The 218465-nt window shown below is 36.0% G+C and overlaps 33 protein-coding genes, 1 long non-coding RNA gene and 1 other non-coding gene across 68 annotated transcripts in view; 21 read left to right on the top strand and 14 right to left on the bottom strand.

Annotated features, from left to right (window-relative positions):
• Positions 1-2777: 2777 nt before the first annotated feature.
• On the top strand, positions 2778-5650 carry LOC111799804. Of its 2 annotated transcripts, none has more exons than XM_023683283.1 (2): positions 2778-3541; positions 5299-5650. In XM_023683283.1, exons 1-2 carry the CDS (start codon positions 2919-2921, stop codon positions 5621-5623), a joined length of 948 nt encoding a protein of 315 aa, XP_023539051.1. In that variant the 5' UTR covers positions 2778-2918; the 3' UTR covers positions 5624-5650. The 2 variants fall into 2 exon arrangements, with proteins under 2 accessions (XP_023539051.1, XP_023539052.1); XM_023683284.1 differs by lacking the exon at positions 2778-3541 and adding an exon at positions 4419-5187 and having other exon boundaries at positions 5304-5650.
• Positions 5651-8947: 3297 nt separating this feature from the next.
• On the top strand, positions 8948-10913 carry LOC111801163 (acyl carrier protein 1, mitochondrial). Its single transcript, XM_023685158.1, has 2 exons — positions 8948-9184; positions 10477-10913. The coding sequence occupies exons 1-2, from the start codon at positions 8981-8983 to the stop codon at positions 10651-10653; spliced, it is 381 nt and encodes a 126-aa protein (XP_023540926.1). The 5' UTR covers positions 8948-8980; the 3' UTR covers positions 10654-10913.
• A 1720-nt stretch (positions 10914-12633) lies between these two features.
• On the top strand, positions 12634-16693 carry LOC111799588 (protein TRIGALACTOSYLDIACYLGLYCEROL 4, chloroplastic). The gene is made up of 5 exons (XM_023682981.1): positions 12634-13041; positions 14683-14938; positions 15362-15737; positions 15818-16119; positions 16230-16693. Exons 1-5 carry the CDS (start codon positions 12770-12772, stop codon positions 16425-16427), a joined length of 1404 nt encoding a protein of 467 aa, XP_023538749.1. The 5' UTR covers positions 12634-12769; the 3' UTR covers positions 16428-16693.
• Positions 16694-17395: 702 nt separating this feature from the next.
• On the top strand, positions 17396-20687 carry LOC111799762 (10 kDa chaperonin 1, chloroplastic-like). Its single transcript, XM_023683233.1, has 7 exons — positions 17396-17604; positions 17698-17759; positions 17888-17938; positions 18045-18110; positions 18203-18256; positions 19467-19496; positions 20235-20687. The coding sequence occupies exons 1-7, from the start codon at positions 17514-17516 to the stop codon at positions 20301-20303; spliced, it is 423 nt and encodes a 140-aa protein (XP_023539001.1). The 5' UTR covers positions 17396-17513; the 3' UTR covers positions 20304-20687.
• Positions 20688-22557: 1870 nt separating this feature from the next.
• LOC111799754 (E3 ubiquitin-protein ligase ATL4-like) lies at positions 22558-24637 on the bottom strand. Of its 3 annotated transcripts, XR_002815883.1 has the most exons (3): positions 24320-24637; positions 23108-24246; positions 22558-22896 (listed from the first exon to the last, which is right to left on the bottom strand). XR_002815883.1 is itself a non-coding variant. In XM_023683216.1 (2 exons), exons 1-2 carry the CDS (start codon positions 24391-24393, stop codon positions 23175-23177), a joined length of 1146 nt encoding a protein of 381 aa, XP_023538984.1. In that variant the 5' UTR covers positions 24394-24637; the 3' UTR covers positions 22558-23174. The 3 variants fall into 3 exon arrangements, 2 of the variants coding, with proteins under 2 accessions (XP_023538984.1, XP_023538985.1); XM_023683216.1 differs by having other exon boundaries at positions 22558-24246; XM_023683217.1 differs by lacking the exon at positions 24320-24637 and having other exon boundaries at positions 22558-24257.
• Positions 24638-31069: 6432 nt separating this feature from the next.
• LOC111800702 (ATP synthase subunit delta', mitochondrial-like) lies at positions 31070-34097 on the top strand. Its single transcript, XM_023684513.1, has 2 exons — positions 31070-31443; positions 33459-34097. The coding sequence occupies exons 1-2, from the start codon at positions 31186-31188 to the stop codon at positions 33801-33803; spliced, it is 603 nt and encodes a 200-aa protein (XP_023540281.1). The 5' UTR covers positions 31070-31185; the 3' UTR covers positions 33804-34097.
• A 3353-nt stretch (positions 34098-37450) lies between these two features.
• Positions 37451-38407, top strand: LOC111799645. Its single transcript, XM_023683068.1, has 2 exons — positions 37451-37704; positions 37976-38407. Exons 1-2 carry the CDS (start codon positions 37580-37582, stop codon positions 38154-38156), a joined length of 306 nt encoding a protein of 101 aa, XP_023538836.1. The 5' UTR covers positions 37451-37579; the 3' UTR covers positions 38157-38407.
• A 1208-nt stretch (positions 38408-39615) lies between these two features.
• Positions 39616-46204, top strand: LOC111800919. 4 transcript variants are annotated; one of them, XR_002816053.1, is made up of 5 exons: positions 39616-39909; positions 40379-43488; positions 44663-44919; positions 45313-45402; positions 46119-46204. It is a non-coding gene; the product is annotated as an uncharacterized LOC111800919 (long non-coding RNA). The 4 variants fall into 4 exon arrangements; XR_002816055.1 differs by having other exon boundaries at positions 39617-39909; positions 40705-43488; XR_002816054.1 differs by having other exon boundaries at positions 39648-42156; positions 43271-43488.
• On the bottom strand, positions 43574-46122 carry LOC111800918 (probable serine/threonine-protein kinase PBL19). 2 transcript variants are annotated; one of them, XM_023684838.1, is made up of 4 exons: positions 45110-46122; positions 44639-44899; positions 44388-44510; positions 43574-44306 (listed from the first exon to the last, which is right to left on the bottom strand). In XM_023684838.1, the coding sequence occupies exons 1-4, from the start codon at positions 45461-45463 to the stop codon at positions 43761-43763; spliced, it is 1284 nt and encodes a 427-aa protein (XP_023540606.1). In that variant the 5' UTR covers positions 45464-46122; the 3' UTR covers positions 43574-43760. The 2 variants fall into 2 exon arrangements, with proteins under 2 accessions (XP_023540606.1, XP_023540605.1); XM_023684837.1 differs by having other exon boundaries at positions 43574-44510.
• A 4323-nt stretch (positions 46205-50527) lies between the features above and the next one.
• LOC111799683 (eukaryotic translation initiation factor 4G-like) lies at positions 50528-56559 on the top strand. 2 transcript variants are annotated; one of them, XM_023683121.1, is made up of 9 exons: positions 50528-50722; positions 50855-51093; positions 51292-51419; positions 51838-52029; positions 52147-52208; positions 52343-52396; positions 52748-55350; positions 55504-55698; positions 56021-56559. In XM_023683121.1, the coding sequence occupies exons 2-9, from the start codon at positions 50936-50938 to the stop codon at positions 56349-56351; spliced, it is 3723 nt and encodes a 1240-aa protein (XP_023538889.1). In that variant the 5' UTR covers positions 50528-50722; positions 50855-50935; the 3' UTR covers positions 56352-56559. The 2 variants fall into 2 exon arrangements, with proteins under 2 accessions (XP_023538889.1, XP_023538888.1); XM_023683120.1 differs by having other exon boundaries at positions 50528-50726.
• A 1083-nt stretch (positions 56560-57642) lies between these two features.
• Positions 57643-62186, bottom strand: LOC111799815 (metacaspase-1-like). The gene is made up of 5 exons (XM_023683293.1): positions 61371-62186; positions 59250-59580; positions 58308-58428; positions 58007-58219; positions 57643-57840 (listed from the first exon to the last, which is right to left on the bottom strand). The coding sequence occupies exons 1-5, from the start codon at positions 61735-61737 to the stop codon at positions 57781-57783; spliced, it is 1092 nt and encodes a 363-aa protein (XP_023539061.1). The 5' UTR covers positions 61738-62186; the 3' UTR covers positions 57643-57780.
• A 1989-nt stretch (positions 62187-64175) lies between these two features.
• LOC111801087 lies at positions 64176-72900 on the top strand. Of its 7 annotated transcripts, none has more exons than XM_023685060.1 (20): positions 64176-64318; positions 65258-65477; positions 66354-66435; positions 66518-66595; positions 66670-66729; positions 66846-66950; positions 67330-67440; positions 67838-67879; positions 68529-68699; positions 68795-68934; positions 69451-69548; positions 69637-69743; positions 69839-69881; positions 70408-70499; positions 70620-70668; positions 71086-71156; positions 71378-71494; positions 71606-71691; positions 71921-71966; positions 72711-72900. In XM_023685060.1, exons 2-20 carry the CDS (start codon positions 65401-65403, stop codon positions 72741-72743), a joined length of 1608 nt encoding a protein of 535 aa, XP_023540828.1. In that variant the 5' UTR covers positions 64176-64318; positions 65258-65400; the 3' UTR covers positions 72744-72900. The 7 variants fall into 7 exon arrangements, with proteins under 7 accessions (XP_023540828.1, XP_023540827.1, XP_023540829.1 ...); XM_023685059.1 differs by having other exon boundaries at positions 65253-65477; XM_023685061.1 differs by lacking the exon at positions 64176-64318 and having other exon boundaries at positions 65379-65477; positions 66538-66595.
• A 3612-nt stretch (positions 72901-76512) lies between these two features.
• LOC111800586 (RING-H2 finger protein ATL51-like) lies at positions 76513-78149 on the top strand. Its single transcript, XM_023684353.1, has one exon. It carries the CDS (start codon positions 76810-76812, stop codon positions 77923-77925), a length of 1116 nt encoding a protein of 371 aa, XP_023540121.1. The 5' UTR covers positions 76513-76809; the 3' UTR covers positions 77926-78149.
• Positions 78150-79171: 1022 nt separating this feature from the next.
• Positions 79172-81934, bottom strand: LOC111800584 (BTB/POZ domain-containing protein At5g17580-like). Of its 13 annotated transcripts, none has more exons than XM_023684339.1 (5): positions 81785-81934; positions 81646-81717; positions 81277-81335; positions 81099-81168; positions 79172-81010 (listed from the first exon to the last, which is right to left on the bottom strand). In XM_023684339.1, the coding sequence occupies exons 2-5, from the start codon at positions 81709-81711 to the stop codon at positions 79406-79408; spliced, it is 1800 nt and encodes a 599-aa protein (XP_023540107.1). In that variant the 5' UTR covers positions 81712-81717; positions 81785-81934; the 3' UTR covers positions 79172-79405. The 13 variants fall into 13 exon arrangements, with proteins under 13 accessions (XP_023540107.1, XP_023540112.1, XP_023540109.1 ...); XM_023684344.1 differs by having other exon boundaries at positions 81277-81532; positions 81655-81717; XM_023684341.1 differs by having other exon boundaries at positions 81655-81717.
• An 883-nt stretch (positions 81935-82817) lies between these two features.
• Positions 82818-85080, top strand: LOC111799743 (60S ribosomal protein L37a). The gene is made up of 5 exons (XM_023683202.1): positions 82818-82939; positions 83424-83463; positions 83758-83846; positions 84648-84730; positions 84823-85080. Exons 1-5 carry the CDS (start codon positions 82937-82939, stop codon positions 84884-84886), a joined length of 279 nt encoding a protein of 92 aa, XP_023538970.1. The 5' UTR covers positions 82818-82936; the 3' UTR covers positions 84887-85080.
• A 1855-nt stretch (positions 85081-86935) lies between these two features.
• On the top strand, positions 86936-87097 carry LOC111801226. Its single transcript, XR_002816101.1, has one exon. It is a non-coding gene; the product is annotated as a U1 spliceosomal RNA (small nuclear RNA).
• Positions 87098-92979: 5882 nt separating this feature from the next.
• Positions 92980-95245, top strand: LOC111800754 (uncharacterized protein At1g28695-like). The gene is made up of 3 exons (XM_023684587.1): positions 92980-93196; positions 93329-93718; positions 94595-95245. Exons 1-3 carry the CDS (start codon positions 93041-93043, stop codon positions 95090-95092), a joined length of 1044 nt encoding a protein of 347 aa, XP_023540355.1. The 5' UTR covers positions 92980-93040; the 3' UTR covers positions 95093-95245.
• Positions 95246-95572: 327 nt separating this feature from the next.
• Positions 95573-101453, bottom strand: LOC111799959 (nucleolin-like). Of its 2 annotated transcripts, none has more exons than XM_023683498.1 (12): positions 100866-101453; positions 99788-100314; positions 99592-99681; positions 99251-99490; positions 98614-98835; positions 98220-98508; positions 97832-98145; positions 97634-97743; positions 97415-97464; positions 97210-97283; positions 97026-97122; positions 95573-96896 (listed from the first exon to the last, which is right to left on the bottom strand). In XM_023683498.1, the coding sequence occupies exons 1-11, from the start codon at positions 101242-101244 to the stop codon at positions 97027-97029; spliced, it is 2391 nt and encodes a 796-aa protein (XP_023539266.1). In that variant the 5' UTR covers positions 101245-101453; the 3' UTR covers positions 95573-96896; position 97026. The 2 variants fall into 2 exon arrangements, with proteins under 2 accessions (XP_023539266.1, XP_023539265.1); XM_023683497.1 differs by having other exon boundaries at positions 95573-96808.
• A 1934-nt stretch (positions 101454-103387) lies between these two features.
• On the bottom strand, positions 103388-105410 carry LOC111800999 (trihelix transcription factor ASIL2-like). The gene has a single exon (XM_023684948.1). The coding sequence runs from the start codon at positions 105059-105061 to the stop codon at positions 103961-103963; it is 1101 nt and encodes a 366-aa protein (XP_023540716.1). The 5' UTR covers positions 105062-105410; the 3' UTR covers positions 103388-103960.
• Positions 105411-106679: 1269 nt separating this feature from the next.
• Positions 106680-110204, top strand: LOC111800493 (heat stress transcription factor A-5-like). The gene is made up of 3 exons (XM_023684210.1): positions 106680-107094; positions 107787-108979; positions 109803-110204. The coding sequence occupies exons 1-2, from the start codon at positions 106867-106869 to the stop codon at positions 108969-108971; spliced, it is 1413 nt and encodes a 470-aa protein (XP_023539978.1). The 5' UTR covers positions 106680-106866; the 3' UTR covers positions 108972-108979; positions 109803-110204.
• Positions 110205-111411: 1207 nt separating this feature from the next.
• Positions 111412-113569, top strand: LOC111800492 (protein RALF-like 31). The gene is made up of 2 exons (XM_023684208.1): positions 111412-111948; positions 113369-113569. The coding sequence occupies exon 1, from the start codon at positions 111548-111550 to the stop codon at positions 111932-111934; it is 387 nt and encodes a 128-aa protein (XP_023539976.1). The 5' UTR covers positions 111412-111547; the 3' UTR covers positions 111935-111948; positions 113369-113569.
• A 572-nt stretch (positions 113570-114141) lies between these two features.
• Positions 114142-116245, bottom strand: LOC111800710 (adenosylhomocysteinase-like). The gene is made up of 2 exons (XM_023684522.1): positions 115457-116245; positions 114142-114996 (listed from the first exon to the last, which is right to left on the bottom strand). Exons 1-2 carry the CDS (start codon positions 116165-116167, stop codon positions 114250-114252), a joined length of 1458 nt encoding a protein of 485 aa, XP_023540290.1. The 5' UTR covers positions 116168-116245; the 3' UTR covers positions 114142-114249.
• Positions 116246-118529: 2284 nt separating this feature from the next.
• On the top strand, positions 118530-122039 carry LOC111800556 (Werner Syndrome-like exonuclease). The gene is made up of 6 exons (XM_023684305.1): positions 118530-118882; positions 118974-119153; positions 120133-120263; positions 120358-120519; positions 121034-121144; positions 121735-122039. Exons 1-6 carry the CDS (start codon positions 118597-118599, stop codon positions 121813-121815), a joined length of 951 nt encoding a protein of 316 aa, XP_023540073.1. The 5' UTR covers positions 118530-118596; the 3' UTR covers positions 121816-122039.
• A 2410-nt stretch (positions 122040-124449) lies between these two features.
• On the bottom strand, positions 124450-126950 carry LOC111800067 (chaperone protein dnaJ 20, chloroplastic-like). The gene is made up of 3 exons (XM_023683649.1): positions 126941-126950; positions 125431-125939; positions 124450-124818 (listed from the first exon to the last, which is right to left on the bottom strand). Exons 1-3 carry the CDS (start codon positions 126948-126950, stop codon positions 124678-124680), a joined length of 660 nt encoding a protein of 219 aa, XP_023539417.1. The 3' UTR covers positions 124450-124677.
• A 2224-nt stretch (positions 126951-129174) lies between these two features.
• On the top strand, positions 129175-133604 carry LOC111801055 (glutamyl-tRNA reductase-binding protein, chloroplastic). Its single transcript, XM_023685021.1, has 5 exons — positions 129175-129718; positions 129972-130052; positions 132611-132715; positions 132827-132976; positions 133213-133604. Exons 1-5 carry the CDS (start codon positions 129338-129340, stop codon positions 133456-133458), a joined length of 963 nt encoding a protein of 320 aa, XP_023540789.1. The 5' UTR covers positions 129175-129337; the 3' UTR covers positions 133459-133604.
• An 826-nt stretch (positions 133605-134430) lies between these two features.
• On the top strand, positions 134431-140180 carry LOC111799560. Of its 3 annotated transcripts, none has more exons than XR_002815859.1 (8): positions 134431-135584; positions 135935-136378; positions 136591-137113; positions 137443-138608; positions 138704-138846; positions 138939-139339; positions 139677-139737; positions 139972-140180. XR_002815859.1 is itself a non-coding variant. In XM_023682922.1 (6 exons), the coding sequence occupies exons 1-5, from the start codon at positions 135059-135061 to the stop codon at positions 138841-138843; spliced, it is 2799 nt and encodes a 932-aa protein (XP_023538690.1). In that variant the 5' UTR covers positions 134431-135058; the 3' UTR covers positions 138844-138846; positions 138939-139454. The 3 variants fall into 3 exon arrangements, 1 of the variants encoding a protein (XP_023538690.1); XR_002815858.1 differs by having other exon boundaries at positions 138939-139424; positions 139972-140177; XM_023682922.1 differs by lacking the exons at positions 139677-139737; positions 139972-140180 and having other exon boundaries at positions 138939-139454.
• Positions 140181-142721: 2541 nt separating this feature from the next.
• LOC111799562 (probable magnesium transporter NIPA2) lies at positions 142722-149305 on the top strand. The gene is made up of 9 exons (XM_023682924.1): positions 142722-142859; positions 142971-143168; positions 143406-143462; positions 144130-144220; positions 144601-144761; positions 145771-145895; positions 145984-146121; positions 147495-147585; positions 148374-149305. Coding segments are annotated over exons 2-9 (792 nt in total). The 5' UTR covers positions 142722-142859; positions 142971-143041; the 3' UTR covers positions 148376-149305.
• Positions 149306-149401: 96 nt separating this feature from the next.
• Positions 149402-155180, bottom strand: LOC111799561. Its single transcript, XM_023682923.1, has 12 exons — positions 154973-155180; positions 154779-154890; positions 154613-154679; positions 154305-154406; positions 154158-154222; positions 153473-153562; positions 152859-152938; positions 152549-152765; positions 152338-152393; positions 150754-150849; positions 150390-150573; positions 149402-149771 (listed from the first exon to the last, which is right to left on the bottom strand). The coding sequence occupies exons 1-12, from the start codon at positions 155035-155037 to the stop codon at positions 149652-149654; spliced, it is 1254 nt and encodes a 417-aa protein (XP_023538691.1). The 5' UTR covers positions 155038-155180; the 3' UTR covers positions 149402-149651.
• Positions 155181-157856: 2676 nt separating this feature from the next.
• Positions 157857-162231, bottom strand: LOC111800927. The gene is made up of 5 exons (XM_023684848.1): positions 161970-162231; positions 160544-161011; positions 160386-160461; positions 159410-159540; positions 157857-158345 (listed from the first exon to the last, which is right to left on the bottom strand). The coding sequence occupies exons 1-5, from the start codon at positions 162159-162161 to the stop codon at positions 158100-158102; spliced, it is 1113 nt and encodes a 370-aa protein (XP_023540616.1). The 5' UTR covers positions 162162-162231; the 3' UTR covers positions 157857-158099.
• A 1220-nt stretch (positions 162232-163451) lies between these two features.
• LOC111800925 (beta-galactosidase 9) lies at positions 163452-179613 on the top strand. The gene is made up of 19 exons (XM_023684845.1): positions 163452-163699; positions 164481-164576; positions 164667-164779; positions 165888-165954; positions 166073-166165; positions 167529-167672; positions 168014-168102; positions 169108-169213; positions 169437-169524; positions 170108-170229; positions 170348-170551; positions 173349-173587; positions 174828-174943; positions 175128-175225; positions 176705-176815; positions 177028-177138; positions 177937-178145; positions 178238-178586; positions 179250-179613. Exons 1-19 carry the CDS (start codon positions 163514-163516, stop codon positions 179385-179387), a joined length of 2679 nt encoding a protein of 892 aa, XP_023540613.1. The 5' UTR covers positions 163452-163513; the 3' UTR covers positions 179388-179613.
• Positions 179614-180638: 1025 nt separating this feature from the next.
• On the bottom strand, positions 180639-184426 carry LOC111800928 (RPM1-interacting protein 4-like). Of its 2 annotated transcripts, none has more exons than XM_023684849.1 (5): positions 184000-184426; positions 183764-183853; positions 181716-182342; positions 181283-181471; positions 180639-180931 (listed from the first exon to the last, which is right to left on the bottom strand). In XM_023684849.1, exons 2-5 carry the CDS (start codon positions 183767-183769, stop codon positions 180902-180904), a joined length of 852 nt encoding a protein of 283 aa, XP_023540617.1. In that variant the 5' UTR covers positions 183770-183853; positions 184000-184426; the 3' UTR covers positions 180639-180901. The 2 variants fall into 2 exon arrangements, with proteins under 2 accessions (XP_023540617.1, XP_023540619.1); XM_023684851.1 differs by having other exon boundaries at positions 181716-182339.
• A 466-nt stretch (positions 184427-184892) lies between these two features.
• Positions 184893-195886, bottom strand: LOC111800926 (methyltransferase-like protein 13). Of its 2 annotated transcripts, XM_023684847.1 has the most exons (17): positions 195430-195783; positions 194785-194886; positions 194562-194628; positions 194191-194372; positions 193667-193927; positions 192612-192695; positions 192483-192530; positions 192327-192391; positions 191320-191368; positions 190982-191240; positions 188656-188777; positions 188224-188304; positions 188075-188149; positions 187221-187384; positions 186299-186449; positions 186002-186223; positions 184893-184996 (listed from the first exon to the last, which is right to left on the bottom strand). In XM_023684847.1, the coding sequence occupies exons 1-16, from the start codon at positions 195781-195783 to the stop codon at positions 186026-186028; spliced, it is 2262 nt and encodes a 753-aa protein (XP_023540615.1). In that variant the 3' UTR covers positions 184893-184996; positions 186002-186025. The 2 variants fall into 2 exon arrangements, with proteins under 2 accessions (XP_023540615.1, XP_023540614.1); XM_023684846.1 differs by lacking the exon at positions 184893-184996 and having other exon boundaries at positions 185751-186223; positions 195430-195886.
• A 1061-nt stretch (positions 195887-196947) lies between these two features.
• On the top strand, positions 196948-199658 carry LOC111801147 (alkaline ceramidase-like). Of its 2 annotated transcripts, none has more exons than XM_023685138.1 (3): positions 196948-197097; positions 197830-198147; positions 198864-199658. In XM_023685138.1, the coding sequence occupies exons 2-3, from the start codon at positions 197897-197899 to the stop codon at positions 199375-199377; spliced, it is 765 nt and encodes a 254-aa protein (XP_023540906.1). In that variant the 5' UTR covers positions 196948-197097; positions 197830-197896; the 3' UTR covers positions 199378-199658. The 2 variants fall into 2 exon arrangements, with proteins under 2 accessions (XP_023540906.1, XP_023540907.1); XM_023685139.1 differs by lacking the exon at positions 196948-197097 and adding an exon at positions 197239-197525.
• Positions 199659-201089: 1431 nt separating this feature from the next.
• LOC111799790 (vicilin-like seed storage protein At2g18540) lies at positions 201090-204465 on the bottom strand. 2 transcript variants are annotated; one of them, XM_023683269.1, is made up of 3 exons: positions 204006-204465; positions 203872-203896; positions 201090-201460 (listed from the first exon to the last, which is right to left on the bottom strand). In XM_023683269.1, the coding sequence occupies exons 1-3, from the start codon at positions 204414-204416 to the stop codon at positions 201348-201350; spliced, it is 549 nt and encodes a 182-aa protein (XP_023539037.1). In that variant the 5' UTR covers positions 204417-204465; the 3' UTR covers positions 201090-201347. The 2 variants fall into 2 exon arrangements, with proteins under 2 accessions (XP_023539037.1, XP_023539036.1); XM_023683268.1 differs by lacking the exon at positions 203872-203896.
• Positions 204466-205245: 780 nt separating this feature from the next.
• LOC111800299 overlaps positions 205246-218465 on the bottom strand; it is a 16776-nt gene continuing 3556 nt past the window's right edge. The window contains exons 4-13 of the mRNA XM_023683926.1: positions 218294-218398; positions 216139-216310; positions 213827-215583; positions 212774-212986; positions 209702-211969; positions 209087-209196; positions 207916-208318; positions 207525-207830; positions 207006-207251; positions 205246-206650 (exon numbers count right to left, since the gene is read on the bottom strand). Coding sequence (XP_023539694.1) covers positions 205559-206650; positions 207006-207251; positions 207525-207830; positions 207916-208318; positions 209087-209196; positions 209702-211969; positions 212774-212986; positions 213827-215583; positions 216139-216310; positions 218294-218398 — 6672 coding nt within the window. The 3' untranslated portion in view covers positions 205246-205558. The remainder of the gene's footprint in view (positions 206651-207005; positions 207252-207524; positions 207831-207915; positions 208319-209086; positions 209197-209701; positions 211970-212773; positions 212987-213826; positions 215584-216138; positions 216311-218293; positions 218399-218465) is intronic.

Below are 218465 nucleotides of genomic sequence, written 5' to 3'. Positions count from 1 at the left end.
ATATATATATATATATATATATATATATATATATATATATATATATATATATATATATATATATATATATATATAAATAAGTTAATAAATATATTTTTAAAATACAAAATTTTAATAATATTCTCGAACTAAATAATAAAATTTTAAAAATACCCTTGAACTTTAGAACAATTTAAAAAATATTTCGAAAGTGTTTAAATATACATGAAGTTTTAGATTCATTACTCTTAAATTTTTTAATTTAAAAAAAAATGCTATATTTTTTTTTAATTCATAAAAATATTTTTAAATATTTAAAAATAAATAAATATATAAAATTACGGTTAGTACCATGAACTTTCAAAATTAACATTAAAAAGTTGGTTGTTAAGAGTAGGTTTTGTCAGACCAATTTACTGAAATTATATTAAATAAACTTTTAAAATTTAACTGTATTTTTAACGGTTTATTTCCAATATTAGACATATAATTAAATTTTGTGTTTATTAAGAAATTAAATGATTATTTTTTACCATTATAAAAATATCAAATAATTATTAAACGAGACGTTCTCAAAATTATATATAATTTCATAAAATAAAATATTATTTATTATTTATAATTTTTCCAACTTGTTAATTAAATTATATGTTTATATTACCTATTTGCTCACAAGTGTTTGTCGTATATTTATTTATTAAATGACAAAAATAAAGCTTTGAATAATTCATTTCCAAAATTCCAAATTTTGGTGGAAATGGAAACTTTCTTTTGTTGAAAAATATAATTCGTGGATCCATTAATGCATTTTTTAAACACTTGTTTGAGATTCGAATCACTCCACAAGCAAGATTGATCATGTCGAAGTACATAGAATNGATTTGTCATAAAATTATTGTCCGTACATAACTTATTATATAACTAATTATAGAAAGCAACGACGCCGTTTACCCTTTCAACTCTTAAGCGGCCGCTTTTTTCTTTATTTATTTATTTTATTTTTTTAATAAATTACCATNTATATATATATATATATATATATATATATATATATAAATAAGTTAATAAATATATTTTTAAAATACAAAATTTTAATAATATTCTCGAACTAAATAATAAAATTTTAAAAATACCCTTGAACTTTAGAACAATTTAAAAAATATTTCGAAAGTGTTTAAATATACATGAAGTNGGTCGGTTCTCGAGTCGTCATTTTTTTACTGGGTCAACTCAAACCGTTCAAAAATGAAGTTATAACTTAATCTAATCCTATCCGGTTGTCGAGATTATTACGAANATTTTTTTAAGTTATCTTCAAATAATTATTTTTAAAATAAAATTTTATAATTTAATATAATAATTAATATTTAGGTTCAGTAGAATGTTCGAGATAATAGAGACTGTTAGAATTTTACCAAACCAAATGAATTATTGAAAGAGTCGTTTTTTCCATTCTTATTTTTTCGAGAAGAAAGCTTCTCACTTAAGGCCTCCTAAAGGCAAATGAGGTAAGAGCGGAATCTCGGAAAAAAGACTATCGAATTGGGTTTTGACTGAATAGAGCGTAGAACCAACGAGTTCGGTCGAACAATGTAACGAGCATACGAGCGGAATCAAGCTAGAAAAGAACGAGCGTAGACTCAATAACGAACACAAACCAGTTCTCGATATTAAATTACCGATGTTCGTTGAGAGTTTAAAGATGAATCATTTTAGATACGGAAGAAATTTATTTGTAAGTAGGATCTGACTAGTTGACGAGGTTCGAGATTATAAAATTTTATTAAATCATAAAAATCATCAAAATAAAATATTAAAACTGAATTTATTATCTATTAACTGTTTTTTAAACCTACCATGATTTGTCATAAAATTATTGTCCGTACATAACTTATTATATAACTAATTATAGAAAGCAACGACGCCGTTTACCCTTTCAACTCTTAAGCGGCCGCTTTTTTCTTTATTTATTTATTTTATTTTTTTAATAAATTACCATCGATGACTCGATCAACTTAGACTACTAAATCTAAACCATAAAAGTAAGGTCGAGTTGAACTTTTTTAACCTAAAAAATTCGGGTCGGTTCTCGAGTCGTCATTTTTTTACTGGGTCAACTCAAACCGTTCAAAAATGAAGTTATAACTTAATCTAATCCTATCCGGTTGTCGAGATTATTACGAAAATTAACAATATTTGACATTTGTAACCGATGTTAATGATGCATTGTAACGTGCGAATACTTGATAATTGGTTTTTGTGAAATTTTAATTATTAATGTAACATGTATTGTGAGTTCGGTTAAAAAAATAACTCGATAACTGAACTCAATTCATCTGGTTCGGTTGTAAGTCCTATTTGAATCGTTTAGGTAACAAATGCAACAAACTCGAAATTTTAAGTTGGTCGGGTAAGCATTTATTCAACCCAATCTAACTCAATCGGGGAATATAATTTAATTTTATAAATGTTATTAATAAAAATGGAAATTATAACAAAAATAAATAAATAATTAATATACCGTTTTTTTTTTAAAAATAGATATTTGAATTATTTAGAAAGAAAATCGTTGCCAAATAAAGAAAATTACAGCGGAAGGTGTGAAATTCAAACGACACAGATACGGGGAAACAATTATTCATATTTATCCTAATTTTAATTAAATGATTATTTTAATTAATGTTTAAAAAATTATATTAAAAAAAAAAAAAAAAAGGCTGTCAGGTTCCGTTTTTCGAAAAAGCACAATCCATTTATAAATATAAATAATTACTGTAAACCAACCAGCGTCTCTCGCCTCGCAAAATTTCGTTTCCATTTTCAGTGAAGTTTCTTCATCCGAGTTCTTTTCGTTTTCATCGTTCAAAATTCGCCGGAAATCTTCACGATCCGCCATTGAAACGCCGCTCCGAGTTCGATTTTTCTATTTTCGTTAGTAAATGAGGTGCAAGAAGCACCAGTTTGACTGCAGCAGTAGCATCGGCGTCTGTGCTTCCTGTTTACGGGAGCGTCTTTTTTTGATTATCGCTGCTCAGGCACAAGCGGAGAAGCAATCGGAGATCCGTGCCGCCGTTTCCGGCGATAATCGTGCGGCGGAAGATAGACCTCTTCCGCCACCGCCGCTTGTTTTTCTTCGTTCTGTTTCTCCTTATGATCATCGTTTGAAATCGGATGAAGGTTTGTTGAGCGATCTCGATCGCGAAGGAAATCGCCGCAATCGCCATCAGCGATTTTACAGTACTCCGCAAATCGGACCTGATTACAGAACGAATAACACTGCGAACTCTACATTCGTTACTACAGGTTCGTTCGATCGGAAAAAGAGGAGTAAATTTTCGCTCTGGTCGAAGCTTTTTAAATCTAGATCCGAGAAATTCGAGAAGAAGCACAAAAGTCCTTCTCACGAATCGCACGCTTCTGATTCGGCTTCTTTATCGCCGTCGTGGTTCTCGACGATCTTGAACGGCCGTCGGATTAAGCAGCAATCGAGCCTTGCGACAGTTGAGGAATCGATCGCTGGTGCCGAACGGAGGCATCATTGTCAAACGATTCAACGCGGAATGTCACCGGCGATAATATCGGAATCGGATGAAGAAGAGTGCGAAAGTCACGGTCGTTCTCCAATTTCTCAGAAGTTTCAACAATCTCCAATGACGATTCCTGGATCGGCTAAACGAGAGAAATTAGGGCACAAACAGAACGTTTCAGGATTCGCATTTTGTTTGAGCCCTCTGGTACGAGCAAGTCCCAACCGGAATTGGAATCAGAAGGTAATGCCGCCGGAAGTTTCTTTCTCCGGCAATCTTAGGGTTCCGGGGAAGCCTCATCTCTGTGCGAATCGGTCGAGGAAGATAGCGGACTTTGGAAGAGTCAATCACAACCGTTGATATCGACTACCGTTGACATTTGACCATAGAATTGATTGGTGATGGTGATACTATTGGCAAATGTACGATTCTACCCCTCCAGTTTTCTTTTTAAGAATTTTAAATCCTTTTTCCTCTGCGATAAAAGGCCACGCGATGTCGGGGATTAGTTTCTTTGCTATTCTTCCTATGACCATTTGCATTAATTTATTATCAATACACCCCAAAAAACAAACAAACACGAATAATTAGACTTTGGGATTTGGGATTTGTGGAATTTCCTTGTTCTTTTTTGGGTTAAATTATGCCAAATAAGTTTAAGAAAAAAAATTAAAATTAATATGAAAATTAAAAATATTTGGACGTTTGTATCAAATATTAATGAAAAATTGTAATTATCTTTAAACTTTATGATATTTTAGTTATTATTGATAAAATAATTAAAAAAATTCTACCAGTTGGGTTGAATTTTTAACTCTATTCTAGTTTCTCGGGTTATCGATCCTATCAATTTTGAGTTAGTCAACAAATTCTCCTAANATAATTACTGTAAACCAACCAGCGTCTCTCGCCTCGCAAAATTTCGTTTCCATTTTCAGTGAAGTTTCTTCATCCGAGTTCTTTTCGTTTTCATCGTTCAAAATTCGCCGGAAATCTTCACGATCCGCCATTGAAACGCCGCTCCGAGTTCGATTTTTCTATTTTCGTTAGTAAATGAGGTGCAAGAAGCACCAGTTTGACTGCAGCAGTAGCATCGGCGTCTGTGCTTCCTGTTTACGGGAGCGTCTTTTTTTGATTATCGCTGCTCAGGCACAAGCGGAGAAGCAATCGGAGATCCGTGCCGCCGTTTCCGGCGATAATCGTGCGGCGGAAGATAGACCTCTTCCGCCACCGCCGCTTGTTTTTCTTCGTTCTGTTTCTCCTTATGATCATCGTTTGAAATCGGATGAAGGTTTGTTGAGCGATCTCGATCGCGAAGGAAATCGCCGCAATCGCCATCAGCGATTTTACAGTACTCCGCAAATCGGACCTGATTACAGAACGAATAACACTGCGAACTCTACATTCGTTACTACAGGTTCGTTCGATCGGAAAAAGAGGAGTAAATTTTCGCTCTGGTCGAAGCTTTTTAAATCTAGATCCGAGAAATTCGAGAAGAAGCACAAAAGTCCTTCTCACGAATCGCACGCTTCTGATTCGGCTTCTTTATCGCCGTCGTGGTTCTCGACGATCTTGAACGGCCGTCGGATTAAGCAGCAATCGAGCCTTGCGACAGTTGAGGAATCGATCGCTGGTGCCGAACGGAGGCATCATTGTCAAACGAATAAACGCGGAATGTCGCNGTGAGTCTCGAAGGTGTAGTCAAAAGTGACTAAAGTGTTGAATAAATGGTGCATTTTGTTCGAGGGCTCCAAAGAAATGAGTCGAGCCTCGATTAAGGAGNACGCGGAATGTCACCGGCGATAATATCGGAATCGGATGAAGAAGAGTGCGAAAGTCACGGTCGTTCTCCAATTTCTCAGAAGTTTCAACAATCTCCAATGACGATTCCTGGATCGGCTAAACGAGAGAAATTAGGGCACAAACAGAACGTTTCAGGATTCGCATTTTGTTTGAGCCCTCTGGTACGAGCAAGTCCCAACCGGAATTGGAATCAGAAGGTAATGCCGCCGGAAGTTTCTTTCTCCGGCAATCTTAGGGTTCCGGGGAAGCCTCATCTCTGTGCGAATCGGTCGAGGAAGATAGCGGACTTCGGAAGAGTCAATCACAACCGTTGATATCGACTACCGTTGACATTTGACCATAGAATTGATTGATNGGACAATATCATACCATTGTAGAGAGTCATGATTCCTAACACCAAGCCTATGACATAGGTTCTCAATTTTTTTTTATTATTTACTTTTATTCGAAATAGTTTCGGGCGTAAAAATTTAAAAACATATATGATATTATTAATATTTTTTTAATGATAAATGAAAATTAATTTTGTGAATGATGTACGAGTGATGTCGACAATAAGTCAATTGATTATAATTACATGATTAACCATTGTTCTTGGAATCTTCCCACTCCCAACTAATTGTTTTTGAAATAAATATATAAATTNATTAATTTATTATCAATACACCCCAAAAAACAAACAAACACGAATAATTAGACTTTGGGATTTGGGATTTGTGGAATTTCCTTGTTCTTTTTTGGGTTAAATTATGCCAAATAAGTTTAAGAAAAAAAATTAAAATTAATATGAAAATTAAAAATATTTGGACGTTTGTATCAAATATTAATGAAAAATTGTAATTATCTTTAAACTTTATGATATTTTAGTTATTATTGATAAAATAATTAAAAAAATTCTACCAGTTGGGTTGAATTTTTAACTCTATTCTAGTTTCTCGGGTTATCGATCCTATCAATTTTGAGTTAGTCAACAAATTCTCCTAACCTAGTGTCGAGGATTATTGGTGCATTTATAAGTGAGGAATACTATCTCCATTGGTATGCCATGAGAGCTTGTGCTCAAAGTAGACAATATCTACTATTGTGGAGAGTCGTGATTTCTAACATGGTATCAGAATCATGCCTTAAACTTAACCATGTCAATAGAATCCTCAAATATCGAACAAAGAATTGTGAGTCTCGAAGGTGTAGTCAAAAGTGACTAAAGTGTTGAATAAATGGTGCATTTTGTTCGAGGGCTCCAAAGAAATGAGTCGAGCCTCGATTAAGGAGAGACTATTCGAGAGCTCCATAAGCCTCAGGGGAGGCTTATAGTGTACTTTGTTCGAGGAGAGGATTGTTGAGAATTATTGGTGGTTTGTTCGAGGGCTCCAAAGAAAGGAGTCGAGCCTCGATTAAGGGAAGACTATTCGAGAGCTCCAAGTGGTGTACTTTATTCGATGAGAGGATTGTTGAGAATTATTGGTGGGTTTATAAGTGAGAAATATTATCTCCATTAGTATGAGACCTTTTGGGAAGCCAAAAGCAAATCTATGAGAGTTTATGCTCAAAGTGGACAATATCATACCATTGTAGAGAGTCATGATTCCTAACACCAAGCCTATGACATAGGTTCTCAATTTTTTTTTATTATTTACTTTTATTCGAAATAGTTTCGGGCGTAAAAATTTAAAAACATATATGATATTATTAATATTTTTTTAATGATAAATGAAAATTAATTTTGTGAATGATGTACGAGTGATGTCGACAATAAGTCAATTGATTATAATTACATGATTAACCATTGTTCTTGGAATCTTCCCACTCCCAACTAATTGTTTTTGAAATAAATATATAAATTTGTCACATTTATTAACGTAATTAATATTGATGACTATGTCAATATACAAATATTTGGACTTCTATATTGCGTGCAAATAGATAAAGTACATATAATGACTTGGACTAAATAATAATTAAATATAAATATTTTAATTCATAAAAAAATATAAAATAAAAAACTATATACTATATTGGAAATGAGCGTATTAAATATATATATTACAATGTTTTAATTTTCCATACATTTAATTTTAATATATATATATATAGCATTTAATATTATAAGGTATTATATTTTGATTTATTTAAAAATTTTAAATGGCGGGTCCGAGGTAAAAAGGAAAAATGGTGTAATGAGTGATGGAGCCACGTGGCAGAGTGACGTGGACTATGAGGCAAGTGGTGGAGATGGCAGGTGGAGAGGATTTTAATGCGGTGTGACACGCTCAAACAGAACCTAACAACTTGACTACGTGTTTTATTTAATTAAAGTAATCCACGTCATTACATGGGTGGGTGGGGCCCCTAGATCCTAGGGACCTGACTCCATCTCGTTTATTAACGGTCAGAAACCGCTGAGTCTTTGATCGCTTCTTTACATTAATTGCACTTTTGACCCAAATTACACTTTATTTAAATTCCAAGGTCCCTCTCCCTAATAAATTTTGGGTTTAATTTTAAAAATAAAAATAAAAATAAAAATTTTAAAACTATATATATATATATATATATAAATTAGACCATTTATTTATTAATATAATAAATATAAAAGATGAATATTTAAATAATGTAGTCTAATAAATTTTGGGTTTAATTTAAAAAAATAAAAGTAAAATTTTTAAAACTATATATATATATATATATATATATATATATATATAAGTTATACAATTTATTTATTAATATAATAAATATAAAAGATGAATATTTAAATAATGTAGTAAATGTGAATTATAATTGCGATAAATGGCATAAATCTTATGGTTTTTGATTCATTTATTGGTATTTATTATTATTGAAAAATTATTAGCGTCAGAAAAGTAGGTTTACCTTTGCAATAGGGAAGAAAGACTTTGACTTGGCTTTGATAGTGCCAATACCAGCCTTTATTTATTTTAAAATTTTAATAAATGCATTTAAAATTTGAAAAATATATATTTTCAATTTTAATTTATTTGTTACATTTTGAATTTTGTAATGAATGTGTTTTGAGTTACGTGTCGAGAATATTAAAGTGGGTTTGATCGTGTTCAGCTCCTGTGCAAGAAACTTGTTCTTTTGTCTCCGAAACTTTGATATTAAATAAATTTGTCTGAACCCTGATCTTCGATTGAGATTGAATGGACGTGAGATGTTCGTGTTTGTGACTCCGGGGTTCGTATATCTAAAATGTTTTTAATTCTATATCTTTTTGCAACCGTTCAAGCTCGTTATTAGTAGATATTGTCCGTTTTTACCTATTACGTATTGTTGTTAGGTTTACGATTTTAAAACGCGTCGGTTATGGAGAGGAGAACAAAACACCCCTTATATGGTGTGGAAACCTCTCCCTAGTAGATGCGTTTTGTGGGGATGACGTCGATATGTAACGGGTCAGAGTGGACAATATCAGTGAAAAATAATTTTTTTATTTATTTAAATAAAATTCAAAATAAGTTAATAATTTAAATGAAATTGTACGGACTAATTAGATTGGGCCGATCGGTCATTGGATTATTTGAAGACTGTTGGGCCAAAGCCCATAAAGCTTCCTGACGCACGTGCTTTGCGCATGCCAATTTCACCTTCACTTCAGGATCTACAAGTTCGAGCAATCGAAGAGTCACTGCAGGAAGAAGAGAAAAAAAATGGCACTGAGGGCAGCCGTTCTTCGCCATGTTCGAGTTCCAGTCCGATTCTTTGCCCTAGCTCGCCGAGAATGCCAACCGGCGTCGTGCTCCGTTGCGTCGCTCCGGCTATTTTCATCGCACGATGATCACTTGACCAAGGAGGAGGTTATTGAGAGAGTCCTCTCTGTTGTCAAGTGCCATCCGAAAGTCGATCCGTCCAAGGTGATTCGATCTTATACCTCTCTTTCACTTGTTTTTTCAGCTTCTTGAGTTGTTTTTTCAAGACTGTTGGAATGCGGGAAGAATAGGTTGAAAGTGTAGAAATTCTGTAACATGCCGATTCAATAGTTTAATGTTCTGATGTGCGATCCTGGTGGATTCCGAATCGTATTCATGGTTAAATCTCCTATGCTTTATCTGTGCGAATGGAAAATTGGGGCAAACCATAACTCACGACGACTTATTCCCTGATCAAGCGTTAATCTAGAAAGTGGCACTTGATAATTTTTGCTGAAATGCCATTTGATTTAATATTTGATTCGGCATCTTTTGGAAATTTAACTTCTTGGCTGAAAGTTTGGGTCGATTGCCGTATTGCACACAATATATCTCCCTTCGTTTATGTGGATTGCTTGGCTAGGTTCACTAGGACTAACTATTGACACCTACATTTCTTGAATTCGCGGAGGTGAACGGTTTCTAATCTTACACATTTTGGGTATAGTCGATGATAGATGACAAATCATTAATTGCCAAAGGGTGGTTATCTCAATTTTAAGGATGCATCTTGGCTGGTATATGCCAAGCAAGCTCACTCAGACAGTGTCCGTGTGCATCTTGCTGCTCTTTTTGTGATGTCTATATCTGTTTAGTTTGGACACTATAATGCTTTTCTCCTTCACTTTAGTGCACATAGACATAAAACTGTCTTTCTCTTATCCTGTTCGTCCTCTTTTGCTCCCTTTTTTTTTGCCAACATATCATATCTACTTCTTATTCGTCTTCTTTTGCCTTTTTGCCTTTTTGTTTTTTCTTTTGTGTCAATTTGTGTATGATCAATCTTGTAGATTGTAATGTCGTTTACTCAAAAGATGTATTTTCTCATCTCACTTGTCCCAGGCGTTATTTTCATATTGCCCTTAGTCTCCAAAGAACTTTTGCTAACATATTCCTTTTGGTCTTTTGATCACTGAATTGTGGTTTACCTCCTTATTACTTGACCTTATCGTGTTGTATTCCTAACGTACTCCCGAAAGCCAGGCTATGCTATAGTAGATATTACACACTTTTTTGAGATATTCCCAAGAACTCGGCTATGCCATATAGTGAATATTACACTCCTTTTCGAGCCATCTTAAGGTTAGGAACGATCAAAAGCAGCTAAACTATGTCACCCAGTTTCTACTATTAATTTTTTTGTCACTTCCAAGCAGCATCTCTTCCCTACTAAACTTCAATTATAGCTTGGTTGAAATGTTGCTGCAATTATTGGGTTTTCCGTTATTTATCTGCAGGTGAGCCCTGATGGTCATTTCCAGAAAGATTTGGGTTTAGACAGCTTGGACACTGTGGAGATTGTAATGGCCTTGGAAGAGGAGTTCAAGCTAGAGATCCCAGACAAGGAGGCTGATAAAATAGATTCCTGTAATCTTGCAATCGAGTACGTATACAACCATCCAATGGCTAGTTGACAAAGTACTAGCATCTTTCTCTTTATTTCTTTTTTGGTTTTTTGGAGTATGTTATCGAGCCAATGAATATTCATCTCTACATCGTTGTTTCGAGCCTTCTTGGATGCTTGTCAAGAGTCGTGTTCTTCACACTGTGATGAAAAATAATTGCAACTGCTTGGAACATAAATCATTCTGTCCAGACAAATTTTCAGGGCGTACAATGGTTCTAACTTCAAGCACTTGCTTGCTATTTATCTGGTAGAAAAAGGTTTGAGTTAGCTGTTTCTTGACTATGCATCTTAACATCTGTGGCATCTTTTCATGGATAATGAGATTGTTTGATTTCAAAGTTTGATCTTCTCTTCTAAATTGCTTTTATACTTAGTAGCTTTTTTACTTAGGGATCTCAAGGAGAGATTCTTTGTCTTCAAAGTTCTGATATAAATGTGACCATTTTTGCCTTGTGCTTTTTTGATACTCTATAGATTTTGCATAGTTCGAGTCGAAGAAGAGATCATTTGCCTTCGAGCTTTGATCTTCGATCTTCCCTGCTAGTGTAGTCTATGAGTTTTCATGTTTGTGTATAATATAGGTCTTGGAAGTGTCTAATAGATCTTTGAAATTTTAATACTGTATCTAATAAATAAGATCTCGAACTTTAAAAAGTATTTAATAAGTCTTTAAACTTTATAATAGTTCTATCTTCTCTTATTGCTTTTACCTTAAGCTGATACTTGTAGCTTGTTTGCTTAGGGATCTCAAGGAGATATTGTTTGTCTTCAAAGTTCTGATATAAATGTGACCATTTTGCCTTACGCTTTTTTTGATACTCAATAGATTTGCATAATTCGAGTCGAAGAAGATATCGTTTGCCTTCGAGCTTCGATCTTCTCTTCTAGTGTAATCTATGAGTTTTCATGTTTGTGTATAATAGGTCTATGTTTATGGTTTGCCTGGAGCTTACGTTAGAAGAGCAATAGGCTCTAGGCTCGGGAAAATCCTTTGATAACACTGATTCTCCTATTTCTCTTTGAATGAAATAGGTTGATAGTCGAAGAAAAGATGCTAATGCTTAATAGATTTTGCTTGGAAGAAGCCTTATCACATGAACTAATTCTCTTGTAATGATGGATTGATAACTGGATGATGCTTACTTGAATGTTTGGCCTGATCATTTTGTATCAAATTTGTGATATAATTTGCATACCATAATTAAAATGGTTATTTTTTTAAATTTTTTTTAAAAACTTATGCCAATTCTTTAAATATTTAACCTATAAATTTATGACCAACCAATTTGGACATTCTTTTATCAGGATTTAATTGAAAAATTACCAAATATTGTGGACTTTTTAATAATTAAATAAGCTACAGATTAAAACATATATTTAATCAAACCATATATATAAAAATAATAAACAAAACATCCTTAAATTTTAACCCTAGATTCTTAGATTATCTAATTTTACTCTATAGTTTTAAAATCATTTTAAATATATGTTTTTTATTATTTAAAACTACATAGAAGTTTGTAATTGTTATTACTATTTACCATATTGTTAAAATAATTTACCTAATCAATTTTTACACCAAAAAAAAGATCATTTTAGCTACAAAATTTTGTTAAAATAATTTATATAGTCAATTTTTATACCTTAACTACTAAATTTATGCGAATAATATTGTAAATAAAATCGCATATTTCTTATAATTCTTACCAAGTTTGTTTCTTTAAGGAAAAAAATGAATTTTAAAGGCTAAAATGAAAAATTTATTTTATCTCAAAAGGTTTTATTATAATAATGTACGTAATTATTTTTTTCATTTTAATTATATGTTAATTTATATAAATAATGTTGAAATAATGTCACATATTTTAGAGAAATATTATATAATTTAATAATTTTTTTAATTTTATAAATATATTTTAATTTAATTTAATTTTTAAAAAACCCTCTTGGGTCGAGGCGTACCCTCCAAAAAAGAAATGAAAACCCACTAGTCACTGGCAAGGCAACTTCCAAAAATGCAAGAGGCAGGCAGCAACAGATAAGGGAAGAAGGTAAATGCAAAGCCAGCCTACACCCTAAACCCATTTCATTCTGAGCTTCCAAGAAGAACAAGAAACGCATCAATGGCGCACCTCAGAACCGCCATGGATTCCGCCTTCTGGGATTTCGACGTTTCCTCCTCTCAAACCCTCGTCGGAACCGCCAAGGCTGTTCCCGGCGAACCATTCCCTCTCGACGGAGCTCGAGCCAGCCGCACCTTGCGGATTCAGCAAGTCTCCTTCCTCGGCAATGGATTTCCCCTCGGAATTCTTCCTTCCTTCTCCCCCACTGCACACAAGGAGTTAGGTTCCTTTTCTCTTCAGTCGCTCTTGCTCAAGTTTCCCGCCGCCGACTGGTAAGTAGCAATGGCACATTCTTCTTCTCTTCGGTTTATGGAGCTTTGTGATCTTAAATTCCTAGGTTATGGTTGCTTCGTTCTTTATGCTTCCTGCATTTCATTTTTGGACTGTTCAGTGAATTTCTTGACGGTAGAGATGAATCAAATGTTTGATTGACTGGCTTAATTATTTCTACAGTCATTACTCTACTGAGAATCTCAGAATACCAATTCATGCTGAACATACTGACAGAGTTCACTGTTATTTCTTAAGAAAGGGGTCAAGGATGATTAGAAAGTGCTCCCCTGCATCATCCCAAACTACCAGATTTAGCTTACCAAAACCATAATCCCCTATGATACTACCTAGTTTATATACTCACCTTAGTTTTATTCTCCTAACTCGAATGTTGGTAGCTCAGTTGGTTAAGGTATCTACAAATTTAACCCCCACTCAAAGCATTACGGTTGCTAACGTGGGTATAGCTCAACTGGTTAAGGTATCTACAAACTTAACCCCCCACTCAAAGCGTTACAGTTGCTAACGTGGGTATAGCCCAACTGATTAAGGTATCTACAAATTTAACTCCTCACTCAAAGCGTTATGGTTGCGAACGTAGGCATATCTCAACTGGTTGAGGTATCTACAAACTTAACTCTCCACTCAAAGCGTTACGGTGGCTAACGTGAGTATAGCTCAATTGGTTAAGGTATCTACAAATTTAACCCCCCACTCAAAGCGTTACGGTTTCTAACGTGGGTATAGCTCAACTGGTTAAGGTATCTACAAACTTAACCCCCCACTCAAAGCGTTACAGTTGCTAATGTGGGTATAGCCCAACTAATTAAGGTATCTACAAATTTAACCCCTCACTCAAAGCGTTATGGTTGCCAACATAGGCATAGCTCAACTGGTTGAGGTATCTACAAATTTAACTCTCCACTCAAAGCGTTACGGTTGCTAACGTGAGTATAGCTCAATTGGTTAAGGTATCTACAAATTTAACCCCCCACGCAAAGTGTTACGCTTGCTAACGTGAGTATAGCTCAACTGGTTAAGGTATCTACAAATTTAACCCCCCACTCAAAAGCGTTACGGTTGCCAATGTGAGTATAGCTCAATTGGTTAAGGTATCTACAAATTTAACCCCCCACTCAAAGCGTTATAGTTGCCAACGTGAGTATAGCTCAATTGGTTAAGGTATCTACAAATGTAACCCCCCACTCAAAGCTTACGGTTGCCAACGTAGGTATAGCTCAACTAGTTAAGGTATCTATAAATTTAACCCCCACTCAAAGCGTTACGGTTACGAACATGGGTATAGCTCAACTTAACTTTACCCCCCACTCAAAGTGTTTCTTCTAACTTAAATTTACGGTTGCCAACATGGGTATATCTCAAATGTTTGAATCCCTCACTCTACCATTGACGAAGAAGTCAAATGTTTGAATCTCTCGCCCCCGACATTATACATTTACATGTGGCCTATCACATACTCTTTTGGTTTCTAGTATTGAAGTTTTGCTTTCTCATTTGTTTAAGCAAGTTTTGTAAAGGAAAAAGGTCCAAGATTACCATGTTTACCTCTGACATTGTTTAGATTGCTACTGATTTCACAAATCTCAGATGTACCATCTAATGGAATCTTTACATTTTAGGTGGGTTGGATTGGTTGGCCAATTCCGTCCGAAGAAAGTGATATCTTCTATAAAAGAGGACCTTGTTTCTGATCTAGACAACCTTGAGCTCCTCCCTGCCTTGAAAGATGTTGCTACCATGTTTCTGGACAAGACACTCTATTCATATGGATTATGCTCTCAGTTTTCTCCTACTCCCTTTTCATCTGTATTTGCCAGCACGGAAGAGCACGGTGACAGGAAAGGACGTCGCCACAAAGCGATGTTTTATCACAGGGTGAGCGTTGTTGTCTCTTATGTTTCATTAAATGATAACTAAAGGAAAAGAGATGAATCATAAACGCGTTTCCTCGAGTTCTTTAAATAATGAGATCAGCCCTTTGATGCATATTTCTGTATAATGCTGATTGGATTCTATCTTTCTTCATGGAGTCTGCTTACTTATCTGTGGTGCTGTATTTATCTTATGCCTAAATAGGATCTTGCATGATTTGAACACCACTTATAACCTATTGGCAATATATTTTGCATCTGTAGGCCAAGTTATAACATGTATGAAGTTTTTAAGCTTCAATCGTGTTTAATGCCCCGTTAATATTAAGCATCGGAGAACATCGAAAACGTTTTAGTTTTCTTTATTTTACTTCTTCAATGGTGATCACTACCTTTTTATAAGCCATCTTTAATCATGCTTCTGCAGCTTCCTCATCATGATATAAATTTGGAAGCAGCTTGGCCAGAGCTCTTCATTGATCATAAAGGTCAATATTGGGAAGTGCCCGAGTCTCTGTCTTTGGATCTGTCGTCTCTTAAGTCTGAATCTGGTTTGCGTTACCGGGTCGGGTTGCATAAGAATGGTGGCGTTCCCCGGGCTCTTTATAATACCGATGGTGGCGACCCACCTCTTACTCTTATGCCTGGATTATGTGCAAAGGCTGCATTCTCTTTAGAAAAGAATAGGTACCTTTGGGGGGGAAAAGAACAGAAACAAGGCGTAACTGAGACGATAGACGATGCCGAACCATCATACGATGTGCGCCTTAAAGATCCTCATGCAGCCATATCCGGAATTGTTGGTCAGTCTCCTGCCTTTCAAAAACGTTATTTTAAGCATCCAGTTTTGCTGCGTTTTTCATATTAAGTATTTGCATATCAGGTGGCACCTTTAGCGCTTGGTTCGGAGGCAGTGACACGGTTGGGACGAACGGAGATGGAAACTTAGCTATCCATAACAAAAGAAGTCCACTGAATGCTGACCTTTTTGGCTCACTTTGCTGTACTTACCAACATGGGTCATTTAGAAAGGATTTTCGTGACCTCACGAGGTTAGATGCTCGACTAGATATTTCGTCGGGTTCAGCCTTTTCCAAAAGAGTTTTCAATGGGTTCAAGAAATCTATTGATGATCTGGAGAGATCAAAATCTACCCCTAGGCTCAATTTGATCTTCCAACAGCAGGTAATAACTTCTAAGTTTGTGATTCTAGTGCAGCTGCCCCCATTCATATATCTCATCTGTTAGGCATGATATAAGAAACTCATGATGTTAAGAAGAAATCCCATTTGCAGATTGCAGGCCCGATCGTCTTCCGAGTAGATTCCCGGCTTATGCTCGACTCTACCTCCGTCAAGCGCGGACCCCATGTCGAGGACACAATACTAAGCCTGAACTATTCATTCAAGCTTCTTGAATCAGGAAAAGCTGTTTTCTGGTTTTCTCCCAAGAGAAAAGAAGGGATGGTCGAGTTGCGCCTGTTCGAGTTTTGACTTCGATATCGTTTAATTCTGTTTTAGTTCAGTTGATGCGTTCAGTTTCTTAGATTTTTGACAACGAAATCGGCTCTACAGACTTAGTATAGCACTTGAGGCTGTTGCAGATGTAATATATAGGAGTGGCGTCCTTGTTTATGGCATAGAGCTGAGGCTTTGAACAGTTGTTGCTCAGAAAATAAGGGCATTTGTGATGAATTTGTAGTTATTGTCTAGAAATCATTGAAACTTGCAGCTAAACATGGGCTGTTCATTGCTCCAAATCTCATCTGTTTGAATCTCATTGCACCAGGATCAGTTTCTTAAAAAGTAAAGGCTTCTTCGAATGGGTGGTTTCGGGCTTTTCCTTCAAGATTTTTTAAAACGTATCTACGAGGAGAGGTTTTCACACCCTTCTTCGATCAACGGGATCCCCAAATTCACCTCCTTTGGGGCCTGCATCCTTTTCTATGGCACACTGTCTCGTGGCCCACCCCCATTCGGGGCTCAGCCTTGTCTCGTGTCCTACCCCCATTTGCAGCTCAGGCTTGTCTCGTATCCTACCCCATTCGGGGCTCAGCCTTGTCTCGTGCCCTACCCCCATTCGGGGCTCAGCCTTGTTTCGTGTCCTACGGGGGGCTTAGCCTTGTCTCGTGTCCTAACCCCATTCGAGGCTTGGTTTTGTCTCATGTCCTACCCCCATTCGAGGCTCAACCTCCTTGTTAGCACACTGCCTCCACCTCGTGTCAGGTTTTGATACCATTTTGGCTTTCTTTTCTTTTCATTTCCTTAGCTCCCCTTTAAAACTCGACAAACTTTTTCTGAATTTCTTAAAAGTCCTACCGAGAATTGAACGAATGTCGTTGGATTCAAAGTCTAAAGTTCTACGAAACATTTTTTAAAATTGTATGAAAACCTCCCGTTAGAGACGGGTTTTAAGATCTCAAAGAACTTTGCTAATATTTCAAGGCCTTTATCCTTTGAAATTTCCGTACAAATTCACTTCAGTTTTGTTTTTCCTTGGAATTATTAAGAACGCTCTAGAATTTCTCCCGCTCACCCTCTTTCGCCTCCACAGAACTTTGCTTCTTCGACTCACTATCCATGGCGATGGCGTCTACGTTCCTCACGGTGCCAAAGCCCTTTAACGACTTGGCTAATTCATCTTCTGTATCTTCCCGGCAACAAATCACTGGTACGCTGAGAACTCGTTCTTTTTCTCGATCAATTCTTGTCCCATTCCGTCTTCTGAATTTCTGGATGATTTTGCTTCTTGAGTTTTGAATAGGTGGATTCCGAAGAAGTTCGTTGAAAGTCAGCGCGGTTTCTAAGAAATGGGAGCCTACGAAGGTTTTTCTCTTTCTTTCTTCCGAAATCTCCTCAGCGATTTTAGATTTTCTCGTTCTAATGTTTTATTGAGCTTGTGATTTGGATTTCAATGCTTATTCTTGATATTTTATGATGCGCGTGGATTTCAGGTTGTTCCTCAAGCTGATAGGGTTCTCCTCCGTCTTGAGGAGCTTCCCGAGGTTAGCTTAAGCTGAAGAAAATGACGAATGAATGTGCAGTAGAAATTGTTGGATGTATTGAAAACTGTAAAACGTTCCATAAATTTGAGATGTTTTGTTGTTGCAGAAATCAGCTGGTGGAGTTCTGCTGCCCAAATCAGCTGTCAAATTTGAGCGACACCTTGTAGGAGAGGTGAGACAATTCCTTCCATTACTGTTGCTATTTTCTCTGTTTTAATTCCTGTGAAGAAACCTGTTTGATAATCAACATAATGTTTCTATCAGATTCTATCCATTGGATCAGAAGTTGGAGGAACAGATCTTGCACCTGGAAAGAAGGTAATTAAGGATTTTTCGTTTTATAAATTTGGTTTTCTTTTTCAGCAATGGTGAGTTCGTAGTGTTCTTATTTAAGGGTAGCAGTGTTCATAAGAACCTTTAGAAAGTACTTTTAAATGGTCTTTGCAGTGTTCTTTAGAATCTTCAATGAACTCTATTAGCTATGGATCGAAACACAAAATTTTAAGGCGATAAGAATCTTTTCGATCGTAGGTTCAAATCTCCATATCTTCACATTTTTNCATTCCGTCTTCTGAATTTCTGGATGATTTTGCTTCTTGAGTTTTGAATAGGTGGATTCCGAAGAAGTTCGTTGAAAGTCAGCGCGGTTTCTAAGAAATGGGAGCCTACGAAGGTTTTTCTCTTTCTTTCTTCCGAAATCTCCTCAGCGATTTTAGATTTTCTCGTTCTAATGTTTTATTGAGCTTGTGATTTGGATTTCAATGCTTATTCTTGATATTTTATGATGCGCGTGGATTTCAGGTTGTTCCTCAAGCTGATAGAGTTCTCCTCCGTCTTGAGGAGCTTCCCGAGGTTAGCTTAAGCTGAAGAAAATGACGAATGAATGTGCAGTAGAAATTGTTGGATGTATTGAAAACTGTAAAACGTTCCATAAATTTGAGATGTTTTGTTGTTGCAGAAATCAGCTGGTGGAGTTCTGCTGCCCAAATCAGCTGTCAAATTTGAGCGACACCTTGTAGGAGAGGTGAGACAATTCCTTCCATTACTGTTGCTATTTTCTCTGTTTTAATTCCTGTGAAGAAACCTGTTTGATAATCAACATAATGTTTCTATCAGATTCTATCCATTGGATCAGAAGTTGGAGGAACAGATCTTGCACCTGGAAAGAAGGTAATTAAGGATTTTTCGTTTTATAAATTTGGTTTTCTTTTTCAGCAATGGTGAGTTCGTAGTGTTCTTATTTAAGGGTAGCAGTGTTCATAAGAACCTTTAGAAAGTACTTTTAAATGGTCTTTGCAGTGTTCTTTAGAATCTTCAATGAACTCTATTAGCTATGGATCGAAACACAAAATTTTAAGGCGATAAGAATCTTTTCGATCGTAGGTTCAAATCTCCATATCTTCACATTTTTTGTACTGAAAAAAGCATTATTTGTTGTCCTAAAATGGTGTCAAATGCACCATTGTTATTATGCAAACTTGTGGGACTTGTTTTTATCTAAGAGGAGCAAATGTCTATTACCTTGCAGGTTCTTTTATCCGACATAAATGCTTATGAGGTAAGTCGTGTGGTTTGGTGGAGTTATCATATTTGCTTTAATAAGTATTGGTTACCATAAGTGTGTTGCAATATAAAAACGCTTGGTATTGGGGAAACTCGACCGTGGAGATAAGACAACTTTAGCCTTTTAGCTATATCTTTGATTGTTAAGGGTGGTAAAAAAAAAAAAAGAAACTTTGTGGGTTGCTTTAGATTCTAAGTTTGTTTATATTGGGTAAGTCTATACACGAGTTCTCTTAGAGATAAGCTACACGTACGTATATTATCTTACTAGTAGTTCTCTTTAGATCATTCACCGAACAATTTATGTTGGCTAAATTATAATTCTTTTAAATTTTACAATATTGATGCGTTTTTAGAAAATTGGTATTAAAATACTTTAGAATGTCATATAGAAAATTGATGTGACGGTGACGTAGAACGCATGACTAGGACACTTGTTTGGAATAGATTTAGTCTAAGAGTACAACATTCAAATACGTTGATTTTTCGTACAATGTTGTAACTTTTCTTTTACTTTAAGAGTAATTTTGAAATGTTCGTCATAGGTTAGGGGTAGTTTTACAACTTTGAAATGAACTTTTGAACTTTTTGAACTTTTTAAAAATTTGGCTTCACATTTTACCGATTTTGAAAATCCTAAAATTATGGTCTACCATTTTTTGTCGAGAATATATGGACCGACTAATTGAGCTATGTTTGAATCGATTTACGGTGGATTTATGGTGGTTGTCAGGTGGATTTAGGCACAGATGCTAAGCACTGCTTCTGCAAAGCTAGTGATTTATTAGCAGTGGTTGAGTAGAGAAGCTTCACAAACCCAACCTTCTCCAACACTACAATGCAGATGGATGAACATCTTCGGTTATCCACTCAGATCAGTTCTCTTTCCTCATTAATTTTTCTTATTTCTGCAATATATATATATATATATATATGATTTTCATGTTCATTTTCATTTTGATTCATCTTGTGACCCCTAAACATGATATATAGTTAAAATTATTATCAGGAAAATCAAACCCTAAAAGCATTCCGAAGAAAAACAAAAACTAAATAGGTTCGTTTAGGTTTGGATTATGAATTTAGGTCGATCTCGTAGCTATATAATTTAGGCCTCATTTGATAACCATCCGACTTTTGAACACAACTTCGTCTAAATTCTTAGTTAAAAGACTGTTTTGATCGATTTGGTTGGATTACTTTTGCTTATTGTTTTGTGATCTAGTTTATACCTATGTTTTGAAAAACTAAAAATGGTTTTCAAAAGCCTTTTATTGTTAAGAAAATAAATACCATTTTTAAAAACTAAAAATTAAATAAATACCAATTGTCAAAATTTGATTGGATAATGGTGATTGCTAGAGCAACCACAACTACCGGAAAGATGACGTCACTGAAACCGGCACCATCTTTGGCCCTTTTCTCTAGTCGTCTTCAACCGAACCACATTCATCTAATGGATTGGTTTTAAAATATATTTATTGATTTTTTTAAAAATAAAAACTATTTGTTTTATGGAATTAATGATTTTTTTTTGGGGGGGTTAAGGTTAATAATATTGAGAATAGAGGCTCTATATTTTTTAATTTTAATATTTTTAAAAAAATGTTTATAATTTCCATTTAGCTTCTAGAAACCAGGCACCAAACACTCATAATATTTCCATTATTTTGGCTCCTTTAATGTAAGATTTACTATTTTGCCTTGGGAGATTTGGAAATCCAATCTTACCGTCCACTTTGAGCATAAGCTCTCATGACTTTGCTTTGGGCTTCCTAAAAGACCTCATGCCAATGGAGAGAGTATTCTTTGTTTATAAACCCGATGTGGGACTTCCATCATCCATATTTTTAACATGTTTTGTCCTGACATATTTTCTAAGAAAATTCATTGAATGTCAATTAACATAAAATTGTTTTAAGTGTAATTACGATTATTAAGTCACTGATATGGTCTTTCTTTACTTTGGCATCACAAGAACTTTCATTAGCAAGCATTCTTTTAGAGATCCGAAGAACATAAGATTCTTAAGAATATTCTCATTTGTTAAGAAACGAGAACAAATCCGGTTGTATTCACACATAAGACCCATAGTTCATCATATCAAAACCGGACCATATTCTAAAAAAAAATGGAGAAAGAAAGAAAGAGAGAGATTTTGTTTACCTCATAGAAGTAGCAAGAATCTAAGAAAGCTCAAGGGAACCCATAATCTTGGCCTCTTTATTTTCAGCAACTCACTTTTCCTATTTTCCCTTCTTTTCTTTTCTTTTTTGGCTAACAATTTCACAAACAAGCAAAGCAATGATTCCTAAACAATTCCACACAAATATCATATTCATNAAAATAAAAACTATTTGTTTTATGGAATTAATGATTTTTTTTTGGGGGGGTTAAGGTTAATAATATTGAGAATAGAGGCTCTATATTTTTTAATTTTAATATTTTTAAAAAAATGTTTATAATTTCCATTTAGCTTCTAGAAACCAGGCACCAAACACTCATAATATTTCCATTATTTTGGCTCCTTTAATGTAAGATTTACTATTTTGCCTTGGGAGATTTGGAAATCCAATCTTACCGTCCACTTTGAGCATAAGCTCTCATGACTTTGCTTTGGGCTTCCTAAAAGACCTCATGCCAATGGAGAGAGTATTCTTTGTTTATAAACCCGATGTGGGACTTCCATCATCCATATTTTTAACATGTTTTGTCCTGACATATTTTCTAAGAAAATTCATTGAATGTCAATTAACATAAAATTGTTTTAAGTGTAATTACGATTATTAAGTCACTGATATGGTCTTTCTTTACTTTGGCATCACAAGAACTTTCATTAGCAAGCATTCTTTTAGAGATCCGAAGAACATAAGATTCTTAAGAATATTCTCATTTGTTAAGAAACGAGAACAAATCCGGTTGTATTCACACATAAGACCCATAGTTCATCATATCAAAACTGGACCATATTCTCAAAAAAAAAATGGAGAAAGAAAGAAAGAAAGAGATTTTGTTTACCTCATAGAAGTAGCAAGAATCTAAGAAAGCTCAAGGGAACCCATAATCTTGGCCTCTTTATTTTCAGCAACTCACTTTTCCTATTTTCCCTTCTTTTCTTTTCTTTTTTGGCTAACAATTTCACAAACAAGCAAAGCAATGATTCCTAAACAATTCCACACAAATATCATATTCATATTGCACATCTCACAATTCACTCATTACATATCAACACAAAGATTTACTCTCAAATTCACATAATATTCCAAAAAAAAAAAGAAAAAAAAAAAAGAAAGGGTATGGAAAGCTCATTGATCTGTAAACTAATTTCATAAATCACTTCACTGTTCCTTTTAGCTTCACTGCCACGATGGGGAACTTTTTTTTTACTTTAGTCTCTGCCAAACGAGGTATTAAGAAAATAATAATTAAACAAAATCTCAGCAATCTTTTTTTAGCTTTTGATTTAATGCCAACCAAAAATATATATATATATATATATATTCACAGGAATTACCAGCGTGAATCTCGGCCGTTGACATAATCAAAAGGATCAAAAAGAAGAGGAATCTTCACCGTCCGTGTTTAAGAAGGAAAAAAATTACGTACCGGCCGGCGGTTACCATTTCCAAAATGGCCTATCCTTTGCGTGAAGGGTTGTTGGATGTAATTACGTTTATACCCCTGAGAACCACCGGAACATTTCGCTTATTTCCTCGCCGACGCGACTGTTCTCCTGTTCCCAATCTCCGCCGACCACGATCTCACTTCGACGGCTGCTTCCGGTGAAGAATCTGCCGGAGCCTCGGAAGGAGAGCGCTCGAGATGAAACGGAATTGGAGAGCCTGTCTACGTAGTCCTTTAACCAACTCCTTCCGGAACCGACTTCAGCCGCGAGGCTTCGCTCTGGATGAGGCGGAGCTTCTATGTCCTCCTTATCCGAGACGCTCCTCCTGTGAGCATTGGTGAAATTCACTTCTGAATCTTCTTCGACGAAGTACTCGAACGATCCTATTGAGTAGGATCTCCTTCCGTCGGCGGAATCGGATGCGCCTTGCCGGCGGCTGATACTACCAATCTCGAGTCTGAAACTGTCTCCGGCGCGACCTTCGGCAGTGTAGGAAGCCATAGAAGCCTTAATCACGTCGGATTCGGAGGCGAAAATGGCGGAGCGGCATAGAGGACAACTCTGGTTCGATTGAAGCCATGTATCGACGCATTGAGCGTGAAAAGCATGGCAGCAGAGCGGAAGTAAACGAAGCTGATCCTCCGCCTCGAATTTTGACAAACAAACGGCGCAATCGGCTGCGGCAGTGGAAGAACGACGCGTGATGGAGGAGAAAGAAAAAAGAGGAAGCGTATCAATCGGCGAAAACGAATTGGTACACCGAGTCGTACTCTGCTCTGCTGGAGTAATCCGACGGCTCGAAACCGACAAAGACGAGGACGATCCAGGCACGGCGGATAGACGGAGAAGACACCGCCGGTTAAGGTATCGCAATACGAGGCAGAGAATCACAGAAGCAAAGGCAGTAAAAGCAAGGATCGAAAGAATGATTAAAATGCTAGGACTGAGATTCTTCAGCGAAGAAGAATGCGTCGCTGCCGTCGCTGCTATCGCCGAAGGAAGAGGAGGAGAGGAAGAAAAGTACTCAATGACGGAGCCTCCGAAAGCGTCCGGCAACGGCGGCGGCGGCGGAGAAGCCATAACAGTAACTCTTCTGGTTTTAGAGAGAGAGAGAGAGAGAAAAAAAAAATGGAGGCGNAGAAGCCATAACAGTAACTCTTCTGGTTTTAGAGAGAGAGAGAGAGAGAGAGAGAGAGAAATGGAGGAGAGGGAAAAACAAGGTAAATGCAGCGGTCAGTTTTCTTTTGGGCAGGTCTCTCGGTTTCATTAAGCTGAGGCCCGAGGGAACGAAGAGAGAGAATTCAGTTGGCTAGCAGCACGTGAGCTGCACGTGATAATTAAGTTGAGAAAAACAAGCGCCACGTCATTTTCTCTTTTCTTTTTTCTTTTTTTTTTCAAATAAAAAATAAAAAACATTACAACACTGAGTCCGAAGCTGAGAAGAGTGTGTGTCGGAGGGAAAATTACCACTTGTTGTCTCCTCTTAATAATTTCCTTTTCTTAAAAAAAAAAAAATTAGAATAATAGATAAACATACTCTGGTATAATATTGTCTCCTTCAAGCATAGGAACAAAGTACGTCTCTCCTTAATTGAGACTCGACTCTTTGTCTTAATCATTTTTTACTATGCCTTCGAGAAGGCTCGACTCCTTTTCTTTTGGAGTCCGACATTTGAAGATTTACCAATTTATTGGCGCAACTAAGTTTAGGGCATGACTCTAATATCAAATTATTCATAAAATAATTTAGTTAAATTTTAGAAAATATAATAAATATTTTATTCTTTAGGTCATAATTAGTAGAGTTATAATAATATAGTTTAGTTACACCAAACTCCATAAAGTTTGGAATATATTGATCATAATAACATTTTATTAATCTACGATCGATTTTCTATTTCTATTTTTATAAATTCAAATCTAATACTCGATAATATATTTTTTTGAGTCCAACAATATTTGAGTCGGGAGATTTAAACTTCTGATAGTTTAGCCATGCTCGTATTGATAAAAAATATAAAAAATTGGCCTATTACNTTTTTTTTTTTGTTGTTGAATTTAATATTTAAAAAATGTATAAATGCTCATAAAAATAAAAAGTAATTTTACCAATAAAAAAATAAAAAATATATTTTTTAAAATTAATTCTTCGTAAGTTATATTATTAAATTTACTCAATTTTAATTAATTACACGTAGGTTTCTAAAACTATAATATATGATCCAATAAAACGCCCCGTTTTAATTATTTTCTTTGGCGTATTTGGAGGAAAAGCATTTATTATAGTTAATTTAATTTCACATCTGCCATTGTACATTATATTTAATTAAATAAATGTGGGTGAGAAAAGAGTAAATGCAGCCCTACGCTTCCAACCGTGAGCTGCACTAATAAGATATAATAGAAAATTTGCTGCTCTTTGTGGGACCCACGTCCTTCATTTTCCGATGTAATCATCACACGGTCGATCTTTTGACACCTCAGTTGTTATTAAATTGTTATCGTACGCACGCACGCACCCAATAACCTTTTTTTTTTTTTCTTTTTACAAATTAAAATATTAGTTTTAAAGTTTTATTAAATTTGGTAAAATAATAATATTAATTTTTATACAATAAAATAGACAACTAATTCGTTAATGGAAATTTGAGCTGGATAGGACTATTTGATATAGCGGTGAATTTGTTCGAGACGTGAGAAACCTTTATAAGGGTGTGGAAATATCTCTAACAGACGTATTTTAAAACTGTGAGGTTGATAATGATACGTAACGGGCCAAAACGAAGTATCTATCCCTAGCAGACGTATTTTAAAATTGTGAGGCTGACATCGATACGTAACGGGCCAAAACGGACAATATTTATTAGCAGTGGGATTAGGCTATTACATCTCGAGTTTTATACGCTTAAACTGGAGGCTGACACCGATACGTAACGAGCAAAAACGGACAATATTTATTAGCAGTGGGATTAGGCTATTACATCTCGGGTTTGTATGCTTAAACTGTGAGGCTGACACCGATACGTAACGGGTCAAAACGGACAATATTTATTAGCAGTGGGATTAGACTATTACATCTCGTGTCTTGTACGCTTCGTCTGTCACACGACATTAAATCAGTAACTTTTATNGTTTGTATGCTTAAACTGTGAGGCTGACACCGATACGTAACGAGAAAAAACAGNCGATTTGAATACTATTATCCAATATTAGTTAAAAATAATTAAACAAATATTAAAAAAAATATATGATTTATAATATGATTAATTAGAAAATAATAATAATAATAATAATAATAATTAATAATAAAGGGTATATTCAAGATTCTTAATTTAGTAAGTAAATAAATAAATAAATAAATCCATAAAATGTTTGTTTTTTGTTCCCCATTTCCACGCACTTGGGACTTTGTGCATTTCATTGCTTCATTGACACTCCTCGCATGTCTCTCTTTTATTACCTTAAACTATTCTCTCTCACACTTTTTTATACTATTTATTTATATTTAAAATCACGGTTTAAATTTGACATTAAATTTAATATTCTCGTATATTTACGACGCTGCTGGTAATGACAACGACTAAGGCTTCTACTGTGAGATCCCACATCGGTTGGAGAGGGGAACAAAACATTCCTTATACGTAAAATGACGGCTTAAAATTGACATCAAATTCAACATCCTCGTATGTTTACATTGTTGCTAGTAATGACAACTACTATGACCTGTACTGTGAGATCCCGCATCGGTTGGAGAGGGGAACAAACATTTCTTGTAAGAGTGTGGAAACCTCTCCGTAACAGACATGTTTTAAAACCGTAAGGCTAACGACGATATGTAACGGGACAAAGCTGTTAATATCTATCTATGTTGCTTCCTCCGACTGATCTTCTATCCATATGGTCTGGTAACTCAAAGGAATTGATAGGGCTTGCATGGAACACATGTGGTTTAACTCGATACATTGCGCAAAACATTGTGGACAACAAAACTCGTCTTTAATGGGAGGATACTGACTTTCGTACATGTGGTTGTTGTCATCTTGTGTCGTGAGATGCTCGGTCAGGTCCCTATAACGAGCAAAAAAATCCACGTTTTTAGTCGTTGATACATGATCAGTTTTTGGAGCTGGAGTACGTCGAGGAGCTGAGTGACATGGCAACATGACTAATTGAGTGTCGTTACATGTAGCAATGTTGTACATTAAAAAGGGAAACATATCATTTCAAACGAACCACTTTTGAATATGCACTTTAATGTTATTAGTGCATTTACGAGACATAAAATTAAAAGTTAAAAAAAATTGTAATTTGACGTTTATTCCAATATTTTACGGATTAATTTTAAATTTTAAATTTTAAATTCTTATTATTAACAAAAAAATAAAATATTTTTATGTAACATAATTCATTTTGCTAATTAATTTTTAAAAAATTACAATATATTATGTAATTAAAATTTTAAAAAATCGCAATCAAGAAATTAAGGTTTCAATGTCGTTGACTAAATAAAGGGTAAAATGGTAAAAATTAAAAAACAAAAAAAATTGGACAAAATTATATATTTTATTATGGGTAAAAATGTATATGTTTATAACAAATTTACCTACCTTATAAGTCAACTTTTAAAATTAATTGATAAATAAAGAAAATTCAAAAGTCAAACATTTTCCTTAAATTTGACTTATTTGGAATGACGACAAAACAAGAGAGATTAATTTTTTTACTTTAAAATATTTTCTTACCAAATCACTTGAATATTTAGGTTTAAAAGTCAAACCCGCATTATCCATTAGCTCACCAAAATCAAGGTTTATTATGTTGGAGATCAACTTTCAATTTTTTACCGTAAATTTTTAATTTTACTCGATCGTAATTACTTTACTCGGTGTAATTTTTTAAAATAGTAATTTGCACCGAATTAAATTTGATCCATGATTTAATTAACGTTTTTAGGCACACTAATATGTTTCACACGTGGAATTGAATTTGGTCTCGAACAAAATCTGGCTTGACGTCCGCTCTCCGTCAAGTGACGTGGCAGGTGGAACGCCACATGTCCAAATTTAATAAGAACATAGGACATTATACCAACCAATTGATTGTTGCAAAAAATAATAGCATTGAGATAGGTGGTTTCCCTAGCCTTGGTTAGGGTTAGGGTTAGGGTTAAAGTCCACGTGATAATGGTCCATATAGGGCCACGTGGACCTCGTATTGAAGATCTCCTGTGAAGAGACTTACCCAGTTCTGGAAATACCGATTCGAGAATTTAAAGAGGAATAAGTTTACCGAATCAAGCTGATGACAGAAGTCAGGTATGTATCTCTCACAAAATATCGAGATTCAGCGTGCTATCATATCATACCATACCAGCATAGCTCAACTCGATGTCACGTTGATTTAAACAATAACTTATAGGTCGGTATCGGGATCGGGATCGGGATAAAATTATACGTTTTAAAATATTTGGAAAGTAGTTGAAAATTACTAAACTATAATCACATCAAGAAAAAGGTTCACAAAGAAACCTCCTAATGGGCCCAATTGTTTAGAATTTTTTAAGCCCAAAAGCCCATTAAATCAAATTAGTTATGGGCCAATCATCTTAAAAGCCCATCAATTGTTATTCATATATACATTTTTTTCCTTTTTTTTTAATTAAAAAAATAATAATAATAAATGAAGTCTATTAAAATTATAATTATTAACATAACATGAACGAAAACATAATAGAGGAGTAGTTAATCGCCTAAATTACACTAATTGTCTCGGGAGGTCCATCGATACTAGAATGTCGTGAATTCACTGAAACTTTATTTAACTATGCAAACCGAGTGAGCTCATTTGTTTGGGTCTTCTTTAGAAGGTCTATCATTCGACTTTCTTTGCATTTTGGGAGACGGACACGTAAAATAGAGCAATGAATTTTCGACGAAATTTTATATTACTCTGTTACTAAACCCTTTGGGTGATAGATTAGATAAGTACGTAGATGAGCTATGTACGTGCTGTTATATATAAAGGGAGGAGGACTAGGAATGCCTTAGCCTTGACAATCGAATTCTAAACTAGCATGGTGCTGATGGATGCTTCTGATTAGAATAGGAAGAGGAGTCAGCCATGTGAAAGTGTTACAGTGTCCACATAGCTGGCTTTTGCCTTTATTGAGCTTCCGGATTGTTGTCGATCTTCTAAGTTGGCCATAAAAAATAGTACATTCAGCACGGATACTCCTAAATATCTTGTTGATATCTTCTAGAGCAGCGGGACGGGTCAAGACACTTCTTGGTCCTCGTTCGCTTGGCCTACCAGCCAAACCTAGTTCTCGCTGATAGGCGCTGGTAGCTTGCTTTCAGGACAAGGTGCCAAACACTACTAACCAAGCCAAGTCTAGTTCTCGCTGATAGGCGCTGGTAGCTTGCTTCCAGGACAAGGGGACAAACACTACTAACCAGGCCAAACCTAGTTTTCGCTGATAGGCGTTGGTAGCTTGCTTCCAGGACAAGGGGGCAGACACTACTAACCAAGCCAAACCTAGTTCTCGCTGATAGGCGCTGGTAGCTTGCTTCCAGGACAAGGTGGCAAACAATACTAACCAAGCTAAGCCTAGTTCTCGCTGGTACCTTGCTTCCAGGATAAGGGGGTAGACACTACTAACCAAGCCAAGCCTAGTTCTTGCTGATAGGCGCTGGTAGCTTGCTTCCAGGACACGGTGGCAAACAATACTGACCATGCCAAGCCTAGTTCTCGCTGGTAGCTTGCTTCCAGGACAAGGGGCAGACACTACTAATCAAGCCAAGCCTAATTCTTGCTAATAGGCATTGGCACCTTGCTTCCCGGCCTTGCCAACTATAATATATATATATATAGCCGTAAACTTTAAATTTACAAACATAGACCAAATTGCTCTATAACTTGGGTCCACATAGCGAATAAATTGTCGGGGTCAATGTTGCACATTTTGTTGTTGGTCCCTCATGCAAATAAAGTTGACTCAATGCATTACCTAAACTTCCAAGAAACTTCCTTTAAACCACCACAATTCTTATATATATATACATGGTGCATTCGACGTTTAAGTCATTAAATTCACTAAGCTGATTAATCCCGTCGAGATGGAGAAGAAGATCATCCCGTGCTGCAATTTCAACACCAAAAGAGTCCCTCCCGTACGAGGCTCGGTGAAACGAAGAATTTTCTCTATTTTATATCGATACATAGTTTCCGTTATCGGAGCATCTGTAAAATAGTAAGCTGATCTAATCTAATCGTACCGTGCTATGGTCGAGGTCCAAGTTTATACTCTTTCGGTCGTTTCGTTTGCTTCATTGCCTTTGAGTTCCTTCTTCAGTCCCATAACTATGTGAAATTGGGATACCCTTTCTTTTGTGTTTTTTCTTAAATGTTATTTTAATAATATTTTAGTGTGGTAAAAAAATTATCGGCAATATATGGATAAAAACTGTGTACAGATAAATACGACTCTCCACAATGGTGTCCACAAGCTCTCATGGTTTTGCTTTGGGCTTCCTCAAAAGGCCTCATATCAATGGAGATAGTATTCATTGATTATAAACTCATAATCATCCCCTAAATTAGCCGATGTGGGACTCTTTTTCATCGAACAATACTAACGATCTTTTTTTTTTTTAAGTTAAACACGAGAGCGAATAATTATTTATTTTATTAAATTTATCTTAATTCAAGATATTTATTCAAAATTTGAAATTTTTTATTTATAATTATTCACAAATATATTAATTTTACCTTAATTGAAGAAATTAACCATACTTTTTTTTTATTTTAATTTCATTAATTATTTATTTTGTTACCCAAAATGCCCATGAAGGGAAATAAGTTATGGGCCCAAAAGGACACTCAAAAGCCCAATACAACAGTGAGAGGAAAAGGCTATCTATGAGGCTCAGATCCAAAATCCTTGAGCCGATTCCTCCATTTTCTCAGCTTCCAAACATCCCCAGCGGAACCCTTTCACTTCTCCTTCTTCATCTCTCTCCGACCCTGCGAGAGCCGAGCGACCCCCCCTCCAGTCTCCGCCATGTTCCGACGAGCTTCCTCCCTTTTGACCCGGCCTCTTCTCTCTGCAAGGGCTAGATCCTTCTCCGCCGATCTGCCGGCGGCTTCTTCAACTGACGATGCGTTTGTTGCTGCCTGGAAGAAGGCGATCCCCACTATTGATCCTCCTAAAACTCCTCTCTCTTTCATGGCTCCTCGTCCTGCTACGCCGTCTTCCATCCCTACTAAGCTCACTGTCAACTTTGTTCTTCCTTATGCCTCCGAGCTCTCGGCCAAAGAGGTTAGTCTTTCGAATTTTGTTTTGCCTGGTGATTTTTTTATTTTGAGTACCAGACGTTGAATCTTGTGTGTGATTTTCAATTTTTTGATGCATTTGATTTGATTTCATTTTTTTTGTGGATTTTTTTTATATGTTTGTATTGACTCTTGGATTAACCTTCTGTCTGCTAATTTTGATGGAAAATCGTGACTCGTTCATTGTTTCGAACCTTCGTAATTAATGCAATTGGATGTTTAGAGAAAAATAATTGACTTAAATTAGCATTTCGTGTCCATTGTTACGAATGCTGGACTGGAAATGGATTTAAGCTGTTATTGTATTTTTTTTCCTCTGGATATGAAAGATGAATTCCTTCACTTCATCAGTACGTTTCATAGATTTGATTTTCTTGTTTTTGTTTTTGATCTTTGGCATTCATTTCCTTATACTACCTTTTCACGCTGGAGGAAGTTCGACATTTTCTTTTCATATTCATGGACATGTTGATAATCAGATCAAATTATATAAATTCTGTAAATGTCATGTTCTTTGCTCATGGTCAAGGAGTCTCTAAGTGCTCTTGATATGCAGTATCAAGAACTGCTAAATCTGCGTATCTGTAGCGTAGGCTTGTCGTATCCAATGCTGTTATATCAGCAAAATCCTGATAAATTAAGGCGGCATTTTCATTCATCTGTTCATATTATCATCAGTTCTTTAAAAGGTTTATATTTGTTTCTTAGCTCATCCAGAATCCTATGCCGCAACTGTCCACTTATACCGGTGGCTGTTGTTTTCTATATCCCAGCCCCAGGTCCTTGTGCTTAGTTTAAAGAGGGAAGATCCTCTAATGGGTACTTACATATTCGATTCTCTTCAGTATTGAAGATTCAAAAGGGGCTACTGGTGAAGAGAACCCTGTTCATTAACGCCTTCTATTCTTCCTTTTTTGGGTTAGAACACATATTAGCAAAAGAACATGTACAAAGAGATGAGGATAAAAGGGAGATCAGATATTACATGCCTCTACTAGTTTGAATAACTAACTATAAAAGAATAAAGAGGGAAAGTTTCCTAGGGAGAATTGGCCCACCATTTTTCCCCTTTTTTTCTTCTTTTTGGATCGTAACTTAGCGCAAGCAAATCTTCTAGAGAGCGTGCCCAAATAATATTCCAAAGCTTTCTTCAGACTTGCTTCATAGGACACCTTTCCGTGTTTAGAGAGACCACTCTGTCCTCTCGAATTCCATTTCCATTGGCGAGAGAAACTTTGGGCCGAGCCACGAAAAAAATCTATGAAAGACAAAAAACAGATTTGTGGATTTTAGTAGGATTTATTCTCATGATGTAGAAATAAGAAAATCAAGGGCAGGGTCAACGATCACTCACGTCATGGGCTGGCAAGAACTCAAGACAATCCTCACGAAACTCTTTCCTCTACGCTTCTTGAGGATTTCTTCCCTTCGATAAAAAAAAAAAACTCTTTGGAGAGAATTCCCCCTTACTCGACTTCCAAGACTAGAAACAAAATCATACCGATTTATCCATCTTCCAACTTTTCCTTAAAGATTCTTTGGGTTTTCCAATATACACATCGCTCAACCTCAGGAAGTAGTGAATGCAGTTAAATAGATAAGAGGCAAAAAAGAAAAGTATGTTGTCCGTAAACTCGAGCTGCTAGAAGTTACTCAGAGTTTATGCTTCCAAGTTTATTATGAACCTAGTGCATCGATTCGATTTATTCTTCATTTTTCTTCTCTTACTGATGAGAGGCTATTTCAAATTCACTTCAATTGTTCTGTTTGGTATATCTGCCAAAGACCTAGAAGTTAACTCTAAATGATCAAAGGTTATACTCACTTAAATTGTTCTGTTTTGGGCTCATGAACACTCTTTATCACAGACGTTGCTATGATTAAGGATACTCACTTCAATTGTTCTGTTTTGGGCTCATGAACACTGTTTTGGGCTCATGAACACTCTTTACTCATTGCCCTTCTTTAAAAGTCTTTGTTCTTCCCCCCCATTCCGAACAGGTTGACATGGTAATAATTCCAGCCACAACTGGGCAAATGGGTGTTCTTCCCGGCCATGTAGCTACAATCGCAGAGTTGAAACCAGGAGTTCTATCAGTGCACGAAGGGAGCGACACCAAAAAATACTTCGTGAGCAGTGGTTTTGCATTCATCCATGGCAACTCGTATGCTGACATAATCGCCGTGGAAGCTGTGCCTGTAGACCAAATCGACCCCGACCAAGTACAGAAGGGTCTTGCCGAATTCACCCAGAAGTTGAACTCTGCCTCAACAGACTTGGAGAAAGCCGAAGCCCAAATTGGAGTTGACGTACACAGTGCCCTGAATGCTGCCCTTACAGGATAGTTTCCTCGACTCGCAAATCGGCCACCTTTCTGTTTATCTATTTCCAATTGTATGTTCCTTCATAACACTGCCTCATTGTGACAGTTCGAGTTAGCCTTCCTCGGTCGAAATACCTACTGGGAACACATCGTCTTGGGCTTACCCTTTCTGTGTTGAATTTCAAGTCCTTCACAAATAAATATATTAGGGATGGATTTTTGCTTCGCCTTATTGGTCATAATCTGGTGGCTTAGACCTCATAAACATTGAAGAATTCTCATTTGAATCTGTATGGATATGATTTAATTCATCTTGCATTTGTTCACAATTTCACAAATATGGCTAAATATGGGCCAATTGGGCTTCTTCCTCTTGGGCTTTCCTCGGGCCCACTCACTATGAACTCGGAACTGGGCTTCACGTCCATTGGGCCACTCGGGCCCATGACTTCACAGACAAAATTGTTTTCAGTCACGTGATTGTAAACGAAACCCGACCAGATGTTCACGTGATGCTGTCTTGTTGAGTTATTACATATTTACTCCCACCAATTGGGACCTGAATTTTCTAGTTGCTTTAAAAGTACACTAGAAGTTACCAGAAATTAACTGCCCAACCAAACCATTTATTTATTTATTTTTATTTACGGTTGCGTTGTAAAAGACCAACAAAATCAACACAATTTCCAAGATGCATTAAATTTTGCAAACATTTAGAACTGTACCTGTTTCATATTGGAACTTCAAAAATTATTTAACTATTAATTTTGGATAAACATTTATTTCATATTGTCCCTTTATTATTGAGTGTCTGTTTGAGTTTAGGTATAAGTTCTGGGCGTTAGGACATCGGACATAACGAGTAATACAATAAACTATAAATTTTATACCCACGTGCATCATACTGAAGTAATTGCTCGTGTATGTGTGTATATATATATAACAGCTCAAGCTCACCGCTAATAGATATTGTTCATTTTGTCCTATTACGTAGCATTATTAGTCCCACAATGTTAAAATGTGTCTACGGGAGAGGTTTCCCCGTTGTAAGGAATGTTTCGTTCTCATTAAATTCAATTAAAAGTTTAAAATTTGAAACAAAATTAGTTGTAAAGACATTTAAATATAAATGTTCTTTACCTATCAAGCCCCACCTGTCCTTTGCATTTAATTTATTAAAAAACTTTATTGAGAATTGAAACGTAATTGCCCTTATCACCAAACTTACACGTGGATATATTTTTTTCATTATAATTTTTTTAAAAAAATTACATCATTGACTTAATATATTATTTTATTAATTTTAATTTTTAATTTCCAAATTCACGTGAAATAGAATCCTTTTGATCTCATCCCCAAGCTCTTCCACTCATTTTTTAACAAACAAAAAAAAAAAGGAATATTAATAAATAATTATTTGTTTTTATTATATTAATTATTTATTGGTCTAGAGCAGAGTCTAACCGTGGCGCGATCTTAACCGTTCATCCTTATCTTCAACAAAGCCAGAAATTTGCATGTCCAGCCGTTTCGTATCATTGCCACGTAGCACGTGCAGTTTCTTCCGCTCGAGTCTCTGATGGGGTCCCACGTGTAACGGGCAGCTTAAGATGGAAGGTGGGTGCTGACAGTTGCTGCCCAAAGGGATGCGGGTAGAGTGTGTGGGCCCCGCAGGACAAGGACCTTGGGAGCAGAGCCAGCTAGACCATGAGTCAGGCGGGGTCCACTGCATCGTTGTCTTTTTTTGTCGTCTTTCTCGCTCGCTTTTTGGGTCCCACCACCCAGTCAGCTCCAAAGCCTCTTTTCGGTTCCAGTCACCTTTTTTCTTTTATTTATTTGCTCTTTTTACCATTTTGCCCTTCCAATAACCAATTATGTCGTTTTCGACCCTAGCTGTGGGACCCACCATTCATTATTCATTTGAGAAGGAAACGAAACGGCTGGAAGAAGGCCCACTTTTCCAATCGTACCCCTACATTTTTGAGTTAATTACGTCATGCCATTTTCTCATAGTTTCAAACTATTTCATAAGCGATGGTTCTTTCGTAATATATGGGTTACATAAGGGTAAAGTTGGAGTAAACCAAGGAAAGTTTAATTATTTGCTACTAGAACCTCCAACTTTATGTTTATTACCTGTTTTCCCCAACATTTTATTATTATTATCGTGATCTCAAAAACATTGACAAGATTTTATCTCAATATTATATTCACGTTCTTCATATTAAAATATCAAATTGATTTTAAAGTCGTAACAATTGCAATATAATATATATATATATATATATATATAATGAGATAAAATCGAGCTTCGAACTCGGTACCTAATGACCCGACAAACCACCTTGTAATGTTTTGAAAAACTACTCTGAATAGTGAGAACCATCATCTTAGCATGTTTTGTTATCACTCACGTGCTTTCTAGTAAAAATTTCAAGAGGTCGCCAAATATAAAATTACTTGAAATTACGCACGTTTAACTTTAAAGTTACCCATATATTTAGGGTCATACGAGATCATTCTCATTCGAATATAGTCTCGGTTCATTCGTGTGCCACTTATTTACTCGGGTATCACAAAAAATATCAAAATCATTAACCAAGACAATTAGTTGAGACGTTTTATTATAATAAAGGTATCGTTGAATATCAACATCTTATTTTAGAGCTGAACTTATTAATTGATCGATTTCTCGTACACGTTTCAATAGAAAAATTAATATAGTTAAATATTTTATTTATTTACACAAGTAGTCCTTTTCAAATAATGTAAATACCCCATAATTAAGGAATATTATATTAAAATTTATTACATAAAGCCTCCCTTCTAGAAGATTTTATGCTCACTCCCCCACTTGACGATAAATACAATAAATTTGAGAGCGAAATATAGTAATATGAAAAAGATGGAGGACCAAATTCTAAAACTAAACAAATAATATTAATTTCTTTATTATTATTATTATTATTATAAATATTATTATTATTGGCCCATTGGGTTGGGGAAAAGGATGCATGCATTTCCAGCCAATAGATTTTCACCACGGAACAGAGAAAACCACCCATCTCAAAACCAGGATTTTCTTATGGGCAATTATCCTCTGCTTTGCGCTCTATTGAAAGCAACGTAATTTCAACCAATCAAATAATTTCATATTTTTTATATTTTTTATAAAATAAAATTGAAATGTCAAATCATAAATTTAATATTATTATTTTTAAATAATGTTGGATAATGATTAGTACTAAAAAATTTATAAAAATAAAATGTTAGTTTGTAAAATATTTATTTATTTATTTCTAAATATTTAATTAAGATTTAAAATAGTTACGTTAAAAAAAATAATTTTAAATTAAATATATTTATTATAATTATATAATAATGTAAATCTAGGCATTATAATTATTGCAAAGGTAAAAAAAATTAATGCAAGACAACAACTCCATAAAATAACCAATAATGAAAAAACATATTAAATTATTTTTATAAATAATTGAAAATGATGGAAATTAAATAAATAAATAAAACATGACGAAATTAATTTTCCACCTACAAACTAAATTATAATTAAAAATGAAAAAAGTATGCTTATTGTAGTCCGCGAAGCACCTGATTCCCTCTCTTTCCAGCCAATCAATTATAAATTAACCCAAATGCCCCAGCGTGTTCCTTCCCCTTCGGCTTCCCATTTCCTCTGTCTTCTTTCTCAGAGCTTCAGCCCTAAAACTCTAAGCTCCCGGATTTCTGCCATTTCCGGCGAATTTTCATCAGCTTTCCGTTTATTTTCCTTCTTTCACTATGAGAACTGCGCCGCTGTTCTACGCCGGCTGCGCTGATTACCTTATCCCCGAGCCTCATTTCCTTGATTCATGTTCTCTTTGCCGGAAACCGCTCGGACGCAACTCCGATATCTTCATGTACAGGTCTGTTCAATTTCCATAACCTCAAAGAGTTTGTGGTTATCTTGAGTTTTAATTGAGAGTTTTCTGTTTGGTTGTTGATAATTTGAGGCTTGATAAGCGTCGAATTATGCTTGGATCGAATTTGTGTGGTGTTTTTTAGGTTTAGGTTTGTTTGAGTGATGGAAAGTGATTTTGGAGTTGAGTTATGTTTAGATCGGACTGATTTGTGGTCGTTTTGTTCTGATTTTGATGTTTTGATCTGAGAATTGAAAGTTTTGTTACTGTATTGCAGAGGAAACACTCCGTTTTGTAGCAAAGAGTGCCGGCAAGAACAGATTGATGTCGACGAGGCAAAGGAGAAAAACTGGAGACGTTCTTCTTCTTCTACTACTTCTTCTTCTAGCACTCAAAGCCACAGAAAACAAGAATCTAGCAAGAAAACTGTTCGATCCGGCACCGTTGCGGTGGCCTGAGATCTTCTATCCGAATCAGAACAAATTTTCTTCTACAGAGAAACAACTTTCCCAATTTGGAAAACGAAAATTGTGAGGTTGAGTGGAGGCTGAGAATGAATTCTCATTACCAGCTTCAGGACCCNAAAAAAAAAAAAAAAAAAAAAAAAAAAAAAAAATCCATAAATAACTTTTTGATCTCTGAATGTGTATTAAACAAAACCATGGGAAAGCAGTCCTGAGATTGGGTGGTTCTTTGCAGTTTCTCTTAAAAAAAAAAAAAAAAAAACACTCAATTTTGGTAGATTTTTTTTCTTCCCTTCAATTTTGATTATCGAGAACAATTTTTTTTCTCTAGAGAATTGATGTTNAAAAAAAAAAAAAAAAAAAAAAAAAAAAAAAAAAAAAAAAAAAAAAAAAAAAAAAAAAAAACTAAAACAAAAATGGGAATTCGAGATTAATTTTGTGAAATCAGTATTAAAAAACGAAACTAATGAACAATAATTTAGGAATTCTAGGTTTCATTACATTTTTTTATTATTTTATTTAATTTTGAAAAAAATAAAAATTCGAAGTTTCGAATAAAACTGACATTTATTATTTAAAATCGAATCGCTAAACTAAAGAAAAAAAAAAAAGCTTTCGTTTTATATTCTTTTGCAATTTTATTTCTTTAGACAAAAAGATAAGCTTTTGCATATTTCCATTATCTTTTTCAGCCATTGAAAGCAACAAAGTTAATAATGCATCTTTCTAAACAGCTTGGCAAAGGGGAAAAACAAACACTTTATTTATTTCTGTCGTTGAAATTTTTTCGTTATATATTGTCGTACTCAAATGCGAATATACAAGACGAGTGAGAATAGATGATATAGGTCGCGTATTGAAGCTAATTGATTCGACAAGTGAGCTGTTACACTCTTTAGCGGATTTTGACTTACACGACCACTGTTTTCCTGTCTTAATCGACCACCACCCTTTCGTGGGATATAGGTCAGTGCACACAGATAAGCACCGTACCCTGGCTACCAATTCATCTCGCGTCGCCGGGAAATTATGTTATTCTTAGGTTCGAGTTCTTTACTTTATGTCATATCAGCTTTAACGACTTAACGTTCTTATGTAATGTTTAATAAAATTTTATTTTTTAAAAACTAAGAATGAAATAACAAAATTATCATATAAATAATATATTATAAGGAGTCACTAGGATGATAAAAATTAATTAGTTAATTTATTTAAACAATTATATCATAAATATTAAAATTAATAATGCTAAGAGAAATTAATTTGTACCACAAAAATAACGATCTACCATGCGTTAATAAATAATTAAAATTACTAGATAAATATCAGTTATTTTTTAATGTTTTAAATTTTAATATTTTATTTTTAAAATATTATTTTATATTTGATACGTGTACGGCCTAATTTAGCTAATTAGTGTTGTTAATTAATTTATAAATTGGGATTCGGCCCAAGCCTACTATCATTGGGCCGTTTTCCTTTCCAGGCCCATTAAGTACATGGGCTTCTCAAGAGAGCCCAATATCCGGCCCAAATTTCAACTGCTCGGGCCCATTTTGAAATATCGTCTTCCAGTTCCTGCTGACCGTACATGGTTCTCTCTCCCAGTTCTTTCCCGCCTCTGTAACTTGCCGTCCGCCGCGTAATCTCCGATCAACCTACGGGTTGAATGTAAGTGAAAAGCTCTGCGAAGCTGCGCTGCCTTACAATGTTTGTCAATGTGCGTCGCCTACAGAACTCTTTTATGGTACATTACTACATTGGTCTTCTTCTTTGAGTTCACCCCAAACCACATTTTCCTCAAGTTTTTAAACGAGTATTGTTCGTCGTGTTCTTCGGATTTGGATAGTCTTGCATTTGATTACGTAGCTCAATTTTTTCCTTCCAACGACGGTACTTTGTGATTCATTTCTGAGTTCAGTGACTATTGATGACTGGCGTAGGGTCACTATTAGGTTATCCAAAGCGATTAAGCTGTATAGGATTTGAAGATACTTTTGAGAAATTTATACCCTGTTTTTTTGGTCAAGATTATGAAATTGTTTGAATGTTGAGGAACCGCGTTTGCGTTCTTAAGCTGGCATTTAAGGATGAGTGTGAAGGAACTGTTAGGTCTTGTTGTGTGGTGTTGTAGGGAAGTTGTTTAGGTATGTGGTTCGAAAGGGACCTCTCCCTCATAATTATATGTTTAACATAATGATTCTTGGGTTTTGTAGAAAGGTTGGAGCATGTGACGAGCAAATTTAGCTGTGAACCAGATGTTTATTCGCATAATATTGTGATAAATGCAAACTGCTTAAAAGGGCAGTCATCACAGGGGCTTCACTGGGTGAATTTGATGATCCCAAATGGCTGCAAATCTAGTATTGCTACAATCAGTTCCGTCATTGATGCCTTCTGCAGGGGAGGAGGGTGGATGGGGGTAGTTTAGTTATCTGGGAAACTTTTTGTTGAAATTGTAGATATGGGGATCAATTATTAAGGGATATATCTGTATCTGGTTTGCTTAACGATTCTTCACTATGTGATGTAACTGTCTCAGGACTGTGCATGGGCTTGTAGATACGATGAAACCATGATGTTTTTAGAGGATTTACTCGAGAAAGGATTTCCTCCAACTGGTTGCTTTTAATTCCATTCTTGCAGAATGCGGCAGTGCAAGTTTAGAAGAGAGAGCATTTTATGCCTATGGTACAGTGGCGAATTTGGTTTAACTCCTTCATCTTCCACGTGTAGTTCTTTGCTTATCAGCTAAGCTAGGAAGGGAACCTTGATGAAGCTAGGATAATTTTGTACGACATGATAGAGAAAGGATTCTCTGTCAATAACGTGGCTTTTACAGCTCTTTTGAATGGGTGCTTCAGGGCAGTAGATGTCATTACGGCTGAAAGTTTGTGGAATGAGATGAAGGGTAAGGGGTGTTTCCAGATGCAGTTGCATTTGCAGCTTTTATTTATGGGTTCTGTATGTCTGGTTTGATGAAGGATGCTTATGATATTGTGAGATCCCACATCGGTTGGAGAGGGGTATGAAACATTCTTTATAAAGTGTGAAAACCTCTTCCGAGTAGACACATTTTAAAAACCTTGAGGGGAAGTAAAAAAGGAAAGCCTAGAGTGGACAAGATCTGCTAGCGTTGGACTTGGGTTGTTATAACTGGTATCATAACTAGATACTGGGCAGTGTACCATTGAGGACGTTGGGGCCCGAAGGGCGGTGAACTGTGAGATCCCACATCGATTGGAGAGGGGAACGAAACATTCTTTATAAAGGTGTGGAAACCTCTTCCTAGTAGACGTGTTTTAAAACTTTGAAGGGAAGCCTGAAAAGGAAAGCCCAAAGAGAGCAATATTTTGTGTACAATTGGTGAAATCTGAAAAGTGGGAAAACCTAATATTTTTACGACAAACATGATAATTGGTGGGGAATGCAAACAAAGATAGACGAAGTTAGCCATTGGGACGTTCATGGACATGTATAAGATGGGTTTATCTCATGATATTGTCACTTACAGCACATTGATTAATGGTTACTGTAAAGTGACATGGGTAATGAAAATGTCAGATGGTAGGTGGGAACCTGATATAAGGACTTACAGTATACGAATTCATGGTTTCTGCACTGCCCGAAAAATCAAGTGGGCTGGGACGATACTTGAGGAGCTTATTTCAGCAGGGGTTGTTCCGACTACTGTAACATACAATACTATGATTACTGCTGTCCAGTGTCATCCTGGAACATGCTATGATGGATCATTAATTAGAGCATTCTTGTGCTCCATGAATCCTTATCCAAGATTTTTGTAATTTGATAGTGGCACGTGAATTAAACTCTTGAAGTTGAATGGCTGTTCCAATAAATTAGACTTAATGGAGCATGAAGCCAGCGAGAAATCTCATACTCCAAGTACTTAGAGAAGCTGCACAACAATTGATCCCAAGTTCCTGAGACGTCGACAAATAGAAGAATGTTCTTGGAGGATTCATCCTTTGAGGTAATAATTCGTAAAACTTGTCTCCAGTAGGAAAAACTCCAATTAATCTGCTGTTTTGATTTCTATATGGCTTTGGAGGAACCGTGATGTGTGAGTATTCTGATCTCTGTTTGGCTGATGTTGCGTAGGAATATATTATTTAGTAGCTTGGTGCATAATATAACCCTGTAACTTAACCCAGAACACCTTAGTTATATATATTTTTTACTCAGTTGACACATTCTATGGCAATGAAAGTTCATAGTTTGAATGTTCTTTTACTTGGTCTTAACACTTATTACTTGTTTGCCCGTTTTGCTGTATTTGTTTTGTCTATTGATTTCAACTTAGGCTGCCCATGTGAATGACTTTTTAGTCCCAAATCGCCATTGACCTATAAATTAGATATCATATAGGGTGAAAGCCAGTGATGAAACTGCAACTTGAATGTTGTTTTCATAGTAATTGAATTGTGAGATATATATATATTTTTATATATATGCTAGTGTTTGAGCCAGCATGTGCACACCTTAATTATTTTCACGGGACAACTGCATGACACATTTGTTTACCAAAGTAACTCATAAGATATTAAATCCTAGGTAGGTGGCTACTATGGCTAGAATCCATGAATGGAAAGTAGAGGTTAAATATTTATTTGTTTACTGTTTCCTTCCTTTCCTTTCATTGCGAAGGAATAAATAAATTGGCCTACTAGTCAAAATAATCAAATCCTAAGCCTAAGCTTAGATGTTTTTTAAGTTCAAACTATAGTGGTTATCCTATTTAAGATAAGATTTAAGTATATGATCTTCTTGAACATGTTTTGTTTTCCAAGTTATAGCTTGTATCCTTGAGTTCTAAGATATTAAATATCATTAAGAAAATATGTACGGGATCAAAAAAAAATTTATGAAAAAAAATTGTAGGATCCCTCTTGTTTATAAAAAAAAAAAAAGGTTATAGGATGCCATATTTAATTTAGTCCACTTGCAATTAACTTGACGCCTCACATTTATTAAAGAAAAGGGAGTTTGAAGAGGGAAAAGTGGGTACATCTCTCACTATCATCTTGACTAAGTAGATACAATATTAATGTTTAGTGATTATTAACGATTAAAATAATTTTGTTTAGAAATTGTGAGAATTTATTGCAGGTAGCATCTGTGAGATCCCACTTCGGTTGGAAAAGGGAACAAAACATTTCTTAAAAGGGTGTGGAAACCTCTCCCCCTAGCCGACGCGTTTTAAAACCGTGAGGCTGATGGCAATATAGAGTGGGCCAAAGCTTCGGCCTTCACAATACCTAAGTTTTTCAGGTGGATGAAGATGAAAGCCGCCCCACCATATCCTGTCAGTATCTATATCTATCTATATGATAATTTGTTTGTTTTCTGGGCCCCATAGGGCAAAAACTGAAGGATTTCAGACAATAGAGTATCATAACTCAAATAGACTATTTACATTAGCTTCTGTTCATCTCCTGCAGTAGAATTTCTATTTGGTGTCCTATGTTTGCTTTTCATTTCTTGATTGATATTCTGTTCTGCTCGTTTTCTTTGCTTTCAAAATTACAGCTTAGTCTATATACCAAAATCTGATTGTGAAAGTGTGAAAACAGCGTTTTAAGGCACTTTTGCTCTTTGCATTATCATAAATCTTCTTCTACTTGCACCCTCCACATGCTCTCCCAGTTTCTGCAGGTGGCTCATCCGCCTTCTCCACGAATCCATCACCTTCGTTTTCTCTGGTTCTCTTTCCATGTCGGGTTTGTTGTCGATGTTATCAGGACTTTTCTCGTAAGGCTCATTGTCGTCCTCAGCTTTAATGATCTGCTTCAATCTGTTTACTACTTCAGCCATTGAGGGCCTATCCTTCGCATTTTTCTCCAAGCAAGTGTTTGCTAACTTTGCTACTTTTCTAGCTGTATTGATGGGGTACTGGTTTTCGAGCCGAGGATCTATTATCGAACTAAACTTTTCGCTGTCTGGATTGATATATTTAACCCATTCCACAAGATTCTGTTCTGGTCTTGGATGATGTCTCTCCAATGATCGTCTCCCAGTTAAAATCTCATAAAGCACAACACCATAGCTCCATACATCACTTTTCGCTGTAAGATGGCCTGTCTTGATGTAGTCCGGAGCTGCATATCCATTAGTCCCCATCACCTGAGTGTTCATGATGTAGTTCATTGTGAGCATCTGTAAGTGATTAAAGGGAGAAGAACAAAAAAACAAACAAACACTTACTGCTGTTGAAACATGAGTGCGCCCAAATTCTGGCCCTTCCCTGGCAAGCCCAAAATCTGAAAGTTTTGGATGAAAATTTTCATCCAGTAGCACATTTGAACTCTTGAAATCTCTGTATATTATCTGTGCCACATTATAGAAGAACATGAGGGTAAATCTAGTCACAGCAAAAAGTGGTATGTTTGTGTATAACTATCTTGTTTAAATGCACACGCCCTCAAATTGAATTCTATTTGAGAAGATATGGGTACCTGAACTTCTAATCCTTCATGCAGATAAGCCAACCCCTGAGCTGCTCCAAGTACTATCTGCAATCTTGTTTTCCAAGCCAGTGTCGGTAGCGCCTTGTTGAAGAGATGATCTTCCAAGCTTCTGTTCGTCATATACTCGTATACGAGCAGTCTTTGTATTCCTCTTGTTCCATCCACAGCACAGTATCCTACGAGTTGGACAAGATTTGGATGCTCCACTATACCAAGAAATTGAACTTCTGCCAGCCACTGCTTGTGGCCCTATTTGCAAAATAGAAATGGTAAGTACAAAGAACAATCACTTCCTCATGAAAACTTGCCTTATTTTCCATAGGATTAAAGCTTAACGAATAGTAGTAATGATTTTCTGTTCTTGATGCATCTTATATGGAATGAATATAACCAGATCACCCAATCAGAATCTCCAACAAAGAGAAGAAATTCGCCCAATAAATTCAAAGAAAAACATACCTGTAAGCCATCCTTACTCAGTTGCTTGATAGCAACAACAAGGGGATCTCCCTTCCCATCAATGGGCTTAATTGAGCCTTTAAAGACACTCCCAAATCCCCCTTGTCCAATCTTAAGAAGCCTGTTGAAGTCATGTGTTGCCTCTCTCATCTCTGCAAATGAGAAAACTCTCAAATTATGTGCTTTCTCTTCATACAATTTAGGTACACTCCGAGTCGATGTTAGAGAGCACGAAGAAGCAGCCGTCCGACTGCATCCCGAAAAGTCAGATTCTAGCTCCCCTTTCAATTCAGGTGCGGATCTTTGATGCCTCCTACTCCTGGACTTGTTTTTGAAGTAGAAAAAGCACTTCATTTTCTATTAGATCTGGAAATTTGGCAATTCCCACGTTGTTTTGAGCCTCTGCAATTTATCCCCAGAAGAAATTTAATGCAGAAGCTTTCAGTTGTTTCTGATCTCAAAAGAACAGCTGAAAACACATCTTATAGAGATTGATACAAAAGCAAAAACAGAGGAAAAACCACAAGAACTATGATAGGAACGTTCTCGATGCCAGATTGAAAAACTCCGAGTACAGAACAGAAAGAAACAACAGCTGAAGGAGAAGAAGAAGGGAGAATGGGGAAACAAGGAGACAAAAGAAGACAATGGTGGAGAAAAGACTTGTTTGGTAATACTTGTACACAAAAAACAGACAAAAAGGGCGGCTCTTAGACTCTCTTACGGTGAGATCCCACATCGGTTAGAGAGGAGAACGAAACCCCCTTTATAAAGGCATGGAAACCTCTCCCTAGCACACGCGTTTTAGAAACCTTCTGCTAACGATGGGTTTGAGCTGTTACAAATGGTATTATAGCCAGGTTTCGATCTTGCGACCCGTGGGTTACTCTTTCCTTGTTCCTTGAAACAGTCCAAACAAAGATTTGTTAAACAGAAGCTTGAAGCTGGAAAGAAATTTGAGGAGCATTCTTTTTCTGACTTGTGCTTCTTGTTTCTTCTTGTTCTGCAGGAGATCGATGAGACCCAGATGGGATCAAGGGAAAGGGCCAATTTGTTGAGTCTGGCTTGAAGTTTCAAGTTCCATTTGAGCCTATGGGTACGTACAGTTGTTCTTGGTCGTAGCCTCTTTATGATCTCGTGATGTTTGGTGGGTGAACTGAATGAATGAATCAATGAATTTTACTGCTCTGTTTTGCTTTTTGGATGTCAAATAGTTGAAGATAGAAGCATGGTCAAAGGGGAACCCAAAGGATAGACAAAATTATGATTTTTTTCCATTAAATTGCAGATTTGACCATATAGTTCGGCTCGAGATCTCTCAAGCCCCTTGTTGTACCAATGTCTATATTCCGTTCTTAGGAACTAATTAATTTCAATAAAAACTAAAGGATAGACAAAATTATGATTTTTTTCCGTGAAATTGCAGATTTGACCCATATAGTTCAGCTCGAGGTCTCTCGAGCCCCTGTTGTACCAATGTCTATAATCCGTTCTAGGAACTAATTAATTTCAATAAAAAAAAAAATGGCNACCCATATAGTTCAGCTCGAGGTCTCTCGAGCCCCTGTTGTATCAATGTCTATATTCCGTTCTAGGAACTAATTAATTTCAATAAAAAAAAAATTGTCAATTTCACAAATGAATTACTAAATAAATTTACAAAACTTATTTAATATTATTTTTCATTAAAGTGGTATTTGTAAGCATATAATTTGGTAAAATCTAATTTTCTTGAAGAAATAAATATTTTGAAATTTATTGGATTTTTTTTTTCTCAAAATAATTACAATAATAATAAGTACAATAATTATTTATTTATATACGTCAAACATCATAGATAGACTTTTTCTTTTTATTTTTAAACAAAATTTATGACAAATGGTTCCATCAAAATTTGCTGCAAAGTCAAGAGATGAGAAGGTTAGTTAATTAAATATTAAATTAAAAAATCATTTAAAATATTAATTTCAATAATCATTTAAAAAATATTAATTTCAAACTATACAAAGTGAAATTCCAATATTGCCCTTCATAATATTTCCAATTTGTATCCATTAAAAAAATGTTAATTATGGTAACTTTTAGAAACTTGAGCTACATTTCAAAATCAACAGCTAAGATGCCAGGTTTTCTGACCGTGATATTTAAGAAAATAATAAAAGTTGACTTTGACTTTTTTTAGTTGACTTCCTTTCATTTTCTAAATGAGTGACAATTGCCCCGTTTAAAAGTTATAATCTATGTTTTAATTCGTTGAATTATACTCAAATTAATTTAAAAAATGTTAATATAATATATTTTTTAATATTTATTATTGAAAATCTTATAAATATTAAGACCACCTTAATAATTATTTAAATAAATATCAAATTTTAATTTTAATTTTCTCACTCATTTTTTCTACTATTCTACAATTTTTTTTTTGTAATTTCTCTACTAAATTCTCGAGTCAAGTCTTATTTAGTAGGTGAAATCATTTCTACAATGTTAAAATTTTCGATTTTTTCTCCTAACACATGACTAATGTGGTTGACTTTAGACATCTCGTCCAACGAAATAAAACAAAACTAGGTTTCACATTAAACTTATGCAGTTTCAGTTCATTCATGTATCCATCTTTTACCCGAGCGTCGTAGTAATAGAGATATTGTTTTAAAAGAACGAGCAAAATTAAAGTTTTTTTTTTTTTTTTTAATTATCTAATTTAACCTATGTATGCTTATAATATATTAATTTCAAACTATGCATAGATGAAATCCCAATATTACCCTTTATAATTTAAATAATTTATTTAAAAATTTGAGGCAGATTTCAAAATCAATACCAAAGCTACGAATTTTCTGACGTTGACCGTTGTGAGAGTAACAAAGGACAAACAAAAACAAAAACAAAAACATTGAGTTGACTTTGACCAAGTCTTTGTTGACTTTCTTGCTTCAAAAATATGTTTTCAATATTAAAAAAAAAAAAAAAGGAAAATATTACAATAAATGTATAAATCTGATCTTTAAATTTTCCAGCTGATTTGAAAAATATAATGTTTGGGTAATTATTTTTCATATTTTTTTTTTAGAATAATTAATGTAAAAAGAATATAAATTTTTATGTATTATTTGATCATTTTTTAAAATTAAATCTAATTTTCTCACTAAAAAATTACAATTAAAATAGTCTTTGAAGAAAAATGCTGCAATCCCCACATTTTAAGGAAAATATTTTTTATAATTACTAAATTACAATTAAAATAATTTAATAATAATAATAATAATAATTAGTATATTTAAAAATTTATTTTTCTAAATTTGGGTTGAGTCAAGTCTTTTTTGGCAGGTGAAAACGTGTAATATTTTTCAAAATTATCAAAATATTTTAAATAAAAATAGTCCTGCTCTATGCTCGGGATTCAGTCCATTATTTGAAATCTGAATTGTAACGTTCCAGATAACTAAAAATCATACCCACAAACTAACACGGTTTTTTGTTCTCACTCATATGTTTTATATAAAAATTTTCGAGAGGTCAGTTAAACTGAGATTGATTCAGATTAAATATACTTCATTGTTATATTAATTACTCGTATGTTAATATTGTTACAAATAAAGATGCCATGAGACGGGGACGGAGAAGGGGAGCATTTCTCGTCTACGTTCTCACCTTCTATTTCAATCCATATCTTTGCGAAATTGTCTATTTATTTTTGTTGGAATTAGGTCGAAATTCTCTCGAAAAAAAATATAAATAAAAAGTGAGGTGAGCAAAAATAAATAATATAATCTTTATCCCCCGACCCATTTAATTAACGGAGTTAAATAGATAGCTCTAATTACAAGTCATAATTATCGAACATTATCATCACGATGTTATTAAAATTTGTAACAAATTAATATATTTTATTGTGTGGGTTAAATTAGTAAAAATATTTATAAATTTTGTATTTTATCTTAAAAATACTCTTAAACTAAAAAAAAATGTAAAAAATATATATTTATAATTAACTTTCAATATTTTAAAAAAATACCCTTAAAATTTAAAATTTTCACTAATACCCTTCTAATTTAAAAAAAAATATATATTCTTACTATTTATATTTTAAAAAATAATAATTTTTTTATAAATGTTAATGTTAATTTTTTAATTTTTTAAAAGAGTTTAGTATATATTTTTTAAATTATTTGAAAGTGGAAGAGTATTATCATAATTTTAAAAAAATTTAAACTCATTTTCTTTAAAGATAAAATATAAAATTAAATGATATTTTTATTAATTTAATTCCAATATTTGTTACTCAAAATATCTCTCATAAATTATTATTATTATTATTATTATTTGGTTTCCTTTCTTTTTTAGGAAATATCTGAGCTTATAAAATTACCGCTTATTTCAAGAAACCAAAAGTATTTTCCATTCTCTTGTGACGTCAACAGGTTACTTTCTTCTCCTCCTTTCTTTTTTTAATTTCATAATTAATTATTTACTCATTTTTACCCTCAAAATTTTACCAGTCCCATTGAAAATCTACCAACTGTGGTAAAACTTATAGATTTTCTTCTTTATACTAATATTATACTAATATTTACGGCTGTAAGACTCCTTGAAATAATCTTTGTTTAAACTAAGAATTGAGAGACTGTAAAAGAGATTTTTTACTGTTAGATAAATTCGGCTAGAGACTGAAGATTGTATTCTCTATCTAGTTACTGCTTTTTTTACATAAAAATATATATTATAAATTAGAATAAATTAGAATTTATATATTTTATTTGTTGACTTTTTACAAATGGACGGTCATTTTATTTTAATCTATTATACTTTATTTTAGGTAATAAATCTGAAACCGGGGAAATTAGGGTTAAAACCATGAATTTTGGATTTTCTGATAAATATGATGGTAATATTTACGTAGAAGATTATGATGTAATATTAAAATTTTAATTTTTTTAATGCGTTAACAAAATCATATTAATTTTTTTTATAATCTTTTATTAAAAATTATATTGTAAAATAGAAATTATACCCTTGAAAATTTTGGAACCATTTTTTTTAAAAAATTAATTAATAATAATAATTATTATTATTATTATTTTTAAACCTGATCTCCATTCCCGCCCTGATCCTTGTAAAAATAAATGCGAAATTTTGCGAGAGTGGGAAATGAAAAAGGAGCGGGGATGGAGATGGAGAAGGTTTCTCCGTCTCCGTCCCGCCATGTAGACATCTATATTTCACGACCTTCACATATTTTTTAATTATTTTTATGGTATTTTTATTATTGTGTTAATTAATTTAGAGATAAATTTGAAATTATATAGATTAAAATATCTTAAAAAAAAGATAATTATTAGGTTAAATATTAATAATATATTATCTAATTGAAAATCCGCTTTGAATTACGTGGAAAAATCTGACCCCTGTTTTGCCTTTAACGCCCTCCTTTTCCCTCCTTAATTTTGTAGCCGTCTTTCTCACTCTACCTGTCCTTCTCTCTCTAGAATCCTCCATTGTTGCCCAACAGACTGGCGCTTCTCTGTCACCTAAATTCTCTCGGAAAAATTCTCTGCTCTTCACATTCACTGTCACTTCGGATTCTGGAAGATTCTTCGCCGTCTCTTTTCCGTGCGTAAGTTCTTCGTTCGCGTTTTATGCATTTCTCATTCCTTGGTTGTTGCATTTTCTTTGATGCATGGCGGCTGTTTGCAACTTTGTATGAAGTTCCTGATGGTTTTGGTTGTGTGTGATTGATTGCAGGGGAAAGAAAAGCCGGAGGTGATTTCTGTAGAGAATTCTTGAAATTATATATATACATTGGGAAGTAAGGGATTGGTATAGATGTCTTTCAATCAATCAAGGCGTGATATGAATGAGGAGTCTCCATTTAAGAAATCTGTGCGATCATCGAGCTTGAATCAGCAGAGAAACTCTAGCGGACTTCATTCTAAGTCGGGTGATTCCGGCAGGTGTGCGCCGGCGATCGTCTCTAACCATAGGTAATTACGTTGCGATGTTGTTACGATTATGAATGGCTTTGTGTTTTTGCTTTCTTTTTTAAATTTTATTAAGAAATATTATATGAATTCTGTGGTTTGATCGCTACCGGTAGGTTTCGAGGAATTGTTTGATTTTCTACATTGTTCTTAGTACTAATTCATTTGTTTCTTCTTTTTCCCCGTTCCGATTTGTTTTAGTTTTAAGCAGTCTAGCGACGCACAACATGCACGGAAATCTAGGGCTGGAGTATCGTCTATAAATTTTACCGTTTCTACTGCCCCTCGCGGAGGACAAAACGGTTCTCATGTTCATCCGCAACAGAATGGTACGAGATCTTTAGTAAAAAAATCCGTTTATCGTTCGTAAGGAAGCTGTTCAATCGCTTTTTATGTAGTAATTGTTGGATGATGAAAGTCCCACCTCGGTTAATTTAGGGAATGATCATGGGTTTATAATCAAGGAATACTCTCTCCGTTGGGATGAAGCCTTTTGGGGAAGCCCAAAGCAAAGCCATAAGAGCTTATGCTCAAAGTGGACAATATCATACCATTGTGGAGAGTTGTGTTTGTCTAAAAGTAATATCATGTCATCAGCATTTGATTTATATTACAATGTGAATGCTGTATTTCCAATATTGTTTCTGTTTCCTTTTGATTTTATTTTTGGTAAGGCTTTTTTTAACATTTCTTGTTCATTTTTGTGTAATGATTTTGCAATATATGAGTTTAATGCATTGCTTGCAGGTTCAGCGTCCAATCCAGCAAAATTGACTGAATCCCAGAGCGCGATTGTTAGAAAAAATGCAACTTCTCAAACGACCTCAAAAACTTCTAATGCATTTTCAGAATCCAAGAGCGGGATTGTTCAAAATAATGCAACTTCTAAACCCACCTCAAAAACTTCCTACACCAATGCTTCCTCAACCCCTGTTAAAGGTAAGATAATTATGTTTAAATTTACGACGGATGAGTGTTTTGGCATGTCGTGGTGCTTGATGACATTTAGTTTGGTTGGTTCTGTGATGCTAACCGTAGTTTTCTTTCATGTTCTAGACTGGGGAGAAGAGCATAAAACATTTTCACTTCAATTTGGATCCTTAAGTCCTGGTTTTCAGGTATGCATGCCATCCTTTCCATGATTATTTAGTAATGCTGATGATATCGTTACTATATCTGTAAATGTAATTCCTAGTAGTCGATAAGTTATATGATTATATCTGATATGAGGATTGGGGCTCTGGTACTTCAGATTCCTAGGACCAGCTCAGCTCCTTCAAATCCGGAAGAACTGATACCGAACCAGGTTAGAATGCGTTGAATGCTACTATCTTGGTTTATATATGTGTGTGTTAATGGTAACCCAAGTAGCTCTGGCACTCGTTGACTATATTCTTTTGTGATTTTGGTTCTGGCTTCCATAAATTTTTCACGAGTATAGAAACTCTTTTCAACTGTTGCCATGCACCATTGTCATCTCTACATCATTTGGATGGTTTTTCAGTATGCTTGGCCTAAGCTCTAGATTTTAGCATTTTTTTCTCATGCTCAGTTGTTCATATGATCTATGGATTATATTCATCTATACTCACGGTTCTTGTTTGTCTTTCTTGCCGACTGGATTTGTTTGATTCTTATCAGTTGTTTTTATCTGCAGGCACAACACCATTTGTTTAAATCTGTACCTCCAGGGTCTGTGCAACCAATAGCAAAAAGTCCTAATATTGGAAAGCCCGTACGAACTTCAGAGTCAAATGCTGCCGAGAGAGGAGGTTCGTCTACTTCAAATGAAGTTTCCCGTGCAGAGTTTAGTGTTGAACGTGCAAGTTCTTATGCAGAAGTTAGTAATTGCGATTCAGACTCAAAAACACTGGAGAAATGGGATGAACCTGTTAGTTCTCATGCAGAAGTTGACAGTTCAAAGGACAATAACGTTCTTTCTAACTCCATAACTCATGGAAATAAGACTTCACTTATTAGTGCATCATCTTGTCAAAGCGATGGCGACAAAAATACTGAAATGCGCCGAGCTGATCTGCAGTCTGCTCCTGTTCAAACGTCTGAACTCTCAGAGATGAAGCATGAAGGAGATAGATTAGAGCACACAGGTTTTCAGTGTGATCCTAACTTTATACCGGTTGTTGAGGATAAACCTGTTATGGATACAAATAAGACGAAGAATAGGTCTAAAAGAGGGAAGAAGAAGAGAAAGGAAATTCTTCGTAAGGCAGATGCTGAAGAGAAGAAAGAGATTGTCATGTCTGCAGAAAGTTCCAATGGGAGCTTAAATATGAAACAGGAGTCTGCTGGTTCCATTAAGGATGAGGCTGTCTTGACCAAGAAGAACGTTGAGGGTAAACTCGAGCTAGATGATTGGGAAGGTGCAGTTGATGTTTCTACTGTTAAATTGAAAGATGAGAGTTTTAAAGACAAGGCCAAAGGAAAAGTAGCACTGCACCACGAGGGTGGGGGTGGAGATATGGCCAAAAAGTACTCCAGAGATTTCCTCTTAAAATTTGCAGAGCAGTTCGTTGACCTTCCCGATGGATTCGAAACCACTCCCAACACGAAGGCTTTAATGAGTATTAACCATGGTTCTCACTCTGTTAACAGTAAGACATTTGCTAATCTTGAAATAATGGATAAGCCAAGTGGAGGGGCTCGACTAGACCACCATGCTATTACTGTTGATGACAGACTATTTGCTTCAGGGCGGGATTCACACCTGGATAGCGGTCGACCTACGCAATGGACTATCAATGGCGCTTTAAAGAATCCGAGGGCACATATTGGCTCTCAGGGAAAGATTCAGAGAAATGACTCAAATGCTGATAGGTGGCAAAGAGATACTAATTTTCATCTGAAAGGTTTAGTTTCTCCTCCAACACCATTACAGATGATGCACAGAGCCGAGAAGAAGTATGAAGTGGGTAAAGTGGCTGACGAGGAAGAGACCAAACAAAGACAGCTGAAGGCTATACTAAACAAGCTAACTCCACAAAATTTTGAAAAACTATTTGAACAAGTGAAAGCTGTTAATATTGATAGTTCTAAGACACTAATTGGCGTCATCAATCAGATCTTTGACAAAGCTTTGATGGAGCCTACTTTCTGTGAAATGTATGCCGATTTTTGTCTTCATCTCGCTGATGAGTTACCCGATTTCAGCGATGATAATCAGAAGATTACCTTTAAGAGGTTGCTTTTAAACAAGTGCCAGGAGGAATTTGAGAGAGAGCAGGAAGAAAATGATGAAGTTAACAAAGTCAGTGAGATGAAACAGCCTGCAGAGGAACAAGAGGAGAAGAGAATAAAGGCCCGCAGAAGAATGCTAGGCAACATCAGATTAATTGGAGAGCTTTACAAAAAGAAGATGATAACAGAGAAAATCATGCATGTATGCATCAGGCAATTGTTGGGTCAATATCAAAATCCTGATGAGGAAGATATTGAAGCACTGTGCAAATTGATGAGCACCATAGGAGATATGATCGATCACCCCAAAGCTAAGGAGCACATGGATGCATATTTTGAGATGATCACTAAATTATCTAAGAACATGAAGCTGTCATCCAGGGTTAGATTCTTGTTGAAGGATACAATTGATTTGAGAAAGAATAAATGGCAACTTAGGAGAAAAGTTGAAGGGCCTAAAAAGATTAATGAGGTGCACAGGGACGCCGTTCAAGAACGTCAAGCTCAAACGAGTAGATTAGGCCGTGGTCCTAGAATCAATGCATCATTGAGAGGAACATCCATGGATTTTGGCTCTAGAGCGTCTGCACTATTGCCTTCTCCTAATGCTCAGGCTGGTGGTTTTCATGGTTCGACACCCCCGGTTTGTGGTTCAAGCATTCAAGACACTCGTTTTGAGGCCAAGGCATTCCCAAGTCCATTGCCCCGAAGACTTATTAGTGATGATGCTATGACTTTGGGTCCCCAGGGTCATTTAGCTAGAGGAATGTCCATTAAAGGGCCACGATCCGTTTCATCCATTCCGTTACCGACTGGTAATAACACACACAGAATGCCGGCTGCTTTAAGTTCCATCTCCAAAGGAGACACCCCTTCAAGAAATTTGTCACAGGAACCTGGTATTGCCAATGGATATAAGCAATTGGCAAACATTGATAGCAGCCTCGGAAGCTCTCAGTCAATCAAATGTGAACAGCCAGCTTCGACACCGAATGGTCATTCTGAAGTTATGTCCAAAGAACGTCTACGAAACAAGTCCATAGCAGCGATTAGGGAATATTACAGGTACTATCCCAATATTGTTTCAAGTTCTTGATTCAATTTGCATGGAAAGTTTCTTGAATCACGAATATCCATCCAAACATATTTTATACCATTTAATGTTGCTTCACTTCTTCTGGTTGTTCTTAGTTAAAAGTAAATCAATTTTGCTTTCAGTGCTAGAGATGAGAAAGAAGTTACTCTGTGCATCAAGGACTTGAATTCTCCTGGATTTCATTCATCCATGATTTCTCTTTGGGTCACAGACTCATTTGAGAGAGAAAACAAAGAAAGGGACCTTTTAGCTAAGCTTCTTGTTAGCCTCACCAAATCACAGGATGGTACATTGACTCAACTCCAACTTGTCGAAGGGTAAATATTCTGAATCTTTCTACTCTTATGGATGGTACATTCATTCCTTAAAAGAAATAATTATATTTTTACCATAGAAAATCATAAAAATCATCAAATTTTGTTGCATATTCTTTATAGTTTGTAAGCATATGTAAGTCTCTAATCAATTCATCGATCTGGATGTATAAGAAATCTCATTAAACCTTAACAATATTTTGTTCGATAGAGACCAAATTGCTACGTATTAAAGTTTAGGGACCAAAAGCATATTTTTAACATGCTTTTCTTCCTCGCAACTTTCTCGAACACGATTATTTACTCTCATGCATCATTTTACCAGAATCCAACTTGTTCTTGCCACTCTGGAGGACGCGGTCAACGACGCCCCAAAAGCTCCAGAATTTATGGGACGATTACTGGCAAACATGATCTGGGAAAACTTGATTCCATTGAAAGAAATTGGGAAGTTTATACAGGAAGGTGGAGAGGAGGCTGGAAGTCTTTTGGAAGTTGGGCTTGCAGCTGATGTTCTTGGAAACGTGCTGGAGGCAGTTCAATTGGAGAAAGGTCAGATTTTTGTGAATGAAATTCTTCAAAGTTCTAATCTACAATTGGAAAGTTTTCGGCCTTCATACCCAATCAAATCAACAAAATTAGAGAAATTTATTTAGTTTGCACAGAGAACTTTGTGAAATCAAGATAGAAGGAATTCATTAATTTGTGATTTTAGGTTCTTTCTTTCTTTTTTTCTTTCAAAATGTTGTGATTTTAGGTTAGTTAGTTAGTTACTTGGCTATAGTAAGCTCATGGGAATTTTGTCATCCATTCTCACACATCAATTTTTGTTTACAATAGTAGCCAACAGTTTTGTGTTGTTCATGTATTAGTCTCTTACACAAATTTAGTTTCTAAATTTTCGTGTTTATATTTATTAAGCTCTTAAACTTAAAAAAGTTATTGTAAATCGATAAATTCTTGCATTTTTAAATGTTAAGTAGGATCGAAAATTTTTAATTTTATGTCATTAATATTTTTTTAACCGACATAAAAGTAAATTTTTTATATGCTTATTAAAAAAGTTTAAATTTATTAAGATTGTTTAATCGACAACTTACTATCAAATCACACACTCTTGAACAATCCAGAGTAGATCAGGAGACGCTATGCAAGGTTTAGGAATTAATGATTGCTAGATTTTTGCAAAGCTAAAGGTCCTTCTAGAATATTTGCAAAACGTTCACAGAGAAAGCTAATTTAACGGATTGATTCCAACCAAGAGCTGGTTAGAAGCTGACTTAACGGATTGATTCCAACCAAGAGCTGGTTATAAGATAAATGACTCTTAGATCGAACTTGGAATCTATGATGGTCACTCTTAGATACCAAGACAATTCACTCTAAAATTAGCTTGATCAAAACTAATTCAATGAATGCAAGGTTTGAAAAAGAATAACACCAAAAAGGTATCAAGAAAACACGAAAGTTTTGTTTGTATTCAATCATTCATCTCCAAACATAAATATTACATGCCTCTCAATAGGCTCAAAAGATAACCCTAGGCCTAAAAGATAACCCTAGCATAATAAAGTTCACCCACCAACTACAAATGCTATTAAATACAAATTGAAGAAAATGAGGCATTCATGAATTGAAGAAAATAAGGCATTCATGAATTGAAGAAAATAAGGCATTCATGAATTGTCTTAATCGGTAGTTCAATTACCCATGGCAAGTAGTTACTTTCTAATGTCAGCCACTCCATCATTTTCTTGATTTGATACTTAATCTTCTTTGCATTGTTTCTTGTAATTGCTCGTTCAGGTACAAGGAAGTGATCAGTTGTTGGATTCATATCATTTAGGAATTACGATTCTTCCTCGTATTAGTCCTACTTTCAAATATGTTTTTTTGATTGAAAGTATATATATCAAACTATAGGCTGTTCATCGACGGCTTCTCGAGTGATCGATTGAATTGCCTTATTTTCCATGCCATAAATTTCTAACGACCATATATCAAATAGAGAAAATAGGCCGACATAGTCCTCCTCCAAATGTAATCTTCAACCATCATCTTGTAAGTCAATCAAGGAAAAGGAAATTACAGAAAGAAAGGTTTCGTATAAACATCGAACGGTTGACACGCGGTTAATTGTGGCTCCTGCAAATACCCAACGATTAGAAGCAATTCAACTCAAATGAGATTTGAACTAAACTTCTTAATAACAATATACTATCATGTTGTTTGGTTAGATTGTATGCATTCATGCAACCTCAAACATGGAACTCTTACAGAACCAGATGATCTACCATGAAAACTGAAGTACCTGTCCGAGACCACCTATGGCGCTCCCACCAGTCAAAAGCATGGTGACCAGCGACGTCACGATACCGCCACCAATGTCGCCACCAACTCCTGCATTTTTTATAGCATTTCGCATCGAGTTCAGTATGCTCCCATACGTAGCTCCATGTCCGAGCTCGATCGCTTGGATGAAGCAGAAAGTCATGGCACCTGTTGATGTTATCTTTGACAGAGCCTGTGCCAGTTCAAGTAATTAGCTTGACATTAAAGCAATGCGATTGGGATAAAAAGAATTGTGGATTATGAAATGAAGTGTGACTTACAGATGTATCAGCAGAGGTCTGGTTATCATCACAGCCACTGAAAGAAATAACTTCTCCACCACTCGTTCCTTTCCATACTCCAGATCGCGGGCGATGGTCCTCCCATTTGTATTGTCCACTCCTATGAACAAAGGGGAAAAACAATAAATGAAAAGCTGAATCCAGGATTAACAACATTTGCTACTATTTGACTATCGATATGCTCGAACCTTTGGTGAGAGCAACATCGACGTCTCATATTACTTTCAACTAAAAAACGTTAACATGTTTATGCAATACCAACCTGCTCATTCTGCATAGGAATGATAACAACATTTGCTACTATTTTCTATCAGATCTAGATCTTTTGGACGGTTATGACTATCGATATGTTCAAACCTTCGGTGAGAGCAACATCGACGTCTCATATTACTTTCAACTAAAAAACGTTAACATATTTATGCAATACCAACCTGCTCATTCTGCATAGAAATGATAACAACATTTACTACTATTTTCTATCATATCTAGATCTTTTGGACAGTTATGACTATCGATATGCTCAAACCTTCAGTGAGAGCAACATCGACGTCTTATATTACTTTCAGCTAAAAAAGCGTAAACATATTTATGCAGTACCAACTTGCTCATTCTGCATAGAAATGACAACCGTTTGCTACTATTTTCTATTATATCTAGATTTNTATCGATATGCTCAAACCTTCAGTGAGAGCAACATCGACGTCTTATATTACTTTCAGCTAAAAAAGCGTAAACATATTTATGCAGTACCAACTTGCTCATTCTGCATAGAAATGACAACCGTTTGCTACTATTTTCTATCGTATCTAGATCTTTTGAATAGTTATGACTATCGATATGCTCGAAACTTCAGTGAGAGCAACATCGACATCTTATATTACTTTCAGCTAAAAAGCATAAACATAATTATGCAATACCAACCTGCTCATTCGGCATAGAAATGACAAATCTAGTACGGTTCCACTATGGCAAGCATCTATGAATGCATGAAGCTTTACACCTTGAGGAAGAGGTCTAACAATTGCCGTATTAATTTCATCATCAATGATCATTCCCTGAGTTTCAAAGTCCAAAGGGCAAAGTGTTTCATCATATCCATCAACTTCATCGCCATTATAGTTCCTTTGGCGAGATCCGTGACCAGAATAATGGAAAACCAAGGAGTCACCTGGTTGACAACCTTGTACTAGCCAATACAATGCCATTCTAATGTTGTTTTTGTAGGGAATTCTGTAGGGGTCAGTTTCTTCTTCTGCATATCATTTTCCAGAATGAATGTAAGTAAACTAGAGATATGTTATCATACAAAGATCATAAACATTGGAATGGCATGAAAGAGAATCTTCCAATATGAATAGAAAATTGGATAAATCTGATTTGTTCTTCTCTTCCAATATGAATAGAAAATTGGATAAATCTGATTTGTCCCTAACAAGAACGGATACAGATGAGGGACAAGAATACAACATGACACCGACATGGTGACACGTCATTTTGTACATATCTAGGACATGGACTGCAACAGCCAAAACTCACCGCTAATAGATATTGTCCGCTTTAACCCGTTAGTATCGCCGTTAACTTCATAATTTTAAAACGCGACTACTAAGGAGAGATTTCCACACCCTTGTAAGGAATGTTTCGTTCCCCTTTCCACCAGATGTGGGATCTCACACAGACACAACAATGACACATTTATTAAAATATATTTCATATTCATACTAGAAAGAAATTCAAAGTTAATAGGTTTAAGAAAACTAGTTGGGTGCATTTCACTCTCAAAATTTATAACTTTTGTCCTAAATTATTATATGCCTATTTAGTTATACTTGATAAGTGTTTGACTCGTGTCTTAACAAATGTTAGACCTATATTAACTTCGTACTATCAGTTTGTTCTACCAAATACTACCGATGTCACTCTCTCATGTGAGATCAGTTACAGAGGCCCCAAAATTCTTCAAACTACTTCGCAGTTAGTCTCCTACCCCATTTACAACTATAAACCTTCATAACAGTATCTGGGGCATACCATAAATGGACAACAGCACTCTCCAAGGTGCACACAGGCCGCAGATAGTTCTTGTCACATACCAATAGTTAGAAAGCTCCCCTGATTTAAACTTAGGCAACCAATCAGACTAACAAATGACAAACTCTCAAGAAACATGGGATTTAACACGTACGATGCTGCTAAGTTTTGAGGTTCGACCCATGATATTTCCTTCTAAAAGCACAATATTACCACTTTTTGTTAGGAATCACGACCTCCACAATGGTATGATATTGTCCACTTTGAGCATAAATTCTCGTGGTTTTGCTTTTGGTTTTCCTAAAAGGCCTCATACCAATGAAGATGTATCTCTTACTTGTAAAATCACGATCATTCCCTAAATTAGCCAATGTGGGACTCCCTCCCAACAATTCTCTCGAAAGTACACCCTTTGTTCGACACTTGAGGGACTCCCTCCCAATGATCATTCCCTAAATTAACCAACGTGGAACTCTCTCCCAACCATCTTCAACACTTTCAACTTATAAATCTTCTCACTATAATATGTTTTTTTTGTTTGTCTACTCAATAAACGGTGCAAGGCTAGGAAGATAGAAATTATACCTCAGCATTCAACATGACCGTAGAGGTCCAAACACACAAGTGAAAATGAAATCTCTGATTCTTTTCTTTCTTTCAATTAAGACCACACCCGCCCCATAGTCCATCTTTGGGGACATCAAAGTTGTTCTTTATTAAGCTCAACCTAAGATTAAAAACGTGACCTCTAGGTTTGAGTAACTCAAAGACTGCGAGCCTAAAACAGGGAACCCCAGCCAATGCGCCGCCCTTTGGGGCTCCTAATTCTTCCCAATACATGCAAACAAAAGTTCCCATTTGAACATTCCTATTAGAACGAACCCATCAGAAGTACCAAGAACAAGACAGTTCTAGTATTCCATAAAAATTAAAACGTTCAAGATCAACATGCAATACACTGTATATCTCGTGATGAACTACAGAGATAAAGAGAGAGTTGGGCAAAAATACCTGTAAGCATGAGGATAGAATCTTCTGGAAAACGGAATTTATTGATCAAAAGATAACGCATACACTTAGCGTCGTTGAGGCAACCCTTGAGCTCATGTCTCGAGTGCCTATAAGAGATCCCACAGATCACAGCCCTTTTACGGCCATGCGGATGGGCGGGAGGTCCCGGCGGCGCGTGGTTATAAGGCGACGGTGCCGGCGGAGGCGCTTGATAAGACGACGGTGGAGGGACGGAGCGTGGGTCCATGACCTGCGTCACCGCCCTGCATATAGCGCAGCGAATCGACGAAGCTCCCGGCGGGAGCTGGAGAGGAGTCCGGCAACTGGAGCAGTTCACCAGCATCGGCGGCGGGTGCGGATAGTACATCGTCGGATTTCAAATCCAATCAAACGAATTCCAAATTTAGGGAAAAGGAAAATAAAAATAAAATTTACAAATAACTTCAACAGAACAGGATCTTCAAATAAGATCGATTAAAGGATAAACTACAGATTATGGAATATGTATAACGATAATTTGTCGACTATCTTGAATTCAAATATAATCGCACTTCATCCAACTTCCTTTAATGCAGCTACGAATAGATTCCAATTTCAAGAACTACACTCCTTACTGCTTTGATTTCGCCGTCCCGAAGCTGTAGAGATCAGTATCAGAAGATTTCTTCAGCGATTCGTGCGGCAGAAACAAACCTGAGAGGAAAAAAATGGAGAGAGGCCAAATTCAAGAGGGAGCTAACAAATTGATAGAAATTAGTAAGAGATGATTTCTTCAGCATTTTGCATTTTGATTCTCCCAACATGGGAAATGGCGAATGGGGCCGCCGGCGTCCTGCTCCATTACCATTATTATTATTATTATTTTAATTTTTTGTTTTTATTTTTTAATTTAAAGAATTTGGAATCGAATTTGCCGGGANAAATCTTATAGCATTGACCCCTTCACCATTATAAGATTTTTTTTTTTTTTTTTTAATGATAAAAAGACTGTATTTCACATTTTAAATTTTTCGATAATAACTTTTTAAAAAAATAAAAAATACTTTTATAGTTATTTTTTAAAATATAAATTATTATTAATTTGTTTAAATTAAATATTAAAAAATACACCGACGGTTGGATTTAAAAATACCCATACATTTTTTTTTTTAATTTATTAAATTATATATCTATCAATGTGAGACGAACATGACTCTCCACAATGGTATGATATTGTCCACTTTGAGCATAAGCTCTCGTGGCTTTGCTTTAGGGCTTCCCAAAAGACGTCATATCAATGGAGTCAGTATTTCTCACTTATAATAAACTCATGATCATTCCTTCCATCAAACAAAGTGCGCCTCCTCTTAATCGAGGCTCGACTCCTTTGGAGTCTTAGTCATTTTTTACTGCCTTCGAGGAGGCTTGGCTCATTTTTCTTTTGGAGTTCTTTGTTCGATATTTGAGGATTTACCAATCTATTGGCATGACTAAGTTTAGGGCATGACTCTGATACCATGTTAGACGAACACGACTCTCCACAATGGTATGATATTGTCCACTTTGAGTATAAGCTCTTATGACTTTACTTTAGGACTTCCCCAAAATGCCTCGTACCAATGGAGTTACTATTTCTCACTTATAAACCCATGATCATTCCCTAAATTAGCCGATGTGGGACTTCCATCATCAAACATCCAAAACCTCTCGTATATTAATTGATAATATATATTTGAGGTCTATAAATTTTAAAATTATTTTCAATTTGTTTTCGTTGTATTAAAAGAACAATAATGTGTAAATGTACTGTGATGTCCCAAATTAGTTGGGGAGGAAAACAAACACCTTTTTATAACCGTGTGGAAGTTTTGAAAGAAAGCCCGAAAGTGAAAAACCCCAAAAAGACAATATCTGCTAGCGCCGAAAGTGAAAAGCCCAAAAAAGACAATATTTGCAAGCGGTAAATCTGGGCGGTTACATGTACCTAACTATGTACCTAACTTTGCAACTAACAACATTATAATAATATGTATGGTTAGAATTTATTGATTATTATCATAATCATTTTAAAAAAAATATATAAATTTAATCATAATAAAAAAAGGAATACCAAAATAAATAATATAAAGGACAATAAAATAATTTTATCAACTTTAATAGAAAAAAAAAATATATAAGTTAAGGAGACTTTGACTTTGACCTTGACTTTGAATCAATCAACAAAATATAATTTTTAAAATTTTATTTTAGAAATGTAATTTGGTTTTCATTATATTTTAGAATATGTTTTTTTTTCTGATTTTTGTCTGAAAAAAAAACATAAAAATAATCGAAATTAAATTTTATTGAAATTAATTAAACAAGACGAGTTAATAATAAAAATATTTATAAACTTTAAAAGTATAGAAATACGCTCTTATTTTTTAAATATTATTTTAACTAAAAAATGAATTAATATAGTTTAACTTAATAAAAAAATAAAAAAATGTCAATTTCTATTAATTTTTAAAAATAGAATTAAGATCGGTCGGTCTACTGCTCATAGATTATCTCTAAAAATTTTTAATAGGCGGGTGCACTAACAATTTATATTTATTAAATTATATATATATATATTTATTTATTTATTTTAAGGTATTATTTAAATTTTAAAAAAGTTATAAGGATATTTTTATTAATTTAAAAAAATATAAATTATTACTATTTATAATTTAAAATTATAGAAAGTAAATTATAATTTTTAATACTAAATTTTCTATTTTTTTAACATCCGGAAGGGATGAATAAAAAAAAACGAAAAAATTGCGGATCATACGTGGTGCAATTCATCAGCTTCGTCTTCATTTCCCTTTTAACTAATCCATCACTCATTTGACTTCCACACCTCTCTTCTTTCGCCATTCATACTGTTTTGGCTCTTTAAGCATCTCGATTTGTCACCCAAAGAATTTGAGCGCGACATCTTTTCGGTATTGTTTAACATCATTTGCGTACTTCATTTGTTTTTCGTTTTTCTGTTAATTAATGTCTCATCAATCAATCCACGTTACGAATATGGACATTTTTTTGTTAGATTTGTTCAAGTTTTTGTTTGAGTTGATGTTTCTTGATGTGACGGGGAAGATTTTCTGTCGTCATTCGCTTTTAGTTTTGGATTTTGATTTGAAGCCAATTTTCAGGATTCGAATCAGCACCTTGATGAAAATACAGATGATTTGTATGTTTTTAGTTATGTGAAGATGCATCCGATATGAGCTTTGTTTATCCATTTGCAGCTTTTGCCGCCATAGTTTTTTCGGGTTGGATTGGTTATAACTTGTGAGATAGCGGGGTTAGGAGATTAGGAGAGAAGGACGTATAACTTTGATTGGCTTTCTGATCTTTTGCTATCCGGTTGCTAATTTGAATCTGTCATTTGAGTTTTTATTCGGAGTTGTTAAAATTTAGCAGGTGTTTGCCATTTCAATCCCTGCTTGTATTTGTAATTGTATTGTTCATTCCTCTTGTTAATTATGTTCAACCTTATGAGTATCTCATTCATTTGTCAATCTCATTTATCATATGGTTGTCGATTCATCAAAATGCACAGAATTTTTCTGTAGATTTATTATTAGAACTTACTCCACAAGTATTTCATTAGATTCATATGGACGATATTTCTTCATGAGAAGAGATTAGAAATGGTGAGGAGTAATTAGTGAAGTGTTGTTCGAACTTTCTTCGACTGGGGTATACGTACCTGCCGTTTCCCGTGTTCTGGATTTTGGTTTTTCCTCACATTTTAGAATTTTCTAAATTCATTTATTTCTGTAGATACCTTTCGCCCTTTCACATATGCTCTATAATTTTGGTGTGGCATCAGTTACTATAATTTGATGCATGGTGATCATACATCTTATGAAGGAAAGTTGTGTGAATAAAGCGTGCAAAGTTGCTGTCTACGGTGTATGGACATCAAATGATGTAGAGTGCAAGATTCTGAAGTGATGGATAGTGTTTGTGCTGATGCAATCAGAAGTTGTCAAAGTAAAGAACTTGAACTTCCGATCTGATGTCGACTACCCATAGCTCTTTGCAAGGGCATAATGATAACAAGGTTCATGCTGCAAGATCCCATCTAAAGAAAAGGTGATAACTCGAATTATTTTCATAGTAGGTTTGCAGATTTTTTGCTCACTACCAAAATCAATGAAGGTAGTACCAATTGCTTAATGTGGGCATTGAGAATAATATTGTGGTTTAGTTCTGGATAGGTTTTAGCTTGTTATTTTTAGTTGTCTTAACCCACTCTCTACAGATTATTTAAGGAGGGGTCATCAGAGAAATTAGTTTGGCTAATGGGTTAATAGCAGCTCCCAGTCTATACCATCATCATCATTCTCTAGTAAGGATTAAACTTGTAATAGTCCAAGCCCTCTGCTAGCAGATATTGTCATGTTTGGGCTTTCCGTTTCAGGATTCCCCTCTAAGTTTTTAAAACGCATCTGCTAGGGAGAGGTTTCCACATCCTTATAAAGAGTATTTCGTTTTCTTCCCCAACCGATGTGGGATCTCACAAGCCACCCCCCTTCGAGGCTCAACGTCCTCGCTGGCACTTGTTCCCTTCTTCAATCGATGTGGGACCCCCCAATCCATCCCCTTCAGGGCCTAGCGTCCTTGCTACACACCACCTGTGTCCACCCCCCTTCGGGGCTAAGCCTCTTCGCTGACACATCCCCCGTCTAGCTCTGATGCCATTTGTAACAACCTAAGCCCACCGTTAGCAGATATTGTCCTCTTTGAGCTTTTTGTTTCAGGATTCCCCTCAAGATTTTAAAAACGCATCTGCTAGGGAAAGATTTTCACACCCTTATAAAAGGTGTTCCGTTCTCCTCCCCAATCGATGTGAGATCTCACAATTTTCCGGAATTCTCACGTTTTCCGGCGACTGTGCTGAGTTTATTTATTTATTTATTTATTTTATAACTTGTGGTTATTACGAAACTAATACAATTATTTTTGCAGGCAAACCTTTGAAAGATCTCTTGGTTCAAATGATCTGAAAGGAGTTGTAAATGACAGTACTCATCCAGACCAAGAAGCTGAGGTATGGCCTTCTGTGTACAAGTTTCTCGGGTTCTGAATTTAAGCTGTCTACAACATTTTATAGTTCTTAAAGTTGTACATAGGAACTGTTGTCACGGGTTAGAGCACAAGAAGGGGAGATTCAGCTTCTTCGTCAACAAATGGCAGTTGCTTGTTTGAAGGTATAAATTGCTTAGATGACTCCGGGTTCATGTGATATCGCTATACCTTACACAAAAAATCTCTGTGGTGAAAGGAATTGCAACTGTTGAATGAGAAATGTGCACTGGAGAGGAAATTTTCAGACATAAGATTGGTTCGTCTTTGTTCTTGGATATAGTTGTACGGCCTACTGTTTTCAGTTTTCTCCTCATGCTATCGTTTCTTTACATTTTGATTCAGATAACATATCTTTTTCTCATTTTGTAACAGGCAGTTGATGAGAAGCAAACTGAAGCCCTTACTTCTGCCTACAATGAGTTGGGATACAGAAAGGGGGATCTTGAAGTGAACTTAAAATTGACTAATGAATTGAAGGTACGTTTTAGTTTTTTTCCCAAGTAACTTCCATTTGATACCCTTTATGGGACTTTGTACTTGTTGTAATCAGTCACTCAACTCTGGTAACCTGTATATTTATGGGCGTATGATGATAAAATGAAACCCTAGACAAGAAACAATTCATTGACCGAAACGAGGTAAGATATGAAAGTATCAACCCAAGCCAAAAACTCAGAGATTACTCGAAAAGAAAAGGAAAAGAAAAAAAAGAGAGCTTCTATTTGGTATTCATCAGTTAGGGGAGAAATGAAAAAATTGTTTAGACAGTGATCTGAAGCTAAAAAAAAAGTTGATGTAGAAAGTTAAATCTGCTTACGTTAACTATGCTGAATGGTTTCAATCTCTTCTTTAACAGGCTGTGGATGATGAGAGATATCACTACATGTCATCATTGGTTGGGCTTTTGGCAAAATATGGTATTTGGCCTCGTGTCATAAATGCCTCTGTTCTATCCAACAGTGTGAAGGTAACTTCTCTACGTATGAAGCTTGAGACTGATTCACACATCTGCGATATCGAATAAATCCAACTTTCTTGCTGATATGCTTTCTATCCTCATTCCAAATGAATCCTGGAAATAAATTTGGTCAAAACCTTGAAGCGGAATACATGAAATCCGTATCGTCTCAGTGGCAAATCTGTCTTTGGACCTATAATTAAAGAATGCACCCTAGTAAAAAATAGTTTTTCTTTTGGTGTCTGAGTTTGTTCATTGACCAATTTGATTGGTTAGTTTGTGCAATATGTTACAACTTTTTTTATATTTACTTCTCAAGAAAATATTTTCCTTTTTATTTCTTGCAAAGTTTCTTCCTCTATTTTCATTTTGCTTAGCTTTTTTATTTTTCCTCAAATCTTAACAGCTACTTCATGATCAGTTGCAGCAGAAGATCAGAACTTCACATGTAAGCTGGCTATTATTAAAATTTGTTGTTTTTTCTGCGAAGTTATAAGTTCCTCAACCAAGATAGTAAAATATTTTGCTATATGTGATTGCAACTCCATCTACTTGCCATTCCTTTTCATTACTGCTTCAGTTATTTCTTCTCCATAGAATGTTAATCTTTTCTCTATAATGTTCTGATGGAAGTTTTATGTCTTATGGGCAGAGGAACAATATAATGTTTAATGATAAGAAAATGGCTTGGGAGGGAAATGTTTGACATGACAAAATTTCANTCTTGGCCCCCCTTTTTTTTTTTTTTTTTGTGGAAACTTACCTTTTTTTAGGGTCCTTGATGAAATAAAATGACATATTGTGAACTATCATCCAATTACATTAACGTTTTATTGGACCTTTGTTGTAAAGCTAGACATTCAACTTTGTCAAATGTCCTATTTTCGCTACGATAACTCAGGAAAAATGGCAACCAACTATATAAATGCTTAACTAGACCGATTTTTTTAAAATCAAGACATGCAATTCCATCAACTGTTTTAATTTCCATCCTCTTGTTTCCATTTTTTTTAGCATTGCCATTATCTTTCTTATAATAACTGTGAGTTGAAATTGATAAATTATTGTAATAAAGATTGTGCTTCTTTTCATCACAGGAAAAAATTGGAGAACGAACATCTCTTGTTGAAAATCATTTTGAGAGTGGATTTCAATATAAAGAGAGAGAGAATGCTGATTTTAAGTTATTTGAAAGTGGATATCAATATCAAAAGAGAGAGAATACAGATATGGGGACTTCAAAATACCAACTTCCTCCCCAAGCAGAGGTAGTGTTGCATGTAACTTCCTTAACTACTATGTTTGTTTCCTTTGCTTCTACAAAGCTTGCTACTCATTTAATTCTTATCCCTTTTGCATGCAGCATTTGAGAGCAACTGAAGATGTGTTTATATCTAGTAGGGTACAAACTAATATTCCAAAATCAGCAGACTTCAGTCAGAGACCTCAAGTGCATCAACCTGTCAATGACATTTCTCCAGACCCTTTATTCTATACTGGAAGGTATAGCATTCTAAATCTGGTATGGATGCCTTAAGTTAGAACAAGACTAGTGGTGTTCAAAAAATCCAACTTGGATCGGTCAAAATAAACAATGATTCCATGGGCTGGGGTTGATTTGTGGATTCACCTTAAATTACTATGGACTGAATTGAACCAACCTAAACTATTTATAATTTAAAAAATGTTCTTTCTATAAGAATAAAATTATATATGCACATATAACCTCATTCAATAATTATTTTTAGATTATTCTCCTAAGAACGTTTAAAAAACTTTTTCAAGTTTTTGGAGTTTATTTTTCATAATATAAATTGAAATTCAGGTACTAATCTTAATTTAATGTTGTTTGGTTTCAACTGAAAGCCTGTTGGTCCAAACCTTCATTACATTTCAACTTGAATTTAGTTGTAGCATAAAAGTATGATGCAAAGTGCAACACTGTATAAAAAAGATGGTTCCGACATTTCCTTATGGAATTTCTCTATTTCTCTCAACTACAAAAACATACTATCTTAGGGAAGTGCCTGGTGATTTTACCCCTCCGGTTGATGATGAAGCTGTGGAACTCCAACGTTATACACCTGATGAGAGATATAACCACCCTGTAACGATTGGTGAGTTTTTTAGAAGACAATCAAAGCACAATTGCACATAACCAGTACTTTACTAAGACATGAGCACTCACATGAAGTTTTAATTCAGAGGGACCTAGCATCGAGAATTTTCAAATAATCGGTGAGGCTAAACCAGGGAGCACACTTCTTGCATGTGGATATCCTACGCGAGGGACTTCTCTCTGTATATTTCAGGTGACATGCTCAGATATCATTTAAATGATGACCAATATAGATTTGGGGATACATGTGGAATGTTCATATATAGATGATACAAATTTCTGTGTCAGTGGGTTTGGCATCTTGAGGATGGCACAAGGCAATATATTGAAGGTAATGGAAATGAGTTCAGCTTTGTAGGATTCTTTAGATGACATTCTTACACTTCATTCTTTTTTTTTCTTTTCTTTGGGGTCAAAGAAAACTTTATTATTGAAACTGAAAAATATACAATAAATTATGAGGAGGAGAAGGCGCCACAAAAGAAAAGAAAAACAACGATAAAAAATTGCTTCATCTACCTTGTAAATTTTTTTCATGATGCAATTTTATAACCTATACAGAACAGATCATGTTGAAGTAAGGTTGTAAGTACTGTGTAATTTGAGCAAATAAAATTTACATATTCTACTATTTCAGCAAATGGCTTTACTTTATGGAAAACGGAAACGCATCTTCTTGTTCCTATCGTACAAAAAACCTTAAACACAGTTGAATCACATAATTCCAGATAAGCACTCTAGTTTTCTGTCCTTTTCAGTGACACTCGCATTACTTTCACTTTTTTCAGCATGCATTGTTACTAGTTACTATAGATTGTTATAATAACTTCTAATGTTTGAATGGTTTTTTGATTTAGGAGCCACAAATCCAGAATATGTTGTTGCAGCTGATGATGTTGATAAACTAATTGCTGTTGAGTGCATACCAATGGATGACAAAGGCCATCAGGTTTTCAACCAAAAACGCTTTGAATTGTGATTCAAAATTTATTTTGCGTACCATCGGTTTAGAAAATGAAATTTAGAAGGCCTTCCGGTTTTTTATTCTAAATTCTTTTCCAATTATCAGGGGGAGCTGGTAAAGCTTTTTGCTAATGATCAGAAAAAAATAAAATGTGGTAAGTTGATTAAAATTTTAAGAACATCACTCTTAAGTTGCAACTCTTTATGTATCTTTCAAGGTAGCTAATTAATTGCTTCTCTTGACTTGCGTGCTATAGAAAAATCCTAGTTTTTAAATTGCTTAATGACATCTTTTCTATGTGATTGCCTCTTTTACAATAGTGTGTTTATCTGTACCTCCAAAACCAGAGTGTGATGAAAAGGTTGGAAAAACATCTTGGTAGGCAGAAAAATCATGTACTTCATGATACATAATTGTTTTCTTCTTTCAAAGCCTCGACTTTCAGTAACAAAAGTTGTTCAACTATCACGTTATCGTGTGTAATTTATTTTGATTTATTAGTTGACTAACATTGTTATATTTCAGCTATTTTTTATATACTCCTCGAGCTTTCTAATTAGTTCCATTATAGATCCAGACACGCAACTGGAGATTGACACATATCTCTCAAAGGGTCAAGCCACATTTTCTGTTCTATTGCTGGTACGTATAAGTAAATCTTCTAGAAAAATTCACTCGTTGGGGTTGTACTTGTTTCTTAGTCCTATACAAGTTAAAGTGAGTCAAGTTTAACTTCAAATTTATCATTTTGTCAGATTGAGCCCTGAACTAAAATACGTTGTGAAATTATTGTCCTCCGTTAGCTGGTTTCCATTTTTTAGAAAAATTGTAGCTAGTTATTGACATTTTGGTGGTTTTATGAGGTTTTATCTGAGAATTGGGAACCAGCGTCAATTTCTTTGAGGAGGTCCGGTTACCAAATTAAGATGGGAAACACAGATGCGGTTGTAATTGCTGAGAAATATTCAAGGGAGTTATCGGTATGTCCTTATTAACATTAGTTACCGATGAGGGCGCCAACAAGTTTCAATTATATTTTCATATATACGAAAGTTTTATTTTGTTTCTTTACTATATATTTGTGGATGCAGTTGAAAATCCCCCCTGGGATGTCAACACAATTTGTTTTGACGTGTTCTGATGGATCATCTCTTCCCTTTAATGCGTATGATGTTAGGTAATGTCTCCATTCACTTAAGAGATTCATTTGTATTCTGTGAAGCATCCCTGGTTGGTACAATGTCCTAAGACTAACCATAAAACTTAGGCTTATTTATATCATATGACCTGTTTGTCTCTTTAAAATCATCTATAATCAACAAGTGAGCTATATACTTGTCTTGAGTTTCAGAATTGCATGTTTCTTAAATAGTTACAGTCTACTATAGTGCTGATTTTTCTTGTAGGATGCGGGATACACTTGTGTTGACCTTGAGAATGTTCCAAAGCAAGGTATTCTCTCGACCAAAATCTACTAGATAAGGATCAATATGTGGACACCATTAACGATGCTTAAGATCCCACATCAGTTGGAGAGGAGAACGAAGCATTCTTTGTAAGAGTGTGGAAACCTCTCCCAAGCAGACGCGTTTTAAAAAACCTTGAGGGGAAGCCCGAAAGGAAAAACTCAAAGAGGACAATATCTACTAGCGGTGGGCTTGAGCCATTACATATTGACTCTCTATGTAAATCAAGGCCGAGTTTGATTAGCATGCTGCATGCATCTCTCCTCTTTTTTTATTCTTTTAATGATATTTTTTTCTTCTAATCTGTGCCGTTACCCAATTTGATTAACTTGCAAGAGACTAAACACATTCTAACTTTAGTTCTAGGAGACCACAAAAGTTTTCTTTGATTAAGGAATCTACCCAAAGGCTCAAATCATGGAGCTTGGGTGATAAGCCTCCCTAAAGCCTCCTCTTGTGGATGTTGGGAGACTTTGTGTTCTTTCACAGTTCTTGTCTAAAGAGTTTTCTGCTTTCGTTTTCAAATACTTTTTCAAGAACTGTAATCGACCAACTTGTAAAAAGGCGTTAAACCCGAGATTTTGAGTGATTAAATAACTTCTCGGGCTTTAAAAAAACAATGTCTATGGGAACAACAAGCTGTAGGAAACATAGAGAACAAATTTTTGTGTCGATACTCATCATATATTCTTTAAGCTTTTAGACTGAATCTCATATATTCTTCAAGCAGGCAATGGACGATAGAAGGAAAGGAAAATCATAGACCGAACTCATTCGTCGTTCAAGTATTGTGTCGATACTCATCATTCATTCATTACGCAAACGAGATGTAATTGAATTCGGGAATCGATCCATCATAGTTTTTACCAATAAATCAAATAAATCATAAAGGTTTGCTCTTGCTGCTCTTTTTCCTCTTACTCTTTTATAGACACAAATGCATATATAGTCTCTTCCCTGTTAGTTTCTTGCTCACATTCATGACGAAGCCCTCAACATTATTTTGGTGTAATTGTAAATGGAAGGACTGAAAAGAACTGTCTTTTTACTGTACAAACATTATTGATAAATTATAGGCCCATGGAATGATCCCTTTTTTGACTTTGTATTTCTTGATTGAGACTCTTTGTTAGTACCCTTGGTTTCGGGGTGGACCCTTTCACTCTATTTTCCATGAAGAACGGCAATTTTTATAGAGTTGGTACAGTGATCAAGATCTGTTAGCTGCAATTGACAGAATGACGTATAAAATTCTTTTGAGTTTGACTATGGGAGGAAAAGAATGTTATGGGTTTGTGTCAAACCTTTCTTCACAAGTCAAGCCCTCTAGATAGAGCCATCTTCTTTGTGTTTTAGGATATATGGGGCTCGATAGAGCCATCATCTTTGTGTTTCGGGGTATATGGGGCTCGATAGAGCTATTGCCTGCGACAATGCCTCTCTTTGTTTGTGTCATCATTATATATATAGGATTTTGACTTATTGAGAAAAAAAAAAAATGTATGGCTGTTACAATTTTGCCTTTGAGTATTGCTTACTTCTGTTTTCGGTTTTTGAGTTTTCAAACTCGATATTATTTAGTTCCTACATTTTTTAAGTCAATTCAAATGACAAATTATTTGTTTATAAATAATATTTAAAAAAACTATTTATTTAACCGTAATGAAAATGGTTGTAATTGTAGTGAAAATTAAACGTAATTGAATCAATTGTAATATTTGTTTAGGGTATTTACTTTGAGTTCATTGGAACATAATTAATATGTGTTGTTTGCTACTATTTGGAAATGGAATGAAATATGAACGACTATTAGAATGTATTTTTATATTTTTAATTAATTAAAATGTAGTAACTAAAGAATATACTATAATAATTAAAATGGATTTTTTTTTTCAAATTTGTTTATACTTTAAAACACATTTTTAGTGTTGTAATTATGATTTTCCAATCGAAATCGGTAACCGTCCAAATTTCGCTGCTAGCAAATATTGTCCGCTTAAGTCTGTTTGGTATTGCCATCGTCTCATAGTTTTAAAATGTGTTTCACAACTCACCCCCTTTAGGGGCTAGCATCCTTGTAGGCACACCGTCTAGCTCTGATACCGCTTCTAACAGCCTAACAATCCAAGCTCACCACTAGCAAATATTGCTTAGTTTAACCCATTACGTATCGTCATCAGCCTCACAATTTTAAAGTGTATCTGTTATGGAGAAGTTTTCAAACCCTTATAAAGAATATTTCGTTCTCGAGATCTCACCCAAATATTATTATTATTCGATTTTTTCAACCTAGATAAATTTAAAAAAGAAGTATGGGTTTTGTTCTCTCCATCCATGAGATCTCACCCAAATATTATTATTATTCGTCGTATCAAATAATTATGTATTTTTTCAACCTAGATAAATTCAAAAAAGAAGTATGGGTCCCACAATTCTCAACGAGAGTCAAATTGATTACCGTTTTAATGTGATCGAATTACATAAACAAACTAAAAAATTATAATCATATTTAGAGATATCATTTTCATTACAAGTAAACTATCATTGTCATATATATATAATCAATTTTGGTTCAAAATATTTATATTAAATAATCTTAAAATATGAATAAAATAGAAGGAACCAATCTAATTATTTGTTATAATATATAGTTTGATAATTTTTAAACTATAAATATTAATAATTTAAGTAATATAATTATTTTAAGTTCAATTTTTGTAAATTAATTTTAATATAAAAAAATATAATTTATATTTTCTTGGAATTAAATTATCTTCCACATAGGCAAATTTCTGGAAGTCTCCTCTCGTTCAACTACCACACCAATAAAAACTAGCCACGTCACACACTCACGTGATTGCACGTGATGGCTTCCATCTGATATGAGCTTCGGTAGGAAGCCTGTTTTTTTCTTCTTTTTTTTTTCCGAGCTGATATATTTATTTATTATAATGTGACAAAAATGTCTATTAATAATAAAATTTAATATAATAATAATAATAATATGTGGTGAGATTATCCTTTTATTTAATTGAACTTTTATTTTAATATTAAATTATTTTGTGATTGAGATTTAGAGAGAGAATCAGAGTCACAAAAATCCATAATATGATTTGATAATAATTGAAGTTTAAAAAATAATATAAAATTAGGTTTCAATAAATGGGGTTATTGGGGATGGATTATTATATTATAATCACCTGAGACAAAATTGTGAAAATATAAAATATATTAATATTTAAATATTTTAAATTATGCTTATAATCTCATGTAAATTAAATATTAATCAATAGAGATGGGGTATAAATAGAGCATGAATTGACAGGAAGAGAATTTTTATGGTTCCAATGGGTTTGTCTTACCTAAATTCACCAACTTTTCTTTCTTACGCTTACGGCTATTTCGATTGTTGTGTTTGCTCAAATTGTATACCTATACAGGAGTTCAAGTTTCGATTGATGTTTACGGAGTTGATTGTGATTGTCATTCTCGAAAACGCAAATTTCAGTGGTCTATAATTTATTGAATACTCGGTGTAACTCACGCATTCGTGTATAACTCAGTGCATACAGAGTAACATGAATATCTTCGATACCCAAAAATTTGATCGAATCAACATCCAATCTATACGGTTTGAGTTGGGTTAACAACTTATTTGAACTGGGTTGAGTTGTTGGGGTTGAAAAATTTACAACCCAACCCACTGTGATATTTACGGAGTTGATTGTCCTCCTCGAAAACCCAAACTTCAATGGTCTATAATTTACTGAGTACTCGGTATAACTCATGCATTAGTATACAAACTGGTGCAGACGAAGTAACACGAATATCTCCAGTAGTCAATCTATTTCCATAAAAAAATTTACTACTCAACACCCAACCTATACGGTTTGAGTTGGGTTATCAACTTATTTGAATTGGGTTGAGTTGTTCGGGTTGAAAATTTTACAACCCAACCCATTGACTTAGAGTTCACCGATATTTGTGGAGTTGATTATCTTCTCGAAAACACAGATTTCAGTAATCTATAATTTACAGATTTCACCCATTGACTCAGAGTTCACGGATATTTGGGTTGAGTTGCACATGCATTCGTGTACAAACCAACGAATATCTCCGATAGTCAGTCTATTTCCATAAGAAATTTGATAAGACTCAACACCCAACTGGTACGGTTTGAGTTGAATTGGGTTGAGTTGTTCGGGTTGAAACATTTACAACTTGGCCCATCGATTCGGAGGTTCACCAAACTTTATGAAACCCACACCTACACTCATATAAGTTGATAATCCAACTCAAACCGTAGAAGTTGGGTGTTGAGTTATTCGAGTTGAAACATTTACAACCCAACCCACCGACTCGGAGGTTCACCGAGCTTTATGAAACCCACACCTACACTCATCTTCTTCCCTTCGTCAAAGGAAAATTTGATATCATTTAGCTTTGCGTGAAACCTAAACTCTCACACACAAGGAATTTAGACAAACCAATATTGACAATATTTCTTTGTTGAAGAAGGCATGTTTTTGAAGAACAAGACTTGAAAAAGAGAAAAGTAAAAGGAAAGGACAAGAATTGAAGAGAGAGAAAGAGAGGAGAGAGATAGCTGATAACAATTTCCAACCTCCTCCTCCAACTTTACTTTCCTTTGCATCCAAGTCCCCCCAATTTTGGTCTCTTTTTCTTCTGCCCTCCACCCCTCAAAACACTCTCTTTCTCTCTCACTCCTCTTCCTTTTCTCTCTCTCTCTCTCTCTCTCTCCTACCACATAAACATATGAAAAAAGAGAGAATAGGGGTACCTGCAAGATCTACGAGTGGTAGAGGAGAATGGGTTCTGTGGGAAACTCAAATCAATGGCAGCCATATGCATACAGGGACTGTTCTTTAGAGATTTGCAGCATATATTGCCCTCAGTGGTGTTACATCATCTTCCCACCACCTCCACCTTTTGGCTATGGAACCAATAGCGATTCTGGCACTGATTTCTCCCCTCTTATCATAGCCATCATTGGAATCTTGGCCAGCGCTTTCATTTTGGTAAGCTACTACACCATCATCTCCAAGTATTGCAGGAACAGAGCTACCACCTCCAACTCCAACATGGAAATGGATGATGAAGAAAATCTTTCTCAAATCCGCCATGAAAACCAGCTCCAAGCTCCTCCTCCTCCGGCAGGCCTGGATGAGGCTCTCATCAAATCTATCACAGTCTGCAAGTACAAAAGAGGAGATGGGTTAGTTGAAGGCACAGATTGCTCAGTTTGTTTGAGTGAGTTTGAAGAAAATGAGAGCTTAAGGCTTCTGCCAAAGTGCAGCCATGCCTTTCATCTTCCTTGTATTGACACATGGCTCAAATCTCACTCAACTTGCCCTCTCTGCCGCTCCAACATCTCACCCATCAATCTTTTCCCACCCCCAACTCAGGAAATTCAAAGAACAGAACATTTAAATTCATATAATTTTCAGTATCAGCACAGAAGCAATGACACAGTAGTTGTTGTGGTGGTTCAAGATTTGCCGGATTTAACAGTCAGCAGCCAAGAAACTGCTGTTTTGGGGCTTGAAAATGATGGTGTTTCTTCCAAGAATCAAAGGCAAAGTTTTGTATCAGACAATCAAGATTCAGAGCCAAGAGACATCATGATTCATCAAATAAGACAAGATGATGCTGTTCAGCCATTTAGAAGGTCAGTTTCCTTGAATTCTTTATCATGGCAAGGGCAGGTTTCTGTTGCTGACATACTGAGAGCCAGTCAAGATAGCGAGGAAGAGGTAGAAGAAGATGAATTACAAATGGGGATTGGATCTTCAAAAGCATTTGTTCAAGAGGATTGCCATTCCAGAGTTTCCAACTTGGAAATGCATAGATCTATCTCAACTGGGAAGCTGGGTTTTACAAATTATGGGAATTGGAAAGGGAAGAGTTGCATCATTCCCAGTTGAAAGTAGATTTACAAACTGTACAAAATTTGAAAAAAGAAATCACTCTTATTTTTGTAATATATTGGTGAAATCACAGAAGAATCCCAGATTTATACCAGATTAGCAAACAAAATGAACTAAATTTGAACAAACATTTCACAATTTACAAGCCTCTTCAAAGAAGTTACTCATGGATCATATTCTGTAAAAGCTTTAGTAAAGAATTCCTCTTTTCTTTTCTTCTCTTTTTGGGATATTGCTGAGGGTAACTGATCAGAATTGTCTGAACCAGTTGAGTTCTACACGTTTTTAACTCAAGGACGTGTGTTTCTGAAGCCTAAGAATTGTCACAATGATTAGCCATTTTCTACTGTCAATTATGCTCTTTTCACTTTGTTGCGGTATGCAGAGTTGTCAGAATCTATGCAGGACTATCAAATTTCACTTCGTTAAACTTTATTTCAATATTTAAAATTTAAAATTTATGCTCTATACTATTCTTCCATGTGAAGTTTGAGCTTATAAATCAAAACATGTCTCAGCAGAAGTACTGATATCAGATACTAACATAAAGAAAAGCCATCTAAATCAGACAAAGCTTAAGTACCATATCTATATAATAAGGAAAAAGAAAAGTTGCACAAATTAATAAAGTAAAGAACTAGAAATACAGGCAAACTACATTGCCTAAATCTCAACCTCCATTTCTGAGGCTGAGATTGATGCTTTATCAGATGGGTTAACTCTTGATTAAACCATTTCAACTATAATTTGAAGGAAAAATGGTCTCAAGTTAGGTGCATACCTGTTGACAAATAGCTTACTTTCTCAATATCTCAATGTTTGGAGAATGAAGATGTTGGCCTAAACTTTTCAGATTTTGATTTGAAACCCAGAAGGAGAGAGAGAGAGAGAGGTCATACCTTGATTGGCTAAACTGGCGTGCTGAAAGATACATCTCAACTTTGAAAAAGATTGAGGGAATTTTGCTGAAAATGGACCACTGGGTATCCTTCCATCATTGTCACCAGAATTCTGGCCCCTTGCTTGAATATTTATTGATTTTGGAGATACTAAAGGAGGCAAAATGTATAATAACAACTCCAATTCTAAGTACCTTTTCCTATATCATTCTACTTCTCCTTTTTCACTGAACTATGTGGTGATTGTTTAAGAAATAACCAATAAGATACATGCACTTAGTTATTATCACTGGTATCTCAGTGAAGTGCTCTATGAAGCATCATTCTTATTCTATCAAAAAAACTTCAATAAACTCTGTTCTTTTTGTCGACAATTCCAAATCTGCATGTTGTAAGGTAAATGACATGATGCTGGAAAAGCAAGGTGGCAAAAGAACAGTTACCTTGGGGAAAATTTTGGCTTAATGCCCATAAACTAGGAGATTTATTCACTAAAATAGGGCCATTAGAATGATAATGCAGAAGCATGTAATCGAATAATTACAGAAGAGTTTATGGATGGATCAGTTGTCTGTTAGTCAAGGCCATAGTTTTGGATGAACCTTTTTCTTTTTAACTTGGCAATTGCAGTTGTTCATCTTGTTTATGCAACCAAACTTTCTCTTCATTTCTCTCCACATGCTTGTCTTCTCCTTTTTCACCATGTGGATGCAGCCTTCCTCAATCTCTTTCCTCATCATATGACATTCTTTCTCTAGTTCCATCACCTTGTTGCTCATTTTCTCCATTTCACTTTTTTGTACTCCATCATTTAAGGCCAACTCTCTTTCGTCCTTTTCGACCGCGTCCTGTGTCAATCTGTTGTCAGGACCCTGCATCTCCCTCGTGATCGCATCGCGGAGTTGCAATTGCACCAAAAATAGCACTTGGACCACTATCCTTAATGGCAATCGCTGATTCTTGGCTGCGTGTTCACAAGTTTCAGCCGACATCCTATGGTAGTCCAGCCCTCTGCACACTTCTTCTTTTTCAGATTCAGTCAAGTAGCTATGCTTGTCCAGGTATATATCTATAGCCCTGTATATTCCATCGGAGCTCCTATCAGTTCCCATTGATGCTGCACTTGACATTTCAACTAATGAAACAAATGCACTTATCTCCAAATCTCTGTCACTGGCAACCTCAATCAAAAACTCCTCAATGAGTCTCGCCACCGCAGTTAGTCCTTCCATATTTGAGTTATAATCTCTATAGAAGTGCTTTATAATCCGCTTCACGCACTCGATATCGTAATGCATTTCCTTAGCGTAGTCTCGAGAAGGTATTAAAAGATCACTTGCTGTAGCTTGATCAAGCTGCTTTCCTATCCTCAGCTCGAGTCCATTCCTACAGCCAACATTAGCTTCCAAATGAATGGCAAAACGAAGCATTTCAAACAGTATTGTGCAAGGAAATAGTCCCTTCTGATGAGGCAGTAGCCTCTCCACTGCTTCCATGACTTCCCTCTGATGGTTTGTTTTGCATACCGACATTTTTTTATCTCCTTTAGCACTGCAAAAAACCCACTTCTTTGCATACTTCAAAAGGGATGCGGCTACAAATCTCGGCGGTACAGCATGCTGGTTCATAGAATGAATGGTTAATTCATATAACGAAAGAGGCAGAATTGTCAAATCCTCCGACTGCCATTCAGAAACAAAGAGCTTTCTTCTTGCACTGGGCTTGTGATGAAACTCATCATCCTCACTGAGTTCATCATTTACGAAATTCACAAGCGGTTCACCGAGGAGGTATGGATCATTCACGGCCTTACAAACCAAAGACTCAATACATTCACCAACAAGGCCTGTATCCACTGCCTGTTGTATGATATCTTCTGTTGTAAGAAAAGCCTTAATAGTTTCATTCCAGCTGGGGAGGATTCTCTGTTCAAAGAAGGTAACTGCTTTGCTCAACAGATTATTTGGGCTGTGACTTTCAGTCATCCCCAGATAGAAAGCAAGACATGCTAAAGGAAGCACATTCTCACATGACATTTGCAGTTCAAACCCATGGCAGAACCTTGCAACAAGTTCAAATGTCTTAGGATGAGCTGGTATGTTTCTGAGGAACTGATAGATACTGTCATCGGATTGCTCGTTCAGTATCTCCACGATCTTGGCCGACTTTTCTACTATGATATCCTGTAGAAAAACTATAAAGATAACTAAAAGATCACAGAGATTTGAGCAAAACAAATATGTATCTAAATCCAGACTCCCACATTCTCACCCTTTCCAAAGTAAAGGGCACCCCACGGACATGGAACTGCATATCAATTCTAGATTTAGGCTTAGGCAACCTGCAAATCAGAATCACGACGAGCGACCATTTCCAAACAACTAAATCAATGCAAAAGAAAGAAAACAAAAGGGTTATACAAACGCGTAGAGATTAACGAATTCATTACCAATAGGAGACATCCTTGTCTGATTTGTCTACCATGTTTTGGAGATTCCTAAGTATAATCTATAAAAAGAAGAAAAAGAATAGTAAGTTCTTAAGTTTTTTTCTCTTTCTAGTTTCTATAAATCATAACTTTGTAGTTCAAAATACAGGAATTTCCCTTTCAGGTCACTACAGACGCAATGATTTCCCGAAATTGCAATCGTCATTCTTCCTAATGTCTCGATTGTAAGAACAATACTCGAAATACACTCTACCGGCTTCGACGCAGCGACATTTTGAGAGTTTATGGAATTCAAATCACGATAACGAACAAATTAGCTAGCTATATAAAGGCCTAAATAGAAACATTCAACAGAATGCTGAGGATTACAGCAATTACCGAACCGATTCTTCTTCCTGTGCAACAAATCGCAGCAAGAACTGATGAAAACCACATTGAGAACTGAATCTAAAAAAATCAAAATTCATCCATGAAACGACAATCTGCATTAGATTGAAACAAAACTTACAAATCAAATGTGGACATCTGAAATCTTTGTGTGTATTTGGACTTGGTCATAGAGAGAGAGAGAGAGAGCGTACAGAACTTGGAATTTTTCAACCGAAGAAGGAAGAGAGAGCAGAGGGGAAGATGAAGCAAAACTAGTGGAATTCCGTTAGTTGGAGTGGAGTGGAGTAATTCACTTTGTTTTGTTTTCTTTCAAATTTAAATATTATTTCTTTTGAATATTTGACATTTAATTATTATTATTATTATTATTATTATTATACTTATAGCGTCCACCTCTAGTAACTATTGTTTACTGATACTTTGGCTAGTGGTCTACGGACAAGTTTATTTTGACCCTGGATGCAGTATATTGGAACCCTAGAACATTGCCACAAACGCCACTGTGCATTAACCTGCGGTACGATAAATTATACCAGTTATGCGAATATGGAATTTTTAAGCTCAAATTATGCCTCGATTGGGAGGAATCGAGTCCAAGTAAAGCGTCAACAAAAGGCAAAACACACCACTATCAGATATTGTCCTCTCTTAGGCTGTTATAAATGGTATCAGAGCTAGACACCGAGGCAGTGTGCTAGCGAGGATGCTGAGCTCTGAATGGAGGTGGACACCAGATGATGTGTCGTCAAAGACACTGAGGCCTAAAGGAAGATGGACTGTGAGATCCCATATCGTTAAGATATTAAAAAGAGAGTAGTTTTTTGAACGGCCTCAAAACATGAACAAAAGGCAGCAAACAGTACCGATAACAAACCCATTATTACCGTAAGTTTCTTAATATATTATATGCATTTTTATTTGGCTAGGCTCAACCCAAAGGTTTTGTGTCATGAACCCGAACCCGAAACGGAGCCGAGCTAGTCAAGGTCAGTTCGAAGATTTTGTCTCATGAACTCGAAACCGAACTCAGCCAACTCGGGTTTAGAAAAATGAACTCAACCCAACCCAGAATACCAACCCAACCCAACCCAACCGAAGCTCATTGAATGGGCTTTAAAACCCGAAACCAAAGTTGGGCCAGAAACGAATTTAGTATTTCGTCGGGGGCTATATAAACAGCCAGAGAAAAACTAGGGTTTTCCCGCTTGGCCGTTCAGTCTCTGCACCAGCGTCTCTCCAGAGGTGTCCTTGTTGCTCGAAGGTTTCAACAATGGTACTCTATCTCTCTTACGGATTTCATGATTTTCTTTACTACTTTCTTGTTTCTGGAAATTTGAAGTTCTTTTAGAAGGTTCGAAGGTGAGAGATGATGTCTGTAGCCTGTAGGATTAATTTGCGAGGAGAGATGAATGAACTAGAATCAAAACCATGAGGTTCGTTCTTCTGATAAATGAAACGTTGGGAAGGAAAATAGGTCGCTCTGTGGTAGAGGATGATCAATTCGATTTCATGGATCTCACGTAGTTAAAACTTGATTTAATCTAGCAATTAGGTTAGATAACTTACGATTATCTGTTTTTCTTTGATTTTGTATATTTTCACTACGGGTCTACTTCCAGCTCTATTCGAAGAGAGAATTGAACATGTCTTGAGAGGACTTCTTTGGGACGATTGTTCACCGAATATATATATATTTATGGTTGTTTTCTGTAGCGATTTCTAACTTGTGCTTATTTTGATTCCCTGTATAATCGCAGACGAAGAGAACCAAGAAGGCTGGCATTGTCGGCAAATACGGTATGTGCTAACATCTTATGCTTTTACTAGCAGTGAAATTTAATCTGTACGCCTTATATTAGAGCAACTGGTGTAAGTTGTGGATTGATAAGAGATTATTGAATAATGATTTCTAAAGAAGAGCTGCCTTCAACAAAGTTGACATATGGCTTGACTAGTTGCGCAATAGTTTTAAATTGATTGGGAGCTTTTCAAGAGCCTCTTGTTCCTCTATCCTTTGCTGTTCACGTTTGTGTACATTATGATATGCTTAGTTATGTTTGTAATTGGTTTATTATCGGTCTTCTGTACCAGGTACCAGATATGGTGCTAGTTTGAGGAAGCAGATTAAGAAGATGGAAGTCAGTCAGCACAGCAAATACTTCTGCGAGTTCTGTGGAAAGGTAAGTTTATTTAGTCAGCTTTTACTTTACTGCTATTTGGGTTACAAGTAGTTCCATGCAATGTTTTAAAAGGCCACCTTCAGGTGGTATGAGGCGCAAGCCTCAATTTTTTAATGAAAAACATTAGGCAATTCCTAAATTTGTTTGAACAAGAATTACTAAACATATTACTTGTATCAAAACATAAAATATACCCGTCGATTACCACTTAATTAATAATTCTAAAATGTTATCTTTAACATCTTTAAAGCTTAATTAGTAAATGAAGCAATAGTTCAAATTGTTACCACGTGAACTTTTATATTTTAGAGAATGAGGCAAAATTAGTATTATTTTCTAATCATCTAGTGTAGAGACTTTAAGCATTGGTGCGTTTTGATAGAGGTGCAAGTCCTGAGGCCAAAAGTTAGTCTTCCTTTGAGATAAGCCTTAATAGCCTTTTAAAACTTTGGTTCCACAACAATGCTAGAGTTTAGACATACTGATAAATGACTTTAATGTTGGTCTCGATTGCAAATTTTCCGGTCCAAATAATATGGTGACATGGTTTACGATAAATGACTTTAATGTTGGTCTCGATTGCAAATTTTCCGGTCCAAATAATATGGTGACATGGTTTACGATGTATCTTCCATAAAAATGTAATATCATTTGATCAATCAACTCCTTTTCCTATTTATAGAAAAATTACTTGCCATCAGTACAACAATTCTCTGAACTTCTGATAAAAGATGACATTTCGGTGGTACTTGTTAAATTTCAAGATTCAAATCAATGACTTCTGTCTCAAACTCTTAACAGTATGCCGTGAAGAGGAAGGCTGTTGGGATATGGGGTTGCAAGGACTGTGGAAAGGTGAAAGCCGGAGGTGCCTACACGTTGAAGTGAGTAGATTTAATTGGTTCTTGTTATGCAATGCTATTTGTGCTTTCAAACCCAGTTCAAGGTTTTGATTTTGTTTCTTTGTTTTGGGCAGCACTGCAAGTGCCGTGACCGTTCGGAGCACGATCCGAAGGTTGAGGGAACAGACAGAGAGTTAAGTTTAATTTAGATTTTGTTTTTCTTCCCTCTTCAGTTTAATTTAGTGGTCTGTGATAGTGTAGAGTTTTTTGGAAGCAATTTGAGTACCCATTTGACTTCATTTGAAGCTGAGATTCCAGAGCTTTTAAACTATAGCTGCTCTCTGCTCTCTTGGCCACATTATTTTTAATCATTCTGGATTTTGAGACTGCAACATCTTGCTTGCCTAAGTATATGGTTTAGTTTTTGGTCAACTGCATCACATCATTATATTATCAGGCGTTAGATATTTAATCATTCTGGATTTTTTATATTTATTTTCACGAGATTCCTTTGGGAATTGGGTAATTCTTTTTCATCTATTTTTTTAAATAATCTTTTTAATTTTTCAATACAATTTAATTTAAAATATAAAACATCTCATAATATTTTGGAAGTATGGAAAATAACACAATGTTTTAACATGGTTTTTAAAAACTCAAATTTTAATATTGTTGCATTTTATTTATTATATTTAAAAAAATATAAATTGGTGCTTGGGCATTGTTATATTCATCAGACAAGTTAGGTGTTTTTCAATAAGAGAAGTATGCAATTTTGTTGATCTAATTGATGATATTATATGTTTATCTTTATATTTAGATTTGAGCTAAATTGAATTGTGAGTTTATTCTAACCTACGGGCTTTGAATTTCAAATTTTTTATATTAATATGCCACTAAATCTTATAATTATGTTTACTTTCTTATTTACTTTAATAATTACCTTTAAACCTTTTATTTTGGGTTAAATGCATAAAACTATATAAAATCGTTATATTATGCATTCATTATATGATACTTTAAAAATAAAATGTTATTAACTTGGACTATTTGCACGAGATGTTTAGTTTTGGTGTCTCAATTTGGGAGTCTAAAGACCTAGTGGCATGAGAAGAGTTATGAGAAGAGTTATAGTTTTGGTGTCTCAATTTGGGAGTCTAAAGACCTAGTGGCATGAGAAGAGTTATGAGAAGAGTTATAGTTTTGGTGTCTCAATTTGGGAGTCTAAAGACCTAGTGGCATGAGAAGAGTTATGAGAAGAGTTATAGTTTTGGTGTCTCAATTTGGGAGTCTAAAGACCTAGTGGCATGAGAAGAGTTATGAGAAGAGTTATAGTTTTGGTGTCTCAATTTGGGAGTCTAAAGACCTAGTGGCATGAGAAGAGTTATGAGAAGAGTTATAGTTTTGGTGTCTCAATTTGGGAGTCTAAAGACCTAGTGGCATGAGAAGAGTTATGAGAAGAGTTATCATAGCGAAAAGCAGGATATGACTTGATCCAATAGAGCATAACAAGTTAATTAATTATCGATCAATATTATGTTAACTTGAATATAATTTAATGGGTTCAAGTATACATATTCTGATAATTCAAAAGGTTAACAAAATTGTAGGCGATAATAGATATAAAGTCTAATACTTATCAGAACCCATACCAATCCAACCAGAATTATAGACGTCCAGTTGGATTGAGTTATTTTTCCTGAATTCAAATTGACTTGGTTTGGTTTGGGGTTTGTAAGACAAAAATTTAGAGTTGATTCGAATTGAACAAAACTTATAAAATATATCAAAATTTTTAATGTATTCATGAATTTGTCAAGTGGTAATTCAGGTTTATCAGAACAGTTATACAAAAAAAAAAAAAAAATTTCATTAGAATTGAATAACTTTTTAATATAGATTATATACATTTAATCGCATCAAAATTAAAAATTGGTTTTATAATGTAAAGATTTAGTTTTTGTAGTTTATAAATAATCGCATCAAAATTAAAAATTTGTTTTATAATGTAAAGATTTAGTTTTTGTAGTTTATAAATGAATTTATCCCTAATTTATTAATCAATCTAAATTATAATAAAATTGGCCGAAAATGCTCTTAGATTCACTCCGAGAGCCTGTTGGGCCCTTCAGAAGGAAAGAGCCCAACGCGCACTCGCATGCACTAAATTCGTCCCACATCGAAAAAGTGTGCGAAGAGGAGAGGTGGGAAGCAGTATATAAAGGAAGGAACTACAGCCGATGCAACATACTTACCTGGACGGGGTCAATGGGTGATCAAGAAGACTCATGGCCTAGGTTGGTGGCCTCCATTGCACTTGGGAGGGGTGCCCGCCTAAGGTCTGCCCAAAGTGGCAGAGCCTACGTCATAATTTGTGGCAGTGGGGGCCTGCGTTCGCGCGGCCCCTTCCCAATCTTTAGTCCAATTGCTTCACCTATTCTATTACCTCATACGTTTATACTCTTAGGCTGGATTGCCTGAACTTGCTTCGGCGCCGCCGCCACTTCTCCGGCAAGTGCAACGACGGCGGCTACGAAGTCTATTAAATCCGCGACTGTTGGAGATGCCATGCCTTCTCATAACAACACATTTTCGACGGTATGATTCATCCTCTGGATTTTTCATTTTCGCTCGTTTTCTAGCTTATCCACGATTGCAATGTAGTTTCTCTCATTCTCTATTTGATTTTTTTCTCTAGATTTTTGCCATTTTCGCCTGTTTTCTCGGCGTTTTTTAGTTCATCGGAAATTTCGCTTTTGTTTCTCTCAAAGAAAAGAGAATTCTCGGTTTGATTATGATGTGTTTTGTATTGGCAGGATTATGATCCGGCTGTTCTTGGCAATTTCAGCGCCAATGTTTTGGTTAATCGGCAGTTCTTAATTAGGGCTTCAAGGACACTGCTGGTGATTTTCATTTCCTCTGCTTCTGATTATCATGCTTCATTTATTCTGTTTTGTTATTAAATTGTAGCGATTTTCTTTTCTGAGATTTCTATATGTTCATCTGTTTAAGCTTAAACCCTAATTAACTCAAATCGCCACTTCCAATGAAGTATGAAAACCTTTAAATCTTGCAAGTGGAGTGACGATTTAGGAGACTTTAGCAAATTACAAGACAAATGAAGTCTTTAAGATCACAGGATCGAATTGAAACGAAACACAAACTATAATCACCATCGATCTAAAACTGTAGTTCACCCGAGTTTTCTTGTCATAGATTTTATTTTTGTGTTATCAACAGGTATTGGATTTGGATATCTGAAAAGGTTATACATCAAGGTCTTAGTGGAAATTGAGATGAACTAACTATATTTCAAAGGTTTCTTCTCAGAATATGTGTTCCAAATCTTTCCAGTTTGTAAGCTACTCCATAGATTGTTTCGTTATTGTTCTTCACTTGTTTCTTTTGTCATTGACAATAATCAGTTTAGGTCTTTTTTCCTCCTAAATTTATTGCTATAGTTGGAAGGGAAATCCAGTGGAAAAATAAAGAGCAAGAGTTCTTATTCCGAAGGCACTCGATGACATTGTTGTGACAGCTCAAATCCACCGCTAGTAGATATTGCCCTCTTTGGATTTTTCCTTTCGTGTTTTACCCTCAAGGTTTTTGTAATGCGTCTGCTAGGGTGAGGTTTCCACACCCTTACAAAGAATGCTTCGCTCTCCTCTCCAACCGATGTAGGATCTCACAATCCATCCCCCTTCAAAGCCTACCTAGCATCTTCGCTGGCACTCGTTCCTCTCTCCAATCGATGTGGGATCTCACAATTGTCCTCCGGAAATATGTGAATGATGGAAAGCTTGATAGACAATCTTAACTTGCAATCCGAGTGTAGCTCAATTGGTTAAATGCGTATATCCTCGACTAGGAGGTCAAAAGTGCGAATTTCCCCATTCCCATAAGTTGTTCAACTAAAAAAAAGAGAAGTCAACCATAACTACAAAGCCACTAGAACAATGGTTCAACTTAAGATCCACAATCATCGAGATTGGAGAAAGATTTTAAACCGAAGCCTCCAAACAAGCCATCCCTAAGTTGTTCAACTAAAAAAAAGAGAAGTCAACCATAACTACAAAGCCACTAGAACAATGGTTCAACTTAAGATCCACAATCATCGAGATTGGAGAAAGATTTTAAACCGAAGCCTCCAAACAAGCCATCCCTAAGTTGTTCAACTAAAAAAAAGAGAAGTCAACCATAACTACAAAGCCACTAGAACAATGGTTCAACTTAAGATCCACAATCATCGAGATTGGAGAAAGATTTTAAACCGAAGCCTCCAAACAAGCCATCCCTAAGTTGTTCAACTAAAAAAAAGAGAAGTCAACCATAACTACAAAGCCACTAGAACAATGGTTCAACTTAAGATCCACAATCATCGAGATTGGAGAAAGATTTTAAACCGAAGCCTCCAAACAAGCCATCACCTGAATAAGAATGCGACTAATAGGGCCCAATACAAACTTGGGGACACTATGCAAGGAGTGTTAACAATGGCCCCTTGCATAGGCGTCTCTACTATCTTGCTTGGATCAAACGTTAGTCTTTGGTCCATTTTAAATTGGGTACTCCAATCTTTAATAGAATGATATTGTCACTGTATCAAGTTAAGATAATTTCAACTGTTCAACTAATATGATACCGAAGTGCTGTGTCAATGGTAAAAGGATCCTTATACTGGTTAAGAAGATTATAACAGCAAAGACCTTTGAGGGCCACCTCCTTGCCTACTCGTTTCTCTAAAACGTGTATGTCTATTCTGTAATTTCTAGGGGAAGGTTATTCTTGAAGCTCCTACTCGTCCCCCACCCGCCCCTACTCTTGTTCCTCAATGTTCTTTGCATTGTGTGATAGTGTTCTGATTGGCAGTCCTATCCTGTTGCTTGGGATGGCCGATCTGATAGACGGCGAACAATTCCTCTTGGACTATCCTGGGGTCGGATCAACACTTGGAGCTATTTCATTTTCATTTTAATCCCAATTTTTGGTTCTGTTACCCATCAATTAAAACTGCTAGAATATATTGCATTCTCTGTGTTATTCACAATATTCCGTTCTCCGAAGTTTTCCCAAAGTTTGTATGGAAAGCAAGTTTTATTGTCGAGAATTATTGAGAGGAATAGTTCTAGATTGGCTAATTAAGAGGAAGATCATGAGTTTATAAGTAAGGAACACTATCTCCATTGGTATTAGGTCATTTGGAGAAACCAAAAGTAAAACCACGAGAACTTATGCTCAAAGTAGACAATATTATACCCTTGTGGAGAGTCGTAGTTTCTAACATAGTATTAGAGTCATGCCCTTAACTTAGCCATGTTCGAGTGCTCCAGAGAAGGAGTCGAGTCTCGATTAAGGAGAGGTTGTTCGAGCTCCAAGTGTACTTTGTTCGAGGAAAGGATTGTTGAGGATTATTGAGAGGAATAGTCTCACATTGGCTAATTAAGAGGAAAGATCATGGCTTATTAGATCCATTAGAGCAGTGGCTTATATTGTAACAACCTAAGTCTACAACCTAAGTCCACAACCTAAGTCCACTTCTAGTAGATATTGTCCTCTTTAGGCTTTTACTTTCATGTTTCCCCTCAAGGTCTTAAAACGCGTCTGTTAGGAAGAGGTTTCCGCACCCTTATAAAAATGTTTTGTTCTCCTCTCCAACCAATGTAGAATCTCACAATCCCTTCACTTTCTTGCTGGCACACCGTTCGTCTGGCTCTGATACTATTTGTAACAACCCAAGCCCACCGCTAATAGATATTGTCCTCTTTGAACTTTCCCTTTCGGGCTTCCGCTTACGATATTAAAATACGTATGTTAGGGAGAGGTTTTCACACCCTTGTAAAGATGCTTTGTTCTCTTCTCCAACCAATGTGGAATCTCACAATCCCTTCAAGGGCTTTCACTTTCTCGCTAGCACACCGTTCGTTTGGCTCTGATACTATTTGTAACAGCTCAAGCCCACCGCTAATAGATATTGTCCTCTTTGAACTTTCCTTTTCGGGCTTCCCCTTACGGTATTAAAATACGTATGTTAGGGAGAGGTTTCCACACACCCTTATAAAAAATACTTTGTTCTCCTCCCCAACCGATGTGGGATCTCACAAGTATAAAGTCAAACAAATAGATCGGTTTCTCGATCAATGTAGGAGATGAAGTAAGATTTAAGCTAAAGATTTTTTAATACCATATTCCAAGAACACCATAATATGCTTGTTTTTGTGGACCTATTACTTTTATTGTACATGACTGACTGCATCGATTAGCTCAATGGGACAAGCATTAAGTGTTTGATGCTGCAATTAAGATGGTTCCTCAACCTCCATAATCCAAGAAGCCAAAGAGAAAACATTCCATCTGCAATGCTCTTCGATCAAGTTACTCTCCGGTTTAGTTAGTTTACTTATATCACTCGGTGTATTTTAACGATTGTCTTACTGTATCTATTGCTGATCATTGATTTCTCTTGTCGTCGAGTCTCGAACATAAGGAGAATCCTTCCTACATTTTGAGAAGTTCTTTGAGGAGACTGTCATCACGTGACTAGTGTTTGTGCTAAGTACTCGAATTAGTATCTAATGGTTGTTATGGGCATGTGAATCGTTTAATCTACATCCAACGGTTATTAAAGAGTTGTCACAACGTGGCTTGCCTGATCAAATAACTTTTCATACATTTCCAATCTTTTGATAACAGTTAACACCATTCAACGAGTTTCTCCTTTTGATGTAAACTTTGATTGTCGATCAATCTTGTGAGATCTCACATCGGTTGGAGAGGGGAGCTAAACATTCCTTATAAGGTGTGTAAACCTCTCCATAAGGCTGATAGTGATACATAACAAGCCAAAATGGATCGGCTTGAGTTGTTACAAATGATATCAAAGTCAGACACCAGACGTATGCAGCAAGGACGCTGGGCTCCTAAGGGGGGTGGATTGTGAAATCTCACATCGTTGAGGAGGGGAACAAAGCATTCCTTACAAAGGTACGAAAACCTCTCTCTAATAGACACATTTTCAAACCGTGAACTTAACGACCCAATGGGTCAAAACGGACAATATCTACTAACGGTCGGCTTAAACTGTTATAGATCCTCTCCTATTTCAATTTGTGTTATCAAAATAGTCAACTTAATCCCGAGTGCTTCAAGCAGAAGGAACGAAGGAAATAACAAATCAAACGCCATAATCGAAATAAACTTAATATAAAATTATATAGAATGATCCATTATAATTGTTTATGAATCCCTACAAAGTTGACTATTAGAATTATTAATGTTTCAAATGCAAAGCCTAGGAAACAAAATTGTGCATTGGAATTAGGGAGGCTTTGAACGAACGACATGTCGGAATCCTCCCTCCCTCTTGTCCAGATCCGTAAACATTGCCATTACAAAGCGTGAAGTGAAAACGTCAACTCCTCCCACTTCAAGCAACCTTAACTATTTATTAAATTTTAAGGGTATATTAATAAAATTATTATGCTCCTTAAACTTTTTTTCTTAATTTAAAAATATATTTACGATGAAAATAAATAATATTTTTATTTTGCTAAAATTATCGTAAATAATCTCTACCATAAGGCTATATATAAGAGCTTTAGCAGATTATAGGAATTAATTCTAAAATTTAAATTTATAAATATTAAATCCTAATTAAAAAAAAAGGATCAAATTTACCATTTAACTATTTTCTTATTTATTAAAGCTACTTTTTAATAAAATATAAAATAAAATTCACGAAATTATGCTATAGTTATTCATCTATTTAACCAAACTTGTAACTATATATTGTTATGTCTTGCACCATTTGATAATTAAAAAATATATATATATATATATATGTATATATATGTATATATATGTATATCTATATATGTATATATATGTATATATATATTAATTTATTATTTTATTTTTACTTTACTATAAAAAAAATAAAAATAAATTGTTCTAAGAAATTAAAATAAAATAAACAAAATTAGTGATTTAATCGTCACAATTAATTAAACGCTAAATTAATAAATACAAAAAACCATAAATTTTGTAATTTATATTAAAAACTTCTATAAATTGTTAAAACTAGAATTTATATTTTTTAACTTTTATAAATAAAAAATAATAAATTATTGCCGTCAATATCTGAAAAAAAAAATGTGTATTTTTTCATTGAAAATTTTAATTTATTTTAAATTTAATTGTATTATTAAAATATTTAAAAATATTTTTTTTTTAGAGAAAATATAAAATATATTTAAAGGTTGAAAACAAAGCAGCTATTAAGAGTCCATCATCACTCTCCCACTCTGTTCATAAGAGACGAAAAATTTAAGCGAGAGAAGAGACAAAAAAGCGAGAATGGATTTCCCGCCGATGAAACCTCCTCTCATAACTTATGGATTTCTCATACTGTTCTTGATCGCTTCCTTTCTGTTGATCGTCATTGGTCCTTCTTCTAGTTTGAATCCTCTGGTTTTTTTCCCCACGAGCTTCCAATGCCATCGCTCCACTTCAGTACGCTCTCTCACACTCTCTGGAATTATCTAGGGCTCATCCTTATTCGACTGCATTGAAATGATTTTTGATTACGATCGATAACAATAATCGCCGATGATTTTTGATTTTTTTGATTTTTTTGATTCTCAGGTTGAATCGCTCGATTCACGAGACGAACTTGATTTGGTGCTGGTGAAGGCGGCGATGGCGAACAGGACAGTCGTAATCGCGGTGATTAATAAAGCGTATGCGGATCAAGACGTGAAAGACGATACTACGATGCTCGATGTGTTTCTTAGTAGCTTTTGGATGGGAGAAGATACTCGACGATTGCTCGATCATCTTCTTCTCGTCGCTGTCGATCAAACAGCGTATGATCGTTGCCGATTTCAGCGGCTGAATTGCTTCAAATTGGAGACGGAAGGCGTCGATTTCGGTGGAGAGAAGCTTTACATGTCTGACGAATTCATCAAAATGATGTGGAGAAGAACTCTGTTCCTTCTTGAAGTTCTCAAACGCGGTTACAGTTTCATTTTCACGGTAATCATTTCATCCTTAATCTAATTTCATCATGACGTTATCGATCGACGTTATTCTCGATCGTATAACTTCAATCCATTAACAATGGAGAGAAATCCTGGAGCAATATTCGCTGGATTACTCAATTCGAGCGTGTGTTTAAACCGCCGAATCGAATAGCTCGGGATTGTGACTTTCTTTCGAATCAGAATTTTTTTCAAAATCCACTGATTTTTAGAACACATTTGATTTGATTATTTACTTAAAATATCATTTCAAATAATTATCATCGGTGTTCCAACCATCATTTTCCTCTTTTGCATCCGTTTTATAATTTTCAATTTTTTTTTTAATCCAATTTCAATTCTAGACGACTTTTTTTTTTAATCCATGTTAGGTGTTTATATGTTTCATTCTCCAAAATACCTTGCATTAGTAACGAATAAACCATTTATAATGGATTTAACTAATATGGAATGTTTCTGATTTTAAATATAATTTTAAAATACTTCCAAATTTGTTTAATACTTCCAAATTTGTTTATTTTTTTTTTATCCAATTTCAATTATAGACTACTTTTTTTCATCCATTAGGGATTTTTTTAATCTAATTTTGGTATGTTAGGTGTTTATATGTTTTTTTTGGGTATGATTGATAGAAACTAAAATCCTATAAAATCTTAAATATTAAACATTTAGAGTCATAACTTTCGATTTTTTTTTTTTTAAAAAAAATTTAATATATTTTTTAAAAGAATTACATTCGAACAAACTAATAATTTACATTTTTTAAATTATTAAATTATTGAATTATTATTATGTTTGAATAGTATTTATCTCATAAATGGAAATATTTTTGAATTAAGCTTCTCATATTATTATAATTATTTATGAACAGGACACGGATGTAATGTGGCTGAGGGACCCATTTGGAAAGCTGAGCAAGGATGAAACGGAAGATCTTCAAATAAGCACAGATCACTTCAACGGAAATCCATGGTCCTCCGCCAATCCCATCAACACCGGCTTCTACTTTGTCCGATCCAACAACAGAACCATAGCGCTCTTCGATCAATGGTACTCCATGAAGAACACCACCGCCGGCCAAAAGGAACAGGACGTTCTCTTCAATCTCATCCGTGCCGGCATAATCCGGCGGCTCAATCTCAAGGTCAGGTTTCTCAACACTCTCTTTTTCAGTGGGTTTTGTCAGAAGAGTAGAGATTTCAACCAAGTTACCACTGTCCATGCCAATTGCTGTCGAACTATCGTCGCTAAGATTGGTGATCTTCGGACCACTCTCGGCGATTGGAAACGATTTAGGAAGTCGACCAATGCGTCGGAGATTTTCTGGTGGTCGGATCACGTTGGATGCAAGAAATCTTGGAGACATTGACGGTATCGACACCGAATGTTATTTATTTTTCTTGTTTTAAGAACGTTTTAGGACGCTGAGGGTAGGATAAAGGGATTTTGAGTTTGTATGATTACTATTTAACTATATTTGTAGATGAAGACCGTACAAAATTTAATCAAGCTTTGAATTATTAAAATGCAATAAATTTTAATTTCTATAACAATACTTTTTTTCAATAATTTAATGATTAATATTTTATTACCTTTATAACTTGGACGACCATAAAAAAGTGCTGAGAGATTAAAAGAAACTAATATGTATAATAACTGAACCTTAAAAAATTGGATATTGTAACCAAACTTCTGAAATGTAAGAACATAAATCAGATATCTAAATTAAATAATCGTTCGTAATTCAGGGTGTTCGAAACATAACATACATACACCAATGTCGAACAATCCTATGTTTTGTGCATATAACGAAACCACTCGAAACGAACCAAATTTCACCCAGAAGAGGTTCATGCAACGAACTCTATTTCAATTGTTCAAAATAAACATAATATTTACATACATACATCAGCCTACAGATACAAAAAAAGCGATGCCAACACAAAAGAAAAAACTTATAGCTTCGAACGATCTCGGTGCTGCCAAAACCAAAGCGATGCAACCTCATGCTTAACTACACTAATCAATCAATATCCTGAAAAACTTTGGAATCAATATAGAAGAGGAAGAAGCCCTAGAGCACAGCATTTCAAAACATTTGGTATTTCTCATAGGTGAATTAAAACGATCAAATCATACAATGCCCACACAAAACTCAGCCATCTACCAGTAGTTTCTTGAACAAAATCATTTCACTCCTAATTCTAAAACATATCCTTCTATTTGGGTGCCTGCCCTGACCAATAATATCGAATGCCTTAATCCGTACATCCCGATTAAACCAAAAAAAGAACGAAAAATCAGACTTGGGTTGCTTCCATCTTCCAAACAAAATGAAAAGGAAACGTGTCGGCCTCACCCTAACCGACCCCGTCCACATCTCAGAGCTAACAACTTGAAAGAACGTAAGAAATGAACTGTCAATTCCAAAAATTGTACCCCACCTAGTCTAAGAAAGAACTAGAATACCAATAAGTTACAATAGATATATTGAATAATAAAAGTCTCCAAGTAATCTCTACTTAGGCCAATAAATAAACAGTAACAAATATATGGAGCACTACTCCACTTCAGGGCCTTTCATCAGGACTAGAAAGTATCCAAAAAGCTCAACATTTCTTTCATATTAATCATATGTGCCTGTTGCTAACTGTTACCGTAGAGGGTTCCAAGACAACACTGCTCCAATACGTATAATACGAAATCCACTTAACCCCCATATTTGATGTCCGTACTCCAAAACAAAAAGGGGATACAAAACCACCCCACCTTCCACTATTCGGGACGTGTTCTCAAGAGAAAACATACATAAATGCAACTTATGAATATGCACAATCAGGCACGTCTTTCTTCATTTCTGAATACGTCACGAGTTCCCTTACATGGTCCAATTACAAATATCAAAAACCAGCAAGGTCTTAACAACTTAACCAGTATGTTACGTCATTCGATCATATACTCTAGAAATAAAGTTTAGAGGCCGTTAATCTTGATAAATTTTCCTTCCCAGAATGGTAGAGGCAGATAATGCAAAAGCTTCCAAACATTGTCCACATCCTACAGGAGCCTCTTTATCATATCAAGTCTGTTCCATAAACAGATAACTTGTGACCATATTGTTCCACTTCCACTAAACACTCTTCTTAGGGGGGAAAAGAAAAGAGAATGGAATCCTTCATAGGAAGAAAGAAAAGGTCTCCAACTTAGAAAAAGAGGGAGGGGAAATAAAAGGAGAAAAGGAAGAAAAAGGAGAAAACAGAATTATGGATGAAATGGAACAAAAAAGGTGAAATTTGACTCACATCAATAGTATGATCCAGACCCGCCACCACTACCCATATAACTGCTGCCCCCTGCACTGCGCCCATGGTACATTGATGAGTAAGAGCTGCCACCCACCTAGCAAAAACAAAAGACATCTCCTCAAAATGAGAGAAATCAATAACACAAAATGTATGCACAAAATAATAATAATAATAATCATACATTGCTACCACGTGTCATGTAATCACCACCATAGCTCGACGAGTACATTCCACCAACATCACTACTGAAAGAACCTGAAAAATCAATGGAAAATCATAAGCTTACAACAATGTTATACACTTGTCAACCCCTAGCATCACATGCAACTTCCTCCGTATCCAACAGCCTGCTGGCTGCCACATACACCCCTATTATAAGCCCTGACCTGAGATGGAGCTTCGACCATCATATCCACCAATATTTGATCTTCCAATCCTATCAACCAGATGACATCTGAGTTACTAAAAATATAAAACTAGAAGTCAAAGTACTAGTAAACTGCAATTACATTTTCTCTAGCAGACTATTTATTTGTCCCTTGATATTTGATTTATCATCTATTTCTCTATCTCTGAGTTCCAAGGATGGGGGGAATTTAACAAACCTGCTGTCGTAGGCATCTCCATATTGAGAAGCACCAGCACCATAATCATAGTCCAAACGACTTCTTGATTGACGAACACCAGCATCAGCATAAGCTGGAGGCACATCACTCTAAAATTTGGCCAAAAAAGTTAGTTGGGGCATTGTAATGGGAAATCAAATGCAACAAGTACTAAGAAATGCTAATAATAAATCTTACCAATGAAGAATATGGACGTTTTGATCCAACTAGGGAATCATATTCGCGTGCACGAACATCACGGTAGCTTGGAGGAGGGGGTCTCTCAAACCTTCGACCATAATCATCGTCCACATAAGGTCTCCTAGGCACATCTCTCCTAGGTGGATCTGAGAAGGCAGTTGTACGAGAAGAAGCATATTCCTCTCTGTAAGATGCATTTCGATCAGGTACAACCCTGGAGGAATAATCAATAAGTACCCTGCTTCTGGATGGATGCAGCTCCTCATGTCGACCATACTCCCTTTTAAAACTACTCTTTGAGTAAGAAGCAACTGTACAAATAAACCAAAAATTAACAACTTCAAGTTGAATATAGAATTCATCAGTCATTAAAAATGATGCATACCAGGAGGTCCCCTGTCATAAGACCTTGCTACAGGAGCAATAGGTCTTCCTCGTTCTGGCATTGCAATGACGGGACGTCTATCTCTAACCCCACCAGGCCTCTTTACACTGACAGGTGGGAAATGGCTGCCGACACCTCTTACTCGAACTGGAAGACTTTGTGGAGCTGGTCGCCCCCAAGAACCCCTTAATGCTCGTCCAGTTGCATGCCCAGGCCAATAATCTGCACGACTTGCATGTTTTCCTTTACCCCTTTGCAGTGGTCTGGATAATCTAGCCCTTACTTTAGCCTAATAGACATGGAAATTGAAGGGAAAAAAACATGAGTTTCAGAACAGAAACCTGAGAAGAACCGTCAAAATTAAATCCCATTAGTTCTTCAAGAAACTACACACCTTGTTGTCCCCTTCACCCAGCTCTGCGTTGTTAATACTTTTTGCACAGAAAACTGCAGCATCATGTGTGTCAAACGTAACAAAACCAAAGTCCTTTCTCTTTGCTGAAGGCATATTTCGGGCAAGCTCAATTTTTTCAATCTCCCCATACTTCTTAAGAAGTCCTCGAACAAATACCTCATCCCATGAGCCAGGGAGACTATCAACAAAAACAGTCTTGACCTGTTTGTGTGACACAATAACAATTGCATATCATTGCATTCTAACAGAAACAGTGTGAAAATGATAGCTACATATCAACTACATACAATGACAAATGAAAAGATGAACCAAAATGCATGAAAGACACACATCCAGCCGACTGAACATGAGGAACACTTGCAGAAAAAAAATTTACAAAATAATAAAACAGGTATTAGACAATAAAATCATATATATTGGAACACAGTAGCTAAACGGCGTACATACTAAAAAAAAGAAATGTTCAATACTTCATCAAAAGATAATTTCTGACCTCTACAAGCTTAAAACAGTGTGGGTAGTAACAATAATTTAATTCCAATAGGTTAATTCACCAGAAAAATTAATTACACAGCATTTCAATGGAATAATGTCAAATAGTTATCTCAATGCTAACCTGGGCCATAATTTCATCACCAGGATCTATAAAAGAATCTGCAAAAGACACTTTGGCAGGTCTATCGACTCCAAATACAACATCCCTTTTTTGAAGACGCTTGAAGGCATCCATGGCATCCAAGCGAGATGAAAATTCCAAAAAAGCAAATCCACGATTTAATCCTTCATTATTACTATCTTCTACCAAAGTCAGATCCTCAACATTATCAACTCCATAATGTTTCAACTTCTCCTTCAGCTGGATCCATATATAGGAATATCATAGTGTCAGGAAATTTACAACTCGTGTACAAAAAAAATACTCACTGATCAATAGAATGTGAAAAATCCACGACTTACAACATCCTTTTTCCATGTCTTGCATATGTTACCAAGAAAAAGGGTGTCACTGTCTTGACTTGGAGTCACACCACATTGTTTCCCATTAATCTGGAATTTCATTAATTTAAATAAAATAAGCTGGAGGTGGTATATCCAAGTCTTATCAATTTCATCATCCTAAAAAAAGAGGAAATGATTAAAAGGCCAAAATTACCACTGGATTCTTTAGCTCTGACACAGCACGTTTTGCCTCTTCAACTGTAGCAAAACGTAAAAATGCAAAACCTTTATTCTTCTTCGTCTGAGGGTTCATCATTAGCCTGACTTCAGTAACTTCACCAACTGCACTGAAAACTTTCTTTAAATCCTCCTCCTTTACATCCTTGTCCAAGCCCCCAACAAACACTTCAAATTCTTTGCGCTTACGCCTCTCCTCTACAACTTCATGATGCTCATCCTCATCGGCATCAACCATGCCAGCATGCTCATGGCCTTCAGCAACTTGCTGATCATCCTCCTCTCCCTCATGATCCTCCTGAACATCCTCAACATCATCTACACCCATAACACCCTCCCCATCGCCCACATTGTCCTCAGGTTCACCCTCTCCATATACCATTTCCTGAACATCCGGTTGTCCAATTTCTTTTTCATCAAACTCCTCCTCAGGTTCTGATTCAGGATCATTGTCTTCAAGATCCAAGCGTTCATCCTTTCCAAATTCTTCATCCTTTACTTCTTCTGAAACGAGATGTACATTGAAGATCTATCCCGGTCAACAACTCACTCAAGAAATACACTGGATACATTAAAAATTAAAACCCAAAGCATAGCTAAACTTGGCATCTAAGTATGTCCAGCTTCTAGACAAGCATACCCACACTCACTATACCAATACAACCTCAGTAATATGAGCTGAGGTAAAGAGGGTAAAAAAAAAAAAATTAGATTGTACCCAAGTACGCACTGCTCTAAGACAATCGAGAGCATCACATATCTATCCTCATAAGAAAATTTTACAGAAGAAATCACAGATAAACTAAAACTTTTTTCGTCACGTAATTACATCCATCTATTTCAGGATCTTGAGAAAAAAAAAAGACACTGAAAAATATAATGCAAAAGGTAAGGTCATTTCTCATGTACGAACTACACTTATCAGTCACGAATTCCACCGTTGAATACCAGACAAATAGAATTAGTATTTACCCATCAATTAAACGCACGTAAAGAAAAGAAAACCAGATTCTTGCCCTAATGGAGACGTCTCGAATTTGGAAGATAATACTTACTTTTAGGAGGAACCAAGGGTTTAGAATCCGATCCGACTTCGTGCGAAGGTTCGACCTCCTCAACGTCTATGGCAACAGGTGGCTTCTCCTTGACAACTACCGGCTTATTCAGAATGACTGGCTCATCTTCGACAACTACCGGCATATTCGGAATGACTGGCTCGTCTTCGACAACAGGGCTTTTTTCCTGCACCGTTACTTCCTCGGGAATCTCCTTGGTTTCCACCTCAACCACCGAGACCTCCTCGACCTTCACCGTCTCTTCGGCAACCTCCCGTTCCGGCGGCTGTTGTTTCTTATTCGGTGTCCCTCTTGTGACCCTTCCACCTCTCTTCGATCCGGCTGATGCCGCCCCTCTCTTTACCGTCCTTGGAGGCATCTCAACAACTTCAAAGAATTGTCAGAACAATGACACAGATCTGAAACGTTGACGAAGAAACAACCCTAGAAAATCTGAGAGTTGCAAATCAGGTGGTGGAAATACGAAATTTTTTTCGGAAAAACGAGCGATCAGAGAAGAAATTGATATTCGAAAGAAAAAACGAAACCCTAGAAGATGGATAGAAAATTGAGAATATGTAGACCGGTGAAAAATTAGAAACCCTAATAAGGAGGACGTGACTTAAAAGCCAAAAAGGTACTACTCGTCTGTCACTCGGACCATGTGCTTCCCGNATTAGAAACCCTAATAAGGAGGACGTGACTTAAAAGCCAAAAGGGTACTACTCGTCTGTCACTCGGACCATGTGCTTCCCGTGTGGACCTTTTTCTCACCGTCTGATAGCGCGCGTGAAGCGCGTATGATACAATGCGTTACCTTGCTTCTCTCGGATGATATTTGCTTTTTTTTTTCCGAAGTATTTTCTTTATTTATGAAAAAAAAAAGAAANTCTGATAGCGCGCGTGAAGCGCGTATGATACAATGCGTTACCCTTGCTTCTCTCGGATGATATTTGCTTTTTTTTTTTCCGAAGTATTTTCTTTATTTATGAAAAATATATATATATATAAATATATCAATTTTATTTCATAAATTATTAAATTGCCCCTTATTTCAATTATCTCCACATATATTTAAAATATTTTATATTATCCATTAAATAACTAATAATTTATATGTACAAGGAAAAACAATATTGATTCTTTTTTTAATTTATGAATTTTTGCAAATTTTAATATATAAGAATCTTTTCAAATTTTAAATATATATTTTATTCCATATATAATATAAATTAAATATATTTATACTTACGGTGTCAAATATATTAAATATAATTTTTTAAATTAAATATACTGTTCTCTTTTATATATATATATATATATATATATAATATTAATTTAATATGTTCTTTATCATTTATCGTTTCTATATAATTGTATGTAAGCAAAATATACATTTTTAAATTAAAAATAAATTTAAATTTAATTTGTTCGATTGGATAATTCGGGTTGGGTTTGGGTTAAGTTGATAGTGTTACTCGGGACATCGAGTCTTTTTTGTATACCCTTACTTACCAACTTTATAAATTAAAAGTATAATTTTTTACTCATATTTTGTTAAATTATAGAATTCAGCTATTTTCATAATTTAATTAATTAGTGTAAAATTGTGTATTACTTTAATTAATTGCACTTTATTAAATTAATAAATTAGCCCAAAAGCAGTTGTACTAGAATATCCGGTGAATCTATATTGGAATCCACAATAGACTTCAATTAATGATATCCTTTTCAAAATTTTAATCATAACAAATTAAAATTAAATATCAATATCTTTGATTTAATTTACACTAATTTAAACATTATTTCAAATTCTGAAAAACTTCCAATCTTAGTAAATTTAAACCATCTGCAACGATTTAAAAAAGATTTCAAACACTACTACAAAGTAAGTCAATCATTTGTCGTACTCTATGTCACAAACGCACTCTTGTTGCAGCGGAACAACGATTGTGTGACACTACAGTTGAACAAGCATGATCGAGACATCCGACATATGCAACATGCCTTGGACAAGCATGAACATGACACTCTGCCCGCTATAGCATATATAAGAAGAAGAAAAAAAGACCGGAGAAGAAAGAATAATTGTTTGACTTTGGCATATGAGGTGACGGGTTTGGCTAAGTAACATAATGAAAAGGTATCGGGCTGCAAACCATAGAATGACAGTGTGACCCTGTGTTAGATCACGGGAGCGGCAAGCAATGCGAAACTGTTTGACTTAGGCATATGAGATGACGGGTTTGGCTAAGTAACATAAGGAAAATGTATCAGGCTGCAAATCATAGAATGACGGTGAGACCCGGGCGAGCAACGAGCAACACGAAACTCTTATTACTAATGGGGCTTTCCAACAAAGAAAATCCAAAGACCAATGTTCAAAAAGAAGGCACTTTCTACCCTCCTTAACTTCCTAAAACCACTATGAATCCAATGAATTGGCTCATGAACTGCCTCCCAACAAAAGGGTTTCAAACAGGCTTTCATTCTATCAATGGCCATGAACACAAACGCAGAGAAATCCAAAAGAAACTGCCCTTTTCTTGAATCAAAATGGTCACAATCCATCAATTAAAGCAGCAGAAGCTTCACAATTCAAGACAGACCACTCAGCATCACAAAAGCTTAAAGAAAAAGGCAAATCTATAGCCATGAACAGATTATTTCTCCACATTTTGAAGTTCCCTATTCGCCATGGATGGAGAAAGCTAGAAATTGCAGCAAAATCAGAAGATTCAGAGAGAACAACACAGAGGTAGAAGCTTTATCTTCATGCTAAACTTGCAGAGAACAAACAAACTCAATAATTTACCTCTATATGTGAGAATTTACCTAAGTTTTTATGGCTACATTGATTAGACAATCTAGCTAATCCAGTCAAAGATGAGGAAAAAACAATGTAAAAGAAGAAAAAAGTAGGATGAACATGAGAAATGACTAGAAAAGGTACCTAAACTAAGATCATTTTCGACTTACAGAACCTGAAAATCTCTGCAGCATGTCATCATTTGAGATGAATGATGAAAACCCATTTGGAATTGAAGCTAATTTGAGCTCAAGAATGGCGATGGAATGAACAGGGGGCAGCCATTTTAGGACCCTGGAGAAGGAATTCTCTTGATCTTCTTCTTGTTCTCTGAAACTGCCTTGGCAAAAGCCTCCACGATCCGCTGCTGTGAATCCAGAATCATCTCTGTTCGTTTGATCTCCATATCCATTCTCATGGCTTCGATTTCTCTGGCCATTTCCATCTTCATCCGCTCCATTCTTACAAACCCATCTCCGAGAGCTTTAATGGCGGACACCATCTCTGTAACTGGATCTCGTTCCCTTTCCCTTTCCCCTCTCTTCCCCGTCGCCGGCCTCACCGGATTCGACTCCCTCACGACTCTGGTTCCGAAATTAACAGCTGCAGGGTTCATGTTCGTCCCAGAGTTTGGATTTGAGTTAGGGTTAGGGTTCATCTTGTGTTCCGCTTTCGGATAATTTTTCAACCCTGGTTGCGCTATACTCACACCTGTTGGAATTCGAATCCGAAACCCTCCGGCAGCGGCTCCATCTCCGCCATTACCACCGCCACCAGTGTTACTTCCCCCACTGGTAATTCCATTTCCGTACAATTTCCTCACACTCCGAGCCGCAGAAGCCCCAGCGTTCCTAAACTCCTCGTACAGTTCTTGATCATCTTCCTCGTCTTCATCATCCTCCTCCCCACCGGTATCCGACTCATCTGGCTTCGCCGACGGGCCCTTCTCCATAGCATCCATCTGCTTAAAATGAACCCAAGACGATGTAAATCGCGAAAGCGGCATAGACCTGGCCCGCTGAAGCTCAGTCCGGTACCGCTTCCGGAGCTTCTCCATCTTATGACGGCACTGTACGGCGGTCTTCGGCGGCGACGCGTTAGGACATCTATGCGAAACGGAATCAGCAACCTCCTGCCAGTGAGTGGCTTTGAGATTCCCGCGACGGAGAGAATACCACTTGTCTCGATACGAATCGATGAGAGCAATTGTCTCATCGTGAGTCCAGCAGGGAGGCGGAAGACGGCGAGATGACGCCGAGGCTACAGGCTGAGGCGGCGGATTCGATGGAAGAGGCAAAGGGGTAGAAATCGGCAGCGGCTGAAGGGGATTGGAAGGAGGAGATCCGTCGTTCGGCGACGAGGGAGAATCCATAGCAGAGGAAACCATTAACGACGGAGGAAACAACGGTTGAAGGATGAGAGATCTGGGGAAAACCCAGGAGATAAATGAAGGAAGGAAGGAAGGGAGATCTGAGGGAGCGGCGGAGAGAGAGAGAGAGAAGGGGAGGATTTTGATGTGGCCACCGCTAGGGGGGGAGAGCTAGGGTGCGCCGGGGGAGGGGCGTGATAAAGTGCGCGGGGGGCGTAGGGGAGGAAGGGTGACATGGCCGAACGCGATTGGGCGGTGAGCGTAGGGGGATGGTGGAGGTGTGGGAGGGACAGGTAAGCCGCCGCCCCGGGTGGGTGGGGTGGAGTGGTGGATGGCGTTGGCGTTGGCGTGGGGAGTGGGGCTNTTTTTTTTTTTTTTTTTTTTTTTTTTTTTTTTTTTTTTTTTTTTTTTAATTAACGTGGATTGCGATTTTGACTTGCGGAGCAAATTTGAGGATTTTTAGACTTTCAAGGGTAGGTTTATTTATTTTATTTATTTATTATTATTATTATTTCTTTATTTATTATCATTATTATTATTTATTTATTTTTATTTTTTTTTAACTTTTTGGTTGTGTTATTTGGGCTCTTTTAGTGGGTTTTTTAGGGGGAAAAAAAATTAAAAATGGATTATTTTATAAATAATTTTAATTTCTTCCATTTTATGTTTCGGTTACTTAATCGACCTGAAATTTGGTCAACCGAACTCAGCTCGTGTACACTCTAATCATTCTACCATTTTGAAGTCACTCCAGACCGAGACCCAGATGGTGGTCTCTCTTAGCGAATTAAAGTGAACGACATTGAAGTGAAGAACGCTCAAAAAACACAGACGAACATGAACGAGACTATTGGTTATTTCATAAAACATGTATGTCTGACCATTCTCGATGTTTTTTATTTAGATTGTCCATTTCTTCAATAAGATGGTATCTTTATGCCAACGACCCTTCATTTAGCTCTAAAGATATGTTTACAACTACTAAATGATAGACTCAACGAGTCTCGTTTAACGAGTTTTCTCAAAAGTAGTTAATCGTGCATGATTGGGTCGATATAGTTGTGCAACTTAATCTCTAATTAACAACGTAGTGTCGTATCAGGGTTAAAATCGAGAGGGTTTAAAAATCTTAGATGCAAAATCGAGAGTCCAATGACATCGTTATAATTTACCCTTCTCGTTCAATTAGTTGTTGTTTAGGGTAAAAGCACGGGAAAGCTGAAGACAACAAGCACGGTTGAAAATTGTTTAAAACACTCGAGGAACAGTAATAAAACTTGTCAACGTCCACTTAGACAATTATTTGATGAAAAATATACATCATCGGTTAAGAAGTGTCAACGATTATAATTAGAGATGTTCATTTAATGCGCACGGGACCCACCTAAACCAGATAAGGAATTTTGTTTAATTAGGAGAAAGTTAGAAAAATCAATACAAGGACTCAAATGAAATTAAAATTAAATATAAATTAATAAAATAGAAAAAGACAAATATGGAAGGACTTGAATGAAATTAAAATATATATATATATATATATATTTTTTTTTTCTTTTTTCTTTTTTCTTTTTTCTTTTTAAATTTTTTTTTTTTAGAAAATAATTTGTAAGAATTAAAAAAAATAAAAAATAAAAAAGAAAAAGAAAAAAACGAGAGAAGAACGGCAAGAAGCGGGTGGAGCGAAGTCAATCTCGAAGAACCTCACCTGTCGATTACTCACCAAAAGCTCACCTTCCTCTGCGTAATCTTCATCTCTAAATCTCCTTTTTCTGCACCACTCTCGGTGATCGATTCACATCCTGATCCGCCGTTGTTCACCGTTAATGGAGGGAGCTGCTGGCGGCGGAGGCACTGGCGGTGCTGGTCCAGCGCCGTTTCTCATCAAGACCTACGATATGGTCGATGAATCTGCCACCGACAAGATCGTCTCGTGGACTTCTTCGAAGAAGAGCTTTGTGGTATGGAATCCGCCTGAATTCGCTCGCCTTCTTCTTCCTACGTTTTTCAAGCATAACAACTTCTCCAGCTTCATTCGGCAGCTTAATACCTATGTAAGTTACTGGAGATTCCTCTTCCGTTTACTTCTTAGTTTTGATTTTTCGCGTTTCGGTGATTTGATTTTGTTCCTCTTGTTAACTGGCTATGGAGTAGTTCCTTATCGTGTAATCATGACTTCAGTTACTGTTTTCTCTCTCTCTCTCTCTCTCTCTCATTTACATAGTATGCATATTCGTTTCAGCAATTCTTAATGTTTCCATATTTATGAGCTTCAATTGCTGTAACTCGTAGGGATTTAACTGTGTCATAAACTAAATTTGGTCTGTTTATGCTAATCTAGTATGCAATCTCCTAGCTTCGAGATTCTTATATCTTCGACTTCTTAGAACTGTTTTATGAGAGGAATTTTCTACGCTATCTCTCTAGTTGAGCTACCTTCGTGAAAATAATTTTCTCTTCTCCTTGCAATTCCAATTTATTAGTACGTGATTCATGAACTCATAAAAGAATCGTCCCTTGGCTGGAAGTAGTTTGAAGGGTTCCTTCATGGTTTGCTTACCGCCGTATGAATCATTTATGTGATTGTATGATCTTTCCATCTATCATGCTAGAATCTCTTGAATAATTTTTGCTGTACACCTCATTTTATAAGAAAACTATATCACTCTTTCGTTTTGAAAAATTGAAGTGACTACGGCATTAAAAAGTTGCTTAAACATGCAATTTTTGAACATTTTGTTTGTAGGGGTTTAAGAAGATTGATTCTGAGAGGTGGGAATTTGCAAATGATGATTTCATAAAGGATCAAAAGCATCTGCTGAAAAACATCCACCGTCGAAAACCAATTCATAGTCACAGTACTCCTCCAGGATCTCTTGGAGATCCAGAAAGAGCTGCTTTTGAAGATGAAATAGATAGGCTATCGCGTAAAAAAACTACACTTGAAGCCGATATCTCTAGGTTCAAACAGCAAAAATCGACTGCTAAAACTCAGTTGCAAGATCTAACGGTGAAGGTGGAAAGCATGGAAAAAAGGCAGAAGAATTTATTGGCATTTTTAGAAAAGGCTGTTCAGAACCCTTCTTTTGTTGAGCATCTTGCTCGGAGAGTCGAGTCTATGGACTTTACAGCGTTTAACAAAAAGAGACGATTGCCTTCAGCTGATCATTCACAGCCAGTCCTTGAAAATAGTTTTTTGGATAACCATAGCAGTTCCAGATCTGGATCTGGGAATATTTTTCATCAAGATTTCTCACATAAGATGAGATTAGAAACTTCGAGCGTATCGGATATTAACTTACTTTCATGTAGCACTCAGAGTTCAAATGAAGGAGGGGGAAGTTCACAAAGAAACATGTCAAAACTTGACACTAGAGGTGTCCAAGAAAGTCATCATTTTGCAGCTGAAACATTAGATCTTTCAGACACTGGGACATCATTTGTATTGAAGAGGGATTCATCTTTGTCGGGGAAATCGCCTAACGACGAGAGTCCATGTCTGCACTCACTGCAACCAAATGTTAGTTCCAAAGAAGATGGAGAGAGTCACATTTCCTGTCATTTAAATCTCACTCTTGCATCTTCTTCCCTGCGAGTCAACGATGCTGATTATTTGGGTAGAATGCCACAACTGGGTCAGAATCTTCGAAAATCCTCAGGTTCGAAAGTAAATTCAAATGGAAAAGAATCAGACATGAGACTGTTCACTAAAAACATAAATCTCGATGAGGGAACCACTACGCTTTGTCTCAAAGAGACCTCAAGTAACAATCACGGACCTCCAGCCAACCCTGTAAGAGTCAATGATGTATTCTGGGAACAGTTTCTTACCGAAAGACCGGGTTGTCCCGAAAGTGAAGAGGCAAGTTCTAATTACAGGGAAAATCTATACAAGGAGCCAGACGAGGGGAGATCGGGCCTATCACTTTAACCGGAGAGGTAATTCCAAAGCTTTTCTCACAGTTTATTTAGATTTCTCTGTTTCTATCGTTCATTCTAATTTAGACATTCAGTTATACAATAAGTGAATTCTGAAATAGGATTTGCAGTTTCTTTTCATAATCGCTATGTGATTCGTCAAGTTACTCATACGTCGTTACAACGAGTTCTTCCTTGTACATTACAACAGTGTATAATGTTGTTCATTCATGAACGATTAGCTAGTTAAATCTATACCTTATTAAAGATCTTGTCTTACCATGAATACTTCATCTGTGCTTGATGGAAATATTGCTAATGAACACACTCATAACTGAATTTATGCTGAGTTGCTTCTCCATTTGGGCATGGAGAGTGCATTGTCTATTGAATAAATTGTCTTTGAGCCTTGTCTTTGTTCATTTACCTTTTAGATATCTGTGAAGTAAAACTCATGAAACTCGTGCAGTATTAAATCTTGAATAAGTGGCTACACGACTCGAGTCTATTTTCTCAATCTTTCTCTATTTACATCTACACTCATGTACCATTAGATCAACCTCGGGTAGTTTTTTTTGTCTTTGCTCATTCTAGTTCCGTTTCTTTATCGAATAAAACATACTATTACTTAGTTCATTACGAATCTATTCAACTTGGTGAAGATAGGAGGGCGGTGTTTATTTCTATTATCATGAATACGACTATAGAAATCTATATACTCGAGTTGTTAGGATAAGCAATATGTTAGAATTTGATAGAATTTCAATATGATCAATTACCAATATTGAAAATATTTTATGGATAATTCAATTTTAATTTCTCCTGTGGTTGTGATTGATTACAGCTGCCTGTTTATGAACCAAATGGGAAACAGCCACAAGTTGAAAATGACAGCTGACCCTACCAAAAGAGAAGCAAAATCCAATCCCTGCACCTGTTCTTCCTGTGAGTTATGCTAAGCTTCTATACAAATTGGATTTTTTTATTTTTTTTTAAATTATAATTGGGGGAAAAAATGAAGAGACTATGAACTCTTTCTTGTTCTATAGGATATGTGTTTTAAGAGAGAAATATAAAGGATTGCGCCATTGGTTTTGTATGTCTAAAAGTACTTTTTAGAGGGGAATATATTGTATGGATCGAACAAAACGTGGTTTGGATAGATTTCTTTTATAAGAATAAGTTCCAACTGCTCGAGTTTATCTTAATATAGCTACAACAAATGTATATATCAAGATTCTTTTTCGGTTTTAGTTGATGTGAAGTTATATTNTTGATGTGAAGTTATATTAAACCTTATAAGCATTTGTATTTGNTCTTATAAGCATTTGTATTTGATTTTGGGTATCATCTCGGGAGGAAGTGTGACACCCGAGTAAAGGAAGGGTACATGAATGAACCGATGCCTTATCATCTGATTGAGAGCAATCTTAAGAATAAGATGACTAACAAAGACTATAATAATCCTACAAACATTGTGCACTTTTCTTTTTGGTCGTTTAAACACAAGAACTTTAAAGTTAAAACATATTTTGTTTGGAACAATCTTATATCGGGTGATTTCTTAAGAATTTTCTTAGGAAAGGTGTGGGTCATGACAACGTATTGAAAGGATTTAAGTTGGTTTGTGGGGGATAGTTTTCACTTTTAGAAACGAGGAGTAAGTACGTGATCATGTCGCAAGGACGAACCAAAGCTAGTAGACATGTGACACTCAAGTAAACGAGGGATATATGAATAAAGCGAGATCACATTCAAATGAGAGTGATCCGAATGATACAATGACTAAAGAAACGGTTTTAAAAAACAAGAATCAAACAAATAATTATTAGAATAATTTCTCTTAAATTTGTTGTTTTTGTAAACATATTTATTATATCCCTAAAAGAACACGGTGGAATGGACCTAACCCATTATCTCACACAAACCCAACTTCAAAGGCAAGGCAAATTGATTGACTTTGGATAATATATATATATATATATTATTTATTTTTAAAATGTTATGTATATTTATTATATTTAATGGTCGGGTCGGGCTTTTGAATTTATGTCCGAAACCCACCGACAAATTTAGTGGTCAGATTCCGGCCCTTAGTGGATCATCTTATTCCCATTCTATAATTTCTTTTTCTTTTTTTAAATATTATATAAATTTTTTACCAAATATTTTAAATAAATTAAGTAAAAAATATAATGATCCCAACTGAACCTATATTTACCAATCAGCCAACCAAGTCGAGCTCACATCGAGTGTATTAGGTTGGTTGAACTCGAGCTCACATCGAGCTTGACTGTTCACTTTTAGGGTTTGGTCGGGCATACTTAAAAAACGAGAACATAAATTTCTAAGTTAAAAAAAAAAAAAAGTGTGCAAAATTGTCTTTGGTGTGAATTATGAGAGTTGACAAAAGGATTACTCCCAACTAAGCTTCAATTTTCATTTAAATTTTGTGTGATTTCATTTATTTCAGGCAAAGCAAAAGCAAAAACATTACTCCATTTGAACATCCAACCAATAAAGAATCTCACATTCAGAGCCCATATTGCTGGAGAAGAAGACGAAACAGTGCAAAAAAGCCCTTCAAAAATGGCAAAACCCACCACTCTGTTCTTCCTTCTTTCCATCCTCCTCCTTCCACTCACTTTCCTTCAAACCCTTTTCCCCTTCTGCGATGCTGTTCTTGATCTCAGATCTTTGAAGGGCAACCAAATCGATTTAATGCCCAAAGGGGTTTGCAATCAGAAGATCGGAGAGTGCTTAACAGAGCCAGAAATGGAATCGGAGATCAGTAGGCGAGTGTTGATGATGCAGAAGAGGTATATAAGCTATGAAACTCTTAGAAGGGATATGGTTCCTTGTTCTAGACCAGGGGTTTCTTATTATGAATGCCATCCTGGTCCGGCGAATTCGTATGATCGAGGGTGCGAGGTTATTACTAGATGTGCTAGAGATGTGCATGATATAAACACTTGAAGGCGATGGCGAAGGTAATGAATGTGAGGAATAGTGTTTGATTTTGATTTGGTTTTTGAAATGTGGGTTTGATTTATAGTTGTTGATTTGGGTTTGGATTGGTGTGTTCATGTGCTGCATTGTTGATTTGTGATGTGATCTGGGGTTTCTATGGTTTTGTTTGCTGGGGTCTGTGATTTTGTGTGGTATGACTTGATTTAGCCATAAGGGTCTGTGTTGTTCTGATGGATTTTCCTGATCTTGTGTGTTTGTGTGATGAGTTTTGTTCTTGTGTGTTTGTTTTGACTCGTTATGTATAGTCGTTAGCCTCACTTTAGCTCTTGTAACATCCAAAGCTCACTGTTAGTAGATGTTGTCCGCTTTGGCCCGTTACGTGTCGTTAGTCTCACCTAAGCTCTTGTAACAACCTAAGTCCACTGCTTTGGCTGGTTAAGTATCGCCATCAGCTCTTGATATTGTTCTCTTCTGCCCGTTATGTAGTTCTCTTCTGCCCGTTATGTATCGCCGTCAATCTCATGGTTTTAAAACGCGGTTTCCACAAGACATGTTTCGTTCTCCTTTCCAACTAATGTGAGATCTCACAATCCATCCTTTGGAAGCTGAGATCTCACAATCCATCCTTTGGAGGCCCAACGTCCTCGCTGGCATACCGCCCGATGACTTGCTCTGATACTATTTGTAACAACCCAAGCCCATCGCTAGTAGATACTGTCTAGCCCGTTACATATCGCCGTTAGCCTCACCCCAACCGATATGGGATCTCACAATCCATCCCTATGTCCGCTTTGTTAGTAGATATTGTCCGCTTTGGCCCATTACACCTCTTGGTTGCTTCATATCTCTCAAGGAAATGTGAATTCTTTCGAGAAACTCGACGGCTACTATAGGAAAAAGTGTTGTAGAAGAGCTAGCCATTTTCATGAAACTTTCATGAAACAGAACGTTCTGAGTCGAGAAAGGTAGAGATATATATCTCCTAGGGCGTATTTCTATGAAATATCTTATCTCCGTTAGTTAAACAGGGCTGAGAACGGCCCATCCCCGGAGGAAGTAGAATGAGATTTATCCCCGTTAGTAAACGGGTCTGAGAACGATTCATCCCCAAAGTTAGTAGAGAGAGATTTATCTCCATTAGTTAAACAGGGTTGAGAATGGCTCATTCCCGCCCACCCACTTTTTACAAGTAGAGATGGCAGGACCGAGAGGTCAAAGCTCGGAGGTTTATCCGAGCTCCTCCAAACGTTGTCAACCCAGTTAATATGCATTTGACTTGATGGAAGTCACTTCATTGTGAAGTTCATTATTTGTGTGATGGGGATTGCTGTTTAGGAGTTTCAGACATGACATTATTTTCTTAAACTAGATGATCTTTACTTGATCAGAACTGCCCTTAAGCATAACTGTGATTGATTCTGAGAATGTGTAATTCTACAGCTAGCTGCTGGCAGCCGTTCGACTGTTGTACCGTAAGCAGGCATCGACAGGAGGTCGTTGCTCATCGAGATCGAGCAAGAAGAACATCCGTGTGCTTCTGTAAAAAGTATTGTTGAACATTATGAAAGCTTGAACAACTGATGTTATCGTAGCTTCATTTTAAATGGAATTGCTCTTGAACACCACGCATTCTAGTACCAACATTTCTTAGTGATCATGAATTTTTTACCAAATCTCATAGCTGCACACGAATTTTGCGCCTGTAGATCCTTTGTGATGTCCGACAGTGAGGAGGTGGGGAGGAGCAGACGCATTTTAAAACCTTGAGGGGAAGCCTAAAAGGAAAAGCCCGGAAAAATGACAATATCTGCTAGCGGTGGATCTAGGGTGTTATACCTTCTAACACTAAATCAATCTCGTGAGTTTAAACCTCCTTCTGGTAGGCACAAGCAAGAAAATGAATATCAATATGAAATTTCGTAAGCAACAATTGAATTGAATGCTCCAAGTGCATCCAGCAGAAATCGAACCTATGAATTTTCCCCTTTTAGGTCGGTATTCAGTCATGGATGCAACGAGACTCAATGAGTGAACTAGGGTTTGGTATTCATTCTCAAACTTCTATTTCTTAGGAGATTCGGGAAAAGATGAAATAGGAAGTGTTTCCAAAACGATAATAAAATTGCATAGCCTCCTCTTATGAAAATTGAGACGATAATAAAATTGAAACGATTTTCATTTATTTGCTTTTATGAAAATTGCATAGCCTCCTCTTATGACAAATAGAAGCTTATCGCTCTATAATGAATTCTAATACTTGATTGAAATAAAAACAACAAACCGTTCAAATCGTAGAACCGATATCGTCTCACCTTGTCCGTTCAATACCTGTAGTGAGCAGGCTTGTAAGGACCTTCAATGGGGACGCTAATGTAGTCAGCCTGGTCCTTAGTGAGCTTAGTGAGCTTAGCTCCAAGCTTGCCAAGGTGAAGAGCAGCAACTTTCTCATCAAGATGCTTAGGCAAAACATAGACCTTCTTCTCATACTTTCCAGAGCTCTTCTCCTTCCAAAGCTCAAGCTGTGCAATCACTTGGTTTGTGAACGAGCAGGACATCACAAAGCTGGGGTGGCCAGTGGCACATCCCAAGTTCATCAGCCGTCCCTCAGCGAGCACGATGATGCCCGAGTTAGTTTCGGGGAAGACCCACCTATCGGTTTGAGGCTTGATTGTAATCCGCTTCACTCCAGGGTAAGTTTCGAGCCCATTTATGTCGATCTCGTTATCGAAGTGACCGATATTGCTGACGATTGCATTGTTCTTCATCTTCTTCATGTCACTCACCATGATTATGTCCTTGTTGCCTGTGGTGGTGACAAAAATGTCAGCCTCGGAGACAATGTCGTTAAGGGTCAAGACCTGGAAGCCTTCCATCAATGCCTGGAGGGCACAGATTGGGTCTATCTCTGTGATAATCACACGAGCTCCACCTTGCTTGAGGGCGAAGGCACAGCCCTTGCCAACATCTCCATAGCCACACACAACAGCAACCTTGCCAGCAATCATGACATCAGTAGCTCTCATCAAACCATCAGGGAGTGAGTGGCGGCATCCATACAAGTTATCAAACTGTTTCATCAAATATTCAAGGCAATTGCTTAATCAGTCCATGAAATCCGCATACAAAATCTCACAAAATNTTAATCAGTCCATGAAATCCGCATACAAGATCTCACAAAATCACCCAGAAAATTATCCAACAAATTGGTGCCAAAACTAAAATGTTCTGATCATACTTAACCAGCCAGATTCAAGCACAAATTTAAACACCCAGAAAACTATCTANTCTGATCATACTTAACCAGCCAGATTCAAGCACAAATGTAAACACCCAGAAAACTATCGAACAAATTAATGCCAAAACTATGTTCTGATCATACTTTGTTCATATCTAAAACAGCAGTAATCAAATCTCAAACAATACCATCTTCACCTACATTTTAAGAAGTTTTCGCATTATTGGACGAGGTTAATGCTTAAAATTAAGCTTGATTCGATCTAAAATTAGTGATAACCTGAGAATTAGTACCTTGCTCTTAGTGACAGAGTCATTGACATTAATGGCGGGGAACAGCAAAGTTCCATTAGCCTGCATCTGGTACAACCTCTTAACACCAGTGGTTGTCTCCTCCGAGACACCAACCAATCTATCCTTCATCCTGTGGTACCTCTTAGGATCGGTCTTCAATCCATCTCTGATAATGGTGAGCACAATCTGAAACTCAGAGTTGGTACTTGAAGAAGGATCCGGTAGCGTCCCTGATTTTTCAAAGACCTCCTCCGCCTTGAATCCTTCGTGGATCAACAGCGTAACATCGCCACCATCGTCAACGATCAGATCCGGACCACCGTCGGGGCCCCAATCTAAGGACCGCTCGGTGCACCACCAGTACTCCTGCAGAGTCTCGCCTTTCCAGGCGAACACGGCGGCGCTATCGCGAGCCATGGCGGCGGCGGCGTGGTCCTGAGTCGAGAAAATGTTGCAGGAGCACCAACGGACTTCAGCGCCGAGAGCGGTTAGGGTTTCCATGAGGACGGCAGTTTGGATCGTCATGTGAAGAGATCCAGTGATTCTCGCTCCCTTGAAAGGCTGCGATGGTCCATATTCGGTTCTGCAAGCCATTAATCCAGGCATTTCAACCTCAGCTAGATCGATCTCAAGGCGACCGAAATCAGCTTGAGCCATGTCCTTGACCTTGTACTCACGGCCAGTGCTGGTTTTGTCTACCAATAAAGACATTGCTGATCAAATTTGAATCGAAAAATCAAAAAACAAACAGAAATCAAAACGAAATGAACTCTTCGTTGGATTTTTTTTTCTTTTTCCTCTCTGATATTGAAATTTAAAAGTGGCAATGGAGGTTGTTCTAAGTTTCAGAGGAGCAGGGCGAGGAAGATGAAGAGTGGGAGGCCGTTTAAATAGGTTCCAACGGGAGTGTGATGGACGGTTGAGATTGAATGATGACGTGTCATCTGTAATGCGATTCAGGATTTGGAGATCGGTAGAACTGGTAAAAGGAGCGTGCGTTTTACACGGGAGATTATGCGGGACCCAGTGGAGAAAAATGAGTGACACGTGTTTATATTTTATTGGCTGAACACGGGACGTTTTCCGTTAACCGTTGGATCGTTTCCCGCGAGTCGTTTGTCCGGTTGGGATTTTAATTCCATTCTTTTTTTGCTCTCTATATTTCTATAAACTATTTTTTTAAAACCCTTGAATTTATGATTATATATATATATATATTATTTCTCATCATATATATGTTTTTTTTTTAAATATATTGATTTTAAATAATTTTTACTGTATATATTTCTATTTTTTTTATATTTTTTTTATTAAAAATACGTAAAATATTTTAATAAGCAAAAATAGTGCATAATTTTTCAAGTGAAAAAGTAAATTTTTAGATTTTTTTAAAAAAAAAAAAACAAAATTAAAAAGTTGGTGAAACAAAAATTATTTAAAACATAATTTTTTCATCGGCTCGGTTTGTCTTGACGGTTTTTGGCCATTTTGTGTGCTTGGGTTTGACAATGCTTACTTCGTGTTGTCTCGGGTTTTGTCATTCATGTGTACTTCGATTAGTTTTCTTGTCGTTCAGAGTCGGTACTTATCTATAATTTGTATGTAACTAGCCGCTGAGATGAAACCGACACTGTAATATCTAATGCGGTTTTGCTTTCATCAAAGATCACGAAACACGAGTTAAGCGACTCAAATTATTGTGATTATAACTGAATGATTGTATTTTATGTACAAAACCCTGAGATGAATGATCGTATTCATCAGGATTCACTCGGGCATGAAACAAATAAGGTTTGACTTCACGATGACGCTCGATTCTGTATCAAATCAAGAACGTACGTAATTGAGAGTGAGCTAGTTGGCTAGGTAATTCATTACAATTACGCGAATAAACTGGGAGATTGTATGTCACTATTATTATAAATCTGGTCATACGAAACGTGACCCTTAGAAGTTTTCGAATATAGGTTCGATACCTCAAGTTTTTCAGGTTGTAATAAACCCGAGGCCAGTTACTATTTATACCGATTGTAACCCTAATCGAATCGGGTATTATGACTCGACCTACACAAGGGTCAAAAGAAGATAAGATAATCCATATCCTCTCTTAAATGAAGATAAGCTACATGATTCGATGGGCCTCAAAAGACAAAGCCGGGTAATGAATTTGGGCCTAGAACGATTTCCTACCTACGTGGGCCTCATAAATGGGCTTGTATTTTGGGCCGAAATTCTCCATCTCATATTTAACAGGCCCACGTTAATAACATTCAGAGAAAAAAAAATGTTTATAAGTATTTGCTTAATATGTAATATATTAATAATTACATTTATAAAAATACATGTTTCTAAATATATATATATATATATATATTTTTTCTGAGCTGGAACAATAAATAAGACATTAATCATCATTATAACTAATAGCCTAAACGGTAAGCATAAGGGACTATGTCATACAATTTTCGACCCTAATACTAAATATTAAGGGTACATCAGAGAAGGACAAGGTTTTTTCTTTATAAATGGGTTACAACCGGGTGAAAACAAAAATACACGAAAAAGGTCCCTACCACAATTATCAGCTCCGAGAAACTCCTAGACTATGGGAACGAGGCGAGTTACAAACAAAAACAACACAGGCCCCAAACACGGGTCATCGAAATGGAAGTCCCAACAGGCCAAACAGAGGTAACAAATGGTTCGATTCTTGTCTGGTAATTATTAAACTATCAGATTGATTGAATTATAAGTATGGTCCATAATTTTTTTTTAGTGAAAGCCAATGTCTCAGAGGTCCCGGGGACTCTTACTAACTAAAACAAGAGGCGGGTTTTTGCCCGACTCTAAAAAGTTTGCAATTTTAGGTAAGCAAAAAATTATATTTAATATATTAAATAATTTAATTTGTTTAAAATATATGATAGTGTTATTAGACATAAAATTATTAAATTTAACGGAATTATTAATTTAAAAATTAATTAGGTTAAAATTTTAAATATATTTTGGAATATACTTTAATTATAAATAATAATAATAATAATAATAATAAAGCTCTTCACATTTTAAACAACGAACCTTTCTTCCACCTTAGTCAAGTTTTCCTCCGTCCGAAAAGTGACGGCTCCATTAAACTGAAAATGGAATTCTCCTGCAGTAGCAACCGTGCCGGAGCGTCGACGGAGCTCTCCGTCTGTTCTTCACCTTCTTCGTCGTATTCGTTCTCCTTGTCGGAGTTCGATCAGCCATTTACTGAACAGCAACTCCAGGCGATCGAGGCCATTGAAGCTGCATATCAGTCCACCACCGCCAAAAGGCGACGAGAAAATGAGGTCTTGTGTGTTTCTCCCAACTCCGGCCGTCGATTGCCTCGCTCCATTTCGTCTCTCCAGTCTCCACATTCTTCTCCATTATCGCCCTGTCGAGGTATTTTCGAACTATCTTTTGAGGATTTAGGGCTTTTTTTTTAGATGGATTGAGATTATGAGTGCGTTTTTTTTACTGTTTTCGTTTGCAGTTACCTCGAAGATGAGATTTCCTGCCTTGAAATTTGGTGGCCGAATTGTTTATAGTAGAACTGCTAGTGAGGTAGATAGAGCATCCAGGGAGCTAGCAAAGAAAATCAACTCCATGAGGAAAGGAATGGATCAAATTACTATCGGATTCGATATCGAGTGGAAACCCACGTTTAGAAGAGGTCAGTCACTCATTTGAATTCATTGAAGCCAACTTAAGAATGATCATACTCACACACCACAAACATAAAATAAACAAAAAAGACACAAAGATTTAGAAAATCGCATGAAAATGTTCATTTCGCCGTTGATTAAACTCTATTATGCTCAATCAAATTTGATTAAACATGTTGCTAACAGTTAAGTTACTAGGTGAACTCTCTCAAGCACACATTGAATCTGTTGAAGTTTCAGAATCTTAGGAGGGTTAGTTAATTGCAATATCGGTTCATGTTCTGTAATGATTAGCTCACAATACCCACTGTTATTAGCAGATGGTTAAATGAATTAAGAAATCATTCTTTCAGAGAGAGAGAGAGAAGGAGCGAGTTCTTGAAAGGGCAGAAAATGTTTCTTTCGCCGTCTTACTTGTGTGAGATCCCGCGTTGGTTGGGGAGTAGAACGAAACATTCTTTATAAGGGTGTGGAAATCTTTTTCTAGCAGACGCGTTTTAAAAATCTTGAGAGGAACCTCGAAAAGGAAGACCCAAAGAGGACATTATCCGCTAGTGGTGAGCTTGGGCTTGGGCTGTTATAAATGATATCAGAGCCAAACACCAGGTGATGTGCTAGCGAGGAGGCTGATGAACTCCGAAGGGGGTGGACATGAGGCGGTGTGCCAACAAGGATGCTGGGATCCGAATGGGGTGGATTGTGAAATCCCACATCGGTTGGGGAGGAGAACGAAACATTCTTTATAAGGATGTGGAAACCTCTTCCTAGCAGACATGTTTTAAAAGCCTTGAGTGGAAGCCCAAAGAGGACAATATTTGCTAGCGGTGATCTTGTACCGTTACAATGGTAACAGAGTCAGACACGGGACGATGTGCCAGCAAAGAGGCTGATTCCCTGTTTACTTTGGTCACGGATTCCCTGAAATATGTTGATCAAAACACTAATTTTTACTGTTTTTGACTCATTTGAGATGAATTCATCTTGCAGGTGTTCCACCCGGAAAGGCAGCAGTCATGCAACTGTGCTTGGACCATTCACAGTGCCATGTGATGCATATCATTCATTCAGGAATACCCCGAAGTTTGCAGGCTCTTCTTGAAGATGACACACTCAGTAAGGTTTGAAGCATCACTACGACAGCTTTTGGAATTTAATTTTCCTGATCTGTTTATAATATAACCTATTTCAATCAATCATGCTGAAAATCTTCAGGCTGGAGTTGGCATTGTTAATGATGCTATGAAAGTTTTTAAAGATCATAACGTGTCTATCAAAGCAGTCGACGAGATCTCGAATCTAGCTAATCGAAAGCTTGCTGGAGTTCCCAAAAAATGGAGCCTTGGATCTTTAACTGAGGCGCTCATATCAAAAGAGGTTGATATATTCTCTCTTTATCATCCATTACCGTTAGTTTTGAGTGAATGTTCATAGAGATCGTTTGCTCAAGCAATTTGTAGATCAAAATCTGATTGTGATATCTCACATCAGTTAGAGAGGGGAACGAAACATTCTTTTTAAGGGTGTGGAAATCTCTCCCTAGTAGACGTGTTTTAAAACCATGAGGCTGACAGCGATACGTAACGGGCAAAAGCAGACAATATCTACTAGTGATTGGCTTAGACTATTACAAATGGTAGCAGAGATAGACACTGAGTGGTGTACCAGTGAGGACGCTGGGCCCCCAAAGGGGGTGAATTATGAGATTCTACATCAGTTGGAGAGGGGAACGAAACATTCTTTATAATGGTGTAGAAACCTCTTACTAATAGACTTGTTTTAAAATCGTGAGGCTGACGGCGATATGCAATGGGCCAAAACGAACAATATCTGCTAGCAGTGAGCTTGGATTTTTACACTCGTCTTTATTCAAATTTATTGAACTTTGTAGCTTCCAAAACCGAGCAAGATCAGACTTGGAAACTGGGAGGTCGCTGTGTTATCTAAGGAGCAACTGCATTATGCTGCCACAGACGCCTTTGCTTCTTGGTACTTACATGAGGTATATTATCAAGTCTTACCTTTCCTTTTCATGTAGTAATTGATTTTAAGATCTCTTCAAAACGATCTCAGACATGTTTGAAAATAGTTTTAGAAATAGTAATTTCGGTGAAATTGATTTGATTACGAGTGATTTACCGTTGCTGAGCTCATTCTGAGTGTCACGATCCAAGGAGTGGTTGTGCTCAAGTAAGTCATCGAGGACGACGATTAGTTTAAGTGGTGCACCATCTCCCTTGGTCGCATCATGGCGCTCGTCTAGACCCTCGCAGGGCCGGATGAGCTCCACTTGAGGGTTGCCGCTTCTCTCGTCGTAACGTGAGGGTCACAACCTACTCTCCTCATAGTTGTGACCTTCTTCCCTACTTAAAGTAGTCATCATCCTCGATGACTTACTTGGGGCACAACCATTGTTAGGTTGTGACACTGAGCGAAGTAGTGCACACAAACGACGGCATTAGAGTGGCTGGACGTTGATTCAGCCCACCGAGTAGGGTTTCACACGATATCCTTGCTTTTTAATCATTAAAGACGTGTTGAAGAGTGTTTTTGAACAAATCTCAACCTCGAACTATACTCGTATACTCGTAGATCTTAAAGGGATTTCCAGATCCTCAAGAAGCAGCAGATTCAGAGGGAGATGAGGAACCAATATGTGTGATGCCACAATGACATCCAATGGTTGCATTAAGATCGAAGCTCAACACTCAGCTAAGTTATCCAATTTATCTAATTAATTTTATTGTTGAAATTGTTTCTTATCTTAAGAAACTCTAAATTAATCTTATTGTTGATTTACTCTATATGTATATGTCGGGTGTGGACTTCGAAATGTTAGACACGTCGATGAAAATTCAACATCCCGAATATATCAAGGGTAATGTTGGAAATTCTTATTGAAACAATCTTCGATCGATTAATTAGAACAAAATCTTTAAAATCTTAGCTTTTTTATGCATTTCTTTTCGAGTATTTATGTGCGGGTCCTCTGTTTTCCTCCCGAGGAAGCGACCACCACGAAAACCATTCGAAAAAAAAAAAAACTGAAGTTAAAGATAAAATAGATTATAATTTTGAAAAATTAGACTTATTTGCCTTTTTTTTCTCTCTCTCTCTTCTTATAATTTAGTTTACAAAATTAATTCAAATATTAAAGATTAAAGAAAGTAATAACAAGAAATATATCTTTAATTTGTAAATTTTATATAAATTTGATTTTTTAAATATCTAAAAAAAGTAATTTTGTAAAGAAATAGAATTATTATTAGTCTACATAAAGAAATGGATTTACGTGAAGTTTATAATTTTATGTATTAATTAGTAACCAATTAAACTAGACATCAATTATTTAATTTTAAACATTTCATCAATTTTCTCACCTAATTAATGATTAAAATCTATTAAATTTGAATTTTTTAAATAAAAAAATATTATTAAATTCTACATTTAATAACTTTAACAATTTTTTTCTTTTTAATATAACTTAACGACTTTTGGTAATTGCCATACAATTTCTTATTCTTTGCTTTTTTTTATTTTATTTTATTTATTTATTTTTTTTCTATAATCATTTTCAATTTTTTGTTCATTAAAATTTTAAATTATATATATATATATATATATATATATATATATATATATATATATATATCATGAGCTCCTTTTTTACAATTATGTGGAGAAAAGGCAGAATTTAAATTATGTTGAATCAATTATTAGGGGTAAAGTTGTAGGTTTTAAATTAATTAATAAATAAATTAAAACTAATTGGTTGGTTTCCATTTAAGGCAACAAAAAGCCATATTCAATTTGTAATAGCTAATTTTGAGACGGTTAGAAATTAATAAATTAAAATTAATTAGTCGGTTCCTTAATTATTGATGAATTTTCATTTACTTGATGCATTAATGAGTCAAAAACCATATAAAATGCTTTTTTTCTTTCATTATTTTAATTATCATTCATTAATTTAAAAGAATGCACCATTTTGAATTTAATGATTTAATGTAATTTTATAAATTATTTTATCAATTGTTGATTTGAGTCACATCACATTAGTTCAATAAAGGGACCAATTCTATCTACTTATAAATGCGTACTAAATGAAATAGACATTGATATTAAAGTGTGAAATTTGAATTTTAACTCAATTTAAAGATATTTAATGGATAAAATCAATGATTTTTTTTTTTTTTTTTTAGTGTTCTGTCACATCCAATAGATCTAATAGTTGGTAAACAAAATAACCACATAATTTAGACTCACATTCTCAGTGTATTGAATTCACGTACAATTTTGTCAAGACATTTAAATCAACTATTAAATCAACTACTAACGTACAATTTTGTTAAGACATTTAAATCTTAATAGGCCATTTGGTGATTCACGTGTAATTTTGTCAAGACATTTAAGACATTTAAATGTTAATACATTTAAATGTTAATAGACTATTTAGTGATTCACGTGTAATTTTGTCAAGACATTTAAATCAACTACTAACCTACAATCTTTAAGACTCTTTAAGACATTTAAATATTAATAGGTTATTTGGTGGACGCTTGTTTCAAGCAAAATGTTAGATTTTTTATATGAAGAAGAAAAAAAAAAAGAATTTGTTTTCAAATTGATTCTTTCCCGATGAAATTGGTTACTTAAAGTTCAATTTTTGTTTATATTTATGTTTGAGAATGCTCCTAAACGAGAAAGCTCTTTTTTAAATATGATATTTCAAAGTTAAGGAAGAAAAATAAAAAAAAAAGAAGATCTAGAGATATAGAGATATAAGTGAAACGACACTAAGCGAACTCTTGGGGTATAAATTAAATAAAGAAAGTGATAAGAGCAAGACCGAAATAATTATATGTGATAAGGGTACTAATGTTATTTTGCAAAGATTAGATATATTTTGAAACGTAGTACTAACAATTTCATCCAAACAAGGATCGTTCAAAATATATCTTATTTACTCCTATTTTTTCTAGAATATTTATCATATATCTATAAATAATCTTAAAAAGATAATAACATGTAAATCCATCCTGCACTCCCTCCTCCTTCCCAACTTTCTTTTCCCTTCTTGTTCATTTTATTATCAACTCTAGCTGGTCATCTAGAAAAATCAATCTAAAAAAGGTCAGATTTGGTAGGATTGTGAACTATAACTGACCTCCTCCTAAATTTGAAACCAATCTGAGAAACGATTTCAAATTCAATTTGAAGACCTAATTTCAGGAGTTTGAAAGAAAGGGATGATAAAGAGCCTTATATAGAAAGTGGGCTGATTCTGTTACAGTCGAGACAATAATATAGGTCAAAGAGGATATTGGGAAATTTTGTATTCACAAGATACAGTGATGGTGCAGATTATTTATGGCCTTGTGGGGCAAGTTTTCAATCAATCGTTTTAGAGCAGATTATAAACAGGAAAGGGGAAGAAGTGGAAGTATGAGGAAAACTAAAAACAAATTTATTATGATTCTCAAATGGGTCGTTCTATTTACTTATGGCTGCTCAAGTATGAATCTATAATTTCAATCAAACCTGTTCATTCATTTGTTGGCGCATTCGATCTCCCCACGACAAATTGTGTTTCGAATCCTTATCCATGCTTCTTCTCTTCAATTCTGAGATCTGAGCTTTCCAACAACTCTTCCATGCACTTTTATCCGGAACTCCCTGGATTCAAGTCAAATTGAAAGATTGAGTTATGGCATTCAAATGGAAGATCAAAAATGGCAGGTCCCAGGTGCGATTAACTCAAGTTTTTGTTTGATACAGCGGGGAAAGATTTATGGGAGACGTTGACAAAGTAATTTCAGACTTTCTAGAAACACAATCAAATGAAGTAGGAAAGAAATTCCATATTTGGAGAAAGTTGTCGAGAAAACAGTAGATTAGCCAATTGCAATCGATCTCTTAGTCTTAATTACAGAACAAAGAATAACAAAGAATTGAATAGCCAATTGAATACCCTTGCTCCAATAGGAACGGTACCGCCCTCCACCATTCCTTCAGCAGCTTTTATCGGATAGAGTCAGAAAACTACCAAAGAAAGAAACAAAGAACCAGAAGCGGACGATTCCTTTCCTCACACCAAAAATCCAGAACCAAAGGAGCATCTAACAAGAAAATATCCTTCACTCATACCAATTAAACATGAAACACCTCAAAAACAAGGGCAAACACAAAATCAACACAGAAGATTTCAAAATCCACCAACAATCAAACGCAATTTCCCCTAAAATACTGAAATACAAACGAGAATCGATAGATAAATTGAACCAATACCTCATCGACATCGAATCGTCTCCTAGCAGAGAACGCGACTTGAAGGCCTCCAACCATATCTCTGTCATACAACGCTCTCCTCCTCGGATCCGACAACGTCTCGTACGCCTCCTGAACACGAATGAACCTCTTCGTATACTCCTCTGCCCGGCCCGGCGGCGACACATCCGGATGGTACTTCCGAGCTAGTTGCTTGTAGGCGCGCTTAATTTCCGCCAAGGATCCAGACTCGGAAATGCCTAGCAAATCGTAGAAGGATCCATCGGCGGCCTCGGAAGAGGCGATTCCTCCGTTGAACGAGGCCTTTGCTCTAATAGAAAGAGACGGCAAGCGACTCGAATTGCACGGCGGAGTGTTGGGGAAGAAAACCCGAGATCGCTGGCCGGAAATTTTCCGCCGGCCGGTAATACTAGGGCTCGAAGGGATTAAGATGCGGTAATCGCCTCCAGAGTAGGTAAAATCGGAGCACTGCATTTCTCTGTTGTTTCTCCGTCTCTCTACCGCTTTGTCTTCTCTTATTTATAGGAGGACGTCCAAGCTGAGTCAGAATAAATAAAATATTCTTTTTTTTTTTTTTTTAATATGTATTTCATAATTTTATTCCTATATTATCCCTTCTTAATTTCAACGTTTTCATTTTATTTTATATTTAAAAATAAATAAATAAAACCCTATTTTTATTTTGTTTTCAAGCGATAATTACTTTCTTTTATTTTATATAATATTTGAAAATTAAGCACGTGGACTTCTTCATTTTTTCTATCTATTTTTATATATTTTTTAAAATTAAAGTCCAATTTTGAAAATAAATTAATAATTATTATTATTATTTTTTTTTTACTTTAGAAAATTAAGCAAATTTTTTGGACTTTTTTGTTACCTATTTATATTTGCTAAATTTTGGAAATAAAATAATAATAATATTAATCTTTTAAATTTTATTCCATATTAAACTAATTTTTTATTTAAAAAAATTAAACACTAAGTGTTTATTTTGTCTGTTTCTATTTTCTTTATCTATTTTTATATATTTTTTAAAAATTAGGCGAAATTAAAAAATGAAATAATAATAAAATTTTATTCTTATCTTATTATTTATATATTTTTAGATTTATGGTCTCAAATTGTTCCTTTAAAAGGCCATTTTTTAGGTTTTTTCCTTACTCGTATTTTTTAAATTGCTTTATAGGGAAAGTTGTGCACAAATGAAATTGTTTAAACTAAGAACACGTCTAAGTTAAATAATCAAAATATTCGGGACTAAAATGAAAATACAAAAAGATTTAGGACTAAAATGAAAATATAACAAGTTTTAGGATTAATTGAATAATAAAATTATGAGTTAAAATGAGAATTTGAGCGTATCTTAGTTGATAAACCGCATATCACGATACCTATTTAGTTATAAAAGTAGAAGTCGGGACTAAATTATTAAAAATAGTTATAAATAATATTATATGAATGAATTCTCACCATCTATCTCTTGGGGGCACAATGTCCTCACTAGTACAGTGCCCCATGGCTGGGTTTGATACCATTTGTAACGGCTGAAACCCACTGTTAATAGATATTGTCCGTTTTGGCTCGTTACTATCGCCGTCAGCCTCACAGTTCTAAAATGCGTCTAGTACAGAGAGGTTTCCATACCCATATAAGAAATGTTTGAAAATCCCTCTCCAACCGTTGTGAATTCTCACAATCCACCATTTTGGTGGCCTAACGTCCTTACTAGCACACTGCCTAGTATCTAATTCTAATATCATTTGAACAGTTAAAGCCCATCACTTGCATATATTGTCCAATATTTGTCTGTTACTGTATTATGGTCAGCCTCATAATTTTAGCTATTANGGTCAGCCTCATAATTTTAGCAGGAGAGATTTTCACACCCTTACCAGGAATGTTTTATAAAAAATAATAAATTTATTTTAAAAGTAAATAATAATTATTAAAAAATAAAAACAATAGTGGAGACACTTTAATTTTTAATTTGATAAGATTCAAAGAATCATTAAAGAGAAACATAAGAAAATGTATGCATTTGATTGTAATGTTCAAAAAAATAAATAATTTTTTTGTTATTTTTAAATTAATTCATGAAATTTTACTTTCAAAATTTTCTCCAAATATATCAAATTAATAATAATAATTTTAATGTAATAAAAAAAATAATATCTATATATTTCTAAAATAGAGAATAATTAATAAAAACTTATATTTTTAAATTTTAATATTAATTTTAATTTTAAAAAAAAAAAAAAAAACATATCAATAATTAGAATAAGACGAAAACCAAGATACGGAAATTAAGATGATATTATAGTCCTTCAAATTGATTTAATATATATATATATATATATATATATATATATATATATATATATATTAGTTTAATAATTTTGACACTAATTAATATTTTCTCTAATAAATATGCTTGAATTAATAAATAGTTTAAATTATATATTTTTGTATTTAATGACTACTCAGTGCTTTAAAATTATTGTCCTTAAAACATTTTTTTTTAGAATTAAAAATTGTAGGAATCTTCGTATAAAAATAAAAGTGATAAATTTTAATATTGTGAAATTTAGAATATATTCCATCTTTAAAATGAATTTAAATTTTAAAATTTTAAAATTTTGAATTTTAGTATCTATAATTTAAAATATTAAAATTATTTTCTATAATGGATATAATCTTAAATTTCCAAATTTTGAAAATTAGAAAAAATAATAATTTTTTCCCAATTATAATTTAACTTTAAAATATTATTTGTTAGAGTAACCGGTCATTTTGATACACAAAATTGAACGCTCAATCTTCACCTTCTATCGATCTTTGCGGACAGTAAAAAAATAAAAAAAATAAAAAAAAGTTAATCTTGAAATTAGAGGCGTGGTGAGGATGAAGATTCTTCCTCCGACTCCTGTTTTAATTCCCACTATGAAATTCTCCATTTTTTTTTTGTGAATATCAGATTCTACGAGAGGAAATTTTTGTTTCAACACACACGTACACATATATATTATCTTTGTCTCCTCCTGTTTCAATTTATGTGAAATTGTCTAGAAGAAAATTTCTCGAACACACACAAATACATACATACATATATATATATATATATATATATATATATATATATATATATATATATACATACATATATATATATATATATATATATACATATATGTATATATATATACATACACACGCGCAGTATTTTTGTAAATATTAAATTTTATGGGTTTTATATTTTTTTTTAACACATACAGTAAAATATAAAATATTGTAACTCTCCTATTTCAATTTTCACGGCGAAATTTTTTATTAAATTTCATGGGATTAATGAATAATATAATATAATCTTCAACATAATTTTTAAAAATTTAAATTTCAATTTTAGGGGTAATATTATATATTTTTATAATAAATAATATATATTTTTCCATAATTTTGGTATACGCGAATATATTTATATAAAATATAAGGCGGGTGAAAATTTATAAGGCCATTGGAGAGTAATTTCTACTTAAAATTTAATTTAAAAAACATATTTAAAAATAGCTTAAAATTTAAATGATTTGAATATTGGATTAAAAAATAAAAACTAATTAAATGTTAAATTTTGATTGGCCGGAGATCAGATTGGCTTACAAGCTACAATGAGCCTTAATGTAACAGATCATAGCTTTGTGTTGTCGTTTTCGTCTTCTACTCGCGCTATTTTGCTTGTCTGGAGCGTCAACTCGATCACAATCCTCACGAGTTGATTCTCTTTCGGCACAGTGATTCTCATCCTATTATCATCGAGACGAATTTCTCAATCCTTCTCAACAAATTCGAAGAAAGAAGCTGAAATTCGTCAGTTCTGAAGCTCTAGGGTGATTTTGGAGCTTTTCACCAAATGCATCTTCAAGCACAAACTCTCACGAATCAGTTCGCGCCTTCTGTCGCTCCATTAAAATCAACCTCGAAATCTCGATTCGCTTATCCAGACGGATGCCGATTTCGTAGATTTTCGTTTCGGGCTTTGAAATGTTCTGTTTCGGCGATTTCTGAGTTGGCTCCGACGGAACTGCGGAATGTGAAGCCGTTCCCGGCTGAGGTTTCGAGGACAATTATGGAGTTGTCTTCTGTTGGAACGCTTTCTTCTTTGAGCCACGAGGGATGGCCTCTCGGCGTTGGCGTTCGATTCGCTGTTGACCAAGACGGTACGCCTCTTTTGAGCTTGAATGAATCTATGCGGGAGTTCTCCATCGACAGGAGGTCCAGCCTCCATGTTCAGGTTCTTCATTTTATTGAGATACTAACGATAATGTTCATTTTTATGGATATATACGTCGTATGTACAGGCTCCAAGTGGAATTATGTGAAAATGAAGATGAAATCTCTGAATCGATTCAAGTTTATTTTGTTTCCGTTTGAATTCATGAATTGAAAGTTGTTTATAGATATTAAAGAAATATAGAGATTAATGTCACTAATTTGCATGTTTCTGATGTAAACTTGCTTATGTTTGCCATTCTTCTTTTGAGCAGTTGGAACAATGTGGATTGCGGACTCCTCAGTGTACAATTCAAGGAAGTCTTGATAAACCAGACAACAAAATGAATTTGAAGGTACAATTATCCACAGTCCCCGGATTTTTGGATACATATTCCTTTTAGCATTTTTTTAGGAACTCATCTGTTGCTACCGGGCTGAATTCTGGCTTAGCTAGCTAGAACTGTGGTCATTGTTTGCAAGTTACAGTGGAAGAATTATTTCGTTCCTCATTTGACAAGATTGCTCTAAGCTATTAGTCCTCATAAATGATTGTGTTTTACTATTAACGATAATTTATGCTTATGATGGGAACAATACTATTTCTAATGGAAAAGTGGCTATTGCTTTGAAGAATTTTTTTATGCATGAGTTGGTTCAGTGTTTAAAGAGAAATCTGCAAATTTGATGCCTCTCTAAATCAGGGTTGAGTGCAAGGTTGAATTTCTCTGGATTTCATACTTCGAAACCTTCGATGGAAAATCGAAGAAACTAGAACTATGGAATCCAACTACAGGAATGCATTTGTAGAAGGAACTTTTGTTTTTCAAAAGGAGGTCGTTTTACTCGATGTTTAGCTATCTTTTCCTGTTTATCAATTTAGTTTCTGTCCTTCTCTTGAATAGATGTTATTGAAGTTGAAACTAATAGTGGAAAGAAAAAGGAGAAATTTTCTTTAGAAGGGAAGTAAGGAAAGGTCGATCATTTAGTCAGTTCGAACACTGTTTCAAGAAGCCTCTACAAAATGGAGGATAGGAAACAGGTAATCTAGAGAAATAATGGCTACTTTCTACGTTGCTTTGGAGATATCCAAGAGACAGCAACGTGTTGAGGAATAAAGTGGTTACTGACATTTATGGTAAGGAAGAAGTGATGGTTCACAAAACTAAGGAAATTTGGTTTTTCTGGAAGCCTTTGGTGGGACTTGAAGGTTACATGGACATATTTTTTACTTCCCAGTAATGGAGTTGGGAAATGATGAAAGGACTTTGTCTTGGGATTACATTTGGGTAGGAAAATCACTTTCCATCTTGTAGCTTCCTCAGTGTTTCAAGGTGCCCGACCTATAAATGCTTATGCTCGGGACCAGCGGACCAGCGGGAAGTTAATATCAAATTGTGGAGAGTTCTAGCAAGAAGGTAACTAATAGATGAGGAAAAAGAGGGGGAGAGGTTTTGTACAAAGTCTGTATAATGTACAGCCGGGTTGTTTGGAGGACAAAAGGATTGTGAGATTCCACATCTGTTGGGGAGGAGAACGAAACATTTTTTATAGTTGTTTGGAGGACAAAAGGATTGTGAGATTCCACATCTGTTGGGGAGGAGAACGAAACATTTTTTATAGTTGTTTGGAGGACAAAAGGATTGTGAGATTCCACATCTGTTGGGGAGGAGAACGAAACATTTTTTATAAGGGTGTGGAAACCTCTCCCTAGCAAACGCGTTTTAAAACCTTGAAGGAAAGCCCGGAAGGAAAAACCCAAAGAAGACAATATCTGCTAGCTGTGGGCTTGAGCGGTTACAAATGGTATTAGAGCCAGGCACTGGATGATGTGTCAGCGAGGAGGTTGAGCCTCGAAGGGGGTGGATTATAAGATCCCACATCAGTTGGGGAGGAGAACGAAACATTTTTTATAAGGGTGTGAAAACCTCTACCTAGCAAACGCGTTTTAAACCCTTGAAGGGAAGCCCGGAAGGGAAAACCCAAAGAAGGAAATATCTGCTAGCGGTGAGCTTGGGCCGTTACAAAAGGAATTGAGGATTGCTTCCTTTAGGCTCATTCAGTAAAATCACCCGGGAGCTTTCTAGATCGCTTTTTTCTACCAAGTGCCAAGATTTATCAAGTCATTTAGGAAACACTATGCTCAAAGAAGTTAAAATTTCTGGTATGGACTGTATAAAGTCATGTAGTAGTTATATTGCCGATGAATTGCAACAGAAATGCCCTTTCGTGGCTCTGAAAGGAGTTGGGTATGGACTATAAAGTCTTGTTCTTTTAGTGTCTGTTCCTTTGGCTCCATAATGGCGTGGGGGTGCACATACCCAAAGTGCCATCTTCACTCGATCCTCCTTCCCTCTTCTGACAACAAGACGTTGCAAGTTTTTCAAGTTTTGTTTTGTTTTTGTTCTTGTAACTATGATTTATGATTTAGTAGCTTTTGGATTGTTATACTAGCTATTGTTTTATAACTATTCAACATCGTTCTTCTGAGATCCCACATCGGTTGGAGAGAGGAATGAAACATTCCTTATAAGGGTGTGGAAACCTCTCCCTAGCAGGTGCGTTTTAAAAACTTTGAGGGAAAGCTCAAAGAGGATAATATCTGCTACCGGTGAGCTTGGACTGTTACAAATGGTATTCGAGCCAGACACCGAGTGGTGTGCCAACAAGGATGCTGGGACCCCAAGTGGGGTGGATTTTGAGATCCCACATCGGTTGGAGAGGTGAATGAAGCATTCCTTATAAGAGTGTGAAAACCTTTCCCTAGTAGACGCGTTTTAAAACCTTGAGGGGAAGCCTGAAGGGAAAAGCCCGAAAAGAACAATATCTGCTAGTGGTGTGCTTGGACTGTTATAGTTCTATACTTATAAAATTGGATCTAACTCTTTATTAACTGTGATGCCATGTTTTTCAGCGGCTTCATACTACATGGAAAAAGAGATTTGGAGAAGACATTAATGAAGACCTTCTGTATATTGTTAGTGTGGAGAGAGTACTTCAGATAGATGACTTTGGGGAGGTACAAACGTCGTTTTCTGCACTCGTTGCTTTTACGCAGCGTGCCTAATCCGGGACCAGTTTCATAGAGACGTTTGTTCGAATAATAATCTAATACTTCATACTGTTTCAGGTTGGGGTTTTGGTAAACTCTTCAGATTATAAAACTGCAAGCCCAGATCCTCTTCGAAATTTTGCAGAAAGGCTAGTGAACGAGATAAACACGAACAATGCCGAAGATGTTAATCGCTTTTGCAACATATATGCCGATTTGAACTTTGAGGTTTGCTACAGTCGTCTTCGGGTTCTTATTTGATTCTAAACTCACCAGGAGATCTAGTTTTATTCATATTGCTTGTAGATAGCGTTATTCATATTGAAATTTATAAGCACACTTAAATTCTATGGGCTGAACCAATCAATCTTCTTTTAACTCGTCGTCCAGATCCCGTTATCACTTAATAATCTCGAAATCCCTTTCTAGGTAGAAGTCTCACGGTTCTCCACTTTTCTTGGCAGTTTACAGAAGCAAAGCTGATATGGATTGATCGGTTAGGCTTCGACCTGCGCGTATTCTCTCCTCAAAAGGGGACGTTCGAATTCCGAATTCCGTTCCCGAGAGAAGTTACAGATGAGAAGGGTGCAAAGTCGACGTTTAACGGCCTGTCCCAACAGGCTTGGGAGGTGGAAAGGAATTTCCAAGCTCTGGATTTTGAGAAGGTGAAGCAATTCAAGATGGTAAGACCATTGCATAGTTTAGAGTAGCTATGATGTGCTTTCTTTTTGCTCTCTTTAAAGCTTGTCCCGTTTATGAAAGAACTGAGTGTTTGCTTAATGTGTGAGTATGAGAAGTTGAGTTATGTTTTGACCAACAATTTTTTTATTTAATTGTTTGGTTCGAATTTCATATATTTGATGCTTCTATAACGGTCGAGCTACTAAAATGGATCTCTATTCGTAAACTATTAACTTCAAATTTGTGTTTAACACTATGACCACTCACGGTGGTCGGTGTGTGTTGGTCGTCTGTGGCGGTAGATAAATATTGAAAACTGGTGGTCGTCAATGCTCAGAGGTGGTCTGCGACAATGGTCGTTAGGAGCGAGGTGGTGATGGATGACAATGAAATTTGGTTATCATCAACATGATCAACCGATCGACCACTGGTCGTCAATGGAGAGTGGTGGTGGGATATGGGAGAGTGAAGGTAGTGTGAGGATATTTTGGTCATTTTCATATATTAAAATCGAGAATATTAACCTCTTGAAAAACAATTTTATTTTTTTTATGGAATTTTAATTCAATGTTTTGACCTCACCCATTAAAATATCTAATTAAAATTTGTAACAATAATTAATTTGAAAAATTACTTTTAAAAAAGATTTGAAAATTTAGTGTAAAGATTTGTTAGATAATAAATAATAAAAATAAAATAAATAAATAAACCTAATCAATGGGATTTGTTAAATAAAGATTATTCTAAACAATTTTTTTTAAAAAATTAAAAATAAATTCGAGTGAAATTCAATTTTAATCTATGAATGGAACAAATAAATTTATAAGATATTCATTTATTTAAATTCAAACTAATTACGAAAAAAACCTTCGAGTATTTATTTATTATTTTATTATTATTATTATTTTGTATATTTTTAAAATATTTATAAGAAAAAAAAATATTTGTAGGTAATATAAAAATATAATATGGAGAAAATTATTATTAAAAAGGAGAGCAGGGAGCGGAGAAAAATCCGGGGTTCAGGATAGCCACTTGTCCTCCTCGTCCCTTACACTCTCAATCGCGCGCCCGCATCTCAACGCCGTCGCCGAAATAGTTGTGTGTTCCTTCGACATTCGTCGTAGATAGCGCGCCATTGGCTTTCGCATCTTCGGATTTCCATCAGATCTAGGGCTTCTGCCGATCTGTTCACTTGTTTGTTCCATGGGAAACTAGGGGATTACTCTCTCCGTTGTTCTTTATTTTTCCCGGAAAGTGCAACGATTAATCTTCGTTTTTTCATCTTCTGTGTGCGCGCCAACAACTGCTTGGACATATTGGCGAATCTTAGTTTTCTCTGCAAACGAGCGGGAAATTTCTTGTTGAGATTGGGCATTTGCACGCCAAGACCTCTCATTGAGGCTTTATCAAGTTATTGATCTTTTAGGTTACCGGTGGTGCGTTTTTATCGGAATTTCTTCTCTTCATATAGGGTATTGGAGTGCTGTGGCGTATATTTTATGTTGTGGAAGCTTTGGTGGGTTGATTTGGTTTAGATTTAGGTTTAGGTTTAGGTTTAGGTTTAGGTTTTTGAGACTCAAGTGTTTGATATTGGAGCAAACCTAATATCGCGGAGAATTAGGTTTGATGGCTGATCGTAACTCGGTGGTCGCAAGACCAATCTGGATGAAGCAAGCTGAAGAGGCGAAACTGAAGAGCGAGGCTGAGAAAGATGCAGCGGCTAAAGCTGCTTTCGAAGCTACTTTTAGAGGCGTAGATAAGAATCCTGTAAAAGAAGCAGCATCCTCAGATAGTGATTTTGAAGATGCTGAGGACTTGGAACACAAGCCGATTGGGCCTGTTGACCCTGCTAGATGCACAGCAGCTGGAGCAGGTATAGCTGGTGGCACGGCCTGCGTGCCAGCTTCGTTTACTGTGGTAACTAAGGATGGCGATGGGAGGAAAGTTCCCCATGGTGGTGCACAGATTAAAGTAAAGGCGTCGCCTGGTGTAGGCGTTGGTGGAACCGAGCAAGATGGCATTGTGAAGGATATGAATGATGGTACATATACGATCACTTATGTGGTGCCAAAAAGAGGGAATTATATGGTTAATATTGAGTGCAATGGAAGACCAATCATGGGTAGTCCATTCCCAGTTTTCTTTAGTGCAGGTATACTCGATGGTTATGTTATATTCTTGTAATCTTATTGTATACGTGCAATGATTTAATGTTTGATTTATCTATTAAGTAAACAGAATATATCCGAAGTTTGAATGCTTCTTTGAATTAATTAGATATTTTGATGAAATGAAATGTCGACTTTATACAGATATTAAGATTATCAATGGGAATGCACTAGTTAGATACTGATACGGATACTTATTTAGATACTGATAACATTATTTCCTTGGCCATTGTTAATTGCTTGGCTTTCCCTTGCGTGTTATTGATTTATCTGTTTCATTCAGTTTGCTATGCAATGTTTTCTGATGACTGAGCTGTTTGTTGTTACCAACCAGGCTCGAGTTCTGGTGGACTCCTGGGTTTAGCTCCTGCATCATCATTTCCAAATTTGGTCAATCAAAATATGCCCAACATGCCTAATTATTCAGGGTCTGTTTCGGGGGCATTTCCTGGTTTGATGGGAATGATTCCAGGTATTGTAGCTGGTGCTTCTGGTGGTGCTATCTTGCCTGGAATTGGAGCATCTCTTGGTGAAGTATGTCGAGAATACCTTAATGGTCAATGTGCGAAAACGGATTGTAAGTTAAATCATCCACCTCACAATTTGCTCATGACTGCAATAGCTGCAACAACCAGCATGGGAACTATCAGTCAAGTGCCCATGGCACCTTCTGCTGCTGCTATGGCAGCTGCTCAGGCCATTGTTGCTGCCCAAGCCCTTCAAGCCCATGCTGCTCAAGTGCAAGCACAACAAGCTCAGTCTGCGAAAGACTCTTCTGGTATTCTCAGATTTTTGTATATAATTCAATGCTCACTCTTTTGTTTTTTTTTTTTGTGCTTGTGCTTCTCTCCTCAAATGCATCTTATGTTGTGTTCAAGTGTATTTGTTTGTGTTTTGGTTCTCGTGTACTTTCTTTTAACTTCCTAGATTACATATACCATATATTTTCTTAATGAACTTATTGTTATTTGTTGATGCTTCTCTGGCAAGGTTCATCTGACAAATCTGGGAAGGCTGCTGATGCACTGAAGAGAACGCTGCAAGTTAGCAATCTTAGCCCACTTCTCACCGTGGAACAGCTGAAACAACTTTTTAGTTTTTGTGGAACTGTTGTTGAATGTACCATTACTGATTCAAAGCATTTTGCTTACATAGAATACTCAAAGCCTGAAGAAGCTACTGCTGCGTTGGCATTGAACAATATGGATGTTGGAGGTCGGCCTTTGAATGTAGAGATGGCAAAATCACTTCCACAGAAACCAGCTGCCATGAACCCTTCACTTGCTTCATCTTCTCTGCCCATGATGATGCAGCAAGCTGTAGCCATGCAACAAATGCAATTTCAGCAGGCTTTGCTGATGCAGCAAACTGTGACAGCTCAGCAGGCCGCTAATCGTGCAGCAACTATGAAGTCTGCAACAGAGTTGGCAGCAGCTAGAGCTGCAGAAATAAGCAAAAGACTTAAAGTTGATGGAATTGGGGATGAAGAAACTGAGACAAAAGAAAAATCAAGGTATGGGATACTGTAACCACTAATCCTGCACCATCTCCTGTAAAATAAAATAGAAAAAATGACCTAGGGTTCTTGAACAAATTCAAGATACTTTAATTAGCAAACAATGAGCATTGATGGCTTAGGTAAATTCAATCCTTTATCATAAAATATCAACTGCGTTATATCTTCCCTTTTCTCCACACTTTTGATTTGCTAGGAAGGAAAACTCTCTAGTGTATGCCTTTCTTGTGTTATGTCATGTGTTTAAAGTCCAGGTTTTACTTTCTTTGAATTGAATTCTTTCCATCTTAATAAGATAATTTTGATTTTCCCCCTCTTTTCTGTAGGTCACCTTCCTTGCCCAGGGAGAGGTCAAAATCCAAATCAAAATCACCTATGAAGTACCGAAGTAGGCGGAGATCACCAACTTACTCACCTCCATATCATCACTCAAGAGATCATAGATCTCGCCATTATTATAGAGTTGAAGATGACCGGAGGTCTTATAGAGAAGCAAGAGATGTTAGTGAAAGATCTAGACGGCGAGATCTAGATAGATCAAGAAGTAATCGCTCACCCATCTCAAGGAAAAATAGAAGCCGAAGCGTCAGTCCTCGCAGAAGAAAATCATACAGAGCAGATTCAGACTCTCCAAATCGCCCAAGGGAACGTTCACCCCAAAGAGGTAGGAAATCAGATCATTCCGATTTAAGATCACCAAGTCGTCATCACGGGAAAAGCAGATCATCCCCAAGAAATGATGATGTTGACAAACTAAAACGTAGAAGACGATCAAGGTCTAAATCTCTTGAGACTAAGCATCATTCTGATGAAAAAAATAATGAAACGCAACATGGAAAATCAAAGAATCGGGATAGAAGGAGGTCAAGATCTGTTTCACTTGAAGACAAGCATAGTAAAAGAAGATCATCACCTAGAAGCATGGACAAGAATGTATCTAAACATAGAAGGCGGTCCAGATCAAACTCTAGGGAGAAGGTAGATGATACCTCATCGAAATATCGTAGTAGAAGACGATCACGGTCAAGTTCTTCAGAAAGTAAACATCTCACTGTTAATAAGTTGGATAGCACTAGAGATGAAAAGGTAAGACATCGTAGCAGAAGAAGATCTAGGTCAAAATCTGTTGATGGTAAGCATTGCAGGAAGGAGAAATCAGATAGAAGCAGAGATAAAAAGCCCAGACATTATGATAGAAGGTCATCCAGATCTATATCTCCTGGGGATAGGCATCAAAGAACAACCAGGTTGTCTCCTACCAGTTCTGATGAAAATGAATCTAAACATAGAAGGAGGTCGCTATCTCCCGAAGATAAGCATCGTGTTCATGTTACCGACATAGATAATGGATCAGTAGCTGAAAATTCAAAGCATCATGGGAGACAGCGGTCCAGGTCAATTTCAGGTGAGAATGGACAAGGAAATTTTTCTCCAAGTACGGAGGAAAATGAATTTAAAGATGGAGAGCATTCAATACTGGAACCTGCAGGAGGTAAGTACAATGAAATGATTGAAGATTCAAAATGTTGATGAACAACTAAAGTCATAAACGTATAAACACTGACGGAGATGGATTGATATTTTCAGGGCATGAAGCTAGTCTCTCAAAGGTTATAGATGATATGCCAACAGAAGTTGATCAGGGTAGAAAAGGGTTAAATTCCCAATATTCCAATGTTGAGGAATCGAGCAAAATTGAAATGTCTGCCGTTGAGCAAGTTGATTAGTTGGTAAGGTCAAATGCGTTTCTTTTTTGGCTTCCCTTTTCCTGATTACATATATTGATACGAGTCGATTCTTGGATGTTGTCGCCTTAATACAGATGCAATTTCTGGCGATTGACGTTGAGGAGGCAGAGTTAAATTAAAAATTTGACATGGAAGCGGTTTAGTGTATCTCATAAATCACAAAAACAGTTGCGGACTTGAATACCTTCATAACCCGGGTCAAATTTCGTTCTCAGCAATTTTAGCCGGGCTTGATGGCATATCCAAAGGCATCCATTGCATCATATGAGAAAGGGCTACTTGATAGAAGATTTGTTTGCATTTCTTTGGGTGCTCAGAAAATTCTTCTGATTTCTAGTTTTCATCCATGTCTTTTGTGTTTGATTATCTCTTGCAGGTTGAAGTTGGTCTGCTTTAAGCGTTTGAAGTCTTGCTGTCCTTTTGTCTACAAGACAAGACACCCAGTATCTGTAGCGAGCTTCTTTTAATACTTGATGTATGTTGAACTCTATGACCTCCTTGTTTCATGGTGAATTTGCGATAAAATTGTCTGCACAAGGATTGATGCCTTAGGAATTGAAGTACGTTCGTATTTTGTCTTTTCTTTTTTACTTTTCTTTGGTTATTTATTCTCTTTTTCGATGCTGAAAGGGTAACTATGGTTGGGACTGAAGTTTATTTCGAGGGTTCTTCCTATACTAAATCAAAATACCTCATGTTTTATGTTTGGATTTCTAGTGCTCACAAGTTCTTTTGAATAGGCCAATGGATGAGTTTCATTTTAATATCCATTCGAATGGGGCGTTGGACCTGTTCTATGAATATACATGCAGGTTAATCGGGGTGATTGTCGTTGGAGGTTTATCGGGTTGATTTTCTCTTGTTTACACAAAGGTATGCTTTTGCAGTGGGAAGTTATTAACAGCAAGCTTCCATTTAAGTCCTGGATCGTTTACACTGATTAGTATGCTTAGGAAATCTTATTCTTCTTTTATGCACTGCAATTTGCTGTGGTACTGTTGTCTTCTTCCCTCATATCTCTTCTTTCTTCTTCTTTTTTCTTTTTTCTTTTTTGTTTTCTTTTTCTTTCCTCTTCTCCTCCAATCTCCGAAATCTTACTTTCGTTAGGCGAAGCTACTGTTAAAGGTCGAAACCAAATGTTGCTGGGATAAAATGCATCAAAATCTCATCTTCTGGGTATGATCAGAATGGCTGTCTCACTTGGAAGCTTTTCTGTTCTTGGTGAATTGCAAATATATATGTATATATATATATATACAACAGGTAATTTTGTATGCTTGGTTGAAGAAGATAATCTATATCGGTTTACTTGATTAGATTCTTTAGATCCTAGGTTTGGTTTCTATTATTTTGGTGGATTTCTTTATAAAAAATAAAATAAATGAGCTCTATATGATCGAAGCGAACCTCTAGTCTCGATTCGGTTGTGTTCAAGGAGCTAGGAAAGCTTTCTTTTGCTGATACTGGATGTATGTGCTGTGCTGTGCTACAAGCTTTTATCTTCTGTTTCCCTTACCTCAAGTAAGACTTCTTTTTGTAGGACATAATGTGATTGAGTCTGAAAAGGGAAGCTAAACCACCATGATTGATGAAATTGAGGGTGGATGGATTGTTTGTGGTCGAATATTAGTATATGCTGTACAAATTATTTGCCTGATTGCTAGTTTTGTGCCTTGGAATAGGATATTGTTTGGCCTTTTCTCTTTGGTGCTTGTTCCCCCTTCTCCTCTTTCCTTTTCATATCATTTCTTGGTAGGATTACCTGAAAAACGATGGTATGAGAGCTGCAGCCTTTGGTTTCGAACTCGGGTTCCAACTTGGATGAGGTGGATGTCGATGTCTTAGTTCGTGCTCAGGAACCGAGCACCGTGCTTTAGTGTTGAACCTCACAGCTTGGATGGGGGGGATGTCCATGTCTTAGTTCGTGCTCGGTCTATTGTTTCTGAAGGAATCGAGCACCGACTTTAGTGTTGAACCTCACAGCTTGGATGAGGTGGATGTCAATGTCTTAGTTCATGCTCAGTCTATTATTTCTGAAGTAACCGAGCACCGACTTTAGTGTTGAACCTCACAGCTTGGATGAGGTGGATGTCAATGTCTTAGTTCGTGCTTGGTCTATTGTTTCTGAAGTAACCGAGCATCGAGCTTTAGTGTTGAACCTCACAACTTGGATGAGGTGGATGTCAATGTCTTAGTTCGTGCTCAGTCTATTATTTCTGAAGTAACCGAGCACCGACTTTAGTGTTGAACCTCACAGCTTGGATGAGGTGGATGTCAATGTCTTAGTTCGTGCTCAGTCTATTGTTTCTGAAGTAATCGAGCACCGAGCTTTAGTGTTGAACCTCAAAGCTTGGATGAGGTGGATGTCAATGTCTTAGTTCATGCTCAGTCTATTGTTTTTGAAGTAATCGAGCACCAAGCTTTAGTGTTGAACCTCACAGCTTGGATGAGGTGGATGTCAATATCTTAGTTCGTGCTCGGTCTATTGTTTCTGAAGGAACCAAGCACTGAGCTATAGTGTTGAACCTCACAGCTTGAATCTTCACTATGTCTATGCTAATTTGGTTAGGGTAGGTCGAGACCTAAGAGAAGTAGTCTAGATTTCGAAGTTATGTTCATAACACATTGAAAATCAGGCAAAACAAACCCATCAAATAGGCCTTAGGTTTTGTTTAGATGTATTTTCTATATTGGTTTTTGAAGAACTTTGATTATTTGAAACAAACCCATGGATTTTTAGAATGCTTATAGTATTGAATATCAAACAATGCTTAGGATGCTTAATGGTATGAGAAATTGATTGGTATTTTGGAAAAAAATTTAATTTAATTGAAAATTCTTTAAAAAGTTTTACATCATGAGAAATTAATTGGATACCAAATAATTAACACAATTTTGAAAAAAAAAAAAAAGTTAATTTATTCATTGTTTAAATTGAGATTATTCATTAACAAATAACTATTTAATTGAAAATTTCTTTTAAAAAAAGTTTTTTAATTGATTTTTAAACCAAAATAATTCATCAGGGGGAATTTATTGGCTGTAAAATTAGTAACACAATTTGGAAAATTAAATAATTTAATTGATTTATCATTTAAATAGAGATTATTTGTAGAAAAGTAGCTATTTAATTGCAAATTTCCAAAAATAAGTTCTCTAAAAATAAAAAAAAAATATATATTTATTCATCTGACGTGCCTTTAGCATTTTCCTTAAAAGCTTGACGTAACTTTCATTATATTTATGATAATATTTGATAAGTTACAACTTACAACATTTTATTTATTTATCATAAATAAAGAATAATAAATATTATTCTAAAATTAATTACTTGAAATCAATTCCAATAAATGAAAAAAAAAATTATTTCCTCTAAATTTTCTATTTGGTCTCTAAATTTCAGATAACTTTTTAGTGGCTAAGATTGAAAGTTAAAATTCCCACTCATCAATAGATAGAAATTAACCTTCCCCCCCTAATACATAGCGAAAAAGAAAGTAAAACCGTAAAATTCAAAGGTAATATTAGTGATATCCATTTAACTCATGTTTATTTAACTATCTCCTAACCTATGTAATAATGAAATTTGAATTTTTAAAAATTAAGTTAGTAGAAAATAATTATATATATATATATATATATATATATATATATATATATATATTTTTTTTTTTTAATGAAAATATAAATTATCATTAATTTTTTAGGGTTTTTTTCTTTTTTTTGAAAAAAAGTACATAAAAAAAGAATGTGGAAAATTGTATAAAATAATAATAAAATAAACCGGAGAGGGGGACACATTTTTGTAATTAAAAACAAAAAGCGAAGGTAACGGATTCACCGTTTGCCACTTAGCGCCTCCAATTCCCACGCTCCCCTTTCTCTCTCCCTCTCTGCCACTTCATCTCCTTTCCGATTCCGTTCACTTTCGTATCCGAATCGTTCCTTCCTCAATCTCCAGCTTCCAAATCCATCAACAATTTGATGCTATGAAGGTTTAATTTCTGTCATTTTCGCCATTTCTGTATCTGCAATTAGCTTCACTCACTAATAGTAATGCATTCGTCGTTTGCTTTCTCTCTAAAGGAATTTGTTCATGTCCGCAGGAACTTACCGGATCGTCTATTTCGGCATTGGAAGATTTTCACTGAGTCTTTCTTTTTTGTTTGTATAAGCTATGGGAATATCTTCCGATAACGTCCATGGCTTCATTCTCGCCGTCTCTTCGAGTATCTTCATCGGTAGTAGCTTCATTATCAAGAAGAAAGGTCTTATGAAAGCCGGTGCAGTTGGAAACAGAGCAGGTTTGGTTGCTTCTAGCATTTTCGATCGCCTCTGAGTTTCGATTTGATGTATTGCATCTATTGGTTGAATTTCACGTTTACGTAAAAGTTGAAGAAATGTGTGTTGTTACTGATTTGATAGCGACTTTTGTGTTGGTTACGGATCGACATCTTGAACTTTATCTAGAATTCTTCGCCATATTTTTGCACTTTCTCTTCATGTCTTCTGTTTAATTGCACTTCTTTTTGTGTGATCAGGTTCAGGAGGATATTCGTACTTGTATGAACCTATGTGGTGGGCTGGAATGATCAGTAGTAAGTTCTTCTTCATTTATTTGGTTACTTGTGATAATTTTATCCTGTTCAAACCTCGATTAACAACTAGCAGCAGTTCTCATGAAAGCATTATTGCGCTTGCACTTGCACTTGACTCAGATTTGTCGGAAAAGTTTTCAAAATCTGCTCCTGTCTGTTTAATATCTCTTTTTTCCAGCTGATTCATCTCTTGATGTGCTTCTTTTTCCAATTCCTAGTAGAGTTAAGACTTAGGAAGTCGAAGCATCCTTAGATTAGAATATGAATGCTACAAGATAAGGTGCAAATAAGTAGAGCATCCCTCTCCTTTTCGTCCTTCATTCCCTTTCTCTAGGCAAAAACATATTAGTATTTAATTACCAAAAGAAAGGACAATCTCGTTTTTGGCTAACTTGTTCCAACCTTTTGAGGTATTGGTAATATTTTGTTCATAAACGTAACAATGACTGAGAATTTTTCCAGAGTTTCTCTATCATTATAAGGCTTCTTGAGTCATTATTTGTTGAGAAGAGCGATTTGGAATTGGATAACTGCAAGAGCATTTGCAGGTTCACTAGTAATTACAATGAAGAACATAATTCTCACGGTTCTGTTGTTTAATTACCAAAACAAAGAGGCAAGAAACACATAATATTGCTTTCAAATCAGTTTGTTTCATTTTGTGTAGTGATTGTTGGAGAGATTGCTAATTTCGCTGCTTATGCATATGCTCCTGCAATTCTCGTAACTCCTTTGGGAGCTTTGAGTATAATTTTCAGGTATGTATCAATTCAAGGCTTTTTTTTTTTTTTTTTGTACTTTAATGCTTAGATACTATATACACATCTGTAATGTGCTCATAGGAACGGAATACATTCACAGGAAGGAAGGATATTTAGTCCTCAACTACAGTTTACCATATATATCATATTTGATCTTTTATTATAAGCAAATATCGAGATATTTGTCTTTCATTACGAATTAACGTAGCCTCATATTTGCTATTTCATGATACGAAAATATCTTGTATCCATTTATTGTTTTTTCATTTATTTGATTCTCGAAATGATTATAAACAGAGAACTCTCACACCATTTAAGTGCGTTCGTTTAAGTATTCTTGGAGTTGAGTAATTTAATTAAGCGACACCATTATGCAGTGCAGTACTCGCTCATTTCATTTTGGAGGAAAAGCTACACATCTTCGGAATGCTAGGGTGTGTTCTTTGTGTGGTGGGATCTACAACTATTGTTTTGCATGCTCCACAGGAGAGAAATATTGAATCTGTCAAGGAAGTTTGGATGCTTGCTACAGAGCCAGGTTTGTCATTTACTTCACCATATTATATTTCCATGCTTCAGAGTTTGCATGTTTTTTCATAGTTGTCACACCATTAAACTCAAAATATCCTCATTTTTCTTCCCAATTGGGTAGTTTTGATCGAAGATTGGGCACATTTTTAATAGGGAATGACATTTTTTTTACCTTAAACTTGACTTTCATTTTGAAAAATCATTCATAAATATTTCCACGTGCTTTCAATGAATATAAACTATATATTTAGTACAAAATTAATGAACCTTTTATAGAAAAACGATGTTAAAGTTATATTTTTTTTTGTTAAAAAAACAATTGTGATCTTTGAAAGATTTATTCCATCTTCAATGTCATGCATTGATCAGTTTTAAATTTTTGTGATGTGAGGTTTATTTTTGTTGAAATAGGTAAATATTGAGAGCTTCAACTTACTAATTTCATGATTATAATAAAATTTTCCCTTTTCTTAGCAATTACTCTATAAATCTCCTTCTAGATTTACCATTGGACCAAAATGTAACAATTCCATGGTTGTTACATGATTATTTATTTATAATTATGTCATGACCTCTCTATTATTATCTTTTATCGTGTTAAATTATATTAATATTTCATACGGGTGTAATTTAATTCGATTTTTCTGTAATGTTTAAAAAGTTTTATTTTACCTCGACCATTCAACTTGTTTTAGAACGGATTATTGGCCGTTCCAATACAATATGTAACCAAAATTAAAAGGGAGGTGAAATAAAGCTTTTTAAACAGAGAAACCAAATTAAATGGAATATCTTGTATAACGGAAATTAAAATGTTGGTGGTAAAATTACCTTTAAAACATTAAGGATAAAGTTGAAACCAAATTACCTTTTGTCCCCTTTTTTACCAACCCGAAGGTAATTTATTTTTATTCATCCATTGTATTTTTTTTTTCTTCATCCATTGTTTTTTTTTACTTCACCCATGTACTTTAATCACAATTAGATTATTAACACAATAATTTGGTTCTTACCAGGTTTTTTAGTATACTCCATCATAGTTTTGGTTCTAATTGTGGTTCTTGTTCGATACGTACCAAAATATGGACAAACGCACATGGTTGTTTACGTTGGAATTTGTTCTCTCATGGGTTCTCTTACGGTTAGTTTATCATCACTCAAATTCATGCATTTTATAAATTTCAATCTTTTTTTCTCATATCTTCAATCAACTTCGAATTAATTTGTAGGTTATGAGCGTCAAAGCAGTTGGAATTGCACTCAAGCTGACATTTTCAGGAATGAATCAGTTTAAGTACTTTGAGACGTGGTTTTTTACGGCCATCGTGCTAGGAGGTAGCATTTTGCAGGTGAACTACTTAAACAAGGTACGTCCATACAACCTGCTTACTCAAAACTTCATTTTTATTTATTCTTACATTTCTATTCATTAATATGGTCATATTTTAAGACATGTTTGTTTCTATTAATTAATATGGTCATATTTTAAGACATGTTTGTGCATTAATTGAAAAAGATGGTTTTAAAGTAAAAACACTCATTTCCAACCAAAATTGCTTTTTATTTTATTTTATTTTATTTTATTTTATTATTTTATTATTATTATTATTATTATTTTCTATTCTAAGAATTTCCAAACTATTTTTTATTATTGAATATTTTAATTAGGTAAAAGCACTTTTTAAAATTTCAACAAAATACTTTTTTATATTCCTTTTATTCCTCCTCAAGCACTTTAGGCAGGTGGAACAAGTGTTTGAATAAATTTGTGCACACCCTGGTTAATTTTACTAGACAACAACTTACTATATTTGGTTAGCTAGGAATTACAACGTTAGTTTTTAATACTTTCAACAAAGAGAAATTTTAGATGAAATTTGAAAAGGGTACTTTTGAATGAAAACTACAATAATTCTAGGGGTAGTTTTAACATTTTTAAAATTTCCAAAATGATTATGGATTATTTTTCAAAAACTATTAAAATTGTGAAAAGTACTTCAATGGGTAAAAGTACATTTTATTCTTCCATAACTTATCTTGGACTCACCCATCTTAGGAAGCATTTTAGTTTGGTAATATATATATATAGATATATATATATACTAATTTCTTATTGTAATGTGATGTCATTGACGTCCATTCTATAATATTATATACTATGTTGATATTGATAAAAATGTTAAATTCTAAGTTTATGAAAATATTGATAAAAAAAATTGAGGAATATATATCGATAAAATACTGAAGTCATATTTTGTTGCTATTTTAAAAAAAATATTTCATCAATTTTATTTGGTACAATGAAAATCAATGTTACATTTCTAAACTTAAGTTTCTCAATATATAAGTAGCATTGGTGCTATTAGAGAAACTCAAAGCAATTGCATATCTCATCACATTCTAGATATTTTTTTTGAAATTGTTTGTTTGAACTCTCACGTGTAGACACGTATATAGACTAGTCATAATTTTCATCGAATTAATTAAATAATAATAACAATTTTTATGTAAGAAAAAGAAACCATTTGATCATATTTCTAAATTAAAAAAAAAAAAAAATGCTAACAGTGTAAATTTTAGGCTTTATTGAAAGTGCATGAAATAAAAAAGAATAAAACACAAATTACATGGACAAAAAATGATGCTTTAGTCCATTTTTCTTTGTAAAGTTTAGAAATGCATGAGTATCTCCTATTTTAGCATTAAGAGAGGTCTGAGTTTTGGTTTAAATTCTCTGCAGGCGCTGGATACCTTTAACACTGCTGTAGTATCTCCTGTTTACTATGTGATGTTCACATCACTCACCATTCTTGCCAGTATGATCATNTTTTTTTTTTTTTTTTTTTTTTTTTTTTTCCACTTAAAACCTTGCCATTTAGACTTTTACATTGATCAGCACTTGCACCATGTCTATATTTATACTCGAAAATATGGATATATTGGCAGTTAAATTAAAATCTTAATTTCTGAAAATTTATTTATTTATTATATATAAATTTAAATTTTATATTGAATAGATTTCTAAATTTGATAGAACTTCTAAAAAATTCTAAAATTTAAGACTACCTACATCATTTCATTTGTAGTTTATCCATTAAGCTACCGAGTCCACACAATCAACCAAATAGAAAATATCTATCGATTGTGGGGAAAAACAAAAATCTAGTTTTTATAATTTTAAAAGATAGAATTTGATCTCTATAGCTTAATAAAGCCCTACGACACAACCTAACCCACACACAATGAGCCAAAATATTAAAGGTCACCTTAGTGGCACACAGATAATTAACCTTGTGAAGTTTTATTTATCAAATCATAAGAACAAATTCTATTTTTCTAAAACTACAGGACTAATTTTTGTTTTAAAAAGAAATTAACCGTTTTTTTTTTTTTTAATTTTATTTTTATATTCCATGTGCAGCTACTCTTGATCCTTAGTTTAAGTAGAGGGGTAGATGAGGCTTTATATATATATATACACACACAAATATATATAGTACACTCAGTAGTTAATAGAGCTAATAACTTTCTATGGTGAAGTCTGTTTTGTTTTCTCCCTCTCCTAATCCTTTATTTTTATTTATTTTCCTTCTCTCTGGTCTGGTTTAATTTTACTTACAGGAATGGGATTCACAAAATGCATCACAAATCGCAACCGAATTATGCGGTTTTGTTACCATTCTTTCTGGAACTTTTCTCCTACATAAAACCAGGGACATGGGGAGTTCTCCCTCCTCCTCCTCCTCCTCCACCTCCTCCTCCGAGGTCCCCATTGTCTCTAGGTCCCCCAAATGACTTATTATTAGTACAACCACAAATTCTAACTACCTAGCACCAGAATAAACAAAACAAAACTTAAAAGCAGATGATCACAGGCCACTCCAGTCCAGGAACCATGGCGAGGGTACAATTTATTGGAAGAAGCAAACAAGATGGGCCCATTTGCAAAAAGGCAAAATGAAGTTCAAGGGAGACTGGCTTTGGCTTTGGCTTTGGCTTTTTCATCATCTATATGAGGTACAAAATTCAAATTTCATAGTTTTTTTTCATCGATAGAAGGAAGGAACTTACGAGAGCTAACATTTGAGGATACAATTCAAATTTCTACACAAACTGGCTTACACCTAGGTTTGAGGTTTTCTAGATTTCTCTCTCTCTCTCTCTCCAACATTTAGTTTTGGTTTTGCTGATTCATTAATTGTAATTGTTTTGACAGATTTTTTTTTTTAATTGCGAGTAATTTGATTATTGTTGATACGGACAATGATACAAATGAGATGTCCCTCAAGTTCCTAGATTTTCCCATTTATTGGTATCAACTTGAATTGTTTGGATACTATCTATCTTCCAAGCTCCTAGGCCAGGCTAGAATAAATGTATAATATCTCAATCGGTTGAATTTTTGTTCGGTTGGTTTTCTAAGATCCCAAATTCAAAGCCTTAGATTCAAAACTTAATAAAATTGGTAAATTATAATGATCTCGTGATTTCTAACATTTAAAAGGAATATATATGATACCATTGTGGACAATATCATACTGTTGTGGAGGTTCGTGATTTATGCTCAAAGTGGATAATATCATAGCATTATGGAGGTTTGAGATTCCTAACATTCTCTAGATAATTTTGGGACGGCTATGAGCAAGATACAAAGAATCTAATTATCAATAATAATAATGATGATGTTATCAACAGAGCAACAAAGTCTTTAATCTATACAAACAAAAGGAATATATATATTATAGCAATGAGCAGTCCAGCGAAAATTTTCAGCATGAAAAATGATCAGTTACTGGGCACTTGTATTAGTAGATAGATGTTCAGTTTGCATACCTGATATAGGATCTCGTTGTGTTCAATTGGCGTGATTGTAAATTTGAAATATCCAATAAGATCATCATAAAGCACTGTCAAATTGGAGTTCTAAGTGCATTTGCTCCTTCATTATCTTTTCAACAGCATCTGCAAAGCTTGATAGATTGTGTCGAAGACCAACGTCCAAGGAATTTGCCATTTTCTGAAGGATGTCAACACAATCAGAGGATGAAAATGCATGCATGTATAACAACACCCTAATGACAACCATAAGAACCTAAGTGGTTGGGTAAATATCTCATATATGTTCTAGATCCCCAAGTGTCTTTTTTTAATCTTTTTCAATTAAGTCTCTATTGTTTAAATAGTTTCAATTTAATCCAAAAACATTAAAATTAGTAGATGATAAACTAGTTCGCAGAAATTCAAAAGAAAAAAAAGATTATTCTCTTAAATGATAAACTAAGTTGAAGAAATTTTGAGCTTTCTTCTCTTAAATGATTTTTTTTCCCTAAATTTTCGTCTAATCACTTAGTACTATGCCATATAAGCTTATCATTAACCAATCTAAATTTCCGTCAATTCACCAAGTATTATGCCACATAAGTTTATCATCAATAATTAAATTAAAAAATAGTGAAACATAATGGATTAAATTGAAACATTTTGAATAGTCGAAACTAAATTGAAAAATATACTCATAGCAGGGGACTAGATCATATATTAAGCTAAAACTAACTAGATCAAGTTAGCTTTTCAGGTATCAAAGAGAGATGAATAGAAACTAAAAAACTAGAAGGGAAATAGGGGGCCATCTTACCTCCACCTTGCAAATGAGGCTTAAAGAAACTCCTTTTATATAATGGTCTGAGCTCTTGAGAGATATGAGTTTCAAAGGAGAATCCGACAATGGCCAACCTTGAGACACCTTAATGACTGCATCAATTCCTCCAATCATAGTACATATTATCGTTTCGTCTTGATCTAAATACTCGAAGGAATGACTGCAATGAGAGTAATTACTTCAGACTCAAAAATTACTATTACATATTATTACATAATTTTACTGGGGAATTTCGGTTTGGAAATCGGAGTTCTATGCAAGAAGAAGAAGAAAAAAAAAATTCCTTTGTTCTGCATTATTTTTAATCATACAATAAGTCTGAAAAGTTTAAGAGTCTCACCTCGATTTGTTTGCACTTTTTACAACAAATCGCCTAAGAGCACATAAAACAATCCTATCTTGTACTTTTCTCACAAACCATTCCAATGAAGAATTGCTGCTCATTCAAAAACAATGTATGGATCAGAGAAATTGCTTTCCTATTCCACAAGTGAAAAACTCGGTCAGAATTGTAGCCAAATCATTACAATGACGGATAAATGGAGGCTTTGTCACCCTATGATATTTATTATTAAAAAAAAATGTTGCATATTATCCATCGTGTCATTGCAATTAAACTCAAATTGTAACGACCCTAAGCCCACCACTAGCAGATATTGTCTTCTTAGGGCTTTCCCTTTCGGGCTTCCTCTCAAAGCTTTAAAAAGCGTCTGCTAGAGGAAGGTTTCCACGCCCTAATAAATGGTGTTTTGTTCTCCTCCCCAACTAATGTGAGACATCACACAAATAGCTTCATATACGATTCCAGCAAACCAATATGATTGGTGAAAGTTGTATAACGCACGCTAATAAAACAGGTAGCTCTAATTTGAAATTTAACAACTATGAGAAGAAGGCTTTTTCATCCTCCAAATATCAAATCAATATTTGGCAAGGATATGGCAAGGAATAAGACTATAAGTACGTAACATCGTTGTGTGCTATATTCCAGTACCAGATATATGAAAAAAGGATATAACATGCATAAAAAGGGGGTTGTTTTTAACAGATGCCCAAAGCAAAGCTTTAAGCTAAATTTTATGACAAATATTAAGAGAACCTCTGCGGCATATAAGCCTACTTAAATTACATCCTTAAAGAAGGACCAGGATTCTAGTTCCTAGCTACCCAAAGCGTCTGGCAAATTTTTTTTTTTAATCACCGCCTTAGTAGGCTCCGAGTTACGAAACAGATTTTTGTACCAAATAGCCCCAATTGGATTATGACTTTATTGTAAGATGTACTGCCTTCGGTAGAGGTGAAGTGAAATAAAGAAACAATCTAATTGTCGGGTGAAAATTGAAACAAATATAATATTCCACGACATATTTGCATACTATTTCCAATCAACTATGGCATAGCTGCCTGAGGGAAGAAGTTAGAACCTAAAGGAACTAATCAAACCAACTGAACTGAACAATTATGAGACCGTTTGGTGAGTTAAGGGAAAATTGGACAGGAGATGTGTTCAGAAATTCTAAAACCGAACTAATTTCAATTAGGTTAGAGTTCTAGCAGTTTGGTGTAGCAGTCAACTCTATTATCATTAATGGTTTGTTTTGGTTCAGCTTTCCCTTTTTATCAGACGAACTGGATTCCACTCCTATAAGGGTAACGATCAAGGTCTAATTAAAAAAACAGCCACCATCCTCCCGATTCTTCTTGACTATAGTGGAGCCAGGGATCTTGTGTTGAGAATTGTTGGTAAGGAGTACCACATCGGCTAATTAAGGGGATGATCATGAGCTTATAAATAAGGAATACATCAACATTGACATGACTTTTTAGGGAAACCAAAAGTAAAGCCATGAAAGTTTATGTTCAAAGTGGACAATATCATACCCTTGTGGAAAGTCGTGGTTTCTAACATCTTATAGGAACATACCTGAAGGACTTTGAAGCGTTGATGATATCATGCAAATGGACATCACCGGGAAAGATCTGTGCAAATATAACTAATTAATTACGCTCCTTCAACAAAATTTACATAAATAAGAGAGGCAGAGGTGCCAATAGATGGAATTACTCAGATTTTGAATTCAAATAATAACCGTGGATACAATAAGTCATGGTACTTTAACGAAATAAAGGGATACCTCAGCATTCGTTAACTCCATTGTCCCCTCCAAAACTTCTATCAGCAACTCATGATCCAATTCGGATGGCTCAATCATACCTTCAAGTCTCTGTAAGCTTGAAAACTCTTCCAAGTTTGGAATATGTGAATGTAATGATACTCTAACGAAATTATCAGTGACATCAATGACCTTCAGACCACCAATTGTGTCCTCGACCTGTTCGATAACATCCAAACTAGAGAGAAAGAGTGAGAAAGATTAAGGGAGGAAAGGAGAGAGAAGCATCAATACTAGATACAAACAATTCATATCTTGAAACACATATTACCTTTTAAATATCTCATCTAGTTCCTGCAGAGATTTTAGAGTTCTTTCGTTCTTCTCAATCTGGCTATCAAGTTCCAATACCTGGAAGGAGTATAAACAGTCTCGTAAATAGTTGATGACTGTAAACTTTAGGTTCTAATCTTAGTGTATCAATTCCTAATTCTAGTCCACTATCAAATCTCATGGAATTTGTTCTTTACTACAGATAAGCTATTTGGCTAGTCGGTCTAACCCTAATAGTCTCACATAGGGTTAGCAGACACGAGAGTCGCTCCCTCTTGTATCACCTTCACATTGTGATGCTATTAGAGTTAGGTCGACTACCCTAGCAGTTTACCGGTAGCAGAGAACAGACTCCACGATGTTTGATAACGGACCAAGATTAGCCATCCAAATCACCCTAAGTCTAGAATTAGTCAAACCATATATATTGATAGCTCGTCATTACTACAATGTCAAGCAAAGATTGAAACAGAAAATGGAACCATGCAGTATAAGTAAGCATCATTGAATTGCACGCTGCATGGAAACTTACTTATAATTGATTTTAATTGAATAAAGAACATGTGAAATAAAAAATGAAGAAGCTAGATGTATCAATGTAACAGAAATAACCTCAAAGGCATTGCATTCACGCTCAACTATCATGTCCATTTGATCTTCACCATTCACAGAGTAGCAATTAAATGTTGCCTTCTCTGGGTCCTACAAGATGGTAACAAGAACGTGAAGATAGACAGACATTCTCACTTGGTAGGAACGTTAATTAGGCCTATAAACAAGCTAAGTTAATCACAAATTAGGCCGAAAAGATTAGAGAAAAAATTAAATTGAAAATAAGAAAAAAGTGAACTTAATCATTGGAAAAAAAAAATTGACACAAACAACATCAAGTATTAGTAGTAGTTTAGAAACACCTTTGCAGAATATCTTGTCCAATATATTAAAGAATCTATTCTCTTCTGTTTTTACATAATGATAAATCAGATCAATCAAATAACTGAAGGATCAAGCGTGCGTACATAATAGGAGTCCGATGAAAATTTGTCAGACATTACATTTCCTATAGCTTCCGCCATTTGCTCCCCCATTATTTCTCAATTCGCCTAAGATTTATTGAAATCCAAGTGAATACAATCCACATTCACCTTCCGTAATTGGACTTGTTCGATACAATCCGTTTTCAACATTCAAGCAATGCATACTTTTAGAAAACTTATGTTAAATCTTGGTCTCTATCCGCTCATCCTAGTCCAGTAACTGTTGGTGTTGTAAAAATTTGTTTGTAATAGAGACCAACCTGTGATGCACAACGATCTAACGACAATTTTAATACTTCAAGATCCATCCTCAATTTATTCGAATCTGTAATTGGAAGCAAAATGAGGACGTCAACACAAATAGGAGGATAAGAAGTGTAAATTAAAAGATAAACAAACAGTCCTACCTTCTATACTGGTTCTCTTAAGAACCTCGATCTCACTGGAGATTTTGCTGCTTTCAGCTTCCACCGCGATAAGTTCCTCTTTCATACGTTCAACATATGCGTCTAGAAAGATATTTAACAAATTATGAAGAAAAAGCATTGGAGAGATCGATCAAAACGCAGGAAAGTAAACACAAGTCGATAACACTGTAATAGTAACTTAAAAGAAGGAAAATCCATTTAACAGAACAGAGAATGAAAATTTGAAATGCAAGCATACAAATGCATTCCAGTCTACGGAAATTTAAAAACAAGCTCAACAAAATTACCTAAATCATCAATCCCCAAGAAACTATCTACGTTAGACCATTCTGACAGAGTCTGCTGTAGTCTGCTCTGCACATCTCAAAGAAAAAGAGCCACATAAATAAAAAAAACAAAAACGAGAGATATTTTAAGAGATGAAGAAAAGCACGATCAACTACAATACTAAACCTCGAGAAGGAGAGAACACTCCTTCAGTAACTTCTCAGAACCTAATGAATCCGTCGTATAAGCTTCATCTTCCTCCAAAGATCTCTGCAACTCTTCTATCTCGCTTATGCAACTTCAATAAGAGTAAAAATGTCGTCCAATTAATTATACATTGTTTCACATAATTACTGCACACAGAAACAAGATAGAGAAACCTGCGAACTGCTTGGACATCGACGCTTGGAGACACAGACGGAGTAGCTTCCATCAATTCTGCCATTATTTTCTCCTTTACCTCTGCCGGAATTTGCACAGAATCCGAACGAGATTCCTCGCACTTATTCGTCCGCGCAAAAGTTCAAATTGAGAGAGAAGGGGAGAGAATTCTTCGGTACCCGCGGGGGTTCTTTAGTGTTTTGGACCAAACCCGAAAATGGAGGCCGTGGGCTTTTTATATTAGGTTTGAGTTGCAAGATTTAGCCCGCGTAATTGAGAAGCCGAAGGATTAAGCACAACAGCAGAGAACCGCGGGACCGGTCCCGTTTCTGTTATTATTATTATTATTATTATTATTATTATAATTATTTAAATATATTTTCAATTGAAAAAAAAAATCTAAATAATAATTCTAAATAAAACTATTTGAAGGAAATATTATAATAAAAATCTATTTTATAAACAATAATTTATTATAATATTCGATTTTAAAATTTTAAATTTGAACGTAATCTTCCACCTAACTAATATAATTATTTTATTTATACATATAATCTTTCCATTTTAATATATCGATATTTTTTAAAATTAATATCGACAACGTATTAGCCTTTAAAATACAATATAAAAAATAGGTGTGCAAAATTTATATAATAAAAAAATAATAAATTTTAGAAATTATTCGTGTTTAATCATTTAATCAATAAACTAACTCGAATATAACTTAATTAAATATGCGGAGAAAAAAAATTATAATTATAATTTTGGTCAATAATATAATATATTAATTTATNTGTTTAATCATTTAATCAATAAACTAACTCGAATATAACTTAGTTAAACATGTGGAGAAAAAAAAATAAAATTATAATTTTGGTCAATAATATAATATATTAATTTATAAAATATTATAATTCAAATTATGAGGATAATGTGACAATAATATATATAAAGAAAACAAATGCAGTATAGAGTAAGATAAGGAAAAGTCAACCAGCATGAGTCTCAACGTTCAAAGTCAAAAGTTTTGAAGATTTTTAAAAATAAAAATGTTCCAAAGTCAAATTCCTTTTGGAAAAGTCATTAATTTTTGTCGGTTGATTTAATTAGATTATCTTCCTCGTTGACTTATTTATCAATAAATTTTATTCTAAATTATGTTAAGGAATCAATTATTGCANTCATTAATTTTTGTCGGTTGATTTAATTAGATTATCTTCCTCTTGAAAGGGATCCATTTCAAAGAACTGTAACTCGTTGACTTATTTATCAATAAATTTTGTTCTAAATTATGTTAAGGAATCAATTATTGTAATATATGGCATCATTGTTGAGAGTGTTGGATGATGGAAGTCCCACATCGACTAATTTAGAGAATGATCATAGGTTTATAAGTGAAGAATACTAACTACATTGGTATGTGGCNCACATCGACTAATTTAGAGAATGATCATGAGTTTATAAGTGAAGAATACTAACTACATTCGTATGTGNAAAGTGGACAATATCATACTATTGTGGAGAGTCGTGTTCCTCTTTGTTGTTCCTCTAACAATTTCTAGTAGACATATTTAAAAAATTGGANCCCAAAGCAAAGCCATGAAAGCTTATGCTCAAAGTGGACAATTCATACTATTGTGGAGAGTCCTCTTTCTCTAACAAAGAGGAACAAAACTTCTTTCTAGTGGACATATTTTAAAAATTGTAAGGAAAAATTCAGAATAAAAAACCTAAAGAGAACAATATCTATTATCACAAACGGCGGTATCTATTGGACGGTGCAAGACACTGGTCGAAAGTAGCTAGACATATTTTAAAAATTGTAAGGAAAAATTCAGAATAAAAAACCTAAAGAGAACAATATCTATTATCACAAACGGCGGTATCTATTGGACGGTGCAAGACACTGGTCGAAAGTAGGGCTAGACTATCTCCATAGTAGACACGTTGCAAGACATTGGTCGAAATAGGACTAGACCCTCTAGACACTAGTCGCAAGTAGGGCTAGACTCTTTCCATGATAGACGCGTTACAAGACACTGGTCGAAATAAGACTAGACACCCTCCATAATAGACACGCCTTAAAATCATGAGGCTAACAACGATATGTGCGAACAATATCGTCCAACGATAGGCTTGAACTGTTAGAAATGATATCAGAGTCAGACATTGAGTAATGTGCTAGTGAAAGTAGGGCTAGACTATCTCCATAGTAGACACGTTGCAAGACATTGGTCGAAATAGGACTAGACCCTCTAGACACTAGTCGCAAGTAGGGCTAGACTCTTTCCATGATAGACGCGTTACAAGACACTGGTCGAAATAAGACTAGACACCCTCCATAATAGACACGCCTTAAAATCATGAGGCTAACAACGATATGTGCGAACAATATCGTCCAACGATAGGCTTGAACTGTTAGAAATGATATCAGAGTCAGACATTGAGTAATGTGCTAGTGAAGACGTTGGCCTTGAAGTGAGGTAGATTGTGAAATCTCATATCGGTTGAAATTTCCTAGTCTTCACCTGTTTTTTAGATTCTTTTCCGCCATGAATGAACAAAGGAACCGTTCCTTTTTCTGTTCCTCTCAATTCCTCTTCTTCCCGCCACCTTTTACGTTAGAAGAGCAATAGGCCCGGGACATAGCGGGATGAACTTCGATAAAACCTACGAACCTTCTTTAAAGAAAGAAGAGTGAATTGTTTACAGGCAGGACAACTGGAAACGCCTTCAGGCTAAGATACAAAGACATAAAGAAGCAATGTAAAAGGTTCATAAGCCACAAGACACAAGCAGTAAGAGAGAGCCAAAAGCCAATTCAATGCACTTCAAATTAATTCACTAATAAATAAACAATTTTGAATGAATCATCCAACCAAATACAAACAAACAAACAAACACCTCACCGAAGAGATTTTTAAATTTTTGTTTGTAGTTTCGATTCAATACAACAGATGACGAATAAGAAGAAGAAGAAGAAGAAGAAGAAGAAGAAGAACAAAGAAATGAAGAAATCTATACTTGTTGTTAATGCAACTGTGTGCAAGTAGTACAAGCCTAGTTCGTCATCAGAAAAAGAATACAGATGCAATATTCTTTTATTTGTATTCATATTTTTCATGTTCAAAACGGTAGGTAAATTCGGATAATATCTCGTTTTCGAAGCTTACGCCGACATATAGGACATCTGTGCTGGGTAGCTATGGCTGTTTCGATGCAACTCTTGCAGAAAACGTGCCCGCATTTGGTTGTTGTTTCTTCAACCAATGCTTCTATGCAGATCGCGCACCGCAAACCCGAGGCTGCTGCAGGTGGGAGGCTGCTGCTAGTTTGTGCAAGTGCAGAAGGGATGTCTGTGTCAATTGTTGCCTGCAATAACAGAGTTTACAGTTAGTTTCAAGCTCGAAGAAAGAAATCGGGATGGAAAATGATGTTTAAATGATGTAATTGCTAGCAAAATCCAAGTGAATTGCATAAGATTGAGAAACATCAAAGATCTACTTCAGATATAACCTCATTAGGGATTGAACCTTAAATGTTTCATGGTCTTGAAGCTGGTTACGAGTTCGCCAAAACAATCGGCCAAGTTCGTGCCGATGGCAATTTCACTGATAGATGGAAAGAATGCTGGCACGATATGACTGTCGGATTTATACCGTTGGATGTGCGAGAAAAATTATTATTTCACGTACGTCCAACGATTAAAACGGTAGCAGCACATTGGTAAACTAGTTTTTCCAAGGAATGAATGAAGCTAAGTACAAATTTGACTCCAACACATGCAATCTTGGCTAAGAACAATACATGGCCTTTACAGAAACTTGCACAAGATGAAGCAAATTCTACGGAGATCATATTATGAGACAGCATCCGAGGAGAAAAAACTATTCTAGAAGACTGTAATAGATTGGTTGGGATGTTTGCACCGGAGGACTTCGATTAGACCATATCGACCCTGAGAGGAACGTGCATCTAAAGGATAATCCAAATTTACAGGCGATTAATCAAACAGTTTTTTTTAGCTTTATGGATCAAAACTTGACTGAAGATTTTCCTAGAGCTGCTGGCTGCTATATTTCCACCACCTAATTGATATCAAGAAGATGTGAACGGATAACGGAACATACTCGCTAGCTGAAAGTGTATTTAAACTAAAAACAGTGGTTCCGAAAAGTTCTTTTTCATTTTTTTTCCCATTTGGCTAATACTTCTGTTAGCAAAAAAGAGATAATAAATCTTCGGTAAACGATCACATTTTTTCTAAACGCAACGATCAATTATGAATTTTTTATCAAATGGACTCAATTCTTCAGAACACATATATTCAGTTTCAATATAGACAGAAAAACGGCAGCCAAAGATTTGAACGATGAACAGGCAAGGCAACTCCAAAAATTTGAGAGCAAATAATAATCCGTTCAATCAAGTATTACCTTTGTGGCTTTACTACTGCTTTCGCAGCTTAAGCAAAGGTCCAAGTTGTGAATCGTTTGTTCTTGTATAGATACGTTATTGCGGTTTGTAAGGGGCGGCCAAATTGTAAAAGGGGCCAAACTCGTTAAATCTGCAAAATAGTTGAAGACGGGTTAATAAGAAAACATATGCAGATTGGCAACAGAGTAACAAACGATAATAAATTTGTTAATTGATCTCACTGTAGTCCTAATGCTTGGTTCCATACTGAGGAAGCAAAGTAGTCCTAATGACAAGATACGAAAACTTTAATACAATAGCCTGCATGCGAAGAACTTGGAAATCTAATTTCATAAAATTGAAACTTGTAATAGATCAAGCCCACCGCTAGTAGATATTGTCCGCTTCAGCCCATTACGTATCGCCGTCAACCTCATGATTTAAAAACGCGTCTACTAGGGAGAGGTTTCCACATCCTTATGAGGAATGCTTCGTTCCCCTCTCCAATTGATGTGAGATCTCACAATCGACCCCCCTTGAGGGCCCAATGTCCTCGTTGACACACTGCCCAGTGTCTGACTCTGATACCATTTGTAATAGCCCAAGACCACCGCTAATGTATTGCCGTCAGCATCACGGTTTTAAAACGCGTCTACTAGGGAGAGGTTTCCACACCCTTCTAAGGAAGATTTCATTCCCCTCTCCAACCGATGTGAGATCTCACAAAACTCCTCTTACCTAACTAAATATAATCATAATATGCACTGAAGTTTCATTCTAACAGTCTTTTGAATCCAGAATATAGAAGACTCCGCCACACTGAAAAGTAAAAAGGATGATCCAAAAATGCAAGTACATCCTCAATCAACATCTCAAGTTTGCCAGAAAGGCAGAAAATGTTGGGAAATGGCAATGTAGCTAGACTACCTGAGAGATAATCAACAACTGAAATGCAAATAGAGAAGCTTAAGACTTAGAAAAGAAAAGGCTACAAACCTGAGAAAGCACCATTACGTCTAATGGCAACACCACAGCTACTCTCAAAGTGGTTTCGTCTAAAGTTCTTCCTGGCCTAAAAAATATGTCACCATGTTAATCCTCTTATATGGCCTAGTTAGAAACACGCTCAAATTATTTACCAAAATATCACATACCTCAGCAAATTTCCTAGGGGAGATTATAGCAATGTCCTCGTCGACAAACTCGGGATTGTCCATAGCTTGTCCTTGGTAATGATTGTAGTACTGTGTTGCTTCCTGATGAGGGCCAGTTGGATCAATGCACTCATCTGGAGGTGGGCAATTTAGGTCGAAGTCCATTACTGTTCCTCGCTCAACAACTCTTGCACTCCATTCCTGTAGATCATTTCTACTTTGAAAGCTCATTCCAACAGCCTTTCCTTTATCTTTCAAACCTACAACAATAGAATCATCCACATAAATGGCAAAGTGATTCGGGTCCAAAAATCTTTGAATCACCACTAATGTAATTCCCAAGAAGTCCACGATGAATTGAATAAATGAGTTAAACATCCAAAAATTAAAAGGATAAAAGAATTTTCTTCCTTTGCGCATCATCGACTGATCTCGGTGAATGATTTCGACGACAAGAATACCATCCAGCTGAATAGTAGTAGGATACCCAAATGAAAATCTATTTATCTTATGAAAAAAAGGAACACTTGACCGATTTAATATACGAAGCCAATGATTCAAATTTTATTTTCTATGTTGAAAATTAAACTTATATAAACTAAGCTATTCGTACTTACATTTTCTAGTTCGTGATTTATAAAAAAAAGTAACAAAAATAAAAATCTTGGCCAAATTTTAAAAACATAGAGAAATTCTAAATTTTACGTTCTTCATTTATTAGAATTCTGNAAAAAAAAAAAAAAAAAAAAAAAAAAAAAAAAAAAAAAAAAAAAAAAAAAAAAAAAAAAAAAAAGAGAGAAGATCGTTGGACGACANTATATATATATATATATATATATATATATATAAATAAAGAGACAAGCGTGATCGTAAAAGCGGGATGCAAATCAAATTCGTTACCACGGTCTGTATCGACATTATACTTTACCAATTGCATCCAAGGCAGAACTATTACAGCTTAAAAAGAACATAAATTATTATTTTCCCCCAATCACGGTCCCAGAAAATATGCTAAAAAAATAAAGCCCCAAATTTAGCTAATACATCGCTAAAGATTTCACGACCTAACCNAAAAAAAAAAAAAAAAAAAAAAAAAAAAAAAAAAAAAAAAAAAAAAAAAAGTACAAAACCCTAAACGAAATTGAACCGTTGTACAAACTATTCAAATAATCAGCTTCTTAAATCTAAACCAAACATGCTAAAACCTCCAACCGGCCATCATTCAAGAGTTACGAACTCGAATCCTCACCCGAACCACGCAGAACTGTCAATAATCGANAAAAAAAAAAAAAAAAAAAAAAAAAAACCACAAGTACAAACCGAATCGAATCACCAAGAACAAACACCAAAAGGAAATCACAGAGAGGAAAGCATGATTTGAAGCAATAAAACAGTAGCATGAACAAAATAGTAACAGAGATCATACCTGGCGGAAGACGGAACGGCGAACAGCGGCAGGAGCGGGAGGATCGAACGAGAAACCGCAAGAAACTTGCAGAGGCGAAGCGGAGGAAGAAGAATCGGAGAGCAAAAAGAGACGGGAAAGGGGGGAGGAGGAGGAGGAGGAGGAGGAGGAGGAGGAGGCGGCAATCGATATAAAAGCAATCTTGGTTTCCATTCCATATATGTAGAGGTGTTTTGTTTGAAAAACTTTACATCCTTGCGACCACCTTTCCTCGAAATTATTCTATATTTGCAATCTTCGTTGCTCTTTGTCCTCTTCGGCGCTTCCCGTATTCCCACCACTCTCCACCACTCCCCGAGGTGGGCTCTCGTCAGGCCCATTCAAGCTTTCCGGCCCATAATACACTGGGCTTTACTGGGCCGGCCCGCATACGGTGTATAATTTTAAGGTAAATTAATAAAAATATATATTTCTTTTAACTTTCTTCAATAATTTCCTTAAAATTAAAAAAAAAAAAAAACTCAAAATCTTTATGTAATTAAAAATTTCTCCTAAACTTTCAAAATTTTCTTAAAAAAAACCCTTATACTATTTTTTATTTATTAATATCCTTACATTTTTATTAATTTTTAAAATATTATTTAGGGTTAAATATAGATAATATATATATATATATATATATATATATATATATATATATATATATATATATATATATATATATATATATTAGAAATTATTTTTCGTTTTTCTCTATTTTAAAATTATTTTTTAAATATTTTGTAATTATTAAACTCGACAAAAATGCATATTTCTTTTTAATATTTCGCCCCTAAAAACTTTAAATTATTCGTGTGACGATATTAAAAAATTATTTTAAAAAATATGAGTAAAATTAAAATATGCTAAAATATATGTAGGTAGAAAAATCCTTGTTAAGAAAAATAAAAAATAAAAATAAAAATAAAAAGAAGCGTGGAATTTGACGTCGGTTTATCGTTATCCATATATATATATATATATATATGTATGTATATATATATTCTTATCCATATTAATTAATTGGCGCGAATATATCACACGCGCATACGAGCTACGTAAAACACACGCGCAATTGGAAAGGCAGGCCTCAATGATAGCCTTCACCAATATCTTGAAGTATCTTTCAAGCAATTCCTGCTTCTAGCAGAAGAGCTTAGCTCAATTTGGTTCTTCCATCAGAAATGGCGGACGGTTACTGATCGAAGCTGTGTAAGGTCGCGGTGTCTCCTTGTCGTCAACTGCTTGTTTGGTTTTGAGTGTTGAACTTCGCTCTCGATTGCTTTTGCTGAGAATTTCCCCACGGTNAAAAAAAAAAAAAAACTCAAAATCTTTATGTAATTAAAAATTTCTCCTAAACTTTCAAAATTTTCTTAAAAAAAACCCTTATACTATTTTTTATTTATTAATATCCTTACATTTTTATTAATTTTTAAAATATTATTTAGGGTTAAATANTACGGCGATTCTGGTTTCGTTGTGTTGAGTTTCTGGTTGACCTTTGTTTTTCAACGAGGAGGAGGAAAATGGCGGTGCGAAGTGCTTTGATTCTTCAGTTGACGAGTTTGACTCTGACGATTCTTCTATTGGCTGTCTCCGGCGAGTTTTTCAAGCCTTTCAATGTGAGCTACGACCATAGGGCTTTGATCATTGACGGAAAACGCCGCATGCTTATCTCCGCCGGTGTTCATTATCCTCGCGCTACTCCGGAGGTATTTTGGCGATTCTTCAATTCTTACCGCTTCATGTTTCGTCTTTCTAGATACTGAAAAATTCGTGAGAGAATAAATCAAATTGATATTGACCGAAGGGAAGTGAATTCGATGTGTGCAGTGTCACAATCGCACTCTTCTTGACAGTGGACTTGCGATTGTGCATCACTCACTCCTAACACGAGGTGAGTCAAGCCAATTTGTATTCGCGTTGCCTACGGCCGAGCAATGTATGCTCAAGCCTCTGGTCCCGTTTGAGGAGAAGGTTTTAGAAAATGGGGTAGAGAGATTTTTGAAAGCTAGTTTAAAAGTAAGAACGAAAATAACATATAACTTTTCTGGTAGGGAGAATTTGACAACTAATCGCATCCCCTGTAGTACATTTTGAGGTGATTCAAGTTTGACAGGTCTAGACGTGATTTCGTCGGTGATACAAAATTAGGGGAGGAGTTGACAACTAGTCACACCCTCTTATAGTACATTTTGAGGCGATTTAGGTCTAGTAGGCTTAGACATGATTTCACCGAGTAGTCGTACAAACAGAAAATACAATAGTAAGACAATACAACATAGAATTAAAAAAAGGGTTCGGCGTGGCATGGGCATGTGGCCATAGGCAACACGCCTTGGACGAGCATGACCGTGACACTCAACTATCATGGCCCTTAGCACTTTGAGAGTTATGGCAATGCGGCCTGATCGAATCGGTTCTACCTTTTCGATTGACACTAGCTAACTGGCTAAGAGATTAATTTGGTCTTATGTTTTTACATGATCGAAGATGTGGCCTAATATAATTGAGAAGAGCAAGGAAGGTGGGGCGGATGTCATCCAATCTTATGTGTTTTGGAATGGACATGAACCAACGAAGGGACAGGTGCAGTAAATTTTTTGCAAGTTACCATTCTTCCTATTAGCATTAGTTTGCCTGATTACTTAAATACATTTACATTGTTTTACCTTTCAGTATAACTTTGATGGGAGATATGACCTTGTCAAATTTATAAGGCTGGTAGGATCCAGAGGCCTATACCTTCATTTACGCATCGGACCATACGTGTGTGCGGAGTGGAATTTCGGGTACATTCTCCCGTTCCCCATTAGTTCGTTCTTTTACTATTAGAATTTATGAATGTCGGGCTTTTCTTCGCTACTTTATTATTGTTGTCGTGTATTTATCGTCAATGAAATTCATGTCATTTAAGTCTTGAAATTATTGGCATTCACTTTGTGAGATCCCACATCAGTTGGAGAGGAAAACGAAGCATTCTTTATAAGGGTGTGGATATCTCTCCTTAGTAGACGTGTTTTAAAATCGTGAGACTGACGGCGATACGTAACGGGCCAAAACGGACAATATCTACTAGCGATGGGTTTAGGCTTGGGCTTGGGTTGTTACACAGAGTTTTTGGTATCATCTAGTATATTGGTACTCAGTGCTTAAGATAATAAAGCATCACGTGTCTGAGGTGCATTGAAATGGCTTTGTATCTGGCCAAGGCTATTATTATACCATATTTGTGCCTCGAAGACCAATAGTTTAGATAAAATCGCAATTCGTTGTGGCTAAGGCGGTTTGTCATTGTGATGTCCCACATTGGTTGGGGAGGAGAACAAAATACCCTTTATAAGGGTGTGGAAACCTTCCTCTAGCAGACGTGTTTTAAAGCCTTGAGGGGAAGCCCGTAAGGGAAAGCCCAAAGAGGACAATATCTGCTAGCGGTGGATCTGGACCGTTACAAATGGTATCAGAGACAGACACCGGACTATGTGCTATACGAGGAGGCTCTTCCCCGAAGGGGGTAGACATGAGACGGTGTGCCAGTAAGGACGTTGGGCCCAATGGAGTTTCCCCGAAGGGGGTAGACACGAGACGGTGTACCAGTAAGGACGCTGGCCCCAAAGGGGTTGATTTGGTGAGGGTCCCACATCGATTGGAGAAGGGAAAGACGCTGTGTCCCGAAGGGGGTGGATTGTGATGTCCCACATTGGTTGGGGAGGAGAACAAAATAGACATGTTTTAAAGCCTTGAGGGGAAGCCAATATCTGCTAGCGGTGGATCTGGACCGTTACAGTCCAGCATATTTTTATTGAAGAATGCTGTTTGGATGAGCTTCTAATGACATAGCTCAGTATTGCAATGACATTTACAAAATTTTAACAGTAACTTAGTATGGGATCATTGTAGGGGTTTTCCTTTGTGGCTGCGAGATGTACCTGGAATTGAATTTCGAACAGACAATGCTCCTTTCAAGGTGCATGAGTTCATCTCGTCGATTCATCTCTTCATAAGATAGTTAAGCATGTTGGTATTTTCAATTAACCTTTGTTGCAGTGACATGTTTAACTGTGGCAACACTTGATCTTGTATAGGAGGAGATGGAGCGGTTTGTCAAAAAGATAGTGGATCTTTTGCGCTTTGAAAAGTTATTTAGTTGGCAAGGTGGTCCTGTCATCATGTTGCAGGTTATATTACTATTTAATTTAACGTTTGTAATTTTTGACCTTGCTACTAAAATTTAATGGGTTTGTGTTTATTTATTTACTTTTACTTAGTTTGTTCTTGGACAATTTTCATGAGTTTTACTGGGAGATCCCACATTGGTTGGAGAGGGGAATGAAACATGATGTGGAAACCTCTCCCTTATAGACGTGTTTTAAAACCGTGAGGCTGATGGTGATATGTAATGGGCCAAAGTGGATAATATTTGCTAGCGGTGGACTTGTGCTGTTACAAATGGTATTAGAGCCAGCACTGGGCGGAGTGCCGGTGAGGATGCTGGGCCTTCAAGGGGGTGGATTGTGAGATCCCACATCGGTTGGAGAGGGGAACGAAACATTCTTTATAAGGGTGTGGAAACCTTACCCTAATAGATGCATTTTAAAACTGTGAGGCTGATGGTGATATGTAATGGGCCAAAGCGGACAATATCTGCTAGCGGTGGACTTTAGCTGTTACAAATGATATCAGAGCTAGACATTGGGCAGAGTGCCGTCGAGGACGTTGGGCCCCGAAGGGGTGAATTGTGAGATCCCACATCGGTTGGAGAGGGGAATGAAACATTCCTTATAAATGTGTGGAAACCTCTCCTTTATAGATGTGTTTTAAAACCGTGAGACTGACGTCGATTCGTAACGGGCCAAAGTGGATAACATTTGCTAGCGGTGAACTTGTGCTGTTACAAATGGTATCAAAGCCAGCACTGGGCGGAGTGCCGGTGAGGATGTTGGGCCCTCAAGGGGGTGGATCGTGAGATCCCACATCGGTTGGAGAGGGGAGCGAAACACTCCTTATAAGGGTGTGAAAACCTCTTCCTAATAGATACGTTTTAAAACCGTGAGGCTGATGGTGATACGTAACGGGCCAAAGCAAACAATATCTGCTAGTGGTGGACTTTAGCTGTTACAAATGGCATCAAAGCCAGACACCGGGCAAAGTGCCGTCGAGGACGTTGGGCCCCGAAGGGGTAAATTGTGAGATCTCACATTGGTTGGAGAGGAGAACGAAACATTTCTTACAAGGGTGTGGAAACCTCTCCTTAATAGACACGTTTTAGGACCGTGAGGCTGATGGCGATACGTAATGGGCCAAAACAGATAATATTTGTTAACAAAGAACTTGAGGTGCATTATTGATTGTTTACGTTAGTGTTTACCGCTCATTTCCATGATTTTTTGCTTTTTCTTTATGTATGGGAGTTTTGATGAATGCTGAAGTTAAAATACTTTCTCCATGATTTCTTATAACATGTCAGTATGAAGGTTTCTGTTAATATGATATATACATATAGTCGAACGAGGTCGTTTAGCATGAATTCCATTCTAACAGGTTGAAAATGAATATGGAAACATCGAAAGCTCATTTGGAAAGAGAGGACAGAAATATATCAAATGGGCTGCGGAGATGGCTCTAGGCCTTGGTGCTGGGGTTCCATGGGTTATGTGCCAGCAGAAGGATGCTCCAACAACCATTGTAAAGCCCTTACCCGACATACTCAAATTCAGCTTCTCTATCATTTCCAATATAAACTTTTGTTTGGAAAGATTTTCCTTACAAGTTTATCTACTTTTTGTTAATATTAACTTCAAGAATATTATAAATTTATATTGATTTGAAAAATTAGTAATTATACATAAAAGTTCGTATTTAATTATTTTTTTTCTTGAAATTTTGAGATCCAAACGTTGTTAACTTATGTTTTTTTTTTTTCTTGAAATTTTGAGATCCAAACGTTGTTAACTTATGTTTTTTTTTTCTTGAAATTTTGAGATCCAAACGTTGTTAACTTATGTTTTGTTTGTTGATGATCACAGATAAATTCATGTAATGGTTACTATTGTGACGGTTTTCAGCCAAATTCTCCAAGCAAACCAATATTTTGGACAGAAAATTGGGATGGATGGTATACTTTCTTTAATTACTACGAGTTTGTATCATTTGTTTTGTATTGTTATTGTTTTCATTCTTTGACTTGTCGAAGTATGATTTATGTTTCTAATTATTACGGACATTTATGTCGTTCGGTGTTCTTTTTAAAAAGAAGCCAAACGAGGTATTGGTTTAGACTTTCTTTGCAACGGCCATAGGCAAATATTGTCCTCTCTGAGTTTTGCCTTTTGGGCTTCCCCTCAAGGTTTTTAAAACGCGTATGCTACGGAGAGGTTTCTACACCCTAATAAAGAATGCTTTGTTCCCTTCTCCAACCGATGTGGGATCTCGCAATCAACCCCCTTTGGGGCCCAGTGTCTTTGCTAGTACTTGTTCCCCTCTCCAATTGATGTGAGACCCCCCAATCCACCCCCCTTCAAGGCCCAACGTCCTCGCTGGCACATCGCCCAGTGTCTAGCTCTGATACCATTCGTAACGGTCAAAGCCCACCGTTAGCAGATATTGTCCTCTTTGGGCTTTCCCTCAAGGTTTTTAAAACTCATCTGCGAGGAAGAGGTTTCCACACCCGGATAAAAAATGCTTCGTTCCCCTCTCTAACCGATGTGGGATCTCACATTCTTGTGGAAAGTTTTGATCGAGAGAATCATTCCAAAAAGTTATGCTTTATTTTTGTACCGGTTGGAATTGTTTTTTTATAAACTCCCTGGGTCCTCCTCGTTGCGGATTGAGGATTATTGGAAGTGAGTCCCACATTGGTTAATTTAGTGGAAGATCCTGGGTTTATAAGTGAGGAATACTATCTCCATTAGTATGAGGCCTTTTGGGGAAGCCCAAAGCAAAGCCACGAGAGCTTATACTCAAAGTGGACAATATCATACCATTGTGGAGAGTCTTCACTCCTAACACTCCTTTCAGTATATACCATTTATCATTCGTGTTCATATCATACGACACGATTTTGTATATTACTTCTATTGGTAGATAATTCCAGTGGCATAAACGTTTCGATTTTATGAAGGTTTACATCATGGGGCGAAAGAACACCTCACAGACCAGTCGAGGATCTTGCATTCTCTGTTGCACGCTTCTTCCAACGAAAAGGGAGCTTCCAGAATTATTATATGGTATGTGAGAAGACTCTATAATTAGGGGCTCATTTGGAACAATGCCAATTACAATGAATTCTTTTGAAAATGGTATCTGTAAATCGAAGCAGAACGTTGTTTTGAGCTTTATTTCGATGATATGAACATTAATTTCGTGTCGTACGACAGAAAGCTGTTATATTTTTCTCCCTTCTGCATTTATTCAATGAAGTATCTAAACGTACTTCTGCAACATTTGCAGTATTTTGGTGGAACAAATTTTGGTCGTACGGCTGGAGGCCCATTTTACATTACTAGCTATGATTATGACTCTCCAATTGATGAATATGGTAAGTATATGAAGTTGAAAAAAACCTGTCGTTATTTTGTATAAAACTCACAAAACCATTATGTTAGGAATCACGAATCTCCACAATAGTATGATATTGTCCACTTTGAGCATAAGCTCTCGTGACTTTACTTTGGGCCAATGTGGGACTCCCTCCCAACAATCCTCAACAATCCTCCCCTCGAACAAAATACACCATAGAACCTCCCCTGAGGCCTACGGAGCCCTCGAACAAAGTACACCTTTTGTACGACACTTGATCCACTTTTGACTACACCTTCGAGACTCACAACTTTTTTGTTGGACATTTGAGGATTCAGTTGACATGGCTAAGTTAAAGGCATGGCTCTGATACCATGTTAGGAATCACGAACCTCTACAATAGTATGATATTGTCCACTTTGAGCATAAGCTCTCGTGGCTTTGCTTTGGGCTTCCCCAAAAGGCCTCATACCTATGGAGATGTATTCCTTACTTATAACCCATGATCATCCCTTAAATTAGCCAATGTGGGACTCCCTCCCAACAATCCTCAACACATTATTCATAGGCTGTATCGGAAATAATTATTCTTCTTCATGTAGGTTTGCTAAGGGAGCCCAAATGGGGGCACTTGAAAGATTTGCATACTGCATTAAAGCTCTGTGAACCTGCTTTGGTGTCTGCTGACTCGCCCCAGTATATTAAGTTGGGGTCCAAGCAGGAGGTTTGGCGATAACTCGATTTTTTTCTTGTTTTTATTGTACGAAATTTCAATCATTAAGATGAGTTTTGGAATAAATGATCTGAACTATCTTTTGCTGATGCCTATTACTGTTTTCCAGGCACATGTATACCATATGAATTCTCGAACTGACGAGCTCGAACGTTTGGAGCATGGAAGTCTAAGAAGTTGTTCCGCATTTCTTGCAAACATCGATGAACGTAATGCAGCTTCTGTAAAATTTAACGGGCGAACTTATAACTTACCACCGTGGTCGGTTAGTATTTTACCAGACTGCCAGAACGTAGTGTTCAACACCGCAAAGGTACGGTTCTCCTATGGGATCTCGTGCTTTCTTGATCGATCATTTTTGTATGTGATACATGATGGAAGAATCTGGTTCAAATATCTTTTTTACTTTCATCTTAGAAATTGGTGTATGATGCTGTGTTATTCATGCTATTCTGTATGTAATCCCAAAGGAAAACTGAAACTACAATGGAATTTCATTTTCTTCTCGATCTGCAACATTCCAAAGCCCACGGTTGATATTGTCCTCTTTGGGCTTTTCTTTATGGGCTTCCCTTCAAGGTTTTAAAACGAGTCTGCTAGGGAGAGGTTTTCACACCCTTGTAACCAATGTTTGGTTTCCACACCCTTATAAGGGATGTTTCGTTCCCCTCTCCAACCAGTGTGGGATCTCACAATCTATCCCTTTGGGGGCCAGCGTCCTCGTTGGCACATCGCCCGATGTCTAGCTCTGATACCATTTGTAATAGTCCAAACCCACCGCTAGTAAATATTTTCCTTTTTGGGCTTTCCCCTAGCTCTAATACCATTTGTAATTTGTAATAGTCCACCGCTAGTAAATATTTTCCTTTTTGGGCTTTCCCCTAGCTCTAATACCATTTGTAATTTGTAATAGTCCAAACCCACCGCCAGTAAATATTTTCCTTTTTTGGGCTTTCCCCTAGCTCTGATACCATTTGTAATAGTCCAAACCTACCGCTAGTAAATATTTTCCTACTTGGGTTTTTCCTTTTGGGTTTTCCCTTAAGGTTTTAAAATGAGTTTGCGAAGGAGAGGTTTCCACACCCTTATAAGGAATGTTTCGTTTCCCTCTCCAACCAATGTGGGATCTCACAATCTATCCCTTTGGGGGCCTAGCGTCCTCGCTGGCACATCGCCCGATGTCCANATTAGCCAATGTGGGACTCCCTCCCAACAATCCTCAACACATTATTCATAGGCTGTATCGGAAATAATTATTCTTCTTCATGTAGGTTTGCTAAGGGAGCCCAAATGGGGGCACTTGAAAGATTTGCATACTGCATTAAAGCTCTGTGAACCTGCTTTGGTGTCTGCTGACTCGCCCCAGTATATTAAGTTGGGGTCCAAGCAGGAGGTTTGGCGATAACTCGATTTTTTTCTTGTTTTTATTGTACGAAATTTCAATCATTAAGATGAGTTTTGGAATAAATGATCTGAACTATCTTTTGCTGATGCCTATTACTGTTTTCCAGGCACATGTATACCATATGAATTCTCGAACTGACGAGCTCGAACGTTTGGAGCATGGAAGTCTAAGAAGTTGTTCCGCATTTCTTGCAAACATCGATGAACGTAATGCAGCTTCTGTAAAATTTAACGGGCGAACTTATAACTTACCACCGTGGTCGGTTAGTATTTTACCAGACTGCCAGAACGTAGTGTTCAACACCGCAAAGGTACGGTTCTCCTATGGGATCTCGTGCTTTCTTGATCGATCATTTTTGTATGTGATACATGATGGAAGAATCTGGTTCAAATATCTTTTTTACTTTCATCTTAGAAATTGGTGTATGATGCTGTGTTATTCATGCTATTCTGTATGTAATCCCAAAGGAAAACTGAAACTACAATGGAATTTCATTTTCTTCTCGATCTGCAACATTCCAAAGCCCACGGTTGATATTGTCCTCTTTGGGCTTTTCTTTATGGGCTTCCCTTCAAGGTTTTAAAACGAGTCTGCTAGGGAGAGGTTTTCACACCCTTGTAACCAATGTTTGGTTTCCACACCCTTATAAGGGATGTTTCGTTCCCCTCTCCAACCAGTGTGGGATCTCACAATCTATCCCTTTGGGGGCCAGCGTCCTCGTTGGCACATCGCCCGATGTCTAGCTCTGATACCATTTGTAATAGTCCAAACCCACCGCTAGTAAATATTTTCCTTTTTGGGCTTTCCCCTAGCTCTAATACCATTTGTAATTTGTAATAGTCCACCGCTAGTAAATATTTTCCTTTTTGGGCTTTCCCCTAGCTCTAATACCATTTGTAATTTGTAATAGTCCAAACCCACCGCCAGTAAATATTTTCCTTTTTTGGGCTTTCCCCTAGCTCTGATACCATTTGTAATAGTCCAAACCTACCGCTAGTAAATATTTTCCTACTTGGGTTTTTCCTTTTGGGTTTTCCCTTAAGGTTTTAAAATGAGTTTGCGAAGGAGAGGTTTCCACACCCTTATAAGGAATGTTTCGTTTCCCTCTCCAACCAATGTGGGATCTCACAATCTATCCCTTTGGGGGCCTAGCGTCCTCGCTGGCACATCGCCCGATGTCCAGCTCTGATACCATTTGTAATAGTCCAAACCCACCGCTAGTAAATATTTTCCTATTTGGGTTTTTCCTTTTGGGTTTTAAAACGCGTTTGCGAAGGAGAGGTTTCCACACCCTTATAATGATGAATGTTTCGTTCCCTTCTCCAACTAATGCGGGATCTCACAATCTATCCCTTTGGGAGCCCAGCGTCCTCGCTGACACATCACCCGATGTCTGGCTCTGATATCATTTGTAATAGTCCAAACACACCGCTAGTAAATATTTTTCTTTTTGGGCTTTCCCTTCTGGGCTTCCCTTCAAGGTTTTAAAACGTGTCTGCTAGGGAGAGGTTTTCACACCCTTATAAGGAATGTTTCGTTCCCCTCTTCAACAAAGGTGGGATCTTACCTGTTAGTTTACGTGTACGGCTTAGGAAATCTCTATCTATATTGAAATTTTTATGTTTTACAAGCTTCTATAATAGTTTTGACCCAATGTATAATATGAAATGATTTTCTGATTACAATATGTTTGCATTTGCTTCAGGTTACAGCTCAGACGTCCATCAACTTATTGGAGTTTTATGCGCCCACACCCTTTTCTTCTAACATCTCTTTAAAGCTACATTCTATGCGCCAGAATGAACTTTCAACAAGTTTTAGTTCTTGGATGACGGTAAAAGAACCCGTTGGCATCTGGAGTGACAAAAGCTTCACTGTTAAGGGTATACTGGAGCATTTAAATGTTACAAAGGATAGTTCTGATTACCTTTGGTATTTCACCAGGTACTTTTTTTTTTTTTCATTTATTTGGTAAAATTGGAAGCACAATTCACATATGTTTGCTGAAAATTAGAATAGAGATAATGTAGAAAATCAATTTATGATTTGTAGGGATTAGATTTCGCCTAACATCTTGGTTGCTTTGGTTGCTTTGGTGTAACAGCCCGAGCCCACCGCTAAGCAGATATTGTCTTATTTGGGTTTTTCACTCGAGGTTTCTAAAATGCGTATGTTAAGGAGAGGTTTCCACACCGTTATAAAAAATGCTTCGTTCCCCTCTCTAACCGACGTGGGATCTCACAATCCACCCCCTTCGTGGCCTAGCGTCCTCGCTGGCGCTCATTCCATCTCTCTAATCAATATTGGATCTCACAATCCATCCCCCTTTAGAGCCCAACGTTCTCGTTGCACACCACCCGGTGTCCACCCTTGTTGGGGATCAGCGTCCTCGCTGGCACACCGCCCGGTGTTTGACTTTGATATTATTTGTAACAACCCAAGCGCACCACTAGTAGATATTGTCCTCTTTGGGCTTTCCCCTCAAGGTTTATAAAAATTGTCCTCTTTGGGCTTTCCCCTCAAGGTTTATAAAACGCGTCTACGAGGGAGAGGTTTCCACACCCTTATAAAGAATGCTTCGTTCCCCTCTCCAACCGATGTGGGATCTCACAATCCACCCCCCTTCGTGGCCTAGTGTCCTCACTGGCACTCATTCCTCTCTCTAATCGATATGGGTCTCACAATCCATCTTCCTTCGGGGCCTAGCATCCTCACTGGCACACCGCCCGGTGTCCACCCCCTTCAGGGTTTAGCGTCCTTGCTGGCACACCACCCGGTGTTTGACTCTCATACCATTTGTAACAGCTCAAGCCCACCACTAGCAGATATTGTCCTCTCTGGACTTTCCCCTCAAGGTTTTAAAAACGCGTCTGCTAGGCAGAGGTTTTCACACCCTTATAAAGAATGCTTCGTTCGCCTCTCCAACCGATGTAGGATCTCACATTAGGTTGAAACTCACTCGTATCTCATTGGTTTTATGATAAAGAATAATTACAAATAGAAGAAAGCAATTGATGCTTTATTTACACAATGGGCCTCAAGCCTTAGTCCATACATTAGAGTGTGTTCAAATGAATATAAACAAATGACATTTTTGAGATTCATGATAAGTATGATTTTAATACATACCCCACGTTTATCTATTAATTTTTGTTATTTCACTCTATGAGTTTGTGGAATACAGGATACATGTTTCCAGTGATGATATATCATTTTGGAAAGAGAGCAATGTTAGCCCAACAGTTACCATCGATAGTGTTCGGGATGTGTTTCGTGTATTAGTTAACGGGAAGATCGCAGGTGATCGAACATGATATCTTGCACTGTATTTGGTGCCCTGTTATTTCAATATTCTTCATATTCTTGTCAAAATTTTAGATTTTGTAAGTAATGCATCAACTATATGAATATCTGCACTTTTGTGTTTTGCTCACATCTACTAATCATTTCTATATTTAATTTTTACTGTCATATGGAAGAAAAGGCAGCGCAATTGGTCAGTGGGTGAAGATTGTCCAGCCTGTTCAATTTGTCGAAGGATACAATGATTTGCTGTTGTTATCTGAGACAGTGGGTTTACAGGTAAAAATTACACCTATAGCTTTCCTTAGTATCACGCTGTTTAATATATATATATATATATACACACATGCAGACATACATACATACATACATATTGAGATATGGTCAAGTATGGCTCTCTTCGGGGAATTTTTTATTAAGGGAAGTGGATTGTGAGATCACACATCGGTTAGAGAGGGGAACGAAACATTCTTTATAAGGGTGTGGAAACCTCTCCATAATAGACGTGTTTTAAAACCATGAGGCTGATGACGATATGGAATGGGCTAAAGCGAGCAATATCTGTTAGCGGTGGGCTTGGGTTTGGGCTATTACAAATGGTATCAGAGCCAGACATTGGGCAGTGTGACAGCGAAGACGCTAAGCTCCCAAAGGGGGTGGACTGTGAGATCCCACATCGGTTGGAGAGGGGAACGAAACATTCTGTATAAGGGTGTGGAAACCTCTCCCTAACAGACGCGTTTTAAAACTGTGAGGCTGATGACGATACGTAACGGGCTAAAGTGGGCAATATCTGTTAGGGGTGGGCTTGAGTTTGGGCTGTTACAAATGGTATTAGAGCCAGACACCGGGCAGTGTGCCAGCGAAGACGCTGGGTGTCATAATCGCAGTTTCTAGGCAGCGGATTTGGCGATTGTGCGACACCCACTCTCAGCACTGAGTGGGTCAAGCCTACTTCGATTTACGTTGCTTGCGGTCAGGCAACGTGAATACAAACCTCGGGTCTCGATTTCAAGAGAAGATTTTAAAAAGTGGGGAAGAGAGGTTTTGGAAAAAGAGTTTTGAAAGCAAGAGAGAGAGAGATTGGTGTTATATGGAAATAAGCAAAAAGGCAACAACAACGGCTTACTGCATATAACTATCGGGTAGGGAGAAGTTGACAACTAGTCGTATACTCATATAGTACATTTTGAGGCATTTCCTGTCTACCAAGCGTAGCCATGACATCGCCGAAACGTCATATACTCTTAAAGAAAATAAGAAAGAAATAATACAACATGAAAGCGGTAAAAGAAAGCAATAAAGTAGTACAAGGCAAAGGTTTCGGCGTGTCACGGGCATGCGGCCATGGGCGACATGCCTTGGACAAGCATGACCGTGACACTGGGCCCCCAAGGGGGGGTGAATTGTGAGATCCCACATCGATTGGAAAGGGGAACAAAACATTCTTTATAAGGATGTGGAAACCTCCCCCTAACAGACGTGTTTTAAATCCGTGAGGCTGATGGCGATACCTAACAAGCCAAAGCGGATAATATCTGTTAACGGTGGACTTGGGCTGTTACAAGAAGCCTCGGGGCAAATCTAAGAGAAAGGTATTCAAGATGCCGTCTTAGCATTGACCCGAACATTCAAGAATTTTCTCTTACAATCGTGTAGTAAAAAGCCATTATTGAGTTACTTATTTACTTATTTGCTAGCGATATATTGTTCATGGATCTTATACATTATTTGAATAAAAATTTTATGTTACTGTAGAATTCTGGTGCCTTCATTGAGAAAGATGGGGCAGGTATCAGAGGCCGTATAAAGCTCACTGGATTAAAAAACGGGGATATTGATCTCTCAGAGTCCTTATGGACTTATCAGGTAACAACATTATGTTGTAATTACCAAAAACGACCTCAATTTAATTGGTTTAACTAATAAGTTTCGGTACTAGTTATAGTTTCACCACGTCCTTGACCCTGTTAATTTTTTTGTGCCAATTCGAACATAGCTCAGTAGATAAGACACCGATCATCATTTAGAATGTTGTAGTTCAATTTTTCGCCTAAATAAATTTTTTGTTTTGGCACTAGGTCGGGTTGAAGGGTGAATTCTTGAAATTCTATTCGTTAGAAGAAAACGAGAAGGCCGATTGGACTGATTTGTCTGTCGATGCCGTTCCGTCTCCGTTCACGTGGTACAAGGTAGATATATCCACATGACTCTTTGAATTTTTACTGTTTACAGTGTTTCCATTTGGTCTGATTGATGCTATATAGTTCCTCTCTCTCGAACTTCCTTTCTCTCAGGTGGTTAATGAGGAAGGAGGGTAGAATGACCAAATTACCCCTCCGGGGTTGACTTTGACCATTTTTCTTTCGTACTTTTCTCGAGTCTGTGGGTCTTTTCCAGGTATTTCTCTCAATAAAATCTCAGAAGCTTGGACTCGATAAACCAGGTCTTTAATACCTCGTGGGGACTCGGGCGTTATAGTTATGCCCGGGGAAGCTTTATTTTGCATATTTTCCATTTCTTGTGTATATGTATGGTCAGATAGATTTTGGGATAAGAGAAGAGTCTTGTGGCAAACCCGTTCGTTTGCTATCTCGTGAGGAGTGTAGCTCGAGAGGAATGGTAGAATTTTTAGAGGGGTGCCGAGTTCTTCGGAGGAGGGGTGGGAGGTTGCGAGATTTAATGTGTCTTTATGGGTGTGCATTGATTAAACCTGTAACAGCCCAAGCTCATCGCTAACAGATATTGTCCACTTTGAGCTTTCTCTTTTGGGCTTCCCCTCAAGGTTTTTAAAACGCGTCTGTTAGGAGAGGTTTCCACACCCTTATAAAGAATGTTTCATTCTCCTCTCCAACCGACGTGGGATCTCACAGAATCTTTTATCATTATCTATTTGGTCTTGTTATTTTGCTTTCATTTGTCTCAATAAACCTTAGTTTCTTACCAAAAGAAAAATGGTTAGAAATTCACTCCTTTTCCTTTTGGTGTAGGCATACTTCAGTTCGCCCGACGGGACCGACCCGGTCGCTATCAATCTAGGAAGCATGGGAAAGGGACAGGCTTGGGTCAATGGTCATCATATAGGTAGATACTGGACCGTGGTTGCCCCAAAAGATGGCTGTCCCAAAAAATGCGACTATCGTGGTGCTTATAATTCAGGAAAGTGTGCTACAAATTGCGGTCGGCCAACACAAAGCTGGTATGTCCGCACTTACTATATAGCTCAAAGAAGCCTAATTATGTTTCAATAGTGAAAATGTTTTACTTTGTATCGTTTATGGCATCTTTTAGGTACCACGTTCCGCGATCATGGTTAAAGGAATCGAGCAATTTACTCGTCCTCTTCGAGGAAACTGGAGGAAATCCGCTCGAGATCGTCGTGAAGTTGTATTCAACTGGAGTCATCTGTGGTCAGGTCTCGGAGTCCAACTATCCACCTCTAAGGAAGTTGTCTGCTGATTATACATCTGATGGAGAAATTCTCTCGAGCGGAACGAACCCGGAAATGTTCTTGCATTGTGACGATGGCCACGTGATCTCCTCGATCGAATTTGCTAGCTATGGAACTCCTCAAGGAAGTTGCAAGGAGTTCTCTAGAGGCCACTGTCATTCAACCAATTCTCTGTCTGTTGTTTCCGAGGTAAGTTGTCCTTGTTTGATATTTCAATAGAATTCTATGTCTTATAATGTAACGGTCCAAGTCTACCGCTAGCAGATATTATCCTTTTTAGCCCGTTATGTATCGTCATCAGTCTCACGGTTTTGAAACGCATTTGTTAGGGAGAGGTTTCCACACCCTTGTAAGGAATGTTTCGTTTTCCTCTCCAACCGATGTGGGATCTCACAATATCATCTAAAGAGGTAGATTGTGAGATCTCACATCGATTGGAGAGGGGAACGAAACATTCTTTACCATGGTGTGAAAACTTCTCTTTAGAAGACGCATTTTAAAACTGTGAGGTTGAGAGCGATAGGTAACGGGCCAGAGCGGACAATATCTGCTAGTGGTGGGCTTGAGTTGTTACACGTGACAATTTTTTTTTACATATAAATTGCTATCAAAACGTGCTCTTACAAAAATTGGGTGTAATATGAAGTAAATAAGTGTTCGGTAAATTTCGAACTTAAACGTCGAAAAGTAGGATAAAATAGGAAATCTGAAGAGTTTTGGTTAAACAAGCTGCCAGATCGTTCGGGAAATAAATATCAAAAGCTCCTGTGGCCTGTGGGGTTCAATAATATGCTTTTCAGCTTGTATCCATAGTAAGTAACCTCGCAAGTTTGTTTTTTTTAACCTTCACAGGCTTGTTTGGGTAAAAATAGTTGCACGGTTGAAGTTTCAAATTCTGCGTTTGGAGGTGATCCATGTCGTAGCATTGTCAAGACACTCGCTGTTGAGGCTCGATGTAGTTCGACATCAGGTACTCGTTTATCTGCTTGACATGAAAAGCAGCTAACCCAAGCGATGTAATTGAGCTTCATGGCCCCTCCATTCTCTTTATGTAAGTATGTGTTTATGCATTTTCTATCCTACCACTTCGGTATATACCTAACTCGTCGATATCATCTTCGTTGTAAATTTGTAAAAGATCTCAATGAATTGAATAAAATGAGAACCAAAAGAAGATCAACTGTCTCTTTTATATGTTTGAGATTGATTTGAGTCAACATCTTTTGTTCCTTTTTTGGATTATCATTTGAATATAACTAAACAATATAAAGTTGGGATCTCTTATATATCTTTTCCATAAAAATCTTAGTCAAAGAATTTGAACATGCCTCCTGTCTTGAATAAATGTTGAAGATGAGTGCAAGATTTACCATTTTTCTTATAAAACAAGTACTTTTCATGTTTTGAGTTGCTTCGTATTGGGGATGGGTCGACATCAGCCACGAAAGCCAATAAATTGGCCTCGTCGATGGATAGTTAAATGTTCAAATCCTTCTACTTCGAAGGTTGAGTTTAGAGTAACTTATCGAGTTAGAGACAACTTTCATCTGACAAAAAATTTGGCTCATAGCTTCCTACTCTAATTACTTGCTTCTATAAGTAACTTGCTTCAAGCACTTTCCTTAACTGAGCATATGATTGTCTCGCCCACTTTGCTACCAGACGTGCATTTTTGAGGCCTCAAGCGCTTTCCTCACCGAGCGTATGATTGTCTCGCCCATTTACCACCAGACAACTTCCATCTGACAAAAAATTTGGCTCATAGCTTCCTATTCTAATTACTTGTTTCTATAAGTAACTTGCTTCAAGCACTTTCCTTAACTGAGCATATGATTGTCTCGCCCACTTTGCTACCAGACGTGCATTTTTGAGGCCTCAAGCGCTTTCCTCACCGAGCGTATGATTGTCTCGCCCACTTTACCACCAGACAACTTCCATTTGATATTGAAAAAGCAGCGGCCTCAACATGTTTTGGACAGTAGAATAGGGAGAGAGGTCACTAAGTGAGGGGAAGACATTGGTTCACATTCCTCAAAGTCCAGATTTTAATTGTTAATAGAAACCTAACATGTCGTGTAAATTTTTACCAAAGAAGCTTTACTTAATTCAACATCGTAGTGTGTTTGCCTATTTATAAAAGTACATCCATTGAAATAAAATGAGTTCGATGCCGTTAAATTGGTGAATAACCACTAGAAATAAGAAAAACAATAAGAACTTCACTAATAATATGCAAAATAATAGTAAAATGGTAATTTCACAAATTCATCTATGTAGAGCCAATAAAAGTAAAAATAGGATTTGAAACCAATCATTCTATTTCAAGGAATACTAAATAACAAATACACTTGAAATCAATCAATCAATCAAAGTTTGAAATCACTTAAAATTCTAACTCCTCCAGAATGGTTATCGATTCGTACCTGCTGGCACGCGGGTTTCCATTAGACGACAATTTCTCATCATTTTCATTCCTTACTGGAAGAACAAAAACTTCCCCGCAGTCACTTTCCCCATGGAAAACAGCAACATTTCTGTACCAAAGGCAAAGAATAAATCACTAAACTTTTACCAACTCCGTAGAAAATATTGAAGGAAAAAAGATTTTTAACTTTTTCCACCTAAAAGTTTGCATAAAATGGCTAAACATGTGCACAATTGTGGTGAAAAGGTGTTGAAAACACGACAATTGTGGTTGAATCACCGAACCCAAAAATTTGTTTTTGCGGTTTTGGGTGATTTTACATGATATCAAAGCAAGAGATCGAGTTATCAAATCACTGTAACGAATATTAATAACCACTTCTTCAACATTGTGCAATTTTTAAGTCCTCAATAAGGAAAAGATTAAATTTATCGTAATCTATTGACTTGGATTTATGTACCTTAGAATTTTCGGCATCGGATCGATTACGACCGTCAGCATGAGAAATGTTAGTCCCCACCGGAAAACCTCCTTCCTCAGTTTGTCTCTCCTCACGTACTCTGGTGAAAATACTTGTGTAGTTCTCAGATGATGTTGGATCGCTCTCATCCCAGTCACCAAATCTTGGAACTGTGGGGCTACGATCAGGCTGCAAGCTCAAACATAAGAGATCGTGTCATTCAAAGTCATGAACCATTTGATTTCAGCAATTTCTTGGCAGCTTTTGTTTCAAAAGACCTGATAATACCTAAAGAACAAATCTGGAAATTAAGACACTCAAAACACCATTTTCTTTATCAACCTTTAGCTGGTTGATTGTTACTGAAATCTTTTGATGACTCTCTACTTGTGCAATTAAACACAAAGAAAAGGAAATGAGAAGAAGAAACTACAGTTTCAATGCCCCGAGGAGCGGATTGTTGACGTGATCTTCCAGGAGTCAAGGGAGTTATACCATCATGACAACCTCCTTTAGGTGAGCTTGAACCCCTACGGTCACGTAACGGCGAAGATGGTACAACGCTTTTTGCTTCGGTCCTTGGATGCTGTCGTGTTTGGAGAGATGGATTTTCTATGTTGCCATCAGAAGCTGCGCCATTTCTCACAGTGGCCGTGTTGTTCCCCTGGCGTTGATGAAGAGGGGAGTTAAAGCTAACGTGACCCCTTGTTCGATGGTCCAAAGGAGATTGAAGGCGTTTTTTCGTGTTACCATCTTCCAAGCTCATATCTTCTTGAGTGTACTTTTGCCTTAATGCTTGTTGACCCCGACTCGTGGTTGATTTTAAACTGTCATAATCTTGACCAGGAAGTTCCGAACCATCCCGGTGAGATGGAGACTCTGTTTGCCTCTTCACAACACCTTCTCGAGTTTTGTGTTGCTCCGAAATCTCCACTCGGGGAAGAGGATCATTTGAACTCAACCTCTCGGATATAGCCTTTGTTGCATTGTCAAAATAGGTCGTATACGGGACATCTTCCCCATCATCCCACTTCCCAAATTTTGGTACTTGCAAACTCTGCTGCAGGGGAAGATGAAAATGTCTTTCATTCTTGCTAAATCATTTTCAGTGGACCAACCATAAGCAAAGAAACTAGATTCATGGTTCTAAACTGGATTGAATTCATGCATATTCTAAAATTACATGCAACACAAATATGATCCTCCTCCAATTCATGCATATTCTAAAATTACATGCAACACAAATATGATCCTCCTCCAATTCATGCATATTCTAAAATTACATGCAACACAAATATGATCCTCCTCCAATTCATGCATATTCTAAAATTACATGCAACACAAATATGATCCTCCTCCAATTCATGCATATTCTAAAATTACATGCAACACAAATATGATCCTCCTCCAATTCATGCATATTCTAAAATTACATGCAACACAAATATGATCCTCCAATTCATGCAGATTCCTGCAACTTCTCAAAACTTCCGGTAAGGAATTTCCTTATAGTCCCTAAAAGCTAGATGGTAACAAATCTATGAAGAGGTTACAAAACCATCCATGTGAAAGAAAATGACGATATGCAATCAGCACGTATTGTTTTACCTTCGAAGCATACAACTTTATATATATAAACCAAATTCAAAACTCATGAAAGATGAGCTTGCTCATGGTGGAAACTAAGGATAACCATCTTCTTTCATGCTGTCAGCCATGACATTAAAAGCAATACCAATTACTTACCATAGTTTCTGAATAGTATAGTATCAAATTCGTGTTATTACCATGATGGTACCGCCTACTAATTGTGTATCAATAAGATTTCCCACATGAGTCAGAACAATAAACATGGGCATTGGACATCTTAAAGGAATTCTTGGAGTGGAAATGGTCTCTTCTTTATGACAGGAGAAACGGGCTTGACTGAATCTTTGACAAAGTCTTAGAAAGACAGAACTAATTACTTTTTCTTTAAAAAGTTCAGTAAGATACATAATGTGTTCAAAAGACTCAGTCATGGAAAGAGAATTAAAAGTAGCTTACAGGTTGAACCCATTAATTAAGGTAAGCTAGAGAAGAGAAGGTCAAATCAATTCTGGACTCCAAGATAGTCAGATCAACGACGTAATAACGAGCTTGTTCATCTCTGAACTCAACACCAATTGAATATGATTCTACATTGTATACATCCATAAACAGCCAGAACACAAGAAAAGCGAAAAAAGAAAGATCAAACATGCAAAATAGCACCAAATCCTCCAGAAATTCCAAGATTACACCATCTTGAAAGCCTCAACCATCATAAAAATATGCATATAAAGTTCAAAGATGAGGCCAAAACATGGATACCAATAGTTCGCAACTTATAAATAAGATGACGAAGAAATTCAGTAAGCTCCATCGCTTCAGAACCAGTCAAGAACATGGCAATCACAAAATAACAAACGAAGAGAATGTAGAGAACTTTCGAAAACTCACAGCCATTAGCCTAAGGACAAGGCTACAAATCTCGAAACTGTACTCCCAAATCAAACCGAGCAACCTATTTTAACTTCTTCCAAGTCCAACCTGCACAGCAGAAGTTAAAACAAACAAAAATTGGCCACAATAGGCGAAAGCGACGGCCATAATAGAAGAAGATACAGAGCATTGACATGAAAACGATCAACCAATTAGCTAAAGAAAAGCAAGCTTCCATGAAATTAATGACTTACTCAGCGACATTATTGACTCGAAAGTCTAGATTCTCGAAGTAGGACCCGAAACATGATCCAAAATTGATGTGAAAACCCTCTGGAAATCGAATAATATTGCAATTGGAAGACGGATCTGTAGAATTTCATAAACTTTTTTAACGGAGGCTTTTGGGGAACTGAAATGAAAAAATTTGGGGAGAAGAAAACGATTTGACAGCAACATTTTTCACTCCACTTTCTGGAGCAAAAATTTTGCATCATTTTTTCACTTTTTAACTAAATCTTTTTGAGAAATGAACACAAAGAAGAGAGAGAGAGTATCGAAAAACGGAAAAGAAGAAGATGAGGTCAGCGCGATGACGAATGATTGAAGACGAAGAACTTCACTACCGGAGAATTCAAATCATCGGACAGTGACCCTTCCATCGCCCCCATTGATAGTGCAGTGTGCACCTCACACAGTTTTCTATATTTAAATAATTATTATTCTTCTTATATATTTATGATTTATTTTATTTTTATTTTTTAAAATGTCCNTTTTTTTTTTTTTTTTGTATTTTTTTTTTTCATTTTTCAATTATAATTTAAACACGACACTTTATTTGTTAAAATGGTTGAAAAATAGCTATAAATTTAATTTCTCTATTTAATTTTAATAATATATAAAAAAATGTTAATTTATTTTCTTTCAACTCTTATTTTATTTGTAATAACCATATCATTTAATCTAACATTGAAGGTTAGTTTTTCTTGAAATTATTTATCTATTTAATTGAAAATTTTATTTACAATATATTTGAATGGGAAACTTTTACTTATAAATTGAATAATTAAGAATCCGTAGTAAATGCTAAATGTTAAAATATTTTAAATATTTATTCAAAATCCAAACATATGAAAACAACACAAATCTTCGTTACAGAAGAAAACATTTATAAAAAATTAAATCACCAAATTTGGAAAGTTTTCCAAGATCTTCTACTTCTTCGACTATGATCGATTTTCGATTTGAGACCTACAAAATTGGTGAAAGAAAAAAAGCCAGCCCTTTACAATCGAATAATAACCAAGCAAAGCAAAGAAAACAAAAACGTAAAACCAAATCCGTCTTCTAAATCTATCGAGTTAGAACTGAGTCAATTTTGAGTGCATATAAGAGCCCCTCAACTCAACGAAGAACTAGACGAGCCAACTATATGGTCATCTAGTACTAAATGTTGAATCTGCAATCGATACCAAAATTTTCAAAAGATCTCTACTTATATGCATTATCCTAACATCATTACATAAACGATAAAAATGGTAGATGTTCGAATCCTCATTGGAGATGAAAGGGTGAGACCTTAATCAAGAGATGCACATGAACATGCTTTAGCCATTCTAGTAGGAGATGTATCTAAATGATAAAAATGGTAGATGTTCGAATAATTGATCATGCCTAACATCATTACACAACGATAAAAATGGTAGATGTTCGAATCCTCATTGGAGATGAAAGGGTGAGACCTTAATCAAGAGATGCACATGAACATGCTTTAGCCATTCTAGTAGGAGATGTATCTAAATGATAAAAATGGTAGATGTTCGAATAATTGATCATGCCTAACATCATTACACAACGATAAAAATGGTAGATGTTCGAATCCTCATTGGAGATGAAAGGGTGAGACCTTAATCAAGAGATGCACATGAACATGCTTTAGCCATTCTAGTAGGAGATAAAAAAATGGTAGATGTTCGAATAATTGATCATGCCTAACACCATTACATAAACGATAAAAATGGTAGACGTTCGAATTCTCATTGGAGATGAAAAGATGAAAAGATGAAACCTTAATCAGATAAGCATGAACGTCAAGGTCATGAACCAAAAGTTTTCTAAGCAAAAATGCAAATCATTGAAATCTTAAGGATGGAAGTAAGATCTCAACCCCCTAGCATTTCCATGATAAATTTAGATCTAAAGAAAACATATAACTTACTGTACATTACAATAATTTTTAAAAGTAAATGAGCTTACTTCTTCAGTGAAAATGGTAGCTTTTTACTTCAGACATCTGATCTTCTTTGTAGCATCAACTATGCTTTGCCTGATTTCTGGGTGTTTCAGATTTAAAAGTTTCTCAAGCTGAAGAGCTGATTCATTGAAGAGATCCTCCTTTATACAGAACTCTGAAGGAAGAGCAAAAAGCACTTCATTCACTTCTTCCTCGAGTTGAAGGGAAAAGAGGTGATTAAAGACCTGCACAAGAACACATTTAGATGCAATTGAAAAGAAAGCTTAAATACATGCCTAGTCCAGAATGTTTGTACTCACTCCTTTCATTCTTGAGACAACCATATCGTTAATGGTCGGAGATCGTGTGACCAAGTTTACAATAAAAATACCCTGCTCGGAGAGGGCGTCTTTCGCTGCTAGAAGAAACGGTTCTTCTACAAAATCAGCTGCTGGGCAGGTCATTCCAGAGCTACACAGGTCAGAAAAACAATGAGAGTCTACACGTGAATGTTATCGAACCTTCGTTTATCTTTTTTCAATTTGCACAATTGGTTGTCTTGTTTTGAAGTTTTCTTCCCATTATAGCTAATATAGGTTTTGTATGAGAGGGGGTTCTACGGTAGGGAGTATGGTGCTATGATTGAGGAGGTGCTCCTTGATCCCCACAGTGGGGCAAGAGAAGAATTTTGTGACAGTCTTGTTTCTTGTGTTATGAGAAAGCTCGAGAGGAAGATCAATCCTGAACCTATGGATCGTTCCTTTTTCTAATATACGAAATATGATCGATTTTATTTGCTAGTGTGACGAAAAAGAAAGAAAAGCACTTCCGGCCCACGGATGTCCTCACACGGAGAGTTTGCCCCCCAGATATGTTTGCCATATAACGGGGTGGAAGATGGAATCGGGGCGGTTGGCTGCAGAGCCTGATGCAAGCCATCCCCAGGCGGAATTCATATTTCAGTAGAACTCAGGAGAGGTTTGACTATTCCAAATTCACTGTTCTGGAGTGTTGGTCCGTTGGTCGAGATAGGTTGGGTAGGCCCCAAGGGAAGAATTTTGTGGCAGTCTTGTTTCTTGTGTTATGAGAAAGCTCAAGAGGAATATCAGAATTTTGTGTGGGATTTTTATTTTATTTCATTTTTGTCCTAGTGCCTTCTTTCAAATTCTCAATGAAGGCTTAGTTTAAAGAGGGACAGAATAAAAAAAAGACAAATATCACACAAATTATAGTCCAGACTACCTTGAGTCTGTTGCATCCACGTCGATAATAAGTATGTCAATCTTCGTATCTCCTCGACGTTTTACACGAGATGAGTTTCCATTGTCGAGAACAATTGCTGATGAATCCTTTGCCCCAGAATTTCTGAATTCTCTAACAAACTGAATCCCATCAGCAATATGTACCTGAAATATCAACGGATAACCCTCGTTCTTATACATGAAAGTGCAGTGTAGAAAAGTTTCAGAATAAATCTAGATGGCTCTAAATCAAAGCCAAGTCAAAATATGCACAGGATTGACATTTACGACATGGCAGAATGCATTCAGAAATAGCAACTCCGCTGCATTTCTGTAGAGAACTTGAAGAATTGAAGTAAAAAGAAAAAAGAAAAAAGAAAATTCATTGCATGGATGAAAGTTATGAGGCAGTGCTTGCGTAGCTTGATCTGAAAAAATAAATTTAGATTTCCTTATAGGATGCAATAAAAAGATTAAATTTACCTTAATCCTATAGTTTAAAGTTTTGGGTTTAAAATTTTGGGTCTAGTGATAGTTTAACGCACTTCATAGAAGAGCTCAAACTCCGTTCGTGCTAATTTTTCCCGAACGAATATAGATAATACACTAATTTCGCATCCCAATCTAGTTCCTTAAGTCATAGGTGATGCAGGATGTAAGAAATATACTACAAAGATGAGATGTATTTTACCCCATCAGCTTAAATGGTGGCAGTTCTACACCATCAGCTGATGTTTCTTACATGAAAACCAAGACTTAGAACAAACTTACTCCAAAGACATTAGACAAATACTAAGTATAGACTGATAAGAATAGGAGTTAAAAAGACATTAGACATAGGTGTAGCATGAATACCGTCAAATCTGCATCCTCAGTAAAATCGAAGTAATCCCTTGCAAGTTTGAGAATTGTTGAATCCAACTCAACCACCTGGATCATTTTACACTTATCACAATTTAAGAAAAAATTCACCATGTTTTAAGGGGGTAGAGGAGAAGAATTACCTCAATGTGTAAAAAAGACATGCATGCACGGAGGAACATGGGCAGCAAACCTGCTCCAAGACCAATGACAACTGTATTCACCTGTCAAGAACAGCTAGTTAAATTCAGTCGAAAAGGGAAAGAAACAAGAGAGGAAGGCACACATACAAGACATAGATAGAAGGAGCGGACCTCTACATAATGCTTTGTTTACATAAAAGAAAATTGAGAAGTGGTTATTCAGGTTAAGATGACTCTTTTTTAAGCAATTAGAAAGTCACTCCAAATAGACCCTAAATTTCCACCATCAAACTTCTCTAACAGCTTAAAACTTGATTCCATGAAAAAACAAATAATGCATAAGTTGAAAAAATGATTGTAGAAAAGTGCACATTTGCATTGCACTTTCAATGTAGGAAGAGATCATAGAAGGATCAAAGACAGTGAACTTGCCGTTGTTCTAGCTGATGCTACACTCTCCAAATATTGAGATATCAACATAAACCCCGAAATGATCCCCAAATGATAAGAACTTGCCAGATAGCAATGATAAACCTTCATTTGGTCACTGGACTCTGCCACATTATATCAACAACAGAAAAAGATAGAAAACAAAGTGAGAGTGATGCTGGATAGGTGGGAACTTTTGTTGGGATTATTTAGGGTTAAATCTGAGCTTTGAGTAGTTTAATCGGATTCACAAATTTTGGGCTCAGCAATTAAATCATAAGCTACTAAGGAAAAGAAAAACAGCACAAAAATAAAGAGAAGAGGGGGAAAACTGTAAGATCCAGTGCTGCACTCTAGGGACATCCTAGGATTTAAGTCTTGATCCACGATCCTCAATACAAAAATGGTAAGAACCTATTGCACTAAAATTAGAACTTAAAAATCCAATTAGAATAAGAAAATTAATTAAAATTACAAGCGCTAGACTCTAGGGATGTATTATATGATTAGAATTTAGCTTAATAAAAAAAACAAAAAATAGTAGAAAATAATACAATATGAAAGCAATGATTTGACTCTAAATACTTAAATGCTAATCCTCTATTCAACCAACAACAAAAAGCTAAACTTCAAAGCTTAAAAAATGAATGTGAAAAGCTAGATGTCCACAGAGCGGTGCAGGGGTAGGGACTGAGACAGGACAGGGGCGAGAATGAGGAAGACTTTCCCATTCCTATCCCCGCCACATATTCCGATTCCCATCTCCACAAAAATTACATTTTTTTTTCCATTTTTGTTTTTATATTTTTACTTTTTAAATTTTTTCTCAACTATAATAACAATTCTTTCCGAAGAAAAAGAAAAAAAAAACTTCTAAATGGACAATTCTAAATAAAACTATTTAAAGAAGAGATTATAAATTAACCTAATAAAAACAATAAAATTCCATAAGCAAAAATATAATTATAATGTTCAACCAACATCATTTTTAAAATTTCAAACTTCAATATTACAACATAGTCATCGACAACTTATTTACTATAATAAAAATAAAAATAAATCAATCAATCAGGGGTAGTATAATCCTCATCCCCGAACTCTCCCCACTCTCTCCCTCATTCTCCATTTAAATGGGGATACTCACCTTGTTCGTGGCGGGTCCCCACGGGGCCACAGGTTAAATGGATCAATAGTATAGCAAGTCTATTCAATTAGCACATAGAATTTCTTTGCACGGAGACTAAATCGTAACTCAACTTCTTATGCATATAAAAGGTGTTAGACGAACACGACTCTCCACAATGGTATGATATTGTCCACTTCGAGCATAAGCTCTCATGGCTTTGCTTTGGGCTTCCCCAAAAGGCCTCATGCCAATGGAGTTAGTATTCCTCACTTATAAACCCATGATCTTCCACTAAATTAACCAATGTGGGACATTCACTCCCAATAAACCTCAACAATCCTCCCCTCGAACAAAGTACACTAGAAGCCTCCCCTGAGGCTTATGGAGCTCTCGAATAGCCTCCCCTTAATCGAGGCTCGACTCCTTTCTCTGGAGCCCTCGAACAAAGTACACCCTTTGTTCGACACTTTAGTCACTTTTTGACTACACCTTCGAGGCTCACAATTCTTTGTTCGACATTAGAGGATTCTATTGACATGGTTAAGTTTAGGGCATGACTCTGATACCATGTTAGACGAACACGACTCTCCACAATGGTATGATATTGTCCACTTTGAGCATAAGCTCTCATGGCTTTGCTTTGGGCTTCCCCAAAAGGCCTCATGCCAATGGAGTTAGTATTCCTCACTTATAAACCCATGATCTTCCACTAAATTAACCAATGTGGGACATTCACTCCCAATAAACCTCAACAAAAGGGATATAAAGGGGTCAGCAGGTTCCTACTAATAATTTTCTTAAGTCTCTTTTAATTTATGGGAATCCAAAATGCCCGCAGGAGTAAAATTAGGATTCTCTCGTTTGGGACAGAGAACGTTGGGTATAAAACCTACCTTGCATTCTATAATACCTACCTACCCCGGTGAGAACCTGATTCCCATAAGTTTTCGAGGGTTGCTGTGATTACCAACAGTACCCTTTTCTAATAATTTTTCCCTTTTTCTCTTTTGTATTTATGCCCAAATTTGACACGCCATACTTGAATTAAATTTCAATCCTATAAGTCCCAACTTTAACACCGGCCTAATATCAGTGTTTTATAGACTGATTTTTTCCAGAAAAAAATTAGTGAAGAAATGAGAAGTACCATTTTTGTTTACATCCTAACCGAAATAATTTAAACTAAATTTCAGAGTTTGTTACCCTTATTCAGTTTCTTCTTTCCTTTATTCTTCGATTTGGATGATGAATGAGACCTTTTCCTGTCCATCTGACCAGAAACTGTCTCATGAAGTCTTTCCCTTGTCAACAAAGCCTCCGACTGCACCAAACTCTCTGTTCTTTGGAAAATAAGGCGACGAAATATCAAGTCTCCCGTTGGGAAGATGCGACTCGCATCATTACTTACATGTTCATATATCACGTCTTCAACAACTATCGATCCCGTTAATGTAGACGTACCCTACAGAAAAGTAAGTAAGAATTGAGGAAGAGGACACTTATGATATCCAATTTCCCTGGGCGTTAGAAATATTTGAGACCTGAAAAACACAATTACGTTCCTTGATCCCATCACTTGCCGTCATAAATCTGCAACAATAACAATCAACATTCTGTGTAAGGAAATCACAATCTGTCCTGGACATTCTCAAAGCATTAATTAGTCACTTTTTACAGTACATTCAATACAACTGCACATAATTTTACAAAAAATTGTATATAAAAGGCTAAATTATAAAAAATACTTCTGAGCTTCGTCCCTTGTTTAAACGTTTCAAAACTATACTTGGAGTAGAAACCCGTAAGAATGTTGGACAGAAAATCGACGTGGCAGTGGATGCTTGTCTGGATTAAGATTTTGAAAGATCAACATTTAGACATATCGACTTTTCATTCAACATTCTAATGGGTTTCCTACTCCAATAATAGTTTTAAAACACTTATAAAGGTTAATAGTAATCTTACAACTTCATCTTTTATACAAAAATAAAGTTCAGGGTTATTTCGTATAATTTTGCCTACATAAAATAATAAACTTTTCAAGGAATAAGAGAACTATTCCAAGCAAACAGTGAGAAATACACCCATTGTCTGATTGTCTTGTAAGAAGATTTAATTTTAAATTAAAATAAATTACTATTATAATAAATAAATAAATAAATAAAGGGTCAAATATTTATCCCTGATAATTGACCAGTAACAAAGTTGTAAGGGCGCAGCACAAGTAACTTTCAAATAGTAGTCGTTATTTAGTTTCAAGATGAAAATAAAGGTGTATACAATGAAGATTTCTCTTCAATTTTCTAAATCAACCACAGTTCTCCGGACCACAACATTTCAGAAAACTTGAGGATTTTAAACTGTCATTACGTGTATAATGACATGTAAAATTTCTTTACTATAAAGAACATGATATAATGACATGTAAAAGACCAAGTACAATGACAAAATGCTTCCCATTTATCAATTGAGGTAAAGAAGAACAGTACGTATATCTTAGGAAAGAAAGGGAGCCAGGAGGAAAAACATAGGGGTTTATGTTACATACGGAATTTGAGATCCACTGTCATTTTCACCCGGTGCCAATTGTTTAACTAGGGGAGATAAATCTTTCTGAAAATCCAACAAAGATGTGAAAAGTATATATAGTTAGCAATATCAGTTCATACCTCAACGGAAAAATTCGAGGCAAAGCAAATAGTACCTGAATAGCATCCATGTTGGCTCCAGATTGTGTCTCATCTAATAGAATCTGAGAAAATAGGTGATATGTGTAACGAATACTATAGATAGAAATATGTGCACAGAGCTTCAATGTTCAATAAGCAAATACCATTATAAGGCGAGCTGCTTTTGAACTCTCAACGACCATCCACTGGCCCTCTTCTGAAGAGAACAGCCATTCATGAGCTCGGGTCTGAAAAATAACAATTCATTATACATGTAAAAGTATTGCAATACCACGTGCATCAAAAGCAGAAACAACCAAAGGAAATTTCAACCATCCACTTAGATGCATTCCAGCATATAAACAAAGCAAAATAATGGAAGTAGACCACAAACATGTACTCTAATTTCCATCCTCCCTGTTATCTTTGCAAGATTCCAATTATATGCTGAATGAAGTCCAAACTAACAAATAAAACCTACATTAATAATTTTCTTCCTTTTTTCCGCAGGGGGTGACCAGTGCCTAAGAAAGCTCAAGGGTCATGATATGCAGAACACACATATTTCAACAGTAAGCCTGAAGTTTGATGCTTTTTCAAAATTTACTCATCTCACAAATTCATTTTGACAAACAGATGGTTTGACGAAGTTCAACAGCACGACAAGTTTCTCCATAACGTGACTAATTCCTTTGAGCTAGAATAAATTCAAAGCTTTATATTATATCATAGTTTTTTCTTTTTTTTTTTTTGGGTAAGAAATCGAGCTTTCATTGATAAGCATGAAAGGAAATACAGGCATACAAGATACAAGCCCAACAAAAAGGAAGTCCCAAAAGCTACATAAAGGGACTTCAATTCAACAAAATAAGACCAAGCTCATAACTACAAAAAGGTCTAGTGACCGACTCCCACAAAGAGGGGTTAAATTTCACTAGCTCCCAAACCTCATCACAAAACCTCTCAAGCCAAACCTCCACAAAATCGAGAAGAAACTAGCATGCCACAAACTTTGCCTTTATCACAAAAAGGCGAAGTCAGGAAACCTCCTCGATCATAGCAAAATAGTCTCCTTTCCAAATCAAACATAAATTAAAAGAATCCAACTAACAGGTCCAAAGGATCTAGACAAATAAAAAATGTTAATTTTCCATGATGATGCAACGAGTGAATTATCTTGATTCTTTAATAAAATTAACTTTGACTCAAGGAAAAAGACCTTAGGCACTATAAAAACTCCGCATTCATACAAGAATGAGCCAGACTGTTCCCGAGCATCAAGAAGTACAGCTCTATAACTGAAAACGGAGGTCCCTTGTCCACCTAAAGTAAATTGAATCCGACGGCCTTGGTGAAGCTTCTGCAGATCCCCCTTTGCTCCTAGTTGCAGGTCTTCAAGAGATAACAGCAAATCAGCACCACTGGAACACTTTTGGCGAATTATATTCTCGTTCTCAAGAGTTTTGACAAGTTCACGAGTCTGAAAATAGATCAGCAGCCTCAGTCAAGCTTTTAGCAAATTAATAGCCAAGGTCCGCATAACATATCTTTATATGATGGAGCATTCACATGATGAATAATTTTAAACCAAATTAACAAGTTGAAAGGTAATCACCAGATGATAAGTACTTGAACAAAGTATCACTNAAAAAAAAAAAAAAAAAAAAAAAAAAAAAAAAAAAAAAAAAAAAAAAATGAAATTCCAACACAAATTCACAGTTAAAGAAGAAGGCAATTCGTAACCTGATTTCCATGGGAATCGAGCAAAGAAAAATTTAAAGAAGATTCTATCTGGTGCAATGCAGTAGATTCATCTTTCTCCACCACCACCATAAAGGTTTGAAAATTAGGCTTACTCGGTGGTTTCTGAGGTATGACATGAATACTCATCTTCCATCCAAAACGAAACTTGGGAAAGAGCAAGCCTGCAGATGGAGCAACAAATCAGAATGCAAATTTGGTAAAGGCGAGCTGAAGAAAATAACAAGGTGAAAAACTTTTCACGATACTAACACAACGTTGCCTCNAAAAAAAAAAAAAAAAAAAAAAAAAAAAAAAAAAAAAAAAAAAAAAATCTTGGAGTTGATCTGCGAAAAACTCTATTAAGATGGTACCTAAAACATGAGATTCTGCTAATGTAAGACAAATAAACTTTCCTCCTGGTTTTAGAACTCTTTTCACCTGAAAAAACAATCCATCTAAGTGAGATCAAACGATTTCTTTTTTTTTTTCTTTTCTCTTTTTGATAGGAAGTGAAACTATAATAAAATGGCACTGCTTGATTAGAATCAAATTAAACTATCAGGTCAAGATAGCCCAATAACTTTAAATTAGCACCTCAGATAAATACTGACTTCCCAGCTTGGAACCAACTTCTGGCTCCATTAAAGCATCCAATCCACCTTTATCAACAACAGCATCAAATGTATCGTTCGTGAACTGCAAAGCACTGGTCAGAAAAAGGAGAAGAGTATGGAAGTGAAATGTAGCCATTGTTAGACGAACACGACTCTCCAAAATGGTATGATATTGTCCACTTTGAGCATAAGCTCTCGTGGCTTTGCTTTGGACTTCCCCAAAAGGCCTCATACCAATGGAGAGTGTATTCTTAGATTATAAATCCATGACCATTACCTAAATTATCCAATGTGGGACACTTTCATCCAACAGCCATAACTCGGATACTCTTTAGCCGGTATAATATAACCTAAATCCGTCCCCTTATTTCATTTGATCAAAGTTCATATCTAACAAGAATGAATTAAAGAGAATTGACGCAGTGGGTTCTTAAATTAGAAAAAAGTTTCTAAACTTCCTCTTATTTCATTTTGGCAGAGTCCGTATTCTACGAGCTACAAATTTAGGAATTTCGATGCCTTAGAGTTCGTAAACTAGATGCATTTCATTCCGTTGCTCTAAAATCAATCCCGCACCAACACAAAACATTTCAACAATCAAATTTAACTCCATGAACTTAGCTACCTGCATGCTCGTCATATCCATGACACGCCACCGCATATCGGGGCGTTCCCTCACGTTCCGGCGCAGCATATCGGAGATTGCAACTTTAGAGAAATCAATATTGGTGATGCATCGAAAGCCAGCGTCGTAAAGCTGTTCAGATAGACTGGAGTTTCCGCAGCCAGGAACGAGAATCTGAGGAGACGCTGTTTGGGAGAGGGAAGGAAGGTGGGAAATGAGTGGATCTTTGAGCTGAGGCCACTCGGCATACCACTCGAAAGCATCCCCATGGCCGCGGATGGTGAAGAAACTGTCCCAATTCTCTTTGCTGGTGAAGTCCCCGAGAGTTTGGAGGATGTTATCGGCTTTCCCCATGGCTGTGCTTTCGAGCTCCTTCCGGTGCCGGCGTAAGGTTTATGCTTCGCTGTGAGGGTTTTGGCAGGGGATTGGCGCCCCAAAAGAAAACCCGGAGACAAAAATAAATAAAAAATAAAAAAATTGTTTTTGTAATTAACTTATAATATTTAATATTTAATATTTTTACATTTGATCTTAAAATTTTCCAATATTTTGCATAAAAATGCACTTAATTAAAATATTTTAAAAATACTACTAAACTTTTAAATATTTCAAAAAAAATATATATATTCCCGATAATATCACGTTTTAAATATATCCATAAATTTTAAAAATAACATTAATATCTTTAAAAAATTTATGTTACAAACAATTACCGATTAATTTTTATCTGTCTCGATAAAGCTTGAATGTAATTACTATATGCACATTTTTTAAAAGACTCTCTACATGATATTGTCCACAAGGCCTCTTTCATCATCTCCCCTTAATCGAGACTCGACTCCTTAGGACATGGCTCTGATTCCATGTTAGACGAATACGACTCTCCACAATGGTATGATATTGTCCACTTTGAGCAAAAGCTCTCATGACTCTTTGGGCTTTTCCAAAAGACCTCATTCAAATAGAGGGAGTATTCTTTGTTTATAAACCCATGATCATTCCCTAAATTAGTCGATGTGGGACTTTCATCATCCAACAGTGGATGAATGTTTGAGTACAACTACTTATATAGAAACACGAACACAACCAAAATGTCTTGAAGTATTTTTGTTTATAATTATCGACCAAACCCCTTCTCGAACATTTTGCATCTTGATTTATTATTATTATTATTATATATTTTAGACTAATTTTAAAAAAGTGATATTCAAAATTACTTTCATATAGGGTTTAATTTTTTAGTATAAAATAAAATATTAAATTAATTTGGAAGAATTAAAATATGCTTGCGATTTTGAAACATTAAAAAAAATGTTTTTAGAAAGGATGGTGGGATCTCACAAGCACGTGAGCGCGTAAATCACATGCGGAGTTAAGGCGCGTAAAGTTGGATTTGATTCCATTTATCACGAGCCGCGCCAAGGCTCGATGACCGGAATAATATCAGCCGTTGACGTATTTAATCCAACGGCCACAAATGATTTCTGTCATATTCCTTTATGTCTTCACCACGCGCTCATCGTCTTCCCTCTGGGTAGCCCTAATTGGTTCGGACTCTCAGCTCAGTTCTCCTCTGATCGCTTCGCACCATTGGCAGAAAGACCTCAGGAATTTGAATTTCAAGCTCCCAACAATGGCTCTTCTCTAGCTTAGATCCATCTCGGAAGGGTTAGCAGTTTCTTCAGCCTCTAGCATTTTTGTTTTCGTTCGGTTTTGAAGTTTTTGGTTTTGAATTTGCCTTTTTAGGTTATTTAGTTGGATTTCTCCGCGATTTTTGTATTAGAGATTATAAAATTTTGTTTGTTTCACGAATGAGAAATTCGTGATGAAAAAATGGACGAAATGGAAAAAGTTCAACGTAGTTTTAAATTTGCTTCAGAAAACGTTGCCATTTGTGTCGTTGTGTTCAAGTTAGTTTACTTTTGACGCTCGTATTCGCGGCGTGAAGAATTTAGGAAGCGATTCATGAAAGCTGCAATTCGTTTCTTAGCTTGGTGCGAGCTAGGTTTGGCGGTTTCTGCTATTGGAAGTAAAATTCGAAAGATGGAGTTGGATTTTTTGACATTGTCGTTTACTTGACTAAGGAATGAAGGAAGGTGGGAAAGCCTCTTTCTATAGGTCTTTCATATCTGCATCTTGTTTTCAGTTGGTTTGCTAGTCTATTCTCGTCATCATCCACGCCATTTTCTGTCATGAATTTGATCAATCAAGCTTGTAGTTCTTCAATTCTTTGATAATTCAGCCAATTTTTCGCATCAAATACATATTTCATTCAGAATGTTACAGTATTTGCTTGGGATGAATATGAAATTGTTTCTACTTTGACTTGTGTGTGTGTGTGTGTGTGTGTGTTCATCATTTATGCACTGACTTACTACTTATTGAATAACACGATTGCAGGTTCGTAGATTCTGAACCATCCTAGCAGCAGGCAATTCAAGTATTATCGAGCATACTTAATCGTAGAATGGCGGAAACAATATCTAGTTTCTGGGGTCCTGTTACATCTCCTGAATGGTGTGAAAAGAACTATGTCTACTCTTCTTATATTGCAGAATTTTTCAACACGGTATCAAATATTCCATGCCTCATTTTAGCATTTGTTGGTCTCGTAAATGCTTTGAGACAAAGGTTCGAGAAGAGGTTTAGCGTTCTTCACGTATCAAATATGATCCTTGCCATAGGAAGCATGTTGTATCATGCGACCTTGCAACGAGTGTAAGTTTTTTTCCTTTATATTAAAGAAAAAAGAATAAAGACGACATACGTGAGTCGAAGTGTTTAAGTTCGATGTACAGGTTAGAGGTTGTGAGTCAGAAAATATTTAAGCGACCTATGTAAGATAGATCCCATGAGTGATCAAAATACTAAATGTCGTGGCGTGGATGTATGGGAAGAAATAGCTTGGATAGAGGAAAATATGGGTAAACCATAGCTTTATCCTCGTCCACGATAATGGAATTTTCTTTTAGAACTTTTCGGGTTCGAGGGAAAGCAAGGAGGAAACTGCTAAATAGATGATAACTAGTTTTTTAAGGAAATTTTTTGTTCGTTTTCTCAATTGCATAACGACCAAAAAATGAACTATGCTGTTCGGTTTTCTTTGTGCTCATCTTAGAAGTTAGAATCGTCTCATTTTTTCATTAATAATTTGAATTTATTCTCTCATGGATGAATGTTCTAGTCCTCCTCTCATCCCTGATTTTTATGTTCGTATTATGCGTTAGGAGTTGCAACGTTGTACATTTTATTCCCCCCTCTAGCCGAGGTTCGGTACATGTATCGAAGATTTCCCTATGAGATTATTTTTTCTGAACTTCAATAATCTTTAGCAAATGTATACTGTTTTTAGCATTGGGTTGCATGTTCTGTTAAATCTTCATCCATTATAAAGTATCTTATCTATTGGATTCAATGATAAAACTTATTTTCAGACAACAGCAAGGTGATGAAACACCAATGGTATGGGAAATGCTCCTCTATATCTACATCCTGTATTCGCCAGATTGGCATTACCGGAGCACGATGCCTACGTTCTTATTTCTCTACGGTGCTGCCTTTGCTGTTGCTCATGCAATCATACGTTTTGGAGCGGGCTTCAAGGTACATTATGCAATACTATGTCTTATCTGCATCCCTAGAATGTACAAGTATTATATTCACACGAACGATGTACACGCAAAGCGGCTGGCGAAGTTATACTTGACAACCATCTCGCTCGGTACTGTTTGCTGGCTTTTTGATTGCTTGTACTGCAGGAATATCTCTAGCTGGTATTTCAACCCTCAGGGTCATGCATTGTGGCATTTATTTATGGGGTTCAATTCTTATTTCGCAAATACATTTTTAATGTTTTGTCGTGCTCAACAACTCGAGTGGAACCCGAGCGTAGTCCACTTTTTGGGATTGTTTCCATACGTGAAGATTCAAAAACCAAAGAGCCAGTGATCGAAGTCGAGTTAGGTCTTGGATTGGAAGGAACAACATTCTTTTATCTTGAAATGGATTTTTGGTTTTGGCTGGCTATAATCAGTAGGATTAGACATTCTTTTTATCCCTTCTCATATGGATGTAAATCATACTCAGAATGGCTGTCGTTGATTTAGATTGGGTTTTACTGCAGCTGTAAAATTGTGTTTTACCTTCGGTTTATTTTACTGTTTTCGAGTTTTCGAGTTTTTTACTGTTATAGAAATTGGCTTATATGGAACTTTCACAGATTTGCTCTATAGAATTGTCTTTAAAGCAGTTGTTGTTTTAGCGACACAGCTTTGAATCAATTAGTTCATTACATATCAACTCCTGGAGGAGGAGTGCAAATTTCATGGCCAATGCTACAAATTTTATACTTTATTTATTTATTTATTTATTTATAAATTCTCAAATTTTCCTTATATTCAAATTGCCCAAATTGTGGATTTTATTTATTTATTTATTTATTTATAAATTCTCAAATTTTCCTTATATTCAAATTGCCCAAATTGTGGATTTTATTTATTTATTTATTTATTTATAAATTCTCAAATTTTCCTTATATTCAAATTGCCCAAATTGTGGATTTTATTTATTTATTTATTTATTTATAAATTCTCAAATTTTCCTTATATTCAAATTGCCCAAATTGTGGATTTTATTTATTTATTTATTTATTTATAAATTCTCAAATTTTCCTTATATTCAAATTGCCCAAATTGTGGATTTTATTTATTTATTTATTTATTTATAAATTCTCAAATTTTCCTTATATTCAAATTGCCCAAATTGTGGATTTTATTTATTTATTTATTTATTTATTTAGTCTTCCTCCTTTCACTTTATTTTTTTTCATGGCCAATGCTACAAATTTTATACTTTATTTATCTATTTTTCATTCTTATTTCGTTTTTGTATAATTAATTCTTTAGTTTGTCTAATGTACTTAAAGTTTATAGAATTTTATTAAATTTATTTATGCCGGGATAATTATTAAGATTGGTTGCTAAATAAGTTAAAATCTTTAAAATTTAAGATATTTGTTATAATATATTTTTTAATGAAGGAAAATTAAATTTTAATTTAAATTGATTGAGTTTATCCTAATCATTTGACTTAATAAAAATAAATTAACTATCCTAATGCAATAAAATTATTGAAAATAATTAGAGAACCAAACAAAAATATTATTTTCTAAACATCTCATTTTCACGTATCTTACTTTATGATTCTCTACAATAGTATGATATTGTCTGTCTACTCTGAGTATAAGCTCACAATGGTATGATATTGTCTGTCTACTTTGAGCATAAGCTCTGTCTACTTTGAGCATAAGTTCACAATGGTATGATATTGCCTGTCTACTTTGAGCATAAGCTCACAATGGTATGATATTTCCGGTCTACTTTGAGCATAAGCTCACAATGGTATGATATTGTCCGTCTACTTTGAGCATAAGCTCTCATGGCTTTGTATGCTCTCATGACTTTGTTTTGGGCTTCCTCAATGGGCTGGCTTTGTTTTGGGCTTCCTCAATGGGCTTCCTCAAAATGCCTCATGCAATGGAGATAGTATTCCTAATTTATAAACCCATGATCTTCTACTAAATTAACCAACGTTGGACTCACTCCTAATAATTCTCAATACAAATGACTTCCAATGAGTAATGCAGTAAGATACATTAAGTATTAAAAAACGGACCATTTTATTCGAGATGTCAACTGCTTTCATCACAAATTAGAGGTGTAGATTTGAACTTACATTCCATTCCATTAAGTTCAAATACTTAATCCAACTAAAGTGAACAAAAATTTGGTTATGCAAAAATTTATCGGTTAGAATCACTCAATGTAAGAGTAATTCTCTAAATAAAACTTGGAAGGAAAGCTCAGAGAGGGGTGGTATTAACAATGGCGTCTAAGAGCTTCTCTTCCAACTTCTTGTCATCAATCCACATGGAACTCTGGCGTCTTATTAGCTCGTTCTTTTCGTTCTTCTTTTCTTCCCTCGTCTTTTTCATCATTCTCCAATGCTCGAGCTTCTCGGCTCGTTCTTTCATCTGCATATGGCACCCAATCGAATGACATTAGATGACTGCATTGAGTCTCGAAACAGTGGATATCATCGTATCGAATGTAAGCCCTTTTAGAATGAAATGCAAGAAGAAAGATAAAAACAAACAACAATATAGGGCATGTGTCCTCCAAAACAACCAAATGGTTTCCTTCCTTTTGAACTAAAAAATCCTCCTTAGGAAGTAATTTCAAGACTGGTCAATCCAATCAATGGTTCATAAGACAACTGAAGTCAAATTTTTGTACCTACCGACTGATCTTTTATGTTTAGATAGTTGTAAATAGACACATAGGATTATATCCCAGACCTACACCGAGGTATTGACAGTGATTCTCAACTAGCAGAACAAAATCTAATACGATGAGATAGAATGCAATAGAAACAAACGGGTTATCTACTCTTAACGGTCAAAGCGAACCCTTTCATTCCAAATTCTAAAACTCAGAATGAATCAAATCTCCTCAAGTATGATTCAAACCTACAACCAATTAGTTAACAGTCGACCGTTCTACCACTGAGCTACTTACGTAGTTATTTCTTTTTTGATAAATTCCTATAAAGCATAAACTAGTCTTTTACATACACTACATAAAAGAGTATATCAATCAAATCAATCCAGAAAACGTGACAACGTAATGTCAATACAATAAGGTCCATAAGGCGTAATTGTATACATAGATGATTTCGATGACACCAAGAGGTAATAGATCATAATAATAATCAGAAACTAAATGTTCTATTGAAAGTTAACTTTGCAAATTTGTGCATCTGTTATCTCAATGAGTATCAACAAGCAGGATTTTCCTCTGGCCACAGACATCAATACCAGGCCCACCAAGATAAAGGGAAATTTAGACTTTAGTCCAATTAACCAAATGGCAACCCCCTTATTGATTTCCACTCGTAAAAGGAAGTTCTCAAAGAGCCTCTCAATCAAAACAATCACCATTGAAAGCATGTGAAAAGAGGTATATTATACATGGGGATATTTGAGAAGGTGACTTGAATGTGAGTTACTGAACCCCTTTTAGAGAGTTAAAACCCCTCCCCTTTATAACGTTCGTGATTAATTCGGAGCCCTAAATGAGAAAGATAAGAGAGTTGAGCCTCTTTTGAAGACCTATCTGTTCTAAAATTTGTTTGTTCAATGGTTTATTCCTCGACTTCCCAATTCTTTTGGGAGATGGGTAATTATACTCAGTGACCAATTTCTTTCAAATTTGATATTTTTTCACTTGATCACAAGATTTTGTGCCATTCTTGAAGCCTTAGTGTGAATATTTCCATTGAACATTGGTTGAGTTGAGGTTTTGTCTTTCTCAAAAGCTTAAAGCCTTCAAAATTCTTCTCAAGAAGTGGAGTTTGAAGTGTTCTTGAAATTCAAATGGTTCATTGGATTTATTGTTCAGCTGGATAAGAAGGAAGAATCAAAGAGGTTGCATTTGATATTGGTAAACAAAGAACATAGGAAATTGCTTTGGCATCAGCTAAAGGTTGTGATCTCCAAGGAAAGCCAAAAATGGAGGCAGATAGGTAAAGATCAAGAGGTCATGGATTTTGTGGAATAAAGATCTCATGTCTTTTTCTTTTCCTTTCTATGAAATATAGGTTGTACACAACATTGTCTTATTCCTAAGGTCATTTTTCACTTCCTTTTCGTAGTTATAAACAATCTTTTGTTCCCTTCTCCAACCGATGTGGGATCTCACAATCCACCCTCCTTGGAGGCCTAGCGTCCTCGCTGGCACACCGTGTTAGGATCACACAACAACGCACACACTCAATCTAGATGAACACAAAGAACAGGAGAGAGAAAATGCGAGTAATATTGACTAAAGGTCTATATTGATGACTTCGAGTATGTACAACTCTGTTTGAGAGCATATATATATGGTTGGTATGCTCCATAACCTAACATACCGCCCCCGTATCTGGCTCTGATACCATTTGTAACAGCTTAAGCCTACCACTAGCACATATTGTCCTCTTTGGCCCGTTACGTATCGTTGTCAGCCTCACAGTTTTAAAACACTTCTATTGTCTACTAGGGAGAGGTTTCCACACCTTATAAAGAATGCTTCATTCCCCTCTACAACCGACGTGTGATCTCATATTGGTCTAAATGTTCACAGCCCTTTAGAAGATTACAGCATTTGTACTCTGATTTGCAATTTTTTTTGCTACCCCACCCTTTTAAAGATTACTTTGATTTGCAATGGGCAATTCTTTTGAAAGATTCAAAGTTCATCGATTAAATTACCAAAAATTACCAAAAACAGACGACGAGAAGCATTGAGGAAGCAAAGATAAGACGAAAACCAGAGCAGCAGTATTAACATGTAGCATGAAAGTGTAAGTAGACAAATTCAAGCAAAGGAAACTGTTCTACTAAACCTGAGAGCAGAGATTGAATCCAGAAATTTTGGAGACGCAATGGATACATTTGCAGGCAAATTATCTTCAATTAAGATCTTCAAACAATAAAATCTGAAGAAGAAAATGTTAAAGAAGACATGGAAATCGCTTACCAAAGTCTGTCGGAACTCTTCGTTGGCAACCTTACGCTCTTCGGCTCGGGCTTTCGCAGCTTCGGCTTTAAGCTTCTTACGTTCCTCATTGACAACTCTAAGCGCCTCTTGCTTGGCTTCGTCCTTACGCTGCTTTTCGAGTCTCAAGAGCTCGCCCTCCTGAATGTAATTCTTCCGCACCTGCTTCACCTTCTTGGCGTAATCCCTACGAAGCAGAGCGAGCCTCGCCTGCGCTTCCTTGGGATCTTTCGGCGCCTCCCAGCTGCCAACGAAGGCGTTCGCCTCCAAGTATTTGTGCGTTTGCTGGTGATTGTTATGGTGAGCGGATTTAGTGGAAGTGGAGAAAGATCGCAGAAGATAATCGGAGAAATTGGTTGCATTGCGGATCGCAGAACGAGACACAAACGCCATTGTTGTCGAGCTGATAGAGGCACAAACTCTAGGCTCTCGTGTTGTGATTGTGAACACGAACGACACGTATTTTGCACTTCATAGTGATTCGACATGTCGAACACTTGAGGAAATTGTACGGATAAAAAATGATTTTCCCATTTCCAAAAGAAAATAATTATTATTGTAGTAAAAATAGTAAAAATCAATATTAGTTACCATCAGAATCTTAGATGGAATGTGACTGTAATTTCTCATATTCATTCCAATATTTACCTATACAAACTCGATTAAGAGATAGAAAAGATCCAACACAAATATTAAGAGAATCAGATCGATTCTATTAAAGACGGGTCGTATCGATCCGTCTCTAACATTTTATCTTCTAAGTCATTAACGAGTCCACGGGATGGGACGGAGACATAAATGAGAATTGGGTTTGGGTCAAGGTTGAGGACGAGGACAAATAATAACAATACCCGTCTCAAAGCCAATTTAGCTAATAGAGATAAATCTCTCTTCGTCTCTAGACCATGTAAGTTAAATAAATAAATACCTCTACTTGATCGATCGTGCCTCTAAATTTATAAAATCAAACCCTTAAAAATTACCAAAGGCATAAATCTCTAAATTAAAGTATTATTTCAACTAAACCTTACCATAATTTAATTTTTTATTTTCAACTAAAATAAAACATTATAATTCATAGGTAGTTTGTGCAAATTCACAAGTCATTCTTATATTTGCAATATTCAACAATTTAATTATAAAATTCCACAATAAAATTAAATGTTTTGAGAATATGATTATAATTACCGTTAAAATTCACAAATAAATTTTGCAAAATTACTGAAAATCAAATAAAAATATTATAAAAAGATTAACTTTACTACCCTCAAAATTTATTTACATGTAAACAACTGCAAGGTGGGCAAAAATTAAAAAACAGCCCACTGTGAGTTCTCACAGATGAGACTCAGAAAATAGTGTAATAAATAGAATTGAAGCCTCCATTGAAAATCATACATACAAAACCAGCCTCCGAGCGACGTCGAGATATTCTCCTCGACGAGCTTGAAAAATCGAACCAGAGAGCTGTCGTTGCTTGTTTGCTGCAGCAAAACCAGCTCCCCAGGAAGAATTGAACGAGGAAGAATGTCATTTCAGGAGGAGACAATGGAGAATTCCTTTTGCTGTTTGGGCATTAAAAGAGCCAGTTGGAGCTTGCTTGACTGGCATAATTTAACTGGGTTCTTAAAAATCAAAACCCGGGCGACGTTATTAGCTAATAACAAAACGTGTGCAATGCTGAACGATTCGCCCTTTTCGACTGCAAATTGCCATTCTCTTACTGATATGTCGAACCAATCTTTCTTTGCGGATCTGGTTGATTTCACTTCAATGTACTGTCTATTGTCGTCGTCGTCGTCGTCGTCATCTCCTATGATTATATCGAAAGGGAATCCAGTTTCCAAGTCCTCATTGACCCACTCAACTACTGTGTTGCTGAACTTTTCGGTTAAGTATTTGAAGGCGACTTGCTCGCCGAGTCTCCCAGTTGCCATTGCCTGAACTGGATTGGGGGTGCCAGTTCTAAGCTGATTTTTCCAGGAAAAGCCACTCGAATCGGATTGAGAACCAATAGCCTCAGGATTCACATCACCATGGTTGACAAGTTCTCCGACGTTATCACTACTGCCATAAACAATCGATGCTACCGACACAGCAGATGAATCGCCATCATAGGTCCAGTCTGTGTCTGTTGAAATCGGAGCCAAGTTCTCTGTTTGCTTCTCGATACCTTCATACATGTTTTCTATATATAGGTTGCAGTTGGGCAGTGAGCTTGCTGGTTGTGTCTTGAAACCATTTTCACGAGCGTAACTAAAACCCGGAGCCGTTTTCCAATCAACAGGCGGCCAATTTCCTGCATTCTTTTTAGACTTCGAAGACGATCCATGGTCGTTCAGTAAGGTAGGGTTAAGACATGTTTGAGGTAAGTTGTGAGTCTCGACCAATGAAGTGACAGATGAAAGAGACCAAATAGGTTCCTCCTCAGGAAGTTTCGTCACCTTCTGACTATTCAAGATGAAAAACTCAGTTTGCTCTTTGGTAGAACCCGATTCGGCCATGGTCGTAATCATGTGAAGGAAGTTGGCCAAATGAAGCTCAGGAGTTCCACCGAATAGCAAACGAGAAAACTCCATAAACAACGAATGAGAATCCGAGTCATGGGTCGTGTATAAAATATTATCCTGCAAAAGCAAATATCATACAAATCAGGACATGTATATATATACTTATGCAGATTCAACCATTCGCTTCCAATCGCGAGTATTCCAACTTGACAAAGCAAAAAAGCATGCAAAAACACTTTTTTCCAGCTCTGGCTGACCAATTAATGAACAATTTGTTAATCTCCTTCCTCAATCTAGATCCTTTCTTGTACTTTTCAATATCTTAATGGTATGTCCCTTGTTTCTAAGCATATATATGAATGTACACATTGATTTATTCGAGACAATCCCGAAACGGCACAAATTCATGCATTACAAGCCATGGTTCTATTGACAACTTTTTAATATCAAGTATGGAATTTAACTAAATTACCTGTAGAAGACAACTACATGGAACCTGTTCATCAGAAGCACGTCCAGAATTCTTTATAACATTCCTGAAAAACAGCTTTTCAACAACAATTACTTGCAGACAAAATCCAGATTGCTTGAGCGTCGCGTATCTCTCAGGGTGCACACTGTACATGTAGCGCTGAGCAAAAGGAAGAGCCCAGTTCATTAATGAAGTTTTGAAGCTCGAGTCCCTCAAACCGTAATATTTTGCTTCACGGGTTACAATCTGCATGAAGAAAGGACATTTCTAAGATTGAAAGCTTTATTGAAACTTCTAAAAACTTCAAGGTCCAAATGGAGGACAAAGCAAATAATCATGTTGCGAGTATTGTAAAAAGACCCCATGGTTTACGGGTATACTACCATGAAGACAATTGTACGCATCTGGTGAAAAATCAATGTTCAGAAACTCATTCCCCACCACCCCAACAAAAAGAAAAAAAACATGCAATTATTTCCACAGGACTCCACAAAAGTAAAATAAATAAGAGAGGTGTACCTCAGAAAGAAGAGGAACCCCTAGAGCTTTCAAGAGCTGAGAGAAAGCCTCGGTTCTAACATTGTCGATCTCACCGAAGTATACAAAATCTATTTTGCCCATATTCTTACATTGCTGTCTTAATCTCTTGTCATCACAACAGCATACAATGCTGGTGGAAGGATGAAGCGAAACCCATTTATCTTGTTCAGTTGGAAGGACCGTGAACTCCGAGCTTCCAATACATTCCTTCAGGTATGCCATATCTTCAGAACTTAGTAGTCCGGATTTTAGTCCATCGGCCCATTTTAGAAAAACTTGGAATACCTATTACATGAAAGTAGCACTTCAGTTGCCATTACCTAAAATTATTTCTGAGAAAATAACATAATATATTATAGTAAAGACTTACAAAATCACTAGCTTGAGAAGGCAAAGCAACAGCTGATAACTGTTTCAAAATCTGAAGATAACTGCATAGAGGAGGGTATTCAAATATTCCACATTCGTCAATAAAAAATCTCTTAAGCCCTGGATAAATATTGCACAAAGTCTTGATTATGGGACAATCAACCATATTTTTCGAGCTGAATTGAAGATATACATCCTTAATCTTGTCAATAGAGCCAATTGGATCGCACCAATATACTTCCTTAGGAGACAAAAATACACCAGACACCACATCCTCATGCCCAGAGTCAGCCACAACAGGGACAAAGATAAAAGGCCATGAATGGAATTCCTCCAGAATTTTCTGTTTTGATGCAGCCATCTCATTCCACAAGAATGTATAGAACGTGCACATTTGTGATATGCTGAGATATCAAAGAAGGTAATATAAATGGACAGTTTGGTTCAAGATCAAACAAATTCAAGCATATAATTGAAGGTATTTACAGAGAGGGGCTTGCATATCTCGCACAAAAATTAGTAGGCTGAAAAGGAAATATATAATGTTAACAATAATAGTGACGAAATGTCTGACTGTCCCTAAATATAAAGAAAACATATCAGGTTGATTGAAAGTGTTAGACGAACACGACTCTCCACAATGGTATGATATTGTCCACTTTGAGCATAAGCTCTCATGGCTTTGCTTTGGGCTTCCCCAAAAGGCCTCATACCAATGGAGTTAGTATTCCTCACTTATTGACCCATGATCATTCTCTAAATTAGCCGATGTGGGACTTCCATCATCCAACAGAAAGGTCCTTAAAGTTTATATCAGGACCAGCTTACAAGCATTTCATTGTTTCCACATAAAACACAGAATCTCAAGAAACACGAGATATCAACAATCGGTAAAGGTCTTAAGACTTAGCACAAGACTGAGTTAATTGAATTAAAGAGATCATAATTTAAACTAAAGGACGTCAAGAAAATTTCTGCAATATACAGATTTTTTAGAGGAAAAAAAATCTTGAAAGAAAGCTTGGAAGGGAAGCAGCCAGGGTGGCTTAAACTTTTATTTCTGAATATCTCTGGTGTTCTATGAAATGATTTCAAACTATTGTCCTTGCAAATTAATAATCTCTTTCAGCCGTTCAGCAAATTAATGCAAACTATTACAATGAGATAAGTACCTTGTCTTGAAAAGTTTCTCAGTTCTCCACACTTTCAGAATATCTAGAGCGTCATCAAGGGTAACTCTAGTTTTAAACCCAATATCATGCACCAACTTTGTACTTTTAACCTGTTGCAACAACAAGAAAACAAATCAACATCTAGAGGTCTATAACAATTACAAGCTTAAGGCCAACCCATTTCACTAATTAAGGAAACAGTAGATATGGATAAGGAACTTCATCAAGCATCAAAAGAACTGAGGAAATCGCCTTGCGATACTTCATTGCATGGGATATTAAACATGCTTAAAAAATGTCCACGTAAATTCTCAAAAGAAGCACAACAAATAACTTGGAAGGTCACTCCAACAACGATTTGCTTCACCCTCTGTTTTTGACAGCTGTCAAATGTAGCATAGAACAAAAAAGAGTTGAAGCACTTAATTTATTTCTTTCAAAATGTTAAAACATGGAAAAGAGTGTATTTTCTTTCAAAATGTTAAAACATGGAAAAGAGTGTCAGGAAGCACCTCACATAAGTAATAGCCTCATAGGACATCATTAAGAAAAGAAGAAAATTTATTTGAAATGCAGTCATCAATATCAGGCGAACACCCTAATCTTACAACTGACCTTTGGAACAGCATAAGGAGCAGAGGTTCCCAGGATTGAGCGCACTGCATCACAGTCATAGTACAAATCTTTAGGATAGTGAAGCTTGTTGTCCATACTTGATACTACCCATTGGGTATCACAGATGCTATTCATAAAAGCAGACTGAAACTGCTTGCTCGAACCACTAGATTTAGAAATACAGCAACCCATAACTTTATCACTCAAACGATCATCCCATAAAGTATCAAGAACCTCTAAAAGATATTTACAGCTCTGTCGGTTTCCATGAACAGATAACAGGGTTAACAAATCAATCAACTCTGACGATTCCCAATCTTTAACCACTGAATCAGAAGATATTAGTTCTGGGTCCAACGTTCTATTCATCATAATAGTATGCGGCATGTTGGCAATGCTACTGTTAACTTCAACTACATGGACAAAATCAGTGATTCCTAGTTCTTGGAAAAAATTCCTCCATTTTGCGAGTCCAGAAGTGAGTGAATGGGTGACTGGGTGCTTCAAATAGGTGTTATCAACCTCATGCCAGTTCATTTCCACATTAATGATCTTATCTATATCAATGGGATTTCCATATTCTTTACTGAAATGAACTGGTACCTCAATAGGCCTTCTGTAGCCATGATTTGTTAAAATGAAAGCCTTGTTACGTAACTCTGAAACTATAAACCCCTTTTCGGTGTTACATTCAGGACAACTGGATAGTAGGTGAGTCATTGCAAAACAAACATACTCTGTCATTAAAATTCCATTGCCATTTAGGTTTGACTCATTTGATATAGCTGGAATGACGTGTACTTTAATAATTTCATGGGCAGATAAACGTTGAACACCAATTCTATGAAGCATCCTGCTAATATTCCCCACTGAGGGCGCATCCATGTGTGAGTTATCAACAGAGAAAAGCGAAAGGAAGGCTGGACAAACTACACGAATCTTAGAATTCAAACTTGGAAAAGCTTCGAGTCCATACTTGCCATCAACTGTGCTAATTGAGGAATCAGAATGTAACCATATTGTTCCTTCAGCTACGGAGCTATAGGTACCATCCGAAAGAGGAATTAGTGGAACTTTCTGAAGAGACCTTATGAGATCGGCATTTCTTTCCAACTCAAACGCTGTTTGCCCAGAGGACTGTAGAAGCATGTTGTGAAGTACATTTAGGCAAGAGCCCAACCAAACCAGTCCCATTGATTTGAGGTTATCATGTTTCTGACACAGAGAGGACATAAACTGCACAAGAATTTTGGGTCCGTACTCTTCAATACCCAATGCTCTTGCTACTGAGTCTGACAAGATTATATCCTTATCTAGGAATCCAAGCCCAAGATGTTCACGAAGCAAATGATTGGGAAGAAGATTCAGAGATTGTTCATTCCAACCTCTCAAAACCTTGAATGGAGGAACCCATTCACTATCCTTTCCTTCCAAAAGTAAGCAGTTGGACATACGTAATTTAGAAATAATTAAGCGAGGAAGACTCGAAAAAAAACCATGTACTTCTCCAATGAGGGGAATATAGCTCATATAAGCTGTAATAGCTTTCCCTGGACAATTCTCAAAGCATGGAAGAGAACAGAAAAAATTCACTGCACTCACAAACAAACCAGGAAACTCCGACAATAGCCATTGATTCCAGGGACTATCACCATCCACCTCCTCTCGGGAAGAAGGTAGAACAAAATCACCTTGAATTATAAATTTCAACCCATACATTCTTAGAGGAAGAAATGCAAAAACTGGCTGTTGGGCTAGAAATGGACTGTAAGTCCCATTCTCTTCTTCCTGGAGTGTAAATGCAATTGAGATCTCAGTAGATTGAACATCATGACGAATAACATCAGCCTTCAACTTCTGTGATACTACAAGCCAAGTCATTTTTTCTTCCCCGTGAGAAACCCTAATGATGCCATTTCCAACAATTTCTTTTCTCATTACAATAAGTGAAATGTCAAGCATGTTTCTGATCTTAATACACTGGAGACGGTGAAGAAAGAGTAACAAGGACGGATGGAGGTCTGCAAACATATTCACTATATTATTGATCAAAGTTCCTCCTCCAGATAATTTTGAACTGAAAGGAAGCACAATACAAGTCTTCCAAATATTTGTATCCTGCAAATCGGAGGCACTGGTAGCCAACCTACCGTACAAGCCAACATTGCAAGGAGAAATGATAGTTGGCAAGACAAAACCAATCTGCCCCTCACTTATATCAAACTTAACATGAAACCCGTTGGAATGAATCTCAGGAGCATCGGTGACCTGCAGAAAGAGCACCAGAACTTATCAGTCATCAAAAGGAAAGAAAAAAAAGAAAGAGTGAAGGAATAAAGAGGTGTAAACGCTGAAATAAACTCAGTTTCTTTTGCATTCAGATGCACACTTGCATGAAGTTTGTTTGCGCGTAACATATAGCCACTTCATTGATATTCTATAACATACTGACGAAATTTTCAATGATATGCATAACAGGCATAACAAAGGTACTGCTAAATCATCTTCAAAGATTACAGTCAATTTACATTTTTATCAGCAGCCTGCTATGGAAGGATTTAAACATCTAACAATGTTATTTAAAATAATCATGCCCTTTAAACTTTTAATCAGTGTAACCATCAAGAGCATCTATAAATTGCATTCCTAAGATTTATACAGCTTTTGCTCCTTCTGTAGTTAGTTTCCTTTCTTTACTTCTTACCTAATCAAACAAACTACTAAATTACAGTTAAACACGAGAAATAATAAATCTTTTTCAAGCCTTATGGCGTCAGTGCATTTGTTTTTACTAATCCTTGAAGCATCTGAAATTTTAACGATTGAGAACAATTAATTCCATGATATAGAATCAAAAAATGGGGAAAAGCACACGTACACCCTTATAAATGATCAATATTTTGTCTTATCTCTTTTCTTAAAGAGGAGATAAAATATTGCATTGATGAATGAAATTACGAAGGATGGAGAAAAAAACCTCAGCCCAACAAAGGAGGATGAAAGAAAGGCTTGAGACGGAAATATTGTAGTATATAATTAAGAGAAAGGAACATAGTGTTACCCTACACATACCCGAAAAACTGATTTGAAGCCAATGCCTTTCTTTCCTATATATCCAGCATTAGATCCTTTCTTTGTGGAATTCCCAACATCACAGAGGGCTCTGATATTCTTAGCAGAAAAGCCCTCCTCGTTGTTCAAAACAACAATACCTGACTCCTCGAAAATGAATGCTAGAGTGGGTTCCACACTTTGTGGATAGATATTATCGTCAGCATTTTGAACCTAAAATAACATCAGGAGTTTGATTAGATGAATGCAATAAATCGTGTTCATCAAATGGATATTTTCAACTCCATGTAATTAAATCAAATTTGGTGGATGAAATGGAAGACTCAACGTTCAACACCATTAAAATGCTATGTGCATGGCAGGATCTTATACACCAAGAATATTCATAACATTAATGATCCAGGATCTAGTTCCTTTCTTAACTCCCTTTGATGATGTTTATTTTGATGTGATTTTTATCGTTAGCAATTCTACGTATGAAAACTCACAACATTTGAGAATGCTGCTTTTCACAATAAGAGACAACCAATTATATGTTTCATGTTAGAAAACACATCTTTATGGTTTTTAAAAGTACTCTTTCTTGGCTATGTAACTTGTCACAGGCCATCCACGTTGATTATTTAAAGGTTCAAGCCATTAAGCATTGGCTGATACCTAAAACAGTACAGGAGGTACAACACTTCCTCTGTTATTCTACACACGTAGAAATTTTATTTTTAAAACAATAGCTCAAATATACCCACCCCTAGACCACTTGTCCATAGAAAGGTAAACTTGTTTGGGAAAGGAACCGAAGTTCTCCAGTGAGAAATTAAGTTTATCAAGGCAGAAGAGGAGCACTTTGTGCAGGAACAATATGCACAATACGTAGCCCACTATTTTATGTGAAGAATCGTAACTCTTTCTTCTTCTTTTTTTTCTTCCCATCATATGTGTGTTATACTACAATATTGAATAATAAATTTCTTATAAAAATAAAAAATAAAAAGAGGTCAGAAATAATATATCGCATGAGATAAACCTAACAAGAAAGACAATAGCCTTGCTCACCAGCTCGAGCAGAAAATGTGAATCCTGAGAATACAGCTCCTGCGAAAGACAATGAAGAGCTCTTCCTAAGCGAGCATGCTGCTTCCTCAACATACCAGTCTCAGAATTGGGAAGATCAAGATCAAGACCAAATTCATCACGCCTGATGGATAGGATGATCTGAGCTGCATCCTTATCTCCATCAGGTTCAGAAGCAGGTGACATACAACTGATGCCATTTGCATCATCAAAAGTTTTTGAAGTACAGTTCGGGCTAGGAACGTTCATCTTTTCATTACACATATTCTCTTCAATAGAGAGAGAGACGTGTTGTTCTGAAGCAGAAGGCTTGGTTAAAACACCGCCTATGTGTAAATTTTTGTTTATCTCAGACCTATCATGCAAGAATGCAGATTCATCAGCGAACAGATCTGAAGAAGCACTAGAGGAAATTGTGTGATAGTCCTGAATCCACTCCAGGACACCAAGAGAAAGGCCTATCTCATGAAGCATAAGACGCTGCTCTGGTTTATGACACTCGTGTAAAATAGATGATGCAGCATCTTTAATGACAAAACTCATGCCAGAAAGCATTATATCGGCAGCCAAGTAACGAAACTCTGCCGGTAGATAACCAAGACAAGCAACAAAAAACCTAGACAACGAGGGAATTGCTTTGTTCCTCATAGAAATCTTCTTCTTCAATTCAAAACTCAAATTACCAGAAGCTACTGGCTCAATGTTCTGTTGACAGAACACCTTTTCATGTCCCCGAGCCCAATTGTCAAACATTTCTATGTTTTCAACAGAGTTCTTGATAATAACTTCAAAAGCACGGGTGGCATGGTGTTTAAGAAGGGATAAAGGGACATGTTTTTCTCCCCCAAGTAGAACAAAAATAGATAAAAGCTTCACCGCAGTATGAAATGGCGATCCTTGCAGTGCAGCTTCCAAGAATGAATCGGCAGTAGCTGTATGGTCTATCCGTACAACTTTCCCTTCTTTGGTAACCAAACACAAAAAGTTTTCTGTATTAACTTCATTCTGCAACCAGGGTACAAGAGGACCAAGAGCTGGAGCAAATATGATATCCCAATGGGACCATAAGTTCAAATCCAATAACATTGGTGCTCTGACCAAGACTTTGATAGCATCCTCTGATGTCACAGATTCTACGGTCCTCAGTCCCTGTCCAAATTCAGCAATAACTGAAGTGGCACCCAATAAATCATTCTCCAGTGTTGCCGAAGAATCTCTTGAACGACATCTTCCTAATAATGTAACAGAAAATGTAACACACTTTGAAACAACACTGTTCTTTTGCTCCGCTACAAGCTCCATAAAATCTTCCAAAGACCCATTTTCAGTCAGTTTGAAACTGATCGAGGGAAACTGCTGCGTAAGAAGGGTACAAATCATCTGCTTACTTAATAGTTCATTCTCGGATAAGCTGTTACAAGCTTGTGATACTAAATTCACTAACTGACGTTGCAACATGCAAGCCTCTAAAGGGGATCTTTCAGAAATCTCAGGCATAAGAAACTTGCGTAGCTCAGGAAGCATAGAGACGTGCTCCTGTAAGAAAGTGAAAAAGTCCCCATGACCAAGAGACTTAAAATCCTTGGCAGAAAATTGCTCCACAAGCCAGAACTCACAGCTGCAGAGCTGTTTCAACATGTGAATTCTATTTTCCAGGAGAAACCGACCATTAGTGTGGATCTCCTGCTCAAACTTGATATGCTGACCAACTTTGTTGAGGATATCTTCTACACTGATGCCTTAAAATTTAAAAAAAAAAATGAAAATAAAGGATTATAATCAAGTTATATCAATTTCATTACAGTATTATTTTCAAGATTGTAGGAGTAAAAAATTGATACAAACACATCATAGTTCTGACATGTAACGCATGTACCATATAAATCAAAATTCTAAGATCATAGTTCTGACATTTAAGGAAAGGAATATTAGGACTTCTGAAGATATAAGTCCCTCTTTTGATTCTTTTCATAATTATGTACAAAATACAGCTTCTTAGTGGTGTTCCTTATTTCCAAAATTCTTCTATAACTATGGCCTTTTAATGGTTCTTAAAAATAGGAAGACTCTCATCAAGCAGTGCATGGGCAAGGGTTCCCTCTACTCCTGATCCTCGTGCTGTCCCTTTGTTTTTTCTCCTCCACAAAAAATAAATAAATAAATAAATAAATAAATAATAAAAAAAAAGACTAAAGCATTTCAAGTCCAGGGAAGCAGTATCAAGTTCTTGCATGCTTGTGAGTTTATCTATGTGTCAAGAATGATGATAAGTCCGGAAAACAAACGCCACTTACCATGAATAGACTTTGGAACATGCTTAATAAGAGAACCCTCTGCACTTGGACCTACATCTATGCTCTCATGTACGGGTTGTTTCTCAACATGTGTATTAGATAATTCATGTAGATTGATTGTTTGTAGAGAATCATAAATGCTATCCCACATCCCATTCTTAATAGATGAAACCTGCAATAATGACAACAATGAGAAATTAGTGGCTTAGAATACTTAATCAAAAGAAAGCAAAGCATAAGTTCCTTACATCAAGAGTCATACACTGCAATTATCAGAACTTAAAATTTAATAATATGGATGAGAATGATGCACGGTTGTAGATTAGGATGCACTGATGATGCTTAATGTAGGAAATGCATATGCAGCTAATGCCAATGCCCTCTAGTCACCAGTTTGAGAATAATGCACAAGTTTTTAACACAAGGGGACTCATGGTTGATACACCTCGTCAAAAATTATATGTTTGGTTTTCTACAGTTATCTATATAGTCATCAATTATTAAAAAAATGGCATCAAACAAAATCTTCTCTTTTAGAACAAGTTAAAGATTAGGAATTATTTGCAGATATGTAATAAAGCATGGTTTATCAAAACCAATGTTGAGGAGCGAACAAGCTGATCTTGACACTTACGGATATCAAAAGAAAAATAATAATAATAAAATAAATCAGAACTAATGTTGCCAACCTCTGGGATACCATGGGTTAAAGTCGAATGTTCTAAATGTGGTATAAGTTTAGTTGAAAAAAAATCAGTGTTAAAAATAGATTAATTTTCAATGCTCCTTGTTTGCACTCAGGTACTCTTTCCTACCTCAACCTTCAGGGAGGTGTGCTTTGAGAAGAACGAGGGAAAACCTCCTTAAATCAAATTTCAGTATATTTTCCAATGCACTACATACTATGAAAGATTGCAAAGAAAAGCTCACAACTGAGCGATCTCCCCTTCTATGTGATGTCTTCGCTTAACAAATGAAGAAACTCTAGACCATATCTTCTTTCATTGCTCATTTGCTACTAAAGTGTGGTCGGCCATCTTCAAGGAGTTTGGGGCTGCCTATTGTTCGCCAAAAAAGGTTGATGCTTGGCTTCTGAAAATGCTTAATGGCTAGTGCTTTTTTAAAAAGAAGATAGTGTGGTGGTGTGCTATAAGAGCTCTTCAGTGGAACGGAACCTTTAGAGAGAAAGAAACCAAAGGACCTTCAAAGATAAGTTTTCATCTTTTGATTCTTCCTTCATTGCTTATTCCCTACTAAAGGGCAGTCGATCATCCTACAAGGAGTAATGTGGCTTCCTATTGTTTACCAAGAAAAGTTAGTGATTGGCTTGTGGAAGTGCTTGATAATGGGTGCTTTTTTAAAGGGATGATAGTGTGGCGGTTTGCTATTAGAGCACTTCTGTGGAACTGAACCTTTAGAGAGAATGAAACCGAAGGACGTTTGAAGATAAGTTTTCATGTTTTGATTCTATCAGTATATATGTGAAGCATAGTGTCTCTTGATGGTGCACAATTCACACAAAACTCCTTCGTAACTACAACTTTCAAATAGTTATTAACAACTGGAAGGTCTTCCTTTAGTTGTTCTTTGGCGAGGGTTATCTCTACCCTTTGCCATTAGGTTGTTCGGGTTTTGTGTGAACAGACTTCTTCGTCTCAGAGAGAGATGGGAAAAAAGAGTTAGTGGGGACATCTCCATCCACATCATTTATTTATTTTTCAATGTTTTAGTTGTTAAAGAGTTTTTAAAAGAAAAAAGGAAGAAAAAAATACACATCGAGTATGCTTATACAGATCACTCAAAGCATCTGCAACATGCCAAAAAAGCTGAAAATCATTATGCCTTAAAGTTACAACAGTAGCAAACTAGAAGAGATTTCATATCCTCCAATAAAAAGAAGACAAAACGGTAATTAGCAAAACTCTCTAATGTCAAAGTTAAAACCAACCATCTCAATTCAAACCAAAATCATGTTGATGTGAGACCAAATATGAGAGAATAATTACTTTCATTCTGTACACTTCAGCTAAATATAAATAAGCATAAACGGGAGCCCTAAACTAACAATAGTAAATAGCAATAAAGGACAGGGGACTAGTAACTTATATATATACATAAAAAAAAAAACAATATCAAAACAGTAAAATCCCCTTACTGCAACATTCAGTAATCCAATGAATGGGTAAGATGATAACATCGATCTCACTCTTATTCTTGATCGAAATTTTATGCCATAATGGTGAAGCATTCGTTTGAGTACCTACAATACAGAATCAATTTAGTGAGTTCCGGAATATTATAAAATGAAGTAAAAAAAAAAAAAAAAA

The sequence above is a fragment of the Cucurbita pepo genome, chromosome LG08 (assembly GCF_002806865.2).
Source record: "Cucurbita pepo subsp. pepo cultivar mu-cu-16 chromosome LG08, ASM280686v2, whole genome shotgun sequence".
NCBI lineage: Eukaryota > Viridiplantae > Streptophyta > Magnoliopsida > Cucurbitales > Cucurbitaceae > Cucurbita > Cucurbita pepo.
The sequence above is the reverse complement of the archived record's forward strand: the minus strand, read 5'-3'. Positions and strand labels throughout refer to the sequence as shown.

What these genes read in the sequence shown, in the direction of transcription:
- LOC111799804 (XM_023683283.1), top strand. Translation starts at nt 2,919, where the DNA reads ATGAGGTGCAAGAAGCACCAGTTTGACTGCAGCAGTAGCATCGGCGTC.
- LOC111801163 (XM_023685158.1), top strand. Translation starts at nt 8,981, where the DNA reads ATGGCACTGAGGGCAGCCGTTCTTCGCCATGTTCGAGTTCCAGTCCGA. An exon ending in CGAAAGTCGATCCGTCCAAG is followed by an intron (nt 9,185 to 10,476) that starts GTGATTCGATCT and finishes ATTTATCTGCAG; the next exon opens with GTGAGCCCTGATGGTCATTT.
- LOC111799588 (XM_023682981.1), top strand. Translation starts at nt 12,770, where the DNA reads ATGGCGCACCTCAGAACCGCCATGGATTCCGCCTTCTGGGATTTCGAC. An exon ending in AAGCGATGTTTTATCACAGG is followed by an intron (nt 14,939 to 15,361) that starts GTGAGCGTTGTT and finishes ATGCTTCTGCAG; the next exon opens with CTTCCTCATCATGATATAAA. An exon ending in ATTTGATCTTCCAACAGCAG is followed by an intron (nt 16,120 to 16,229) that starts GTAATAACTTCT and finishes TCCCATTTGCAG; the next exon opens with ATTGCAGGCCCGATCGTCTT.
- LOC111799762 (XM_023683233.1), top strand. Translation starts at nt 17,514, where the DNA reads ATGGCGATGGCGTCTACGTTCCTCACGGTGCCAAAGCCCTTTAACGAC. An exon ending in TTCCCGGCAACAAATCACTG is followed by an intron (nt 17,605 to 17,697) that starts GTACGCTGAGAA and finishes AGTTTTGAATAG; the next exon opens with GTGGATTCCGAAGAAGTTCG. An exon ending in GTCTTGAGGAGCTTCCCGAG is followed by an intron (nt 17,939 to 18,044) that starts GTTAGCTTAAGC and finishes TTGTTGTTGCAG; the next exon opens with AAATCAGCTGGTGGAGTTCT.
- LOC111799754 (XM_023683216.1), bottom strand. Translation starts at nt 24,393, where the DNA reads ATGAAACCGAGAGACCTGCCCAAAAGAAAACTGACCGCTGCATTTACC. An exon ending in TTCCCTCTCCTCCATTTCTC is followed by an intron (nt 24,247 to 24,319) that starts TCTCTCTCTCTC and finishes CCATTTTTTTTT; the next exon opens with TCTCTCTCTCTCTCTCTCTA.
- LOC111800702 (XM_023684513.1), top strand. Translation starts at nt 31,186, where the DNA reads ATGTTCCGACGAGCTTCCTCCCTTTTGACCCGGCCTCTTCTCTCTGCA. An exon ending in CCGAGCTCTCGGCCAAAGAG is followed by an intron (nt 31,444 to 33,458) that starts GTTAGTCTTTCG and finishes CATTCCGAACAG; the next exon opens with GTTGACATGGTAATAATTCC.
- LOC111799645 (XM_023683068.1), top strand. Translation starts at nt 37,580, where the DNA reads ATGAGAACTGCGCCGCTGTTCTACGCCGGCTGCGCTGATTACCTTATC. An exon ending in TCCGATATCTTCATGTACAG is followed by an intron (nt 37,705 to 37,975) that starts GTCTGTTCAATT and finishes ACTGTATTGCAG; the next exon opens with AGGAAACACTCCGTTTTGTA.
- LOC111800918 (XM_023684837.1), bottom strand. Translation starts at nt 45,463, where the DNA reads ATGAAGTGCTTTTTCTACTTCAAAAACAAGTCCAGGAGTAGGAGGCAT. An exon ending in TGAGTAAGGATGGCTTACAG is followed by an intron (nt 44,900 to 45,109) that starts GTATGTTTTTCT and finishes TTTTGCAAATAG; the next exon opens with GGCCACAAGCAGTGGCTGGC. An exon ending in ATGAAGGATTAGAAGTTCAG is followed by an intron (nt 44,511 to 44,638) that starts GTACCCATATCT and finishes AATGTGGCACAG; the next exon opens with ATAATATACAGAGATTTCAA.
- LOC111799683 (XM_023683121.1), top strand. Translation starts at nt 50,936, where the DNA reads ATGTCTTTCAATCAATCAAGGCGTGATATGAATGAGGAGTCTCCATTT. An exon ending in TTCCTCAACCCCTGTTAAAG is followed by an intron (nt 52,030 to 52,146) that starts GTAAGATAATTA and finishes TTCATGTTCTAG; the next exon opens with ACTGGGGAGAAGAGCATAAA. An exon ending in GCGATTAGGGAATATTACAG is followed by an intron (nt 55,351 to 55,503) that starts GTACTATCCCAA and finishes TTTTGCTTTCAG; the next exon opens with TGCTAGAGATGAGAAAGAAG.
- LOC111799815 (XM_023683293.1), bottom strand. Translation starts at nt 61,737, where the DNA reads ATGTACTATCCGCACCCGCCGCCGATGCTGGTGAACTGCTCCAGTTGC. An exon ending in TTTCTATGCCGAATGAGCAG is followed by an intron (nt 58,429 to 59,249) that starts GTTGGTATTGCA and finishes CTTTGTTCATAG; the next exon opens with GAGTGGACAATACAAATGGG. An exon ending in AGACCTCTGCTGATACATCT is followed by an intron (nt 58,220 to 58,307) that starts GTAAGTCACACT and finishes GAACTGGCACAG; the next exon opens with GCTCTGTCAAAGATAACATC.
- LOC111801087 (XM_023685060.1), top strand. Translation starts at nt 65,401, where the DNA reads ATGTCGACTACCCATAGCTCTTTGCAAGGGCATAATGATAACAAGGTT. An exon ending in AATTGACTAATGAATTGAAG is followed by an intron (nt 66,951 to 67,329) that starts GTACGTTTTAGT and finishes CTTCTTTAACAG; the next exon opens with GCTGTGGATGATGAGAGATA. An exon ending in TGAGAATGTTCCAAAGCAAG is followed by an intron (nt 71,967 to 72,710) that starts GTATTCTCTCGA and finishes TTCTTCAAGCAG; the next exon opens with GCAATGGACGATAGAAGGAA.
- LOC111800586 (XM_023684353.1), top strand. Translation starts at nt 76,810, where the DNA reads ATGGGTTCTGTGGGAAACTCAAATCAATGGCAGCCATATGCATACAGG.
- LOC111800584 (XM_023684339.1), bottom strand. Translation starts at nt 81,711, where the DNA reads ATGTGGTTTTCATCAGTTCTTGCTGCGATTTGTTGCACAGGAAGAAGA. An exon ending in GAATCGGTTCGGTAATTGCT is followed by an intron (nt 81,336 to 81,645) that starts GTAATCCTCAGC and finishes TTCTTTTTATAG; the next exon opens with ATTATACTTAGGAATCTCCA. An exon ending in TGCCCTTTACTTTGGAAAGG is followed by an intron (nt 81,011 to 81,098) that starts GTGAGAATGTGG and finishes GTTTTTCTACAG; the next exon opens with GATATCATAGTAGAAAAGTC.
- LOC111799743 (XM_023683202.1), top strand. An exon ending in TGGCATTGTCGGCAAATACG is followed by an intron (nt 83,464 to 83,757) that starts GTATGTGCTAAC and finishes CTTCTGTACCAG; the next exon opens with GTACCAGATATGGTGCTAGT. An exon ending in GGAGGTGCCTACACGTTGAA is followed by an intron (nt 84,731 to 84,822) that starts GTGAGTAGATTT and finishes TGTTTTGGGCAG; the next exon opens with CACTGCAAGTGCCGTGACCG.
- LOC111800754 (XM_023684587.1), top strand. Translation starts at nt 93,041, where the DNA reads ATGGATTTCCCGCCGATGAAACCTCCTCTCATAACTTATGGATTTCTC. An exon ending in AATGCCATCGCTCCACTTCA is followed by an intron (nt 93,197 to 93,328) that starts GTACGCTCTCTC and finishes TTTGATTCTCAG; the next exon opens with GTTGAATCGCTCGATTCACG. An exon ending in GTTACAGTTTCATTTTCACG is followed by an intron (nt 93,719 to 94,594) that starts GTAATCATTTCA and finishes ATTTATGAACAG; the next exon opens with GACACGGATGTAATGTGGCT.
- LOC111799959 (XM_023683498.1), bottom strand. Translation starts at nt 101,244, where the DNA reads ATGCCTCCAAGGACGGTAAAGAGAGGGGCGGCATCAGCCGGATCGAAG. An exon ending in CAGAGCTAAAGAATCCAGTG is followed by an intron (nt 99,682 to 99,787) that starts GTAATTTTGGCC and finishes ATGAAATTCCAG; the next exon opens with ATTAATGGGAAACAATGTGG. An exon ending in TTATGACAGGGGACCTCCTG is followed by an intron (nt 98,146 to 98,219) that starts GTATGCATCATT and finishes TTATTTGTACAG; the next exon opens with TTGCTTCTTACTCAAAGAGT.
- LOC111800999 (XM_023684948.1), bottom strand. Translation starts at nt 105,061, where the DNA reads ATGGTTTCCTCTGCTATGGATTCTCCCTCGTCGCCGAACGACGGATCT.
- LOC111800493 (XM_023684210.1), top strand. Translation starts at nt 106,867, where the DNA reads ATGGAGGGAGCTGCTGGCGGCGGAGGCACTGGCGGTGCTGGTCCAGCG. An exon ending in TTCGGCAGCTTAATACCTAT is followed by an intron (nt 107,095 to 107,786) that starts GTAAGTTACTGG and finishes TTTTGTTTGTAG; the next exon opens with GGGTTTAAGAAGATTGATTC.
- LOC111800492 (XM_023684208.1), top strand. Translation starts at nt 111,548, where the DNA reads ATGGCAAAACCCACCACTCTGTTCTTCCTTCTTTCCATCCTCCTCCTT.
- LOC111800710 (XM_023684522.1), bottom strand. Translation starts at nt 116,167, where the DNA reads ATGTCTTTATTGGTAGACAAAACCAGCACTGGCCGTGAGTACAAGGTC. An exon ending in ACTCTGTCACTAAGAGCAAG is followed by an intron (nt 114,997 to 115,456) that starts GTACTAATTCTC and finishes TTGATGAAACAG; the next exon opens with TTTGATAACTTGTATGGATG.
- LOC111800556 (XM_023684305.1), top strand. Translation starts at nt 118,597, where the DNA reads ATGGAATTCTCCTGCAGTAGCAACCGTGCCGGAGCGTCGACGGAGCTC. An exon ending in GAAACCCACGTTTAGAAGAG is followed by an intron (nt 119,154 to 120,132) that starts GTCAGTCACTCA and finishes TTCATCTTGCAG; the next exon opens with GTGTTCCACCCGGAAAGGCA. An exon ending in CTTCTTGGTACTTACATGAG is followed by an intron (nt 121,145 to 121,734) that starts GTATATTATCAA and finishes GTATACTCGTAG; the next exon opens with ATCTTAAAGGGATTTCCAGA.
- LOC111800067 (XM_023683649.1), bottom strand. An exon ending in GACGATTCGATGTCGATGAG is followed by an intron (nt 124,819 to 125,430) that starts GTATTGGTTCAA and finishes ACTTGAATCCAG; the next exon opens with GGAGTTCCGGATAAAAGTGC.
- LOC111801055 (XM_023685021.1), top strand. Translation starts at nt 129,338, where the DNA reads ATGCATCTTCAAGCACAAACTCTCACGAATCAGTTCGCGCCTTCTGTC. An exon ending in AGATAGATGACTTTGGGGAG is followed by an intron (nt 132,716 to 132,826) that starts GTACAAACGTCG and finishes ATACTGTTTCAG; the next exon opens with GTTGGGGTTTTGGTAAACTC. An exon ending in ATGCCGATTTGAACTTTGAG is followed by an intron (nt 132,977 to 133,212) that starts GTTTGCTACAGT and finishes TTTTCTTGGCAG; the next exon opens with TTTACAGAAGCAAAGCTGAT.
- LOC111799560 (XM_023682922.1), top strand. Translation starts at nt 135,059, where the DNA reads ATGGCTGATCGTAACTCGGTGGTCGCAAGACCAATCTGGATGAAGCAA. An exon ending in CCCAGTTTTCTTTAGTGCAG is followed by an intron (nt 135,585 to 135,934) that starts GTATACTCGATG and finishes GTTACCAACCAG; the next exon opens with GCTCGAGTTCTGGTGGACTC. An exon ending in AATACTGGAACCTGCAGGAG is followed by an intron (nt 138,609 to 138,703) that starts GTAAGTACAATG and finishes TGATATTTTCAG; the next exon opens with GGCATGAAGCTAGTCTCTCA.
- LOC111799561 (XM_023682923.1), bottom strand. Translation starts at nt 155,037, where the DNA reads ATGGCAGAATTGATGGAAGCTACTCCGTCTGTGTCTCCAAGCGTCGAT. An exon ending in CTTGGGGATTGATGATTTAG is followed by an intron (nt 154,407 to 154,612) that starts GTAATTTTGTTG and finishes ATATCTTTCTAG; the next exon opens with ACGCATATGTTGAACGTATG. An exon ending in AACGCTTCAAAGTCCTTCAG is followed by an intron (nt 150,850 to 152,337) that starts GTATGTTCCTAT and finishes TTGAATGAGCAG; the next exon opens with CAATTCTTCATTGGAATGGT.
- LOC111800927 (XM_023684848.1), bottom strand. Translation starts at nt 162,161, where the DNA reads ATGGAAACCAAGATTGCTTTTATATCGATTGCCGCCTCCTCCTCCTCC. An exon ending in GCCGTTCCGTCTTCCGCCAG is followed by an intron (nt 161,012 to 161,969) that starts GTATGATCTCTG and finishes ACTACTATTCAG; the next exon opens with CTGGATGGTATTCTTGTCGT. An exon ending in ACGTAATGGTGCTTTCTCAG is followed by an intron (nt 159,541 to 160,385) that starts GTTTGTAGCCTT and finishes ACTATTTTGCAG; the next exon opens with ATTTAACGAGTTTGGCCCCT.
- LOC111800925 (XM_023684845.1), top strand. Translation starts at nt 163,514, where the DNA reads ATGGCGGTGCGAAGTGCTTTGATTCTTCAGTTGACGAGTTTGACTCTG. An exon ending in AGTTAACGGGAAGATCGCAG is followed by an intron (nt 174,944 to 175,127) that starts GTGATCGAACAT and finishes ATGGAAGAAAAG; the next exon opens with GCAGCGCAATTGGTCAGTGG. An exon ending in AGTCCTTATGGACTTATCAG is followed by an intron (nt 176,816 to 177,027) that starts GTAACAACATTA and finishes TTTTGGCACTAG; the next exon opens with GTCGGGTTGAAGGGTGAATT.
- LOC111800928 (XM_023684849.1), bottom strand. An exon ending in CTCCTCGGGGCATTGAAACT is followed by an intron (nt 181,472 to 181,715) that starts GTAGTTTCTTCT and finishes TTGAGCTTGCAG; the next exon opens with CCTGATCGTAGCCCCACAGT. An exon ending in CCGATGCCGAAAATTCTAAG is followed by an intron (nt 180,932 to 181,282) that starts GTACATAAATCC and finishes CCTTTGGTACAG; the next exon opens with AAATGTTGCTGTTTTCCATG.
- LOC111800926 (XM_023684846.1), bottom strand. Translation starts at nt 195,783, where the DNA reads ATGGGGAAAGCCGATAACATCCTCCAAACTCTCGGGGACTTCACCAGC. An exon ending in TAGCATCAGCTAGAACAACG is followed by an intron (nt 188,305 to 188,655) that starts GCAAGTTCACTG and finishes TGTTCTTGACAG; the next exon opens with GTGAATACAGTTGTCATTGG. An exon ending in TGTCTTTTTTACACATTGAG is followed by an intron (nt 188,150 to 188,223) that starts GTAATTCTTCTC and finishes AAAATGATCCAG; the next exon opens with GTGGTTGAGTTGGATTCAAC.
- LOC111801147 (XM_023685138.1), top strand. Translation starts at nt 197,897, where the DNA reads ATGGCGGAAACAATATCTAGTTTCTGGGGTCCTGTTACATCTCCTGAA. An exon ending in CATGCGACCTTGCAACGAGT is followed by an intron (nt 198,148 to 198,863) that starts GTAAGTTTTTTT and finishes ACTTATTTTCAG; the next exon opens with ACAACAGCAAGGTGATGAAA.
- LOC111799790 (XM_023683268.1), bottom strand. Translation starts at nt 204,416, where the DNA reads ATGGCGTTTGTGTCTCGTTCTGCGATCCGCAATGCAACCAATTTCTCC. An exon ending in AAGAGTTCCGACAGACTTTG is followed by an intron (nt 201,461 to 204,005) that starts GTAAGCGATTTC and finishes TGCCATATGCAG; the next exon opens with ATGAAAGAACGAGCCGAGAA.